The sequence below is a fragment of the Chelonia mydas genome, chromosome 19 (assembly GCF_015237465.2).
Source record: "Chelonia mydas isolate rCheMyd1 chromosome 19, rCheMyd1.pri.v2, whole genome shotgun sequence".
Taxonomy (NCBI): domain Eukaryota; kingdom Metazoa; phylum Chordata; order Testudines; family Cheloniidae; genus Chelonia; species Chelonia mydas.
Window position 1 is genome coordinate 2542551 of NC_051259.2, and position 281297 is coordinate 2823847.

At 51.4% G+C, this 281297-nt stretch overlaps 9 protein-coding genes across 29 annotated transcripts in view; 6 read left to right on the plus strand and 3 right to left on the minus strand.

The window, feature by feature from the left end:
• The first annotated feature begins 2647 nt into the window (after nt 1–2647).
• Nucleotides 2648–22727, plus strand: CSF3R (colony stimulating factor 3 receptor). Of its 2 annotated transcripts, none has more exons than XM_027823174.3 (15): nt 2648–2785; nt 3969–4268; nt 4876–4999; nt 5911–6098; nt 7511–7665; nt 9412–9565; nt 10588–10670; nt 11017–11230; nt 12093–12284; nt 13194–13295; nt 13860–14006; nt 16934–17074; nt 18079–18169; nt 18759–18840; nt 19503–22727. In XM_027823174.3, the coding sequence occupies exons 1-15, from the start codon at nt 2719–2721 to the stop codon at nt 20034–20036; spliced, it is 2574 nt and encodes an 857-aa protein (XP_027678975.2). In that variant the 5' UTR covers nt 2648–2718; the 3' UTR covers nt 20037–22727. The 2 variants fall into 2 exon arrangements, with proteins under 2 accessions (XP_027678975.2, XP_037737831.1); XM_037881903.2 differs by having other exon boundaries at nt 19506–22727.
• A 2912-nt stretch (nt 22728–25639) lies between these two features.
• Nucleotides 25640–38062, plus strand: MRPS15 (mitochondrial ribosomal protein S15). The gene is made up of 8 exons (XM_037881914.2): nt 25640–25825; nt 28042–28104; nt 28622–28697; nt 31964–32012; nt 33537–33621; nt 35030–35088; nt 36802–36993; nt 37857–38062. Exons 1-8 carry the CDS (start codon nt 25702–25704, stop codon nt 37974–37976), a joined length of 768 nt encoding a protein of 255 aa, XP_037737842.1. The 5' UTR covers nt 25640–25701; the 3' UTR covers nt 37977–38062.
• An 837-nt stretch (nt 38063–38899) lies between these two features.
• On the plus strand, nt 38900–47116 carry LOC102938693 (cornifelin homolog B). The gene is made up of 5 exons (XM_037881909.2): nt 38900–39043; nt 40529–40662; nt 40997–41133; nt 44740–44837; nt 47048–47116. Exons 2-4 carry the CDS (start codon nt 40551–40553, stop codon nt 44833–44835), a joined length of 345 nt encoding a protein of 114 aa, XP_037737837.1. The 5' UTR covers nt 38900–39043; nt 40529–40550; the 3' UTR covers nt 44836–44837; nt 47048–47116.
• A 55-nt stretch (nt 47117–47171) lies between these two features.
• Nucleotides 47172–67312, plus strand: OSCP1 (organic solute carrier partner 1). The gene is made up of 10 exons (XM_037881908.2): nt 47172–47432; nt 59886–60040; nt 60744–60911; nt 61369–61449; nt 62155–62258; nt 62712–62840; nt 63525–63594; nt 64391–64530; nt 65317–65380; nt 66123–67312. The coding sequence occupies exons 1-10, from the start codon at nt 47321–47323 to the stop codon at nt 66237–66239; spliced, it is 1140 nt and encodes a 379-aa protein (XP_037737836.1). The 5' UTR covers nt 47172–47320; the 3' UTR covers nt 66240–67312.
• A 1555-nt stretch (nt 67313–68867) lies between these two features.
• Nucleotides 68868–71056, plus strand: LSM10 (LSM10, U7 small nuclear RNA associated). Of its 2 annotated transcripts, XM_043532380.1 has the most exons (3): nt 68887–69026; nt 69967–70049; nt 70222–71056. In XM_043532380.1, the coding sequence occupies exon 3, from the start codon at nt 70239–70241 to the stop codon at nt 70608–70610; it is 372 nt and encodes a 123-aa protein (XP_043388315.1). In that variant the 5' UTR covers nt 68887–69026; nt 69967–70049; nt 70222–70238; the 3' UTR covers nt 70611–71056. The 2 variants fall into 2 exon arrangements, with proteins under 2 accessions (XP_037737902.1, XP_043388315.1); XM_037881974.2 differs by lacking the exon at nt 69967–70049 and having other exon boundaries at nt 68868–69026.
• A 7216-nt stretch (nt 71057–78272) lies between these two features.
• On the plus strand, nt 78273–143042 carry STK40 (serine/threonine kinase 40). Its single transcript, XM_043532386.1, is given in 12 exon segments — nt 78273–78425; nt 95457–95572; nt 97905–98024; nt 99237–99322; nt 99861–100004; nt 102064–102291; nt 103508–103560; nt 111886–112001; nt 126901–126986; nt 137369–137399; nt 137402–137479; nt 137763–143042. Coding segments are annotated over 11 exon segments (1389 nt in total). The 5' UTR covers nt 78273–78425; nt 95457–95550; the 3' UTR covers nt 138188–143042.
• SH3D21 (SH3 domain containing 21) lies at nt 143002–162683 on the minus strand. Of its 6 annotated transcripts, XM_037881717.2 has the most exons (17): nt 162661–162683; nt 161244–161404; nt 159787–159847; nt 157365–157480; nt 156403–156493; nt 155960–156054; nt 155424–155499; nt 154812–154912; nt 153827–153925; nt 152382–152418; nt 149521–149589; nt 148586–148703; nt 148071–148135; nt 147233–147348; nt 145942–146108; nt 145138–145201; nt 143002–144600 (listed from the first exon to the last, which is right to left on the minus strand). In XM_037881717.2, the coding sequence occupies exons 1-17, from the start codon at nt 162662–162664 to the stop codon at nt 144490–144492; spliced, it is 1551 nt and encodes a 516-aa protein (XP_037737645.1). In that variant the 5' UTR covers nt 162665–162683; the 3' UTR covers nt 143002–144489. The 6 variants fall into 6 exon arrangements, with proteins under 6 accessions (XP_037737645.1, XP_043388316.1, XP_043388317.1 ...); XM_043532381.1 differs by lacking the exon at nt 149521–149589 and having other exon boundaries at nt 162661–162679; XM_043532382.1 differs by lacking the exons at nt 161244–161404; nt 162661–162683 and adding an exon at nt 160614–160659.
• A 5401-nt stretch (nt 162684–168084) lies between these two features.
• Nucleotides 168085–241903, minus strand: THRAP3 (thyroid hormone receptor associated protein 3). Of its 12 annotated transcripts, XM_037882057.1 has the most exons (16): nt 238299–238451; nt 228125–228208; nt 207597–207688; nt 204770–204800; nt 204408–204648; nt 201865–201904; nt 190381–190542; nt 185737–186642; nt 183236–183976; nt 179825–179997; nt 179138–179249; nt 177549–177633; nt 175039–175223; nt 171917–172109; nt 171105–171251; nt 168085–169612 (listed from the first exon to the last, which is right to left on the minus strand). In XM_037882057.1, exons 7-16 carry the CDS (start codon nt 190515–190517, stop codon nt 169391–169393), a joined length of 2901 nt encoding a protein of 966 aa, XP_037737985.1. In that variant the 5' UTR covers nt 190518–190542; nt 201865–201904; nt 204408–204648; nt 204770–204800; nt 207597–207688; nt 228125–228208; nt 238299–238451; the 3' UTR covers nt 168085–169390. The 12 variants fall into 12 exon arrangements, with proteins under 12 accessions (XP_037737985.1, XP_043388237.1, XP_037737983.1 ...); XM_043532302.1 differs by lacking the exon at nt 204770–204800 and having other exon boundaries at nt 201865–202413; XM_037882055.1 differs by lacking the exon at nt 201865–201904.
• A 4625-nt stretch (nt 241904–246528) lies between these two features.
• MAP7D1 (MAP7 domain containing 1) overlaps nt 246529–281297 on the minus strand; it is a 37883-nt gene continuing 3114 nt past the window's right edge. Inside the window, exons 2-18 of one of the 3 annotated variants that reach the window (XM_037881926.2) lie at nt 263011–263958; nt 262399–262467; nt 260999–261162; nt 260405–260519; nt 257005–257115; nt 254081–254203; nt 253101–253246; nt 252435–252568; nt 251921–252192; nt 251309–251492; nt 250829–251009; nt 250070–250174; nt 249367–249420; nt 248841–248904; nt 248196–248313; nt 247749–247945; nt 246529–247284 (exon numbers count right to left, since the gene is read on the minus strand). In XM_037881926.2, coding sequence (XP_037737854.1) covers nt 247274–247284; nt 247749–247945; nt 248196–248313; nt 248841–248904; nt 249367–249420; nt 250070–250174; nt 250829–251009; nt 251309–251492; nt 251921–252192; nt 252435–252568; nt 253101–253246; nt 254081–254203; nt 257005–257115; nt 260405–260519; nt 260999–261162; nt 262399–262467; nt 263011–263958 — 2996 coding nt within the window. In that variant the 3' untranslated portion in view covers nt 246529–247273. Of the gene's footprint in view, nt 247285–247748; nt 247946–248195; nt 248314–248840; nt 248905–249366; nt 249421–250069; nt 250175–250828; nt 251010–251308; nt 251493–251920; nt 252193–252434; nt 252572–253100; nt 253247–254080; nt 254204–257004; nt 257116–260404; nt 260520–260998; nt 261163–262398; nt 262468–263010; nt 263959–281297 lie in introns of all 3 variants that reach the window. The other 2 variants (XM_037881925.2, XM_037881927.2) reach the window with 2 other exon arrangements.

A 281297-nucleotide genomic window follows, 5' to 3' on the forward strand; every position in this document is an offset into this window, starting at 1 on the left:
CTGCTGGGAAGGACCCAGGAGCAGACCCCAGGGAGGATGAGGAGGGCGGGCAAGGGCAGCACTCACGGTAGAGACCCTGGAGGGTTATTCTCCGGTGTGGGGTGAGGGGACAGCTGTCACTAGGAGCTGTGGAAGGGCCTGGCCATGGGACCAAAGGTGGAGACTGGGGGATGGCAGGGCTCTCCCCAATGTGCCACTGACTGGGCAAAGCCCTGGAGAACATGCCGCAGGTGAGCAGGGTGGTTCTGAGCTCTCAGCATGCTGCCTTGAACGGTGCACTGGGCTGTACAAACAAGGGCACTTAAAGCGCACATCCAGCCCCTCCCAAAGGCTGCACTCTGCTCCAGGGCCCCTTGGATGCTGTATTCCTCCTGCCAGCCTCTCAGAGGCCAGGCTGGCCTGGCTGGCTCTGGCAGGTCACAGCAAACTAGTGCATTATTGCCCCATCCCAGACGCTCATGGACTCCCTTTGAAGCTCAGTGGGCGGGGGGGAGGATGAGCAGGGAGCCCTTTCCCCAGCCACTTGCTGCGTGTGATGTGCTCCTTCCTTCCTGCCATAAAGCCAGGCAGATACAGCCTGCGGGGAAGCATTTTGCAATCACCTTTTCTGAAAGTCAGAGCAATTAACGGCACTGGTTGGTGGGTTTGTTTTTTTTGGTTTTTTTTTCTTTCTTTTTTGAGGAACTAACGGTGAAAGCAACATGTTAGAGAAGAGCTGGAACACTCTGCTCTCCTGGGAGCCAGGGGCCGGTCCTGCGAGGGAGTAGCGAGCCGGCGCGTGCAGGACGAGGCGCTGAGATGAGGTAAGGGATGGAGCTCATGCTGGCTGGGTGCCAACTCAAACTTGGGTTGTACAGAACGTCCGATGGGATCCCACTGCTCTGGCTCGGCTCCGTCCTTGGCCGAAGCTACTCGGGGTGGATCGTCCCCCTTTTAACAGGTGGCGAACGATGCATTCTTGTGAATCTGGGAGTCCCGGCGTTCCGCGCCGTCCTGCGGCTGCGGCTCAGAATCATTCAGCGGCTGTTCAAAGTTTGCACGGTGCTTTGGAGTTGAGAAGTGCTATCCCGGCTCGTTTCCCCGTAGCAGGGGTGGAGAGATGGAATAACCTGTTCTCACACATCACCAAGCACCATGAGCCACAGGTCCAGGCTATCATACCATTGACCCCACCCACTGAGGGGATCCTTTTGTGGGACTCAGTGGAGCAGCCGGATATCCAGCCCCAGTCGTGGTGGGAATTGGCAGCAAGGAGCAGGTGAGGGAGTCAGAACCTAGGACCCAGCAGTCCGGGGTTCAGGAGCAGAGGGAGGGGTGAGGATGGGGGAGCAGCGGCGGGCTGGGAAGAAGAACCTGAAAATAGTTTAGAGGATGTACAGACTGCAGAGGAGTGGGAGGCAAGATCCCAGTGGCCTGCAGATGTGGCCTGTCAAGTAGGGAAGCATTTCCTCATTCATTCCTTTTGTAAGACTATAAATAACCCCAGCCTCGAGCCACCTTTCATGTTTCTTAAACCCACCCATTGGATGGCATGGGAGGGGAAACCACCCTGGCACTGCGGCGTGCCACATCTGGACACGAGTACAGCCGTCCCTTCTCTGCAGGAGCCGAGGGACCTGCCTGCCTTGTGTGTGGCTGAGTGGAGCTCTGAGCTGGCTGCTGGGGTTGCGGTGGTGGCCGAAGGTCATGCTAGCCTCTCCCCACGCATGGGGCTGGTTTACTGCCAGGGTGCTTTCCCATTCTCTGTGCTCTTTGCCAGCCCAGGCAGCTCCGGGGCTCTAGGGGGGGAGGTTTGGTTGTACAGGCTACAAGCTCCTTGGAGCAGCAGGGGCAGTCTCTTACTAAGGGGGTGCCTACCCAGCAGCTGGGAGCAAGTTCCCAGCCTGGATGGAGACTCGCGGTTGTGGGGCCAAGCTCGCATGTTATGAACAGCAGGGTGGGCGTTGTGGCTCTGGCCACCCGAGCTCAGACCTGAGGGGGGCAAGTCTCTGCCTGAGCCAAGAGGCAATCGCTCACCCTGGGCATCGCCGCACCCCCAGCCACTCGAGTTACTTTATTTCCCAGGCTGGAGGGGGCTGGAGGGGCTGTGTGAATGTGTTTCTGACACAGAGAGGTGGCCTGAAAATGGGCAGTGACAGGCTGCAGGCACACGAGCCTTGAGTCCTATGAGCCTCTTCGTCCCAAATGTAGTCGATGGGAACAGCTGGAGGGGCGTGGAACACGCTCACGTCTGTATGTACCACGGGCGAGCACTGAAAGGACCCGTCACATGCCACCTCCATCTGTAACACGGGTCAGCACCAAGAGCATTTGTGCTTGGCTCTGCTCTCCCAGGATGTGAACGGTGTGGAAACGCTTTGATGCAATCAACCAAATGTCTCAGACCAAGGAGGAAATTCACAGCCTCAGGGTGCTGAAGCAAAATGAAATTTGCTTTGTGAAATACAAATGTAGTGTATATGTCAGATGCCCAGTTAGCGTGTGTGTCTGTGTGAGATAGATAGATAGATAGATAGGGGGTGCATGGGGATAGATAGACGGATGGATGGATGAACCCAGTACATTTTGCCTGCTATGTAACTCAGAAAGTCTCTGATGTAGGATTGTACCAGGCCAGGTTAATCTGAACACACTCCCATCTCCACAGCCATCATCCCGGGCCTGTAAAGGGGGCTCATTCTGTGAATTCCAGGTGATGCCTAAACCCAGGATCAGATCATGGCCACACACTGGAACTCTGGGATGCTGCTGGGATGCTCCACACTCTTCCTTCTGCTCCTGGGAGGTGAGTTTCAAAGGGACGTGGTTCCCAGCAAGGAACTGGGAAATCCCTGACTCCGTACAGATGCACTTGACATCAATTCTGTGGCCAGTATGGAATGAGTTTGCTAGTGTCCATATCCCAGACTCGGCGCTGACTGACAGTGGCGGCAGGGGGCTGTGTTGGGGACTAGCCTAATGGAGAGGTGGCTAATCCAGGTCAGGCTGGAGAAGAGTGGTGGGACGGTCCCCCTGCCCTGGCGGTACTGGACCCTGGATCTGTAGATAAGTGGAGAATTTCCCAGCCCAGTGCCATTCACCAGCCACAAGTGAAAATGATAGATCAATGTCTCAGGGCTTTGAAAGGGAAGAGCCCCACTGAAGTGACCGTGGACCGAGCACAAGAGCCCAAAAGCAAACGAAGGCCCCACTCCTAACATGTGACCCTCTAGGACAGACCCCTGAGCCTGGGCCGCATCCCAGTCCCACAGCCCACGTGGCGGCGTCCCAGTCCTCCGAGCCAACGCTGGAGCTGCTGGAGTCCGTGCACTGGTACCCTTCACACTCCAACAAAAGGCACTGTCCGCATGTCTGGCCCTTTGATTGTTCCTTTGCCATTTCAGACTCTAACATGGCCCCTTTGGTGCTAAGCTCTTGCTGTGCAATGTGATTGCTCTTTAAAATCTCCATTTGGGAAAGAAAAATTCAACCTTAATGGCAGCAAATTTAAAGCTGACAAAAGCAAACACTGTTTTGCACCATTAGCCTATGGAACTCCCTGCCACAAGGTCTCCTTGAGACTGGGGGTTTAGCAGGATCCAAAGAAGGCTTGGACATTTATCTAGCTAAAACCACCATCCAGATTTGCTATAGAAAGGGTTAAAATTCATAGAACTTTGGAAGGGGTATAAAGTCTCCTCCTTCAGGGCATCAGCCAACCAACAGGGGCTGGGGGAAACCTCTCCCTGGGGCAGGTTATCCCAGAACTGCAGGGTTTTGGCCCCACTTGCCCCGTGCTGGAGATGAGATACTGGGCGAGATGGAGCCAAGGTTTCTAAACATGGGGCTGGCTTTCAGGAAAAAAGAGTAACACACTCAGGCTGTAAGAAGGAGTTCCTGGCGTGCCGGTGAAGGAGCAGACCAGAGGTGCAGCCTCTTCTGCTCCAACGCCCTGTCACCCTGATGTGCTGTTCTCTCTCACTCTCCAGGAGCCCGAGCCTGTGGCTGGGTAACAGTGGACTCACCCACCACTCTCTTGGGATCTACAGTCACGGCCTCTTGCACCATCCAGAGCAACCGCTGCAGTGGTTTGGAAGGGGAGGAAATCCAGATCACATGGAGACTCGACAGCAAGTCCATGTCAGGGAGCCAGCACAAGAGCGCAGAAGGAACAGAAGTTTCCAATCTCACCATCAGCCATTTCAACCGAACCAGGGCCAAGCTGTGGTGTTACGTGGTGTGGAACGGCACCCCACAGCGGATAGGCATGGCGGAGATCCACGCAGGCTGTAAGTCACGCCCTCCTCTGGCCTCGACTCAAAGGGCCATGTTTTCCTGCATGTGCAAATAACACATCCCCGTCCTCCTGATATTTGCACCAGCATCCCTTTCCTTGCACCAAAACCCCTGTGTTTGCACATGCAAATTGGGTTAAACTGAACTCCCAGTGCGGGCAGGTAATTAGGGGCCACTACCTCATTTGCAGGCACTGTCACTCAGACTGCCCTCGGCCATGTCTCCAAGAGGCTGGCTGGATCTGGTGCTGAATACCTTCTCACTTCTTTCTTGCTTTGGCCAGGGAGAGAGGGGGTGGGGGTTATTATTTCCTGGTGTGTGGGGGAGGGGAGGTCCGTTTGAGGTCATGTGCAGGTTGGCAAGGTATGGCAGTGAGGGGAGGGAGAAGCTTGTGCTTGCTGCCTGGCTCGGGGTTCCAGGGCTTCAGGCATGGGTTTCCTCTATACATGTTACAGGAGAGTTCTACAATTGTAGGTAGGTGAATAGTTAACAGACACAGGACCAGTCGATGGTGCTCAAGGACCCGCAGCTTAACTGCCCAGACCTGGGAGGTCCACTCAGTGCATCTCAGATCCTTTCTCCCCATTGCTTTCTGCCTAGATCCACCAGCAAAGCCTGACAATCTAACCTGTATGATGAACCTCACTGAGAACAGCCTGACGTGCCGATGGGACCCCGGGCTGGACGGACACCTCCCAGCCAAAGTGGCTCTGAGAAGCTCCAAGTAAGCGTTGAGCCGCAGCCGCATGCATGGCCTCCTATCCATCAGCAGGGCCATGGTCAGGCCTGTTTGCCCATTGCACACCACGCATGGAGAGCCCTAGAAATTAGAGGGGAAAGGGGCCTGTTTGGGTCCCCTCCTTCCCTTTGCACCCAGCAGCAGCCAGGAAAGCATGTTCCCCACAAGTATCTAGAGTTGCGTCCAGTCTGCTTTTAAAAGCCCCAAGCAAAGAGGCCTCCAGCCCTCTGCAGACTGTCTGGAGGCATCTGTGCGCCGGGGGATACCAAGTCTTGCAGGCTGCTCGGTACAAGCCCCTTGTTGCTTTCCCTGGCTCTGTGGCCTCGGATGTGTCCTTTGGCCATACAGTCCCAGGGCTTAGCGTCACCCGTTGGTACCTTGTGTAGCAATAATTGTTCAGAGTTGTGTGCCGGAACCAGCCCCCAAAGCCCCGAGTGGGACCAGATTACAGCACCCGCCATGGGCCACTTTGAGAACCACATGGCCAAGTGGCACCCACCATAGAGCAAACTTAGAGCCACTGAGACTTGATCCCAGCCTCCCTTTGACACCAGCCTCTGGGATTGGACCTCAGAGAGTCCTCAGAGAGGAGCCCATCCTCTCCCTGAGGCCAGCCTTGACTCCATGCCAGCGGTCCGGCTGACTGAGCCTGCTCAGCTGAGATCTCCCTTCAAGAACTGTATTTTCCCTGCCTCTGGCCTACCCTTGGGTGTTGCTCAGAGGGTCCCTCTGCACCTGCACAGAACCTGCCCTGGATTTCCATGTCCCTGGGTGTGACCACTGGGTGCAAGCTGAGAGGAAGGTGAGGCTGGTAGCTCGGGCGGATGGGTCTCCAGTGAGAACACACAGAATGTTAGTGGGGACCTACAGACTGACCCTGGCTCGTTGCACTGCAGGAGCAGAGGCCAGTGTGAAGTTTCCCAGGAGGCGATCTCAGACTGTATCCCACAAGCCGGCCGGAACTACTGCACCATTCCCCGCAGCTTTCTCCAGCTGTACCAGAAAATGGACATCTGGGTGTCCGTCCAGAATGCCCTGGGCACAGCTGAGTCTGAGCATCTGTGCATCGACCCCACGGATGTAGGTGTGTAACAGAGCTGGGGGCTTCCTTTGTAGCCACCTAAATCAGAGTTTGGACAAAAGAACTGAGAGAGAGAGAGAGGGAAAGTTAGTTCTGTTAGACCAAGTCCCATTAAAACACTTCAGATTCTTAGCTCACACTTTATTTTAAGGTTCCATTTATAAATGGCTTACGAAGGGTTAATAAAGGATTACTAGCTGTTCTAAGCCGGTTACGGATGTGAGTAGGATGTGTTATCGGTGGTTACAAGCATCTCAGCACAACATGTTATAGATGGTTATAAGCAACCTGTTGACTGACTGGTCCCGCTAACAGGTGGTTAGCCACTGCTTGAGCTGTGCGCAGCTCGAACGCTTGGCCCTTCCACCAGCAGCGGCTGATCCAGTCAAAGATATGACCTCACCCGCCTTGTCTTGCTCATGTATTGAAACATCAGCGAGTCATTTATTAACCCTTTGGAAACTACTGATCAATGGAACCTTCGTGTCAAATACGATGTATCCTTATTACTATCATTTTGCTGTTTACGGGCCTGATTCGAAGCCCATCAAAGTCAGGGCGAGTCTTTCCATTGACTGGGCAGGCCCTAAGCGCTCAATTCTGCTGGTGAAATCCTGACCCTGTGGAAGCCACTGGCAAAACTCTGGTATATTGTATCAGTACCTGGGATTTCTGTTACCAGAGCCCCTAGGTGTTGCGGGGAGGTTACTAAGTAGGAGTTAACTCCCAACATCCTGGCCAAATTACAGTGCAGTCGTTATAACTTGCTCACTGCACCCCCCCCTCCAGGCGGTTTTGGCTGATGCAGGATGATGCTTCTCTCCGCAGCACAGAGCCCTTCTGCTAAACAGCTGCTAAACAGCCCAGCATTACAGCACGAGGTGGGGTAATTCCTCTCCAGGGTGGGGAGGGGGATAAAGTGCATTGGGAGGTTTCAGGAGGAAAGACACAACAGGAATGCCAAAGCAACAATTAATTAATGAGTTATTGTCAATTATTAATAATAATACATTTCCCTCAGTCTCTGATTGGCCCCTTTTCCCCTACTGCAATTATGGATCAATCTCCCCGTAATGCCCTGAGACTCATGCGTGGGAGATTATTTCATTTCATTTGCATGTTGAATCCAACTCCTTGTCAGATTATTTCTGTTTCCCTTGGTCTTTTCATGCTGCATTCTTTTAACCATTTATTTTTCTTACTTACCTCGCCGGGGCTTAAAGCCAGAGCCAGGATTAAGTCAAACCCTAAATCAGATCAGATAGATGACTGGGATCCCCCGTGTGAACCCCAGGGTCTGGGGCTCCCACTGACTGCAGGAGAAGGTGTGCGGGCAAACGATGAGTGGGGTCGAGCCCGGGCTGCGGTTTGTGCTTTTCCCCATCTCGCTAGCTACCTATCTCGATTCCCTGTAGCCAAACTGGATCCCCCTGTCCTGAAGAGCATCCAGTCAGTCCCTTTCCAGACTGACTGCATCTCCGTGGCCTGGGAAGGGGCTCCCACCAGCTCCCACATAGAGCAGCAGTGTGAGCTCCGCTACAGGACCCATGAGGACCCTGGATGGACTCTGGTGAGTGACTGGCTCCGGGAGAGGGGGGCTGGCTGGGGCATTGCTCCATGGGGCTGTGTTCCTTTGGAGGAAGTCTGGTCCAGTGGCCAGGACTCCTGGGATCTGTTCCTGCCTCTGTTTCCATGGGGTGACTGAGAGCCCCTCACTTTCGCCATCTGTAAACTGGGAGATTCCAGCTGCTCTTCCGGCGGGGTCCTGAGGGGAGAGAAGTGAGCCATTGGTTTCTTTCTCCTGTTTGGAAGGAGGGAAGGAAACCTCTCCTGTCCCCCTCAAGCCCCCACTCCTAAAATGCAATGTCTGCTCTTCAGTTGTAACCATTCAGCTTCCTGCCACTCAGGAGCTGCATGGATAGTCCAGAGACTTATTCTGCACTTCCAGTACCTTCGTTTGACCCTCCACCCCCTCCCCTCATCACTGGGTTCGCCCACACCCTGTGCCCACTGCTGATGGGGCACAGAAGAGAGGCAGCCTGCACTGACGGCTAGATTTCCCAAGAACTCAGGGCTGGATCTCCAAGTGCGCAGCGCCCCGCAACCCCCCGCCTCCCACCACCACCGCCATCGGAGACAAATTTCCCACCCTCAGGAGCTCCCATTGTGACACTGGTCAGATTTTCCAGAGCTCACGCCCAGCCCCCTGGGCTCCTTGGACAATCGGGCCACTTGCTTAGATGCCCGAAAGGGAGTAGAGCACTTGGAAATCTGGGGTGACGAGGCCTTCTGAACACTTCAGCCTACGGCATGCGGGGGGCAGACACCAGCCACGGGGGCCAAGATTCTCCGAAAGTGGCTAGTGATTTGGGGGCCTGGATTTTCAGAAAGTGCTGAGCAGCCACCCTCTGAGACTCAGGCCCCTTTAAGGCGTCTCCGATTGGTGGCTCCAAATCAATAGCCACTTTTGCGCCCATTGGGGATCTGGCTCATTGACCCCAGTGGAGCGAGGCTGAGTGCCTGCCCCACCAAGCAAAGACCAGAGCAGAGCGATCCAGGCCAGACAGCCTGGAATTCCACCCTCTCGGAGCCACTAACAATTGCGTCTTCGTCTGTGCTTCCCCAGCCCCATCAATGCATCTCCTGCCGCCAGCCCGTTTCCGCGCCGCTCCCTGGCAACCTGCAACACAGATTTCCTTTGGAGATGTCCCTCTAGTTTGAAGCAGCCCCATTCCCTTGTTTAGATCACAAGTTTCCTGTGCTGATTCTCCCCTCCCTTAGGTGTAACACCCCCCCACCCCGCCCGAAAGGCTTGGGGTTCCCCTGGGGAGTGCGCGGAGACAGGCCCCTGGAGCCTGGCCCTGGCCTTTAAGAGCGGGGCTCTCTGGGAGCAGTTTCAGGCACTGATTCCCCCCGGGTCTGAAGGCTGCGTTACTGGGCCAAACCCATCTGCTGGCCGCAGTGGACTTTGCCCATCAGATCCCACACTCTGTGTGTGATTCTTCTTTTCGGACCCGTCTCCAGTGGGCTGTGCAGCTTTGTCCACAGAGGGGTGAAAAAGCTTTGCTGGGAAGGAGCAAGAGAGAAGCGGGGCTGGCTTCCCCCGGGCCCAGCCCCTCACACGCTCAGTTACATCCACAAAAGGCTGCCACAGCAGAACGGGTTGTCAGGGGCTACCCCAGGGAGCTCTTCACGCCCACTTCGGTCTGCTTTGCCCTGGTGTGAATGACGCGCAGGGCACAAGCCGGGGGAGGTTCGGGGCCACATGGGGTTGCCTCTGAGAGCTGCCAAAAACGTTGCTTTACTTTGCAACCAGGTCCCCGACATTGTCAGCCCCAACCTGAAGACCCATCACTGCGGCTTCCTCTTTGGGACGGATTATCGCTTCCAGATGCGCTGCAGGAGGGTCACAGCGAGGGGCTACTGGAGCGAGTGGAGCCCGGAGTGGAATTTCATCACCCACGAGAAAGGTGGGTCCTGACAGGGGGACCAGCCGCACCACAGGGTCAGACTGACTCAGGCCCAGGGACCCAGGGCCTGGCTGAGAGTCCTTCCCATGCCAGGGCTGTTGGGAGGCCCCGGTGTGAAACAAACACGACAGAGAGCCATCCTCACTGCTGCCCCATACCCACCCCAGCAGCCTCGGACCGAGCCCTAGGGCTGGGACCCCACAGCGTCCCTAGTGCTGGTGCGTTGTGATCCCACAGCGCACCTGGGGCTGTGGCTTTGCCGAGTGACCGGGGCAGGGTGGAAGGGCAAAGTGACACACACAGAGCTTGGTGATGGGGCACTGAGGAGGGCAAAGGAAAAGGCCCAGGGCCGCCTGGGGTCCGACCCCTGCTTATTGGCATTTGCAGTGGGTCTCTAAGGCACCCCATGCTGGGAGCAGTGCCCATTTACTGCCCTTGGCGTGTGGGTCAGGCCAGTTTCACTCTCGCACGCGGCCTGGCTTCTGCTCTGGGGCAGGTGTTGTTCCGGGTGATTATTTGCTGGGCGATGGGCCGGCTCGGTGCACAACGAGGAGACAAGGGCTCTGCCCGAAGGTGCCCACGGTCTAAGGGCTGCTCTGCACACAGGTTTGGTCCTAGTAAAGCCATGTCCCTTAGGGGTGTGATCTTTTACCCATCTGTTTATACCCGTGGGTGCAGTTATAGTGGGCTAAGGGGGCCTTGTCCTGGTACAGCTATTCCTCTTCTCCTGTACGGAGAAACTAACCTGGCATCGGGCACCTTTATACCAAGAGACCCACCCACACGGGGCCGGTACCAGTGTAACTGCCCTGGCAGAGTTCCGGTACAGCTTGTGACCGTAGACCAGGCCTAGGAATGGGGCTTGCGGCTGACGAAGGTGCAAGACTGAGTTTTAGTGACGTTCTGATCCACTGAGACCGGCACATCTGTGTTGGGTCTGTCACATGTGTACCGGTAAAGGGCAGCTGGGAAGAACGGGTGAAAGAAACCCCCACTCCTCCCTCTCTTCTCGTGTGCCCTAGCTCCTGCAGGGAAGCTGGACGTTTGGTGGAAGATGACTCCCGTGGACTCTGGGAAGAGAGCAGAGGTTCACCTGCTGTGGAAGGTAATGCTGGACATGACCCTAGCAGCAGAATGCACACGTGGCTCATTGTACGATGGCCCCTATTATTACCCATGGCTTGTCTGTGGGAGAGGAGACAGGTGAGCCCTTTATCATGGGACACGCTGAGACTGCCACAGCCCCTGTCGGTGTCCTGGGCTCCCCATTGCTAGGACAGTCTGCCCCATCCCTTTCTCCCCTGCCCAATTGTTGCTATAGGACCCGTCCCCCTAGGAGCTAAGCACCAAACACGGTAAATCAGCCCTGCGTGGTGCTCTCCACAACGGGTTCTGGTCCCAGGCCGGGGGCCCCGCACTAACCCAACCGCGGTTCTACCCGCTCTGTGCAGGCTCTGAAGCGGAATGAGATGAATGGCCGGATCCTGGGGTACTGGGTCTCCCTGAATCCCAGACGGAGGAATGTGGAGCTAACAGCTGTCTGCAACACGACAGAGACTCAGTGCAATTTCTCTGTGCTGGCTGGGGTCAGGAGAGTTTATCTCGCAGCCTATAACTCAGCAGGCGAGTCTGCAGCAACAGAAGTTATCTTCCTTGAGAAGAAAGGTAGGGGCTCGCTAGACATCCTTGCAGTCTGTTCAAAGCAGCATGTCTCTGAAACCCTGAAAGCACCTTCAGGTGGGCTCCGCTCTGCAGAAACCCTTTGATTTCTCAGCTCCGCTGCACGTGGGCCAGGAGCCCTCCCTGTCACTCCTTTGTCTGGCTCCAAGAAGTTGGACTGTCTGTATTTGGTCACGGCCCCAGTAATAAGTAGAAGCACTTGCCTGTCGGAGTGTGATCTCTGGGCTCCTCCGTGATCCCGCAGATACGCAGTGACCCCGAGATGGGCTCCCTGATGCACTTCCTGGGCTGCAGAGCATTGCAGGGGAGCCGGGGATGAAACCCAGCCACCACGCTGGCCTCAGGTGCATGTTGTAAAGGCTGTTGAGAGTGATTAGCCGGAGGGCCAGCTCCTCAGCTGGTGTGAATCAGCTGGAGCCAACGGAGTGACACCAGTTTACACCAGCAGAGGAGCCGGCCTGTAATCTCTGAACCATCCACTAATGGCCAGGCCTGTGCCCTGAGCAAGGGGAGAGTGCGAGACCCCAGACCAGGCAGTGAGTCCTGACATTCCCATGGCTGCTTGGCAAGAGAAGATGCTTCCCCGGCTCGCAGACTCACAGGCCCCACGCCCTCTCCGCTAGCCCAGGCGGCTGCAGAGGGTCCATGGCATCCTCTGGGTTTTCTGACTCCGCGGTGAGCTCAAAGAACAGCAGCACAGGTTCTGATGCCCTCCCCCCCGCCCCCCCGTTCCTGCCCACCCCCCTACCCCCCATATCCCACACACAACTTCTCTCACCCCTCCTGCCTCCTGGGGCTGCGGCTGTGACTGTCTGTGCCTGATTGCGCCCTCCCACGCTGTTCGCAGGTCAGCCCCTGGCCGGGATCCACACGTCCCCCTGCGACGAGCACAGCCTCTGGGTGCACTGGGAGGCCCCCAGAGCCACAGCCACTGGGTACATACTGGAGTGGCGCCAGGCACCCTTGCCGGGGCCAGCCGGCCGCAGCGTCAGCTGGCAGGTGGAGCGGAACAGGAGTGCTACCAAGGCACTAATCCGAGGTAGGGCGCTAAGGGGCAGGGTTTGGGCAGAAGCCTCGGGCGTGGGAGGGCAGCAAAGGTGGGTTCCTGGCCTTTCGCCCCTTCGATTCACTGGTCTAAGGTCTGTCCACAGCACATGGAACCTTGGAGGCTGGACACCTGCCAGGAGGGGATCTGCTGGCCCGGGCTTACAGGGGGCAGCCTGGGTTGTGTCTTCTGACTCCCATGTTTCTGAGCTGCCCCTCGATTTTACAGGTCTCTGCCCTGTATCCATCCACCGAACCCCCCGTCTCTGCTCTGTATCCATCCTGCAACACGCCCCCGTCTCTGCTCTGTATCTATCCACCGAACCCCCCGTCTCTGCTCTGTATCTATCCACCGAACCCCCCGTCTCTGCTCTGTATCCATCCACCGAACCCCCCGTCTCTGCTCTGTATTCATCCACCGAAGCCCCTGTCTCCGCTCTGTATCCATCCTGCAACACACCCCCACCCCGTCTCTGCTCCGTATCCATCCACCGACCCCCCTGTCTCTGCTCTGTATCTATCCACCGACCCCCCCATTTCTGCGCTGTATCCATCCACCGACCCCCACGTCTCTGCCCTGTATCCATCCACCGACCCCCCTTTTTTGCTCTGTATCCATCCTGCGACCCCCCTTCCAGTTACCATGTACATTCCGAGGTTTGTTTTCATGCCCATAATGTCAATGCTATGCCATTTAACCCCTTGGATGCTGCCTCATGTACCAGGTACATGATGGGAAGTAGACATTTGATGCATCAGCCAACCCATGGTGTCTGATTGACTGGAGATGCAAGGTATACTGGCAGTGCAGAGGGCACCCTCCCTGCTTCTGAAGATTGAGTAAAGGGCTCTCAGTGCTTGTAGCCGCGCTAGTTTAATCACCTCCTCTTGTTTTCTCTTCCAGAAAATATTGAACCTTTCCAGCTATACAATATCTCCGTGTACCCCCTGTATGCGGACGCTGTGGGGCTGCCCCTGCACACAACAGCCTATTCAAAAGAGAAGGGTATGTGTTTCTATAGCATCTCCCATCCTGAATGACCCCAAACTGCTTCACAAACTAAGTCCAGGCAGCATGACTGAAATGCAGCCATCTCTGGGGTGGAGGATTGCAGCCCAACAGCACACATGAATGGGGGTGCTGAAAGTCCAGCCCAGGGCAGCGGGCCAAACCCCTGCTCTTATGAAAAGTGTCTCCTGGCTCCGTGGAATTTGGCAGATCAGAGGATTAACTGCAGAATAATCTTCTGCAAGAGATCACCGTGCAAGAACCACAAGACAACCAGAGTTCTTGGGTGAGGTGCTCAGCTGGGGCAAATCAGTGTAACCCCACTGACATACTGCACCGGCATACACCAGCTGGGGATCTGGCCCCCTGCTTACAGGGCATTCAGGTGCAGAGGTGTGTGGGTCCTGGGCTCCCCGACCTCCAAGCAGTCAGATTTCTCACAAATACCTGCTCTTATCTAGGCCTCTTTGCCCTCCGGCCCATATTGGGGGCCCTATAGGAATCTGCACCACAGTGCCCTGGGCTGCTTTTTGTACCTTTCGCGTTCTTCTCCCACTTCAGCTCCATCGTGTGCCCCTAAATTCCACCTAAAGAGCATCAGCAAGTCCCACGCCGAGCTCAGCTGGGACCCAGTCCCCATTGAGATGCAGAACGGCTTCATCACGAACTACACCATCTTCTGGAGCAGCACCACCAGAGATGAGCTCCGTAAGTCCTGCCTGCTCACTGCCACCCTTGCACTCGTCGACCTGCCCAGTGCTTTATAGCACTGTATTTCCTATGGGCTGGAGGGATAGTAATCCAAACGTGATCCCCCGCACAAGGGCCTGTCAGCAACAAGGAAGCTCCCACCATGCAACATACTTAAGGGCAGGAGCAGGGATGGGTGTGGGCCTCATTACAAATGTGGCCTTGTCTGACACCTCTTGCGAGGAACTCATGATGAGATAGATGGGGGTGTGTCTGGGACACATTGTGTCTGATGGCTGGGCTAGCTGGGCCTGGGGCATATTAGAATTGGTCTCCTTGTGATAGTCCTTTAAAACAAAACCCTCTGAAATATGGAATTAATGGGAACAGCAGCAGGGGGAGGGGCAGAGACGGGGCTATTTCTGCAGTGCGCTAAAACGCAAGGTACATTTTAGTCCTAGAGATTGCTAAGAGTTTGCTTGTTACAGGCATGCAGGTTGTTTCTTTTTCAACTCCAAGTGACTGGGCGCAATGCGGGAATCCCTGCGGGAGGGGCTCTGGTCCAGGCTATGCAGGAGTCAGATTAGAGTGTTATAATGTCCTGTCTCTTGTGGCTTTAAAAATCTATGGGGCCAGATCCTCAGCTGGTGTAAATCAGTGTCACCCCACTGACTTCTCAGGATGTGGCCCCGGGAAGCTATATCTGTCTGTCTAAGGTATTATACAGCTTCCATCATCACAGTGTCTGAGCACCTCCCTGTCTCTAATGGATCTATCCTCCCAACCCTCCTGTGAAACAGAGACCTGCTCTTATGCCCATTTGGGCAGGTGGGGATCTGAGACTCAGAGACAGGTTTGTACAGGTATTAAGGCACCTAAAATGCAGATGAGGTACAGTGGGATTTTCAGAGGCACCTAGGTGCTGAACTCCTGTTGATTTCAATGAGGGCTGGCAGACTAAGTGCTTTTGCATCCAAGAGTTTTAAAAGAGCTGGCTGAGGAGCTTGCTGAACCATTATTGTTGTTTTTCAATAAGTCTTGGAACACTAGGAAAGTTCCAGAAGACTGAATGAAAGCTAATGTTGTGCCAATTTTTAAAGAGGACGACCTGCGTAATTATAGGCCTGTCAGCTGAAATCGATCCCAGGCAAGATAATGTAGGGCCTGATACAGGACTTGTTTAATAAAGAATTAAAGATGGGAGATATAATTAATACAAATCAACATGGGCTTATGGAAAACAGATCCTGTCAAAGTAACTTCCTATCTTTTTTTGCTGAGATTACAAGTTTGGTTGATAAGGTTAATAAGTAGTGTTGATGTACTAGACCTAGACTGCTGTAAGGCTCTTGCCTTCATATCACATGCTATTTTGATTAAAAACCTTGAAAGATATAAAATTATCATGGCAGACATTCAGGGGTTAAAAACTGGCTAACTGATAGGTCTCAACATGTAACTGTAAATGGGGAATCATCCCTGAGCAGCTGTGTCTCCATTGGGTCTTACAGGAATTGGTTCTTGGGCCTATGCTATTTAACATTTTTATCAATGATCTGGAAGAAAACATAAAATCGTCACTGATAGTTTGCAGATGACACAAAAATTGTAAATAATAAAGAGAACAGGTCACTGCTTCTGAGCGACCTGGGTGACTTGGGAAACCGGCTGCAAGCAAACACTATGGTTTTAATGTGGCTCAATGTAAATGTATGTGTCTAGGAACACCGAATGCAGGCCCTACTTTCAGAATGGGGCTCTATCCTGGGAAGCCATGATTCTGAAAAAGATTTGGGGGTCAGGGTGGATAATTTGCTGAACATGTGACCATGCGGCCAAAAGGGCTAATGCAACCCTGGGATGCATAAATGAGAATCTCAAGTAGAAACAGAGAGGTTATTTTACCTCTGTATTTGGCCCTGGTGCAACTGTTGCGTTACTCGTGTGCCCAGTTCTGGTGCCCACAATTCAAGCAAGATGTTGATATACTGGAGAGGGTTCAGAAAAGAGCCACGAGAATGATTAGAAAACCTGCCTCCTAGTGACAGACTCAAGGAGCTCCATCTATTTAGCTTAACAACGAGAAGGCTAAGGGGAACTTGATTGCAGTTTATAAATATCTGCGTGGAAACAAATATTTAATAATGGGCTCTTCAGTCTAGCAGAGAAAGATCTGACATAATCCAATGGCTGGAAGTAGAGCCTAGACAAATTCAGACATGGAAATAAGGTATACATTTTTAACAGTGAGTGTAATTAGCCATTAGAACAATTTAGCGAGGGGCCTGGTGGATTCTCCATCACTGGCAATTTTTAAATCAAGATGGGCTGTTTTTCTAACAGATCTGTCCTAGGAATTATTGTGGGGCAGGTCTCTGGCCTGTCTTGTACAGGGGGTCAGACTAGATGATCACAGTGGTCCCTTCTGGCCTTGGAATCTGTGAATCTATAAACATCCCACTAGGCGCCTACCTGCATCCTATGGTGCCCAAATCCCTTTGCAAATCTGGCAGGAGAGGCTGAATGACCTACGCGTGGTCACACAAGCCATCGGTGGCAGAGCAGTGAATTGATCCCAACTCTCCTGAGTCCCAGGCTAGTGCCCATCCTTCCTCTAGGTGTGTGAATGTCGGGGCCTGTACTATAGGTCTGGGAAGTGGGGGGAGGTTTCAGGGGGTCACACTGTTCTGGGGTCAGGGTTTTATTTTCTCTTCTCCCTCATCACCGTCCCCTCTCCCCTTCCCCATTGTTGTCCTGTCTTTTGTTGAGGAGGTGGGGGCTCGATTCCAGTCAGACCCACTGGTGCAGGTGACCACGGCCCCAGCGCCGGGCTCTGGATTTAGCTCCTGGAGGTGATGCCGGGACTAGGAGCGGGTCCGTAAGCGGTGTGAGTGCGCGGCGGGATTGGGAGCTCAGGGTCGCTAATAGCTGTACCTGCTTCCTAGGTGCCGTTGTGAACTCCTCCTTCACCACCTTCACCCTCAGGGGCCTGCTGCCTTCGACGATGTACAAAGTGCACATGATGGCGTCCACAGCCGCCGGCAGCACCAACAGCACGGCTCTGACGCTGGTGACCCCGGCGCTGGGTAAGGCCGTGGGCTTGGTCTGCTTGGGAACCCCACGGCACTTGGGATGGGCCCAAAGCGGTGATCAGAGGCGCTATGTGGCCCGTGTGGCAGAGGTGGGGGAGGAGATAGCCCTGGGACCACACCCCTCACACACACACACACACACAGACCGGCACACACATGTGCACGCAGACAGGCACACACACACACCCCCATGAACTCTAGGGACAGATGGATCCCAAGTTGCATGTGAACTTGGCCCAGCCCTAGGTGGCAGGGGAGCACATGGGGGTTGCTGAGGCAACTGGGACTAATTCCTGGGTCCGCTCCAGCTGCTTAGCACAAAGCACCCCAGGCTCATAAGAACATGAGAGCGGCCATACTGGGTCAGATCAAAGGCCCGTCTAGCCCAGTATCCTGTCTTCCGACAGTGGCCAATGCTAGGTGCCCCAGAGGGAATGAACAGAACAGGGAATCATCAAGTGATCCATCCCCTGTCATCCATTCCCAGCTTCTGGCAAACAGAAGCTACGGACACCATCCCTGCCCATCCTGGCTAATAGCCACTGATGGACCTATGAACTTAGCTAGTTCTTTTTTGAACCCTGTTATAGTCTTGGCCTTCACAACATCCTCTGGCAAGGAGTTCCACAGGTTGACTGTTGTGTGAAAAAATACTTCCTTTTGTTTGTTTTAAATCTGCTGCCTATTAATTTCATTTAGTGACCCCTAGTTCTTGTGTTATGAGGAGTAAATAACACTTCCTTTATTTACTTTCTCCACACCAGTTATGATTGTATAGACCTCTATCATATCCCCTTAGTCGTCTCTTTTCCAAGCTGAAAAGTCCCTGTCTTATTCATCGCTCTTCATATGGCAGCCGTTCCAGATCCCGAATCATTTTTGTTGCCCAACCCCCACCTGCCTCGGGGGAATACTCCGGTCGCGCCATGCCACCCACCTGACCCCCTCATGCAAAGGGATGAGCTTTTGGAACAACCCAGATCCTATCTCTTTTCCAGATGAGAAAGAAATCCAGTATCTCCTCCTGTTCTTTGGCCTCTTGTGTGTCTTGCTCATAGTATTAATCGTCTGCTTCCATAAGAATCGGAGGTGAGTGCCCATGGATCAGCAGCCCTCCACAGGCTTGGCAGCGCGTTATTAGCCACTTAGCCTCCCGTGATGCAGCTGTGACCTGTGCGGCCCTTCTGTGCGACACGCGGGCACCGACCTCTGTCCAGACAATGGAGGGGGCTGGAGTCAAAGGGCCGGGCAGACATTTCCTCCCTCTTCGGCTCAGGGACACTCACAAGTATGGGAGCTTTGTGCTTTTCACACCAGGCCAGATCCCACGTGGGGGCGAATCAGTGGAGCTCCATGGGCTTCTGTGGACTCAGCCCCAGAGGAGCGATGTCCCTCTTCACTGACGGCCGATATCTGAACAGAGGCAGAGGCAGGCTCAGACGGGTGCAGTGAAGGACTGTGCACTGCCTCCAGTTATTATTTATATTGTGATCTGACAGCCCGCAGAGCCTCTACTGCGTGCTGCTCAAACACAGCCCCAAGCCCTGGATTTCACCCTGCCAGCTGAGTCTCTGCCAATCCCCCCAAGAACCCAAGCCCTGACAGACCGATCGGCCAGCCGCGCTGTCATTAAGCATCCCCCCGGCCTCTCATTGAGCTTCTTTGTTGTGACCAACAGGGTGAAGAATCAGTTCTGGCCCAGCGTCCCGGACCCAGCTAACAGCAGCCTAGGCAAGTGGGTGCCGGCCGACCTCCAGCAGGTAAGAAAGGGTCCGGCAGGTGTCAGGCCTCCCCCATCACTGCTGACTCCAGAGCACAATATTGAGTCACCCCTCACCAGCTGAGCACCTGGCTGGGAGACTGTACAGTGCCCTGGTGAGAAGGCCAGACACCACTGCGATGGGCAGGGATTAAGCACCAGAGTAGAAAAGAACAGAAACTAGCAGCTGGATCAGCAGCAGCCAGCCTAGCAAAGCTCCTTCAGATCGGCCGGTAGGGCCTGGTAGCAGGCTCAGCCCTGCTGGGCAGCCAGGTCTAGCAAACAGCTCAACTGGCAAAGCGTGGGGCCTGATCCTGCAAAATGCCGAGCACTGACTTACTCAGCGCCCTGCAGGATTAGGCCCCGTGGTGAGATTCCAGCCAGGCCCCAAAGCAAAGCCGCTTCTGGGCCCTGCAGTGGGGCTGAGAACACAGAGCCTGGCGGGAGAGGGGCAGGACGGGGGGTCAGAGGGGCTTGCGCAGCAGATGGGCTGGGGTGAGCAGGGGGTGCAGAGAGTGTCCCCCCTCAGGGGTACTGAGAAGGGGCGATAGAGGAGGCGGTAGCAGTCAGGAGAGGGCTGTGCCCTGCAGTGGGGCTGGTGGGGCCGAAGCTACGCACCTCACTATCGGTCCGGCCTTCCCTGAGCAAACGCCTCTTTCCCAGGAGACTCTCCAGACAGCCAGCGCGAGGGAGCCTGGCCTGGTGACCATTTCTGACATCACAGTGCTCGAAAAAGGAGCCGAGAAGAAGGCACCGCTCTGGGGGAAGAAGGACCCCGTCCCAGCAGCTGCTGGCAGCTTCCCGGACCTCCCCAAATCCTATATCCACCCCAGCAGCTCCAGCCTGCCAAGTGGCAGCCGCGCTCCGGGAGAGGCGAGGCCGGGCTCCTACGTCAACGGTGCTGGGGCCGTCCAGTACGCCAAGATAGTTGCAGACGGCTACAGGGGCCAGCAGCAGCACGTCCCGTCTCCCCTCTACATCCGCTCCGACTCCACTCAGCCCCTGTTGAGCGAGTCAACGCCCAGCCCCAAGCTTTATGAGAACCTGTGGTTCCACGGGGCCCCGCAGGCCGGGCTGCACTGCCAGAGTTCCCAGGGGGACGCGGCCTTCCTGGAGGAGCCGCTGATCGACTTCCCCCTGCTGCAGGGCCTGAAAATCAATGGGGCCGAGGACCTGCATGACTTCCAGAGATTCTAGCGCCTTGCGGAGGCCGGGAGAATGGGCAGCTCAAACAGACATGCGTCTCTCCTGGCCAGCCCCTGCCCTTCCCAAAACCTCCATGGAGTAGGCACCGAGCTGCTGTTTGCATTTGCACCACATACTCTCAAAGCACTGGCGTGCCTGGAGCCTTGGGGAGGCGAAGGGCTGGCCAGCTGCCCAGGGATGGTGCATCCCACCGCCCTACAGGAAATCGGGGTCTGGCTCCCTGGCTGGCAACGTCCAGAAGCTCACGTCCTGATCCTGCTCAGGGAAGCAAGGAGCTGGGTGCTGTCTGCTCTGCTCTTCTGGACTTCAGCGAGGACAGCGTACTCTGCAGCCCACAGAATCAGGCCCTAAGTACCTTCCCCGAAAGCTCCTCTAGTCTCTTTCTCCCCAGGCCGGCGGGGCTGGGAATACTGAAGAGAGCCCTACGGAGGGAGAGAGCATCCCAGGCAGCCCCGCTGGCCGACACTCAGGGCAGTGCTGACTTACTAAAGGAGCTGCACCCATCTGCAGCTGGGGGAAGGTGGCTATGATGCAGAGAGGAAGGACAGTGGATCCCTGAAAACAAAACATCAGCTGCGTGCAGGGTCCATGCAGAGGTTACAGGCTCTGGAGTCCAGACTTGCTCTGCAGCTGTCTCCTTTCTGCAGCTACTGTCCCCCGTGATGCCCTGGTGGGGAGGGAGCCCCGCAGACTTGGCTAAAGACTTTATAAAGCTCCCTGTCTTCTAAGGAAATGTCAATGAACAGTCTTCTAAGCTCATTATCCGGCTACCTGGGGTTCTCTGGCAAGGACCAAGCCACGGCTCTACGTGGCCCTCACGGAGATGGGTAGCTGAGAAACTTCACTGCACTTTCTAAACCCCAAGTTAATGTTATGCTATTTATTTGCTTCTCTACATGCTCACTTGTTACCCTGGGGACATTTGCAAAGAGTCAGCGCAGCAAGAGCTATTTGAGGCCAGGGGACGGGTACTAAGCTGCTGAGCTGTTTACTGCTAGGTCACCAGTTCAAACCTAACCTAGGTCCATAGTGACCAAAAGTCGGGACCTTTCATGGGTCTTTAGGGGTTGGCATATGAAATGAACTGGGTGTCCAAGTGGGACCGTGTTACCAAAAGGGATAATGAACTCACCGGTCAGCCTGTGAGGTGGGACGTCCAGCCAAGGGCTTGGGGTGCTGTGAGGAACGTGTGCCCTGCCACTGCTCAGGCTGTGCACTGGGGGGCAGGATGATCCCATGTTTAGAGTGCTAGCCTAGGATGGGGTCGACCTGGGCTAGGTTCCCTTCCTCACTCCTATGTGACCTTGGGCATGTCACAAAGGGTATGTTTACTCTGCAGTGTAAACCCGGGGCTGTGGGACCTGGGCTTGTGGACTCGATGTTTCCAAGCCCTCACTTGAGCATCTACACTGCATTGCACACCTGGGTTTACAATTGCCCCAGGTCTCACAGCCGTTCTAATGGGTCCATACCGCACTACGCAGCCCTTCTGACTCCGATCTGTGGCTTGGCCTGCAGCCACGCTGCAAAACAACAGGGCTCGGACCTGACACTCAGCGGGACTCGGGCTCTGACTCACCCCCCAGCAGGACCCAGGTCCTGAGCGCTTGCTGACCCCCAAGTCAGACTGATTTGTGTGTGGACCGAAGCGGGGCTTGGGCTCAAACCTGAGTCAGAGCCCATGCTGTGTGTGCAATGTAGACATACCCTTCGTCTCTCTAGGCCTTGGCTCCCTATCTGAAAGTACCATCCGGCCTCCTGGTGTGTCATTGGGATAAATGCCTAAGGGACTGTGAGGTGCTCAAATACCACAGCTTTACAGGGAGGCAGTACCATAGATGGCTAGTAAATTAAGGCATTGAGTCTCCCAGCCTGCCAGCCCAGCACCGGAACCACCACTAGCCTGTTTACCTTTTGAAACAGTATTTTTTAATCGATTGGGCTGGCTTCGGAGCTGGAGCGTAGCGATTTGGAAGGAGTAGGCTGGGCATGGGATGCTGCAGCAGAAGCTGCACTGCAGCAAACCCACCCCCAGCTGACTCTGAGAAGCCCAGAGATGAAATGCAGCTTCTTAAGGCTTGTTCAAAACCCCCAGTGTTGGGGTTTGGGCAGTGATTCGAGTAGACCCTTCTTTACACTCAACCAGTTTGCTCATCCTGACTGTCAGCTCAGGAAGTTATTGGTCTGCTCGCATCACGGCAGCATTAGCTGCTGTCAAGCGTTAATATAGCCAGTCGCGATCCCTGCTCACCCTGCGAGGCAATGGTTTCTCAAGCTGCACCTGACCTCCGCTCATTAGCAGTAGGGTTATTTCCTTTCAGGATTTTCAGTCGAGCCATTTGGCGGGCGGGCTGTGCTTCAGCGTGTGGCCAGTTCTCTCGGTTGCTCTCAGTATTGCACTGGATGGGACTGTTGGGTGGTGGTCCAGGCTGCCAATAAAACGGTTATTATGTGGCAGTGGGGACTGGCGATGCTTCGCAGGTAAAGTGTTGTACAGCCATGTAACCATTCCAAACCTGTATGTGTTGCCCCAGCAGCCGCTCCGACTCCGGCTCTGTGTGTCGTATACAATTCATAGGGAAGGTTTCCTTTTCGGGGTTTTTTTTTTTTTTATGTTACCTTGGTTTGTTTCCTTTGAACATGTCATTGTAACGTTCTGAAATCCAGTGTTTGCCAGCTGTGTGTATTTGTTTCTGTGATGCTGCAATGGTTCTGTCACCTCTTGCTCTCCTCTCACAGGCAGATTGGCAGGGGGTGGGGGGAGTTCTGTAACCTCTAGCTCTACTGCAGGAGTGACATATCCACCCATCCTATCCTTGCTGTTATTAGTCTCCAACCTGGGCCTGAACTAGCTGCTGGAAAGGGTAGGGGGGCAACATAGTATGGACCTGATCTCCTGAGGTGCTGAGAGCCCCCAAACCCAGCTGAAGTCAATGAGAGCTGAGGGTGCTCAGCACTTCTGGAAATCAGGCCCTAGGTGACGTTCAAAGTCCAGCGCTCCTGCAAAAGGCTGGTTTTCTTGAGGGGACACTAGAGGCAAGCAAGCCAGGCCCCGGCATGTTCACACTGTGCAGGCCAGCAGCAGTTCTGTGCTGGAGCAGGCAGATCACAGCTCAAAGTTCAAAGCACTTTATGTCATCGCTAAGAGTCTGAGAAGTGACACTACACCAAGTGTGAACCGGGACTGTCAGCCACAGACGCCTGACTTTGAAAATCATTCTTATTTAGACACTTGCAAAGCAAGAGGAGAAAAGAGATTGGCTGGCTGGGCTCTCTGTTTCTCTGCTCCATGTGCCATCAGTTACCCCGTGCAATGTGAGTGTGAAACACCATCAAATCAGAATAGTAACAATTCATTCCCACTGTGCACTGGGGTAAATGGCTGCACAAGACACAGGGCAGCAGGAAATCAACCTTGTATTTGCTTCTGTGAAACTCACATTAGGAAACCTACAACCAGCCAAAACCCACCTGGCTCAGCTTCCGTTATCGACTCCACTCTCCCAGCTTTGCGTAACCTGGGGCGTTTAAAACGTTTGGTGTTGAAACCAAGTGACACTCATATTTCAATGTGAACTTTGGCTGCTCTTCTCTAAGTTTTACTTTGAGAGTCTGGCGTTGTTCAGACCATGAGCCTCGAAGCAAAACTGGCAAGGCTGACACAGGGAGGGTGCGTGGAGCACCCAGGAGGACATGCAAGTAGTTGCCAGCCATGCTGAGGCGGTCTTCGTCCTGCGAGAACAGGTGTAGTAATCGTCTGGTAACGCCGCTGAAGCTCGGAACCCTGAATTCTTACCTGCTGCAAAGGCCATCACTTAGCCATGATGCAATCCTTATTTGATTGCCAGGGTTTACATGCCATCCTATTCGAAGGCTTCCCCAGCTCACAGGCCCTGGGATGGGCCAGTTCCAATTCAAGCCAACTCCACAGTGACTGAGCGCCAGTACAATTTGGCGGCTCTTCAGCAGCCCCCTGGGGAAATGAATGGGGGGAGGGTCTCACTTCCGTTCACAGAGGCATTTCCCTCTTGTTGGCAGTCACAGTAGCAAGGCTGAGGACTGAATGGGGCAAGGAACCTGAACCTCCTGCTCACCCTCAGAGGTGAACCCATCAGTGCACTGACGTAGGCTGGAGATAAAATATGGGGGAATCTGCTGCTGCCCATCCCATCCCATCCCTGTTTGGGCACCTCTCCTGTGTGGGGCTCTGCACAGAGTCTCCCATGGGCACTCCTCCCCTGCACATCTAACCCTGTTCATGTTCCTCATTCCTTTGGGGCCCCTCCCGCCTCACTGTCAGGATAGCCTTTGAACGCAGCAGCCATGCCTGGCTGGCACCTTCACTGAACTCCCCTACAGTAATGTGATGGAGGAAAACAAACCCTTGTAACTAGAAGGCAAGCACTTCTCCCTCGAGAGAATGAGGGAGTGACGTGCACTATTTTTTATAAATCCCACGTGTAGCTCAGTTTTCCTGCGTGACGTTATCCTGCCTGACCACACAGAGTTAAATCGAAGGGGAAACTGACAGGAAACAGAACAATGGCAGAGAACAGGTAGTCTCACAGAGAATGCCAAGGGTCCTGGGGGAAACAATGGGGAGGCTGTTCACTGGGGAAGACCCCTGGCCTGGCTCTAACAAGACTGGCAAAGTCTACTCATTCCCAGGCTTCGCCATGCACCAAAGCGGGTACTAAAACCATAAAGATGTTGGCCAAGGAGAGAAGAGAGGTTGTCAGGGGCTGCCCAGAAAGCGTCAGGGAGTGCTACGGGGATGCTAGGAGATGCCGCAGGCTGCACCAGGACAGTCTGCTTCTCCCAGCCCAGAAGGTAAGTGGGCTGAATGGAACTTACCCCAGCTTGCAAGGAAAGATAAATGTTTAGAGAAGGGAAAATATGTGCATAGACCTTTATGGTTTTTATCTTTTACTCTAGGTGCTTTGTACCTTTGGGTGAATAAATACTGCTTGGTGTTGAAGAAGCTGGTTTTGGGTCACTTTAATCAGCTCTCTGGGCACAGTTCCCCAGAGGCAAAGGGCTTACAGGTGCCAAACCCCGCTGGGCTGCTTGCGTTAGCACTATTGGGAAGTGGACGGCCACCGCCACATCCCCAGGATACAGCACCTCCCTTCGGTGGTGCCTGCCCCTACCCAGGTGAACGGGCACGCACCCCGTGCGTGAGGCCACCCCGCACACAGGACACCCCTCTGCCAGGCGCCCGCGGGCACGACCTCGCCTACCCCCGCTGCCGGGGCTGGGGCGGCGTGGCCGCAGACAGACCCACCTCCGGTTTATATCCGCCCCGGAGAGGGGCAAACCACCCTAAAGCGGGACACCCGGCCTGCCTGCCCCAGGCAGGGTCCCACCCCGCGGGAAAGGGGCAGGGAGCCGGGCCCGTCCCTGCGGGGTGCACCCCAGAGGGGCTGGCGGGCCCTGCTCCCCCAGCACACCCCAGCAGCGCTGGGAGCCACGGGAGGAACTGGGCCAGACCCCCCCCTCCTCACCTGGGCAAAGGTACCCTCCCCCCCCCCGGCCGCCCAGGGCCCAGCCCCGCCCCGCCCCGCCCCGGCCTTCCATCGATTAGCTCGGCGATCGACGGGCCGGGTCTGTCCCAAGATGGCGGCGCCCATGCCAGGCGGCCGGTAGGGCAGGGGAGATGCTGCCGCTGGGGCTCCGCGCGGCGCTGGGCTGGGCCCGGAGCTGCCGCCTGCCGGGCCCCGGCTGGAGCAGGGCGGTGAGCGGGGCCCTCCGCCTGCAGGAGACGCGAGACCGGCGCTCGGGTGAGCCGGCCTGCGCGGTTCGGGAGGGGGGGGCCCGCATGTGGGCCGAGGGGCCGGGGAGCAGCGAGAGGAGGGGGCTGGAGCTGGGTGGGGAGGAGGAGGAGGAGTGGGGAGCTGAGGGGAGAGTTAAGGGAGAATGGGGAAGAGGGAGTAGCTGGGGGGAAGGAAGAGGGGGGTCATGGAAGGAGGGGCGGGGAGCTGCGGAAGGGGGGTGAGGGGTGGGGAGCTGGGGAAGGAGGGGGGAAGGAAGAAGGGGGGTGGGGAGCTGGGGGTTGGGGAGGAGGGGTGTGGAGGAAGAAGGGGGTGAGGGGAGGAGGGGCAGGGAGCTGGGGGGAAGGAGGGAAGAGTTAGGGGAGGAAGGGGGATAGGGGAAGAGGGAGTAGCTGGGGGGAAGGAGGAGGGGGGTCATGGGAGGAGGGGCGGGGAGCTGCGGAAGGGGGGTGAGGGGTGGGGAGTTGGGGAAGGAGAGGCGGGAAGGAAGAAGCGGGGTGGGGAGCTGGGGGACGGAAGAGGGGGGTTGGGGAGGAGGGGTGTGGAGGAAGAAGGGGGTGAGGGGAGGAGGGGCAGGGAGCTGGGGGGAAGGAGGGAAGAGTTAGGGGAGGAAGGGGGATAGGGGAAGAGGGAGTAGCTGGGGGGAAGGAGGAGGGGGGTCATGGGAGGAGGGGCGGGGAGCTGCGGAAGGGGGGTGAGGGGTGGGGAGTTGGGGAAGGAGAGGCGGGAAGGAAGAAGCGGGGTGGGGAGCTGGGGGACGCAAGAGGGGGGTTGGGGAGGAGGGGTGCGGAGGAAGAAGGGGGTGAGGGGAGGAGGGGCAGGGAGCTGAGGGGAAGGAGGGAAGAGTTAGGGGAGGAAGGGGGATAGGGGAAGAGGGAGTAGCTGGGGGGAAGGAAGAGGGGGGTCATGGGAGGAGGGGTGGGGAGCTGGGGAAGGAAGAAGGGGGGTGGGGAGCTGGGGGACGGAAGAGGGGGGTTGGGGAGGAGGGGTGTGGAGGAAGAAGGGGGTGAGGGGAGGAGGGGCAGGGAGCTGTGGGGAAGGAGGGAAGAGTTAGGGGAGGAAGGGGGATAGGGGAAGAGGGAGTAGCTGGGGGGAAGGAAGGGGGAGTCAGGGGAGGAGGGGCGGGGAGCTGCGGGAGTTAAGGGCCATGGGAGTAAGGGGAGGTTCGGCAGCAGTTGTCTGAGACTGCCCACGGGGGGGGGGGGGAGCAGGAGTTGCTGGTAGAGTTCTGAAATGTGAGGTGCTGCAGGGGCGGGGTGTGCTGCAGGGGCTCCCTGCGGCTTGCTGCCAGGACAAAGGTGATGGGGGAAGCACAGAGTCCTGCAACTGGGAGATTGGCCCCAAGGGTGGGTGCTGGTCCTCGGGGGAAGGGGGAGTCGGGTACTTGAGGCCCCAGGACAGGGTGAATGCCGGATCCCAAGGTGCAGAGTATACTAGAGTGTTAACACGTTGGGATAGGTGAGGACCTGTAAAGCCAGGAGCCTTCTGTGCAGGTGAAATGCTGGGTCAGTGGCTTCTTAGTTGGCTGCTGGGGATGCTTGATCCCCGGACACTGTGAAGGTGCATGCATCCAAACACGCGCACAAGAACCAGTATTGGTGCCACAGGCTTGGTTACCAGCTACTTTAGCCGATTCCTGCCTCAGCCTCTGAGAGAAGCTTCTGTGCCAATATGCCATTGCTGCCTGTCTCCTGTTCGCCTCCTCTCTGTCCCGCCATGGAGCTTGAGCTGCTCCAAACCTCCTGTTGTCATCAGACCGCATTTTACAGTGTGTTGGTGACACAAATGAACAGGAAATGACGGGCTGGTTAGTACAGACAGAGTGTTCCTGTGGTCATCTGGGACAATTGCTTTTACAGACTGGAGAGCTGCTGCATTAAGATGTAGCGAGTAGATGGTGAATTGCACGTCCTGTAATGCTCAGTAATGGGCAATGTCAGCAGGAGCCTGCTATTGAGAGTGCTCTCCTTCAGACTCCCTGCTTCTCTGGACATGCAGCTTCCTTGGATTCTGGTGCAATCGAACATCTGCTTGAAATATCTTCTCTAGTGCCTCTGACGCAGAACTAGATAGCTCACATAGAAGCCCAGGCAAAGGGTGCTCTAAAGACAATCTCCCAATACAAACTTATTTACGTTATATTGAGTATATGCTTACTAAATCTCAAAAGCATATAGATGAAAGATATTTATGTGTCTAATAAATCTTTGCTTTCTTCCATGAAGTTTACAGCCCGCTTGTTCAGACAGCCAGAGGTTATGCGAGGCCTGTTAAAAAGAGGAAGCAAGGTATGGTAGAGACTGGATTTTGAGCACATTTCACAATGTTTTATTCTTAATAACATTAAAATTATCACTAATTGGGGGTGGGTGGGAAGGATTGAACCCTTAAAGTATTATTAGACACTTGAATCATGCTGCAGAAATCCTAAAAACAATTTTCAGACAGTAAGCATGCTGGGTTGTTCAAAAACCTTAATTGGACTGTCATTTCTCGAATACACAGGGAATGCTCACTGAAGTCAATAGGAGCATTTGCATTGATCTCAATGGGTTTGGATCAGAACCTAAATCCAGAATACTGAAGCCAGGAAGTGGGATCATATCAACTCCCATCACCTGTCTTATCCACACTCAAGTTCAATTCAAAACTGCTTTCTTGGTTTGCCCTTCACAGTTGAAAGAGCGATCCCCTCTTTTCTCTTGAATTATCTCCCTCTGATTCATTTCCCCTCCAAATTCTCTAGGGTATGAGACAGCCCTGATTTGATGTGCTGTTCCCCATGTATTGATCTTTTCTTTGCAGCACTCCCCAGCCATCTGGATGACCTTCCTCCTACCATGCTGAAGAAAGATTATGCCAATGTCCCAATAATAGATAAGTATGTTGCAGAGCCAAAGGAAGGGTAAATGCTTAATCGCTTCAGAGATTTAATTATTAAAGACATCCAACCACAGAAAGTGGTAGCTGTAATACTGCTAGCACTTACGTAACACTGTACAGTCATTCATCTAGAGAGAACTACAGAAGTTTTGAAATAATGGGTCAAGAGTGTGAAATTTGCAGAAGTGGCCACTGATTTTAAGAACATAGGAACTTAAGAATAGCTATACTAGATCAGAGGAACTGTAGCCAGTCCAGAGGGAATGAACAGAACAGGGTGGTCCATCCCCTGTCGTCCAGTCCCAGCTTCTGGCAGTCAGATGTTTAGGGATACCCAGAGCATAGAGTTGTCCCCCTGACCATCTTGGCTAATAGCCATTGGTAGACCTTTCTCCATGAACTTATCTAGTTCTTTTTTTAACCCTGTTATACTTTTGGCCTTCACAACATCCCATGGCAACAAGTTACACAGGTTGACTGTGTGTAGTGCAAAGTACTCCCTTGTGTTTGTTTTAAACTTGCTGCCTATTAATTTCATTGGACGACCCCTAGTTCTTGTTTTATGGGAAGAGGTAACTAGCTCTTCCCTAGTCACTTTCTCCGCACCAGTCATGATTTTATAGATCTGTATCGTATCCCCCCTTAGTCGTCTCTTTTCTAAGCTAAACAGTCCCAGTCTTATTAATTGCTCCTCACATGGCAGCTGCTTCATCCCCCCCATGTTTTTTGTTGCCTCTCTTGGCACCTTTTCTAATTCTAATAGATCTTTTCTGAGATGGGGTGACCAGAACTGCACACAGTTTTCAAGGTGCGGGTGTACCATGGATTTATAGAGTGGCATTATTATATTTTCTGTCTTCTTATCTCTTTCCTAGTGGTTCCTAGCATTCTGTTCGCTTTTTTGACTGTAACTGCACATTGCATGGATGTTTTCAGAGAACTATCCAGGATGACTCCAAGATCTTTCTTGAGTGATAACAGCTAATTTAGACCCCATCATTTTGTATATATAGTTGGGATTGTTTTCCACTGTGCATTACTTTGCAGTTATCAACATTGAATTTCATCTGTCATTTTGTTGCCCAGTCACCAAGTTCTGAGAGATCCCTTCATAATTCTTAGCTGTCTACTTTGGACTTAACTTTCTTCAGTAATTTTGTATCGTCTGCAATTTTTGCCACCTCACTGTTTACCTCTTTTTCCAGATCATTTATGAATATGTTGACTAGGACTGGTCCCAGTACAGGCCCCTGGGGGACACCACTATTTACCTCTCTCCACTCTGAAAACTGACCATTTATTCCTACCCTTTGTTTCCTGTCTTTAACCAGTTACTGTTCCATGAGAGGATCTTCCCTCTTATCCCATGACTGGTTAGTTTGCTTAAGACTCTTTGGAGAGGGACCTCATCAGAGACTTTCTGCATGTCCAAGTACAATATATTCACTGTATCCTTCTTGTCCACATGTTTAATGACACCCTTAAAGAATTCTTATAGATTGGTGAGGCATTTTCCCTTTACAAAAGCTGTGTTTGACTCTTCCCCAACATACTGTGTTCATGTACATGTCTGATCTTTCAGTTCTTTACTCTAGTTTGAACCAGTTTGCCTGGTACTGAAGTTAGGCTTACTAGCATTACATTAGCTATCCTCCAGTCATCTGGTACAGAGGCTGATTTAAGTGATAGGTTACATACCACAGTTAGTAGTTCTGCAATTTCATATTTGAGAACATTTGGGTGAATATCATCTGGTCCTGATGACTTACTACTGTTTAATTTATCAATTTGTTCCAAAACCTCCTCTATTGACACTTCAGTCTTGGACAGTTCCTCAGATTTGTTGCCTAAAAAGCATGACTCAGGTATGGGAATCTCACTCACATCCTCTGCAGTGAAGAGCAATACAAAGAATTCATTTAGCTTCTCTGCAATGGCTTTGTCTGTCTTGAGTGCACCTCAAGGTCCAGTGGCCGGCTTCCTGCTTCTGGTGTACTTAAAAATGTTTTGCTATTTTTGTCTTTTGCTAGTTGCTCTTCAAGTTCTTTTTGGCCTGCCTAATTATACTTTTACGCTTGACTTGCCAGAGTTCATTCCTTTCTATTTTCCGCAGTAGGATTTGACTTCCAATTTTTAAAGGATGTCTTTTTGTCTCTAACTGCCTCATTTACTCTGTTTAACTATGGGGGCATTTTTTGGTCTTCTTACTGTTTGTTTTTTATCTGGGGTATACGTTTAGTTTGATCCTCTAGCATGGTGTTTTTAAATAGTTTCCATGGAGTTTGCACGCCTTTCACGCTTGTAGTCACAAGAAAAGTTCCTTTTAATTTCCACTTACCTAGCTTCTTCATTTTGTGTAGTTCTCGTTTTTGAAGTTAAATGCTACTGTGGTGGGTTTCTTTGGTATTTTCCCCCCTACGTGGATGTTAAATTCATTTACATTATGGTCACTGTTACTGATTGGTTCAGCTACATTCACCTCTTGGACCAGATCCTGTGCTCCACTTAGGTCTCAATCAAGAATTGCCTCTCTTCTTGTGGGTTCCAGGACTAGCTGCTCCAAGCAGTCATTAATGATATCTAGAAATTTTATCTCTGCATCCTGTCCTTATGGATACCTTACTTTCTGGGTGCCCAACTTGAGATGCCTTGGTGGTCTGATTTTTCAGAAATGCTGGGCACCCAGAGGAGGAATCTGTGGGTACTTGGATGGCCCCTTCTAGAAATCAGGCCTTGAGATGTCTCAAGTTGGGCACCCAAAATTAGTGGTCACTTCTGAAATTCGGGCCCAACTGCATCTGTGTGGCTGGACTCTCTTGCCCACGTGGAATCCCACTGACTTTGGGGGGATGCTGCACAGAGATAGTTTGAAGGATCATGGCCTTAATCGGAATCCTTTTGTCTTTGAATGTTCACGGAAAGCTAATCTTCAGCACCCGGATTGCACGTCACGTAGGTTTTGGAAGTATCAGCACTTCATAGTGAATTGAAACATTTCAGCCCTAGTATCCAATTAAAACAAAAAGCTACAAACTACCTCCACTCTTAGCAATGATTTCTTTCAATGAATGCAAGAAATGGTTTGATTTCCTTATTACTTTATATTGGTAGAAAGCCTAATCTACTCTATTTTAAAGCTCTTTGAAATACTTACAGAAATGCTAATCTGTTCTGAAAATCTAAATCAACCTTCTGAGCTAAAAACAAATAAATACATTGCATGTTCTGCTTTGTTTTGTAAATCAATCTCTGATCTCCCTGCAGGGTTGATGACGTAGTGAAAAGGCTGTTGTCTCTGGAAATGGCCAGCCAGGTTAGTGTCTTTCTGCTTGTGTAAACGCTGGGACTTTGGATGGCAGTGTCTCTGTAAGATCTATCTATATGCGCAAAAATATTTCGTAATTTACGTCTTCTGGTTTGTTAGTTTTGCCAAGTGACTTCAAACCTGGTGGTTAATAACTCACCCTGATCTGTTGGTAATTAGCTCAAAACACATCTGAAATTCACCAAAAAATTCTCATTTATACTAGTAAAATACATGTATGTGCTATTATTTTTTACATATATTAAAATAAGTGAGAAAATGCTAGAAGAATCACAGAAAGAACCATAGGGCTGTTGAGTGCCAGCAAATGATATCTGCTAATTCTAGAAGATGATACACGGTGAAAATTCATTTAAAAAGTGGTTTTATTACTATTTTTCAAGTGCCCCAAAAATGCAGGAACATCAAAGACAAGAGAAGGCCCTCATCCCATGGAGCGGCTTAGTATCTAAATTCAAAAATGTACAGCAAGAATAGGACATATGCAGATAACCTGGAGTTCTCCAACTGCACTGAGAGAGACCGGGCCCAGTTCCTGGTCCTTCATCATGCTGGCAGGAGCTGGGAGCACTTTGGTGTGATCATGGTCAATTCTACAAACTGTTAAATGTCTAAGTGCTGCTCAAATATTAATATCTGGGAAGCATTTAGTATTACTACCCTTGTGAGGTGCAGAATACATAACTTGTGGTTAGGCTTGGCAGAATTTAATTATTTTTATATAATTTTATGCATAATATCCATGTTTATTTTTAAGCATTTTTGTATTTTTTCATAGTTGCAGGAAATTACGGGGGGGTCAGACAATAATTATTTAACAACTAGACGATGAGATTCAAAAAGTTAAAGCTTTATAACCTTTAAAACACAAATTGTCAAAATATACAAAGTAAATATCCTTAAATCAAACTCTAAGTTCTCACGCAGCATTTTTCTTACCTTCCCTAGCTGTAAATTTTGACTGTTATTGGGGGAAGTGTTTTTTCATCGGTTTGTGTGTGCACATACAGTGATACCAACCTTTACCGACTTTTACCAATCAAAATCTAAACCTTTCAAGCTTAGGCTGGTGTTGCTTAATAGCAGATCTCTCTGGCTAGTTAAAGAGAGAAACTGCCAAGGTTCTGGAGGGGAGTCACGCATTCCGGCAGGGCTGGATGAATGAGCATGTCAGCTAAAGGGAACGAAGGGGGTTGCGTGTGAGCAGGCACCTTGCTTTCCATATCTCTGTGTGTGTCTTTCTAGTGCTTACAGCTGAGACCTGAGTTCTTCTCTGCTATACTCTGACACTGTCACCATCTCACACTCAGTGGCTGCCTTTCCCTCCGCTCTTTGCTGGCTGAAGAAGCTCCTGCATTGAGCAAAGCCATTCATAAAATAGTTGGCTTTTCCTCACACTTCCTCTGGGCATGCTGGGTTGGTGTCAGTGCTTTGAGGCAGTGGGGTATCTTGCATCCAAAATAATCCCAAATAGCAAAGCTGAGGGTCTTGGTTTCTGTCTGTTGCCCACAGAGAGAGAAGGTGAAGATAAAGACACAGCAGCTGATAGAGAAGGTTCGGAGGACTCCCTGTGACAACGGTTCCTTCGAGGTACAAAGTAAGTCCAAGAGCCAGAGGGAAATCCTCAATGGAGAGCATCTCTTTGCTTTAGTCCCGCTGTTTCCCCTATCATTTAACCAAGGTTCCTGTGGGAACTACAAGAGCCACCTTTGTGGGAACGCTGGGAAGGTGTCTCACCTGCAGTACGGCACTGGGGGACCCTCAGCATCTGGGAGTGCGACAGATGTAACATGCTTATCCACTGGCAAAGGGAGCAGTTTGAATTTTTCTAATGAGTGCCTCTGGCTGCTGCATAGAGAGACATTCTTGTAGCTCCCTGCTTCAGAGACCTGGGGCGGAGGATTCCTCTGCAACTGTTGATGTTGCTGCAATACTTTTCCAGTAATATGTTTCTTCTGGTTTTTCCTCCACTGTTTCTGCAACTGTGATGTCCCATGCCTATCAGAATGAAGAAATACTCTGGGGAGGGAGTGCATGACAGAAATTGTGGCTTTTGAAAGATCACTGTTGGGTTTGGAAATAAAACTCCTTTCTGTACACATACCAGTTGTTTAATGAAACCCCAAAGGATGGGTGCAGAGGTAGGGGTCAGGCTGCTGCATGACAATTCATTTGATAGGGTGTAATCTTGTCCAAAGTTTTGTATGGGGCAGGGAGAGGTGAATCCCTCCAAACATGTGACCCTGTGTTAAAGCTCCACACTGCATCTGGCACCCATTGCCACCCCTTTCCCCATCTGGAAAAAAGAGATTTGCCTCTTCAAGCTTAGTCAAAGTGCTCTAAGATGCTAGAAAGTTCACAGTACCATCATCCTTCCTTCCAATGCTTTCCATTACAAATGTCTGCTAGGAGCCTTTCCAGTTACAACGCGGAAGCGCCACACAACCCAAAGGCAAGGTGTGGGTTAACCAATTCCAAGCATCCACGTCGCACAAACCACGGCAGCGGGCAGTTTCAGCACAAAGGCTAAATTGGCCAAGGAAACGGAACTTCTCACCTCTAGAGGCAATCCCTACAGGTCAAGTCTGACGTATATTGGTAGGGGGCAGTGGGTACTGCCAGTACTGAAATTCACTACCAATTTAAATATAGCCATGTATTGTTAAACAGACTGGGCTTCTTCCTGTTCCTCTGAGATATCCACCAAGTGGAATAGAGTGAATATAAAGCTGTCAGCAGTTAAGCAGGGCATCAGGCATTTCAGCTGTAAAGGCAGGCTCTCAATTGTTGTTAAAATCATCTTAATACATACTACATAATTTCACAATTTTAAACTGATTTTTAGTTTTTTGGTGTTTAATTTTGAAGGTTTGTTTTTTGCATTTTTTTACAAATTCTGTACAAATGCCCAAAGTTCTCTGCAAATTTGATACCCAAAATGTATCCGCTGTAGCATCAAAGAATGCATTGCTGCTTTTATGCAACCTCTTGTTTATCTTTTATAGCTGCTATTTTGACTGCCAAGATTCAAACTCACCGGGAGCACCTGCAGATGCACCCCAAGGTAATTCTCATTAGATATGTAATCTACAAATTTGAGACCAGCCAGTGGGTCTTGTACTTTGGTTCAGAATTAGAGGATTTGAATTGTGTGGAAGATCCTAATTCAGTTTTTAAAATGTCTGTATCTCCTCCCTTCTAAAGCAGTGAGGTCACTGGTAGCGTTTGAAGCTGGAGGGTACTGTAGGCAATAGCTCATGTTTCAAGGATTGCTTTGAATTTTGCTGCACCAGATGGAAAATCTATGGATCACAGTTACATTTTCAAAGATTGAAATTTGTGCAGATATGTTCCTGGAGCAATGGAAGCCACTGACTAGATGCATTTGAATTAACAGCTAAACTAAATCATGCTGCTAGTGCAGACAGGCTTTTCATGTGTTTTGTTATTTAACATTGTATATTTATGTATTTCAGGTACAAACCCATTTCCTTCTGGCTATAAAACGTTTTTACCAGATGGGATTTATCTCAATGCCACAGTGGCTTAAAATCTAGTCTGTTGTTTCAAGACCTCCTAGGTTCGAAGTCCAAACTTGGATCATCAGTAAAAACAAGTTTGTGGACAAGACACCCTTAGGTTCTTGCTGCAGTTGTACCAGCTTGGAAATGTATTAACAAACATGCCCCCAAATGTGCTTCAGTTTCTCACATTAAAATTGTTCCCCGTTTATCTTTAAGTTTATGTAATTAAAGTCTTTAAGGTCTGGTCTGCACTCCAGAGTTAGGTCGATGCAAGGCAGCTTACTTCAACATACTTATGGAAGTGTCTACGCTTTCATTTTGCTCCCACCAAGGTAACTGCCCCACTACACTGACTTAATAACTTCATCTCCATGAGCGGTGTAGAGTCACGGTCGACGTTGTGGGGTCAGTGCAGTGTCCGTGTAGACTCTGCATTGCTTATGTCAACCGTTGCAGGTTTTCAGGAGCCACCCCAGACTGACAGTACAATCAATACAAGCATTCCTGACACGAGGAGCAAAGTGTAGAGACACACAAGCGATGTAACTACTGCAGTGGCTGTGTGCCAGCATAAGTTTGATCGACTTAATTTTGTAGCGTAGACATGGCCTGAGAAGGTAAGGGTTGTTATCCTGGAGTGGGATCCAGCAGCAGTTGTACCTTATGTTTCAGTAGAAAACAGAAACTCTTGCACACTGTCAGCCAAGTACATTTCAAGTGTTGTGTGTATAATGTCGGGAGGGGATTGCTTCTGACCCCTGCAGGAAGTTCTTCTGCCCAGAAGCTGGAGATTCCCTCTAATAGCATGGTTGAATTATCCAAACTCCTTTGCAAAGGATGAACCAATGGACCCTGCCAGGTCAAACTGGTCCCAAATGCTTCTGTAGGATTTTTGGAACAATAAATGTAAATGGAAGCAGAGGTTTTAGCCAGTAAGACTTCCCCTGCAGTCTTTGGCACCTGGCCATTGCAGCTTATGCTAGTGCAGAGGAATGTGAAATTGAGCAGTAAAAGGGAATACACAAATTGAAACTAACCTAGCAGAAAAATTGTAAATCAAATGCAAAATGCAGTTTGACTTTTCAAATTTTCTTATAGAAATCTGAGGTGCCGGTTATATCATTTAAAGAAAACGGTTCTTAAAATATTATTCTTAACCTGAGTCCCCGTCCGCAGTAACCCGGGCTGTTGTGAACTGCTTATTGGGATGGAATTAGTCTGACTGCAACTAACGAATATTAAATCCTCTGCAGGACAAAAGTAACCGGCGTCGCATGCTGATGGCCATAGATCGCCGGAAGAAACTGCTCAAGTATCTGCGTCGCACCCGCTATGAGACTTTTGAGCGCACGTGCAAGCAGCTGGGCATCCAGTACACGTTACCGCCACTCTATTGCAGGAGAATGACCCGGCGATGGGCCGCTAAGAAGGCTTTCTGCCTCAAGGTACGAAGTGGAACTAGCAAGCACAGCTCAGCATAGTTTCAAGGGGAGCAGGCTGGGGATTTGTTTGCACATCTAGAGCAGATTTTCCTGCTACGGGGCACAGTGGTTTGGATCACTGTGCTGAGGTGTGGGAGGAGGGGAGGTTGTGACTATCCTCGGTTTAGTGTTGCAAGTTTGATGATCACTCTGGGATATGATGGGAGTTTGAAAAATTAATGAAAATTAGAGGAAGGTATGAGCTCTTCCAACAGCTCCATAGAAGGTGAGTTAGGAGCTGGATGTGCTGGAGTCACTGAGTGAGCTACAAGTGCAGCATGCTTTTTAGCTATCTGGAAGCTTCAGGTTTTGTTGCTGAATTGCTATGAATGGGAGATTCTGCTTTCCATTGCAAACGTGGGACAAATCCACTTCTTCAGAGTTCCACTAGGAGAACGAATATGTAGAAGTGAAAGTGTGCAAGCTTCTGTTGTTTCCTGGGAAGGGATGTGGGCCTCAGCTGTGGGTCAGAGTCCAACTTGTCATCTGCACTCATGTGACTGAGAGCAGAAGCAAAAAACTGTATTTAAAAAAAAAAACAAAAAAAAAAAAACCTGAAAACAAATACAGTACTTTGGCCCAGCAAAAGAACAGCTGTGTGGAAATGAATATATCAACTGGAATTCTTGTATTTGGAGTCCCAGAAGGTGAGAGCATGTCAGGTGCAGTTGCTTTTATTGAGACATGTAGTGTTCCTTCTAAACCTTGATCTAGGATTGAATGGATCTTCCCTAAGTTCTTGCATGACCCTGACCTGATGATAGAACTGTTTTCAGCAGGGGTACACAATCTTCTTTCTTCCCTTCCCCCCTACCGCTCTCCTGCAGGTTTTCAATGAGGTACAGAAACTGAAAGCACCCGAGAGGCTAAAGCAGAGACGAGAATGGCAAGCAAAAGCAAGGGCCAGAAAGGAGCAGACGCTGCAAAGTGAAGGGACCCCAGTATAGCAGCACCCTGAGCAGATCTTGCATTCTGTGCCTGCATGTGAAAAGTAATTTGTCCCTCCAAAACGCAATAAATGATTTTAAAGCTACCATTTCCAATGTCTTCATGTGGGAGGAGGGTGTGTGTAGTGTGTCCTCTGTATCGGGTGTAACCTGACTGTGCAACAGAAATATCCAGTGGGTGTAATGAGTAGTTTGAGGCACTACAGTCAAGTGCGCTTTCTTAAGCCTTGTCCTCACTGATTGTGCTAGGCTGGCGAGTGATTGTGTCTTCAGCATGAAGCTCCCTCCCTTTAGATGGGCGTCTAGCTCAGGGGAGGGCAAACTACAGCCCATAGGCCGGATCTAGCCCATCAGGGCTTTCAATGCGGCCCATGGGATTGCCAGCCCCATGGCGCAGCGGGGCTAAGGCAGGATCCCTGCCCGCACTGCTCCCAGAAGCAGCCAGCACCATGTTCCTGCAGCCCCTAAGGGTGGGAGGGAGGCAGAAGGCTCTGTGCGCTGCCCTGGCCAGCAGGCACTGCCATCCGCAGCTCCGATTGGCCGGGAACGGGGAACTGGGGCCAATGGGAGCTTTGGCGGTGGTACCCACAGGCGAGGGCAGCGCACGGCAGAGCCGCCTGCCCCACCCCCAGGAGCCACTGCCGGACACGTTGGCTACTTTCGGGAGCGACATGGGGCCAGGGCAGGCAGGGAGCCTGCCTTAGCCCCACTGCATGCCACTGCCACCCCAGAGCCACTCAAGGTAAGTGGCACCAGACTGGAGCCCGGACCCCAATCCCCTCCTGCACCCCGTACCTAGCCCCCTCCCTTGCGCCCCCTGCCACACCCCTCCTGCACCCCAACCCCGTGCCCTGAGCCCTTTCCTGCACCCCCTCCCGCACCCCAACCCTCTCCCCCAGCCCTACATTCATGGCCCTGCATACAATCCATAGAAATGCCAGATAAAGGAAACGAGGGGCAGTTTCAGGAAGTTAGCTAACTTGTGATTTAAGACAAAGCCCCTGTACTGTACACTTTGAATACATTTGCCCTTTCGGTTCTCTAGCAAGTGAGAAGACAGCTTTGAGGTAAGTAGATTTTTTTTCATTTCAAAATGTACATAAATTGCATGTTAAATTACTCTTAGTTATTAATCGGGGGGTAGCCGTGTTAGTCTGTATCCACAAAAACAACAAGGAGTCTGGTGGAACCTTAAAAACTAAGACTTAAAAAGTCTTTAAGGTGCCACCAAACTCCTTGTTGTTTCTTAGTTATTAAACCATTTCTAGTGCATATTAGCCAAGTACAATGTGTGCACGCTAATTTGTCATGCATCCAGAACTTTTAAAGCTGCTCTTTGAGAAGCATTCTAGACCTTCAGAATGCTATGTTTACTTAGGGAAAATAGATATATTCACAATATCAGCAGTCTGATTGAAAAGTGTTCTGATTGATATGCCAGAGAGCTAGCTGAAAATTTTTCATTTCTATATCAGTGGTTCTCAAACTTTTGCACTGGTGACCCCTTTCACATAGCAAGCCTCTGAGTGCGACCTCCCCCCCTTATAAATTAAAAACACTTTTTAATATATTTAACACCATTATAAATACTGGAGGCAAAGTGGGGCTTGGGGTAGAGGCTGACAGTTTGCAGCCTCCCTCAGCCCCGTAATAACCTCGTGACCCCCTGAGGGGTTCCAACCCCCTGTTTGAGAACCCCTGTTCTATATTTTAATATAGAGGGATTTTAAAAAAAAATATCCCAGTTTAGTAATTGGGAAACAGTCTCTCTCTCTTTATATATATTTTTAGAGAGAGACTTTTGGACTTTTTTTGTATTTTCAAATATTGAATTGCATTTCTAACAAACAATTCTGTTTAGTAACTGATGTGTGGTAAATGAACACCTGTAGATAACTGACTGCAACTGTAAACTCATGATTAAGGATAAGATTATGTCACAGAAGTCATGGATTCCATGACTTTCTGAGACTTCCATGACATTGTCCACTTCAGCCCTGAGGCGTTAGGGCTGCAGCTGGCGGCGGCGGTCCACAGCTCCCAGACACCAGCCCCAGAGCCCTGAGCCACCGTGGGGGGGCCTCGGCGCACTCAACCACTGCAGCAGCAGTGGGTCCTGGACTCCCCCCACCCCACAGCAGGACTTGTGCTCTCATTCCTGCTCCTGCCCCTGGGGCTTCAGTCATCTTCCCCTCACCCCCACCCTGGTCAAACCCCCTCCATTATTTTTAGTAAAAGTCATGGACAGGTTACGGGCTTCTGTGAACTTTTGTTTAGTGCCTGCAACCTGTCTGTGACTTTTACTAAAAATAATCATGACGATATCTTAACCCTACTTGTGATTAATCTTGTGTGCTAACTTCAGACAACACAGATTGGATAAGGTCACGCACCCTTTGTCTCCATTTCCCCATATGTCAAATGGAGATTACACTGACTTACTTCACATGAGAAGCGGAGGGCTAATATTGCTCTTTTTATAAGTGCTTAGGCTTACTGGTTCTTTAAGGGGCAAATATGATCTCTAGCTGCACCTTGGGCTTTGTTTGCAGAGGCTGCATTGAGCACTAGACAATGTCCCAGACCGTGATCATCCAGCAACCTGGCTCCGTGGGATCTGCTGTCATGTCCCCAACGGGTGACTGGAGCACCGGGAGGTACGAATGTTGTGCAGACTGTGCAACATGTAAGTACAGGACTTGCTGCAGTTGAGATGCATTTTTGAGGCAAGCCAGATGATCTCTGAGTCAGGTAACAGGTCTGCCGACTACTGAGGCTCTTTTTGAAGTGCATCAAGCACTGGGTGAGCATTTCTGTGAAGATATTAAACATAGGAAAATGGAGAGGGCTGAGACCTGACTACATGTTAAGGAAGTTGAACAAAAGGGGAAGGGGTAGGTGTGCAGGGAGGGAGGAGGAATATAGTTCCTTTCCTAATGGTTCACTACCCCACGTTGGCAAAACTGACTGATGAATGACTGATGTCCTGTACGCTGTTTGTGTATACTCTTGTTTTGAAGGCTGTTTAGGTACGTTTTGCCCAGCACTTCTGGCATGTTTTGTGGCAAACAAGTATGGAGAGAACTGCTGCCTTGGCATCACTTTTGGAGGCATGACGGCGCTGCGAACTCACATGCGTCTCTCTTACGGCATCCAGGTAGCCTTGCTTTTGGGAAAATTCCCCTTCTTGTTTCTGTCTTTTGAGCAATGTTTAAATTAGGTCAGGCTATCCGAGCAGCAGGATTCTATTTAGATTGTGAAATGGACGTAAATGGATCAAGAAAGCACCAGCAGCACTGAATGGGAATGGATGGAGGGTAATCTTTGCTGTGGAGATGTCTAACATTGTCTGAAAATAAGAACATATCTGCTGTATTGGGTGAAAGTTAAAGTTCTGCACCCTAGTCTGCTGGCGGGCAATGCCTGATGTTTCAGAGGAGGCCAACACCGCTAACCCCACCCCATTACACAATTCAACAATTGTACAGTGTGGTACATGGGAAGGAGAGATTCCCTCCTGATCGCTGTGATGATTACCTTGCACCCTGACTTTTGAGATTTTTATTACCCTTTTTTCACCATGGATAACTTCAAACGTTATTGCTTGCAACACAATCCAGCTACGGTATTTGACTCTGCCTTCCTGTGGGCAGTGATTTCCATGGCCCACCACATACTTTGTGATATATAATTCCTTTCATTTGTTCTAAAATTATCCACCCCTTGATTAACTGACTCCCCACCCCTTAGCTTGTTTTCCAAGATAAACAGCCAAATTCTCAATCCATAGCACGGAAATGCTTCCTATGTTAAGGACCTATCTGATCACACTGGCTGACTCAACCCTCACCGGAAACTCCTTTGTGTCTAATGGTTCGACCAGATGAGAGAGTCAGAAGTGTTAGACATGGATAAATCCTGTTAGTCCATCTGCCTGGTGGAGATTAAGGTTTCAGTTTGTAGAACAGAATTGATTATGAAACAACACACTTCATCTAGCTTTGGACCAGCGGCTTAATCATTTTAACTCCTTTGCTAGGACCTTTTGATAGAGAGTGATGTTAAAATCCCTGACTTTTGAACAGAGCTTAAGATCTTCTGTTAATTCCTTACCTACCACACTTGCAAAACCTGCACAAATGAGTTTGTTCTGTTCTGCAACAGCACAAATAACTGATCCCCTGTGGAGAGGGATATGCAGGTCTCTTTTTTTCAATGCTACAGTTTCTCTTTTTGTCCAGCAAATCGTTACATTACAAAACACTTGATTACTTTGCTGAGGAAGTGGGAAGATGTGCTGTGGCTGCAAACAGCCTCTCCCTGAATAGGAGGCTGCAGTTAGAACTATTGGGCCTCAGCTCTGGTATTCAGCCCACGCATACTGCTTCCCCTTTGCTTTGTATCAGACAACAAATACCAGGGCTGTCAAGCGATTAAAAAAATGGATCGCAATTAATCATGCTGTTAAACAACAATAGAATACCACTTATTTCAATATTTTTGGACATTTTCTACATTTTCAAATATATTGATTTCAATTACAACACAGAATACAAAGTGTACAGGGCTCACTTTATTTTTGAGTACAAGTCTTTGCACTGTAAAAAACAAAAGAAATAGTATTTTTCAGTTCTCCCAGTATAAGTACTGTAGTGCAATCTCTTTATCATGAAAGTTTGAACTTACAAATATAGAATTATATACAAAAACCCCTGCATTCAAAAGTAAAACAATGTAAAACTTTAGAGCCGAAAAGTCCACGCAGTCCTACTTCTTGTTCAGCCAATCGCTCAGACAAATAAGTTTGTTTACATTTGCAGCAGATAATGCTGCCCGCTTCTTGTTTACAATGTCACCTGAAAGTGAGAACAGACATTTGCATGGCACTGTTGTAGCTAGTGTTGCAAGATATTTATGTGCCAGATGCACTAAAGATTCACATGTCCCTTCATGCTTCAGCCACCATTCCAGGGGACATGCGTCCATGCTGATGATGGGTTCTGCTTGATAACCATCCAAAGCAGTGTAGACCGACACATGTTCATTTTCATCATCGTGAGTCAGATGCCACCAGCGCAAGGTTGATTTTCTTTTTTGGTGGTTTGGGTTCTGTAGTTTCCGCATCAGAGTGTCACTCTTTTAAGACTTCTGAAAGCATGCTCCACACCTCGTCCCTCTCAGATTTTGGAAAGCACTTCTGATTCTTAAATCTTGGATTGAGTGCTGTAGCTATCTTTAGAAATTTCACATTGGTATCTTCTTTGCATTTGTCAAATTTGTAGTGAAAGTTTTCTTAAAACGAACAACATGTGCTGGGTCATCATCCGAGACTGCTGTAACATGAAATATATGGCAGAACGTGGGTAAAACAGAGCAGGAGACATACAATTCTCCCCCAAGGAGTTCAGTCACAAATTTAATTAACACATTATTTTTTTAACACGTGTCATCAGCATGGAAGCATGTCCTCTGGAATGGTGGTTGAAGCATGAAGGGACATATGAATTTTAGCGCATCTGGCACATAAATATCTTGTGATACCTGCTACAACAGTGCCATGTGAATGCCTGTTCTCACTTTCAAGAGACATTGTAATTAAGAAGTGGGCAGCATTATCTCCTGTAAATGTAAACAAACTTATTTCTCCTAGCGATTGGCTGAACAAGAAGTAGGACTGAGTGGACTTGTAGGCTCTAAAGTTTTACATTGTTTTTGTTTCTGAGTGCAGTTATGTAACAAAAACCCCTACATTTGTAAATTGCACTTTCATGATAAAAAGATTGCACTACAGTACTTGTATGAGGTGAACTGAAAAATACTATTTCTTTTGTTTATCACTTTTACAGTGCAAATATTTGTAATCATAATATAAACTGAGCACTGTACAATTTGTATTCTGTGTTGTAACTGAAATAGATATGTTTGAAAATGCAGAAAAACATCCAAAATATTTAATAAATTTCAGTTGGTATTCTATTGTTTAACAGTGTGATTAATCAAGATTTAATTTTTTTGAGTTAATTGCGTTAGTTAACTGCGATTAATCAACAGCTCTAACAAATACACATGGGGCACCTCAGAAAATAATACACTACCATCCATGCCCTTAAAATAACAGTACCTAGAATCCATCTCTGTAGCAAAATATACAGTAGTGAGGACTGCCCCTGTTCTTTCATCAGTTGTGGCCTCACTGAGGAAGCCACTGATAGGGAGTGATGGTTAGTGGTATCTTTAATTAAACAAATTTAAATAAGTCTGTTAAGGAACTGGGTGAGAACAGGCCTTTGGAGCCTCTCACCTCTAAATCACTGAATGAAAATTGTCAAGGTGGGTAATGATCAAAAGTCAATAATGTCTGACAGCGCTTTGCCCTAGATATGAAGTGAGTTTTAGTGGTCTCAATCCAGTTCCTATTGGCCATCAGCCTCCTGACAAACTGCTCAAGTGGAGAAAAGCGTGTCCAGTCCAGTTGGGGCAAGTCTATACCTGGTACAATAATTAGGTTATGTTGGTAGGTATTTTTAAACAAAATCCGAAGCAAACCTAGTATGTTCAGGAATGGAGATGTACTGTTCAGACAAGGCATTGCCAAGAGGAAATAGCTGCTTATATTAAAACAAAATTCCTACCTACAGCACACAACAGGTGTCCCCAAGCCATATAAAAGCACAAATCTGTGACCATTTCAAATAAACAGCACAGAATATTGGATTTAGGATATGGTTGATAATAGCCCTCCCATTTTATCTGGTGTACGCAGGGAACCATCTGCAGGGACGTACTGGCGATGTGCTTTTGTGGCCCTTGTGAGGTATGCAGAATGGCTCGTGAAATGAACATCCGCTCTCCACACTAAAGGTAAAGAGCACTGCGAAGTGGGCACTCGGTGGATGAAATCCCAGACACGCCATTGTCCTTCTTCACGAGGGAAAAGGCATCAACATTTGCATGACTGCCCAAAAGATCTCACTCTGTGGGCTAAGGCCCAGACCCCTCCATGCAGTTCCGGTGGTTGGGATGCAGTATTTCCGTTAGAGGATGTGGCTGCAGGGTGAGAGGATAAAACTAGCATGTGTGTGTTGCTGGCTGATAAACATTGTTGAGTGGCTGACTGGGGCTGTAATGTTCGGGGGAGGGGGGGGCTCTGTGGGAGGATCTGCAGTAGCTGAGATGGATTGGGGGGGGGTTAGGAGGGGCGGAGGAGTGGGCAGTATTTGAGGGGACGAGGGAAGGGGAGGGTATATGGGTGGGGGGATTGGGGTGCATGGGGCAGAAGGGTGTGTGATGGGGGTTCGAGGGGGGAGGGTAACTGGGAGAGGGGTTACAGTGTGGGGAAGGGGCAGAGGTGTGGGGAGGGGGCACAGGGGTATGTGAGGGATCTTGGTGTCATTGGGGATAGTTCTCTGAAAACGATCTGCAGCGGCAGTCAAAAAAGCAAACAGACTGTTGGGAATCATTAAGAAAGGTATAGATAATAAGAGAAAATATCATATTGCCTCTATATAAATCCATGGTATGGCCACATCTTGAATACTGTGTGCAGATATAGTTGCCCCATCTCAAAAAAAATCTATTGGAACTGGAAAAGATTCAGAAAAGGGCAACAAAAATTATTAGGGGTATGGAACGGCTTCCATAGGAGGAGAGATTAATAAGACTGGGACTTTTCCGCTTGGAAAAGAGATGACTAAGGGGAGATATAATCGAGGTCTATAAAATCATGACTGGTGTGGAAAAAGTAAATAAGGAAGTGTTATTTACTCCTTTTCATAACACAAGAACTAGGGGTCACCGAATGAAATGAATAGGCAGCAGGTTTAAAACAAACAAAAGGAAGTATTTTTTCACCCAACGCACAGTCAATCTGGGGAACTCCTTGCCAGAGGATGTTGTGAAGGCCAAGACTATAACAGGGTTCCAAAAAGAACTAGATAAATTCATGGAGGATAGGCCCATCAATGGCTGTTCGCCAGGATGGGCAGGGATGGTGTCCCAAGCCTCTCTTTGCCAGAAGCTGGGAATGGGCGATAGGGGATGGATCACTTATGAGGGGGAAGGGAAAGGGATGGGGTAGTGAAGGGTAAGTGGGAGGGGGGCAGAGGGGTATGGGAGGGGGAAGTGGGATGGGGTTTGGGGAGGGGGGCAGAGGGGTATGGGAGGTAGGGGGAGGGGTGGGGTGGCAGAGGGGCGGGGCATGGGAAGGGGCAGAGGGGTAGGTGAGGTAGGGGGAGGGGCGGGATTTGGGGAGGGGGCAGAGCGTATGGGAGGTAGGGGGAGGGGGCGGGGTGTGGGGAGGGGGGCAGAGGGGGATGGGAGGTAGGGGGAGAGGGCGGGGTGTGGGGAGGGGGGCAGAGGGGCATGGTAGGGGGAGGGGCAGAGGGGTATGGGAGGTAGGGGGAGGGGGCGGGCTGTGGGATGGGGTTTGGGGAGGGGGCAGAGGGGCGGGGTGTGGGGAGGGGGCAGAGGGTATGGAAGGTAGGGGGAGGGGGCGGGGTGTGGAGAGGGGGGCAGAGGGGGATGGGAGGTAGGGGGAGAAGGGCATGGTAGGGGGAGGGGCAGAGGGGTATGGGAGGTAGGGGGAGGGGGCGGGGTGTGGAGAGGGGGGGCAGAGGGGTATGGGAGGTAGGGGGAGGGGGCGGGGTGTGGGGCAGAGGGGGACGGGGCTGTGGGATGGGGTTTGGAGAGGGGGCAGAGGGGTAGGGGGAGGGGCAGAGGGGCGGGGTGTGGGGAGGGGGCAGAGGGTATGGGAGGGAGGGGGAGGGGGCGGGGTGTGGAGAGGGGGGCAGAGGGGGATGGGAGGTAGGGGGAGAAGGGCATGGTAGGGGGAGGGGCAGAGGGGTATGGGAGGGAGGGGGAGGGGGCGGGGTGTGGAGAGGGGGGGCAGAGGGGGATGGGAGGTAGGGGGAGGGGCAGAGGGGAGGGGTGTGGGGAGGGGGCAGAGGGTATGGGAGGTAGGGGGAGGGGGCGGGGTGTGGAGAGGGGGGGCAGAGGGGGATGGGACGGGGCTGTGGGATGGGGCTTGGGGAGGGGGCCAGAGGCGCTAACTCGGGCCTTTGTTTTTGTTGCAGGCCCGGCCCGAGCGGCGGACCCGGCGGGGGCGGGGCGGGGCGGGGGGGCCAATAAAGCTGTTACCGACCGAGCCGTCTGCCTGCGCCGCGTGTCGGGGGGAGCCCCGGGGATTCCTGTCGGCCAAATCGCCCCCCTTCCCCTTTAAGAGGCCGACCCCGTCAATAAGCCGCCCCCGGATTGGTTCCCGCCCCCTCCTCGGTGCCCTGGCAACGGCGTCGCGTTTCCGGGGGCCCGGAGCGGGCGGCCCCTCAGGCGCTGCCCGGCCCCGCGCCATGTCGGCCCGCTCGCTGCCGCTGCTCTTCCTCAACCTGGGCGGGGAGATGCTCTACATCCTGGACCAGCGGCTGCGGGCCCAGAGCATCCCCGGGGAGAAGGCCCGCAAAGGTGAGAGCCCGGCCCGGGGGGGCCGCCCCGCCACCCCGCCCCCCAGACAGAGCATCCCCGGGGGGCCGCCCCCCAGACAGAGCATCCCCGGGGGCCTCCCCCCTCTGCCCCCCCCCCAGAGCACCCTCCCCGACACAGCACCCCGCGGGGCCGACCCCCGGCCCCTCCCCAGAGCATCCCCCTGAGGGGCCGCCCCCCGACACAGCATCCCCGGGGGGGCGCCCTTCGCTACAGCCCCCCCGTCCCTACCCAGAGCATCCCCCCAAGGGGCCGCCCCCCGACACAGCATCCCCGGGGGGGCGCCCTTCGCTACAGCCCCCCCACCCCTCCCCAGAGCATCCCCCCGAGGGGCCGCCCCCGACACAGCATCCCCGGGGGGGCGCCCTTCGCTACAGCCCCCCCACCCCTCCCCAGAGCATCCCCCCGAGGGGCCGCCCCCCGACACAGCATCCCCGGGGAGAAGGCCCGCAAAGGTGAGAGCCCGGCCCGGGGGGGCCGCCCCGCCACCCCGCCCCCCAGACAGAGCATCCCCGCGGGCATCCCCCCTCTGCCCCCCCCCAGAGCACCCTCCCCGACACAGCATCCCCGGGGGGGCGCCCTTCGCTACAGCCCCCCCACCCCTCCCCAGAGCATCCCCCCGAGGGGCCGCCCCCTGACACAGCATCCCCGGGGGGCCGCCCCCCAGACACAGCATCCCCGGGGCCTCCCCCCTCTGCCCCCCCCCAGAGCACCCTCCCCGACACAGCACCCCGCGGGGCCGCCCCCCAGACAGAGCATCCCCGGGGGCATCCCCCCTCTGCCCCCCCCCCAGAGCACCCTCCCCGACACAGCATCCCCGGGGAGCCGCCCCCCAGACAGAGCATCCCCGGGGGCCTCCCCCCCCAGAGCACCCTCCCCGACACAGCACCCCGCGGGGCCGACCCCCGGCCCCTCCCCAGAGCATCCCCCCGAGGGGCCGCCCCCGACACAGCATCCCCGGGGGGGCGCCCTTCGCTACAGCCCCCCCACCCCTCCCCAGAGCATCCCCCCGAGGGGCCGCCCCCCGACACAGCATCCCCGGGGGGGCGCCCTTCGCTACAGCCCCCCCACCCCTCCCCAGAGCATCCCCCCCGAGGGGCCGCCCCCCCGACACAGCATCCCCGGGGGGGCGCCCTTCACTACAGTCCCCCTTGCCCCTCCCCAGAGCATCCCCCTGAGGGGCCGCCCCCCGACACAGCATCCCCGGGGGGGCGCCCTTCGCTACAGCCCCCCCGTCCCTCCCCAGAGCATCCCCCCAAGGGGCCGCCCCCCGACACAGCATCCCCGGGGGGGCGCCCTTCACTACAGTCCCCCTTGCCCCTCCCCAGAGCATCCCCCCGAGGGGCCGCCCCCCCGACACAGCATCCCCGGGGGGGCGCCCTTCGCTACAGCCCCCCTTGCCACTCCCCAGAGCATCCCCCCAAGGGGCCGCCCCCCGACACAGCATCCCCGGGGGGGCGCCCTTCACTACAGTCCCCCTTGCCCCTCCCCAGAGCATCCCCCTGAGGGGCCGCCCCCCGACACAGCATCCCCGGGGGGGCGCCCTTCGCTACAGCCCCCCCACCCCTCCCCAGAGTATCCCCCCGAGGGGCCGCCCCCCGACACAGCATCCCCGGGGGGGCGCCCTTCGCTACAGCCCCCCCTGCCCCTCCCCAGAGCATCCCCAGGGGGCAGGCCCGCAAAGGTGACAGCCTTGTGCTAGGGGACAGCCCCCCTCCGCCCCCCCAGCATCCCTAAGAAGGGCCACAAAAGTGAGGCCTGGGGCAAGACTGCCCTGGTGCTACTCTGCCCACTCACCTGCCATGTATTGGCTTTAGAGCCCCTCCAATATTGCGGGCTGGCGGAGAAGTTCCTGTGTATCATAGCCTAGGCTGAAACTGGGAGCGGGGTGTAGGGAATGGAGCACGTGGGAAGGTCAGGGCTTTTTAGAGGAGGCAACTTCACCACCACCACTACCACCACCCCTTTCCCTGCACCTCTGAAATGGACCCAACTTGAGTTCCATCCCTGTGACAGGCTTCAACATGCTCTCTCCATGGGGCCAGTAGGAAGCTTTCCTGGAGCAGCTCAGACCCTTATGCAGAAATTAGATACTTGTTTGGGTTTTTTTAAGGCCCCACTTCTTGCCCCTGTGGTTTGAAAGGGGAGTCTTGTGTCTGTGACCCAAATTTTATAGTTGCTGTTTAAAGTCCTGTGGACAGCAAACAATCATGTCAGTTTCACACTGGTGCTCAGGAATCTTTGAGCCCCAGAGGCAGGGCTGGCACTGTTCACCAATGAAGGGGATATGAACATCAGAGGCTGCGGGTAGGGTGGAGCAGCAAGCCCACAAATCAAGTGCCCCTGCAGGGCAGTGAAACAACACTTTCCCTTCCAGAAGCCAGGCGGGCTGGTGCTTCAAATGTATCAAATATCTGCTATGCACAGAATAGAAAAATAGGACAGAGTTCGAAGACCGCACCTGGGTGCTCAGATGCCATGTTGATATGTTCAATATAAACACTTAGAGAGAATCTGAGCACCTGGGAATAGGGGAGGTGCATTTCTCACCTGTATTATCCCTCCTGCTCCTGGGTGACTGTAGCTCCCCCTCTCCTTGCCTTTTGGTTGGCCTCTGGCTAGTAGGTCAGATCCTAGGACTAAGTTCCAGAGCCCTAATGGGGAGGCATCACATCTCCAGATGCTGGTGGTGGATATCTGCCTAAAGACTCAGTTTCTTTTACGTGTCTGACATTTCTAGAGTTACGTTCATATTTACACCACTACTCAATTTAGCTTCATCCCTAAAGAGAGTCAACAAATAATTCACACACTCTTTTGGATCCTGTCTCTTTGGCTTTCTGTTCAAGAGGCTTTGTACACTGCCCTCTAAATAGCTGAGACTCCATGAGCAAATTTTGTGCTAAACTGATTTTAAAATGGCTTGTTGGAAGTACATACTGAGCCAAGCTGTTTTTTTCTGGAACCATGTTTAAAATTTGTCTTTAATGGAGTTTTAGACACAGCACTGCTGGATACTTAGACTCATAGATGTAAATGGTGATGTTACATTTTGAACAGAAAAATTCTGGCTAATGGAAGTGTGGGGGGGGGGGGGAGGATATTGTTGAATGTGGATCAAAGCTACACTCCAGCTGTCTATACTCCGTTTCCATTCTGTACAGCACAGTCATGCTCTATCCCCCTACCTAATATATAGGTTTCTTCCGACTGTTACATCTTTTATGGAAACCTTGAAATCAACAGTTCCAGTTTGAAACCAAGGTTTGTGATTAGATCCCCTTAATTTAGGGGCAGATGTGAACACCTCATTGTAGCTGCCTGGGTGGAAGCCTGTGTATGGGAAATGTATGTTCCACTAGAATATGAGTTCCACTAGAATATTATAATGTAAAACGATACGACGTCGGGCGGAGGAGAAAATGTGCCCAGGTGGAAGACTTTACTGGGTGTGCAGAGGACACATTCTTTGCTGCTTTGGGGAAAGGAATGACTCCTTCCCACTGATCCAGGAACAGACTGGAGGGCAGCATCTACATCTCTGCTCTTGGTCACTGTGAAGTAGAGGAGAGGAGGGTGGGAATTAAAAAAGAAAAATGAGGAAATCCCAGAAGACCAAGAAGCAAATAGAGAGAACACCAGTCATGGATATACAGAATAAGGTGAAATATTATCCTTCTCCTACTAATTCCATCTACCAAGACGCGACTTTGCTGCAGCACAAAAATGACCTCAAAGATGCTCATTCATGGCAGTGTCCTGTTTTTAGCAATTTCACTCTGAAATATGATCAGTCACTCTCCTGCTCCAAAGTGATCTACCGTTTAGTAGTAAGTTAGTCTCATGCAGTCATGTTTGTTGGGTGATATTTCCCTGTATTTCATTTATATAGGAGAGTTATTAATATACTTACTGTGGTATCAGAAGGATACTGCAAAGAACATAGTCATAACAAACATTTCCTAATCAGGCCATTATGGTCTTAGATTAATAGATTCCAAGGCCAGAAGGGACCATTGTGATCATCTAGTCTGACCTGTATAACACAGGCCATAGAACTTCCTGAGAATAATCCCTAGAGCAGATCTTTTAGAAAAGTATCCAATCTTTATTTTAAAATTGTCTGTCGGTGATGGAAAATCTACCATGACCCTTGGTAAATTGTTCCAATGGTTAATTACTCTCACCATTATAAATTTATGCTATCTTACACTAGGTACCTCTCTGGTAATGACTGCATGAAGCTGTTATCATTAGGGCTCCATGTTTGGCACGAAGGTCGCGGAAGTCATGGATTCTGTGACTTTCCGTGACTTCTGTGGCAGCCAGTGGGGCTGACCCCAGAACTGCCCAAGCAGCTGGATCCAGGGCCAGCTGTTCAGGTGGCCCTAGGGACAGCCCCACTGGCCGCTACTGGAACGGCTCGGCAGCCAGCCACTTGGACAGCCCCGCAACCAGCTGCACCAGCCACTGCTAGAGTGGCCCCGGAGCCAGCTGCACTGGATGCTGCTCTGGCAGCCCTAGGCAGCTGGCGCCAGGTACCGCCTGAGCAGCGGTCTCCCAGGCGGCCAGAGTAGCCGCTGCTTGGCAGCTCCTGGCAGCTGGTGCCACTGGCCCCTCCCCCCCCACCTCCCCAGCAGCGGGGCCCCCAGACACCTCCCTTAGCAGCAGCAGCCCCAGCTCCCCCTCAGCAGCGCCCTCCACCCCCACCCCCCAAGATTTAGTCAGGGGTATTTATAGTATAAGTTATGGACAGGTCATGGACCGTGATTCTTTGTTTCTAGCCCGTGACTTGTCCATGACTTTTACTAAAAATACCCGTGACTAAATCATAGCCTTAGTTATCATACTTATCTACATCTCCAGAAAAATCATCACTTCTTTACATACTAGAGATTGCTACACTTATTTCAGTAAAGAGCTGGAATGGGTGGAGGCTTACAATAGAAGAAAGTAAAAACTAAGATTGTGCATTTGGTTATCATGGAAAGCCAAATAAACCTGAATATCTCTGTATTTGTATTTCGGAGCTGAATGCCTCAGGGATCCATTTATGGAACCAAAATAACTCAAGATTTGGTCTTCTCAACAATATTTTCATCATCCTGGTTCTGAAATATCGCAATAACAGCAGCTGAAGTGTTATTTTTGGACCCAGAGGTGGCTTCCTGAGCCCCTGAGAAACAAAAACACAAAATTTTAAAAATAAGAGAAACATAAATATATGACTACTGGATTTTGTGCCTATCCTAGTAACATGTTTTTGGACCCTATATTTATAAAGTTGTAACGTCATTATTAAATGTACCTCCCCCTTCGATTTCATACTTACTGCACAAAAGCTCCAACCTTAAATCAGTAGCATTATGCAACTCTCATTGTAACATTTTCTGAATTAAACAAATTAAGGTTAAAAATAAACCACTTTCTTCTCCCAACCATGATTTTATATGGGGCAGGGAAGGAGAGCCCAAGAACTTTAAAATTTCATAACAATAAGAAATAAGGGAAAAGGTTCATTATGCTTTTCCATCTGTCCTCCCAGCCTGAAAAAACTGCTTAACAGTAGCAGAGGATAGATTACAGGAAGCTATTTTTAACCATTCATATTATAATGGCTAAAGTAATGACAGGGCTATCTTATTGCACCATCGCTGTGTACTGTTCAGGTGGCTGGAGGTACAAAACTTAGGCTTGGCCTACACTACTAACTTATGTCAGTATACCTACATCACTGTGGGATGTGGGAAATCCATCCTTCTGAGAGACGTAGTTATACCAGTCTAACCCCCAGTATAGACAGTGCTATGTCGACAGGAGGGCTTTTCCCACTGACATAGCTACCACCTCTTGGGGAGGCGGAGTACCTGTGCTGTCAGGAGAAGCTCTCCTGTTGGCGTAAGTAATGTTTTCACTAGAGCTACAGTAGCTGCACTGGTGCAGCTGCAGTGGGGTAAGTGTAAACAAGCCAGTAAACATAATGACCCATGAGGTGTGAATTAGTGAACAAGTTCTGACACATCTCGATGAGAACATAGGACCTGCACTGCTGTAGCTGCATTTTGCACTCTGGAAGATTCAGGCTTTATTTCGGTTGAGATGTGGTTACAGCTATGTTGTGATATCATTGGTTAGAACTGCTGACTCTCTATTGTTCACTTGTGAGTAATAAATCTAGTTGTATTGAAAACAACCAGACACATTAGCTCTTCCCTTTCCCAGCTTGATGTCAAAAGTGCTGAGCATCTGCTTGGGATAAAATTCTGGCCTCAGTGAAGTCAGTGGGATTTTTGCCAATGACCTCAAAAGGGCCAGGATTTCACCATTGGTGTTTGGTTTTTAATGTGAGTGAAAGGTAAAAATGGCAGGCAGCCTTTTCTTGTTAAGCATTGAATGCTGACATGAAAAATAAAGTCCATTAACTAGATTTTTCCAATTTCTTTCTTTTAATCTCCTTGCAAGTATTGTTCTTACTACTTGAACCACTGTTTTTGTTTTGTATGCTTCGTGTAGATGAATGGACAGATGTGGATAGGAAACGAGGTACTGTAACCTTTTAGCTGCATGCAGTAGATCAACACAACCATTTGCACATACGCACACCGAACCCATATGCACATATACACTCCGAACCCTGTTGCCACAGTGTTGTAGTTGTAGCAGTTGTCAAGAACACAAAACAGGTGATTCTTCAACCAAGACTTTCTGTTTAAAAAATACATTAATAATTTTAGATCTAAACACAAGTAAATCAAAGACCCTTTAACAATAAATATCTTTCAATCATGCAGCCCTTAAAAATAGCTTCTCTGAAAATTAATTATAATCAGAGCAATGCATATTAATAGATGGTATCTTCACCAGAGAACTTTCTAGCCAAATCTGAATGTCTTTGTTGATTAACCTTATAGAAATACAAGCATATGACTGCATGAGTTCTGTGAGCATTGTTCATGTGTAAAATGCAGGCAGTAATCATGTATGCTGCATAGCAGTATTTCTGTAAGGATATTCCCAATTCCCTAATCCCCTACCTTCCCTGATCTCCAGTTTCCAGGGCCCCACACCTCTTTAAACAGCTTCCTTTTAATAGTTATGATTCAGTTTTCAGAATAAAGCCTTCAGCATTCTCTGTACATTTAGCTAAGGTGCTTTTCACTATGATATGTAAGTAGGGCTGTCAAGCGATTAAAAAAATTAATTGTGATTAATCGCACAATTAAAAACATTAATCATGATTAATCATGCTGTTAAACAACAATAGAATACCATTTATTTTAAATATTTTTTCATGTTTACTACATTTTCAAATATATTAATTTCAGTTACAACACAGAACACAAAGTGTACAATGCTCACTTTATATTTATTTTTTATTACAAGTATTTCCTCCGTAAAAAACAAAAAAAATTGTGTTTTTTAATTCACCTCGTACAGGTACTGTAATGCAGTCTCTTTATCATGAAAGTTGAACTTACAAATATAGAATTATGTACAAAAAAAAAGAAAACTGCATTCAAAAATAAAACAATGTAAAACTTTAGCGCCTACAAGTCCACTCAGTCCTACTTCTTGGTCAGCCAATCACTCAGACAAACAAGGTTGGTTACAATTTGCAGGAGATAATGCTGCCTACTTCTTGTTTACAATGTCACCTGAAAGTGAGAACAGGCGTTCACATGGTACTGTTGTAGCTGGCGTTGCAAGATATTTACATGCAGATGCGCTAAAGATTCATATGTCCCTTCATGCTTCAACCACCGATCCAGAGGAAATGCTTCCATGCTGATGATGGGTTCTGCCTGATAACGATTCAAAGCAGTGCGGACTGACGCACGTTCATTTTCATCATCTGAGTCAGATGCTGCCAGCAGAAGGTTGATTTTCCTTTTTGGTGGTTTGGGTTCTGAAGTTTCTGCATCAGAGTGTTGTTCTTTTAAGACTTCTGAAAGCATACTCCACACCTCATCCCTTTCAGATTTTGGACGGCACTTCAGATTCTTAAACCTTGGGTCAAGTGCTATAGCTATTTTTAGAAATCTCACATCAGTACCTTCTTTGCGTTTTGTCAAATCTGCTGTGAAAATGTTCTTAAAACGAACAGGTGCTGGATCATCATCTGAGACTGCTATAACATGAAATATATGCAGAATGCGAGTAAAACAGAGCAGAAGACATACAATTCTCCCCCCAAGAAGTACAGTCACCAATTTAATTGATGCATTATTTTTTTAACAAGCATCATCAGCATCACCTCTGAAATGGTGGCTGAAGCATGAAGGGGCATACGAATGTTTAGCCTATCTGGCATGTAAATACCTTGCAACGCTGGCTACAAAAGTGCCATGTGAACAAACGTCTGTTCTCACTTTCAGGTAACATTGTAAATAAGAAGCAGGCAGCAGTATCTCCCGTCAATGTAAACAAACGTGTTTGTCTTAGCAACTGGCAGAATAAGAAGTAGGACTGAGTGGACTTGTAGGCTCTAAAGTTTTAACACTGTTTTGTTTTTGAGTGCAGTTATGTAACCAAAAAAATCTGCATTTGTAAATTACACTTTCACGATAAAGAGATTGCATTTTAGTACTTGCATGAGGTGAATTGAAAAATACTATTTCTTTTATTATTTTTACAGTGCATATATTTGTAATAAAAAATAATAACATCAGGTGAGCACTGTGCACTTTGTATTCTGTGTTGTAATTGAAATCAATATTGAAAATATAGAAAAACATCCAAAAATATTTAATAAATTTCAATTGGTATTCTACTGTTATAAGTGCGATTAATTGTGATTAATTTTTTTAATCGCAGTTATTTTTTTGAGTTAATCGCGTGAGTTAACTGCGATTTATTGACAGCCCTATATCAAGTGGTATTGACATGTGAATATGCTGGAGTTTGCTTCCGTTCTTCTCTGTGGCTCCACAATGTGTTTTGTGCAGTTACATGTTCTTGCAGCATTTAAAATGTACTAGCATATCAAAAGGCTCTGTCGGGCTCTAATGTAACACATTCAAAAGTGGGATGCGGAGGATAAAACCACCTGATTTTCATATTGATTTGGTCCAAGGCACAAATGTGGATTCCACATAGATCAATCAGTAAAGCTTTAATACTTTCATTGTGCAAGGATTATACAGTAAAAACATGCCATATCCATTGCTGGATGCTACTATTAAAAGGAACGATCCCCGAGGAGTCAACAGTCCAAAATCACAAGGTTCTGTTGTTGATGATATCATGATGATTCAGGCTTCACCCATCCTCATCTACTTCATTGACTTCAGTTATTTATCATTAATATAAAATTGTTCACGTTTACACAATGAGTAGCTAAAGGAGCTGCTGCAACTGTGTAAAATGTAACCTGTGACTGGTGTCTGAAGCAGTAATTAGTAGTTGGCAGACTGTAATGTGAACATGTATGTGTCTGTTGTTCACGGCTGGAGTCAGTTATCACGTTGGTTGTCAGCAGTTGTGTACCTGGATTTTGTTTTAAATGGAAACTTGTAGCAGGTAAAAATGTGTAACTGTTTTGGTCTTGGATTATTCCTTTGGTTGATTTGAATGTAATCTGGGAAGCAGGAGCTTTATCAAGAAAGAAAGTTATCTGCTTCCTGTCATGCAGGTGAGCCATCTGTTGTTAAACTGCATTAGAAACTGAGATGTGTGGAAAGAAAAGGAGGACTTGTGGCACCTTAGAGACTAACAAATTTATTTGAGTATAAGCTTTCGTGAGCTACAGCTCACTTCATGTGACATGATTATGGAAGAACTTCTGTGAATCCTCCATCTTCTCTCTCATCCATTGCATTCTCTCCTTGTGGGAATGTCTCCTGTCTGCACTTAGATCCCTTTCCCTGGTCCTGCTTGCTGAGCTCCCTCTGTGCTTAGTTGCCTTTTTGCTGCATTGCTTAGAGTGACGCGCCTCTGTTTTTTTTTATTTTCCCAAACTCAAATGGCTAACATGTTCTCCTTGGGAGAACCTACACTCTGGGATCCCTTTGCTTGATCCAAAGCTATTGTCTTTAGTTCCTATAAAGAAATTAATACCACATTTCACTATCAGAAGTGTGTTGTCAAGGTGTGTTTTTTGAATGATACTGGGGTTGACTGTGCCCTTTTTATTTGTTTATTTATTTGAATATTTGTTGCTTTCACAGCTCTATTTTAAGAAATGTGAATGGTTTTAATTGCAGGAATTAATTTATGTAAGGATTGATGTGTGTGGTTAATACAAGTCGTCCCATTTCATTCCATTCCATACCATTGTGAAACACTTATAGAGAGACTTTGAGTATTATTGCAACTCTAAATAGGATTGTTCTGCTACTTGTTTGGATGGCACTGGTAACAGGTGAAGGAGAAAACCTTAATGGATCTTGGTGGGCACAAAAAGTGTGCAGTGTGTGCAAACAGCTATAAAATATTCATGTTCGTATTGCCATGGGGCAGAAGGTCTGATTTTTTTCATGTCTGCCCAGCTGCAAAATAAAGTATGTAATGATTGATACTTATTGACATTGCATTAGATTTTCTTCATTACTAAAGGGATGTTGGATTAAGATTCATTGTACTGCTGTGAAGCAAACTTTTCTGGCTAGGACTGACAAATAAAATGTTTTATGGACAGTACATTCCAAAGGTGGGCAGTGGGGGGAAGAAAAACCTTTTAATCGTAGTTGCTTTTATTTGGGTCACTGCTTCTTAGAAGCTGAGAATAGATTGGGATCCCCTATGAAATGTCTTAAGATGCCCACAAGGGGAAATGCTATTTTGCATCTTTGTAAATATTACCTCCAAGCAAGCATAGAGGGAATTGCATCAGTAGTGACTTGCGCTCCAGCACCCTGAATTATCTGTTTCCAGCTTCTCAGCACCTGAATGGTATCTAGCAGCTGCCCTGGATATCTGTCTAAGTTTCCAGTATTATTTAGTGCCAGAGAAGGTGAAAATTGCTGCGACATAGCTCCCACTGCTGTGCAGTAGACCCACTCACCACCCCGCTCCTACAATAGTGAGCGTGCACGGCTAACTCTACCAGTAAGAAATAATGTCAGTATTTATATAACTAATCACGACCACCAAGTATCTCTTTGTTCTCTGACTTCTGCCCAGAGGTTTCTGTAATCCGCTTTGAATTTGCTAGCATCACTATCTTTGTTAGTGGTCATCTGCTTAGAAGAGGCTTGATCCTTGCTCTGTAGTCTTGGAATGGACTGCAATATTCGCTTTCATTCAGCATTTCCATAGTGGGACGTGAGTGTGTGTGATACAGAGTTTAGGGCCAAATTCAGTGCTGAAGACAGTGGAGTTACACCTCCTCGCATCACTGCTAAATTTGTCCCTGGTGGCCTTTGTCCCTTTCAGAAAAGCAGTGTACAGTGTTCTCTAGATGTGTACGCTAGCAGTGTACTCTGATGGCTAGATCAGAGCACTGCGAGGCAGGACGCCATGGTTCTGTTCTTTGCTCTGTCACTGCATCTCTTGAGTAAGTCACTTAACAGCTCTGTGCCTCAATATACATACATAAAAAGGTATTATTCACCTCATCAGGTTGCTGTAAAGCTTATTAAATGTTTTGAAGTGCTTTGAGATTCTCATATGAAAATCACAGTGGAAGAGCTCAGTATTATCTTCCAGTGGTGCCAGTGTTTGAAATGCTTTCCTTACCACCAGAAATCCAAATCTGTGCAACACAAAAACTTCAGACAAGGAACCTTGAATAATTTGATAGACTTCTGTTAAAAAGAGGAAAAGAAATTGATTTCTTACATTTCTAAAGGGAGAAAAAGATTCAGTTGACCATAATTTATTTTAAGATGGTAATGTGTAAGTCCAATCTAATTTAGAACCACAAAGCTTTCCCTGTGGAGCAGAATTACAGCTAAATAAGCATTAGATGCAGTATCAGCCTATTCACTGAACCAGACATTTCTAATTTAAATAAAAAAATAATAAAAGTGATAGACATGACTTTAAAAACAACGCACTAAAAAGAGTCTTATTCCCATCAGAAAAAAAGTGTTTGTTGCCTATGGCTATGTCTACATTACAGACTTCTGCCAGCCCAGCTCTGTCATTCGCAGGGGTGAAGAAGTGTGATCCCTGACCTACAGAGCTGTGCCAACAGAAGCTCCTAGTGTAGATGCATTTATACTGGCAGAACTGCACTTTTACCAGTATAATTTGTTTCTCTCACCGGAGATGGTTTTTGTTTAGCTGCGTCCACACTTGAAGTGTTTGCTGGTATAGAATACCAGTATTTTTTTCTGTTGTGGCTCTGTGTGTGGTTTGCATAGGTAACAATTCATATGAATCCTCGCACACCCGACTGTCTGTGTCCTCCATGTGGAACAAAAGAGAGCATTAGCTATTTCTGAAGTCTGTCAGTATAGAAAATCAACAAGATGGGTTCTTTTGTCTTTACAGTTATGAATGATATCATCACAACTATGTTCAATAAAAAGTTTATGGAGGAGCTATTTAAACCACAGGAACTCTATTCCAAGAAGGCCCTGAGAACAGTGTATGACCGGTTGGCTCATGCTTCAATCATGAGGCTGAATCAGGCGAGCATGGATAAGGTAAAAAGATTGTCTTCCCCTCATAAGTTATTCTAGATATTAGAAGCCATTTGTTGCTTTCTTCAATGCTGCTTCTCACTGGGTGTTGATTGCAGTAGAATTTTTTTATATCATTCTCAGTTTATCAAGCATTTTGTGACAGAAATACTCCATGCAAAAGTTCCTCCTCTTTGCTTTCTTTCTAAACCCAGGAAAGGTGTTAGAAAATACACATTAGTATCAGACAAAGTAAGATAACTCAAAACAACAACAAATTCAAAACTCTATGTTTCTGCTTTGATAGTGTGAAAGTGTTTGATTTGGGGTATTCATTAGGTGTGTCTTAATTTTAACTGTGTGTATGCTTATTACTGTTTGGGCATCCCCAAATTCATACTCTCAATTTTGTATGTGCAAATACCTGAATGTGTGCCTGCAAAGAGTATTTCTACATGCAAATAATTGTGGCTGTAACTAAGGAGGTTGAGGGAAGCCCCTGTGAACACTTTATGGGTTTAGATACTAAAAATTAAATTCTGCATGTAATAAGTATGTATAAAACCTACCAAAGGAATAAAAGATCATAGCTCTTACCATACAGGTATTGGGATGAGTTTTCAAAATCACTTTCCAGATTAAACTTGACTTGACAGTAGGATTTGCACCAGATGACGGCTGACCTAGGCTTTTTGATCTAACCGGATTTCCCTGTATTATTTTACAGCTCTATGATCTTATGACTATGGCTTTCAAATACCAAGTTCTGCTCTGTCCTCGACCCAAAGACATACTGTTAGTCACTTTCAATCATCTGGATGCTATCAAGGATTTTATACGAGACTCCCCTAACATTCTTAACCAAGTGGACGAAACATTTCGGCAGCTAATCGATGTAAGAGCCCAATTATTGGATAAACTATAGACCGCCCAGCTGTTTGTTTTTTCACTCTTTTTCCAATGTGGATCTTTTCTTTCAACCTTAGGGAACAACTCAAATCACTCTGCTCCCCTCTGAACCTGAAGGAAGGCTCTGAAGTGTTTTAAAAACACTGCTTGAAACTGAACAGTTTAGAATTCCAGTGTTGTTTTCATATTGGCTCACTTTAAGCTCTTTATTTATTTAAGGCCCAATCCAATTCCCATGAAAGTGTAAGTCTTTCCATTGACTTCAGTAGGAATTGAATTTGGAATTGGTTTGTTAACAATGACAGCTTACCACACTGCCCTTTATTGATTTTTATTTGCAACACAATTTTGACATTTTTGTGGCCACATTTGACTAGATGGGACAGGTCATTCACAGAACAGCTTAGAAACATTACAGTTATAATTTCTTTTCTGTTCTCTAGATGTACAGTTGTCTCTCTGCTGGTGAATTTCAGCTGATCAGGCAAACACTCCTAATTTTCTTTCAGGACATGCACATCAGGGTAAGTGTCCCATTTCATTAGCCCATAAGAAAAACAGTGAGTTTGATTTTGTGGCAATAAAATGTACGTATTTTGTTATAATTACATTATTTTGAAACAGGTGTGTTTTTGCTGCTCAGGCTTGTAACTTGCATTGATGTGCTTGATCTCTCTGTAACTGAAAAAACTGAGCACAATATAAATAACAAGTGTGCCCAAGAGCTTTTACTAAATGAACGTCCCCTTCACTAGAATGGTATGAAAAGCAACGACTGTCCATACTCAGCTGCAGTTCTTTAAATACTAATATACAGACTGTTTTCTGGACTTGGGTTTTTCATTATTGGGAGATTTCACAAACCCAGAGATACCTGTTTATGTACAAACTCGACTGACAAACATTTTTCTTTTTAATTAAAGGCTTGACTAAGAAACCATGAAAAACTGGGGATTGACAGCAAGGATTCGACATTCCTAAAAAAAATAAAGGGTTCTGTTTTATTCATTTGAGTATGATCAGTTAAAGTTAGAGTAATACTTCCAGTCTGTGGGCGATGACTAGAATTTGACTACTGTGGGCCCAATCCCACAGTTCTTTCAAATATCAGTCTTCCTTTGATTTTTGGCAAGAATTACCATGCAGGAAGGCTGCAGGATCAGGCTCCAAATGGTTTACATTAGGAGTCATTTGACTGGTATTTTTGTGGGTGGGGTGTTTCTTTGCAGGTCTCCATCTTTCTAAAGGATAAAGTACAAAACTCGAATGGTCGCTTTGTGCTGCCAATATCAGGTCCTGTTCCATGGGGAACAGAAGTTCCAGGACTCATCAGGTGATTTCTAGACCATTATTTATTATGTATGCAGCTCCCCAGTGTGCATGGCTGCCCACAAAGGAGCAGTTGGTACCAACTGTAAAGAGAATACTTGTCCAGTGGGAAGTGCACCAAAACGATCATTCATTTCACATAGATCACTGAACATCTGTTGGGTATTACTTATATAGCTCAGGATTTGGAACAATCTGGCAATGATCTGGCAATGAAAGGCTTAGTATTTCGTCTGTAATCCCCTGTTCCAGCCCCTTATGTTCCAGCCCCTTATTTATTCTTTCAAAATTACACCACTGCCTGTTATCAATTTAGTAATTTTTTATAATAGTATCAAACATTTGACAGAAGAGAGCTTGATTCCCCATCCTCCAGTATGAAGAGCAAAGCAAGTCAGCACTAAAGAGCATCACTAAATATCTTGAGATAACAATGATTTATTTTTATTCCTTTAAGGATGTTTAATTGCAACGGAGATGAAGTTAAAAGGGTTGAATTCACCAATGGTGGAAATTATATCAGTCCACAAAGGGAAGGTTCATTTGATCTTTATGGAGACAGAGTGCTTAAACTGGGGACAAATATGTAAGTAAACTGTCCTACATAGAAACTACATATAAAATTCTTAATAAAACCTGCTGAAGGTCAGCCTTGAAGATAAATGGCTCTTGATTTGTTGAGGAAAATATGTCTTCAGTCTTTGTATCTCATTGGCTTGTTGATGCCACTTCTGCTGCTCTTTATAACTTGACACCTTTAGTTTAGTGATGTCTTCCTGGGAGGAGAAGGACACAACTAGCAGTAGCTATGTATGGATGTATATAAATAGCCCCAGAAAAGAAACAGCAAAATCTCAACTCCTGTCCACAGCAGAGCTGAGGAATGGCTGGATCTGTAGTTTAGTAGTACACCTTCTGTGAGCTGCATGTAATGATCACTTAGGTTGCATTCAGGGAATACGTTTGATGACATAGATTTCTTCTGAGTAATTTTGCCATTCAGGAAAGAAGAGTTAGGAGTACTTTTTGCCCATTTGTACTTTTCTTCACTCAAGCACTTTAGCACAGTCCGTATGTCAAAAAACTGAATTAGAACTGCTCATCCCAATTATTCACTGTCCCCAGAAAAGAATGTATGGATATAATGTTATCATCCAGAAACCGTATTTTGAGCCTATGCAGGCAGAGAAGTTTCTTTGGCTCCTACCCTGTGTACAGGAACTGACTGTTTTTTCCCTGCATGCAGTAACTTTTTTATTTTTCCCTCTAGGTACAGTGTTAGTCGGCCAGTAGAGACGCATATGTCAGGAGCATCCAAGAGTTTGGCATCCCATACAAAGGTTGGATGTCCTTCTATCCCCGTCATGCTTCACTAAGTTCTTGACCTCAGTGACATTCTGTGGCAAAAAGTATTTTGGTCTAATTACGCATTATGTAAAAAAGTATGTTCTTTTATCAGTTTTGGATTTGCCACTGTTTTTAGTTTCATTCAGTCTTCCCTTGCTCTTTTATGAGACATGAAGAACAGAAGCTCCCAATCTTCCTTTTCTAGACCATTCAGTATTTTATATACTTTTATCATGATCCCTCCTATTCATCTTCCTTTCTCAGATAAACAATCCCAGCCTCTTAAGGCTCTGTGTATAGGAGAGTTTTTCCAGGCCTCTATGTTGTTCGCCTTCTCTGAACTCCTTCCAATTTTGTACTGTCCTTGTTGCCATGGAGTGACCAGAGCGTATTAGAGGAGGCTACCAGTGGTTTATATCATGGTTTAATAATTTTTTTCTGTATTGTTCTCTGTCCTGATCTTTATGCATGCTAAAATCGTTGTTTTTGTTGTTGTTTTCCCTAACCAGTTGTTTGACCTATTGAAACAATTGGAAGTTGGTTTTACAGACTTTTCAGCTGTTCGGTTTAGCCAGACAATTATTTTGTCCTGTATGTGTCACCTCAGTTTGAGTCCATATGCGCTAAACATCAGTCAGCCACCATATTGCTTCTATAATATAAAATATTTAATAATAATAATATCACACTGAAAAATGTTGTCCTTTACAATACCAGGAACCAGCAAAACGAGTATTGTCCTTCTTTTTCTGTTTGTCCATCCAATGAATCCATTATTGTTTTCTGCAGGAGAATGCAGCCCCTAACCCTCTTGCTAAAGAAGAACTGAACTTTTTGGCTAGACTAATGGGAGGCCTGGAGATCAAGAAACCCAATGGCAGTGAGCCGGGATTCCGATTAAACCTATTCACAACAGATGAGGAGGAAAGGTATGCTTAATTCCAACGCAGTTTTGTGTGTGTGGTTTTGGTATTGGGGAGAGGCATAGCATTGACAGTCCTGGAGACTGAAGCCCTTTCTCCAAAGCGAAGGTACAGCACAGGGCAAGCTTTCTATTATGGCTCAATCCTGACCTGGATGGATCCTCTCCAGGGACAAGAGAGGAGTTCAGTCTCTCTGGTGTGTTCACACCTTGGCCACTGTTGAAATTACCAACCAGAAATCCAGTTAGCACAGGTGGGGGTTTTTGTAACGTGGAGTCTTCTCCACTATAAAGTGACTGAGGCCTCTAATTCCCCATTGGATGGTAATGACTTTTGATCGCTAGTGACCTGATAGATTTGAACTTGTGGCTGAAGCGAAATACTCTCTATCCGATTTCCAATCTCCCTCCAGCTCCTTTTAAGCAAATAAACATTTCACAAGATAAGAGCTTTATTATAGCCTTAATGACAGTTCAGCGAATCCGGTCTCTCAGCTCAAATCATCCTAGTCTCTTTGATAAAGGATCTATTTTCTGGCTGGGGGAGGGGAGGGAGGGAAGAGAAAGGCTGCCATTCCACTGTCTGATTAGTTAAAGTTAAAGCTAGCTGGATGTGTTTTGTACTAGAGAAATACTAGCATCTCTCCATAGTTAGCAAAAGAATCATGGATGTTCAGGGGTTGCTATATGAAGAAGGATGCTCAGTAAATTAATAACCAACCCGATATTTCCCCTTCACTCCCTTATCTGTCATACATGAGATTAAGTAAACTTTTTTTATGCTTTCAATCAGATATGCAGCATTGACCAGGCCTGAAGAGTTATCTTACAAAGTTATCAACATACAAGCAACCCAGGCATGTATAGTGTATTTCAGATCGTTGATCTTTATCATCTCTTTGTTTCTGAGAAAATAATTGATAAATTTTAAAAATATTAATGTATTTTGACAAAACCCTGTTAAGATCACAAATCAGTAATGGAAATTATGTGCAGACTTAGCAATTACAAAGTAACAGAATTTGAAATATAGCAAATATCTGCAACTGTATCTCCTTTACTCACCTGCCAAAGCACAAAGTTTTAAAAATATATAGGCTAGAGAAGGCAGACCCTATGGACCATTTGCCTGCTCCTGTTGCCCTATACCTGCAGATCCTCACATGCTTAACTTTAAGCAGGTGGTTAAGTATGTCACCTGAGTTTTGTATTCTGATTCCAGTCCTGTGGTCTGCACAGGCCAGAACTGCAAGGGCAGGCTCCATCATTAGCTATTTTAAGGGAAAAGCAATGGCCAGTGTTATCATTAACCAATGGGGGGAAGAGGGGGTTACACACCTGTTTTTATTTGTAGTGTTTACAAAACTGGTGGTTCATCAGGGGTTTAGTTAATTTCTCCGTAACTGAAAAGAATATTTTCTTAAACATACTTTTTATGTTAAAATACATAAAATTCAGAATGCTGAGGGATTTTCTAAGGTTATGATGACAGTTCTAAATTAGGTCAAATTTTGGACCTTAAGTCTTGAGGTGAACTCTCTGACAATAATTGTGAAATTAAGAATTTAGATGTTGGGTTTTTTTTTTCCTTTTCAAAAGGACCAACAGCAGAACGAGGAGCTGGCTCGAATCATGGGAGAGTTTGAGGTGACGGATCAGCCCAGTCAAAGCACAAGCAAGGGAGATGATTTACTGGCTATGATGGATGAATTATGATACTCTGCTTCCCAGAGGCACAGGCAGAACAAGAAGCTGTTTATTTAGTCACTTACAATTTGACATAGACAGAAACCTGCTGCTAGTCTCCTACCACAGGGAGCTATTACAAATCCTGTCTGTTTGTGTCATGACTGAATGCACAGGCCAGCCTCAGAGCCCAGAATCAGTCTGGGTGGCATTAATACACATGCTACCAAAACCACTCTAATTTTAAATGTGACCTTTCAATATTTGCTTCCTTCATTTTCTGTGAAAGCTCTAGATTGTTCCATGCCTCAGACTTAGAATCTTGAGTATTTCAAGGAAAGGGGAAGTGGGCATTCATGTTCTGCCCTGAACCTTAGCTGGGGGAAGTCTGGATACGTTAGACACCATTTATAATGGGAAATGTGAAGCTTGGTGTAATATATACTAGCTTGTGCGTGGTTCTTAAGCACTCATGGAAGGAATAGTCCCTTCTCTTTGCCAGTTGAGCCAGAGATTTTGTGTGCTTCAATTCATGGAGCTAGCCGTCTGTCCACCACTAAACAGTAGCAATCTCTTTTTTGCTGCACTCATAAACATGAGAGGCCTCGAAATGACCAACTATCAAAGAAAGTGTCATCTTTGCGTTTCTATGTACCTGATGTATATTTGTTGTACCGGTAACATTCGTCACTATTTGTTTCTACCCCATCACAAAACAGCGGACTCCAGTTCTTCAGAAATATTTTCCCGAGTGCATAGGTTTTTCTGCCTTAGCGTAAACCTGTTGGCACTGAGCAATGTAAACTTCAGCCCCTAAAGGCTGTCTACCCCTTTTCTTATTGCCCCGTAGTGATATTCCTCTTTATAAATGTAGCAATTGGAAAGTAACTTTCAGCTGGATTACTTTTGTGGTCTGTTGTTTGCAAGAAATAAGGAACCTTCTCTTAGCTACAAATTAACTTGTCGATATGAATAAGTGGATTTAGTTCCAGTAAAATGTCAATAGTAGATTTACGGTAATAAATCAGGAGCTGATCCTAAGTCATACATGCTAGTGAGGGCAGGGGCATTTTCTTTTTATCATTAAAGTAAAACAAGCCTAATATGTGGATGAGTATAAGAGGGAGTTCAGGGTAGGGGAGAGGGGGGGTGGTTCCATTGCCCAGGGGTGGAGATGGGGGGGGTTCTATGGCCCGGGGGGGTAGGGGAGATGGGGGGTGGTTCCATGGCCCGGGGGTGGAGATGGGGGGGGGTTCTATGCTCCGGGGGGGTAGGGGAGATGAGGCGGTTCTCTGGCCCGGGGGCGGAGATGGGGGTTCTATGGCCCAGGGGGGGTAGGGGAGATGGGGGGTGGTTCCTCTGGCCCAGCGGGGGTAGGGGAGATGGAGGGGTTCTCTGGGCCGGGTGGGTGGAGAGGTGGGGGCGGATGGGGGGGTTCTATGGCCTGGGGGCGGAGATGGAGGGATTCTATGGCCCGGGGGGTGGGGAGATGGGGGGGTGGTTCCATGGCCTGGGGGGGGGTGGGGAGATGGGGGGTGGTTCCATGGCCCGGGGGCGGAGATGGGGGGTTCTCTGGGCCGGGGGGGTGGAGAGATGGGGGCGGATGGGGGAGGTTCTATGGCCCGGGGGGTGGGGAGATGGGGGGGTGGTTCCATGGCCTGGGGGGGGGGGTGGGGAGATGGGGGGTGGTTCCATGGCCCGGGGGCGGAGATGGGGGGGTTCTCTGGGCCGGGGGGGTGGAGAGATGGGGGAGGTTCTATGGCCTGGGGGGTGGGGAGATGGGGGGGTGGTTCTATGGCCCGGGGGGTGGGGAGATGGGGGGGTGGTTCCATGGCCCGGGGGCGGAGATGGGGGGTTCTCTGGACCGGGGGGTGGGGAGATGGGGGGTGGTTCCATGGCCCGGGGGCGGAGATGGGGGGTTCTCTGGACCGGGGGGTGGGGAGATGGGGGGGGGTTCCATGGCCCGGGGGCGGAGATGGGGGGTTCTATGGCCCGGGGGGTGGGGAGATGGGGGGGTGGTTCTATGGCCCGGGGGGTGGGGAGATGGGGGGGTGGTTCCATGGCCCGGGGGCGGAGATGGGGGGGGGTTCTCTGGCCCGGGGGCGGAGATGGGGGGTTCTCTGGCCGGGGGGGGGTGGGGAGATGGGGGGGTTCTCTGGCCCGGGGGCGGAGATGGGGTGGTTCCATGGCCCGGGGGCGGAGATGGGGGGGGGTTCTCTGGACCGGGGGGGTGGGAGATGGGGGGGGGTTCCATGGCCTGGGGCGGGTGGGGAGATGGGGGGTGGTTCCGTGGCCCGGGGGGTGGGGAGATGGGGGGGGTTCTCTGGCCCGGGGGCGGAGATGGGGGGGTTCTCTGGACCGGGGGGTGGGGAGATGGGGGGGTGGTTCCATGGCCCGGGGGCGGAGATGGGGTGGTTCCATGGCCTGGGGGGGGTGGGGAGATGGGGGGGGGTTCTCTGGCCCGGGGGCGGAGATGGGGGGGGGTTCCATGGCCCGGGGGGGTGGGGAGATGGGCGGTGGCTCCACGGCGCAAAGGGGCGGACGCAGGGAGGGGGCGGGCCTGCGACCTACGGAGGGCGACCCGCCCCGGACATGAGCCAATGGGCAGCGGCCGCCCTGCCCCCAGACGCGCGTTGAAAGGGGGCGGGCCTCAGCGCCTGGGCCCCGCCCTCTGCTCACTGCGCAGGCGCCGCTGGGCGCGCGGTGATCTGGGGAGCGGGTCCGGAAGAGGCCGAGTTCGGCCCGGAGCGCGCGGAGCCTGGGGGCGGGGCCAGCCCGGGGCGCCCCCCCCCCGTCCCCTGCAGGAGCAGCAGCCCGGTGAGCGAAGCCGCCAGCCCGCGTGTGCGCGCCCGCGCGTGGCTCCGCTCCCCTCCCCGCGGGCACGCGCCGGGCGCTCGCACCCGCCGGCCCCGGCCCGCGTCGGGAAGCAGCGGGGGCGGGAGCGGGGTCAGCCGGGCCGGGCCCCTCTGTCCCCCGTGGGGGGGGGGGGGGGTCGCTGTCTGAGCCGGGGGACCCGGCGCTGCCGGGGCGACCAGGCTCCACGGTGAGGGGCTGGCCGAGCCCGTGGGCTGTTCTGGCCCCTCGCGGGTCGGGGCGGCCCTGTGACCCCCCCCGTGAGCGCTGGCAGCCCCCGCGCGGGGCCGCGCCCGGCCTGGGTGCGGGGCAGGGGGCGGCGGGGTCTCCACCCGTGGCCGGTGTGCGGGCGAGGGACAGGCGGGCTTGGTGGCCCCTTAGGGACGGACCCATTTGTTTGAGCATCAGCTTTCGTGGCGGCCGCCCACGGCATCGGATGCGTTCGTCTCCCCACGCTGTTCTCCACTGCAGGCATCTGATGAAGTGGGCTGCCGCTCCCGAAAGCTGAGGCTCAAATAAACGGGACCGTCTCTAAGGGGCCACAAGTCCTCCTGTTCTCTTTGCGGATACAGAGGAACGCGGCTGCTCCCCTGAAACCTGCCCTTTATTTGAGCATCAGCTTTCCTGGGCTACCGCCCGCCTCGTCACTTTGGGATCTCTGACTCTGCCGCTCCTGGGCCCCCGCTCAGGCCGCTAGGCCGTGCTGCCTCGTGAAGCGTGCGTGTCCCCAAAACGGACCCCACGGCAGACACGGCATTCCCCGGGACTGACTGGTTTCGGCAGAGTGGTTTAAGGAGGGAATGGGACGGAGACCACCCCCCTTCGGCCTGTAGAGGGTGGAAGTGAGGCACGTTAACCGTTGTGTCTGACGCGCCTGCTGATGTCCGTGATGTGCCGGTTACAGAGAGAACTTCGGAGACTGATGCTTCTGGTTGTCTGGCCAGCCCCGAGTACCAGTGCTCAGTTCATCCTGAAAGCTTCAGCCATGTACGTATGTGTTATATAATATGGTCCCGACAAACTGTCCCCAACGTTGCAGAACTCGGGACTAGCGGAGGCCGGGGGCAGTCGGAGGTAGCAGCAGGACCTGTTGGAGAGAGTTAACCTGGGGTGAATTCAGCAAGCGTTACACAGGCTTCTCTTGCTCTTTTCCTTGTAGTTGGGTAGCGCTGTACAATGGAAATCAGCCACTCTGTCAAAGAGCGCACCATTGCTGAGAACAGCCTGGTCATCCTCCTCCAAGGTATCCACGGCTACGTCACCACAGTCGATCTCCGCGACGAGAGCACCGTGCTGGGCCGCATCACCAATGTGGACGCCTTCATGAACATTCGCCTGGCTGAGGTGACCTTCACAGACAGGCAGGGCAGAGTCTCCCAGCTGGATGACCTGTTTGTGACCGGCAGGAATGTCCGCTATGTCCATATCCCTGACGAAGTGGATATCAAGGCCACAGTGGAGAAGCAGCTGCAGCTGATCCACAAGGTGCGCTATTTTGGAGGCCGAGACAAAGGGAGAAAGGAATTCCCTACAGCAAGACACAAATAAACTCTCCTGGGCATTGCCCAGAATTCCCAGAGAGCTCTAACCTGGGACGACAGCTGTCAAATCCCTTATAACATCACCCCCACTTCTGTACTGGAAATCTTCCTGTCTCTGTTACCGTTTTAGAGACTACAACAAACATGTCTCATCCTGAAAGATCCCCTGGGCTGCTCTTTCAAATCCCTACTCTGTTTGTTACGGGGATTTGGTTTTGGTTTCTTAGGGCAGCTTCCTGACATTGGTGTTGGGGAGATGAAGGGGGGGGGAGAATGCAGACAAGGGATCATCCATAGGGTTTTATTTTTAATTTTTTAAGGCCTCTGTGAGACCTTCTGGTGTGTTTCTTGATGCTCTGGCAGGTGAGGGGAAGGAGGACACTTTTATATCCCGTCTCGTTCTTAAGTTGATCAGTAAACATTTTTCAAATAAAATCTTTGTCCAGAAACCAACAAGCTTCTTCTGTGTTATCATTAGGTCTCTCCAGTGCCCTTTGCCAACTCCATTGACCTGTGGCTTGGGCCATTGCTCTATTCTTTGATCAATGGCTGGTGGATTATTTCTATTATCACATAAATCTTTGCTCACCAGCTAAGACCTGAGAATTCGCTACCTTCTCTCCATTAGGAAGTTAGAACCAGAAAGATCCTTCTGAATGGAAGGCAAGATGGAAATCTCAGCTCATGAGACAGGCCAGAGGGCTAGCTAACAGGGACAATTGGATTATTAACTGACCCCTGGTTGCTCACCTTGTGTTATCCAAATGCTAGAAGTGGTTTTGCCTTTGCAGTGGAAAAGAGATCAGAAAGGCCTAGGTCATTGCCGCAAAAAAATGTAGCCATGCCATCTTTCCCTGGCTGATTAAACCCTGTCATCTCTGGTGTCCTGATTTAAAATGAAATGAAGTGAGCTGTAGCGCACGAAAGCTGATGCTCAAATAAATTTGTTGGCCTCTAAGGTGCCACAAGTCGTCCTGTTCTTTTTGTGGATACAAACTAACACGGCTGCTACTCTGAAACCAGGGTTAAGCCAAGCATTGAATGCATCCTTGCTCCGCTGTGCATATTCAATCCTGTGTCCGGGTGAGGTGGGCCGCACAGGCTGTGCCAGAGGCAGGAAAGCACACAGACTGCTGATGGCTCAACGGGACGAATCCCCTTCTCTGACACGCACAGAAGGAGTCGCTCCTGAAATAGTTATGCCCTGGTTAACAGCTGACAGCCCCGGAGCTCTCCTAGCCTGTCACTGGTGCAGGTGAGATGGACAGTGACCCCTTGGCCAGTCGGGCTGGGAGCCCCTGTGCCTGGTTTGGCTCTCTAGTGAGACACAGACCAGTGTCAACAGTGTCTAGCTGAGCTTGTCCATTTCCTGCTAGCAGGTGGGTGGGAAGCTGTGAGGCTGGATCTTAAGTGGGGAAATAATAGAAGGATCCTTCCATGCACATACTCTGTCGTTTTTGCCAGCCTGGCACCTGCTATGGGAGAGGACTTTGACCCCTACTGCTTTCATCCTGGCGCAGTGTACCAGCGCTGCATGGCGTAGTCACAGAAGTCACACAGCCTGGCCTAGCCCTCCTCTGCAGAGCACAGTGAGTGATCAGTGCTATGTGGTGCTGACATTTGGTTGCACGAGAGACAGGCCATCTAACCCAACAAAGACATGTCAGCCGCAGACCACTCTGTTCATCCCAGCCATCCAGGGGGCAGGGAGGGTTTACCTAATCTTAGTAGAGAGGTGACTTTCACCAGGGAAAGTAATTGGACTGGAATTGCTTTTTGATGATTCACAGGTCTAAATGTCCCTCTGGACGCAGCAAAAGATGTCCCTGCCAGCACTCCAGCTCTCTGCTGCTCCCTCGAGCCAGGAAGGAGTCAGCCTGGGCCACAGCCAAGGGCAATAGATGATTTCATCCTATTTTGGCAGGGCTCTTTTTGCCAATCAGCACTATCTGGCTCCTCTGAGATGGAGCTCTGGTCTCTTCACTCACACACAGCCCCAGTCCTTGCCTGTATCACAGGGTGACCGCACACCCCTTGTCTCCTGTTTATCATTCGAGCGGGCAGGTGTGGGGTTGGCTGAGTCACCCGCAGCAGGTCAGCTGGTAGCTAACACATGGAGACTGTCAGAGCTGGACTGTGAGCTGGCAGGAGCAGTGTGGGAGCTGGAATGGTGTGGAGGGGAGAGCAGACTGGTGAGCAGAGCATAGACTTGACTTCCAGCTGCCGTTCCCAGCTCTGAGAGGGGTTGTGGTCTGGGGACCGGAGCCACGGGACTGGGAGTCGGGACTCCTGGATTCTGGCCCTAGCTCGGGGAGGGGATTGGGCTGTAATGGTCAGAGCAGGGGAGTGGGAGTCCAAACTTCTGCGTTCTAGTCCTGGCTTTGCCAGTGATGCTCCGTGGCTCGATTTCCTCATCAGTGGCCTGGGTCGCGTGAGGCTGAATCCCTGTACCGTGGAGGGGGAGGAACTTGGAAACCCTGAGGCAAGGCACTAGCAAGGAAGCTGTCTGATTTACTCTTTCCAGGATCTCTAGGGCAGCGGCTGCTGCAGGGTCAGATGCAGCCGGAATGGTTCAGGGCCAGCCCCGGGCACAAGCAATGAAAGTGACAGCTTGGTCACCACCCTGGGTGGCTTGAGGGTCTGCATGACATTAGCAGACACGGGCTTGATGGCTCCCCAAGCTTTGGGGCTGGGAGGAGTTGTTTCTCCTTGGGGGCTGGCAGTCTGCTGCGATTGTAGTTCTGGGGCAGAGCAGGCACCTTGTACTAACATGGCCCACGTGGGGTATGTTTGGGACATGACGCTGGGCTGCCATTCAAGCCCCTCTGGTGGGTGCCGCATGATGGCGCAAAGCAGCCTGCTCCCAATGCTGGGGCGGGCTGGGCTGGACACTGTCGATGTCCACACTGCTGCTCGGAAGCCTCATGGCAGCACAGAGCAGGGAGCCAGGGCTTGTGCAGCAGGAGGCTTTTCCCTGGGCCTTCGGGAGAGGTGAGATTACATCTCCTGGAATATGATCAGGGCCGAATTCCCCATCACCGTGCACCGCCTGCAGCCATGTTCGGATGTGCAGAGGGTGAGGCATTGCCCAGTCACCACGCAAGTGTTTGCACCCGCTCGGCCCAGGGGTGAACAGCCCCCCACAGTGCTGGTCAGCAGAGTACTTGGCTCCTACAAGGCAGTTCCTGGACTGGGCTCTGACATACCTAGCGAAGGCTCACCTAGCTCGTCCAGCAGGGGGCAGAGCCACGCCACAGACACACACAGCTAACACATCCAGCTGCATCCCTCCCAGATCTGACCCCTCCACACACCCCAGACCTCCACTCACACATGCATTCTGCCCCGGGGTTATGTTTTTCTCCAGCTAGTGAAAGTTAGGTGGGAAATGCCCTGACGCAGCAAGAATTGCAGACCATTTGGAAAACTGAGACACCCGCTTTCACAAGCTGGCTGGTGCTGCCGCTGGGACCTTCTCTGAGTTAAAGGGCCCCCCGGGAGCTGGGGTAGGAGGAGGGGGGCTTGTGCCATCCTTCTTCGGGATCTAGGTTTCTCTTTCGTGGCACACATGCTTTGACTGTTGCTCTGTCTGCCTGAGCAGCCCAGGGAGGCAGGGCTCGACTTAGCTCACTGTGTCTGTGGAAGAAGCTAAGCAGCCCTGTGGGAAGGGGGGACCAGCTGGCAGCCAGACAGAGCAGGGATGAGCGGCTTTGGGCACTGATTGATAATGATGTGGCTGTGCAACAGAATTAGCTCCATGGTAATCGGCCCCTGATTCACTCACTTGTCCCACCAGTGCCCAGCCAAGAGCCTCCCTGTTTCATGCACTTTATAAAGAATTTGGACATGAAATTGGTGCTTGTGAAGAAACAAACTGGTGTCACTGGTGTTCAGTGCAGTGCTGGCAGGAGCCGGGCAAATTCTCCTGCTCCAGCTCTGCAGATAGCCCTCAGTCCCAACCCGCAGCCCCCCGCTATTCCAGTTCCGGACTGGTTGTCTCCTGACCAGAGCCTGCCAATCGTGCCAATTTGGGGAGCGGGGAGGTGTGCATGTGTGCGAGGCAGCGAGAGCTGGTGTGTGATGAGAGACTGCAGGTGTGCGTGGGTGTCAGAGGTGAGCAGGGTGTGAACAGGAGAGCGAGTGTGTGTCTCTCGGAACCCCTGTGAGTGAGCGTGGGAGGGCGGGGCACTGCACCCTGGGCTTGGGGAAGGTGCCAGCTCGCTGGCCCTGCAGACCTACCTCCCCCTCCCCCCAGCACGTCCATCCGTGTGCGTCATCCAATCACCAAGGCAACCTGGCTCCATGACCTCAGGGGTGTAACATCCCAGCAGCTTTGGAGGAAGAAAACAAATCTCCCTGTATCCTAACTACAGCCCGAGCTGTGATAGGTGGGGGCTGGCGGGGGGTGCGTAGGGGTGTAGGCTGATTTTCGGGACAGGTTGCAGCTTTGTATCTGTCCCGGTGGAGAGAGCCAGCGGGCCCTGCTGCTGGATTCTGTGCTCCCTCCCAGTGATGTATTTGGTCCCTCAGCACCGTCTCCTGTTCCTGCAATGCTGCAGTTGCATGAATAAGGAGAGGCTCCGGAAGTGACATTGTCCCTTCTCGCTCTGGGGCCAGCAGGGTCTGGAAACAGCTCTCAGCAGTGACAATAACATGATCAAGATCAGTTGGGCATAAAACCCCGCTCTGTGCCTCAGCCAAGATAGAGCCTGGGAGAAACCAGCTAGCCCTTCCCACGAGCAGAAGACTCTGCCCTTCCTGGGGTCAGGGCTGCCCAAAGAAGCATGGGAAACCTCAGGCTGCAGCGTGGGGTGTCAGTGTGGGACAGGGATGCTGCAGCCTACCCACATGCACCTCTCAAGTCCCTTTGGGAGACAGGGGCAGCAGAGGGTGTGTCCCATCTACATCTTACTCCTAAAGGCAAAGTGACCCCCCCGCCCACCCCCCCGCACACACCTGGGCAGTTTGCAATGTGTCCAGGTAGCTCCCAGGAAGAGGGATGGACCCACAGACCTCAGGACAAACAGCAGCCTCTTCTCTCAGCAGCATTGGCTGACTAGGTACAGTTCAAGCCTGGGAAGTGACTGGAACTGCTGTTTGTGCGGATCCTGGGCCAGTCTGGAGCAGCCGGAGAGACAGCTGCACATGGGTGGGGGGACCTTCTAACAAATCCCAGTCCCATCTACTTCCCGCTTTTAGGAGTGGGAGTGTCTAGGAACTAGGCCATGGGGGTTTCCCAAGCCTTCGCAGTTGGGAGGCAGGCACAGTAACCACAGCCCAGGGGCCTTCACTACTCAGCATTTGTACAGTGCTGTGAGATCCTCAGCTGCATCTCCGTGTCAGGAGCCCTGGGGCCAGCCCAGGTGTCAATCCTGCAGAGCTCCAGGGAGTGTACGGGGAGGGAGCTGCTGGTCTCCTTAGCCATGCTGGGTCTGGACTGCGGCAGAACTTGACATGTTGGGCCACAGACAGGAGCTTCCCTCCCCGTCCCCTGGCACCCTCTCCTGATGCTCATTAATGCAAGCGCTGGCCTCTCACATGGCACAGTCTAGGAGGGACCATGTGGGCTGTTGGTTCACTCTGCTCCCCTGCAGGCATGATGCTGTGGAGTAACTGGGCATTGGAATATCCCACGGTAATGCAGATACAGTAGAGTCTTCCCTGCCTCCCTCCCCAGTCTGTTCCACCCACAGCTCTCCTGTGGCTGGATGGTACAATCAGGAGGAGGGGAGGAATTGACTAATGCTCCTGGGGGTTTTGAGGTTGCCTCTCCTCCTCCTGTTGCTGAGAGGCAGAGAGAATCCAGAGAGGGAGGAGGGTGCCCTGCCTGTTACATGATTCACTCTGCGTGATGCAATTGCTTTAGAGTACCTGTGTGCAGCTGATTCACCAGAGGAGTGGCAGGGGGCAAAGGCTGGGAAGAGATTGCACCAGCTGCGCGGGGCTGCTTATTGGGCTGCTTCACAGGAAAGGCTGCTCCAGCACCACACCTGACATGAATCACCCCTGGCTAAACCTCTGGGAGTCTCATGAGATCACAGAGGGCTGCCTGCCATCTCTGATGCATCCCCATCACATCCCATTCTGGGTGTGGGGACTCAGAAACCCCCAGGGCGGGTTCGTGCATGGGCCACACTTGCACTCGCTTTCCCGAAATTGCTGGCCCTGGCCCTGGCCCAAGGATCTGGGAGAGCAGCTTAGGAACATAGGGACTGTCAGACTGGATCAGATCACTAGCCTGCCTAGCCCAGAATCCCCTCTGTGACAGCAGCCGGGAGCAGGTGTTTCACAGGAAGGAGCGCTGCAGGGGACCTGCCCCCAAGGATAGTTAACCCTGTCAGGGAGAGGTTGGCCTAGGCCCTGAAGCAGGAGTATCTAGATTCCTTCAAGGCTGCTAGAAGGGCTTTGTGTGTAATCCTGGCTTTTGGGCTGTGGATGCTCTCCATATCCATAGAAACATCCCATCCTTTTGACCCCTGCTATGCTCTTGGCCTCTCTGGGATCCTGTGCAGGGAGTTCCCCAGGTTAATCATGTGTCATTTGTGCGTACAATGTTATTGTAGCCACATTGGTCTCAGGCTATTAGAAAGACAAGGTGGTGAGGGAATATCTTTTATTGGACCGACTTCTGTTGGTGAGAGAGACCGGCTTTTCAGCTACACAGCTCTTCTTCAGGTCTGGGAAAGGGACTGTGAGCATCACAGCTAAATATAAGATAGTTTAGCAAAAGTAGTGAGCACATATTCTAAGGGACCATTTAAGGTGAAGTGGCCCATTAATATCCCTGTAACCACGGGACAAAAAGGGCAGTTAGTGGGTTACAGATTGTTGTAATAAGCCACAAATCCAGGGTCTCTGCTCCGTCCAGGACTCTTAGCATCGAGCAAAGTTACGCATTTAAGCTCCCAGGCCCGTCTTTGGCAAGTGTTGGGCAGGTTCCTCTGAGGATGAGGCCCGAGGGGGTCAGCTGCGGGACGGTCGCTGCGTGAGACACGTCCCCCCCTGGGGCAACGGGGCGTTTCCTTCATTCGCGAGCGCGGCGCTGGGCTGCTTTCGCCCACCGAGCTGCTGCTGGGGTCTTGGGGGCCCTGCATGAGGGACCCCAGTGCTAGGCACGTGTGGGCCCCACGGCCCGTGACGGGGGGGGGTCACTGTCGCAGTACAGCTGTGATGTGCAAGGCAGACAGGCACCCTGGGCATTCGCGGGGAAGGGAGCTCTAGGGGCCCCGGGGCATTTGCCTCTCAGGGGCTGGGAGGACCCCCACATTGCTCAGGCTGCACAGAGCCCACAGGTGACCCGGCAAATAGCCACCCAGCTCTCCTCCAATCACAGCCAGGCCGCTTTTTAATCCCCCCAGTTACCCACCAATCCCCATGCTCCAGGCCAGCCCACCTGGGGCACAGCCAATCACCACGGGAGGTTGACCAGCCCTGCCCAGTCGCCTATCCCGCCCCTGCGGTGATCAGCCAATCAGCAACTAGCACCCTCCAAACTCCTCAGTCGCCTTCCTGCCCAACTAAGGTTTCAGCCAATCAACATTGGTGGCGCTGGCCCAGCCTTCCAATCAGGAGCGGCTCTGGGAGGATCAGTGACTTCCCCGGACAGCGGCAGCCGCCATCTTTGCTCTGGCCAGAGGCGCCAGAAAAAAAGATGGCGGCTAGCAGTGGGGGCGGAGCCGGGCGGAGGCGTGGCTTGGCGTGGTGCGTCACTTCCGTTGTCAGGTGGCCGCCGCTGGGAGCGGAGCGGAGCGAGCCGGGGAGGGGGCCGAAGCGGGCCTGGGCTGCGGCAGGGGATCCCTCCGGCCGGGCCCGGGGGTCATGGGTGAGGAGCGCTGAGCGGCCGCCGGGACCGGTGAGGGGGGGCGCGGGTCACCCGGCAGGGATGTGGGGCCATCGGGGTGTGGGGGCTATCCCCCCTCCCGGGGCAGGGGCCCCCCTTTCCCTTGGGGGTGCGGGGCAGGTAACCCCCCCACTCCCGGGGCAGGGCCCCCCCTTTCCCTTGGGGGGCCGGGGGGCGGGTCAGTTAACCCCCCCACTCCTGGGGCCGGGGCGCCCCCCCTTCCCTTGGGGGGGCGGGGCGGTTAACCCCCCCCAACTCCTGGGGCCGGGGCGCCCCCCCTTCCCTTGGGGGGCCGGAGGGGCGGGGCGGTTAACCAACCCCCCCAACTCCCGGGGCCGGGGCGCCCCCCCTTCCCTTGGCGGGGCGGTTAACCCCCCCCCCCCCCCCCACTCCCGGGGCCGGGGCGCCTCCCCTTCCCTTGGGGGGGCGGGGCGGTTAACCCCCCCCCCACTCCCGGGGCCGGGGACATGCCTGCTGGACTGGGGCTCCCTTTCTTGGCACAGTTGCCCTGGCTGGAACCCTTCCCCTCCCCCTGCTGTTCTCCTGTTACCTAGCAATGGAGCAGGGCTACACCACCAGGAACCATGGAAACGCCCCTCGTCCAGCAGGGATGGGGGCTGAGAACCCCTCCCCAGGAGCTCCTGGTGTTTAGATAGATAGTGTCCCCCTCTGAAAGCTTTCACTTGTATTGTGGGGCAGGTTATGGGGGGCATAGGCTTGTCAGAGCTCTCCCAAGAGCCCTGTAAGTTTCCCTGAAGGCCCTTGGCATGGGCTCTGCTGCCTGTGGCCGATAGGGACAGCAACAAGAGTGACCGAATCCGCAAAGTGCTCCTGCTGCTGTAGTGCTGGGGATGCGCCCGGCAAATCGAGTAATGAAGCCCAGCACGGGTAGTGATGGGAAAGGCTCGGTCTACTGTCGTATGCAGTGGTGGTGTAGCCACCTTGGTCTTAGGATACTGGAAAGACAAGTCGGGGAGGTAGTATCTTTTATTGGACCAACTTCTGTTGGTGAGAGAGAAAAGTTTCCAGGCTTACACCTGAAAAGAGTTCTAGGTCTCTCTCACCCACACAAGTTGGTCCAGTAAAATATATTACCTCCCCCACTTCATAGCTGTGTCAGGCAGGCTCCTTCACCAGGAGTCTCCCAGGACACTTTGTAGAGAGAGATCCGGGCATTCCTCTTCCGAACCCCCAGACGGGCTGCTTTGTTTCCGAGGTGACTGATGCATGGTGGTTTATCATTATTTATAGGCTGTTGGGCTAAATGCAGCATTTCCCAGTTTCTGATGATTCGCCCTGTCGGTTTCAGGTTTAACATGTAATATGGTTTGGGGTGTTCTCACCACATCAGAACCCACTTCAGATAGCGCCCGCCCTGTGACTGGCAGCATTGGTTTATTTATCTTGCTGTGTCCTGAAATCTTTAACTACATAGATGACAGAAACAAGAGTCAGCAAAGACCTGTTATTAGTCATATAGTATTGCAGATGTGCCAACTGTTTTCTGATGAGTATAAACATGCTGAGAATGGAGTCCTGGCCTGGAAGAGGCTACGTCTGAATGGGTGAGTGGGTACCATGCAGTGCAAACAGTGTTGCCAGGGAGAGTATTATCTAGGAGTTTCAGCAGGTCACTGAGACTTTTTGGGCTGTACCTACTGTAGGAAAATTGGCCCCTAGAATCCCCACTGGCTGCTGTAGTGTAGACAGGGGTCAGATATTTGTACCATCAAGTCATTTATCTTATGCCACATCTTATACCTTTCCTACAGCTGGTGGAACTGCACTGCTGGGAAAGTATAGATAAGCCCTAGGCTCTGTTCTTAGTTCTGCTGCTGACTCACTGTCATTAGGAAAATCACCTTTCCATGCATCTCTACCTTAATCTGTAAAATGTTGGGTATAGTGCCTTCCTGTCTGGCAGGAGGCTTGCAAGTCTTAATGAATATTTCCAATCTACTTGGAGCTCTGGATGACAGGTGCTATCGAAGTGTGGTCATGTTGGGGGTGGTCACTGTAGCTGGAATGCTTGGTGGAAGACTCGGATTCTCAGATTTGAAAGAAAAGAAGCATGATGTCTGTGTCTCTGGTTTAGCCCTTGTAAGTGCCATATTCTACAGCAGGGTCAAGGAAACTGCCCCACTATCTTGTTTTTTTTAACTGTAGAAACTGAGTAAATAACTGGTTGTCTCTAAAACCTGCAATAACTGATTAAAGTGGCTGAGAAAGCCTGAATATTTTGTAGGATTCACAGTGGCTTTCACAGAAACTTAGAAAGAAGCTGCACTGAAATCTTGATGGAAAGCTGGAGGAGAAAATAGTTAATTTATGACAGGTTTAAGAGTAACAGCTGTGTTAGTCTGTATTCGCAAAAAGAAAAGGAGTACTTGTGGCACCTTAGAGACTAACCAATTTATTTGAGCATAAGCTTTCGTGAGCTACTGCTCACTTCATCAGGTAGTTAATTTATGCACATATTGAAGCTGTCTGGTATGCAAATATTGTACTTGGGATGTTTAAGTATTGAATAGCCTAGAGAGGTTGAAGTGGTCTTGATCATGAAATTATTCAGGGACTGAAACTCCAGTTCAAAGTGTTCAACTTGTTTGTCTGTCTGTCCTGCTATGTGAGAATTGGAAACATAAGCTTGCATGTGAACTCTTACAAGGATAAGTGGGGGAAGGAGGGGCTTGAAAGTTACTCTAGCCATTCGCATCTAGGCTTTGGATTTAAACCCTGATAAGGCTCCTACTGGTACTTGATTTTCTGCTGCTCTGGTCCTTAGTAGTGATTTATTCTGATCTGTGAAGATGCAGGCTGTTCAGGAAGGCACTTGGGACTAGGTTAAGTTGTGGTTACCCAGCTGATCAGAGACGCTTGCACACTGGCTTCCCTGCTAGCCAGTGTTAATCTTACTTCCATAAACATCAAATTAATCCATTGACTCTTTAAAAATATGTATGCACAAAAAAATATTTTAGAGCTAAATGTCTTTGTCTAAAAGTTCTTTGTTTGATATTAATGTTTGTTTAGTACTTCTTGCATGTAAAGTACTAGCCCCGTGCTAAGTGTTCCTTTCTGGTGTCAGTGCACAGAAAAACTCATGGACTCCTGTAAAGAAGATTGCTTTACATTTGTACTGTTAGGAAAGAATCAGATGATAGTTTTACCCACCTGTGTAACAGCTTTGATACTTTCCTGTAGAAAACACTTTGACTTTAGAATCATGGAAACTTAGTCTGACTTTTTCTTTGCAGGTAAAGTAGGTGGGAATTTACAGTGAAGAATTTTAGGGAAAATATGAGTGACTCTTTAACTAGGTGCTAAAACCTTAAAAGGAAGTTTTGCTTTTAACAGAAATGACTTTCTGAGAACATCGACAACCTTCTGAGTAAAGGTTTCCATCAAACTCGACAATGGAGTTGTAACATCCTGACTCTCTTAAGATCCCCTACTGACTGACTTGCTAGTAAGGAAAAGTGGTTGCATGATCCCATTCAAAATCTAAATGTTTTCTCTTTCTGACCAGGCCGCTGAAGCCGAGAGAGATTTCCCTGGTCTTGCACAGTTTTTTTTGTGGTGTGGAAGCCAGTGTCCTATTGACTCATCTCTTAAGGGTGTGTTCAAAGGTAGCAGCAGTTAGATAGATTTTGGACTAGTTCATGAAACTACAGAAGTGCAACTACATTCACATTGGCCTTCAAACAATTGCCACATTCCCTTGCCTACATTTGGTCAGAGGTAAGCTTCCTGACTTTCACTGAGATAAATTTGCCAAGCCTGCATAGCTTGCATACCTTCCACAACTAACCGCTCTAAAATAGGCTTGTTCCGTAACAGGCCTGTGTGCTTGTGAGGCACTTTGAAAAGCAGCTTTTTCTGTCTTGAGTAACATCTGAAATACATTTGTGAGCCTGAAGAAGAGTTTACTTCATTAATTCTGGGTGTGCATAGTGTACATTTATATGTACACACACTTACTTCAGTAATTGTGTGTGTACCCATACACAATATCTGCTCTTTTCCAGGACCCAGATTGTTGTGAGACATTAGTTGGAACAACCTACACCTTGTTTGTGCAGAAATGGTGTCCCTAGCCTCTGTTTGCCATAAGCTGGGATTGGGTCACAGGGCATGGATCACTTGATGATAACCTGTCTGTTCATTTCCTTTGGGGCACCTGCCATTGGCCACTGTCAGAGGACAGGATACTGGGCTTGTTGGACCTTTGGTTTGACCAGTATGGCCGTTCTTATGTAAGTCTGAGCTGTCCTCTGCTAACTGATCTTGGTGGTTCCCGAGTCTTCCCAGAACAAGACAGTCCAGCACCTTTCAATCATAACTAACAAGTTCTTGTCTAAGATACAGCTGTACTATACTGATGTACAGTACAGGTGCCAGGCAAGTGTAGTGTGCACTTACCTATATGCACCATTCAATTGTTTACTCTGATGGGGGTCTCCGTGGGGTATGACTGCATGAAATGAAACTAATGAAATTCCCAAGTGTGACTTCCCCTCTGGTGTTAGCCAGACCGGTGATCTGCTCGGTCACTCCAATCCTTCACTCTGGGAGCCAGCCTGACCCTGCTCTGCTGTAAGAACCCCCACTCCTGGGCTGTTTACGCACAGCCTCTGGCATGTAAGCTGCTCCTTGGATTGTGCAACTGAATGACACTAGCCAATATCTCTGGTCCCAGACACAACCCTAGGAACCTCTGTCTTGCAGTGTCCAGTTATGCCCACTGGATGCTGAAAGCTTATATAAGTTGGTCAATTTAACAAAGAATTGATATGTACCAGGCTTGTTGTCCCAAGGGGAGCCTCTGACACACTTCAAACCAAACACACTGCTTCAGGTAGAATAAACAAATTTATTAACTGTAAAGATAGATTTTAAGTGATTATAAGTGAAAACATAAGTCAGATTTGGTCAAATGAAATAAAAGCAAAACGCATTCCAAGCTGATCTTAACACTTTCAGTGCCCTTACAAACTTAGATGCTTCTCACCACAGGCTGGCTGGTTGCTCTTCAGTCAGGCTCTCCCCTTTGATCAGTGCTTCAGTCACTTGGTGTGGTGTCTGTAGATGTAGGTGGAAGAGAGAGAGAGCATGGCAATTGTCTCCCTTTTATCATGTCCTTTCTTCCCTCCTGGCTTTCCACACCCCGCCCCCCCCCCAAGTCAGGTGAGCATTACCTCATTGCAGTTCCACACTGACCAAAGGAAGGGGGATGACTCATTCGAGAGTCTAACTGATTCTTTTGTTGCTGCCTAGGCCAGCGTGTATTGTTCCTGTGAGGCTGGGCTGGGTTTGTCCAATCCATGCCCTGATGAGGTGTGAACTGCCCCTCTGCTTCTGGAGAGTTTTTGTCTGGGCTTGCTTTAAGCCATAGGGATACATTTTCAGCCTTACAACTTTATACGTGAAATTATAACCTTACTATAACATCACTATTATAATCATGCTCAGTGCATCATGAGCCTTCCGAAGACACCTGACATGACAAACTTTGCATTGGATATCACACAATCATTTTACAAGGATGAACACGGGGGTGCTGGGTGTTCCCCCCAGGTAGTGGATGTCACACTAATTTTGCTTTAGATTGATAGGTACAACCTACACATTCATGCAGCAAAGTAGCACATTGTGAGCATGCTGAGGGAACAAACAGTTCATGTGTAGCACTATTTCTGTTTTCAATCAGTGTTTAGCAATTTCTTGTCTTTCCTTTTCAGGCCCCAGCAGTGAAGGAGAAAATCTTACATACTCTGAGCACTTGTCTTAGTTGAGGTGGACAGTGCCGGATAAGAACTGCTTAGACAATAAGAAAGCTTTAAAGATGGGGATAGAGGCTAGCAGAAGATGAGTTTCTGTGGCTATGCTATTGTTCCCTTCATTAGAATCATAGAATATCAGAGTTGGAAGGGACCTCAGGAGGTCATCTTAGTCCAACCCCCTGCTCAAAGCAGGACCAACCCCCATTTTTGGCCCCAGATCCCTAAATGGCCCCCTCAAGGATTGAACTCACAACCCTGGGTTTAGCAGGCCAATGCTCAAACCCCTGAGCTATCCCTCCCCCTTGTTCACCTGAACAAGATAACAGAGAACTCATTTTACTTTGATCTACCTGGGACCTTGTCATTTTGTTCTGTAATTTACTTGTGGCTCTTAACAGTGAAATTTAGATTAAGGTGCTTCATTGTTGCAATATATAAAATATCAGTCTTGTCTTAAATTTGTCATTGGGAGAACCCACAGGTGCCCCTCCCTGCTCACTTCTTCAGACATGGCAAGAGAGTGTCTGTTCTTGCTTTTATTTTGGCTGCCTAACCACCCCTTCCCTCTAACACCATCTTGTTTATTGTTTGCTCAGTGATTCTGATCTTGAATTTGAATGAGACTCTTCTGTGTAGTAGATGATTCTTTAAGTGCTGAAAGCAGACCACGAAGCTGCATGTCTTGGTGCTGTGATTGATCCTCCTTTGCAGGAGAAGTACAGAATCCTGAACTCGGGACTTGGCAGCATAAAAAAGCAAAACAATTTTTCTGTTTACTTTTTAAAAGCATTTATTTGGCATGTTACATTGTTTTCAGAATCTCTTGGACATTGTGCTAGCATGGCTGAGGTTTACGAATTAGACTCAATGTACATTACTATTTATATTACATTGCCTAAAAGTATTCTAGGCACCTCACAGGACAAATAAAACACAGCTCCTACCCTGGAGAGACTCCATTCTAATATCCAATATGGTGGGCCTCAGATCAGTGGGGAGGAGGACAAAAGAACTCAGCAACAGGTAATGCATAGCAGAGCCAAAACCCTTTTTACTATATGAACAAATTCAGTGGCTTTTTTTGACTTCTTTCCTGGTGGTGTCACAGTGAGAGTAGGTCTTGCAGAGGGATTTAAATAAGTAGAAGGTAGTGGCTGGGCATACCATCTGAGTAAGAATGCCCTTGTGAGGAGGGGGCAGAGGGTAAGCCTGGAGAGGCTTCGGGAGAAGTGGAGTTAAATGTTAGATGACTAGCCAGAACTGTGTGCTGTCTAGCCCTTGTCTACACTAGCAGAAATCAGATGGATAATTCTCTACTGGTGCAGTGGGAGCTGTAGTAAAGAAAGGGCCCAGGTCTCTCTACCCACCAAGTTAACTCACTCTGCATCTGGGTCCTGGCTGTACTACAGCTTCCACCATTGCAGCGACTGGTGGAGAATTACAGGTCTGAATTTTGCCACTGTAGGTAGGTAAAGCCCTCTATCAGCAGCCTCATCCGGGTATGCAACATGCCCAATTCTGTTTCTGTGTGACACTCCTACTGAGTGGCTTCTCACTATAGCATAATCTCCAGCTACCAGCATCTGGCGGGCTATTTTTCAGAAAACAGTCCATGTTCTGGTGGGTATCTGAAGTGTCAGATGCTGCATAGTTCCTCCTCCTCCCCTGCAGCCCCCTCCGCCCCCCCCCCCCCCCCGGTAGTGTGGTGAAAATGGGCTGGATCAAACCAATCTAAAGGCACTTTAATTGTGGGGGCATTTGTCAGCCTAATCACTTTACAAATAAAGATTGAACATCTTTCTCTCTAATTCTTCCCAGACCATGTTACATGGAGTATTGGTCTTCTGGCTCTCCATGGTTGAGCCCTTTCTCTTCCAACTAGTAACTGACAGTTCAATCCCTGGCTCAGTCTAGGCTGTGCTCAGTATAGGAGCCATACCTCTGCTTAGGTTCTGCTGTGGGATTTGCTCTCTCAGATGCTGTGCAAAGCCTGTAATTTTTACTGAGTTTAACTGAATAAATCCTTGAGCACGTGTTCATTTTCCCATTAAACATTTTCTAACTGGAGAATTCTTTCCTGGAAATCTAATGGAGAGGCAGCTAGTTAGTAAAGTTTGAGCCTGCCCTGCTACAGTGCGTCTGATACTGTTTTGCCAATGAACGTAACAAATGATCCTAACCAATGGGAAGGTTTCATCAACCACTGGAAAGCATCAGTGAGCAAAATCAAGTGTAACGAGCAAGGCGTAGAGGGGTTCCTCTGCAGAAGGGGTTCTTTTTCCTATGGCTAATTACAAAACTGGTCCAATAGCTATTTGGTCTGAGAAGTCAGTGGTCTCTCGGTGGGGTCAAGAAGACAACAGGAGCTCAGACTTGTGTCTCTGTGTAAATAGAACTAGGGGCAGCTTCTGGCACATTCTCCTTTTGAAGAAGAGCCTGTATTAATGGCCATTTAGTGAACAGTCCCTGAGCAATGGCAGTCATTAGGATGCAGGAAGTATTTCCCTCATTTTGTAGTGTTAACGCTACATCCTTTCATTGTTTCTCTGTGGCATCCACACAAATGATTTGGTCACATAAACATATTGCTTAAAAGTACCCTCATCTTCAGCTGCTTTTTATTCTTAGGATGTTATGGCATCATCTCCTTTTAAAGACCACACAAAGGGAAGCCTTGTACGTTGTTAGCTGCTGTTTGATTAAGGATGACCCTATCGATTTCAGCTGCGCCACACTTTGCTTTTAGTCTAAATAAGCCTTGTGTTATCTCTGTTTGCAGAGGAGACTTGGAAATGCTCTGGGTTTTCTAAATACGGTACCACGCTCCCATTTGGTGTATTCTCTATTTGGAAGCTGGCGCTAGGATTGCTGAAGTTCCATCCATGTTTTAGTTCGTCATCAGGAATGTCCTTCTCCTGTGAGTTGTAATCGGGATACAGGTTTTGTGGGTTTATGGTGCTGGTATCAAGCAATGTTTCCTCTAATTTTTTCCATCCATGTGCGGAATGAATTTTGTTATTGCACCAATATGGAGGTGATGTGTGTCGGGTGGGGCCGAGGGGTTTGGAGTGTGGAAGGGGGCTCAGGGCTGGGGCAGAGGGTTGGGATGTGGCGGGGTGAGGGCTCCGGCTGGGGGTGCCGGCTCTGGGGTGGGGCTGGGGATGAGGGGTTCAGGATGTGGGAGGGGGCTCAGGGCTGGGGCAGAGGGTTGGGGTGAGGGCTCCGGCTGGGGATGCTCACTGTGGGGTGGGGCCAGGGATGAGGAGTTTTGGGTGCAGGCTGCTGTGGTGGGGAGAGAGGACCCCCCAGCCCTCTCCCTGCTGCAGCAGCCCCACAGCTAGGAGAGAGGCTTCTCTCCCTGCCACAGCTCTGCACACCCCAAGCTCCCCACCACTCCCTGTTCCCCACCTCACACTACACCTCTCTCCTCTCCAGGCCCCTGTGCCTGCATGGCTCTCCTCATCGGATGCGCAGCCCTTAATGGGCTCCTGTGTGGCCGTGCAGGTGCGCACCTTAGAGGGAACACCGGTGTCAAGCATGCTGTCATGTAAAACGCTGCATTAGTCAGGTTGTACCACATAAAGACCATGTAGGCAATCTGAAATGCAGCTTTTAAAGTGTTTTTTTTCTGCCCAGTTAGGGTTATAGGGTATATTACATCTCCTGTTAAAACCAGCAACAGCACTTCACTGCAAAGAATACAAAATTCAGCATGTGCATGAGTCCTATAATAATATTCTGTGCATGCAAAGGAAGCCTTACTGCAGCTAATTTGTGGAATGCTAAATACACACCCTAATTTAAGTAAAATAAAATCCAGTGTAATCAACATCTTACGTGATGGGTAGATTTTTTTTTAAAACAAATACCTGAATGGCTTTATGCAAGTTCTGTGTGAATTGCAGCCCTCTGAGTTCGGGATACGCTGGGCATGGAGTCCCTTTCCAGGCATCTATCTGCAGGATGCAGCAGCGCTTCATTTGTAAGTGCTCCCTCCGCACTGTGCCATGTCCTAATAGGTTTTGCATCAAGCTTATAGACCATGGCTGCAAGCATGTATTTTTTGAATGGATTGGAAACATGGATACTAAATGAAATGTGTTTGATCTGTCTCCAGCACTAAACTGTCTAAGCTTACTAGTTAGGAAGGGATTGTGTAAAGACAGCCCTGTCCTCTAACGTTATAGCCAATAAGAAAATGTTTCTCTGTCACTCCTGCTGACAGTCCTTAACTGTTCTCTTCTATGGCACTCTTCTATAGGCTTTTAATCAGAAAAACTGTTTTGCTTTTCAATTCTAAAGTTTTCTTTTAATCATTCAGTTAGGGGAGGAGCCGGAATCAGTCTGCAGATTTCCAAGGGCACAAGCCAAAGCTTCCTGAGTCTAGACTCCCTCCCCCCACCCCCTCCAACCATGTTTCTGTAGAAGGCTTTGTTCCTCCAAAAGGGCTTTCAAATCAATACACAAGTTCTTTGTGTGTCTCGGTGCTTTTGAATAACTAGACTCAGTCTTAGACTTTGGGCTCTTTGAATCTGTACTGACAGGTTTTCATTTCATGTAATTTAGTTTTCTGAATAGAATTGTTACATTTCTGAAGGTTTATTAGTATTTCAGTTGATTAAATGACCATATAAACTGAATCAGCACCAAATTACTGCCATCTCCGTAAGGCAGAGGAACTAACTTGGTTTGTACTTCCTTTTTTTAGAAAGGTCTCTACTTCACTGGCTACCCTCTGCACATATCCTTCTTGTAGTGAAGGGGATTGTCTCCACTGATGAGCCCTTGCTTTGCACCCAAAGGACAGTGGAGCTGATATTTGCATTCGTTCTTTGAAGGTAGCGTAGTTGGGGGGAGAAAGGAACGGTCCTGGCTTGTAGAGTAAGCTGCTGCACTGACCTCTGACATCACCAGGCCAAGTCGCAACCTCCTTGCTTTATCATGCTTCCTTCATATTTTGAATCTGTCCTACAAAGCTTCCCTTAACCCAGGAGCCAGGGCCTCTTACTCATCTCAGGTCCAGTCAATTTTGAACAACCAGGCTTCTAGAGAGGTTGTTTAAATAGGTGTCTGAGTCCTGTATTAAGATGATCTGGGCAGCTTTGTCTCAGAAGTTCTACAGTTCTTTCCAAGTGGGAAGTGGCTCATGAAGACACATGAAAATGCTTTTCTTGGAACATTGTTTTTCACCATAATCTTAACCAATTATACATCTCCCAACTGATAAGTCAAGTCATACTTGAGGTTTTATGTGTTAAACTTCAGTAAATGCTTAAATCATTCATTTGGATTGAAGGTCATGTCCATTGTAACTTCTCATCTGCACACCAAGTTTAAAAGACATCTGATAATCTTGATTAAATGGGAATGGATTTTAGCTGGTAAACGTTTAGAGGCAAACAGATATATTTTGACCTGTTCTGTTGACTCAAATGTGATCTTTTGCTGTTTAAATTTCAGTAAAAGCTAAAACTGGCATTGAAGCCTGTCTGATCAGGTGCCTGGATTGGAGGAAGCAAGCAGAACAGTAACCTTTGTGCTAACTCTTGTAACTTGTGTTGGAAGTATCCAATCATTTTTGGTCTTATTCTCAAGAGAGCCTAAGTATACATTTCAGAGTAACAGCAGTGTTAGTCTGTATTCGCAAAAAGAAAAGGAGTACTTGTGGCACCTTAGAGACTAACCAATTTATTTGAGCATAAGCTTTCATGAGCTACAGCACGCAAGCTTATGCTCAAATAAATTGGTTAGTCTCTAAGGTGCCACAAGTCCTCCTTTTTTTTTAAGTATACATTGCTGCACATTAACAAGCACTCAAAATGCTGGCTTTTCCAGCCAGCAAGTTAAGATGTAAGATGCATTGCAAATGGCTGGGTCTTGTGCAGTTCATCTCTAGAGCTGCTGAGCTCTGCAAGGGGATGCTAATGTGGCTTCCCCTTCCTATGAATAAACAGGTCTGAGGGCCTTTGTTCTCTCCCTCGGTGCAAAACCGGTAATGCCATTCTAACTTCTGTTTTGGAAAATGGACTGAATCCTGCAGGGAGAAGCACAGTTATATGGACACTGAAATGTCAGTCATGAGGGCCGACTAACTCCACTGAGAACCAGAATGTGGGTTCTTTGTCTTCCTGATCCAGTAGGTGTTGGGAGAGCCTCGCACTCAAGCAGTACTTTGGCCCCTTCTGGCAGCAGTGGGAGAAGGATCTGTGTCCAGTGTTCTGTGCCTAGATGGAGGGTCCCTTGCAGTGTGAGGAAGAGATATATGGGGGAAGCTTTGAACCTCTCTCCTAGCTGCATAGCAGCCAGAGTGGTGATGAGCTGATTTTTTTTTATTTTTATTTTTTTGGGTTGTTTCCACTGGCGTCTCTTCCTTTCTGTGTCTTTAGCTGACATTTCAGGTTCGATGACGAATTGTAGCTGCCAGGAGTCTCCGGGGGAAAATGATTCATTTGTCCTGTGTGCATGTTTAAATTAGCAGTCTGGGAACTGCACTTGTAACTGCGTTTGCCTATCTTGTTTTGCCTGCAGTGTTTCCATCTTAGAAACGATACCAAAGTTTCAGGCACTTCAGTGATCACTTCAGCAAAGCAAAAACATAAGTGTGTGAGAATATTCATCGGTTCAGCTTAGAATTGTTTCTAGAGGTATCCTGGTTTCTGAAGGCTGCTACTTGCTGCACATAAAGCTCAGGGACTCTTTCAAAACCTGCTTGTTCAGCTCTTGGGAGGTGTTAGGTAGCATACGAGATGTTTTGGGATACTAAATGCAAGACCAATGAAGCAACTTTATTTGGAATCCTCCATTCTAAACCCAGCATGAGCTGCTGTTGTGAGAAGCAACCCTGTGGTAGCTGGTGCATCCAAACTCTGGGTACAAAATAAGACTTGCAGTTTTTCTTGCTTGACTTGTAACCCTTAAATTCCAGCAAATGCAGGTCTCCTTTGCCTTTGATCTTTGTTCCGGATCAGTCAATCTTTTCTGCTTTTTTCAGCTGACTTCAGGCATTTATAAGTTAGGACAATGCAGAGTTTCCTAGTGACTTGCTAGGTCTCCGTTCTTTTATGGAGAGAGAGCACTGCTGGGCCATCACAATGCCTCCCACAACTGTGCTGTCCCTAGAGCAAAATATTTCCAGGCAGCTTTTGCAGAATTCTGAGGTGTTCACAGGGCCGTCCCTCGCTCTTCTGGGGGCCTGTGTGGGGGAGGGGGCTGGCTTGTGGGACGGGGGGGGAACCACCCCCCAGCACTCACCAGCGGCGTGGCTGGGCCACTACACTTCCCACTGCTGGTGAGTGCTGGCCCTGCCCTGCTTCAGTCCTCAGGGGCGGGAAAGGGCTGGGGCGGAGCAGGGGCGGGAAGAGGCGGGGCTGGGGCGGAGCAGGGGCGGGAAGAGGTGGGGCTGGGGCAGAGCAGGGGTGGGGGGCTATTGGGAAGAGGTTGGGCAGGGGCTGGAGCAGCATGCAGCTGCGCAGGGCACCAGGAAATATGGTGCCCCAAATTTCCTGGTGCCCTATGCAGCTGCGTACTTTGCGTATGGGTAAGGACGGCCCTGGGTGTTCGTGTCTCATTTTGGCACTCGGTTTAGGAAACTAGGTTGAATCCTGTACTATTAAAATGGATCTTCTTAGGCTCCTGAGGGTGAGAATGAGACCCAGCACTGTTTGAGGCTGTCTGCAGACATCATTGTAGAAGTTCATCTGTGTTTCGTTCTTAACCATCATAATGCTCAAGAGTTCGATTTTCTATTTAAGCAAGTGTAGATTTTAGAGCATGACTGTGTAGCAATCTTAAAATTAACAATTATGCTGCAATTTGCATGGATGCGTAATTGCGTTGTACACAGGTCCATTGTTGTTACTATTCATTAACTCTTTGGTTCCCTGTTCATTGTGCCTTTGCAGAGAATGATGTAGTAATCCTCAGATTTATCTGCTTTCTTCTTGTGAGCAAACAGGACAGGGGAAAGCCTCTTGCTGCTTTTGCAAATCAGTGGTGGTAAAACATTCTACCAAAAGGAAATTGGCGTTTGGGACATGAATTTGGCCTTTGCAGGAACCGTGACACTTCCTGTTTCTCTCTGGCACCTCCTCCAGCTGATGTAGGGGTAGCGTTGATGGGGTCCATTGGCGTGTACCACCAGCCTACCTTGTCTGGAAGGAAGCTGTGATTGTTTTAAGGGAGGCTGGGGATCCTGTGAGGCCCTTTGGGGATGGAGGGGACTGCAGATTATTTAGCTTTCTGCGATGCTTGTAGAACCAGATTCCCATCTCTTTCATTGCCCTCTGTGCTCTCAGGAACTGAGCACGCAGGCAAAGTGCAGGATAGGATTAGCATCAGTGCTTCCAAACACAGCTGCTGGATCTAATTTTAGGTCTACTGGTTTAGATGGTGTCCCTTTAAATATGATTTAACACTTAGATCTTTTCAGAATATAATTAGTTGGCATCTGAGCTGGCAGCCAGACCAGATTTCAGTGCAATTCATAGATTCCAAGGCCAGAAGGGACCATTGTGATCTAGACTGACCCAGAGCAGCTCTGTTGGGAAAACACCCAATCTTTATTTAAAAATGGCCAGTGATGAAAAATCTACCACGACCCTTGGTAAATTATTCCAATGGTTAATTACCCTCACTCGCTTAAAAATGTACCTTTATTTCCAGTCCAAATTTGTCTAGCTTCAACTTCCAGCCATGAGACTGCTATCCCTTTCTCTGCTAGATGGAAGAGCCCATTATCAAATATTTGATACAAGTCCTCCCCATGGAGAGCCCCATTGAAATGAGTGTTATAATGGCAGTGCTCAGGGCTAAGACAAAACAGAAGCGCTCGCAGATCTGCATGTTCTGTATACCTGTGGACTGGGTAGGGGGAGGGGAATCTCCTGCATTGCAGTTTCTTAAGGCTATGAGGATGATGCATTCTGTACAGGACACTTTCAAGAAAAGGCAGCACAGTGGCATTCCTGTTGAAAGGCCTCAATAGATTCATCACCTAGATCCTGTTTTTCAAAGCAATGTATTGTTGTAGGTGAAACAAACCTCTCTCTTTGTGGGCATTCCCCAGTTACTAAGAAAGAAGCTGCACATTGAAACCTGTGGCCTTTTGACCACTTTGCTTGGTTTAATCAGGGTTATGCAATGTCAGTATATGCAGAAAAGGGAACAATCTTCCTGGTATTTGAGAGCAGCTGCCTTTGACTTTCTTCCCTCTGCTTCTGGCACTTTCTCTTTCTATCTTAGGTTTAATTCATGTTCCATTGCTTAAAGGAGCTTCAACATGAAATCCTCTCAATTTCAAAACATGAGTTAAAAGTAATTTCGGGTGCTATCCTTGCACCCGAATCCCCCTGTTAATTTTTGTGGCTTTACAATTGCATTTTCTATTTATTAAGTTATTCTCCTCCCTTTTGCTGTGTGGGATCCCCAGACTAAACAGGCGAAATGCCCTTTAGAGGGGGAAACAGGCTAGACAAAGTGCTGTCAGATGCGCAGACTGAAAGCAGGATTTTCTTTAATTGTTCAGTCCCAGCTGTTTTAGACATTGCTTGTAACAACAGTAGGTAAGTTTTCTGACAGGAGTGTGATAGTTAAGTCAGTGTCCCTTTAACAGGGCAGGAATGAGATCTCCTCCCACTCTGTTTGTGATAAACTCATAGTGAAAATGCTGCATAGACCATGCTTGTAGGTTTGTGAGTTTGCCTCCTTTGCACTGCTACAGCCCATCCAGCACAAGTCTATAGTAAATCCGCCCCCTCAAGAGGCAGCTGCTGAATTGATGGAAGAATTCTTTCCTTAACCTAAAAAAAAGAAAAGGAGGACTTGTGGCACCTTAGAGACTAATACATTTATTTGAGCATAAGCTTTCGTGAGCTACAGCTCACTTCATTGGATGCATGTGAGCTGTAGCTCACAAAAGCTTATGCTCAAATAAAATTGTTAGTCTCTAAGGTGCCACAAGTCCTCCTTTTCTTTTTGTGGATACAGACTAACACGGCTGCTACTCTGAAACCTTTCGCTGACCTAGTGGTGTCTACACTAGCTTAGATTAGTTTAACTACGGCTCTTGGGGGGGGGTAAATTTTTCACACTGCTGAGTGACATAGCTAGGTGTAGACCAACCCTTAGAAAAATGACAGGTTTCAGAGTAGCAGCCGTGTTAGTCTGTATTTGCAAAAAGAAAAGGAGGGCTTGTGGCACCTTAGAGACTAACCAATTTATTTGAGCATAAGCTTTTGTGAGCTACAGCTCACTTCATCGGATGCATAAAGTGGAAAATGCATAAAAAATCCTCACTGCATTTTCCACTTTATGCATCCGATGAAGTGAGCTCTAGCTCACGAAAGCTTATGCTCAAATAAATTGGTTAGTCTCTAAGGTGCCACAAGTCTTCCTTTCGTTAGAAAAATGTTCATTGCAGTCTTAGCTCCTAGTGCGAAGTCCTTTGACATTGTAAGACAAAATATTAAAAATTGACACTCAAAGTACAGTGCTGTATGGTCTTTTAAACAAGTCCCAGTAACCAGATGTATTGCGACTTTACGGCTTATCTGACCTCAAAGGAGGTTGACTTTTATTGTGTCCCAAATATGGTCACGTACGGGTTTATTTAGGTTCAGCTTCAGTTTATTTAAACAAATACAAGTGGATTAAAACATTTTTGGGTTTAGTAAAGATGAACAAATCGTGTTATACAATATTTAAACCTCAAATGTTTGTAATAATCTGTTGGTTTTTAATACACTAACTATCTGATTAAATCCTAATTGCAATCCTTATTTGAGCATGACTTTGAGTTGTGACCAGATTAACTGTAAAGATACTGAATTTTAGTGGAATTATCTTTGTCACAGGTTTGCTTGGCCCTTTTAAAGAAAGGTCCTTGTGCAACCAGGATTCAATAAGAAGGTAGTTTCTGGTTAGGACAAAGTTTGATACACTGAAGTGCAAACTTTGTGCATATATTAACCCTTTCATAGCAATACAAAAATAGTTGGTAGCCTTGAAGCTAGTACTTGTGTTCTGTTTGTACAATACATTTAACTTTCCAGTAACAGCTTCAGTAGCCCTTCTCGCTTGTCCACAAGCAGAAGCTTAGAGCGGGATCTGGAGGTTATTCTAAGACAGACAAAACATAGATGTTGAAAATTACAGAACTTTTAGTGCCTACCACATTATCATCGTCACAATCACAGAACCACAGCATCAAGTGCATCGCCTTTTACATTTACAGAGTCCCCGACCTTTCGATCCTCCAGCCGTCTCCAGAGTGATGCCTGCTGTTTCCTGAGGCATTGGAAAACCTAGTTTGGAAGAAGAATAAAGATATGGTTGATGCTGAACTACAACGTGAGTCCTCGGATTTTTTTTTTTGTTTATGACCACGCCATGTGCACCAGTGAGTCCTAATAAACACAGATTGCGCAGCACCAGTTGTTGCAGCATATGTATTAGCTGGGGGTTTCCTCAGTGAAATTTTGTTTGTGCAGATTTCCATCTGGAATGATTAAATTGCAGGGAATTGAGTGATGTCAGCAAGGTCAGGTAGGAAGTCAGTGATGCAGCATGAGCAGAACGAAGACCATTGTGGCACCCAGACCTTGGTTCTAACCACTAAACCTTATGGGTGCCGTAACTGAATTCAGTTAATTTCAGTTAATACTTAAGTTAAAGGCAAAACCAAATATATGGGTTAGTAATGGGGGAATCTAAACCTGCTGATTGATTTCATGGAAACATCCCACTTGCTATTATAAAAAGTCTTGCTCTGCTGGGCACAGTGCGAAGTGCTTTTGTATAAGTGGTGTCATGTTGAGTCAGCAGTCAGTGAAAAGTTCATGCCACCGGAGGTGTGAACTTCCCACTCTACCTAGTCACGGCTGGAGAGGGGGAAGGATTTATCAGTCTGTCTCATCTTTTAAATATCAGCTGTTTAAAAAGTACTCAAAGCACCCTTCGCCTGCCCAAAAATCATTGAAACTTTGCAAGGAATTTGTTTGGGATAAGTGAGATAGGAAAGCCTGGCCCGGGGCAGTCCCCATTGAAAGCCTTTTTTTAGTCATTCCTTTTTGAACTGCTTTTAAAATGTGTTAGAATGAAGACAGTTAATCAACGTGGAGCTGGGGCATCCTCTTTAAAAGGACTCCTAAGCCAGGGAAGGGGGTGCGGTGTAAGGCGGGGACTCTCAGCAGGCCGGTGCTCACTCCAGGGATTGCTCCTGCTGGAGTAAGACCTTCACACTAGCAGCGAACCCACTGAGTGCAGAATGTAGCCACTGCAGTGGTTTCATAGCCAGCCTGAGGACAAAGTCTCTTGCCACTGAACTGAGGCAAGGCCTGTCCCCTGTAGAGAGAAACGTGTTGTGGCCAATCGGAGACTTGAATGAACCTGGGCCTTTAGATGTTGGGGCTGCAGGGCTACGTCAATACACTTTCTGTAGGGCTCTGAGGAACAGAAGGCTGGTTCATTTTAGAAGAATCCAGAACATCTCTGCAATCCCTGAATAAGGAGAAGGTAACACACTTCAGAGCCTAGTCCCGAGTGATGATCCATTCTTTCAGTCTGTCTATATATAATGCTGTTATCTGCACATTTGGATGCATGCCAGACACTCCTGTGATGGACAGGAGTATTTTCCTGCATGGTGGTAGAGCAGGGGAGCTCACATCCAGGTTTTTTCATTAAGAATTTGTGCACTGCAGAATATCTATTGAGAACTGGTGGCAATGTGCAGTGTGCTTTTTCCTTAGACAAATGTAAAGCACAGAAATACAAGAGGCAGTGATTTTTATACAGCAGACTGAAAGTGCCTGAATTCAACTCAGTCCAGCTGGATGAACATAGTGAAGGGATAAGAGTATAGATTAGGCCATAGGGTAAACAGGGACAAAGAGAGGGGGACTTTAGTTTACACTAACTATAAAGTACATATCTATAATTTTTCTCTCTCATTTACAAATAAGTTGTTAATTAAGGATGAATGAGCTAATCATCCCGAAGTAGCTAATAGAGATGTGTGCTCTCCCTCCGCAATGCTCTGTCCCAGGGAAAGCTGAAATGTTGTGATTCAGCCACATGGTCAGTTTTATTTCTAAGTGCTGAGAACTAAAGACTCTTGTGCTTCTCAATAGCTGGTGAGTTGGCCACAGTCATTAAAGCATAAGTGTTTCTGTGAATAAACCCCTAGAGTCTCATGGGTTGACTTCAGAGTTTTTTGGAACTCAAATAAATAAATTTTTTTAGAGCTCAGATAAATTGGTTAGTCTCTAAGGTGCCACTAGTACTCCTTTTCTTTTTGGAGGAACAGAGGCAGTTTCTTCTGGTGCTTTTTAGAATGTATTCATTCATGTGCTTTATTCTGCCGTAAAAGAAGTCTTAATTATTTAGTTCCTCCCCCCTGCGTGCCCCCCCCCCAATTACATGTGTCAGATAACTGATCTAGGAACATTACACTCTAATGAAGCTGCCTTGTACCTTCCTGAAATGCATGAAGTCTGTAGCTCCCAATTAATCAACTAGTAAATGAGCCATAGCTTTTTGTTAGTAGGAGCTGCCTTCTACTACACAAATAGGCGGAAGTGCTGTGCATCATCAAGTAAAAGGTTTCCAGCGCAAGATAAGATTTAGTGTAAGGAGAAGAGCTTTGTTACTCACTGAAGTGTGATCTTCCCTGTCTTTCAAGAGCTGAGGATGAAGCGGCGAGCATCAGACAGAGGAGCTGGGGAAACATCCGCTAAGGCAAAGGCTCTTTGTACAGGGATTTCTGGAAGTAATGCCAAGAGAGCAGGCCCTTTCATCCTAGGTAAGCAGAAGAGGTTTTCTTCATCCCCTGTGCTGTATGAGGTGGAATGTTAATGGTTGCAAAGCTTAAGGAAAACAGATTCAATAAAAGAAAAGGAGTACTTGTGGCACCTTAGAGACTAACCAATTTATTTGAGCATAAGCTTTCGTGAGCTACAGCACGAAAGCTTATGCTCAGATAAATTGGTTAGTCTCTAAGGTGCCACAAGTACTCCTTTTCTTTTTGCGAATACAGACTAACACGGCTGTTACTCTGAAAAAAGATTCAATAAAATGAGTCAAAGCAGACTTGTAATCTAGGTCTTTGTGCCTAGCTTCATCTGATGTTGATAAAGCAGCAATCCTTGGAGCTCCTGTAACTGGAAAACTAAGGGTGTTTGTAATGTGTGTTTAGCAGGACAAGCATAGCCATTAGGGGCACAACTGTGAACCCCTGCTTTTATTGATTTGGGGTCTGAATATTTAAATTGTATCCAAAGGCAAACTCTCTTCTTGAGGGTAATGTGTAGTAGGACAGGTTTCCCTAAGGAGCCCTCGGGTGTATGTTCAACCCCACTTCACTCTGAATATGCTGTTAAATTAGCACGCACACAGTTTATTGAAGTAATACAGTGGCTGCTCTCTCCTTGGTGTGTGTCCTGTAGGCTGACTCACTCCCCCAGTAGCTCTCGGCTGTCACTTGAATAACGTGTAGTTTTTAGTTATTTTGCATAACCCCAAGATCCCAGTGAAGTCTATTTTTAAAACCTATCAGATCTGTTAAAAATGGGCTAGTTAAGATGGGGAATCAACACAGTGGGTTATTCTGGTGCATTCAATAAACTGTTAAACTGAGCAGCCCCTTTAGGAGTGGCAGCTAGGTTCAGAGGTTCAAGAATTTCTTGCCACAACTGCTGATAGCGAATGTAAAACCTATATGGTTTAGGCATGCAGAAATCTGTATAAGGTTCAGCTGGACACAGCAGTGTTTTGCCAAAGGTCTCTTCTGTGAACAAATGGACCATTGTCAAGGAGATTCAGAATCCAGCATCCTTTGTTTTCTTAAGAGCAATACAATCTATGGGAAGAAACTGACTGTGGATATTCATGCCCTGCTGAAAAAGGAACTTAATTTAGACTTATGCAAACTGTATGACAGCTGAATATTGACATAACATTGAATTAGTCATAGCTTCTTACAGGAAAACAAATCTGTTCTGCTTTGTGCTGGTAGGTCCACGTTTAGGTAACTCCCCGGTGCCAAGTATTGTTCAGTGTTTGGCAAGAAAGGATGGGACAGATGACTTCTATCAACTAAAGGTAAGCAACACACTTGGGGTGCAGATCCTCTGAGACCTTTTAACTCTTGCTCCATTAGAGAAACTGCCTGAATCCAGGCAAAATGCAAGAGTCTAAAGCCTTGTATACACTGGGGAATGGCTGCTAAAACTTCGTGCCAGCAGTTCAGCAACACTGGTGCAAGTGTTAGCTCTCAAGCAAAGCCTCAGCTGCTGCTGCTCTGAGCAGGGTTAAACAACCTTGCTTAACACACCAGTGGTTTTCTGGAGCTCTCTGTGCACTTCTGCCACAAGGGGAGCTGAGCTGTTGTACTGGCAGCAAAGGGGGAAAGGATCAGGGGTGCTTGCAAATGGCAATGTGTTTCCTGTGAGCTCATCAAATTCATTCTGCACATGTTAGTTCAGACACTTTGTGGCAAGCACATAAGTCAAGCACTGGTGTAATTCCATTCAGCTGTGAAATGCACATGTGAATGTTGAAAATGTACAGCTGTAGCTAAATATTTGGGGTGACTTCAGTTTTCCCTAAAGGAATAAGGCATTTTTCTCCTTTCCCAAAGATCCTTACCTTAGAGGAAAGGGGTGACAAAGGAACAGAAACCCAGGAGGAGCGACAGGGCAAGATGCTGCTGCACACAGAGTACTCTCTCCTTTCCCTTCTGCACAATCAGGATGGAGTGGTTCACCATCATGGGCTCTTTCAGGTACAGCCAGCCACCTCGCAGGCTCTCTGAGGACAGTGGCAACTGCAGTGAGCCTGAACTACTACTCTGAGCAATGCACTACTCACACTGACATTCTCATGCATAGAGAATTATCAGCATGCAAGCCATGATTAAGGCTAAGTTTTTTGTCTTAGATATTTTTAGTAAAAGTCACGAAGAGGTCATGGGCAATAATGAAGAATCCACGGAAGCCTCCGACCTGTCCTTGACTTTTACTACAAATACCCATGACAAAATGGGTAGCCTGGGCAGCTTGGGGGGGCGGAATTGGGAGCTCCAGGGTCCCCCTCCATGGGAGTTCCAGGCTGCGGGCGTCCCCCCTGCCTCCCATGGCAGCTAGGAGCTCTGAGGGTCCCCCTGCTGCGGCCAGGAGCAGCAGGGATTCCCCCTGCTGGGGCGGGGAGCTGTGGGGGTCCCCCTTGCTGGCCGGGAGAAGCGGATCCCCCTGCCTCCCGTGGTGGCGGGGAGCTGTGGGACTCCTCCCCAGAGGCAGGGAACCCTGAAGCTCTCAGCAGCGCTGGCTGAAGTTACAGAAGTCTTCGGAAATCACAGATTCTGGGACCTCTGTGACTAAATCGCAGCCTTAGCCATGATTAATCAGTGCCTCTTCAAGCAAGTGTATTGTAGAGGCAATTCATGTTAAATACTGATGAAATAAGACTTGTGATGTGTGATATATTAGATTATAAAACAGGACATGGGTCTTGATATGTGTACTTGTGAGCCTTCCTGTGCTGCTTAACATTCAGACGTAGCCTAAAGTAAGTACAAGAAACATGAGTGTCAGTCTGAAGAGGCTCTTCTAATATGATACAATTATAGCAGTAGTACCTAGAGTTTGGATCCCACTCCAGGAAAATGGAATTGCTCCATGCCCCTTGCTTCACATTTGAAGATCAGTTTATGTTAATTAACAAAGTGCCTTTTTAGAATATCGTCTCTGCTTTCCAGTTTCTGTAATTGGTCTGTTGTTGAATTGGGAGAAGCAGACAAGTTTCCAAGATGCTGTTTCAATATGTTAAAATAAATTTGTAAATGTGCTAATTAGCAATTAAATATCCCTAAGTGAACCAATTGCAGGGCTGTTAACACCTCTGAAACAAGTCATTTATTGAGTCTGTGACATGTTGGCTGATAAGAGATGTTAGCTGTGATGCAGGTGATTGTTCACTTGCTGGCTAAATGTTTGTCAACAACCTGTTTCAACTGAGGCTCTGTCTATGCTGTAAGAAAACCAGAGGGTCCAGCTATATTAACTGGAATTAATTTGCAAACTGGACACCATCAAATTAGGCCTGAATAAAGACTGGGAGTGGCTGGGTCACTACAAAAAGTAATTTTCCCTCTGCCGATACTCACATCTTCTTGTCAACTGTTGGAAATGGGCCACCTTGATTGCACGGGCCTCGTTAGCACTACAAAAGTAATTTTCCCTCCCTTGGTATTTGCCCCTTCTTGTCAACTGCTGAGAATAGGCCACTTCCACCTTAATTGAATTGGCTCATTAGCAATGACCCTCTTCCCCCCCCCACTTGGTAAGGCAACTCTCATCTTTTCATGTGCTATAATATATATTCTGCTTAATTTTATTTTTTCACTCCATGCATCTGATGAAGTGGGTTCTAGCCCACGAAAGCTTACGCCCACATTTGTTCGTCTCTGAAGTGCCACAAGGACTTCTCGTTGTTTCAGCTACATTACAGTTACAGTCCTGTGTCTGGTTTCTGAGCATGCTGGCATTTAATATAGGTTTTGCTTGGGTTGAGTACCCATGCTAGTTGAGCGTATTCTCACTCTATCAGTTCTTCACTACTCAGGCCAGGAAATGCAGACTAAGCCCTATAGTTGCTAATCTTAAACCAAACGAGTGTGTCCCAGGTAATCTCTTATCTGTGCTTTTCTTATTTCTTTATTGTAACTATCTAAAAGGCCATCTTATTCTCTAATGCTCTGTTCCAAAGTAATACATATGTCCCCTACCTGTGCAAACTAGACCATTTATTTAAACTCCATTCCTTGCCTCCCTCTGCCACTGCAGGACCGAACTTGTGAAATCATAGAAGATCTGGAAACCAACAGAATGGTCAGGAAGATGAGGAAGCGCATTTGCCTTGTTTTAGACTGTCTCTGTGCTCACGATTTCAGTGACAAGACAGCAGATTTAATCAACTTGCAGCATTATGTCATTAAAGAGAAGAGACTCAGCGAACGGGAGACTGTTGTTATATTCTACGATGTGGTACGAGTGGTGGAAGCATTACACAAGGTACAGTCTCCATGTAGCCTGTGCACATGTCTTGGGGGAGTTTCATCCCAAATTAGCATCCTGGACTTCATAAAAACAACAGAAGGATTACAAAGGATGGATGTCTCAGCTCTTTTCCAATAACAATCCTTTTAAAACATTAAGCTCTACACAAGGCTCGGTATTCTGAGCCATACCAGAGCATCACCTCTCTCCCAGGTTGTTTGTTGATGGCACAACATTTACTGCCTGAGGAGAGAGGGCAGTTGGATTAGATGTAAATCAGGTGAACAGCAAAACTATTAACCTCAACAAAAAGAAACTTTCTGGGTTTGAAGCTAATCAAATCCAGGAACCACTCCAAAGCATTTCCCATGGAAGCAATATAAATCATAAGTAAGATAAAAATTGATTCTGAGATAAAAACCCTGTGCTGCTAGTTTGAGATCAATGAGCTGGAAATTACTGTGCTATAAAAATAGATTCCACTGAGGTTTCTGACTTGTTACGCTGTAAAAAGTGACATCCGGCCTCCCTTAGCAGAGCCTTGCCAGTGAGCTAATAAACATGCACATTCAGAAGAATCTCTCAGTCGAAAGGGGCATTGCCAGGATTGGGCAGCCTTCGGCTCAGACCCAGCAGCTGCAGTCGGATGTGCCGTGCAGCAGACCTGAGTTAGCAGGATTCTTATATTGCAGTTTTGAACCCTGGCAACAAGAATGGAGCAGACAGAGTAGTGCTAGAGCACTGGATACACCCTCAGTGGCAAATTAACACTTTGAATTTCATTGGGGTGTCACCAAGCTCGTTAGATGTAGGGCCCTAGACATCTGACTGTTAGGGTTATATTATTTGGGTGTAGGCAGCCTTCTTTACAGCTGTTGGCCCCCAGAACCAAGTGAAAAATACCAAACGGGGCCTCAGCAATGTTTGCAGACATGTACGTTGCTATTTTGAACGTAGACGGATCCAGCTGTATCTCTACATTGTCAGCTTTACCTTCCATGGGCTGCTTGTGTGCTGGAATAGCTCTTGGATTGTATATCACAATAACAAATTCAACAGGCTAAGAGTGTGAGCATTTGCCTCTAATATTCTTCTAGTCAGAGGATGATGCAGTCTCTAAAATAGGATTAGTGCTTGTATCCTCTGAGTGCTGGGGCCAGAACTGAACTCATTCTAAGGGTGCTTGTGTTCATATGATATCATCTGATCTAATATGGAATCTGTCTTACAGAAAAATATTGTGCACAGAGACTTGAAACTAGGAAACATGGTGCTAAACAAAAGGTAAGTCATCATCTTTTTTGTGGTGCTTCCTTAAGGGATTTCCTTTCTAGCAGACGTCTCCTTCGTGGGTTAGAGGCGTGCAGATCATTAAGTTCACACATGGCTGCTATTCCAGAGATGGTGAGAGGAAAGGAACAGTTTAATCTTTTGTCTGTTGTCCCCTGCCCTGCCAAAATTCTGTTCTTAGAGGTCCCCCAAAAGTGAGCAGAGCCAACCAATCTCAGTTCCCCCCAATGTACTTCCACTGCCCACACCAAGCTGTTACCCTGTGGTCTAGAGGTCAGGCACGCAGACTCTTGGGTTCTAGTCTCAGCTCTGCTACCGAGCAGTGCCTCGGTTTGCCCACCTGTATAATGTGGATGACGCCAATTGGCAGTGTTGAGTTTTAATGTTTGTCACATGCTTTGAGATTTGCGGATGAAAGTCTCTGTGTGAGAACTGAGCATTACTCCTGTGACCGGATCTTGCGCTCAGAGCCTGGGAATTGTGACAATGATAGGCAAACTGCAGCTTTTACCCCTCCTGGTCTCTTGAAGTGCATCTCCTCTCAGGCCTTGGGCTGTTCTATCTCCAGATGGAATCATGCTGTTCTCCCACTCTTGAGACCAGGCCCCTTGGGCCACTGTCCTCTGATCACCTGTGATTACCTCAGCAGATGCAGTGCCTGCAGTTCTGTTCCCTCTGGGAGTAATGATCAGACAGCCTTCTTAAAGCAAAGTAGTTTGTTTAGAACAGGGGTCGGCAACCTATGGCACACGTATCAAAGATGGCACACGAGCTGATTTTTAATGGCACGCTTCTGCCTGCCGGGTCCCAGCCACCGGCCCGGCTCAGCCCGCTGCCGAACCCAGGCTGGGACCCCGGCAGGCAACACCATGCCATTAAAAATCCTGCCTGGGTTCCTGCCCCTCCTCGTCTTCCTCCCTGCTGCTGATCAGCTGATGGCCCTTGGGAAGGAGGGGGAGAAGCAAAGCGGAGTGCCAGCATGCTCGCTGCTCTGGGGAGGAGGCGGAGACGAGGTGGGGACAGGGCCTTGGGGTAGGGGGGTGGAATCGAGGCATATCCCCTCCAGCCCCCTGCCGTGAGCCGCTCTGGGCAGGGGGCTGGGAGCACTCCCACGACCCTAGCCCTCTGCCCTGATCCCTGCACCCCCTCACACACACCCAGCCCTGACTCCAGCCCCCCAACCCTTTGCCCTGACTCCTGCACCGCACTCACATGCCCCCAGCCCTCTGCCCTTACTCTCCTGCACCCCCCTCACGTACCCTGCACCCCCCTCACACACCCCATGTCTTGACTCTTGCACCCCCCACATTCCCACCCCCACCCTGAGCACCAAGCGGGAGCTCCTCCACCCCACCCCCCCCACATTCCCACCTGCACCTCTCGCACCAAATGGGAGTTGCCCAGGTAAGCACTATACCCCCAAACCTCCGGCCCCAACCCTGAGCCCCGTTCCTCATTCTAGCTCCTGGCCAGACCCTACACCCCAACCCCCAGCCTGCTCCTTCACCCCCAGCACTGTGCTCAGTGCACTCCCATGCTCAGCTCAGTGCAGAGAGAGAGAGGAAGAGAATGGGTTAGAACCAGGGAGAAGGTAGGTACCCACTCTATGTGGGCAGGGCCGGGATCCCAGACCAGTAGCGGTCTGAGTGGGGCCAGCAGCCGGGACCCTGGCTGGCAGGAGCTGGCGGATGAAACCCCAGACCGGCAGCGGGCTGAGCTGCTCAGCCCGCTGGCGGACGAAACCCCAGACCGGCAGCCCCACTCAGTCCACTGCCGGTCTGGGGTTCTGGCTGCTGGCCCCTTGCCAGCCAGGGTCCTGGCCGCAGGCTCCGCTCAGCCCCTTGCCAGTCTGGGGTTCTGGCCGCCGGCCTAGGTGAACGGAATCCCAGGCTGGCAGCGGGCTGAGCGGGCCGGTGGCATAAGATCAGCATTTTAATTTAATTTTAAATGAAGCTTCTTAAACATTTTGAAAACCTTGTTTACTTTACATTCGACAATAGTTTAGTTATATAATATATAGACTTATAGAGAGAGCTTCTAAAAACGTTAAAATGTATTACTGGCACGTGAAACCTTAAATTAAAGTGAATAAATGAAGATTTGGCACACCACTTCTAAAAGGTTGCCTGAACCCTGGTTTCGAACAAAAGCGTATAAAAGAAAATATCTGAAAACAGTAACTAGTCCATAGGCATGCCCACCTCTTCTTCCTCAGAGTTCCCCATTCCCCAACTTCTCTGACACTCCCACAACTCTCACAGGACCTGTCTTTGTTCTTACCAGGAACAGCGCTTGGCAATTGACCCCACTTCCTCTCCTGACAGAGGCTTTTCGGTGTCCTTTGATTTCTTTGTTCCCAGCATTGGCAGAAAGAGCTGTCACTCAGGCCCAGAAGTAGGCCATTGTCCTGTAATTTTGCCCCTTAACCCTTACTGGGAGGCTGATTATTTGTACCTAGTTGTTTTCCTGCTTGCTTTTCCCACAGCCCCCTGTTAAACTAGATCCATGCATTCAGACAGGAGAGTAACCAATCTATAATAACTTAATCTCTCTGACCAGGTCGCATAGAGTGTTTCTAAATTATTACATTGCAGGTCCCTGTCCATCAGTTGCATCTTGATGGCAGTGCTTTTGGAGTATGGTTTGTGAGAGGCGGGAGGGAACAAAAGTTGTCTAACTTGACTTTGTAAACAAATAATCCAGATTGAATTTCATACCCTAATTCTAGATGGACTTGAGCCTGAAATTTCCATTCTTAGCTTTTACATAGGAGGCTGCTAATACACATGGCAGAGTTATTGCAGATCAATTTTCAGTTTCTAATTCAAATGGGTAATCAGCCTCTACTAATTCTGAGGCTTCCTGAGCAAAGTCAATGAAAATCTCATCCTTACTGCCAAACAATTAAGGGTTTTTTTCATTCTTTATAGAAGGCAGGATAAAACCTTTGAATAACCTATGGCCAGTGTTAAGACGAAGTCAGACTAGATGATCCTAATGTCTTTTCTGGCCTTAAACTCTACAAATCTATGAAAGAAAAAGTATATAGCAAGGAGAACATAAGTGTGCGGGTGGTGTTTGGTGGCCTGTGCTGGATAGGAGGCCAGACTATCACATCAGTCTTTTGGTCTTAAGCTCTAAACAGCTTCCTTTCTGCAGGCTGGAGAGTAGGTAGGGACTGGATTGGGAAATGGAGTTTATCTTGGTAGGCCATTGAAGAGAGAAGGGAACAGATGCTGGCTTTACCTGTAAGCTAGTAGTTATTGTCTGTCTTCCTGGGATTTTACTAGTAAAGACAAAATGCAAGTTAGCATAGAAAAGAGATGATGGTGTGACAAGTCTAAAGTGCCTGGGTTTTTGTGGGGGTTGGGATGTTTGGGTTGCTAAACTGTAACTCTCCTGGGATTATTCATGTTAGATATAGCTCAGATCAAACTAGCTTTATAAGATCCACTCCTCATTATAGATTAGTGCAGGCCTAGGCTACAGCAGGGTATAAAAAGCATTGCATTAATGCAAGATTCCCCCTTAAAGAGCAGTTATAATCTGCAGTCAATTTTACATTTACTTTGCAGGTTTTCATTGTTTGATTTACAGGGCAAAAACTTGCTCGGTTTACAAATCAGATGATTTTTTGGTAACTGACACCAAATTCTGCCTCGGTCTGAAAATGCAACTTTAATGCCTCTTACCTCATCACTAGTAACAAAGATTCTGTAGTTGGGTTGCACAAGGCAGAACAGAATCCTGTTGGTTCTGCAGGGCTAATGGGAGTAAAAGCGTGGTCAGTAAAGTGCAGTCAGATCCCAAGATGTGTAGGGAGCTAGACATGTTAGCTGGAAATTGGTTCCATATTTACATGGTCACACTTCTTACTAGCACCACACTCTATATTCAGCCCAGGAGCCTTCTGAGTGGTCCTTTTAAAAATCTGTGTTCAGCCAGTTCTGCACTGGCTAAGATGACTCTTCTATCTCTCCCCCAAGTTGTATTTGACATCAGACACCTATTTGCTCTTCCTCATTTTTCCTTGCAGGATGGGTGCTCCTAGCCTGTTGCCTTGTGACAGGACCTGCCTTCATTCTGTTGTCGTGCTGACTCCCTTTTCAGCTTCAGTTGTATTTTGCTGCTGCTTCTTTCACAACTGGTTTGAAGTTGCTTAAACTCTGGGACCTGATTCTGCCCTCATTTGCATCTGAGTTACTCCATTGAAGACAGTGGGATTGGGTGGGTGTAAAGAAGGCAGAATGGGGCCCTTGTTTTTGTGGAAATCAGCCAGGAGTTAATTACTTCTGATAACTTATTTCAGTTAGGCTTTCAATTTCTCTTCCACTGGCCAAACAGCAAAATTTTCTGTCTTGGAGCCATTGTGCGCTAAGTGTGCATACCTCAGAGGGCAGGATCTGGTCCTTAAGTTATATTTGGAAAATAAAAACAGGGGCTGCCCAGCCTGAAATATCTGAGTACCGAGGTACGTTCCCCTTCTCTGGAGAAAGTGAACTCTCCTGTTCCAGGGAGGTTGGCACAGCTTCCCTTCATTTTTATGGTGGGAGGTGCAACCCAAGTTCCTAGAAAAGAAGAAAACAGAGCATCAGCCAAAATGCTCATAACTGAAGCATGACTCATTCAAACCAAACGAGGCTGATGCAAATCTTCGTTTATTTCTCTCTCCCAGTCCTGTTGGAATGGGATTGACTGCCTTGAGGGAATAAAGCCATCATTTCTCTGCAGTTAAACTGTAAGAGCTGTCACCAGTGACTCAGTAACCAAGTAAAGCTTAAAGTCTGCCAAAAAAACGTGGAGGATCTTTTGAGTTAATCTTGTTTTCTGACACTCATTCAAAACTGGACTTTAATTGAGCAAGCAGTGGCTCAGTTCTGAATGCTGCAATCCTATAGTAGTATCTAACACAGTGTGCTGCTTTATCCCGACGTACAGTCGGCCTTGTTGGTCTTTTTTTAGTTGTCCCAAAAATCTAGTCTTGTCTTAACAAGACAAACTTAGCTGGTGACTTCTCAAGCCTTTTAAGAATTTCCCTTTGTGCATCAGTGTTAGGGTATTCCTATCAAAACATAAATTGACTTGAAGAAACATTCATGTTCTTTCCGCTCTTAGCCTCTCATCGTTTTTAGCCACGCATGTCCTCCCAGAACATGAGCTCCATTACTTAAAATACCTCGTTGAACTTATTAGTTCAACATTCAGTGTTTAAAATGCACATGTTTAAAGTAAAATGGCCATCTAAGTTGTTGAGTTACCACTTTACTAAGCTGACGTGATTTTCACAGTAACTTTTAGAGTTCAAGATTTTAGTGACAATGTTTTAAAATAGCTTAATCAGTCACAACTTTCACCAGAATTGGCAAGATGCCAGGGGAATGTGTGTCCACTTGATTCAGATTACACTGCTTTTCTGTTCCACTTCTCTTCTCTTGTTACCTCATGGCAGCACCTTCGTACAATAGTTCATCTGCATAGTCTATATTGTGGTCAGCATACAAGCTGCGGAGCATTTCAGACACTCACTTATATCCAAACTTTGTCAGGGAAATGGGCACTCATTGAGCATCACTTCTGCATGTGCTTCCATTAGCTTTGTGAAGGCTGTTTAAAAGTATTTTGGTAGACTAATCTTATGTTGCCTTGCTATTGTGTTGTCCCTATCTTGCCTCCAATGTCCACATGTGGAATGTTCTTCTTAGAGCTTCATGTGTCTTTGGCCATCCATGTCTCCTGCATCATGCCTTGGAGGTACTTTCTGAAGTGCACAGAATTAATGTCTTTTATCCAGTTTCAGATTTCTAAAGCTTTGATTTGGGGTGCAAATAGTGGTCATATTCTCAGTAGTTCATGATGGGGCTATGGGGGCCTGGGCAGTCAGTGTGTTACTGAACTGCTGATTATTAGATGGAAGCTCTATATCAAGCAGTTTCAGGAATGACACATGCTGCACTTACACATTTCTTCTACTGTTGTACCCTGAGCTAGAGGCCAGGAGGGCACATTTTTAACCATCTTTCCCTGCAGCTGGTCTGATTCACTGGACGGTGATTTGGTGCTGTCTAGTTTTCTTGTTGGGTGGTATGATCAGAGAGAAGTTGTGGGAATCTAAATTCTTATGCTCAACTCTCCCAATACCAGCCTTCTGCTCCCATGCAGAATCTCTAGACACATGCTGGCTGTGTGTACGAGCCTACTCAGCCCCCAATTCCTATTTGAACACAAACAGAAAAGTCTTTACCTACCCTGACTGAATTCTGTTGTTCCCCTGCAACAGTTGGTGGCTTTCAGTGCAAGGAGCTGCATTCCCTGTATTGTGTTTAATGATCACAGCTGCAGGATAAGCTTTCTGTTTAACTCATTTGGCTGCTAGAAAGAGGCAAAATGAGACTTCTGTGGGGGTCCTTCCAGAACTCGCTCCTTGCTCCAAATGTCACATGCTGCCGCGGGGGGCGCGGGCGGCACCAAACCATAGTCAGGTTTGCGCACGTGCATCCCTTACTAGCAAGAAGGGAAAGGCATTTGAAGTGACACCAAGATGCTTGGGTATAAAGAACTGTTTTAGCAAATATATGCTAGGTTTACTCTTGTCAAAAACAATGAGTTTTATGGCAAGAATGCCATTAACTGAAGAGAGAGAAACTCACTGAATCTTCTACAGCAATGAGCCGTTGAAACTGGGCAGGAAGGTAAGCTTTTGAGTAGCTTGCTGTGGAGAGGGCCAGTAATTTGGGCTGATCAGAAATGTTCTCTGGCACCGAAAGATGCCTATTGTAGAAACCCATGTTTTCTCTGTTGGCTGCAGCAGTGGAGTTGGCTGACTATTGCTTGATAAAATCCAGACCACAGGCATCACGTTCCTAGGCTAATGAAAATACTGCAGCCGTTGTCACCTGGGAAACAGATCCCTGCATGAAAACCTCTGGCTAGTTCAAGCCACCCCCAAAGTAGCCAGTGTAGCAGCTTGATTCGACATTCGCAAATCAGATCAGATTTCAGTGCCTAAAGAAAGCCAAGCAACCCTGAACGTCTTTGTGTCAGTCTAAACACTGAGCCTTTTACAGCGCTAGCAAAGCTTGGATCTGCCATCTTTCCACAGCGTGTCTCTTGATATTCCACTTTCCATCTCTCTTGACAATAGCCTAATGGGAGTCTCTTGAACATCAGTCTTGTTTCTTAAATAAAAGTAATGAGGAAACTCCCCATTGCCAACCCACACTTGATTTTGTTTGATTCTTCTAATATTTCATGGATAATTTTGACTGACTTAATCCAGAAATATTAGAAAAAATATTAGAAAATATTGTAAAAAGCTCGGTGTTTAGACTCTAAGGTGCCACGAGTACTCCTTTTCTTTTTCCCAGGGTATAATAGTGTCATTTCTAGACAGTGGCTTTGGCCTCTATCCTTTGAGTTTTATGTTAAGATTCTTAGATTGTTCAAGTGACTGTTGAAAGTAACATGGAGGTAATTAATTTCATAATGAGCTTAACTCTGAAAGAATTTCTTAAATCAGATCAGGAAATCCTGTAGAAACAAGGGTATTTTAGTGTGAAAAATGTGTATATCTAAAGTTCTTATCCTCTTTACCTAGAAACAGTTATCCCTAAAGAAACCCCTAGTTATTGATTAACCATTGCCTGCACGCTGGGTACTTTCATGGAAAGAGTATCCATGAATGCCTGGTTGTGTGCTGTGAAACACTGGTGCAGTGTAGTGCTTGTTTGGAGATGGGTCTGTGGAATGATGGGGGGGTGGGGGGATAGAGGGTCAGCTTCTCAAATGAGAGAGCTGCCATTTCTTACTGCTCACAAGAGGTGGCAGAGATTTTAAAAAGAAGAAAAGGAGGACTTGTGGCACCTTAGACTAACAAATTTATTTGAGCATAAGCTTTCGTGAGCTACAGCTCACTTCATCGGATGCATGTGAGCTGTAGCTCACAAAAGCTTATGCTCAAATAAATTTGTTAGTCTCTAAGGTGCCACAAGTCCTCCTTTTCTTTTTGCGAATACAGACTAACACGGCTGCTACTCTGAAACCAGAGATTTTAAAGCCCAACACAGAGGTCCAGCTGGGCACTTTGCCTCTTGCAAATATGTTGCCAAGTCCTATTTTGGCATATTTAGAACGGCTCTCCTTCAGAATGGACTGGGTTTATAACCACGGCTGCCAGTGTAAAGCTAGCCTTTGCTTGGTGTTTTACTGACTTCCTGCAAAGAAGTATAGTTGTTTCTGCCTTAGTGTTGATTCCCTTGGTTCACACTGTCTGGCTCCTGACCTGGCTCTCCTTGCTCACTAATGCCTTGTAATCCTCCCCAGGACTCACCGAATAACCATAACAAACTTCTGTCTTGGAAAGCACCTAGTGAGCGAAGACGACCTGCTGAAGGATCAGCGAGGGAGCCCCGCCTACATCAGCCCAGACGTTCTCAGTGGTAGGCGATCCCTTTCCTTCCTCAGTGGGAGTTCACAGCCCCTGCCTGTGTAGTCAGCTTTGTTTTATTTGTATGCTGCTCTTGTTCCTGGAAGAGAACTCTGCCTAGTCTTGTTCCCAGATGTAACATGCCTCTAAGATCCTCTTACCCACTAATATGAGAGCTAGTCTGTTTTCCACCGGGAGGGGAAGGGAAAAGTGTTTGTAATTCTTGGGTTAAGCTACACTGGAACAATGCTCTCTGACTCTGAAATCAGCATGTCCACGCGTGGAATTGGTCAGGAATCCTGACAAATTCCATGTATAGACAAGCTCTTGTGCTCTGTCTTAATTCTGTCCCACGAGGGATCTGTGCAGCTTAGCTGGGTGATGGGCGCACACCCCACACAAGAACCAGGGCTAAGTCAGTTCTGACACCATAGGAGTAGCACTCGCCCCAGGCTGTGCTGTTTGATGCTACACAGCTCCCTTTTGCTTAGTCTCCAGGGGCTGCCCTGGTGGAAACTAAAGATCTCGTGGGCACTTTGTGCTGAGTAAGGGACTCTGCCAATGTCCTGGCCTCTGAATCTGCAATAGCTTAGGTGGTGGTGGTTGTGTTTGACTAGGCAGTGACTGCACTACCAGCACCTAGTGACCTGCGACTTTAAAGCGTTTAGGGTACCTGGTGCATAGCAGGGTGTCCAGCTGGAATCCCAAGTCTGTGCTGCTACGGCTGAGCTGTTTGTGCCTGGAGAGAACGGGGCTTAGTGAGCCAGGATGTTTGGTGTTGCTTCTGAAAGGCTTCGGAGTCAGCCCTGGCTCTTTCAAGGCCTGGTTCAAGCTGGTGTTTGACAACTACCCTGAGAGAGCTTGACTTCTGTGTGTTTTGGCATCTGCCTGTTTCTGCTAGGAGACCTCCCTTGGTCTGTGGACTCTGTTGGACCCTCTTAAAGTATCAATACAAATGGCTTTTTATGTTCCAGGAGGCAGCAAAACCTGCAGACACAGGCTCCCCTCTCTCTCTCTCGCCATGGTCTGTGTTCTTCCTATCGGCAGGCACCTCTTAGTCCTGCCTGTAAGGCTTAAGTCTCTTCTTCCTGGCTTCATCCTGCGTGGGTGAATGAAGACAAATCCACGCAGCCGTGAGGTGGAAATTGGAGAGCTCTCTGGGTGTCTGCTTCCCAAGGGTGCCTCACTGCCTGTGTCCAGGCCCTGATCCTGAGATACAGCCAGCTTCTGGAAATCCCTGGGCCATTTGATCTGCTTCCTTCCAGGATCTGTTTAAAGGCCCTGTCATTATCTTATGTGACATCTGAGATCTCTAGCATTGTAGCAGGCCAGCATGTGAGAAGTGAGCCCTGCGTTGTTTGGTCAGCTGTAATCCAGGGGCATCATTTGCCATGGAGCTTGGCACTAGAGTGTAGTGACTAGCTGCAGCAATGCCTGGCTGCTGCTTGACTCAATTACGGGCAAGTACAGAGATTGATGGGAGGACAGGGGAAAGGTGGGCAAATTTTTAATTTTGTTCATCTTATCCTCTCCCCTCAATGCCTGGTACAGAGGAGCCCAGTGAGCCTCCGGAAGGCAAAGCCCCATGGCTCCATGTTACACAGTATCTGTCCTAAGCCAGCAAATGCCCAGGGCCTCTGTGCAGAGAGAATCGCAGGCTGGAACCTGCTGAGAGCTGTGCGGGCCTGTAAGGTGTCTCCTGCTTCTCGAGGTATTGTGAGCTCCTGTGGCCAAGTGGGTGGGGTGAGTTAAGTACATTTCAGGGCACTGGGGCAGTCTGAGCAAAACTGGCTGCTCTTTGTGATGGAGGCTGCTTGGAACTCCCTGCTGCTGTCTCCAGCCCTCCTGCTTTACCAAGCTGGGGCTTCTCCTCACTCATCAGTGGGGTTCTGCAGTAATCCGGTCTGGGCCCAGGCCATGCCTGACCTTGCTACTCATGGCTGCATAGTGCTATTGGGAGCATTTCTTTGCTCTTCTAAAATCTCCCTTGTTGCCAAATTTGAGGATGACACATCTGTAGGTCCAGCCCTGCAAGGTTCTGGGCACCCTCCAGTCACACTGACTTCCCTGGAATAGAGGATGCTAAGGGCCTTGCAGGATAAAGCCTTGTATATTGGGACAGCCATAGCTGTAGCACCGACGGCAGACCTACCCAGGCAAAAGCGCTCTGTGGTTCTGGGATGCATCCCTCTGGCATGAGCACCTTCCGAGCCCGTCCTGTGAAAGGGAAGAGTGTGTGTAACCCTTCCGTGCCTGGGCTCTACACACCCAGGAGACTCAGGCTGGAGCCTGCAGTAAGAATGCAGCTCGGGAACCACTCAGTCCTTAGCCACAGTATCCTCTGAGCCTGGCAGCAGACAAGACCCAAGGCCATCAGATTTTCCTTCCAAACTAGATGTTCGTTTAGTTTCTAAGAGACTGTTTTTGGTGTGGTGGAGCCTCCCTCTGTCTGCATGTCTAATATTCCTGGGTGAGGGGGAGCTAAAGACACAGGGATGATTACTCCTTGTTTTAGGGCTCTCGAAGGAGCTGTCTCCTGCTAAGAGATGGGCTGAATTTCATGGCTGACAAAATGTCACTGCAGGAGAAGTCGGCAAGCAAGGAGGGGGGTGAGGTGCCTCTTGAGCTGCACAAAGCAAAGAATAATTAGTACCGATAGGGAATGCTGCAGCGGTGACTCACTGGTGACTCAGCGGAAGTCGTTCCCTTAATCCTGTGCTGTGGTACAGCAACAGGAGCTTAATGTTCAACCTCCTGCAAGCTCTTATGTGCTTGATTGATGAGGTGGCTGCAGGGATTCTAAAGCAGCAGTTCCCTCTAGCGGATTCCAGAGTGCCATGGGGGCTGCAGTGGAGGGTTCCCGGGATGCTGAGGCATGGGGGAGAGGTTCTCTGAGCTGTGCCTCTTAATGTCAGACTTCAGCAACCAACTATTTCAGATCTCACCTAAGGGCTGAGGCATGTCAGCTCAGTTGGGTGCATCAGAGCCATATGTGACAAGCTGGGGAGTCTGCACCTCCACATGAATGGTGATGTGTCCTATACAGCCAGGCGATAGGGCCTGTAGCTTTCAGATTGGTGCTGACCTGACGTGGATGTTTTTCCAGACTCTTTTCCCAGCCCCCCCCAACCCCCGCTTCTCATTGCAGGGATCTTTAGTCTTCTGCCTTTTCACTATTGCCAACAATCAAATTCCTCTGAACCTTATGAACCCGAGTTGGAGCAATACAAGCCCAAGAGTACTTTGCCCAACACTTGCAGCACCTGCTGTGGTGGACACTGATCATCAGTGCATGGCAGTGGAGTGGGGAACAAAAGAAATGCCCCCAGGCCATCCCCGGTGTGGATGTAGAGGAGACAGGACTTTAGAGGAACCCCAGATGGGTTCAAGATACTCATTCTATCTGCTTCCGGACAAAGGAAGGGCTGCATGAGCAGTACCAGAATATGAACCTGCAGCTTTAGAGAGCAGGATAGGCCACATCCCAAGCTCCTGTGAAGTGCTGCACAGTGTCAGGCCATGAGAACTTGAAAATGTAATGTAATCTCAAGATCCTGTGGTAAATAACTTTTCCCCACAGATGGGGGAAGGCTTCAGCTAGAGAACAGCTTGACTTCTTACCCATCAGTGTGTGTCCTGCAGAGAGGAGTTCACATGCACACTGCATGCATTGTCTTAATGGACACTCCTTTGAAAGGTGGCTGGCTAGCTCAGGATCCAAAGGGTTATCATCATGCTGATCTAATTCTGAAAGAAGAACTTGCTTGGGAGACAGTTCCTGTGCTGTGCCACACTGAATGAGACACCGAGGTCGCAGCATCGCGTGACCTGCTTTTGTCCCTTCCTCTCTCCAGGTCGGCCATATCGTGGGAAACCTAGCGATATGTGGGCACTGGGCGTGGTGCTCTTCACCATGCTGTACGGCCAGTTTCCCTTCTATGACAGCATACCTCAGGAGCTCTTCCGCAAAATCAAGGCTGCCGAGTACACCATCCCTGAGTGAGTGACCCAGCCCCGGCACGCCCAGCCCTTAGTGCACGTGTAACAGTGCCTGTGGGAGCTCCAGCTAGCAAAAGGCGCTGGGGGTCAGTGGTGCAGGGTGCAAGTGTCCCAGCATACAGTGGCCTACAAGGATGCAGGAGCTGTACTCTGACACCTTGTTCGAAATGTGAGCAAGGCCCTAGCACTGCTGGCCCCAGCTTGAACAAGGAAACACATGGAAATAAAACGGAAGGAAATCAAACCCAGTAGTTAATTTTGAGCTCTAGTGAATCAGAGCACAGCCCCTGCTCTCCTGTCCACTGCCCTGCTCTCCCATCCACTGCCCCACACCAGCCCCCGGCTATTCCTCCCACATTCAGCAATCTCTGGGCTGTGTAACCATCATGGCCTTTGTCTTGCTCTGACGGCATGTTTCTCTGGCAGAGATGGGCGGGTTTCTGAGAACACTGTGTGCTTGATCCGAAAACTGCTGGTGTTGGATCCGCAGCAGCGTCTCACAGCCTCCGAAGTACTGGAATCCCTCTGCTCCATCATAGCGTCGTGGTGAGTGCTCCAAGCTTCAGAAGAATGGGGAGTTTGTGCTTCCTGGGGGTCAGGTGTACCTCGCTTGTGCAACAGGAATATGTTGCCATTGAGACTTTGGCGGCCCACAGGTTGTAACCAGCGATCTGAAGTCCAACTAAGTAAAACCAGGCATGAGCCCTGGAAAAGGGTACGGATTAGATGTTTGTTCTAAATTAGAGTATGTAATCATGGGGAGGACAGGGAAGCCATTTAAGGATAAATCTGACTCCAGAACTGTGCACATACTGAGCAGGAGGAAGCTCCTCTGTCTCAGCCCCTAGCCAAGGGCCCATTCCAGCAACAGTCCCTGCCTCCTCTCTCTTCTTTCCCCCCCCCCCCCCCCCCCCCAGCAATTCATTCGAATTACCCCCGTGTGACTCCCCAGCTGCACAATGCACAGTCTCTGCTGCGAAGTGCCCCCAAGCCTGGAGCTAGAGTGGCACCTGGTGGGTCAGCAGTCAGGCGCAGCAGGTTTTGGAGCACGGGCTATTTTCATTTCTGCCTAAACAAGGTGGTAAGAGTGCCACAACCTGCTTAGAGCACTGGCAAAAACCAAGAGTGTGAAGTAGCGTCTTCCTTGGCTGTAGTCTGCGAGGCACCTAGATAAACTAGGGCACTAGAGATGCCTGGTTAGCTGGAGCTGCAGTGACCGCACTGAGGCGCTCCATGGCAGGTGGGATGTACCCTGTCTGTGCCATAAATTGCTAATACACTGTGTTCTCCACGCCCCAGGCAGTCCATGTCCTCACTAAGTGGCCCTTTGCAAGTGGTGCCTGATATTGATGACCAGGTGACTAACCCAGAAACCCCACAAGAGGTAAGAATGTAGCGTGGTGGTGAGCTTATTTCACATGGTGTTGAGATATAGGGAGGATTTGATTGTAGTGGGCAGATAACCAGCTGTCCTGCCGAGTGGGCACATAGGAGAATTTGTTCCTGCTCTGACAGCCAGCTCCTTTCCCCCAGGCCTCAGCTCTCTTCCCCTTCAGTTGCCTTTCTCCTCAGCTCCCACTTTTTCTTGTCCCTTCACTTTCCTTGTGTCTTCTTGTCAGGAGGACCCTTGCCCTCCACAGCACACCCCCTAAACAGGGAGGGGAGCATTGCTGGAATCACAACGCAGAAGGTTGCGTTAGCTCTCCGATCTCCATCTGTAACAGTGGCACTGATCGGGGTAGTCAGTAGGTGGACTGGGCCAAATCCAGGCCACCAGATACTTTTGAACGGACCCTGACATTTTTTATTTACTTATTATCATCATTATTTTCTCTGGGATCTGGTCCCGGACTATACCAAGAAATTTGGACCCTGGCAACAAATAATTGACTACCCCTGCTGTAGGTGTGGTCAGTTACCCTAGATATAATTGCCCTGTTTGATGCCTTCCAACAGGGTAATGACAGCAGGGCTATGCAGAGGAAGCAGCTGGCAGTACCAGCTAGCACATACTCTGTTGGTCTCTTAGCTTTTCTGCTTAACAATTGGGCTTGAATTTTCCACGTGTAAACGAGCTCCCCAGAGTTGCTGCTTCGCTGCGGGGAGAACCAGGAAGTGGTAGCAGCACTACCTCTGCAGCTCTCGTGTATTCTGCAGAATGAATAAACATCCTGTTCTCTTCGCCCGTGCATTTGTGTGGGAAGCGATGGCTGGTGACCTCGCTGCACCAGCGCACCTCGTAGAGCCTTCGTGCTGCTCCACGCTAACCAGCCCAGGCTGCGTTCCTAGCCTTGGGGAAACTGGCTGCCGCTGGGCTCACAGTAAGAGTGGCAGAGTCGTGGTCAAACTACTACATTGCAGAGTCCCAGATCAAGTGTAGTTGGCAGCTCTGGGATGAGATGCCCACCCTTTGCCCACTCTGAGTGGGCAGGACAGCTCATGAGTGCCCCATTCCTACTTTTCCCTGGTGGTGACTGCATAGGAACCCTGCATGTGTCCGTGTTAGTAGACAGGATGCCCAGAGGCCTGCATGCTTTAGTTAGATGAACTCTTTTGCTGCTTTATTGGTAGCTCAGGACTATCTAAGATGGGTATTGGTGAAGGCGCATAAATGCACTGTGAGTGCCAAGGCTAGTGAGTGCTTGTCTGCTAGGCCTCAGGGGCTCACACCGCCTGGCTGTGCACAAGCGTGCTTTGCCACGGGACTGGCACTCCCACAGCTCTGACTCACTCTGTGTTGTCTGCAGGCGAAGGTGACCGAAGAATGCTCACAGTACGAGTTTGAGAATTACATGAGGCAGCAGCTGCTCCTGGCTGAGGAGAAGAACACGCTGCATGAGGCGAAGAGCTTCCTGCAGAAGCGGCAGTTTGGGAACATCCCACCCGTGAGGCGCCTGGGGCATGATGCCCAGCCCATGAACCCTTTGGATGCTGCCATCCTGGCCCAGCGATACCTTCGGAAATAGCTTCCCACGCATCCAACAGCACAAGCACCATCCTGCAGTCTGCCTTTCACGTCGCGACTACAGCTCGACAGCAATACCTGTGCCCTGTGATAGAGAATAATGTAGCAGCTCCTTCAAGCTCTGTTGAGGGACACACACTCATGCTCACTCTGTTGGAGGGAGAAGACTTTTTCAAAAGCTAGTTTTGGAAGCAGCAAACTCTTGGCATCTTCTGGAATCTCCCATTTTTAAATCCAAGCCTGGATGACTAATCTGCTTTTAATCATGACTTTTTAATCTACCTCTGTCTTTTTAACTGTGCTGTTCTCTGGATCGAGCAAAGCCTCTGGGAAGAGAAGATTACTAAGGGTGAAATCGGTTTGCTGGCGCAAGTGCCATGGCTGAGTGTGCAGTATGGAGAGTTGGCTGGTAGCATTTGCTCCATATGGTTTGAATAAGCTTAATTTTATCTGAGTTTCATGAAAGTAACAATTTCTTGAAACCTCCCACCCCCACCCCTTATCTGCATGAAACCTTCGTTCTATTTTTAACACAACACCTAGGTTGGATATATTTTGTCTAATCCTGGCTGGTGTCTGGCGTCTCAGTAACAGCACTTTGGGCCTTTAATAAGCTTCATACGAATATTAACATCCAGGTTACCTTAGACAGCTAAGAAATGAAGCCTGCTTCCTGAGCAGTAGAACCAGGGTGAGATGCCAATGACCATTTCAGGCCAGCGTTACAAATGTCTATAAAGTCTTTCCAGGCTTATTCAGAGGTTTTGCAGAACCCTATTTAGCCCATCTTAGCCCTGACTCCCCTCTCACCTTTCACGGATTCTTTTAGCTTCTCGAGAATATATGATTTAATCTGTTTTTCAGTAGCTTATCTAAGGTGCAGTAAATTTGCATTAATTCTGTTAGCATTTTCACCGTTCATTGTGGTACAGATATAATATATGAGTTATAATGTGAAAAAGTTCCCCAGAATAATCTGTGTAGAATTAGAGGGAGAGTTGGCTAAAGCCTCTACTGTATGTGCTCTCTAGTTTATCTTGCCATCCCAGTCCTGACATGCGAATCTGGTGCTGTTCCTCTGGTCTAGCCATTGGGAGTCAGCGTGGACAGGGACATCCCAGCTTCCACCACCAAATGCCATTAAATAAGCATTGGGCTGTGTTGAGAACAGGATAGATCATTTGAGCCTCATTATGTGAACTGGATGCCTGTCTTGCCAGAGAACTGTTCTCACCAGAGATCCCGTGGCCTACGCTGCCCGATCCAGGCTTCTGATTAACCCAGAAGCCAGTTTTGCTTTTCAAATGCGGTCTTTCCCCTAGACCTGACCACACACTGTTCCCAGCCGTAGCTTGGAGCCCCGCAGCACTCACAGGAATAAGCTGTGATGTAATGGTCTCTCTCCTAGTTGTGGTAACCAAAGAAACCACCTGATTTCAGTGGAGCTACATAGTGAAGCAGTGGTGTGGATAGCTGGGAGCCGGCTGGGCAGGTGCAAGGAAATGCTGGAATAACAGATGTGAGAAGCTGGCAATCCCTGGACCCTGGCACGGAGGTGGGAGTTGTGCTGGCCGCAGGTTGGGCTCAGGGTTGCCAAATCAGAAATACTTCTCAGCTCAAACTCCTGTATCTAGTGAGAAGTAGCAACATCTGCCAAGTACCTGGAACAGGTGCTCGCTGGCCGAGCCCCCTGTCACTGGATATCCAGTAGAGCAGCTGAGGGCCCGTCGCCAGCACCAGTTGTTCCGCGCCCCCGTTACGTTCGTGAGCGCAAGCGTGGAGTGAGTCGTGGGATTTATTTGTAGCTTGTTGCCGTCTCTTGCCTAAAGGCTGGAGATGTCTTTAGATAATGTTCCCAGTTGTATTTAAATCTGCAGCCCTCTGTCAGTGGATTCTGCCTGTTAATGCACTCGGGGGCTGAACTGAGATTCCTTGGCAGGAAGGTTAATTGTAAGCTTTGGGCATTATGTTCTGCCTCCGAACTCCCTGAAGCAGATTCACAGTGTGCAGGAAGTTAGACTTATGAACACTAACAGGGACTAGAACAGCCTCGCCAAGCTCGCCAGGATGAGCCAGTAGCTTGAAGTCGTCTTAGTCTCTTATTTATTTTGTTCAAAGATGCTACAGACGGGGGTGGCACCACTACCCCTCAGTGCCATCAGCGAGAGAGCTGGCATGTGGCGCCCCCTGCCATAGGCTGTTCAAAAATACCAGCCAACCACCACATAACAGCTCTGCCGGGCAGGCTTCCCTGCAGGCTTGCCCTGCACCGTGCAGGAAGGACTTTCCGAGACCTGGGCACTGCACACCGCCTCATGGGGCGATAGCCTGACGGCCCATTCTTGCCAGTTCCTCTTCCCCTCCACAGTTCTCACAGCAGGCTGGAGCCCAGGAGCGCTGTGTGGATTGTCACACCTCCGTCCCCCCCATCCGTCCTCCCGGTCTAGCTCGCAACTTGTTCATGTTACATTTTTTCCCAAAGTTAAAGCAATATTCTGGGGACTCTGCAAAGTTGTATAATACTGAGTATTCCTGCAAATGGCTAATCACCAGTGAATGATCACATGTTTAAATTAAAGAAACTGGAAAAAGATGGCAGTGCATGGGGAGGGTTTGAGAGCTGCTGGGTTTGGTTTCAGTAGATTAGACATATGACATGCTGTAGACAAGGATCCTATTGTAAAAAATGAAGAAAATTTGTATAAAGACATATTTTTGTACTACATCAAAACTCTTCCTGCATGTCAGCAATAAAATTTCATAATGTAGAACTGGCGTCATGTGGCCCAGCGTCGTGCGTTTGTGTGTGTGTGGAGGGGGAGTGACAGCTTGGCCCTAGGCCGAGTAGCCTGAGTGGGGAAGAATAGCGACTCTGCTTAGCCTCCCAAGGAGCAGGGGGTGAGCAGGACTAGCCCACCTGAGAATCCGTAACCCCTCCCACATCTTCCTGCTGGGACTAGTGGGGTGTCTTGTTCCTGCTTTGGGCTTCTGCCCGAGGGGCAGCCCCCAATGTAGGGCTTGCCGGTTGGGCTCCTGGCTGCAGTTTGTGGGGTGATGCACTAGAGGGCACTCAAAGCCAGAGCCTGGCCCTGTAAGAAGTGTCCTCAGGAGGTGCCCTGGTCTTACTCTGACAGACTTCACCTGGCTGGGGGGAGGGCAAACCCCCTGGGGGGTGAGCCTGGGCCAGGGGCAGGGCAGCCAGGCCTGGAGTGTCCTTGGGCAGACGCAGCTGCCTGCTAACACCGGCCATTCAGCCGTCGTGTCTGAAGTCTTGCTCCTGCCGCGCTGCTGGGGAGCCCACGCCCTTGCTTGGCCTGGCCTAGCCCCCAGCGAGTGGAGAGAGCCGCAAGAGCAGAGTTAACCCCCAAAGCGGACAGAGGAGATGGGGTGGAGGGACACGTGGGGACGGAGAGGAGGGGGAAGCCCTGCAGGCCTAATGCAGGGGAGTTGGGGGCGGATGCTTTCCATTCCCCGTCACTCCCCTGCACTGCCTGGAGGTTCAGCAGGAGGATCTGCCAGCCCTCCAGGGCAGCAGCGCGTGGGGCCTGCTAACACCCTGACGCTGGGGAGATCTCTGGGACAGCTGAGGCTTCTGTCCGAGGCCCCACTCCCAAGGGGCCGATTCAGCCCGGTGTGGCTGCTGGGTGAGGAGCCCATGGCGCCAGCTGGCAAGCGCCATCTGAGCGTGACCCAGCCTGGAGGGCTGTCCTGCCTCTTTTGTCTGTTGCTGCGGAGGGTGATTCCGGGGTCCCGGGTGCTGCAGGGGCTGGTCACTTCCTAGTGCACAGGTTTTGCTAGCCTAACTGGCTCGGCAGGGGTAATGGTGCTGCAGCATTGCTTGTTGCAGGGTCACTCCTGTGCTGTGCCCTCCCCTGCCCTTCCTCTGTAACTCCCCCATGCCACCTTCCCTGCCCATCTGCTGGCCTGTGACTCGTGCTCCCCTGGGGCTGGGGGGTTACTGACCTCAGCATGGCTGGTGCTTGGCTGCTTTAACTCTGAGCGCTTGGTTTGGCTGCGTGCTGGGCATCTGGCTGAGCACATCCAGCCCTTGGCACCCAGAGCCCTGCATGGACAAGGACATGACTCGGATCCTGCTGTGAAAATGCTCCACGCCCATGTCGTGCCCTGAGTGCTCATCAGCTCACTCAGGCCTGTGCAGGCTCTTGCAAATGCAGGCTTTCCCTGTTTGGAGCTGCATCCCTGAACTGGGGGTAGCACTACCTGGGGGTGGAGGCCATGGGGCTCACCCTGTACATTGGCCTCCTGGGAAACACTGGAGGTTACATGCTGGCTGTAGGAACAACCCTCTGCAGCAAGGGAGGTGCTGTCATCACTGACTGCTGGGTCAAACCTTGCACCCCCACCCCCTCTGCCCTGGGCCCCTAGGGCTTCCCCTCCCCTTGTTAGAGAAAACCAGCAGGACACCAGGCCCACAAGGCCATGTGCTTCACCCTGTAGTAGCAGAGTGGGGCTGGGAAAGGAGCCCCCTCAACCTGAGAACAAGCGGGGTCTGGGAACGCTTAGGCCCCAAGGCTGGCGGCCAGCTGCATCCCAGGGATTTTGAGGCTGCTCCTCCAGCCAGTTCAGGGGCTTTTCAGGCTGCCCTGTGTCACAGAGTCCCCGGGCGATGCTCTGGAACTGCTCCCCACGAAGCCAGTCAGGACTCTGGGGAAGTCTCCTTTCTGTGAGCAGCCTGTCTGCAGGACACACAGCTCACCCGGCTTCCACCTTCCTGGGTCTGACCTCGGAGCCTTCAGCATCCTCTGCCCCTCCGTGTGCTTCCCACAGTGGGTCCGCTCAGGCAGGCTCCTGGGGAAGCCAGAGGGTCCTGCCCCCCGACTTCGCAGTCAGACGTGACTCTCAGCTAGCCAGTAAAACAGAGGTTTATTAGACGACAGGAACATGGTCTAAAACAGAGCTTGTAGGTGCAGAGAACAGGACCCCTCAGCTGGGTCCATTTTGGGGGAAAGTGAGACAGACAACCACGTCTGCACTTCACTCCATGTCCCCAGCCAGCCCCAAACTGAAACTCTCTCCACCCCTCCTCCTCTGGGCTTTGTCCCTTTCCTGGGCCAGGAGGGCACCTGATTCCTTTGTTCTCCAACCCTTTAGCTCTCACCTTGCGGGGGGAAGGGCCCAGGCCATCAGTGGCCAGGAAACAGGGTGTCGGCCATTCTCTGTGTCCAGACCCCTGCACACACCTGCCCTCTAGGGCTCTGCAATGATCACACACCCTTACCCCACCACCGAGATACTTAAGAACTGCATAGTGGAAACTGAGGCACCCCCACACTATTCAGAGGAAACATTACGAACAGTCCCGCTTCGTTACACCCTGCAGTGGCAATGTGTGGCTGGCTGGTTCAGAACAAGTGCAAGATCAGGGCCGAGCGCTAGAAGGTGGCCGTGGGCTGAGTTCAGGGCCGGGCCAGGTTGTTCATGTGCATTTAATAAACACCAAAAATCCCCAGCATGGAGAACTCCAAGCTGAACTTTGTGGGAAGCCCCGACTCTGGAACAAACAGGGTAACATGACACCTAATCTGTCCCCAGTGCTCCCCGCAGAGCCCACCCCAGCCCACTTCACCCTTAATCCTAGCCCCTTCATCCACCTCAAAACGTGCCCCTGCCTCCCTGGGCCCCGGAGGGGAGCTTGGTGCTGGTTTCAGGGTGTCCGCCCCACCCAGCTGCCCTGAGGGGAGCTTTCCCAGCTGGCAGCTCCCAGTGCCTGGGGTATGACAGGATGGAAGAAAGGGCCCAGGAATGCCACAGGGGCTAAGGGCCCCATGTTCCTCTGGCTCTGCCCACACACTCCTGCTGTTATGGGGGTGTTGGCATGAGGGGGCGCACACAGCCTTGCCCCTCACTATGGTGGTGGCGTGCAGAGACCCCATTGATGGATGGCTAGCAGAGCCTTCTTGGTGTCTAGATTTCAAGCCGCTCCCAGGCATCCACTCTTACTTACTCTGTGCATTACGGTCCTGCGTAGAGGCCTCAATCGAGAGCGGGGCCTTGGCGTGCTGGGCGCTGCACAAAGCCCCAGTGAAAGCCAGGCCCTGCCCTCCATCTGTACAGACCGGGGGATGGGGGCAGAACCAGCCTCAGCCTGCCAAGGCCTTGGCTCCAGCAGGGAGATGGGGTGGGGGTGCTGTGCCAGACCCCTGCCCCCACTGCTCTGACGCCAATCCCCTCTCTGAGGGCTGCGGCGATACGCTGGACTCCCTGGGTCGCCAGATGCAGGCTGGCTGCTCTGGTGCCCTGCTCCCCCCAGCTCTGGCCCTGCTGTTCCTTGCCGGGCTCCTCTGCATGTTAGCGAGTGTGGGGGCTGGTGCCTCTGAGACGCTGGCAGAGCCACCAGTGCTGAGTGACTCCCCCCCGAACACGAGGGCTTCCCGTGACTCGGGCCGACTCTCTGCACAGAACCAAGTGGGGCTGGAGCCCAGAGGTTCCCCAGTGGATCCATGTGGGCAGCAGGAGGGACAGAGACTGTTTTAAAAGGTCACTGCTTCTCTGAGCAAGGGGCCAGCCCGTGGCCACATGGCAGGAGAGCGGGCTGGAGGAGGGAGCAGCAGGAAGGGCTGCCTTGTGTATGGACGCTGACCAGCCCTGGGACTCGCAGGAGGGGTGAGCTCGGCTTCAGGGGGGGCGTTCAGCCCTCATTTCCCCAAGCTCTGCCCCTCGCTGTGCCATTGAAGAGTAAAGTGCCTGGCTAGGAAATCCCTTTGCTGCACCCGCATTCCTTGCTCCCCTGCCACGACAGCCCTGAAAGAGTTAATCAAACACACCGTGCGACCCCAGGCAGGTGGCCTCGGGGGGGGACGTGTCTAAGTGGCTGGGACCCTGGCTCCAGGGTCCGGATGGACAGACTTCCCACGTTCCTCATGCACATCCCGGAAGGCGCCGGACGCAGCCTCCTTCCTTGTCCAGTTTTAGAAGCTGGAGCTGAGCCAAGACCCCTTCCCTGGGCACCGTGGCCAGCCTGCAGAGAAGGGCGAAGGCTGGTGCCCCCAGCATCTTGGCTCAGGCCCAGTGACGGTGGACTAGTGTAGCCACTGTCCCAGCGAGCAGAGCCAGGCCAGCTCCTGCCTTGCTCGCCCTCTCCCAGCCCCGAGGGAGTCGCCCAGCTGGGCTCCTGGGGAGAGGTGGGGTGCTGGCTGCGCTCCCCCGCAGGAGTGGTACCAGGCTAGTGCTCCCTCCGCCAGGCTGGTGGCTGCTGGCCCTGGCACTGTTGCTGATGGAAGCCAGGGCAGGTGGGCCGAGCTGTGGAGCAGCCGGCTCTGCTCTCACCTCCCGGGGGGGCAGTACTAGACCCTAGAGGGGCCTGGGGGCTGCGAGCTCCTGAGCAGGGGAGGATGGGGCCACTAGCAGCCATTCGCTGGGGGAGAGGGGGCCGGCAGGGCTGCTCCCCTCAGGCTGGGGCCTGTTAAAGGGCCTGGGGGGCTGGAACAGGGATCTGGGTTTGAGTCTCAGCAGCCCGTGTGACTCAGACCCAGTTGCGTATGGCCAGGGGTCCCAGCTCCCAGCACGGCCCCGAGGCGCTGGGCCCTGGGGCATCCCGCCTGGGCTACGGAGAACCTGGGGCGTCCCCTGGAGCAGCCAGCAGGAAAGGCAGGGGAGGTGGAGGGCTGGGGGGTTCAGATGTGGGGAAGTATCAGAGCTGGTGGGGATGGCAGGGCTTTGGAGTTGGGGGTTGGGGCAGGCCCATCTCCTGTACAGGATGATGCACAAAGCGCTGCCTTTGCAAAGTGTTTTCCTCCGGGCCCTGCCCCCAGCTCCCGCCGTCCCCAGGGAGCCAGGTTTAACCCGCTGCCCCCCCCGCCCCCCCCCGGCTTGCGGGAGGGGGGCTGCCATGAGCTGCTCTGGGGAGCGCTGACCGCCAGGCTCCTCCAAACTATTTCCTGTTGCTGCAGCATTAATGCTAAACAGACCTTTCTCTCCCACGTCCCAGCCAAAGTGCAGCCGGCTCCTGCCGCCACAGCGCAGCCCCAGATCCTGCATCAGCCAGGCGGCCCCGTGGCCCCCCAGCGCCCCTCGGTGAGTACCAGCCCCACCAGCAGCCGCCTGCGCGGTCTCCCTTTTGGTCGCTCCTACTCCGGCCTCGGACGGTCCTTTGCAAAGGAAGCTGCAGGGGCTAGAAAAGGCATTTGGGAGGGAGCCTTCCTGTCCCAGCAGGGGGGGCAGCACGGCCCCCAATGGGTCAGAGCTGGGGCCAGGTCACGGCCCCTTCTATCCTAGCCACCGCCGACAGGATGGGAGCAGATGCCCCCAGCCTCTCATCCACCGTACCACGGGCCCCCGTCTTCTGTCTGCGTCCTGGACAGAGGCAGGGCAGCGGGAAGGCCTGGGCATGCCCCCATCCCATGCTTCATGCTCTGGGCCATGATACGGGGCCCTTTCCACTGTGTGAACGTGTCCCATTTGGGGGTACTCCCGTGCACTGCCTACACCCTGGCTGGCTGGCTGGATTCCCCAGCCTGGCACTCCCTCCTATCGCCCCCAGCCCCCAGCGCAACGGGGTGCAAGAAACAGGCCCCTCCTTGGGACGTGCCAAGGAGAAGAGCCAGGAACCAGAATTCCCTGAAGACGATGGTGCCCGGGCAGCCTGGGTGCCCCCGAATGCTGTCTGCTTCGCTTTTTGCCACTTGGTATCAAAGGGCACGGGAGGAGGTTGGTGCGCAGCTCGCCTCTGCCCTGGCACTGCACCCAGTGTGCTCCCCCCTTACCCCAGACAGTCTAGCCCCCTGTGCCCCATATCCGCCTGGCTGAGCAGGTGCCCTGGCCCAGCTTCCCCTGACCTGCTGTCCTTCCTGCATTGCACACCCTGACTCAGTGTCAATCATTAACCAGGTGCTGGCCAAGGCTGGTGAGTGCCACGGCCCCTCCTCCCCAGTGGGGCCCCTGGCAGGTCCATGCTGGACCAGCTGCCGGCTGGGCGAGAGCAGGCAGGGTATGTGGGCTTTGGGGAGTCCTGCAGCAGGACTGGCTCCCAACCTAGGGAACCCCTCGCTGCTGCTGGTATCGAGCTAGTCTTCATGTCCCACCCCAGGGGCATCGAATGCGTCAGGGACCCAGGCTGGGGTTTCCAAAAGCACCGCAGTCATCTTGGAGCGCCCTTTGCAAGGGCATGCAATGTGCACGCCACAATCACCTCGGCTGCTGGAACCCCTCCAGAGACTCCAAGGGGCTCCCTACCCCACTGAGCTCCTGGGGGGCCAGAGGCAGGTTCCCCATTGCAGGTTGGGGTTCCCTGGGGGCTCTCAGAGCCCTGTGCCAGGGCTGTTGTGCATTGGGAGGGGCCCTGCTGCCTGCGGGGAGCGCTAGCAATGGCCTGTCCAGGGACAGTTCTGCTGATGTGTCACATATTTGCTGCATTTCTTTCCTCATTCCTCCCTGGGTAGAGACATTTCTGGGAAATCAGCTCACCCCTGCCAGGGCCCGAGTGCAGGGAGAGTCGCTGGAGCTCTGGGGGCGTCTCCTACCCACGCTCCTTCCAATTCATCCCCTTGACTCCTTCCCCCACGCGTCAGACTGCACCAGTTCTCGGAGAAAACCCTCATCCTGGCTGCAGACTGGCCCGAGGCCAGTTACATGCGACTCTGGGCCATGCCTGGGGGAGGGGGGCATTTGGGGAAGACTGGGCCATGCCTGGGGCCCCGTGTTGGGGCGACTCTGCTCCGTGGCTGGGGCCCTGTGTTGGGTGCGTTTGGGCCGTGCCTGGGGCCCCGTGTGGGGTGACTTTGGGCCATGCCTGGGGCCCCGTGTTGGGTGCCTTTGGACCGTGTCTGGGGCCCCGTGTTGGGTTCGTTTGGGACGTGCCTGGGGCCCCGTGTTATGTGTTTTTGGGCCATGCCTGGGGCCCCGTGTTGGGGGGACTTTGGGCCGTGCCTGGGGCCCCGTGTTGGGTGCGTTTGAGCCATGCCTGGGGCCCCGTGTGGGGTGACTTTGGGCCGTGCCTGGGGCCCCATGTTGGGGGAACTTTGGGCCATGCCTGGGGCCCTGTGTTGGGTGCATTTGGGCCGTGTCTGGGGCCCCGTGTTGGGGGGACTTTGAGCTGTGCCTGAGCCACGTTCCAAGGGAGCCTGAGGCTGGAAATTGAGCAAATATCTCAGCCTGGGGTGAGCGTTTCTTTGAGGTTTTTGGCTCGTTGGCCTCCAAAGTAGAAATTAATTGGGTGGTGCTGGGCCCCAGAGGCCCCCGTGCTCCCCCACGCAGTGCCAGGGGATTAGCTCGTCCCTGCTGTGACCCCCCCCCCGCCCTCCGAAAGGCCCTGTGGATCCACGGGGCAGTCTGAGCAGCAGAGGGACAGAGGGTTCCTCGGGGCCCAGCGCCCCCTTTTCCCGTTGCCTTTAAATCTCCCCCCTGCTGAGCTTCCTGCCGAGGGGGAGGGGAGGGGCCGGCCAGGGGAGGGGCAGGCTTGCCCTCCCCCCCCCTCCGACAGCGACTTTTCCCGCGGGCGCTGCAGCCCGGAGTCGAACACTTATTGCCTGTTCTCACATCTGGAAGGAAGTGAGCAGCTCTTTCCACTGGCCGCCGGCACTGGGGCGGGGGGCTGGCAGCCAGCTCCCGTCCCGCCCCAGCTGCAGAGGGCCCGGGGAGCACCAGACCGGGGCTGCTCCAGAGCCCGCGCTCGCGGACGGACCTGGGGGGAGCCGGGAGCCCCAGAGCCGCAAGGCCCCTGCTGTGAGGGTGGCAGCACGCGGGGTAAGCTGGTGCCTGCGACGGGCGCCCCTCCTTTCCTTGGCATAGCGCAGCAGGGGGTGCGGGGCCGGTGTGGGGGGCGGTTGGGGGCGAGACCTGCTCCTTAATGTCACGGTCCCAGGTACTTCAGCATTAACCCTTGCCCGATCCCTGGGTGAAGCGACACAGGTCGGCTTTTGCCAGGCCCGGGCAGCCGGGCTGTCAGCAGGAGGCCGGCGCCCTCGGCCGCCCTCTGTGCCCGGCTCCCTGGCTGCTGGCGGGTCGCGCCGTGGGGTGGCTGTGTGCGACGCCCCTCGGGCCGCGGGCTGCTCTTGCTGCCCCCCATACCCCCCAGGGATCTGGCCTCTGGCTGAGTGACCCCCGTGGCTGGGGTCTCTCATAATGTGGGGCTCTGTTGTGGGCCCCTGGACCACTCTTCCCCCTCCGGGGGCCCCAGAGCTGGGCAGCGCATGGGGCTGTGTTCCTGGAGCCTTGCACGAACCGGGCATCTCCCTCAAATCCGCCGGCCATATCCCCCCGGGGTTCCCATGTGCAGCCAGGGGCCAGGCCCAGCTCCACTCCCCGCAGGTGGCTCTGTGGATTCCAGCCTGGGACTTGGCCCCCAGGTCCTGCCAGCGCCCCCAGCCAGGAGCCACTAAGTGCTGCCATGAGCTGCCGCCGTGCCCCACTGCAGCCCCCTGGCAGGTGGGACTCTCCTGCCACACAGCTGGCCCCGCTGGATCGCGCTGTCATGCCTCCCCTGCTCTGGGAGCAATGGGCTGGGGTGGGAAGGGGGGTCCCGGCTGATCCAGCCCCACAGCAGCCAAGAGGCACCCCCAGCCCAGCTGCCCCAGCAGCAGGGAGAGCCCGAGGTGTCTGAATTCCCCCCACGGTGGAGGGGAAGGGAGCGAGGGGGCAGGGAGCAGAGCAGACAGGGCTGAAGCCACGCCAATACCAGCTGGTTATCAGGGCCTCAAAGCAGGGGAGGGGGGCCGATTCTGCAGGCACACGGCTGGTGGAGCAGTTGCGGTGGCCCTGGCAGCCTCATGTACCGTCCATGCACCCCGTCCTGCCCTGCCATGCTGCCCGTCAGCCCCATCCCCGCCTGCACTGGCAGAGTCACTGCCCAGCGTGGGGCACAGAGCCCCGGGCGTAATTCCCTGCTCCCAGGTGCAGGAAGGGGCTGTACGGCGGGGCGGGGCCCATGCAAACCAGTGACATTACTCCACCCCCCAAAGCCACCGCTGGCCTGTCCGAGGAGGAAGCCAAAGTTGCCAAGTCTCCCAAGATAAATATGCCACTCGGCCTTTCAAAAACAAGCCCAGGCCGCCCCAGAACAAGCAGCTCGGGAAGAGGTGACTTGAGTCCGTCCCCCCGCCCTCCCCAGGCTGGCCAGCCACCCCCGGGCTCCTGGTTCCACTTCCTCCCTCCCTCTGTCTCTTCTCCTACACACCCTCCCCGCCAGGTTCCCAACTCTGGGCTCCCTCCTCTCTCTGCTCCCCCCCACCCCCTACGCTACGTAAACACATGGCCTGCAGATAAAGTGCTATGGTTTTAATTTAAAAGGCGAGGGGGGGGGGAGGGAGAAGTAAACTGGCCCCTTCTAGTTGTATTTAGAAACCTGCCAAAGGCACTCATCAGAGTTTCCCAGAGATTAGGTTCCTTTGAAACAAATGGTTATTAAAGGACTAAACTTCCCGTCGTCCAGCCAAACGGGAACTCTGAGCCTTCCTCTTCCCCACGGGGAGCCCGCCCCTCACAGCTGCTAAGGCCCAGAGAAGTTGTCAGTACAGCATCGAGGTGCCAGGCTCTTTAGAAGGGCAGCAAGACCCAGTCCCTGCCCCCAAAGAGTTGACAGTAGGTAGGCACCATACCATTGTGGGCAGATGGAAAGAAGGCAATAGAAAGCCAGACATCTGAGCAGCAAAGTAAGGCGCAGTGTCTGGTTAGTTCCCTAATTTGTTTGAAGTATGTGTTGGGAGGGAAGTCAGAGGACTGGCGGGAAGAACAGGGTTTGAAGGAAGACATGCAGACTGAAGGTGGGCCTGGAGGAGAGAGTGGGTACATGGCAGCTTGGTGCTGAGAGGGGGATCATCCAAAGTGCATGGAGTAAGAGTCGGTTCTCCCACTCCCGTGCTCCTGGTTCCCTCACGCCCAGGGCTGGGGCGGCAGGGGGCTGTGGGTAGAGATTGAGAGGTAGGAGCAGAGTGGTGGGGGAGAATCCAGGGCTGCAAAAGCTCGGGGGGCTGGAGATCAGAACTGAGGGGCCATCCGCAGAGCTGGGGGGCCTCGGAGCGGGGTCGCGCTGACGGAGGGGCATGGGCTGGCTCCCTCCCTGCTGGCTCTGTGCCTGGCTCCAGCCCATGTTCCTAGCCCTATAATTGCTCAAGTGCTGAATTCATCCAAAACGTTCAGGGGAAAGAATAGAGGCGTTTCTGTGCTCGGCTGCGGCTGGTTTCTGCATCTGCAGCTCCAGAGCCCCCAGCCAAGAGCGTGTGGTCAGGAGCCCGGCGTCTGCAGATTTATTGCCATTCCACGCATTGTTGGGATCATCCTATTTACTCAGCGCAAGCCAGAAACCGTCTGGGGCAGATCTGGGCAGGGGAACAGTGGTGGCGGGGCTGAGCTGGGTGAGCTGCAGCCTGCTGGAGTATCCCAGGGAGAGCCGCTGGGGGCCTGGCAGAGCCACACTTGGGACAGTGGCTTCTTAACATCTGTGTCCGGCTGCCAGCCAGCCCAGGCCAGGGATGCAGGCTGGCCATGTGGTGTTATTTCATGGCTGGGGGATGGGCAGCTGGCACCCAGAGCTCAGTGCATTGGGAAACACTAGTTAGTGGGGTGCCCTCCTGCGACACTGTCATAGCACAGGGAGACAGTTGTGCTCTCTCCCCCGAGGTGGCTGCATTTTGCTGGTGGTCTCTGCCGAGCTGTGTAACGTGCTCGGGGAGCCCTCAGGATGCTGGGTGCTGGAGGAGTGCCAGCATGGAGCATCGCCAGCCCTGCCTTCCTGCCACAGGAGTGACCCTCTCCTTCGTTGTCCTGGGGGATGCTGGGAAGGGAAGGCTATTGACTGGGTTATTTGGCTCTGCTCCATATCCACCGAGTAGATGCATGGCGCAGTCAGCAACTGAGCAAGCTTCCCCCTCTTCTCAGCTCTCAGCGTCCCCCTACGGACGGCCCATCGCTCCCCGGCATCTCCGCTGAGAGGCCAGCAAGGGCTGCAGTCAGGGCCAGCTGTGGGGGGCGGGGAGTTGCCTGATTTCCATGGCTGTTCTCCCCCAGTCTGCTAGTGCCCAGCCTTGCCAGGCTGAGGGCTGGTGGGTGCGGTGGGATGGCCCATCAGATGAGGAGGGCAGAGGAATGAAGGCTCCAGCCAGAGCGGGACCTCCTGAGCCAGACTCCTCTGAGCTGTGACGCATCGTCAAGGGAGGACAGCAGTGCTCCCCCATAGCGGGCAGCCGGCCCAGCCCTGTGCCCCCAGCCAGTGCCCTGGCCAGCGCCTGGTGTCGAGGGCCGGGAGGCGAACAAGGGAGGAGCCTGGGTTTGCTCCCATACCTGATAGCAGCAGCAGGGTGGGATCCCACAGGGGCATGGGACCCATTGCTCTCAGCCCACTTCTGCCCTGGGCACTAATGGCACCCTGAGCTGCAGGAAGGGATGTTGGCAGGGCTCTGGGCTTTGGACTGAGAGAGGCCATGGCTCAGCACGAGAGGGGTCCCTGGGCGCCAGCCTCAGGGAACGCACCTGCTGCCTGCTCACAGAAAGCGAAATCCCCAGTTGCCGTAGGCTCCACGCCCAGGCGCTTCTGGACAGGTTCTCCTAGGAGCCCAGCACACACCATGCACCCCGCTCGCCGCGCTCTGCTGAAAGCCTGAAAATCCAGCCCTGTCAGCAGAGCGGTGGCTGCAGCGGACTCTGCAAAGCACGACCAGGCCCCTGCCCCAAAGAGCCGACAGCAGGACCTGGGCCAACGGGGAAAGGCGAGAAGTCCTTGCTGAGCTGGAGCTCATGGAGAACGTCAGTGCCCTAAGGCACCCAAGGGCCTGGATTCTCCACCATGTCCACACAGGGGCAGCTGGGAGCAAGTTAGGGTGACCTTGCACCACTCCAGGCTGGGGAGTAGCAGAGCTTGGCTCCACTGTGCCCCTCCGGCCCCCTGCTCCGGGGCTGATGGGGGCAGTGGGACCCGTGGTTCCGTCTTGACAGAGTCCCTGCCCTACAGTGCAAGGTCCCCGCTGGCTGTCTCCAGCCGTAGCCTGCAGGAGGAGCTGGCTCACCCAGGGAGAGCCGGGGCCAGGGCTGCCTAGGACCCCGGGCCTAGTCGAGGGTTAGCTGGGTGCAGCTGGGGAGCGGCGGGTCACTCCTGCCCCCGGAGCGGCTCTGCCCGGCACACGGCCCTGGCACTGAGCGGGCTATGTCTGGCGTGGTCTACGATGCTCCCTGTGGAGGAGCCGAGGCTGCCCTGGGCTAGGCCCTCCCTGCTTTCGGCCAGAGACGCCCCCCGGCTCCTCCGCGCGCAGCTCCGTCTCCTGGTAGCAGGCTCGGCGCTCCATGTGCAAACAATTCACGCCATGAGCGGGCCCTGGGTTGTCATGACGACAGCATGTCCTCGCCGTTCCGGTGGGGGGATCGTCCCCAGACACTGGCCCGGCTGAGTGGGGCGAGCGCTCGCTCCCTGCTGCACACGCAAGAGCCGGGTGCAGTGGGCCGGGGAGGGGTTGGCACAGCCGCGCTGGGTCATGCACCAGACAGGCCACGACGGGCTGGGCCCCAGCTGGGGTTGTGGGGCGGAGGGGTGGGGTGCAGCACAGCTCCCTGAACAGGAGTCTGGGAAAGAGGAGCGGAACTGGATGGTCTAGCGTGGGGGGTGGGAGGAACTCCTGCGTCCTACCCCCAGCTCTGGGAGGGGAGTGGGGTCTAGTGGTTAGAGTGGGGAGGGGGCAGCTGGGAGCTAGGATGCCTGGGTTCCATTTCTGCCATTGACTTTGGTCTTATCACCTCTGAGCTCTGTGCCTCGTTGTCCCCTGTGTGACCTGGGAGCGTGCACTCCCCTGTCCCTGGGGCTAGACTAGGGTGATGGGGAGGTTTGCAGGCTCCTTACACTGGCATGGAGCCAATCGCTGTAGTTTCGAAGCCCTTCTTAGGTGAGCCTGTAACGGAGTGTTTTCCTCGCATCGCCATCCCCCAGAGGGGCATCCCAGGCTGGGTGCTGTCCTGTCACATCCTGCGGCCTGGGCTCTCTGCTGAGCTCAGATCCTGCCTGGAGCACTCCCAGGTCTGGGGGCGCTGGGCTGGAGCCATGGCTGCGTGGGGCACACGCCCAGAGGGACATTCCTTTCACCAGCCCGTTTCCCGAACTGGGTGTGTGCCCGTTAGCCACCTCCTCCATCAGGGCTGCATTCCTGGAGACGATGGGCCCTGGGGGGGCCTGGAATATGGTCTCACTGTGCTGGGGGCGGGGGGAGGGCTGGAGTGTTTCCCCTGGGGAAGGGGTGCACCGAGAGGTTCCTCGAATGGAAAACTGGGCCCTAGCCAGTAGTTGTCTCTGGCCTCTGGGCTGCAGCACTCCAGGGTGATGGGCGGCACGGGGAAGCCTTGGCTGGCTGGCAAGGGCAGCTGCTAGGGCTCCCGCTGGGCTTTCCCCTCCCTCTGGAGTCAGAGGCCCTGCAGCCTTGGGGCCGTGTCTGCTCTGGATTTCCAGCCTCCCTCCACCCACCTCGCTTGCCCTCCCCCTCCAGCTGCAATGGGTTTGGCTTTGGCTCCTGCCTCTTCCTTGGCACCAGCCGCCCGTTGGGGCCTGTGTTCCGGGAGCCAAGGGGCAGGGGCGGGAGTGGGGCGAGGGGGCTGTCAGGGTCACACAGGGAGCCAGGTGCTTCCTCTCCAAACCTGCCCCCGGGGGTGTGGGTCTGCTGCTCACAGCCAAGCCCAGCGGCTCAGAACAGATGGGCAGGGCCCCGGGCGAGCCGGGGCGCTCCTGCACTAACTGGGGCCCTGGCTTCCCACAGCCCCCATATGCTCCTGGCTTGGTGGTGTTTCCTGCCGCCTCCCAGCGAGGGATCCCCTGCTCAGCGCCCCGCGGGGGGTGGGGTGGGGGGTCGGCCTTGGTAACATCTGCAGGGGGCCTGCTCCCTAGGCCCAGGGGAAGTGCTGCCCTGAGCACCCTGGCCCTTGCCTGGTCGCGGGGGCCCCCGTTCGCGGCGCAGCGTCCTGGCTAATCCCCCAGCCCAGCACGCTGCTCCAGATGCCTGGTGTGCAGCTGCATGGACATAATGGGCAGCTCAGCCCCTCCCCGCAGGCAATAAAACGTGGAAAGGCTCCGAAATCGGCTGCAGCTCCTCCAGCAGGGCCTGGCGCCCCGAGCCGGTAAGGACTCCCCCTCCCCCCCCATGCCCGCGCCTCACTGCCTCCCCCCGTGTCTGTGTGCGCCGAGGAGCCACGTGGGCGCCCAATGCCTCCAGCTAATGGGGCCTTTGGGTGCCTGCAGCGTTGGGCTGGCTTAGGCGCCCGGGTCACCTTTGGGGTGCTGCTCGAGCCCCCACGCGGTGCAGAATCCCTCCCGCTCCCCAGCTGCCGCTGCGCAAAGGACACCGACCAGCCACCGCCTGCAGGCTCTGCTCCTGCCCGCCCCAGGAGACTAGCCCAGGCGGTGGTCTGAGCGCAAAGCAGGGAGCTGCTGGGTTCCATTCCTGGCTCTACGATCGAGGGCTAGGCACTGCCCCCTTCCGTGCCTCAGTTTCCCCATCGTTGGCCCAGGCTCGGGGAGGGCCCTGGGCAGTTGTAAAGCGCTGTGTGAGGGTTAGTTAATGGCCCTCTTGGAGTGTGTCCCGGGATAGTGCGGGTTACACTCCTCTCTGGTGCAGTGTTCCCCTGGCACGACCTATAGGGAGGGGCCTGGACCCAGAGCCCTGGGCAGTGTAGTGGGGAAAGGATTCCCTGTGGGTGTCTGGGAACGGGCGGGGCGGGGCTCGCGCCTGGCGGGAAGAGCTGGGCTGACAGTCACGGGATGGGGCTGGTGGTGATTAGTCCCAGGGTCTGTGCGCTGCCTTAGCTTGTTCCCTGGGGCTGGGGGGTTGTGGGGCTGCAGGCGCCACTTGAAACCCCAGAGAGAACCGCAATCGCTGCCCCCCTTCCCGAGCAACCCGCTACAGAGGGCAGTGGGCTGGGTTCGGGGAGCCAGCATCCCAGCTGACGGGTGGGCAGCAGCCCTGCCAACTACAGCCCTGCGTGGCAGCTCTCAGCCCCAGGCTGGGCCATGACCTGCGGTGGCGGTGGAGTGTGTGGACTCATGTGAAAACCCCAGAGATTTCCCACAACCACCCCCCCCAACCCTCCGGGGGTGGGCGGCTGCTCTCAGGGCTCTAAAATGCAGCCGTGAGCTGGTGCCTGGAGTGGCCTGGCACGTACCCGCGAGTCGCTCTGGCTTGGCACGGGCGCGGCTGTAACGAGGCTCCGCTGAGCCGGGCCGGCCACCTGCCTCCCGTGAGGAGCAATCACAGGAACCCGGAGGGCAGCGGCCTGATTTCGTCCTACAACGAAAATCACGGTGCCTGGCCCCCGCGGGGGGCCGATTAAATCACTGCCATCAGGCAGCCCCCACCAGGCCCCGACCTTGGGCGGATCTGCCCCTCAGAGCCAGCCATGGCCCTCCCCAGCCAGCGGCTGAGGGGCTGGAGCAGGGACAGCGGGGTGGGGGTGCCTGGGCAGCCCCATTTCAAGCCCCCCCCCCCCCGGTCTCCTAGGTGCACGTTGCCCTTCGGCCTGGCGCGAGCCCCCGTGTGCCACGATGGAGACACGCAAGCGGGAGATGGAGCTGCTGAGCAACAGCATGGCCGCCTACGCCCACATCCGAGGTGGGTGTCTGGGGGGGATGACAGGGGTGGGAGCTGTGCTGCCCACTTGGGCACTGGATGCTCCTGGGGCAGATGGGAGGGGGAGCAGGGCAGGTGTTTCGCGCCCCCCCGCCCCATTTGGGCAGCTGCACAGGGCCCTGGGAACTCAGGGCTTGGCAGGCACCAACCTCCCAGGGAGAGCCCACTGGCTGGCTGCCCCCGGGCTGGGCATGGGTGCCAGGCGTGTCGTACCCAGCATGACAGGTCCCTGCGCTCAAGCCCCTCCCCTTTGTTTCCGTGCCAGACAATCCTGAGAGTTTTGGCCTCTATTTTGTCCTGGGCGTCTGCTTCGGCCTGGTGTTAACCCTCTGCTTGCTGGTGATCCGCATCTCCTGCCAGCCGCACACCCGCCGCCTCCCTGCCAAGCCCCGGCGGAGCCTCCGGGACGTCAGCGAGGACGACGAAGAGGAGGAGGAGGAGGAGGAGGAGGAGGAGGAGGAGACGGTTGACCACGTGGCGGCGGAGTCCCCGCTGCCCATCACCGAGATCCCCCTGGAGAACCACAGCCCGGCAGATGGCACCTTGCCTGTCAACGTCTTTGCCTCGGCGGAGGAGCTAGAGCGGGCGCAACGGCTGGAGGAACGGGAGCGCATCATCCGGGAGATCTGGCGCAACGGCCAGCCGGACATCCTGGGCGCGGGCACCGTGGGCAGAGTGCACTACTACTGACTGCGGGCACGGGGCCAGGCCGCCCAGCTCCCGGAGCGAGCCTGCGAGGGCCCCCCCCGTGCACGCGCTGCTCTTGGGCACCCTTTCCGGGAGTGCCTGTGAGCCTGGAGATGTTCCACAGCCCTTTGCGTAGCCCCTGGGCACTGTGTCTGTGTGCGAGCTGGGCGGGGCTCGGCCCCCCTGAAACGCCCCGTTAGCTGGGGCCAACCATGCATGGCATTTCTTACTGGCTGAGTGGGGGCGCCAAGCTCTGCCGAGCAGCAAGCTCCTTGAGGAGCTGCTCCCGTTAACTGGCTGCTCAGGACCCCGCGAACGGCGCAGGAAGGGTCGCTCTCATCGCTGGCGACGGGGATCCCCCCGCTTCCTGCAGGAGCTCCCTGCCCCCACCTGATCAGGGGCACCGCGCATGCCCTGCCAGGCTGGCTTCCCACCCTCAGCGAACCGAGTGCATGGGACGGCAGCAAGGCGAGCGCTGACTGCCCGGCAAGTCCAGGCCCTGGAAAGGCGCCTCCTGCCGGGGCATGGATGGACTGGGGCTTAGCCAAACCTGGCCACCCTCATGGACGGACACTCCCAGAACTGGCCACCGGGGGTGGGGGCTTTGCCCCTTCCTCTGAAACACCTGGTACTGGCTGGTGTTGGAGGGACAATGCAGTCCCCCCCAGTCCAGCCCCCCATGTAGTGCAGAGTGCTAGGTAAGGGAGAGCTTAAAGGCGAGGGGCAGCGCGATCGTTCTTGGTCTGTTAGCAGTAGTTCCTGGGGTGCGCGTGTCACTGAGTGTGGGGAGTCAGGGCCCTGCACCCCCAACTTCCTGCAATTCACTGGGACTCTCAGCCAGCCAGTAAAACAGAAGGTTTATTAGATGACAGGAACACAGTCTAAAAGAGAGCTTGTAGGTACAGAAAACAGGAAACCCCCCTCCCCAGCTAGCTCCAAACCGAAACCCCCTCCAGCTGTCTCACCCAACCACACACCCCGGCTCCTCCGCCAGCCTTTGTCCAGTTGCCTGGGCAGAAGGTGTCACCTGGCCCCGACCCCCTCCTGGGCTCAGATTATGAGGGGCAGCTGCCATCCTTTATGTGCTGGCTGTCCAGTATCATCCCTCAGTGAAGTCACACCCTTATTTCCCATCCCCATCTAGCATCACTGCAGACATTAAACTAGTAAAACTCCCATGCAACATCACCAGGTTAATACTCCCTGCTCCGTCACAGCTCGGTTCAGCTGCCCAGCCCTGCCCACGGCTCAGGAGGCAGGCACGGGGACGGGCTGCCCATCTGCTGTGCCGTGACGGGGTTTGCCTTCCCGTGCCACAGGGTGGCGCTGCAGGGGGCCCAGGGCAGCATGGGCCTGCATAGCCACGCACGATGGGGTCTGCGCCCATGGGGCGCTCCCAGCCCTTGCAGGGGAAGGGAACCCTGCTGAGCCCAGGGGCATGCGGCTGTGATGTGACTGGACCCTTTCCTGGCGCTGACAGTGCCTGGCCCAGCAGTCGAGCCCATTGCCAGCCCCTCGGGCAGACAAGCCCCAGAGCCCATGGTGCTGAGCCACCCAGGGCACGAGCAGCTCCTCTTGGCCGCTGGCTCAGCATGGCCTCCTGAGGGCGGCTGGGGATGTGAAAGGAGCCGGGGGCCCAGCAGCTGCAGGGAGGGGGGTGACGAGCTGGTGCCGGTGACTGTGTGTCTAGCTCTGGTGCATAGGAAGGGAGAGACAGGGGCAGGGGCTTGGGCCCGTGACTCTTACACTCTGGGCACCCTGTCTGTGCCAGGCCCTGGGGCTGCAGCTGGCGGCTGGGCTTTCCTGGGGGCTGCTGGAGGCAGAGGAAGCTGCCGTGTGTCTCTGTCACAGGACGAGTTTCCCATGCCCCAGCGGCTCTTAGACCAACTCCAGCTGGGCCATCGCAGCCCCGCCAAGCCCCCGCCTCCCCACATCTGCCTGCAGAGAGACACGCAGCCCTCCTCCCGCCCCCAGCTTCACCCCCAGGGCAGCAGGGAGCCTCTCCATGGGCTGTGCCTTCCCCCCAACCCCCAGCGGCTGGGAGGGGCAAGGGCCAGGGTACGGTGTTTCTCTTGGACACTAGGGTGGCACCATGCGGCGTAGGGACATTGCTGCACCTTGAGCAGTTGGTACGATTCCTTCCGCCCACCCCGTAGCCACTCCCTGGGGAGCTCCTGGAAGGGAAGTTGTACTCATGCTGCCCCCACCCACTCCAGCTTGCAGCCTGGCCCCCAATCAGCCCCTTGGCAGCTCACTAGTGTGGGTGAGGTCAGTCACCGGTGCTTCCCTGGGCAGCAGGGGCGCAGCTCCCTGGTGGGACTGCCAGCTTGGTGGGTGCCTGGCCAGCCTGCCCCCTGTTCCCAGAGTGTGGGGCACACAGGGGGTTAGACCAAGCCGGCCCTGTCCCTTGGGGGTTTGCAAAGGACGTTAATTCCGGCAACATGGTGAGGGCGTTTGGCCATCTCTGCCCGGGCCAGGGGCACTGGGGTGTGTGCCCAGGAGCAAGGGGCAGCCCCAAAGCAGGATTTTCTGCATGCAGCGCCTGGCTCTGGCCAAACGAGGGTCTCGCGGGCATGGGGCCCGTCTCTAGAGAGCCCCTGGGGCAGTGCAACGTAGGCAGAGCTCGCTGTTACCAGGTCAGAGCCCTCTGGCCCTGGAACGTGCTTTTATAAACAGCATGGAACCCTTCCTGAAGCAGCAGCATGGTCTCTCGCAGCCCCCCAGGGCTTGCCCCCCCGCTGCTCTCCCCAGGGCAGCGGCCCAGGCCGGAGCTCAGCTCTGCCTGCTGGGAGCAGCCTGTTCCTGTGAGCAGGCCAGGAGAGTGCAGGGAGCCCTGCGCTCCAGACAGGTTCCAGCCCCCGCGGCCTCCCCACGGCTGTGCTGCCCCCACCCAGGCTTCGGATCACTGCAGGGCAGCCCCCAGGGCTGGCAGAGGGAGGCCTGGTGGAGGGCATGCAGCACGCTGGAGACCTGGGTGACGGTGAGGTGGACCCCAGCATAGCTCTGCCTGCAACAGCAGCAAGGCCTCCAGCCCCGTCCCTGCTGTGCAGCTTGGGTCAACATCCCCCCTCTCTGCACCTCAGTTTCCCTGGCTGCAGCCTGGGGGTGAGAACCCCTTTCAGCGGCCACCAGGGCAGTAGGTGCAAGGAGTAGTGATGGTCCAGGCATTAGAGCCTGTGCCCTTGGGGGGGAGATGCCCCAGGGCACCTCTGAGCCCCTGCCCAGCAGAACCAGGCGGTGGAGCTGCTCCTGCCCCCCATCACCTTGCTCCTGAGCCTGAGCCTCCCCCACCCGTGGGGGAACGGCTGTCTGGAGAAACCTTCCCAGGCTCCTTCCCCTCCCCTGGCCCCAGCATTCCTGCTAAAATTAGCTGCTGTCCCTTTCCGGCAACATCTGACCTGCCCCATCAGTCACTCGCTGCTTCCTGCCTGGGGGGGTGCGTGCACACTACTGGCGGTTCTGGGCTGGCTGCCAGCCGGGTAGGCTAGCCCGCTGTGGTTAGTCCAGCCAGCCACAAGCCAGGGCCATGGGGTGGCTCCCAGCCCGCTGGGGTGGCTCCCAACCTGCTGGGGTTTGGGCTGCTTTCAAAGTCCATGGCAAGTTACACACCCCTCCCCAGCCTCGTGACCCAGGGGCTGCCCTTCGCTCTGCACCCCAGCCAGCGCTGCTGTTTGTTCGGTGCCTTGTGTAAACACCCCAGGGCATGTGGGGATGCGCTTGCTGGAGCTGGCAAGGTGCCCCCCTGGGCCGCCACCCCCCCTCAGCCAGCATGAAGGAGCCCCCCCATGGCTCTCACTTCCAGCAGCTGGCACTGATCCTGCGGCAGCCTAGAGCCACCTGCCTACGATGGTGCAGTGCCACATGGCACCAAGGGGCCGACCACTCAGCCTGCTGCATGGGAACAGCTGGCTGCCGGGCAGCAAAGGACTAGGTCCCAGCCCAGCCCTAGGCGGGCCGAACAGCAGGAGCTGTGCTGAGCCTGGACAAGCCCAGAGCTGCCCCTACCAGGCCACAGCCTCGCTGCACGCTCCTGGGGCAGCCCTCAAGCAACATTTCAGCTGCAGCCCCCCGCCTTTGAGTGTGTGGGAGAAGAGCGAAACCTTCCCCTGCCTGAGGACACAGCCCTGCTCTGCCCCAGCCCAATGTACAAAAATAGCTCATTCCCACCAGGGCCCCCCGCCGCCAGCTGTAACAGGACCCAGATGTTTTCCAGATGTGCCCTGCCGGCCCCAGGGCGAGCAGGCTGCCAAGAATGCAGAGAGGCTTGTGTCGACCTGCACCGAGCTGATAAACAAGGGCAGGGGGCTGGGTGCCAGGTGGGGCCCCCCAGGGGTGAGGCCTCAGGGGGGCAGGGGTACCAGGCTGACAGCAAGGAGGAGATGGGCTCTGCCAAGCCAGGACCCAGGAAGCAGCTTCCTGGGGAGGCTGCCGTGGAAAGGAGGGAGGTGGAAGGGATGCCTGGAGCCTTTGTGGCAGATCCAGAGGAGCAGATGTGACTGCCCAGCCAGGAGGGGCTGGCGGGAGCCGGGAAAGCGCTAGGACACAGACTGCTCTTTAACCAGGCAAAGAAAACCCAAACTGGCCTCACCTGCGTATTTCTCACCACCCCGCCCCGGACTGAGAAATACATGGCCTGGAGCTAACCTGATGAGCTGGCCGGCAGCGAGCTCCTGGCTTTCAGGCTGACCTCTCCCCAGCACTTTGCCTGTGGCTGGACTGTTCCAACTCAGCGGGTCAGGGACCGGCTCTCCCCTCAAGTTTGTACAGCGCCTTGCACGTCACAGATGCTGTCAACACTACAGCAGCCAGGCAGCAGCTAAGATTTGTATAAAAATAGTTTATTAAAATTTTACACATATTTATAAAAGTTTTTAAAACCTCAGGCTGTCGGCCAGCGGCTCCTGGGGGCAAGGGACATTCACAGTTGTTCCAGACCCACCCCCATGTCAGACAAACATAGCGGGAACCAAACCACTGCAGAGAGCAGCTCCCAGAGCGAGGGAGAAACTCCCAGTTCTCAGGAGTAAGAGGGCCTGGGAAGAGCCAGAGGCATCGGACAGGGCTCCTGATGGGAAGGAGGCTGGCATACACCAAGGGCCACTCCACAGACACCTATGCTCGGCCACATTTGAACACGTGCTCACTAACACGACTAGATTCTAGTGCAGACAGGACACAAGCGTTGGGGAACCCTAGGGGTCCAGCCTGCATGAGTTATCACAGGTTAACCAGGATGAGGATCCCCGCCCCCACATCTGGCCCAGGGACGGCTTAGCCAACACATCTGAGCGCCCTAGTGTGGACAGGGCAGGATGCAACATGTTAGCTGGGAGCCCACTCCACAGGGCCAGCTGACCAGGACAATGCAGATGGCTGTCTGCACTAGGGCGAAGTGGTTCCAAACCCTCTTATCCTGGTCTAGTCAGACCCCAGGGTCAGGTGACCCCAGGGCTGACGCGCAGCAGACAGGGCTGGGGGCAGTCAGCACAGGGCTTTTTCTCTGGGAGGGGTCAGCATCAGCAGCCCCCAGGGGTTGTAGGGCTAGGGTCACAGGTGGGCTTTGAGAGTTGTGCTGGGCTAAGAGATGGCTATTCTCCCCCCCCCCCCCCCCCACACACACACACAGAGGGGCTGGGAACAACATGTGGACGAGCACGGCCCAAGGCTGGGACAGGTCGGGGGGGGAAGAGGGGAGCCAGGGGCTCAAGACCCATCTCCAGAGAGGGACGGATGCTGCTAGGACATGGGGCAGCCTCTCCTGGGGCAGGGGGATGGAGGGGCCTCCTTTGGCCTATATGCAGGAAATTCAGAGCTGAGCAGGTGATGGGGCCTGGGGAGCGATGACTGCCCAGCGCTGGCTAAATCCAGGCAATGGCCAGGCCCCCACATGAGGCCAGGCCTGTGCACTGCTGGCATTAACACCCTGGTCCTGCTAGGGCATCGCTAACTCCCTTGGCGGCCCCGACTGTTTCCCAGCAGGGAGGTGCCCCGTGCTGCCCATCACAAAGCCAGCATCCCCCAGAGGGTCAGTCCAGCGGGACCCGGAGCGGGCAAAAGGCTGCACCCCACCACAGTGCTCATGGGGCTGCATGGCCCAGAGCTCCTCACAGTGCTTCCCCTGAGGGCCCAGTGAGCAGACGCAGCAGGAGGTGAGCTGGAGGGGCTCTGGGCCTTCTCCCCACTACCCAGGGCAGGGATCCGGCCTCGGGGTGAACGTACACCAAGGGGAATTAATAGCCAGCGATTCTCTTGCAAGTTTAACAGCCCCAGCAGAGTTTGCAGAGCGGGCCTCTTCACAGTGGACGTCACAGTGTGGCCGGCAGCTCCTCCAATTCACTGCCCAGCACAGCTGCTCCTGCTCCTGCCACGTCTGCTCCATCGAGGGCAGGCATCTGCTTCATGCTCTCGATTTCCACCTGCAAAGGAGAGACGAGTGGGAGCGAAGGGAACCAGGGCAAACCCCAGCCCCGCTCTCTGTGCTGCCCAGACAGAGCGCCTCAGGTCGCCACTCAGAACGGGCATCCCCGAGCACTTGGTGGAGAGCAGCAAGGCACCCAGGCCCCAGGTTACCGATGGGAAAAGCAGGGTCACCGCAACCATCACTCTTCAGCCAGTGCCCATCTGCGGGGCATCTGGGCACCACACACAATGAAGACGCAGTTGCCCTGCTGCCCCCATCCACAGGCTCAGCTGTTAATCCTCCTACATCCAACTCCAAGCGCCAGCTCCCGCTCTGACCCACACCCCTCCCCACGGATGGAGGCGAGTGGGATTTCACTGATGGACACGCTGCTATCGCAGAACTCCCTGCAGCAGCATGATGCAGGTTGGTTCTGGGGGGGTCAGCACCCCAGTGACAAGCCTTGGGTTTGTGGGATCCCAGTGAGGGAGGGGCTGGGGCAACTCCCACCCCTGAATTTCCCATGCAGCACCGCGTCCCCAGCAGCTCTCACCTGCAGCACCATGCGCTTGGCCCGCTCCTCCTGCATTTCCATCTTGAGCTCCTCCATGTCCTTCCTGCAAATGGTAGTTCACACAGCTGGCAGGGGCTGGCTCTCTGGGGGCCCAGGGCCGGGGACTCAGGGCCAGAACCTCAGCCAGCTCCAAGAAGTCACCCCAGGCACATGGGACCCAGGAGCACCCAGCTCTGCAGCCCGCTGCTTCTCATGGGCCTGAGTTGCAGAGCCTGCCGGAGGCCAGAGTCCAGGGCCTGGGCTGGGCCCAGGAGAAGCAGGGCCACCCATGAAGGTCAGTTCCAAACCTATCTCCCCAAGGCCAGGGGATGGTTCCCAGGGGTCACCTGATTCTGTACAAACAGGGCAGGACACTGGGACCTCATTCCCCTTCCAGCCACGGCACCCCGAGCCGATTCACTGCTCTACCAGGTCACATGGACACGACCGGCCCGTGCTGTTCTGATACGCCGGCCACAGGGCTCTCAGCCACGTCTGGCACCAGGCCTGCCCTGGCCGGGGTTCACCGGCCCCGAGTGTGACACTGCCAACCAGGGTAGACGTGCATACAGGCTGGCAGGCCAGGCCAGGGCCGAGGCTGCTGTAGGCGGTTGCCACCAGCCCAGGAGAGAGGCAGCTCCAAGCACAGCTAGGAAGCAAAGTCTCATGCCGTCCCCTGGGGATGGGGAACGCTGTATGCAGCTGGCAAACTTGGGGCGCTCCGGCTGGCCATCTCAGCCACTGGGGTCAGCACCTGCCAGGGCTCCAACAGCTCCCACCTCCCTCCCACTCAGCCCCACTCACTGGTGCTGCACCCTCATCAGGTCCATCAGGATCTGCAGGGACCGGATCTCGGCCATCAGCACCTCCAGGGACAGCTTCTCCTGCGCCTTGGGGGGGTCCCCCGGGCTCTCTGGGGACTGCAGCTCCCTGGCCTGGACACTGCTCTTGGCTGGGACCAGGGGTGCCTTCTGCAGGAGCAGAACCGATGGGAAAGAATCCCAGCAGGGGCAGGGAAAGCCAGTCACCCTTTGCAACTGGGCACCCCCACCTATCAGTCCCAGAGCCACGGGCACCGGGCAGGCGTTGCCCTTGGAAGAGCTCCTCAGGGAACGCAGCAGGTCTCCAGCACCCACTTCCCCACTGGTGCTACCTGGCCCCATCAGCTGACAGGCCAAGGACAGAATGGGTCCTGCCAGCCAAGCTGCCCCTTGGGTGCTCCTTGCAGGGCAAAGCCATGGCCCTGGGGCCACCCATGCTGCACCTTCTCCCCAGCTCTGAGCACCCGGCCCACATGCCGGGATCCCCAGACGGGAGGGGAGGGGAGGGGCCAGCATGGGGTCAGAAAGGTGGTTCGGGTGCAGCTCCCCCTACCCTGAGCGCAGCCCCAGCCCCAGGGAAGTGGCCCTGGCCCTGCCTGCCCCACACACGCGCTCCCGTCCCTGCCATGACCCTGGCAGCGAGGCGGCACCCTGCTCTTCGGCGTCTCCTCCTCCACCACCCTCACCAGCACCCACGTGACTTGTTAACCCAGCTCCTCCCGCGGAAGCTCCAGAGAGCTCCGGTGCTGCCGACCCATCCTACGGGGCTCGTGGGGCAGGGCCTGGGACCCGCCAGGAGACTGACTCCTGCTGCCCACTGCGCCTCTCGGCCTGCGTGTGGGGCGGGGGTTATGCTGCTCCGTCTGTGCACGGCGTTGGGTCTACACCCTGCGGCAGAGGGCGGGACTCGCTCGCTTCACCAGACCCTGCTCCCATGGGCCAAGCCTGGCACTGACCCATGATTTCAGGTCCAAACTATCCAGCCAGCACCTTTAAAACCAGTCGGTGCCAAGGCCAGGGCCTCCGCCCCGGTGCTGAGCACACGCCAGGCCCTGCCGGCTCAGAAGGAGCACTGGGTGGAGGTGGGACATTCCTCCCCAGCGCTGGGACTCTGTGTTTCGGGGCGGGGGGTGGGAACAGAGCGGTGAGAGCCGCTCACTCTCCGGACAAGGCAATTGCGGCACACAGAGCTGTGCCCACCCAGCCCAGCGAGTCCCACCCTTTCCACTCCTTCCCCACCGACCCCCAGCGAGGGGCACTGCCCAGGCACTCACCGGAGAGCTAGCAGGCGGCTGGCTGGGCGGCTTCCTGCCTGGCATTTTGGGACGGGTCGTGGTCGGGTGGCTCAGTTTGGCATTGGAGACCAGGATGGCATCAAAGCAATTCGCATCTGCAGAATCAAGAGGCACCAGCAGCCCCCTGCCCATCAGCAAATGCAGCAGGAGCCAGACTCCAGAGAGGCCCCAGGCGCAAGGACCCCACCGGTTCCAAGCGGTGCTGTCAGGCTGGAGAGCTCTGCACCCAGACCGATGCCCAGCCCGCGGGGCATCCACAGAGCTCAGCACCCCCCTGAGGCACCGAGCTCTTTGGAACACCTGGGCCTTGGGCCGGGCACAGCACGGGGCTGTACGGGGACTGAGCTGCTCCCTGCCCTCCCAAGGCAGGTCCCCCTTTCTGCTCCTGAAGGGAGGGAGAGATTTGGACAGCTGCAGCAGGGGACCGGTCGGCAGGACTCCTGGGTTCTGCACGAGTGGATTAGCTGGGCGAGCCGGCACCGGGAGGCCTGTGACCTTGTGTGGGCTCCTCACACACAAAACCCAGCGATTTCCTCACTTTCCTAGCTCAGGAGCAGCCCAGGCTAGAGCGCGCCTGCCGGGGGTGCTCAGAACCCAGGGCAGGGTGGAGTCCGGAGGTGCCAGCCCTGCCCCAATGCCCTCAGTCCTGCATGAGGCAGAAGACTCCTCCATCTTGCAGGCCTGGCTCCAGTCACAGTGACTGGTGGGCAGCTCCCCCTTGGCCCAGGGCTCCGCAGCTGGACACTGGAGGGAGTGATGCTACTCGCCCGCCCAGTGAAAGGAGGGATCGGAACGTGCCAGGTGGCAACAGGCTTACCTGGGTCCTTGGGCTTGCTCTTCTCCCCACTGGCTGGGGCACAGTTCATCGGGGTGCAGGGGGGCCTAGCAAAGGCAGAGACATTCCTGCACATTAGGGGGCTAGCAGCCCGCAGAGCCCCCGCCCCCTTGTGCCTCTTTCCCGCCTGCCCTTCGGCCAGGTGCTGTGTCCATCCCACTCCAGTCAGTTCCTGCCCACCTGGGGGGCCAGGCAGGAGGGAGGAGCTTAACTCAGTTGCTCCGCCCCTTGCAGAAGTTTAACAGCCACCTGCAAAGCTGGTGATGGCATTATCAGACCTAGAGGCAGGGGGCTGAGCCCAGATGGGCAGGGAGGGAAGTGTCTGCCCCGAATACCAAGATTAACCCCTTGGAGGTTTGCGAGAAGAGGCCCCCACCCGACACAGCGCTACATCCCCACCCCCTGCCAGCCTGCAACAATGGGCAGCTCGTGCCTAGACCTCCCCCACCAGCTAGAGCCTACCCTCTGCACAAGGGAAGGGGGCAGGGGCCCCTCACCTGCCCGCGAGGTTGGAAGCCAGTTTGGTCTTGGCAGGCACGGGAGGGGCAGGAGCCGCTTTCTTGCTGGCAGGGAGGTTCATCTTGGGCAGATCCATCTTCTTCTGCACCTTGGGCACTGGGGGCAGAGGGACGGGTGAGCAGCAGGAGCCGGGCTGTTCCCCAGAAGTTACCGCTCCCAGCCCACGACTGGCCAGTGGCTGCAGCCTGGGTCCCAGGACAGTTCCCAGCCAGCAGACAAGGGCCCACAGCCCGGGCCCCATCATGGCCGGGTCCCCCTCAGAGGCACATTCTTGGCCGAGGGCCAGGGGCGTTGGACCCCGGGGCCATGGACGTGCTGGTGTTATACTGGTCTTTGGACGCTAGCCCTGGCCTGTGCCAGCCGCTACGGAGCATGGCAGCCTCGGGCCCCGGCTGGGAGATCGGCAGCCTGCTGCGGCGACTCCCCTGCACGCACCAGGGAGCTGCACGTGGCAGGAAATGCCTGCTGCACTCTCGCCTCTTCCCCAGCTGCCTTGGAGCCTGGCTGACCTCAGGGGCCGGAGTCGCCCAGGGCCAGGCCAGGGCATGGACCGAAGCAGGAGGGGGCAGGCGGGCTACAGCCTAATGTGGGAAGCAGATGGCTGCGAGCTGCTGCCCTGGCAGTGCCCTTCCCCTCAGCTCCCTGCCTGACCAGGGGATCCTGAGCTGCCTCCCTGGGGCGAGGGGAGGGAAAGCTGCGGCCTGTCGCCCACGGGGAAGGGGGACTAGCCCCGCACACCCCACCTCTACCAGCCGGCTCCGTTTCATCCAGCTGGGTCCCACGGCACGTGCCCTCACGGGGGAGCAGCCCAGCAGTGCAGGGGAGTAACTCACAGGCACTTGCCACACCCCCCGCTACCAGGGTGGAGACTTGGCACTTCCCCCAGTGCCCATGGCCAGCCTGGCCCATTTACCTTTGGGCTCTCGGGGGGGCCGCAGCTCCGCTTTGCTGGCGCTGGACACTTTCTTCTCCGGCCTGAAGACTGGCACAGAGGAGCGAGAGGAAAAGTGACGTGCTGGCCAACTTGCTGGTGGGGGGGTGGTGTGCTCCCCCCTGGCACGGTCCCTGCTCCCTCAGCCCCAACAGTCCCCAGCCCCATCTGCCCCAGGACCTTCTTTTTGTTTTTTTGGGGCGGGGGGGGGAGGAGGCTGGGCTTGGACCCCACCCTGGCCTGAGTGGCCGCCAGGGCCCTGTGAGGGCAGCCAGCCCGGCTCCCTCCCGCGCTGGGACCGGGTCCATCCACCCGGGAGTCTCGCCTCCCCTCAGAGGCCAGGCCTGGGGCGACACCAGGCCACCTCCATCCGTTCACCTGGGTCGGGTGCACTCTGCAGTCACCCCGGGGTGACTGCGGACTCTCGCGGACACTGGAGAGACTCCCCGGGGCTGCCCAGGGGAGAGGAGAACCCGGCCCTGCCCAGGGGGGACACTCGGGCCCCACTCCTGGCCCCTGCTCCCCTGCCTGCGGGGTTCTCTGCCCCGGCACACACAGCTCTGCCCTGTCCGCTCCAGGACAGGGGCAGAGATGGCATCTCGAGCTCGCCCCAGGCCTGTGGGCCCGGCGAGGGGAGCAGAGGTGCTCGCTCAGGGGTGTCAGAAGCTCCCGGAAGGCGAGCGAGTCAGAGGCCTGGGGCTGACACCCACACAGCCCAGCTTGGTGCATCCGGGGAGCGACAGCGGCACCCAGCACCTGTGTGCGTGCGCACGTGCGACGGGGGGGGAGGGGGGACAGGATGTGAACAGTCACAGCGACCTGAGCTCCCCCCGGGCACAGAGCTTAGAGCAGGGCTTTGGGCTAGCCTGGGCTTTGCCTGCACTGCCAGCATCACTGCCCCTGTGCCAAGGGGCACCAGGAGGGGGAGCTGGGCACTGTCCCTGGTGGTGCTCACAGCAGCTGGGATCTCAGAGCCCAGGGTGCCCCCAAAATACACCCAGAGTCTGACCCCCACGGTGGGATGAGCTCAGTGCTCGCCCATCCCCCAGACAGCTCCAAGCAGCTCCCCACAGCAGCTACAAAGGCCGCTCTGCTTGTTGTCACATGTGGCCACGGTCCCAGGCAGCGGCGGTGTCCGCAGTCTGCACTTCCTCTGCCGGCTGCTGCATCAGCAGCCTCCCCATGCCCCCACCCCCAGCACTGCCCCCGTCCCGCGCAGAGATGGGCCCCCCACTGCAGGGCAGGCTGCCCTCCGGCCGACAGCCCCAGCCACCTCCCTCCCCTACCCGTCACCGCATCCGTGCGGAGGGCCCAGGTGGGAAACCAGCCCCAGCCCCTCCCCAGAGCTCTGGGGCGGCTGGGCCCTGGGGACAGGCTACACCACATAACACCAGGGCAGCTCCACCCCACCGCAGCCCGGCTAGCTCTCACCGCAGCAGCGCTGACCCCAGCTCTGAGCAGGCTGTTGGGCTCCCAGCCAGCCCTGCCTCTGCTAAACCAAGCCCTGACCCCTGAGGGTTCACACAAACCAAAGCCACCCACTCACTGATTTCGTCCCTTTGCCAAGCCCCGAGGCTGGGGGGCCCAGGCCACAGTGTCCACGCCTCCTGCCTGGGCCCCGTGCAGGAGCTTGTGCCAAAAGGGCGAGGGGGGAGGGGTGCGAGCCCCTCCAGGCAGAGCCAAGGGGAGAGCCCTGGTGATGGAAGATCTGCCCATCCTGGGGCCAGAACGATGCCAGGTGGCAGTGGGTTCAGTCTGCCACTTCCCAACAGATGCCAGCTGGCTGGACCCCTGCACCCCCCAGGAATAACCAGCCACCGGGGACACTGAGTGGGGCTGAGAGATGGACGGGGCGGGGCGGGGGTGGGGGGGGGGATGCCACCCTCCCTCAGCCCCTTGCCAAGCTGAAAAACGACAACACTTCAGGAGCCTGCAAAGCCCCTGGCCCAGCAAGAACCTCCATGCTGCAGACTGCCAGGGCCGCTGAATCCAGCCCCGACCCTCCCCAACCCTGGGGTGCAGCTGCTGTGTTCCCCACCCCAGAAAGGCTCCTGTACGCCCAGCCCGTTGGGATCCTCCAGGGTGCTAGAGCGGGAGGGCACAGGGTTGGCACAGCGAGCGGTCGCTCATCGGAGGGACCGCTCCCCTCCAAACCACTCTGCACCATGCACATGCCACAGACAGCAGAGAGAGCAAAGGGGAGGCAGGTACCTGCCACCACAGCCACGCTCGGGGCCTTCACAAGCTGTTTGCAGGGGGACGGTCCTGGGCCCAGGCTCTGGACTCCAGCCGTTGGCTGCACTCACCAGCCGTCAGTAGGGACCTGCCCGCAGCTCCCCAGAGCTCTGCTCCGAGCCAGCCTTCACCAGACTGCTGCTCAGCCCCTGTCCCCAGGGCATGTGACGCAGAGGAAACCAGCACCTTGCTGGAAAGGAAGTCACAGATGCAGAGCACCCAGGGCTTTGCCCAGCTCTGCAGGTCAGGAGCCTGCGCCATCACCTCGTCCCCCGCTCGCTGCCTGGCAGCGCTACCCAGAAGCCAGCCAGCCTAGCAGGGGGAGTCTTGGTGACCCCGCAGCACGGACCATGCACAGGCTGCTCTGAGCTGCACTTGGACCCACAGCTGCTCTGGGGGATGAGCCCACGTCCAGCCCAGCCTCCGGGGCTGGCAGGACCCCCAACAGCCATGCTGGCTGCCTGCCTCCCCCTTGGCAACAGCCCAGGACTGGGAGCCAGGCAGCACCAGCCCACAGCCTCCATTGGGTCGGTTTCACTAGGGAGGGGCTCACAACCAGGCCCCGCCCCCGTCAGCTCTGACCCCCCCGCCGTGGGTTCCTTCCTTACTTGACTCCTGGCTCCGCGAGGGCACCGCCGCCGTAACCTGCAACAGAGCAGAGCACGATGAGCAGGAGGGGGCACATCCTGCCGCGGCTCCTGGCCATTCTTCGCCCCGTGTTCAGAGCGCCTGAGCCGGGCCAGGCCAGCACCGCCCGGGGCAGGAAGAGGGGCCATCGGCTTCCCTGCAGCTGGGAAGGATTCTCTCCCCGCCCCACCCCAGCTCACACCCCGCCAGACGCATCCTGGGCTCTCCCCTTTCAGCAGCTCCGGGGGTGGGTGCTGGCGGAGGTGAGCCCAGGGGCTGAGCAGGAGCAGGGTACCAGGCTGGACGGGCAGAGCTGAGCTAGGGATTTATTATTCCGATTGCAAGCTTGCCATGTGGATTTCCTCGTCCAGCCACAGCGCCCGCGTGCCCAGCCAGCCCCGGCCCAGGGAAGGAGAGGGACTTCTGGCCCCTGCCCACGGCCCCGGGGGTGCCTCTCACCAGCTGAGCAAAGGGACGGGCACGGGCCACCCCTGGGTGTTCCCTCGGGGTCACTGCGCCACCTGCTGGGGGAACACAGAACCTGGAGTGCTGCCGTTCCCTCCCCCACTGCAATGGGGCCAGGAGCCATTTGCCCAAGTGACAGGCTGCTCCCGGTGTCAGAGCCCCTGCCCCGAGACCGGCACCCCCCTGCCCCAGACAGGGCTGCTCACTGGGACCCCGAGCCCCTGCCCAGATGGCGCCCCCCCGCCCCAGACAGGGCTGCTCACTGGGCCCCCGAGCCCCTGCCCAGACGGCGCCCCCCTGCCCCAGACAGGGCTGCTCACTGAGCCCCCGAGCCCCTGCCCCGAGACCGGCGCCCCCCTGCCCCAGACAGGGCTGCTCACTGAGCCCCCGAGCCCCTGCCCCGAGACCGGCGCCCCCCCGCCCCAGACAGGGCTGCTCACTGGGCCCCCGAGCCCCTGCCCAGACGGCGCCCCTCCGCCCCAGACAGGGCTGCTCACTGGGCCCCCGAGCCCCTGCCCCGAGGCAGGCGCCCCCCCACCCCAGACAGGGCTGCTCACTGAGCCCCCGAGCCCCTGCCCTGAGGCTGGCGCCCCCCTGCCCCAGACAGGGCTGCTCACTGAGCCCCCGAGCCCCTACCCCGAGACCGGCACCCCCCTGCCCCAGACAGGGCTGCTCACTGGGCCCCCAAGCCCCTGCCCAGACAGCGCCCCCCGCCCCAGACAGGGCTGCTCACTGGGCCCCCGAGCCCCTGCCCAGACGGCGCCCCCCCGCCCCAGACAGGGCTGCTCACTGGGCCCCCAAGCCCCTGCCCAGACAGCGCCCCCCGCCCCAGACAGGGCTGCTCACTGAGCCCCCGAGCCCCTGCCCCGAGACCGGCGCCCCCCCGCCCCAGACAGGGCTGCTCACTGGGCCCCCCCATGCCAGCCCGCCCGAGGCGGGGGCACCCAACCCCAACACTCACCTTTGGCACCACGGGCTGCAGCAGCATCACGAAGTTATCGGGGAAGAGGCCTCTCTTGCCATCACATTCCCCTTCCCACCAGCCCTCATCCTCCGTCTCCTGCAAGGCAAGCAGGGAGTGCCCAGCTCAGGCCAGGGTGCTACCCCCGAGTCCCCCGCATGGCGCAGCACCCTGGCCACAGGCTTGGACACCGCGGAGCACAGGGGGGTGAACACCAGGACAAAGCCCAAGGAGGTGGCACCCGGTCCAGCCTGCCCTGCTCCCTCATGGCACCCAGCACTGCCAGCAGATCCCACCCGGGGCCAGACCCCTTTAGCAGGAGGGGCTCAGAGTGCCCCGGAGGTCCCTGGTATTTGGGATGCGGCCAGGAGGGGCAGTGCAAGAAAGACACTGGGGGTGCGTGGTGGTGCCCACAGCTCCCTCCATGCCGGGAGGGGATCAGAGCCCTGTGCCCCACGCCTCCCTGGCGCACGGGGATGGTGCATTGCCAGGGGCCCCTGCAGGACACGAGGGCTGACACAGGAACTTGCCCCCAGAAGCTGCAGCCCGTGGTGCTGATGGGACTGGCAGCAAGAGCATCTCAGCCGGGCTCCCAGAGCCGGGAAGCCAGCCGGAGGATTTGGAGCCCCTCTGAGACAAGACGGGGTGTCTTGGGATCAGAGGGCAGTGGAGCTGGGGGGTTGAGACCCAGAGGCTCACGTCCTCCAGTGCCAGGCTCCACCATTTGGGGTTTCCCCATCTGGTTGGTGGAGCAAAGGGGCCAGAGCTGTCGGCGTCCCCTGTATCATGCCCAGAGGCCACAGTGATGGGCCCATGACACACTAATGAGCTGCTCCCTGGCTGGGGGGCAGGCAGCTGTGAGGGGGCTGGCTTCCCCACCAGTGAGATGGGCAGATCAGCACCCCCTACCCAGCGGGTTCACAGCTTGCCTTGGCAGCCCCCCCACCGTCCCCAGCTCCCCTTGGCTCACTCCCCATGCTCCCACCTTGCAGAGAACCAAAATGACGTCTCCTCTCTTCAGCTGCAGCTCATCCTGGAGCTCCGGCTCATAGTCGAACATGGCCTTGCAGTACTCGGCTTTGCAGGCTGGGCGGGAGGGGAGGGACTCAGAGGAAAGCCCAACACGGTCACTAGTGGGGGACGCTGTGCTGCTCACAGGGAAAGGACCCCCTCTCCCAGGTGCGCTCGAGGAACCAGCCCAGTGAACCCAGCCCGTGCATTGCACTTGCAGAAGCAGGGCAGGACTCAGATCCTGCTCGAGTGGGGGTGGGGAAGGGTCCATGCTCCTGCCCTGCAGATGCTGCATGAGCCAGCAGGAGCACAGGCCTGGGGGCCTGGACTCCAATCCCAGATCCTAGCCCCACCGCTGCCTAGGCCAGAGGCCCTGGGGCAAGCAGCTTCCCTGGGCTGCAGGGACCCATCCTGCCCCAAGGCAATGGCTGGGAATCGCTCCTTGAGGACTGTTGGGTTCTCCCTTCCCATCCACTACAGCCCCAGGGATGGCCCCTCCCCAGCTAGGGCCCCCACAGGGGACACGGCTACTCAGCAGAAGCAGCAGACTCCATGGGGCAGGGGAGCGCAGGCAGACCTCACTCACATGGCTGTGGGGGCTGGCTTGACGGGGAGCTCTGGGCTGTGGGGACGGGCTTCTCCAACTTCTTGGGGGGCTCTGGCTGCAGAGGAGACATGAGGCTCGTTAGCACTCAGGGAGTGGGTGTCTCAGGAGGGAGGGGATGCTCAGAGCATGAGCTTCCACCACCCCCCCCCCGCGCACCCCAAGAGCACCCCAGAATGGGGGCAGACACCTCCACTGACCCCCTTCCTGGAGCCGGACCAAGCTGGGCCCATGTGAGCCTGGGGTAGCCAGGAGTGCCAGGAAGGGCCTGGGCAAGCTCCCCTCGGCTCCAGCTCAACTGGCCACCCCTGGGTGGGGCTTTACGGCCTGGGCCCAGGAGCAGCCAGGCGGGTTCACCTGCTGGGTCAGGCCACCAGCTAGCCTGTCTCTGGGGCTGCTCTGGCAGGGGGTGGGGACGGGACATAGCGTGGAAGGTGAATCCCAGGACGGTCCTTCCCGCCTGCCCTCTGCCCACAGTGCCAGGGGCCGCTCCCCCCGCCCCCCCCAAACACACTCACCTGCTCTGCCTCCTTTACGATGAAGGTCTCATCAGTCAGCTTCGGCCTCTGCTTCCCAGCCCCATTCTTCGGGAGGGGCTCCGGGGCCACTAGCCCTGCACACACCATGGGGAGAGCGGGTTATCTCAAGGCACCTGGGATGGGACAGCCCCTCTGCGGGGGGCACAGACGCTGCTGTGACCCAGAGCGCCAGCAACCTGCCAGCTCTCAGGGCGCGCAGACCCTGCCCGCCCCCCCTCACACCCCTCCCACCCCCGGCTTGTGGGGACGCAGCACTGGGGGCGCTCACGCTTCATGCCTTGGGGTCTTCCCAGATCAGCCCCGCCAGATGCCATGGGTTGCTGCAGCCTAGGGTCTCTCCTGAGGGGAGGATCAGGGCAGAGGAAGAGAAGGGAGCCAGGCCCTGCTACCTCGCCCCATTGCTGCTCCCCGCTCCTTCCTACCTGGGGGCAGCCTGTCCAGCTCCTGGACGAAGTTGGAGGGGAAAGCACCAACCTGGCCGTTCTTCCTGCCCAGCCACCAGCCATCTTCAATCTGCAGGGGAAGAGAAAGGCTCAGAGCTGAGCCCTGCCAGCCGCTGACCCAGTGCGCCCAGAGCATCTCCAGCAGCCAGGCTTGGAGGGTGCCACTGTACCTATCCCTGCCATCGGGCCAGCCCCCCACTATGGCATTTCTCTTGGCCGTTGGGAGACAGCCCGGGTATCCCAGCCAAACACCAACCTCCTGAAAGCGCTCCCTGCAACAGCCATTGGATACAGAGAGCCTCCCCAGGTCCCGACCCACAGCATTGCTGTGTGCGGTTATGCCGCGGCCAGACCCCACCTCAGACATGGCTGCTCATGTCAATGCCGGGCAACGTGACCCTTGTAGCTTGAACAGGAGATCCAGAGGGGCTCGAACGGGGCCAGGCTGCCCCCCTGAGGTCTCCCATCACCTGCCCAGCTCCCCACCTGCCTCTGGTCTTTCCCCACCCTGCTTGCCCATCCCATGGCCCTCCCAACTTTGGGGCACTTGCCTGCTGCTCCCTGCTGTGCACACCTCTCCGGTGGAGCTGGGAAGTGGATCTTGCCCTGCCTGCTTGGCCTCGCTGCTACCCTCATGGCACGGAGGGGAGGGGGAGGCTGGAATGGGGCAGGCTTTGGCAGCACACAGGCTGGCCTTGGCCCTCTGCTGCTGGGCCGTATCTAGGGTGCCTGCAGACAGCACCGTGACCCAGACACAGGCATACCGCAGGTGCCAGGGGCTGGAAACAACCCTCCAGCCACCTCCCACTGCTCCAGCCTTCCTGCCCCCCAGGAAAGAACAATGCACCTGCATCCCAGCCCCCCACCCCCAGCCATTCCCAGGCACATGGGCCTGGGTCTCCACTCCCTGGCTCCGGCAGGTGCCCCCCAGCCCTGCTCACCTCCTGCAGGATCTGCACCAGCTCCCCAGCCTTTAGCTGCAGCTCATCCGCCTTCTCCGGGGTGTAGCTGAAGTTCGCCTTGCACCAGCGCTGCCCTGGCACCGGTGGCTTCTTCGCTGGCGTGGAAACAGCATGAGACACACGTCACTCAGAGAGGGGAGGCTGGGGGACAGGCTGCACTGTGCCTGCCGGGGGAAGAGCTCAGAGACTGTACCCCACCCCTTGGTCTGATGCACGAGGGGCAAGCTGGGGTCCCAGCTTCACGGCTCAGCTTATAAGGGGCCAACAGACTTCGCCTGCACTGGGATTCCCCCTCCTCTGACTGTCCTCCTGCAAACCCTGGTAACCCCAGGAATGGGGCTGACTCCCAGCAGCTTGTGAAACCAGCCCTTCTCCCCCAGAGGCTGCCGCCCTGCACGCCACCATCTCAGCTCTCGCTAAACAGTCAGGGCTTCAGCCCTTAAGGGGGCGAAGCAATGCTTGAAAACGTGAAACCTGTGGGAAGCGAGGCAGCCAGCCTGCCTGAGTCTGCAGACAGCCGGAAACGAGAACTCAGAGGTGGAGAACTGCCCTGTGCATCTAGAAACTCTGAAACCTAATGAGGGCATTTCTGGTCTCAGCCCTGATAACCATTGCACTGCTGATTAAAGCAGAGGACAAAGAAGGGTGATGGTGTGGTGCACGGGAACCTCGTTTTGCTGCTTTGTGGGGATGGAGCTTAGGAAACCATCACCACTTCCACCTCCCACCTTAGTTCGAGCTCCCCACCCACTCTTTGGGAGCTCAAGTCCTGCTCCCTTACAGGAGAGGACTCGTCCGTAGCACGCTGCTTTGCTAGTGTAGGGCAGGAGCCTCCCAGGCCAGTCTTCCTGGAGGGAGGCCAGGCTGCGGGGGTGGGAGAAGGAGAGAGGGGCTGAGAGCCAGAGAGGTGCCAGCGTCTGGCATGGCTAGGCCCAACTCGCTCTCCCTACACACTGACCCCACACCCCAGGCAGACCCCTCTCAGCTCAGCACCGGCTGCGGCCTGGCTGGCAAACCCAGAGCCTTTGGGGGTAAGAGGCAGGAAGCCCATTTCCCCATCTCCCCCCAGCAGGAAACCTGGCTGCTTCCCTACTGCTGGAACGGCCCCCACCCCCAGCCAACCCCCCACTCCCTTCCCTCTCACAGCCTGCCCTGAACCCCCGTGGGCTCTGTGCCGGCTCCAGGCTGCCCCCCACGCTGGTTCCTGGCCCAAGCAGGGGACTGAGGCCTTGGCAAGGGGTCCTATCAGGCCCTAGCACACTGCGGCGGTGGGGCAGGAAGAACGGAGCTGCACCACCCCCCAAGTCAGGAGGCAGCCACCTCCCCCCCAGCATGGTACCCCCTAGCGGCTCCCGCTCCTGCCCCCAGCCTCAGGCAGTGGTTCAGCAAGCGGATCCTGAGCGGACGGCAGCGGGCGCAGGTTCAGACCCTTACAGGGAAGGCAGCCGCGGCGGCCCACAGCTGAGGTACTAGGAGCTGTTGCTGCCAATCTGTGGTGGGCAGCACCGCAGGGAGCCCAGGCAGGGCAGGGGGCAGTGGCATGGCTCCTTCCCTCCCCAGCCCTAGTGCAGCAGAGATGCTGCCGCTCCACCAGACCCATTGTGATCTGCTGGGTTCCCATTGGCTTGGAGAACAGGCCCATTGTGTACATCAGCCAATCAGAGGCCAGCGTGTCAACAACAGGTCTGCCTGGCAGGCAGTGAAAATGCCACAGCTGGGCCCTGCGAAGAGCCACGGGTTGATGAGCGAAGGGTCCTGAGCTGACAGCTGCCACCATGGCACAGAGCCCTACGGGGACTCACCCCCAGCTCTGGGGAAGGGAGCGGTCCTTGGCAGGCAGGACAGAGGGAGCAGGGGGTCTTGTCCCCCCGGGGTCAGCACACCCAGTTGTGGGGGGAGGGGAGGAGAAGGAGACACGGTCAGGGCACCTGGGTGTGCCAGCTGGGGGACCCAGATGGCCAAGGCACAGAGACTGGGGATGCCGCTTGCCTCCGGCCGGACGAGGAGCCAGTGAGTCTGGGACAGGCAGGTGATGCCGCACCAGTGAAAAGGGCAGTGCGACACCCTGGCTGCGTGCATGGGAGCTCCCCCCAACAGAAGCACCTAGGGACCCTGGAGACTCCTTGCAGAGATGGCAACAGAACCCAGGAGTCCTGGCACCCACTGCTGTGCCCAGCCCCCAGCTCTCCAGCTACCAGCCCATTTTCAGGTGCGTCTCCAGGCCAATCTCAAACCCCGGGTCCCCAGATGCTTCCTTCTCCCCGGTTACTATGGCACCCACCACTTGCACGCCCACCCGACGGTTCGTGCCACAGCATCCCGCAGAGTGAGGGAGCCTGGAAACCGTGCTCTGCACGCCCTGCCCGAGGGGCCCCACCGGCGCACCGAGCCAGCCACTCACCAAAGCGGGTCGAGCGGGGGCACCTCCGACCTCCGTCAGCCATGAGCGATGCTGGGATTTCCTGGGGCAGACAGAGAACAGGCAGGGTAAGGAGCGACGCACTGGGTGGGGGGCGGGGATGTGAAACCCGCTGCAGCTCGTTGCACCTCAGCTCCTTGGAAGTGAAACTCCCGCGGCCACAGGTACGTAGCAACCTTGGAGATCTGCTCCCAGGTAATGGGGGAAGCTCAGGGTTCACGAGGCGCCTGGCCTAGATGGAGGAGGAGGAGGAGGGTAGCACCAGTCCCAGCCCCAAGGGCCAGCTTGGGGGCACTCAGGTGGGTCTATTGCACCCCACACTGGCTCGTGTCTAGCGCAGCCTGGACATCTGAGAGGAAGGGCTCCCCAAGAGTTAACCCCTCACTCTCGCTAGTCCTCCCTGGCCTGCCACACAACAACCCAGGACACAGAGCACAGTCCCCGCGGGACAGACAGACATGGGTGGGGCTGGGGGGCACTGAGCTCCCACAGCAGCCTGGGTAGAGCAGGATTAGAAGCCCGGTGTCCTGACTCCCAGCCCTGTGCCCGAGTCACAAAAGAAAACCCCAGGATCCCCAGCCACAAGCACCCCATAACGGGCAGAAAGCAACCAGTGCAGGGGGGACCCAGCCCCACCCCAGGCAGGGCCAATACCAGCATCAGCCCTCACTCATTTCCAGGTGCACCCCCCTGGGATTATCCAGAGAGGAAACACCACAGAAGGCCCCGCCCAAGGGAAGGGGGTGGGCTCAGTGCTGGGGCAACCTCCAGCCAGGGGCTGCAGAAGGAGCCTTCTCGCCCCAGCTCACCCGTCTCCCACAGCAGCCCCCCACCCACAGCAGCCCCCTGAGCAGTGGTGGCAAGGGAAAGCAGCTGCCTGTCCTGCTTATATAAGTGACTGGGGAGGGTGTGGCCCAGGGACACCACCCCTTTGCCCTGCCCCCCAGAGAGAAGGCAGGCCCAGGGGAATGCTGGGACACCGGAGGAGCTGGGGCCTGTTTTGCATTGCGTGATTTGCAGCTGCACGCTGACGGCCAGTGCTGCCGAGCATCCCCCGACCCATGAGCTCAGCACCCCTGAACGTCAGGCCGTAGGTCACGCCGGAGGCCTGCGGGTGTGTGTTGGTGGAGACGCCTTCCAGATGGCTGCAGGGCATGGGCGTGCGCACCTGTGGGGGTTGCTGCGCACGGTCCCTCCCCCGCCCGGGTCAGGTTTGCTTTGGGAAGCTGCCAAGCCACCTGCAGAACCCGGCCTGCCAGGCTGCAGGGGTAACTCATGCAAGAAGTGGCTCCAGCAGGCCGCAGTGAGATGGGCCCCGGGCTGAGGGCAGGAGCATGTGGAAGATGGTCCGGTCCCCTGGGCAGAGCAGGGGAAGTGCTCCGGCTTCTGCACGGCAGCGTGTCCCCCCGTAACCCGGCAGGATCCCCCGCCCCGCTCACCTGCACGAACTGCCGGGGGAAGAGCCCCGTCTTGCCAGCCAGCTCCCCCTGCAGCCACCCCTCCTCCGGGCCCGACTCCACCTTCCGCACGATGTCCCCAGCTTTCAGCCGCAGCTCGTCATCCCGCTGCCCGGCAAAGTCCACCAGAACCAGGACCTCCCCTGGCACCGGGAGAGAGTGAGGCTGAGAGGGGAGTTCTGCTCGGCAGAGCCGCCACCCCCCACCCGTGGGGGCAGGAGCGGAGCTTCCTGGACGAGGCTGGGCCCAGGGGCCGCCCTCTGTTTGCCCCGCCTGGTGCAAGGGCGGCACCCCAGCCACAGCCCTGGCTCTCTCGCCCGGGGCCTGGAGCCATCGCTCTGGGCTGCCCACGGGGGCGCGAGCGTCAGGGCTGGGGCTCACCTGGAGGGTGCCTCCCTCCCTGGGTTAGACTGTGAGCCCGTTGGGGCCGGGACTGGCTGTGTCTGGGCAGCACCTGCCCGTGGGGCCCTGGGCGCTTCTGCAGCCAACAGGTAACGGTAGCAGGGGCTGGCGCGCAGGAGCTCAGTGGGGCAGGGCCTTGAGCCGGAGAGCAACGCCCAGGGCCGGGCGCTGCAGGTGGGGACAACTCGGGCAGGCCCCAGAGGGAAGGGGGGCGGCGTGGTCCCCGGGCCCCAGAGGGGAGGTGGGCGTCACGGTCCCTGGGCCCCAGGGTGGGAGGGGGGCGGCGCGGTCCCCGGGCCCCAGAGGGGAAGGGGGGCGGCACGGTCCCCGGGCCCCAGAGGGGAGGTGGGTGGCGCGGTCCCCGGGCCCCAGGGTGGGAGGGGGGCGGCGCAGTCCCCGGGCCCCAGAGGGGAAGGGGGGGGCGCGGTCCCCGGACCCCAGAGGGGAGGGGGGCGGTGCAGTCCCCGGGCCCCAGAGGGGAGGTGGGTGGCGCGGTCCCCGGGCCCCAGAGGGGAGGTGGGCGGCGCGGTCCCTGGGCCCCAGGGTGGGAGGGGGGCGGCGCAGTTCCCAGGCCCCAAAGGGGAGGCGGGCGTGCAGTGCCCAGGCTGGGAGGCTACTGAGCATTTTGGGGCAGGTGCCTGGCTTCTCCCCCCTCAGCGTGTGGACAGGGAGCAAGGTCTAGGAGCCAGCCCGGCAGGGGTCCCCACAGAAGCCAAAGCCTTAAGCTCAGGTCGTTGGCTAGCCCCAGTGACACACGGAGAGCAGCTGGGCTGTGGCCCCTCTGCGGAAGGGGCCGCTCAGCCGAGGCCCAGCGGCGGTCGCGGGCAGCATGGCTCGCTCCCGCCTGCCCTGAAGGGTTGAGATCACCGCGTGTTTGTGGGGTGAGGTGGGCAGCACCCAATGTCTCCAGGCACGTCTCCTGGCCCCCGCCCCTGACCAGATGGCCCCCGTGAACCCCGCCCTGGGCAGCCCAGCCCCAGCGCTCTGGGCTACATACCCATGGTGGTTCCCGCAGCCTCCTGCTTGAGAGCGTGTGGGCAGGCTCCAGCACGGAGCAGGGAGAAGCGACTCGCGGAGCTGGGAGGGGAAGGCCGGTTATGACAAGCCTGGCATGGGGGCCGGGCTCTGGGAGGCAAACAGGCGAGGCCGGTTCTGATAAGTGCAGGCGATGGGGCTTTTTACAGCCTGGAGGAGCCGGGAGCGGAGCTGGAGCCGCAGGACCTTGGAGAAAGGCAGCAGCATGAGAGGACCGGCTCTGCCAGAGCTGCAGGCCAGGCAGCAGGACCGGGGCCTTGCCCCACTCTCCAGGGTCCCAGCCCAGGCTGCAGCAGTGACCGGTGGGAGCCTCCGGCACACAGGCCGGGTGAAGGGGGCTGTGCCCCTGGCAGGAAGCCCAAACACCACGGCAAGGAGAAGGCGAGGGCCAGGGGCTCCCAGCAGGGCCAGGGGTGTGTGTGTGTCGGGGGGAGCAGCAGGGAAGTGTCTAGTGTCCCCCTGAGCCTCCCAGGCCTAGACAGAGCAGAGCCACCGTGCACCACTGAGCTCAGACCCGGCGAGGCGTTCCGAGTCTCGGCCCCGGGTTAGAGGGAAAGGGGCTTGCCCAGGGTGGCACAGAGCAGGGAACAGAACCCAGGAGCCCCTGGCTCTAACCCCGCGGCCCCGGCAAGACGTCTCCGCTGTGCTGGCTGCTTCCCCAGCGCCTCTGTATCTGCTAGGTGCAAATGGACGCCCCAGCAGGGCCTGACAGGCTGCAGCCCAGAGACGTGGCTGGGAGGAGCCCGTCAGACCTGGTGACGGCTGTGGCAGACGGGTGGCCCAGCCGCTGTGCGGAGATCCCAGCATGCTGGGCTCCAGGCAGGCAGCCGCCTGCTGAGTCAGGGCGGTGTTCTGCTCTGTGCGGGTTAACAGCACCCAACCCCGGGCCACCAGAGCTGTGGTGGGCTGCCTGCCCCCCAGGGCTGTTAGAGAAGGGCAGGCACAGCGACTGGCTCTAGAGCATAGCCTTGAGCCCCGGAGCCCCTTCTTGCTTCTCCCCCTGGGGTCCAGCCATGGTGCGGAGCCTAACTGAGAGCTCGTGTGTCAGCCTGGCCTGGTAATTCCCCCAGTGGCTCTGGTGGCAACATCCCGGGGTGGCTGGTCCAACAGCACGGGGTGTATTTTGTGAAAAGTCCCTGAGGGGACCCCCAGACCCACCGGCTAGCATGTGAGGAAATGTACTCCATTGCAGTAGCCGACTGGAGCCGGGGAAGGGTGGAGGAGGTGCGCTGACAGGGCAGGATTTAGGGGCTCTGTCTTGGGAACAACTTGAGGACTTCAGCTGACACTGCTTGCTGTCACCATGCATGCATGCTAGCCTTCGCTGCATTGCCTCTTTCCTTCCTGCTGGGCTGGCAGGGCGCCCCGTTCCCACGCTGGGCTGGGGCAGGGAGCCCTGCTGAACCCCGGGGCACCGAGAGCTCACTCGGGTTAGGCCTGAGGCTGCTGTAGAGTTTGATCCAATACATAGGGACTATCCGCTGCACCTGCTTCTTCACCTGGGGAGGGAACCGCCCCTCCAGACGGGTTGGTTGTGCACTGGCGGAAGGCGCTCAGCTCCTGGTGAGGAGCGCGCCGTAAGAACCTCTCCATCTGCAGGGCTGGGCTCAGCTGCCTAACAGGGTGAGCAGGAGTGTGACCTCAGCTACGGTGAGACCGTTTCAGGCCAGGTGCCTGCAGCCTTATAGAGCAGGGCTGGGGTTTGTTCCTGAGTACCCAAGATTGAGAGCTGCCCCCCCCGCCCCAACTGGCGGAGTCCTGCCAAGAGCCCAGAGGGGATCGATCCTGCTTAAAAGACGGCCGAGTTGCCTACGGCGGGGGACCCTGATGGAGGTCACTGGCGAGAGCCGCCAGGGATGTCTGCATCCACAGCCCAAGACTCCCGTTTCCTGTCCCTCTGCCATCTCCATTGGAAATGGAGTCCGGGGGCAGATGAGAGAGACCCCTCCACATGCCTCTAGATCTCTGCTGCCCATTTAGGCACCGAAAGAAGTGCCCAGATCTTCAGATGAGCCCAGCCCCTTGGCTGCTGAGCCCTTGGATTCTGTCCCTCGAGGGGGCACGTGGCTGACAGTCAGGGGCTCGCAGAGCCCTGAGCTGGGACTCTGGGATGTGTAGCCCTCGGCTCTGCGGTTTAGTTTGAAAAGCCCCTAGGGGGCATGAGCCCCCTCACAATTGCGGAGTGCGGGGCCCAGGCCCACTCACACACCATGTTACCTCTGAGCCACGTTGTTCTCAGGGTTATTTACATTGATTCATTTATTTGTGTTGGTTTGCTTATTAAAGAATCTTTAACTATATGAGCCCATCCCCCCTCTGTGTTTATTTCCCCGCAGCGTGGTCCCGCGAGTTTGGGGTGGGTACAACTGGAGAGGGTGGAGCAGGAAGCACCCGCCCATCGGCAAGGGAGACATTTACTTTGGATAAGAGTAGCAGAGCAAACAGGAAGGAAATACAGGAAAATAAATAGCACCTGATGACATATGTCCCTGGGTTGATTAAACCTCAGTCTGGCAAAGGGACAAGGAACAGGAGAGCCCCTTCTCCACCATCTCTGCACCCTGCCTTACCCCGTTTGCATGACTTATTAGATAAGTGGTAGAGGAGGGGTTGGTCCCCTCCCACCAAGATCACCTAATTGCCTTCCAGACTGTCTTTGGTAAGTTCCAAGATGTCAGCTCGGACACCGAACCCTCTCCCCACAGGCTGGTGCCTCGGACTGAGGATTCAGGATTGACCCGGCCTTTGCAACTGACCCGTGCTGTTGTCTCAGGGGACATGGCTCATTGGCTGCAGGTTGAAACTACAGAGCTTGTACCTTCACGCTGCTCTCCAGCAACCCTGGATTGCTCAGGGTGGGCCCTCTCCCCCCGTGGCTGCATACACATGGGTAAGTAATTTCGGTCGGTGCAGTCATGGTCCCTATGCTCCTCTCCAGAGCTTTGGCCACTGGCCTGTCCTAAAAGCAGAACTGTCCTTAATGTGAATCATTCCGGTTCTCCCCTGACTTCACTGCCCTGGCACCCCTCGGAGCTGCAATCACTACTGCCATGCCGGAATCTACCTGGCAGAGCAGCTGTTGAAGGGGTGTGCACAACACGTATTGATTGATTGCAGAGTCATGTCAGATGAGAAGGGGCAGCAACTGTCCTCAGCTGTGACAGAAGATCCAGGAGGCAGTTTCACTTGGCGATTCCCCATTTACAGCTGCATTTTGAGGGCAATCAGTTAACCAGCTTTTAACCCATTTTTCTGATTCAATTTTTCCCAGCTGATTGGGCTCAATTGTTTTCAGGTTTGTGAAACTGGCCCTTTAAAGCACCAAGTGTGTGTGTGCGCGCACGTGCGTGTATTATTCTGTTTGCACAGAAAGGTAATTAGATAATTGTAACATTAGGTTTCTGGCACCTTCCTCTGGAGCAGCTGGTACTGGCCAGCCGCAGTAAGAGGACACTGGGCCAATAGGTTTCAGAGTAACTGCCGTGTTAGTCTGTATTCGCAAAAAGAAAAGGAGGACTTGTGGCACCTTAGAGACCAACCAATTTATTTGAGCATAAGCTCTCGTGAGCTACAGCTCACTTCATCGGATGCATCTGTAGCTCACGAAAGCTTATGCTCAAATAAATTGGTTAGTCTCTAAGGTGCCAGAAGTACTCCTTTTCTTAGGGGCCAATAGCTGATCTGGGATGAAAATTGTTACTTTCCTATTTAGGTGTTACAATACCCAGGTTCTGCGAGGTGACAGGTTTCCGATCTGGGTTTTGTGGGCACGTTTAACAGCTTTTCACATGACTGCACCCCATAGTTTTGAGGGTAACCACATTTTTATGTTTAAATTTGTAACTTTCAGAGACATTACAGTTCTAAGTTAGCCATGAATGCTGCTGTTGAGCACACCTATCACCACATCGCTCTGGTTCAAGTACCCAGGGGTTAAATTAGTGACATCAGTGAGAATATTTCAACTTTGATACCAGTGAAATGGAATTACCAATTCATTCTCTGCCAGTTTATGGAGCTATAAATTTGCACTGTTCGTTTTATTGATGGGAAACTGAATTGGTGACTGTGGGGCCCAATTATAGCTTCAGTCTCTCTCTACCAAGGAAGCTCACTTTTGGAGCATGCTGGTGGGTGGTTTCTCCTCCACCTGCCCCAGTCATAAGTCTCTCTCATCAGACAGTACCACAATACTCTGAGTGCTTTTTAAAGCTGCTTTTTACTACTCCTAGCAAGCCAAAGAGAGAAGCTCTGCAGCCTGAAAAAAGCCTTTGAACTTTTACACCCCTCAACCTGTAGCTCTAATAACCTCATCACTCCAATAAAACCCAGGAGACAAGAACTGGACTGGTGAGATGCTGCTGCAGACAGAAACTAGCTGACAGGTGATGGATGCAGGAGACCCTCCCTCTGGATGCATACATTAATATTCTAACGTCATTGCTCTGAGTTTAAGTGTTAGAGTGGAGCTGCCCTCCCAGTGCTATGTGATCCAGAATGGGCAAGAACCGTATTTCAAGAAAAAGCAGGGTGTGTGCTGTGAATGTGGTTCGCTACAACAGTACCTGCCAGTGCTGCTCCCGCCCTAAAGCAAGAACAACCTGCCCCAGTTCTTGAGAATTTCATTTGCTTAAGAAACAAAGTCTTTGCGAAAGACAAGGCTTGCTGTGTGTGAAAGTCAGTAGCGTCCTGGCCAGGACTGTGCAGTGAACAATTCCCAGTGGGCAAATCCATAACCATTTAGGCAGAGGCATGTTTTAACTGATCACCATTAAGTATAGTATAGCACTCAAGGTACAAATAACCACTTAGTGTCCGATTACTGTATCTAATCTGTACTGTACAATCTATGGGGTAAATAATCCCTTACTAGATGTGTTAGTATAGTACTGCGGCAAAGTAACATCTGAAATAATACAGGCAACAGTGAGTGCATGGAGAAGGCTTGTATTCCTCAGAGCCGCTCTCTTGTTTCTACACTACAGAATGAAATAAGGAACGCTGTTAATCTTCTTGTCTCTCTTTAAGTACAGCCCTCCACACCTAGCTAACCATGTGACCTAGAAATTTCTTGTTCTGTACTTTATTTAAACCTGCAGTCAGTGCAAACAGTTGAACAATGGAGACAACCACAAATGCATCAGTTCAGAATTCCCTCCCCCCTTTGTGTCACTGTGGCTGATTCCAGTTTGTCTCTTCCAGATCAGTCAGCAGTTTTTAAAGCCTCCATTTCCAACAGCACATAAATTGCTCTAGGAGTCTACCCTGTTGCTGGACACAGCATTTACTACTTTTGGCTTCCCCTCTCCACTTGGAAGGCAAAGGTCTGGTGCAAGGGGAGGCCCCGTACTCAGCATGAGAAACAAACTGGAGTTACACCTACAGCTTATTTTATTGTATTTTTATTTGTATGAGGAGTTGAAACAAACTTTAGGGGTTTACTAAACAGGAACTGTTCAAGTCAAACAAACTATAGTTAGCAGGTGATAGGGGGAGGCACAGCAATCCTGGGGAAGGCAGAGATGGAGGGGGGAAGAGGCTGACGTCTTTTTACAACATGTGCACACACTATACCTGTGCATGAATATGCCTCTCCTCCCTACAGACTCACCAACCACTGAGCTATTTGCTAAACCTCTTCAGAACATTGTAAATGTAAAGCTGAAGGTAAATGAAACCACAACTTTCCTTAGCCAGCACAGGAGGAACTTGCTTTTTTGTTTTAGAAAAAGATTAATAAAAATATTGAAAAAATTCTTCTCCTTTTATATATTTTAACCTAGTAGAATTCAGAAGTTTTTAGAAAACTATGTTACCCTGGAAAGAACATTCAAGTTCACAACCAGCTGCAAAGAGGATACACACAATGCCTACAAGCAGCTTGGGATTCCAGCACACAAGAACCAGGTCTACCGGCACACACACTAAAATGGGTGAAGAGCAGGGTGCATTTTTGCCATGCTAACTTTAACTTTCAGCATAAAAGAAAAAAATAAGGTGGTTTTAAAAAGGCTCTAAACTCAACTGATACATACAAAAATTAGTTTTTAAAAATAATCATAGCAGTTTGGTCCCAACTCCAAGTTAACATTTAGATGTTTATTCACGTGCTTCATTGTTTTCTTATGAGAACCAAAAATAGTTTCCAAAATTAGCCATCTTTAATTGGTGTTACTACATACGCAAAGGCCTAAAATAAGTAGAATATGAATTTAAAAAACAAAATACACAAGAGGGGAGAAGAAAAATAAGCAGGTGAATTAATCCCCACCTTTATCATCTCAAATTATAAGAGAAACAAAAAATGTCAAGATACTGGGTTAAGCTGGGCACAAACTGAAATCCACATCGTCTTCAAAGACTGTTGCCAAAAAATATCTGACCATCTAATAAGGTCACAAACAAGAGACAAAATTTAGGATCACACTTGATATTGGACCGTATTCAGTCCAGCAGGTAAAGTCTTTGGGAAGAAAGATATACTCCAAGAGTGGATCCGAATGTAAGTGATCAGTCCCAGTCCACATGTATGGAGGCTGAATTTAAAAATGCAGTTAACTTAAGATAATTTCAAAGCTCTTTGGCAGAGCTCTGTTCAGCACATCAGCATTACCCTGGCAGAGACTCCAACACTGCCTTGCCGGATCCTCTTCCTCCTTGCCAGGGTGTTCAGGGACATGCAGACTCCCTGGCTAGTCAGCAGCTGACTGTAGGTTGTCCTTTTCCTCTCGATTCTCCGTTCCACTTTCATCATCCTCGATTTCTCCCTCCTCTCCACTAAATTTGTCGTGGGCCCACTTGGGGCTAGTGCTCGATTTTCTGAACATGAAACGACCTCTCCCTCGGGGGAAGGCACCCCGGCCTCTGCCTCTGTTCACCCACTTCTCACCACCTTCACCCTCCCGGTCATCGTGCTGCACAGGAAAGAAATCAGCCAGGTCAGACAACACTCACAAATCACTTTCATCAATAAAAACGTAAATAGGCACAATATCATCCCCTAAAATAACCCCGACTTAAGCTGTGCAATACTGCAGCACAAATCAGATCCCCTTATTGTTTAGGCAATGTGTGTCAAATCAGATGACTAGTGAATTCCATACATAAAGGGAGTACAAGTACATGTTTGTGTTTGAGAACAGCAGCCCACTGGCTGAGGCTGGAAGGGCATTGCTCACTAAGCAATCTTTACTTTCCCCTCTGTTTTTGTGCATGTGTGTTTCTTTTTCTGGCACAAAGCTTTTAGCAGTTTTCTGGACCAGGAAGGACACTGGTGGCACCAACACACTCCAGACTCAGTGGGCCTGCAGCTGATTCTGTGCTTACAGCTAGGAAGTTATTTTATGGAGGATTTTACATGCAGTTATATTCGTCCCACCTAACTAACTCTTCTGAAAAAGCTTTGCACACGTTTTCAGATGCTCTTTTGACCATGAATGTTATATTTACAATGCATTTTTAAAAACTTTTGGGAACATTTTGCATAAGAGAAAGATGTTATTGGGACAGCTAATTTTGATTAGGTTTATGGACTGATTACATGACCCAGAATATTGTATCTAGGAGAGTGAAGTAGAGACCAACACAATATATAATAAGGATTATGTCTTCAACAGCAATCAGAAGACAGGGCAGAAGAAGGGACAGCAAGAGTGATTTAGGGCTAAGCCACATACGACCTTTATAATAACTCTGAAGAAAGATTAGAGGGATCTCAAATATCCAACAGAATGGGGGGGGGGGGGGTTGGTGAAAATAAGCCATTTAAAGCTGACACTAACTCAAAAGTGAAGCCCTAAGAGAAATCCATGCAGGATTTTGCCAGACTAGCCGATAGAAAATGAAAGAATGCTACAGCCAGCAATAAAAGTGAATCGCATTAGCCAATCCCAGAAGAAGCAGGCACTGTAGAGAGTGTTGAGATGCACAGCTCAGTGGTTTGAGCATTGGTCTGCTGAACCCAGGGTTGTGAGTTCAATCCTTGAGGGGGCCATTTAGGGATCTGGGGCAAAAATAAGGGACGGTACTTGGTCCTGCTGTGAAGGCAGGGGACTGGACTTGATGACCTTTCAAGGTCCCTTCCAGTTCTATGAGATAGGTATATATCCACATTAAAGTTTCCGTACTGCCCATGGAGGACACGTTCTTTTACTGGGCCCTCCAGATTTTGGTTAGCGGCAAACAGTTCTACAACGGTCAGAGCCGACTGCTCCCTAGATGCGAGTAAAGATTTCTAGAGGCCTCTTGTGGGGGACAGTGATTTGAGAACCCCAGAACTGGTATTTTAGATGGCTTGATGGTTGCTGGTTCTCTCTCACCGGAAGACTACATGTAACCTGTAAAAGCAGACAGAATGCACAGCAAGGCATGTTCATACATACATATCCTGGTTCTTCAGAAACATACCAGATAATACTTCTTGCTCTTGGGTGTGTATTCTGGGTCCCACTCCTCATCCCTGTTTCGCTTCTGGAAGTCATTGCCGCTGCTGTTGTTGTTGTTATTGTTTCCCGAAAAGGTACCTCTGCTCCACCCTCTGCCTCTTGCTCTGAACTGGAGTAGCAGCGAACAGAAGAGGAAAAGAAGAGGGGTAGAGAGAACAGGGCTTAGAGAAATGGCATTAGGTCTTGTCTTTTCTGTAGCTCTAACTGTTCCCAAGAATACCTTTAGCCTAGCCACAAGAAGACTGTCAAACACCTATACTCTCATTACCTATTAATATTTTTGACCGTATCTGATCATATAGCTACCCCTGGAAATACACAGCTATCTATCGGTTTATATGCACGTGCAGGGAGTGCAAGGGAAGGCATTTCACACATACAATGTGCAAACACAGCAGGGCTATTTAATTAAAACATGAGCTATTTCTAAAGGAACCAGTGCAATTGCAGCCAGAAGAGTCATTAAAATGGCTTCATCGTAAGTTCTCTGACACAAGCTCGTCTTTACTCCTGTCAGTGCCGCTGAGCAAATACTGACACACTAGAGCCTACTGGATTGGATACAGTCTCAGGCATCATCAGCAAGACTGCCGATTTCAAGCTCCAGAATTTATGCTGGGCTGGTGATTGGGAGCCACCACAGAGTGTAGAATCACCACCAGACTAGTGTACTTCCAGTCACCTTTAAGATCACATTACCTGGTAAAAGCAGCAATTTGCACAAAGTCTTATGCAAAGGTTTTATACTGTTGTTTTTTTTAGGGGGTAACTTACGAAGGTCCCTCTAGCTCTTCCTCTCTCATTTGGGCCAGCAAACTCTTTTGTCCCAAGCCGGGACTTGTCAAACCCTGTGGTACTCTCCTCCCTCTCCTCGCTCTCCTCTGGGTAGTCCTCCCCTTTGTACGAACGAGAAGACTGTGAAGATGAAGAAGTGGACCTGGATCGCTCACGCACTCTCCTGTGTTTCCTGTACCAGGGATTGAGAGGGGGAAAGGGGAAGAGAAAATCACCAATGTAGTCACTAACTTGGTACGGTCCTGTTTCTGCTGTGAAGTCACGCTATCACTCCTCCGCCCTCCCTTATTATGTCCGTGCACAGCCAAAGTCACAGTTAGTTAATGGCTCAGAATCAGCTACAGTGTGCAGCTCTGAGAGGTCACAGGACAGCTCCTTTCCCAGGATTCGTTCTTAAAACCATACACAAATTGTAAGGAGGCATCTGACCCTTTTCAGCTTACACTGTTTGTAATAAGGTAGCAAACTGAAGCCCAGCTGAGAACAGAGCCACATTGTGCTAGACGCTGTACAAACACAGACAGTACCTGCCCTAGAGCTTACAGACAAAACAGATGAGACAGAGGAAGAGGAGATGGGAAGTGACTTCCTTAAGGTCACAAAGCAGGTCAGTAACAGAGCTGGGAACAGGACAACCCAGGTCTTCTGACCCCCAGAGTCCAGGGCCCTGTCCACCAGGCTGTGCTCTCTGATCACAGAGGTCTTTAAACCTATTGTACAGCTATGCAGCCGGGACTAATTTATTCCTCCTACTGGCCTCCTTTCTCCAGTAGGTATCTCGACCTGCATCATTACAGGAGAAAAAAATCCACTCAGTTGAAGAGGCTCTTTTTGTTAAGAGTTTCCAGTTATGACACACGTTTGTAAAAGAAATCCAGCTGCATTCTGTTATAGGAGAAATTTCAATTTAAGGTAACATCACTCCATGACATGACCAGATTTGCAAACTGTACCTTCATAGGAGGAAATAAAATGGTCAGCAATTGCATGGCTAGAAGAACGTTACAGAACAATTCCATGAGGCCGAGCTGTTGCTCTAAGCCCGATCCAGCAAAGCACTTAAGCGTGTGTTTAACTTGAAGCACGTGAATAGTCACAAACTTTAATGGGAAAACTCATAATTCATGGTAAACACAAGTTTTGATGGATCAGGGCCCAGCCTGCCAGTTCTGTCTGAATTTATGAATATGCACTAAAAGGCTATTTCTTTGCCAACTTTGACAGACATGGTGTCATTCAAAAGCCAGCAGCTTATAGATAAGCAGTAAAGATATTTTATTTAAAAATTAAGTCACCCATTGGTCCAGTGAACTCAAAAACACATCACAAGGTTTCTCCTGGGTTACAAATTAGTCACAGTGCCAAGTGTGCATCAGTTAAAAGGAAAATGGAACCAATGGGAAAGTATTAAAATGAACCTAAGAGCAAATCAGTGGAGTCACTGACAGCATTTCTCCATTCTGTGTGAAGCGAAGGCAGTAACAAAACAAAAAGGTAATTTGCTCATCCTGGCACAAGCAGCCACTTAGTTTGTTTCCCCTGATTATTCAACATGTACGATAGCTGCACTTCCCCTTTGTAGTTCTGCATCTAATCCCAGAAGGCAAGCACAGCTCAGCTCTATTAGTTACAGCAGCAGGCATACTACTAGGGTTGTCAAGCAATTAATCATGATTAATCGCGCTGTTAAACAATAGAATACCAATTATTTTGAATATTTTTGGATGTTTACTACATTTTAAAATATATTAATTTCAAACAACACAGAATACAAAGTTTTAATTTATTTTTGAATTAAAATATTTGTACTGTAAAAAAAGATAAGTACTGTAGTGCAATCTGTTTAACATGAAAGTCGAATTTACAAATGTAGAATTATGTACCAAAAAAACCTGCATTCAAAAATAAAACAATGTACAACTTAAGAGTCTACAAGTCTAATCAGTCCTACTTCTTGTTCAGCCAATCACTAAGACAAACAAGTTTGTTTACATTTGCAGGAGATAAGGCTGCCTGCTTCTCCTTTACAATGTCACCTGAAAGTGAGAACATTCACGTCACTGTTGTAACTGGCGTCACAAGATATTTACAGATGTTTCTGAGTGCAGTTATGGAACAAAAAACTACATTTGTAAATCGCACTTTCATGATAGATAGATTGCACTACAGTACTTGTATGAGATGAACTGAAAAATACTATTTATTTTGTTTATCATTTTTACAATGCAAATATTTTGTAATATAAAGTGAGCACTGTACACTTTGTATTCTGTGTTGTAACTGAAATAGGTATATTTGAAAATGTAGAAAACATCCACAAATATTTAAAAAGAACAGAAGTACTTGCAGCACTTTACAGACTAACAAATTTATTAGAGCATAAGCTTTTGCAAGCTACAGCTCACTTCATCGGATGCATGCAGTAGAAAATATAGTCTGCAGTCAATCAGGAAGTAAGGGGGGGAAATGGGAACAGGGAATGGGGGTGGGGAAATTGGAATCATATTTTGCTAAGAAGGGGGAAAATGGGAACAGGGACACAGGTAAGGCTCTATGGTGTCAGAGCTGGGAAGGGGGACACTAAGGAAGGAAACTGGAATCATGCTTGCTGGAAGTTCACCCCAATAAACATCGAATTGTTTGCACCTTTGGACTTCGGGTATTGTTGCTCTCTGTTCATGTGAGAAGGACCAGGGAAGTGAGGGGGTGAAGGAATAAGCCTCCTAACATCTTCCACTGTATTTTCCACTGAATGCATCCTATGAAGTGAGCTGTAGCTCACGAAAGCTTATGCTCAAATAAATTTGTTAGTCTCTAAGGTGCCACAGGTACTCCTTTTCTTTTTACGGATACAGACTAACACGGCTGCTACTCTGAAACAAATATTTAATAAATTTCAATTGGTATTCTATTGTTTAACAGGGCTATTAATCGCAATTGATTTTTTTTAACTGCGATTAATTTTTTTTGTTAATCGTGTGACTTAACTGCAATTAATCAACAGCCCTACATACTACCAATTCCATAATGCAAGGTCTTGTTTCCAATTACGAGTGGCAGGGATCATGCAATAAAGAAGTGAAGATTAGCCTTCTACATACTTCTTTTTTGACCCTTTGTGACTTCTCTCTGGTTTCTCAGTTGATCTTTCCCTTGAATGGCTTGAATCTCTTGAGTCCACGGATTCTCTCGACTTCTCTCGTTTAAGATCTCTTTCTTTATGTTTTTTACGACGTTCGATATCAAGGCGCAGGTCAACTGGGTCGTCTTTATATTTCCCTTCAGTCTGCAAAAGCAGGGAATGGGTGAAAGTTTAACAGAAAGGTTTAGCAGCTTATCAAAGACTTCAGCACCATTACTTTGCTACTGTCTGCAGAGACTTCTGGAGGGCATGAGTTTATAAACCAACCATTCAAAAATGCAGAATGATTCACTACAAGAATATAAAATCTTCATTTGAAGTCTTCAGTTTTCCTACATATTGTATTATATATACACTTTTCCCCTTTAAAATATTATAAACATAGCTTGATAATACGGGGGTGGGGAGGAAAGGGGGGAGGAGAGAAGGGGAGAGAGCATATCAGGAGACCAAAGACTAACTTGGGTTATGTATCACAGCCAGTGAAAATTGAGAACGTTAGTGGTTAACGGTCCTCTAATGGGAAGTCAAGTCCAACTGATTTTGTATAACTCAACTGGGGCACATATGCAACCCTAGCTCTTTATGTTTCTTGTGTCCCCCAGGGGATTGCCACTGAATAACAGAATTCCTCTCACTCCTCAGAGGGACCAGACCCATCTCCCTAAATGTCAGAAGAAATTTTAAAGTGCTAGATCTGAAGGCAGCACTGAAAGAGAGAGGGGCAATAGCTATTTGCCACTTGGAAGATGTGATGCTAACATCACGGTTACTGAGTCAAGTGGTGGAGTTACACAGAGGCCAGAGAAAAGCAGCTGTTGAATTTATTCTGGGAACTATGAATATTCTCGGAATCTTGTTTTAATCGCTGTCAAATCGAAACCAAACATCCTTACTAGTAATGATCTTCACAATGAATGACACACCAGTTGCACTTTATTTCACAGAACCAGGGGACATTCTACACAAGATTTGCCCCTCCATGTGTCTGTCTAGCAGGTCTATTAATGTAAGGTACATTATGAAGAGAAGAGAAAATAGCCAATAACCAGAAAAGGTACAGTCGAGAATAGTACAGTCAATTGTATGCAGAAAAATCTTCAGCACTAGGCACAATCTTTTAAATTTAGTTAACCAGAGGAAATTTTCTGGGTGTGTAACACTTGTCTTAATATCATTTTCCAATTAAGAAATTCTCCTTTGAAAAAGGAAAATAGTTATTGGGTTAACTGAGCAGGTTCTAGAGTATTTGCACACAGTGCTATGCTTGGGAACTGCACGACTGGATTTGCAACATGCACCAAATGATTAGATTTATCTTGAATTAAATAAAGAGAGAGATTAGTAATTCTCTAGCTATTAAATTTTTACTTACATGAATTTCTAAACACTTTTTTGTTTAAATAAAGATTAATTTCAATTAGCAGCAGGAGTGGGAGCTGGTGCTTTGTTTGTATTGTTTGCTCTTCTGCTTTCCCCAGGCAAAGGGCTTTAACTGTTACTCAGAGCAAAAATGCTCCCAACACGATGGCTGATAGGTAAATGACAAAATCATCATCAGCAACCTTATGTAGCGCAGCAGACACCTATTTGCATTTGTGAGGGCACATCTGTTTCATGAAGGGCTGGAGAGCTGTTTGAAAACCATGTTTTTTATACACACTGCCAAGCTGGCGCTCAGAGATCAGGCCCATCAAATTCATCTCACCATCGTCCATGTCAAGCCACAAGTGTGTTTGGAAAAAATCAAAAACAAATATATGAAACAAGTAAGGTTTCAGCAGGACTGTTTAAATCTCTTCACTGTAAATATGTATGAAGTTGAACAAACAAAGGTTAAAAACCCCAAAATATAACATTTTAGGTTAAACCATTTTTATGATTGCTTATAGACTGTACAATGGCTTAACATTGTTCTACTCATAATAGCTAATATACTGGATTCCCAGGGGCCTGTTCTATCAAAACAGGTGCTGAGTGTTAAAGCAACAGCAATCAACAGAAATGATACAGTAAAGTGTTAGGACAAGATTTATTATCTGCTTAGTAATAGTGTATTTGGTTTAGATATGGATTTATTTTTACTTTCCTTTTTGACATGCATGTCTTTTGAAAACATGGTTGGAAATATCGCATGTATACAATTGATTTAATAATACTTACAAGCAGAAAAATATCACAAAAAGTCTCTTCTCTCATCATGGGCACTTGTTCCAAATATCCTCTCTTTTTTTCTCAAGCTCACCTCAATTGACTTTGGGGTCATTTACCATATTCTAACCACTTCACAAAGGTTGATGATACATTTTTAATAAAAATTAACCCTTTGTAGTTCATTTTTAGAATTATGCCCATCCTTAAAAGAAAAACACAAACTTAAGTAGAGAGTAATTTAAACAAAAACATCACTGTTAAGTTCATGCCCAATGCACTCATTTTGTTCAATTATTGATCAGATCAACAGTTCACCTTGTTGCCAGGCTCTCTGGAGCTCTTCATTTCCTCTTGAGTGAATCCATGTTTTCTGAAAGTACTGGGAGAAATATCTATCCTCCTAAAAATAAAGCAGAGAATGAAGCTATTACAGCCTTCCCATAAACAGTACTCCAAGATCTCCTAATCCTAATTCTATTTTAAAACAGGTAGTTTCTCCATTATAAATATACATACTATACTGCTTTTTAAAGTAAAGTTGAGCAGGCCATTATACCCTGAAAGTGAGATGCTGTGCATACAGAGTAACACACAATCCTGATACTCAGACCATAACAGGTGCATTATGTTAATGAACTGACCATTAGTGTGTTAAAAGTCCTCGTAATATGGTTTTCTTACCCATGACTGACTGGGCAGCTGATGAGCATGCGTTACTGTGCTGGCCCCCACAAATCACAGGTCTCTTGTACAATATTTCATTGCCTACTTCAATGGCAAAGCCCAATAGCTCCAAAGAAACAGTTATCTAGCAGATTGCAAATACGGTAAAGAGGTTATATTTATTTACAAAAAAGAGATCGGCAAATTTAAACTGGGTTTGGGCTGAAAATCTAGAGTGATACTTCTCTGTGTCTAGATAATAGCATGGATGATCACACAGTGCAGACAACAATCCTTAGGCAGAAACACAAGTAGGGGCTATTTTAAAAAGATAAATTCATATAATTTGGGAATAGCCATGTCATAGAGGCACTGTTGTCACTTACTTTTGTGGGTTTAAAATTGTGTGCGTGACAAGACCAAACAAGAACAAGGAGCCATTCAATAAAATGGAAAGAGACAAAATGTAAAGGTGAAAGGAGTAAAAATTTGTGTGTGATGATTTTTTTTTTTTAAAGGACTAATCAATCTGTGGAATTCACTTCCTCAAACTAGGAGCCAGGAGCTAGCATGATTCAAAGGCAATTAGGCATTTCTGTGACATGAACATGCAATTACATTAGACATCATCAAAACAATCTGATAAGGGATATAAGCCTTCATGCTTCAGTGCTTTCAGCCATCCAACAAGGACTAAGGACAACCTTTTCTGAGTCAGATTATTCCATAGTTGTCCTTGTAGGGTTTTTTAAACCTTCCTCTCAATCAGGTGGGACTATCAGAGAATGGAAATCAAACTAGACCAGGGTTTCTCAAACTTCATTGCACCGCAGCCCCCTTTTGACAACAAAAATTACGACAAGACCGGACCGATGCCTGAGCCCCCACCCTGGGGGGGTAACGAAACTTGAGGGCTTCAGCCCTGGGCGGTGGGACTTGGACTTTGGCTACAGCTCCAGGACCCAGCAAGTTTAATGACAGCCCTGGCGACGCCATTAAAACGGGATCATGACCCACTTTGGGGTCCTGACCCATAGTTTGAGAACCACTGAACTAGACAATTCACTGACCTGGCCCAAGACCCAGTATGGCAATTACTATGTTCTTAACTACATGACTGATACGTTTTGTTTACTGTTGGCTCCTCTCTTGTATTTTTGATTTATGCCCCATAGTTAACTATTAATATTTTAAAAATACTCCTGGAGCTTTAGAAAAAACATTAAAACAATACCCCCCACCTGTGGATTTCAGGGCTCTTCTTGTTTTTAGCTTGATCTTGCTCCATTCCTCTCTTTAGGTATTTTGTAAAGCGTTCATTCAGTGTCATTCCTGAAGACCCAAAGTGATGCTCTGTCGGGGTTTTCAGTGAAGAAACATCACATAATTAATACAAGTCAGATTTTAGGAAAAGGCATGTGAGCTCTACCACCATGTCTGCAATGGCTTCAGAAAGTAAAAATGTGTAGCCAGGTGACAAACGGATGAGAGTCAATGGGTCTAGCAAAAGTGGAGGCCACCCACTTGAAATCAGAGAAATGGCACATGCCTGTGTCAGTGGTGAATTCTGCCTCAGTTGTGTTTAACAATGAACATATTTTTAAAACAAAAACTAAATTTATGCAAATCCATTAGACTACCCCAAATATCTGCAGATCCCACGCCAGTCTGCTGCAAGAGTGTTACTTTTTGCAGTTTTGAGGGTAGGCAAGACGGCCTCTCCCCTCTCCTCCTACAGCTAAATGCAAGAACTTGGGGAAAAACATCCCACATGGTTGCTATTTTACTCTATCACTTGTCCTGTTGGTCAGCAATTCTCTTGGGTAATTAACTAGCATGAATGGAACACCGTTCCAAGGAACGGATATAATGGGGTGGAGAAGCAAGGGGTGAACGTTCAACCAAGAATGTGTGGACACTTGACTCACCTTTTACATGATGGACTATAGTCACTATGTGCTGAGCAAACAATTCGGAAGGACTTCGCTGAGACTGAGCTGACTGTATATGGTGGAAAATGGAGCGGAACTCCTGCTCTTTTTTGTTGCTGTGTACTAAGTCACGACATAGCTTCCGCTCCTGCGCCAATAAACCACTTGGACTAGAAAAGAACACATTTTAAAAATATAACCATCATAAAACCACGCTAAACAGAAGCAGCTTTCAAACTGCAAGTTGACAACCTTCAAAGCAATAAACTGGACTTATTCCAGCCACTGCATTTCATATACTACTAGAAAGTCCTCTGTAATACAATTTTCAATGGTTCTGTGTTTGCCCCCTTATATGGCTTCTGAATTACAGGTTCCTCTTTTCTGCAAGGTTCATCACAAACTTCCCTATTTATAGCCAGATCTTGTTACAATATGCAAATGATGGGCTGTCTGATTCAGCCTTATATAGGAAGAGGTATATTTTACCTTCCTCCTCCCACCCCCAACATCTGGGGCTAGATTTTAATCTCAGAAGCAGTAGAGAGAACTGGATAGGACCAGGCCCAGAAGCTCATCTCAGCCATCATTTATCTGATGCCCAGGGGTGTTAAATATCCCAAAACCAGCGGAGGCAACCACAGAAGATGGAAGAAGGATCTTCAAAGCCCTGAAAAGGTTGGGTAAGACCTTAATATTGCCCTAGAATAAATCTAAGGAAAGCTGAATTTGTTAATAATAAATGTGCCTCACCACAATGGGCCATCAGACCCACACAGAGGATGAGAGAGTAGCATTAACAAAAGGTTGCTCAGAAACAGGAGAGCTAACTGTCCAGTATTGCTCAACCAACATCCCAGTTCTTGTATGTAAGTCAAACCCTTCCCAGCACATCATGGATCCCCCCCAGCCCTACATCCCTGGGGAAGAATAGCAGTCACCATCACCCTGCTGCAGCACAGAGAAGACTGATTTAAACGGAAGTGATTTAAAGCACCGAGCAGGAACTTTAAACTTTGATTTTAATCTTGTTTTACATTTGTACTTTAGTATAACCTTTCTTTAGGAAAATAACTCACCAATGAGAATGGACATTTAAAACATGTTGATCTACCATTAAATGTAGCCTTGACACTAAATTTGGTACCATTTGCTAACCAGGAGGATACACTGTATCTATACACATTTATTTAAGCAATTATATAGCATTACTTACTTTTGTTCAGATTCTTACATTATTACATTATAAAATGGTGACTGATGCATTTCTTACACACTAGGTGCTAATTTTTTTACGTGTGATTTGTGTCAAGCTGCATTCAGATGAAAACTGAAATTCAATTAAAAATGCAGAAAAACAGCATTTTAGAATTTTTTGATTAAATAAAGCTCCCTTAAATGTGCCAGATACATAAGAAAAAACTGACTGACTAAGCAAAGGAAGTCTGAACTGTAGTGAGTGAATGGACTGCTTATGGTCACAATGGGCCAGATTTTCAAAAGGTATCTAAAGATGCAGATAAGTGTCTAGTGGGATTACAAAAGCACCGGAGTTAAGCACCTGACTCCCACTGAAGTTAATGGGAGTTCGGTACCGTGGGTGCTTAAATGCTTTTGTAAACCCAGTAGGCACCTACATATCTTTGAAACTCTGGCCCCATGTTCTTCACGTTCTTAGAACTAGTAGATCTTATTCTCTCCCACTCAGTTATTATTCATAGACAAGAAGAGGAAAACAAGCTTTCCTACTTTTTTGGCTCTTAATGGATTTTTCATCTTTGAATGAACTAGTCCAACAGAAGACAAATCACCTCGCTACACCTGCTAGCTACACTGAAACCAAAAGTAATTAAAGTAAATGCTTTCTAGCCCAACAGAAACTGAAAGCATTCTCTCCAGACTAAAAATAATGAAAATATAGATCCTTAATGCAGTACACAACATTGTTTCCCCCCAATTCTGTATAAAAAAGCAACACCCTGATTGAGTTGGGGATTTGTCCTGTGTTGAGCAAGGGGTTGGATTAGATGACCTCCTGAGGTCCCTTCCAACCTTGATATTCTATGAACTCATTAAAACTGAAGAGGCTCACTGATGCAGTATTTATTTACATTATTTTAACAGATTATGATAAATCTAGGCCTTAACATAGGTTATCATAATTTCAAATTTAATTTTAAACTGATTTTTAAAAAGAAAAGTGTATTTAATATAAAGTCTGATTTTTTTAAAGTGAGGGTTTTTCATCCGCTTTGCTGCAGCAGAATATAATCCACCATCTCCACAGCACACATCCCATGTATAGAATTGCTTCAGTAGAAGCAAATCCTGTGGCTCAGAAAAGACTGTTTTTTAAAGCACATCCAAACTGCATTATAACGCTGTAATGGTAATTCTGATCACTTATTGTTTGCATGTTCAAAGTGCTGTTCAGATATTAATCCCTAAAACCCATGTTGCATGTCCTCACATGTGACTCACATGCCATTAGCAGCCATCTTAGTTCCTTTCTCTTCATTCCTGCCGAGTTTTAGCACTCCCTCCAGTGTTCCACAGAGCAAACTGACATTTATTGACTAGTTTCAGAGTAGCAGCCGTGTTAGTCTGTATCCGCAAAAAGAAAAGGAGTACTTGTGGCACCTTAGAGACTAACAAATTTATTTGAGCATAACCATTGCATTTGAGCATAAGCATTGCATCCGATGAAGTGAGCTGTAGCTCACGAAAGTTTATGCTCAAATAAATTTGTTAGTCTCTAAGGTGCCACAAATACTCCTTTTTTATTTATTGACTAGTAGCTCTTCCCTTTAGCAGAACTAACTTTATTGAGCATCCCCTAGTGGTCTCCTGAAGCACCAGAGCCTTACAGAAAATTTTAAGTGGCTTTTGGGGCTTCTAGGAGGATTTCACTAGCAATGTTACCATACATTGAGAAGAGAACAAAGTGCCTTGCAAACATACATTTTTCAAGCTGTAACGCTGACATTGCAACATTCTGAGTAGCTCTGGACAGTGGAGAGCAGAATTTGATTACTTTTGAACACGGAATGGTGTGGCTTGAATGAAGGACTGGGATCCAGAATCTCCCAAGTTCTAAACTAGTGTCTTTGCACTGACTTCCTGGGTAGCTCAGGGAAAGTCACTCAAACTTTAAGCTTCACTTTCTCCATCTGCAAAATGGGGATAACATGATTCACCTTCCACACAGGAGAGTCATATTGGTGTGTTAACATTTAGAGATTCATGTGCTCTCTGTGACAAATGACGTGTTGGTAGCTGATTGTACAATATTCTTTATTTAACCTGCCTATGTTTCAGAGAGATCCACAAGGGGTTGGGGGGTGGGGGAGAAGGGGAAATAGGCTAGTGAAGCCACTACCTAGATTTAACTTAAAGGCAAATCCTTACCGTGCAAGATCTTCATCAAAGGAATCCATTCGGACATTGACCTGGGCCTCCCGGGTAATGGAAAAGGAGGATTTGCCAGTGGCTAAACCATCTCCTCTGGTTCCTGGCTTCTCCCGACTCTCGGAGGCCTTTCTCAGAGGTGGTGATGTACTTTTTTCCTGACTTGCTTTGTAAGCAGTTACTCTAAAATTCTTTTCAGGAACAAACCCCCTGTGACCAGCTTCTGCTCTCTTGGATGCTAGCTTGTCTTCCTTTTTAGATCTTTCAGAATAGGGATCCTCCTCCATTTCCTCAGCTTTCCTTTGCTTCTCCTTTGCAGATGGTAAGAACACTATGCCTTCCCATTTACCTGGCCTATCCTCATCCTGAATTTTGCTGGAGGTTGCTACCACTTTAGACATGAATTTGGGCTCATCATCAAACTCCGAATCCTTTCGGCCCTTTGCCTTGTCTTTCTTATCCTGTTCATCCATCTCGTCTTTGCCATAATGACCTTCCTTGTGGAACTCTGCCATCTTCAGCTTCTCAAAGTCATCTCGAAACTTATAGCGTTTAGGAGACTGGCTACTGCGATAAGGCTTTTCAGGGTCAGTTTTGGAGGTGTACAGGTCTGATTTCATCTTTCCATCTCCTAAACCCAATTCAGAGAAGCCTCCCTTCTCTTTCATTTTTTCCTTTTCAACATTTGTTAGTTTCTGTTCCTTGTCTTTCCCATTCTCAGTCTTCTGTTCTTCCAAATACCTATTTAAAAAACAAACAAACACACACACACATACACACACACACACACACACATTTAAGCAATTCTCTTATTAAAGTATAGACAAGAGTCTTTAATTCCTAAAATTCAAAGCAAGCAAACAAGTCTTAAAAATTCCAAGACATAAAAACATACAGAAGTCTCTCTCTGGTCCCTGATAAATAAGGTAAAATGTAAAGCTACCCAAATGTTTACTTTAGAAGACATGAATATGGTCTTAATATATTCAGCGAACGGGCTGGAAGATGGGTATGCAAAATGGATGGTGTGAAGTTCAAGAGCAAAGTGGAACAGCAAAAAGCTCTTCTTGAGCAAATAAAAAGAGAACCAACTTACCCACATTTTCTAAGGAAAATATTAAGGTCTTACCCAGTTTGTTTAGTCACTTACAAACCTGGTTCAGAAGAATTAACACATCAAAACTTTCAACTTGGACTGTTCTGCTTTAAACAACACACTGGAAATAAATGCCTCAAAAGCTACGTCACATTTTGGATGCAAGTTTCCTAGGAAAGCTAAACATTTCATATACTGTAAACACAAATAAAAGCAAAAATAAAAAGGTTAATGGGAAAAAGATTTCTTCTCTTGGGAGGACAGACAGGCACTTTATTCTAGAACTGGGAATGACAATCCCCCAAACCAATTTAAAGTTTAACACATGCTGGTGAAAGATTATCAGCACATATTTCAATGGGATAGTGGTGGGTTAAGTCTAAAGCACCTCACACTATTTTAAAAGTCAAGAGTGGAGCAAGACCTAGTTCTGCTATCATCATCAGAGCTCTTTGATAATTAATAGAACTTGCTCCAAATAATCTTAAATTAACAGAGAGAAATGAAAATGATTAACGAGCATTTGAGAACACAACAGTACCTTTCGAGTGAGGAGGTCCTTTAAAATGAAATTAATTAGAGGGACACTTGTCAGGGGTTTTGGGCTGCTGACTGGACCATATCAGAAAGATACTCCTATACTGGAGATTTTTTTTTCCTGATTCCAATCATACATAAAATGTACCCCAATGCATGTGCACCATCACTCTCACTGTGTTTGTATTGGTTTGTTTCTATTAGGATACACAATTAGTTGTGTGTTTAAGTTTTTTAAACAAAATTTTTCCCTTTGCAAACCTATAACATTTGCTGGAGTCCAACAGCCACAAGCCTACTCGCTTTGGGATAGATTTCAAGAGGGAATCAATATTTTGTCTGTTAAATTTGACAGTGCCCAAAAGCAAGCAAACAAGCCTTCTGCAAGTGAAGGTTTTAGTTGCATCAGCACCTCTTCCCCCAAAATCAGCAAGTCTGGCATCAGCAGCACCAACCGAATTTTTGATGCTCCAACATCCATTTAAAATTGAGAAATGCCCCAAAATAAGTAATTAACCATATGTGAGCTAGGGAATATACAACCACAAATATATATGTTATATGTAGTGATTCAGGAATGTGACAATTTTTAGACTAATAAAAAAAAATCAAATTTCTGGAAAGCTCCTTGAGCACTTTAAAAATTTATAAAAATAACCTTCAAGTTTAAAAGGGAATTCTGAGGTATCTATGTCATCTTTACAACACTAACAAAGTTATGATGTTAAGAAAACAAAACTAGAGAACTACTTCCTATAATGCAGAATCAGGCCTACGACTCAATGAGAGTTACGCACACCTCCTCAATTCCCCCACCCCAGAGTACCTGGCACGTGAATTGAACACAAAGGAAAAATGCACAACTTGCCTCTTTGAGAAGGCTGCCCCACCAGGAGTTGCTGCTTCCTCCTTCTGCGAGGCACCATAAATTGAACCGATTGTCGTGGGACTTTTACACACAGGACTCTTCCTTGTTGGGCTCAATCCTGATGAACCATGGTCAAACGGACCCTGATGTGAGCCTGTCTGAAATGAGGCACTGCTTTGTAAAACAGACCCCAGCTGTGAGGGGTTTGACAGTGGAGGACTGGGCTTCTGCAATGGACTTGGCCGAGGAGAACGGCGCCTCACCACAACAGACTGGAGAGGGCTTTTTAGCGCAGGACTGCGCTCTCTTGGGCTAAGCTCAGGCACGGCAGATGCTCTTGACACTGAACTTGTGCTGTAAGTGCTCATGTCTTGCCATGGCTTTGACCCCTCAGACACCTTGACATCTTGAGCAGCTCCTCCCGAAAACAGCGGATCCTTCGAATCATCACCTTGATTATCTCCTGCTGCCTGTGATGCCCGGGTGTCCTTGGAAGAGGATTTTTTTTCCTTTATGGACCTACGCTTGGAAGACTCAACTCGGCTGTGGTTCGAGGAAGACCGGGAAGATGAAGACCTCCTTGACCTATCAGAAGATGACTTATCAGAGTTTCTAGAATGGCTTCTTGATCTTGGTGATGGAGACCTTCTCTTCGGCGATCGGGAGCGGGAACGCCCCCTACGAGGGCTGTAGGCTTGGCGATAATTTTGCCAATTTGACCTGTAATTTCCATAGCCTCCTCGGTTATATTGGCCCCATGGATAAAATCCTCGGTTCCGTCCACGGAAATAATATGGTCTCCTATACCCTCTGTTATGACCTCTGAAATCCCGACTCTGATACACTCTTGGGTGGTTCCTTTCTCTGTTGTGAGATGGAGAATATGATCTTGAACGGGACCTAGAACTAAAAAAGAAAACAGTATTTGGAAACCTCTCTCTCTCTCTCTCAATGCAGCCTTCTGTTTGAAAAAGAGTTTTAAATGTTATTTTACTGGTTTTATGTAGGGGTCACAGTCCCTTAAGTGATTTTTCCTTTGCTCATGCGAACACTACACCTTTTCTCCCAGTGAACACTGTTGCCCCATCCACACACAATCCCTGGCAGTAATTTCACGACATCTGAACTACAGCTGGACAGGAAATCAACCTCCTTAGAATCACGGCTGAGACCATGATAGGGATACATTTGTTCTGACTATCCTCAGACTAACGTGGCTGGTACCCACCTTCAGAAATCCAAGTGGCATGTCTCTCAAATGTCCAGTCTTCACAGTTCAAAGAGTGCCAAGGCTATCTCTAATCCTTGGTATCCAGCAGGGCGGGAATGCATTTCTACCCCATAAGGCCAGCGCTGTCTCTTGTAACAGACTGAACTCTCCCTTCTTTGCAGCCCCTAAATATCTCATATGCTTTTAATTTAAACAGGATTTCAAAAGGAAAACCCTTTCCTTGCCAGAGAAATTAAATGAACTTCAACACTTGTAAGTGAAAATGGTAGCACTGAAGAGAAAAACCAAGGACTGACTTCTCTATATTTCTAATCTCAAACCATACATGAATTGCTGTTGTTCTTAATCTTGATCTCCATCAAGTAAAATAAAGACAGAGCATCAAGAAAAGATTGCCGAAGGCATTTAACGTATCCCTAGCCTGATGCCACATGATGGCACTGTTTATCAACACACGTCAGCTTGCTTTTCAAGGGGTAGATATAAGCATGCAGGTTATGAATGGAAGAAGGAAGAGAACGGAATTTAGGACTAAATGGGAGTGTTCATATCTGGGGTTACAGATTTAAAGAACACAACATTTCAGGGGATATGTAAGTGCTGATCAGAGGTGGAGAAATAAAAGGTGTTTTTCCAATATAATTGGATTCCCCTTAGTTTTATCAAGTATTTAAAAACCTGCAGTAGTTGCAGTTTTAAAAGTAGTATCATGGCTCAGGATTAATCAGGTTAATGTACTTTATGAATATTGGACAACTGCAAAGTTGTACTGACAGGGAAGGGTATTAGCAACTATGTTCTCGTAAAATATGAAGAAAACTCCAACACTACACAGGGTTAAAAATCCCTGCAGCAAATCTCACTCACTGCTTTTGATGATGGATATTTACTGCAAACATTAAAACACTTTTCTTACTGTATTAATAAAGTTCCAGTTATCTAAAGAGTTGACTAACTCTGGCAGTAACAGTATTTAGGTATCTTATCCTGACGGGCATCAGCTTCTACATCTCTCTCCCCAAAATATTAGTAACTGCATAACACTTTGTCACTGAAGTTTCTAAAGCTTAAAGTCAATTCTCACTTTTTAATTGGGTTAAAATGAGGTTCTCTTTTGTCCAATTATCAAATACACTAATGTTTAACAGGCAATGGCTTATGTTACAGCTGTAGTAACATCTGGTGTAAATCTGTGTCAATATAAATTGTTCATCATCTCCTGATAGAATTTGTCCTCCTTTATTCAAAACAAGAAAACAGTGCAACTTACCTTAGATACTTTCTCATTTGAAAACAGTATCAACACAAGAAAGAAGGAAAGAGACATGCAGAGGCAGGCAGTGAAAATGAACGGATTAAGAGCAGTTCTCCGAAAGCACTAAGCAGAATTCACATGCTCCCGTCCCCAGGCGCCTACTGCATTTGTTACCAATTACTAGTGAGGGACCTGTTGCATGCTGCTTCCAAAATCCATTGTGTCATTTTATTGAGGCATGGAACATGAAAATCTCACTCCAAAATCTGCAGAGACTGTTCACAAGAAATTATTTAAAAAGGATGCAGTATGCAAAATACAATATACATGTGCCAGAAGTGATAATTATTTTGGACTGCATGGCTAGCCAGTTAATTTAATATACATTGTTCTCAAGTTCTGGCCATTCCACTCTTTTTACAACGGTCAAAAATGAAAAGAAACAGCAACATACTTGACCCTACAAACAAAAGTTAAGTACACAAGACTAACCGGAAGCAAACATGCAGAAAGAGCACAGAATACAAGTCAAAAAACCAAGGGACATGGAAAGCAAAATGATGTCCCCAATTTTTTTTTCCGAAACACAGATTAATTTTCTAGTCTCTTCTCCCTAAGATATTGCACTACACCTACCTCAGTGAGTATGTGAAAGCCTTGCAAGAAGATGACTTGTCTATATTAACCCTCTCCATTCCAATTCTCTTAACAATTTATTACCACCACCCAAGTTGTTTCAGCAGCAACACAAGACAAGAGAGATTTGCCCTGTTCGATTTAATGCATCTGGATTTCCATTTATCATAGTTTCTTCAATGTTGGCCAGATCCTCCAAAGCTATACTGCACCCTTTCTAATACTTCAGCTTCCCTGCAAAAGAACTCAGTTCCACTTGAGTCTCCATCTCTGCTTTGGTTTTGTCCTGGCCCTCTCTTCTTTCTGACTGTATTTTTATTATGTTTCTGTATCTTAAAAAATCCCTTTTAATAATTAACAGTTGCATATGTTTACAAGCCTAGCAATGTTCAGAATCTTAATGATGCATTTAAGATTCAAGAAAAAGCAGATGAACATCATAACATATATCCCAACTGGAATAGAGGGTTTTTTGTTTTGTTTTTTTAAGTGAAGATCATTACCAAATGGTGGTGGCCTTGCAAGATATAAAAGCCTTAACTACTCACGTAGGATACTGGGTGATAAAAATCCATGCTTTCTTTTTATTTAGTCTTAAATTGGTCCAGTCAGAAGTAATTCAGAGATACAGCAACTATCATGCACACTGAGGATTTCTCACCATAGATCTCAGCAGTTAGATTAACTAATTTACATGATCTGCCCATAGTTACCATTGCAGAATTCAGTTATTGACTCCCCTCGTGCTAGAGCACCTCCTCCCCGCCCCCTTTCCCATCAGAGGCTTAGACTGACATTCTGGAAGAGACCCTCCTGAACTCAACTCTAAGAAATGCATGACTTTTCCTAAAGACCTTTTTTAAAGCGGTTATCAATAAAGTGGGGGGCGGGGGGATAGAGAGAGAAGAAGAGAACAGAGAAGCTAACAAATGAAAAGAAGGAGCACGTTTCGCTGTGGAATCTCTCAGCTGTCTTTCCCATTTGTCAGTTCCGACAAGAACTGATGCCAAAAATGTCAACACTCTCTGATTTCAGGCCCTTAAATCATTAAAGTGAATAATTTACAAAAAAATTGATCAAGAACAACTTAGGTCTGTTAAGAGATTTAAAATGAAGCCGTAAGTACAGATGTTATCTACTGCATAACAAAATAAAATTTATTCTTTCCTCCATTTAATCTGGGTCAACATTCCTTCACTAACAGCACAGCGTTCTGAGGATCATCATCTACATATATCAGAAACAGACGGGAATGTTACATTAAAATGATCAGCGATTACTAAAGAGTGCAGAAGAATGCAAGACATGCCTGTTGTAGGACACACTATCAATAGCATATTGCGAGACAGAACAGAGAGCAAACAAAATCAGTAACCCAAGACACAGAACACTTAAGCTACTCTAGAATCTAACAAAAGGGTTTTCACAGGAGGGCTTGTTAGTGCAGCCACCATCTGAGCAGAACAGAGGGAGAAGAAAAACTCTTTGAAATCAAAGGGTGCAATCAAGCCGCATGCATTACCTGAGCCTGCGTTTTCTTGATCGCGAGACAGAACGGGAGCGTGAACGGGATTTGGAGAAGGATCGGGAGCGTGATCTCGATCCAGATCTTGAACGAGACGAGCGGGATCCAGATTTTGATTTGTTAGTTTTCGACATCTTTGAAAGCTCCTTTCAGTCACACCTGGTTGATATATAGGGGAAGGAAAATAAAAAACAAGTCAGTGAACAGTTCTAACTGCTTGGTTAGCTTCTCTCTCTGGCAGTTTTGATAGTTCCAGAGACTCATACAGTTGCTGCTGAATCATGAAACCTTTTAATTCCTCTTTGCAAAAAGAAAAACTCTGGAGTGCAAAATTTTTTTTAAAAAGAAGCAATGTAGCACAGAAACAGGAAGCAGAAGGAGGCCTCTGTGCTTTTTCAAGCATCCTTTTGCTCCAGATAAGTGAGTTAATTTCACCCCGTCATTACCAATAATTATGGTGTCTGTTTAAAAAAAAAAAAGTGAATTAGCTCAGGTTTTCCATAAAGCTTTCTTCTGCTTTACATTTTCGAAAGGAAAAGCAGAGTAAGATGCCATCAGTAAAATAATCATCCTCCAAGATATCCTAATTTCACTCCGTTAGACGTAGATCTATTCAACCATGAAATGAAGTTCTGGACATCTTACAAGCCTCACTGCTCCAAGTGTGGTCCATGCAGTTCTACAATCAGTTACAAGAGTACAACACTCACTGCTGAGTCCAGCTGCAGTCCTTCTCAGTATTCATCCAGTGTTTCAAGTATTGACAATAAAGAAGACTATCCCAAAGCATTAAAGGACTTGAGAGAACCACTAGATTATATAGACACTTTATTAAAAAACGTGAATTTACCTGTGCTAGTTTCAGGAATATACCCAAGAAAAGCCAGACCAACCTCTTTGAAAGAGACCTTACTGCCCACACAATTGTTTCATTTATACCACTACCCAATCCCTACCAGACATACAACTCTTGAGGAAGGAACCAATAACGAAGAGCCATTGGAAAATGACATGTTGAAGGAAAACTTGTTGGGTAGTCTTGCTGTGGTTTTTCAATGGCTCTTCATTATTGGGTCCTTCCTCAAGATTTGGCTAAATTATAGGTAACAGATATAAAACATCTTAGATTAGGAGAGTAATTTCAGGAAATGTATTAAAAATTTGGAACAAATAAACCAAGTAAAATTCAGATGTGATATTTTGTATTTAGAACTGATGAACTATTCTTCTTTATCAGTATCTAATTAAGTCACAAAGTCTTGGTACGCATTTTTCAGGGCCCAGATATAGATCTTAAGAAGTCTAATCATGCAAGTTATAAATGCCCTCCCTTGCATACTCATTTCCAAAGAGTACTAGGCATAATTCTAGCGTACCACAGTCAGGGTCTACTGCCATTTCTACTTCATAGCTCCAAAGCAGCAGCAGCAAGTCTCATTCCTCACTTTGTTCAGCGACAAAGCAAATCTTTAGAACTCAAATTCTACAGTGCTGCAAAGAATCCACCAACTTTCAACTGCTACTGGCTTCAACAAAACTTTCCCACTCAAAGTGAAAATGCTCCAGCCTCTCAGTTACTGAAGGAAAGGAAGAAAGTGCTGTTCCTCAGCGTAAACTCTCTTTATTCATTCCAAGATAGCACTTACTGGGGTGAAAGAAGGGTTAAATCCTAATGCATTTGGATTTCTAAGGGGTCTTCACTGGCAGCGCTTTAATGTGGCTTGTGTAGCCGCAGCATAGCACTGGGACAGAGGTTTCCCAGCACTCTTTAAAAAAAACCACCACCACACCAAAAAAAACAACCCACCATCTCCACGAGAGGAATAGCTCCCAGCGCTGGTGCACTGTCTACACTGGCACTTTACAGCGCTGAAACTTGCAGCATTCGGGGGGTGGGGGGGTTCCACACCCCTGAGCGAACAAGTTCCAGCACTGTAAAGTGCCAGTGTAGACAAGCCCTAAGTAGTCTACATTAGTGCTTGGCATAAAGCAATTAAATTTTACCTCCAAATGACAGAGCAAAACTGAAAAGAACAAATGCTCCCAGTTTTAGCAAGAAAGCTAGATGGTATTCAATTCATCAAGCCCTAAACTTCACTGGATAATAGAACCAGCACCAAATTATTTAGCATGTAACAGGACATTGATTCTCAACTGGTGAAATGCAGACCCCATTAAGAAGCAGAACTTTAATGGGAGCACAACTGGAAAAAGGTACCAAAATGGGATGTGTAATGCAACTTCTGCCTGAAACATGAGCAGAAATTTTGGATCGGTTTCAACACATACTCCTGCCTCTTCGGTTTTCCTCAATTCTTTTCCCACTTGCCTTCCACACCCTACTTTAGAATTCTGATGTATTAAGAGGTTTTAGAGCAGGGGCCTAAGAGAACAAACAAGCAAGAAAGAACCAGTCAGGTTTCTGGGGAAACACTGGAAAATATGTGCATTCATAAAACAAGTCTGACAACATTCTCTCCATGATATTTTGTTTGCCATTCAAATAAATCCATATCAGGAAATTCCCCACATCAGGAATCAGCTGTCCCCCCCCCCCCCCCAACAACTTAAAACAATAAGATTTGGATACAGATGGCAGCAAAGAAAACACAAGCGCTGTTTGATCACTCATGCAGTTTCCTTATTATAAATGTGAAATTGGTGCACGTAGAACCTAATGAGAGTACAGTGGCAAAATATATGTATTCATTATACATTCCTTATGATAGTGCTGATTCTTCATTTGAAATGGGTGTGTGTGTTTGGTGTTTTTGGATGTTTTGGAACATGTCACATAGAATTCATAAAATAAGAATAAGGCTGCAGAAGAATTAAACATTAAAACAATAAAAAAAACCTCTACACACCTACATGCATATCTGGACAACATGCACCTTCCAGATTAAGGTGTTTTACTTACATCTTTTCCACAGGCTTACAGGAAGAATCACCAGTTTTACCAACTGGAAAAAATGAGGTATCTTTTATAATCCTGCATTTTGTGTCAATCACAATACAAATAAATTTGTTAGTCTCTAAGGTGCCACATGTCCTCCTTTTCTTTTTGACAATACAGTGAGACACACCCACACATGCTTTAGGCATCTGGCAATCTGAGACAGCAAGGCAGAACTCCTCCATGTTAACTAATTCTTATATGAAATTTAGCATGCAAAGCCCTTTACAGCAAAAAGAGAGGCAGCTTCTGAGGCTGTCACTGGTATTTTAAGGAAACATGATCTTAATTTAAATCTGAGTATTAGAAAGATGATTTGCTACTAACTTTCCCTTTATTTTAGGCCCTGATCTATTATATTCACTTCTTCAAAATGCCATAGGCAGGTCAGTTTCAGACACTAGGTAATGTGAATTGTGCTTTTTTTTTTACTACCTGGTTGTATTCTGTAGTCCCCAATCAGTTATAAATCTTCTACCATTAAGCCTGCACTGCTTCCATAAAAGGTGAACTGCCGACACACAGACACACAAAATTGTTCTCTTTGTTTCTTTAGGATACATAACCTAAAGCTTACTGTAAAATAGATATTCCACTTTTTTTTTTATTATTAAACATTAGTAATTCAGGTCTTGCCTATTCAAGGGAATGAACTGCTATGTGAGCAGCAGGCAGGCTCGGTGCCGACGTTCTTGTCAGCACCGGGGGAGAGCGCGCTGTCCGTACCGGGTCTATTTTTGGTGCCGAAGGGACCAGTGCCAAGGAGATCCTCCCTGCACTGGAAGTCAGGTCCCTGCCTCTGTGCTCCGCGACTGGAATGGTCGGAGGTGCCTGCCTTCGGTGCTGACAGCACTGAGGGTAAGGATCTTGCAGGAGACCCTTTACCCTTGTGAAAGTCTCTGCTCAGAGACAGTTGGGCTTCTTGCCTCTCTGCCTGAGAGGGTGAAGCCATGCTCCCAATTGGTTCGGACCTGGCCAGGGAGAGGGTTTGACAGTGCCCGTCTCCAGAGGTGGCTGCAGAGATTTCTGCTTGAGAAGCATTTTCAGCCACAGGTCCCTGTCACGACAAGCCCTGGTTTTGAGGCTCGTGCAATGGACACATTTAGCAGGGATATGTGTCTCGCTGAGGCACTTCACACAACGTGAGTGTCCATCGGACCTTGGCATAGAGTCCTGACAGGAAGCATATTTCTTAAATCCTGAAGTCCCTGACATTATTGAACTTGGAGTGCAGGGGGAGTGTCTCTCTGCAGGAGACAAGCTGAGGAAAAAAAAGGGGGGGGTGGCTTTGGTTTGTTGTTCTAAACTAAGTAACTATTCTAATGGAAGGGAAACAACTGGGATGTTACTAACTAACCCTTTCTATATTCTTTGTAACTGTTTCCTTCAGAGACCAGGGAAGAGGATCAGCACTGCCCAGAGTCCCGTCTTCAGCCGCGGACAGCTGAGAAGGAACTAAGGGGGGCGCAGGACGTGCGCAGTCAGGCAGACTCTAACGAGACCGCCAGACAGCAGCTGAGCGCATGCATCCCAACCACGCACTGCTACCGAAGATCTCCGATCAACGGCGCCGGGATGCACCGTCACCTGGAATGGAGCGCCCACAGGGACAGCACTCGAAGAATCTAGATTTCTTGACTTCTAATGTTATCTTAGATTCTTTTTGTGACTACCTGATCTGTTCTCCTAATTTCCTCTGCCTAGGGGAGATTACATAATTCAATGGACTGCTGTAAATATTAGTGCCAAATTCTATCTTCTGATATCTGCAATTCAGACCCCCTGGTTCCAATGGGAAATGCATGTGCATATTCCAGGGCAAAAAATGGCTCAATGTTTGCAAAATGTGTTGTAACCGCTTACTGCTGACTTGTAAAAAATTCTTTACACTGCATCTTCATTTGTCTAGAGTAACAGCAGGGCTACAACATACTACAGTTATAACTAGGAAGATTTTGCATTTTGAAAAAGGAGTTTTGCCCTTCCTGACATGTCCATCTGAAACAGAGTCAACTTTAAACAATAAGCTTTTCTGTCCATTTTGGAAAGTGACAGATGGAGACTTAAATCCAGATTCCTCATCTGGCACATCTAGAAATATACATACCAGAAAAGTATTTACAGTTAGAATGCTTGGGATACAGGGATGGAAAATATTGGGAAAGTAAATAGAGATACAAGGAACAGATTATAGGATCAGTTTCCCCAAGCAAAACCTCTCATGGACAGTGGCAGCTGTCTCCGTAATTTCAATATAAAAAGTAATGTAATCACTTGGAATTTCTTTATAAGTGTTACCAGTAACATTTTAAGATTATCTCTTTCTAAACTCTGTGTTGGCCCATAGATATTCAAGCTGGATCTCAGGACAGGCTGGCATCACCTGCTTACTTCATTTATGGTAAAAACATGTGGAAATAATGGTAGCGTAACCTGATCTTGTCAGAGGAAAAGCTCCCTACCATGCTCCATTAATTGCTTTAGCTATAAAATATGAGAGCACAACATGCCAATCCTTAATTACAATAATGGATAATTGTATTACTTAAAATTTATGCATGCAGTCTCTTCTACAAATGTATTTAGTCAGCTGCCACCATTAAACTATATATATGTTTACATTTGTGAAGAAATGTTTGTCCCTCGAAGCATATGTTAAAACATTAACCAACTAGAAAAAATAAAACCACCATGTTATTTACTATTCAGTTTTAAATTACGCAATGCCCTATATCAGTAACATACAAAACCTAGCTCTAAACCCTCATGAATTTGGGACACGAAAATGTGTGTTTTGGAAGACAGTGAAAATTACATCACTACACCACTAGATTATGTTGACTCAGTAAGATTATAACTGCCATCCAGAACATTTCCTAAAAAAATTCTATCAAATACCTGCCTCCCAAGGTCACCAAATAGACATCTTAATTGCAACTACATCCATTAATGCGTAAGGAGTCAATCTCTGTTACACTGCTCTACTGTGATATGTTGCCAATGCTCACAGTATTTATTCAGTAATAGGTTTTCATTGCTGAAAGCCATCTGAAAAGTTTTATAAATCCTTATTCCTTCGCCTGTGTTTAACTTTTTTTAAATAAGTTTCATATCCAAGTTTATTTATTTTCAGTAATTTTCTCCATAATCGTCTCAACTAGCAATGTTTAATGTAACTGAGTATGAGCAATTTATCAATATATCCTTAGAACAAGACAAGCCACACCCTAGAAGTAGACTATTACTGCATGGTACTTAAATAGGGTCGTTAATACCAAAATACTTACTAATCAGTACTTGGTTGCAGTTTAAAATACAACAGCACACTGATGTACAATCCAAAGGCTCTTTCAGACATGGTGTTAATGCAGAAAATATTAAAATGAATAGGAGTGGTGAGGAAAAGAGAAATCAGAGGTTCTTAACCCCGAAACTAAAATTCTGAAAGAAAAACCTCTTATGTTATGTGCCTTATAGCAGATGTTAATGCAATTTAAAGATGTTCCGTTACAAATTATGTTACGAAAACAGATTTTACTCAGTGTTGTAAATGAACATAAAACTAGACTGAAAAGTATTTTGCCAGGGCTAAAAAAAAATACCCAAAAGCTATTAACGAAAGGACAACCATTACATGCCATTAAGCATGCAAGAACTGAACCTTCTATAAAAATATCCAGATAATTAAGTCTCCTTCCCATCTATCGTTAGCAGCCAGTTAAATATTCATTAGAGCTGCTGCAAGAAAAATTCACAATTCGCAGAATCAGCTTTTGTGTCTTTGAACCTACTTTGGCTTTGAAAACTCACAATACAAAAACAAAGCCCTGGTGAAAGAATCTGTTTATAGTCTTGAGACTCCCTGAAAAATCTGCTCTTCTTAGGCAAATGGAACAAAGATTAATAGCAGCTTTGGGATGTCACTGGGTTCTTTCTTTTCATCCTAGGGGGGCAAAGAACAATAATACCGTGACTGTACAGCATATACAGACTGATGTTATTAGGCAATCGCCTCTTCCTGGAAGGACTAACAAGTTATGATCTGGGTTGCAGAGTGGTAGCCGTGTTAGTCTGTATCAACAAAAAGCATGAGGAGTACTTGTGGCACCTTAGAGACTAATAAATTTATTTGGGCATGAGCTTTCGTGGGCTAAAACCCACTTCATTGGATGCATGCAGTGGAAAATACAGTAGGAAGATAGATAGATAGATATATATAAACACAGCGAACATGAAAAAAATGGGTGTTTCTTTATTTTTATAGTTCAATGGCTCTAAATTTTTCAAATCAGAAAACAAGCATGGAGTGGGTCTTTTTTTCAAACTGATTATTCAACTGGGTGTTTGCAAAACAAATATTTAGTCATAATTCTTTCAGTCAATTATTTTTCATTATACCATGGGGAGAAGAACGTATATTGCAGTGGAGATTATTGCAGCAAAGTAACATGTGAGATACGATTATATATATATTTTTAACGTGCGATATCACAAGTTGTCCTTGTAGTACAAGAAATTAAGATGCTTAAAAACTACCATCTAAATACCTAAAAATTGTGAGAAAAGATGTTATGACATAAAACAGTGCATTTAAAACTTTTGTGCATAAGAAACTGATTTATAAACTGGGCTCCTCAGTAATATACCTGAAATGTGTGCACTATATTACTACTTCTGGGCAGTGAGAAACAGGCAAATAGTTTAAAGTTAAGAGTAATGTTAACTGAATATGGAAAACTGGTCAAGTTAACACAAGGTTCAGTAACCTTTTTGTGGATCTGGTTAAAATAGTAAAACTTGCTATATGAGACCAGAAAGAAAAAAAAAGGAACTACATAGCTAAAACCCTATTCTTTCTTCAACTGCTATTTATATAAGCTAAACACTTCTATTTTTAATCAGCAGAGAAGAAATAATTCTATCTGCTGCTTGTGTCCATTTAAAGTGAATTCCAATGGATTGACTTGAAATGTTTTCATTTCCAGTTGGTTTGTTTTTTTTGAGTCCAAAGTATGTGGGATACTCCATCAAGCATGGTCACCAACATCTTTTTCAGGAACAGCATGATGGCAGTCACAGAATCAGCACTATACAAAGTGGGTCATGCCCAAGAACAGATGAAGTTACCAAGCGAGAAGTTACTTTAGTTTCTTCATTTTAAAAATGACATGCTCTGCCTCCCCCTTCCAAGAAAAACTGGTAATGGCAAATCTATTGACAATAGTTATCATATTCCGTACTGTAAGGCATATGGAAATATATGTTTTCCTCTCTGGATGCTGAAAAATACAGCAGTAACAGATCACAGATGAGAAGCATTATCAGCAAAGTAGGAAAGCCCCAAATGACAGCCACTTTTCAATGAGAGAATACTTGTGAAAGGACAGTTTTTACATAAAAATTAAAAGAAAAAAATCTTTATAAAATAATTACGTTGAGACACTGGCAGCTTTTCAAATGGCCATTAGCCAAATGTGGACCAAAGATTAACGGACCAAACTCAAAATACAGTGGAAACGAAGCATGTAAGTAAAATATAATAATGGAAGGAATTAAACAGTCACAGGGCTTAAAAAGATATTAAAGGCCACAAAAGATGGTCCATGTTGCACCTTGAACAATTAAATCTTTAGTGGTGTTCATATAACAAAACTAACAAGAAGCTATGGCCTGGTCTGCACTAAAAAGTTAGGTTGACCCACATATCGCTCAGGGACGTGAACAATCAATACCCAAGTGGTTTAGTTAAACCAACCTAACTCCTGGTGTAGAGAGTGCGATAGGTTGAAGGAAGAATTTTTCCTCCGACCTAGCCACTGCCTCTTGGGAAAGTGGAGTACCTATTTTGACGGAAAAAGCCCTCCCATTGGCGTAGGTAGCACCTACACTGAAGCAGCTGCAGCTACACTACGGTAGCATTTCAAGAGCAGACAAGCCATGAGTTCTCCAAAGAGGTTACCCTACTTATGGGTCATTTTTAGCAACCTCAGGACTGTTTTCCATTAACTTACAGTACAGTATTTCAAGAACTATAATTAAGTGTATAAATATCTGTAAAATATATTTATAAAACATTTTACAGTAGTAGGATTATTTCAATGAAATTAATTGTTGAAGAGGATTAGCACCAGTAGAATGCAAGGCCTTTTCAAAAGTTCTAATCCCAATAGTCAATACTGCAATAATTTCAGAAAGTCTCAAGTAATATATGCCACTTCTACAGAGTAAATGAAACAGTTAAAAACTGACAAGAACACAAGTGAAAATGGCTGGTACCCTAACTGTCCCAAGTGCAAGCATACTGCACTATGCAATAAAGGAACTGACAACTAGCCAAAGAAAGAGCTTACCATTTAGATTCAGAAAACTGACATTCTGTAAGAGATTTTCCCCCAATCTCTCTTGGAGGCAACACCTGATGTGTCCAATTTCTGCATTTTAGATATCTATCATATCAGCCCGGTAACACTGTAATTACATTTTTACAATCCCATAACAATGGAAAATTTAAACAAAAACACACTCCCAGTGTACCCACTATTAAAATTATAATCAACTCAATATATCTGTTACACTATTTTAAAAACTGTGACATGAATAAATTTTATGTCCTAGCCATGATGAATTTATTGCCTTCCACAAAAGTGGAAGTTATGCAACAGTTCAAATTGTAATCTGAGGGGTAAAGCTGGGTCTCTGAAGACAACTGCATCCTCCTGATGTATTTTATAGGATACCTTCTTAATGTCAGAATAGTTGGAAAGACAAGGTGTTTTATCATCTGGTATCATCATTTCACTAATTTAATACAAAATGTGCAAGTTGGACGTGCCCTCCACAGACATTAGCTAAGATGCAGTGAGGCAGAGATTCCTGAACATTTACAATGCAAGTGACAAAATATTAACATGGAAGCTCAACTGCATGCATGAAGGTAGAAAGCAGGAAGAGATTCATTTCAAAAGAACAGAAGGGCTGATACTCTCTCTACTTGTGAAATTCTCTTTAAGGTTTTACATGCTGGAGTGGGATGGAAGAACAGTAATTTCTGGCATCCCTTTTTCTGGATTATATTAGCTACAATAAGCACCCTTAAAGTCCAGGGTTCACTTCAAAGCAATTGCTAAAATGCACTCCAACATCCACTCTGGCATATATGCAGATTGTTTCCAATTGGGTTAAATTACTGTGTAGTCTATTTTGACTCAATAAACAAAGCTTACAGAAGTAAAAAGAAAAGTTTGACAAATTACTCCAAGCCTCTACCTAGAATGGTCCTCGAAGAATAAGGATAATACTCTGCACTTCCTAACACTATATATTTTCAAAGCTCTTTCCGTTAATAAGGACTTGAATCTATTTCTTTCTCCCCCCATTTTTAAAATTCACTTTAAATTTTAATATCTACAACAAGGGTAATAAATAGGCAACTGTGGGTCAAATGTGGACCACCAGATTTTCAAAGGACCCCAAAATCTTTTTATTTAGTATTATGTTTTAAAATTATTTTCTCTGGAGTCTGAACCTTGACTATACCATGACCAAGAAATTTGGATCTTGAAAAAAAAATAACTGACTGCCCCAATCTACAAAATGCTAGATTCGCACACCAGGGAGCCAGCCTTAATGAAGTCCTGATAACAAAGACTACTTTTTATCCAGCATAAAACCACGTTTTAGAGGGTCTGAAAACACTATCAGCTCCTCAGACTACTACTGACCACTTGGAGAAAACACTACCCTCCCTCATCCCAGGATTAGGTACAGGAACACGACCATGCTTAGATTAGGAAGATGTTACACTTTCAACTGTTCGGAGATTTTAAATTTATGCTTCTCTTTCATGCAGAAGATCATAAAGTGTCCTGAAGATCACAAAACAGGATCTTAAAAAAGCTAAATATTGTTTGTTTCATCAAACTAAATATTTTTAGGGGATTTTTTTTTTTGTCATCACCATGAGTCTACTTTGGTCTACAACATTTACTAGTTAGTCATTCTTTTGTTTGGTTAAAGTGCCAAAAACTCTCCTCCCTGTAAAGCTGTTTTGGTTGCTTCTTTGACTGTCAATGTAACTGCACACAATAAAAATAGAAAACAGAACTCATTCTTAGCAAGTGAGCTGGCTCCTAGATATAGCTCTTTTCAAACAGCTTCTGGACTCAAAGGGTTAAAACAGGAGAGCAAGGCAGACTCCTCTCACCTCACCATGGTAACATTGCATTTGTAAGCTTGGAACAGCTCAGCCTAGAGTTCTGTCCTAAAGGAGTTAAATGATTTATTTACTGAGATTGCCTCTGAACTTTATAGTATGAAAATCCTAAGAATATAAATAATTCTCTCTCTCCCATTCCTTGTAGAAACTTGAAATAAATTCTCAGATGCTTGACGGAGGCAACATTTCAAAGGAATTTAATTTACTGTGAGACAAGACTCCTGAAGATTACTCTGGTTCTACTGGAAAGAGTTACCTTTAAACGGAAGAGAGGGATTAACTCAGAAAGTGGCCCTGGTTGCACACTTACCTTATTGTTCGGACTTCTTGATTGGATGGGGGGAATCCACCTAAAGGAAACATATGCACAATGCCTCACATGGCTGATTGAGGAGAGCAGCTCAGGAAGTGGGCAGAAAATGAAAACGTGCCTGGCCCTGCGAGTGGAGAGTGCAGCAGAAGCCTGTTGCACATTGCAAAGAGAGCTATGGAGGCTCCTCTTTAGTAATAAGCCTGCGAGAGGTCACATTTCCTTCCTGCTTTCAGTCCTGACTGACACTTCAACCTCCGCCCCCTTCCACATTTAAAGGGCCAGGACCATTTTCCTCCATTGCAAAGTAGGTCTCATCCGGCAGCAGAAAAAAAGTTTTGGTGATCCTGCCTGAGCTGTTGCAGAGAGCAAGGCCGGAGCATGACTTGTGTGTGCACTTGGAACTGTTTTCATACAGAGGGAGCCGGTTTGACAGCCAATTTTCAACCAAAGCTGTTGGTTCTGTCTGGAAACCAGTCTGCAACCTTGTGTTAAAGCTGTTAAGTGTTGAAATAATCTTTCCAAATGATGGTTTAGTGAGTCCGATATCTAGGAACAGAATGCAGTCCAAAGCTATCTTTCAGAGTCAAACTTTAAGGCAGTTCTACTGATGGATTGTAACTATTTCAATAGAAGAACACAAATAGGAGCAGAAGCTTTACATCCACATGCTGGGCAGCCTCAATAATCCACAGCCCAGTTAAAATATTAATGAGTTAAAATACTACTGCCATACTGCGGAAATCTTAAAACAAACCTTTATTAAAATAAAATTATATACCATGAACTTTTTGACATTTCATTTCTGATTACATAATCATTTCTGATAATCAGTGCTGATTATTGTAGGAAGATGTTTGATACACGGACCTTGGCTTACTGGTTTCTAAAGTACCACACACCCTTAAGGTGCTGTACGAACAGCAACCACCACTAAATCAACTTGCAATATAAACTGCTTTGTCTTTTTAGTTAGTTTAGTAAATTAATTCATATTTCAGTGGTTTAAAACATAACAGTTTCTTCCACAGTGAAGATACCAAATAATGACTCTGACAATACTAAAAGAATCAGAATAGTGAGCTAACAGGAACTAGCCAGCTTATTGGTCTAGTTGGTTCATGAGTACTTCACATTCTCCAAGTATTAGTAGCAGCACGTTCTGTTATACTATGTGATCTGTAGATCACAGAACGCTGCTGTTCCACCTTAGAGAGGTAACAGGAGTTAGCGGAAATGTGCTCAGATGAACATAAATATGTGGACATCAGCTTGCTCTACCTCAAATGCAGTCAGCACCATCTACAATGCACTGCGATAGCTGCACAAGACCAGCAACGAGGTGAAGAGCAGCTGGCTGAAGCTAAACTTGGGCAAAATGGAGCAGATACTGGTGGAGAAAGGAAGCACTCCAAAGAACTAGCTGCTACCACCAACATATCGCTCTCCTTGATGGCATCTAGCCTGATTAAGATGGTCCACAGCCGCTGGATCCTCAATGCTTGAAATGAGAACATTTCTTAGACTACATCATGTACTTGTTGACAAATTTGACCGTCTTGTAGTTTGCATATTTCTATAGCGTCTACAGTTGTTAGACCTCAATAAAATGTGCTCACTCCAAGTTAACTATAGTTCTCAAGTGTAAAAACATGTGTCTGAAGAGAGTTAGGAGTTTTCAGTAATTTTGGCTAAATATTCTGTAGCAAGGTTAAGGGTGTTAAACATTTGAAACCAGAGTTCTTTTATCCACAAGCAAAGCACCCTTATAAATCAAGCAGATGCAACGCAGATTCCCTGTCACATCTATCCATTTGGTCTCCACCTTAACTACAGAAACTAAGATTATACAGGCTACTAGAAGCCTTTGATTGCTCTGTCACTTGAATAAGGAAAGAAGTCAGTTTTTTCTTGTGATGGTTACAGAGTCATGGTTTTAAAGGTGAAACACTGATGCTGTATTTTATTAAATACAAACATTCTGATAAAGATGGCTGAGAAATTCCACACTAGAAGGCCAAGGCTCAAACAAAAATGCAGCATGGTCAAGTTCTGGCAGTGCTTCCCTGCACTTTGCAGTGTTGATGAAAGGTGTTCTCTCTTTTAGCTAGTGGCACAGGGAAAATGAGAAGTTCCTAAATGAGAGGTGATGCATTTCCAGTAGCACAATTTTAAAATCAAGTAATCTTGCTAAAAACTAGATAGAACTGCTAAATTAACAAAACTGCTGTGATTTCCTGATTTTAAGGTACACGTCACAGAAAAGGTGCTCCCCTCTAAATTACCACAGATTACAAATAAAGAAAACCCACAGAAACAAGCCATTTAACTATCTTTTTTAAAACTTCAAGTAAAATTTTTATTCTATGTAGGAATTGCACTGCTTTGTCTTTTTTTGCAGAAGTTCCTTGGGTCTGGTCAAAATATTATTTGCTTGACGTGTTGAAAAGAATTCTTGTTCTCCCTCCTGTCAGGCAAAAAATCTGAACTAGATACTTCCTGCATAAATGGAAAATAAAATAACGACACATTTATGGACTTACCCAGGGGCCAAGTGAGAGTGGAGTAGCAGTATCTCCAAAAGTCATTCCTTTTGGGTTCCGTGTAAATGCTTGCAAGCAGCAGCACTTAGAAGGAAATATTTCAGATATGTCTTTGCATCACTGAGTTCAGGATAATCAATCCAGCCTTACTTAGTCACTGGCTTTCCAGGGACTAACATGCAGCTTAGTTGTTGAGTTCAATTACTGCATCTGATTCATCTATTTCCATATTAAGACACTTCTGCAAATAATTGAAAGCAAAATGTGTACAGCTACCATATCAAAGCATTAGTGTATGTATACACACAAAATGTGGGTAAAATGCATTTAAATTAGCTTGTATTTAGGCAAGGTTATTTTACCTTTTTGTTCTGTGTAGTAGTCCTTGCTATTCTGCAGAAGATATGAAAAAGCCATCAGCTAAAGCCTGCTTTTCACTGGGCGCTGTGAGTACTGCTAAACTAAAGGCAACGCAAGGTCATCTTTTTTGAAATCGTGAGCTGCATCCAGAAATTCTCGGTACTGTGAAATTCAGATGGCAACAATCTGCTGTTGGAACAAACTTTCTTTTCAAAGCTCTCTCCTGCTAAGGCTTTATATGGAAAATTACGTTAGAGTTTTCTGGAACTATGGAAATTTCACTTGGTGCTCAGAACTGGAGCGGACTCTCAGAATTTGGCTTCTCAGATAAGTAGTAAAACACTATCGCACTTGCTTGTGTCTCCATCCTAACAGCAAAGTTCCACGTATCAAGCTAAACTTCATTTCACACATTAACCATAAGCACACACTGGGGGCTCTTGCTTGCACAAGAAATGTATTTGGAGAGCAGGCAAACATAAGCTGGTCACAGTGCTGTGTGCAGGTCTAATACTATTTTCATTGACAATGCAAAGGATCCTGAACTACACACATTTAGTACAGCGCCACTAAAATGCTGCCACCTCAGAGATGGCAGGGAGACAAGCAGAGCTCTGCAGGGTACACAAGAGTGAAACAGGGACAAATTTTGGCCAAGAGCTATGAAACAAAACCTTGTTCTCACAAAAATGCCGTAGGGTCTTGAACACCCATGAAGAAGAAGAAGCAGCAAAACTTGTTTTCTAAGGCCTTGTCCCAGAGTTGCCCTCCACCGCATAGTTAAGTGAATGAAACTCAGTTAACCTATCACGGAAGGATGAAGGCCAGAGTCAATCCTACTGCGACTGAACATGAGGTCTCAAGGTTACTGCGTAGGAAAAGCTGTGGGCAAGCTTTCTGCAGACCACAGATAGCTATTTCTGTACTTTATTAAAAACTAGAACAAAAATTAGGGTAGCCATCTGCTAAAAAATAGCTAATTTGGAAAATGTTAAACACACTATTTTAATAATGATGATGATGAAAATAATACTAAGTACGCCTATATATTTCAAAGTGCTTTACAATGGAGGACAAGGGTCAATATTCCCATTTTACAGATTAAAGAGGGAGGCAGAGAGAAGTCATGGAAATTGCCTAAGGCTATAACAGACGGTGAATGTCAGATCCAAAAACAGAACACGGGGTCCTGACTCCCAGTTTGTAACTTGCCTGTGTCCCTCCACATGTGTAAGAAACAGAGAGAACAATACCCTCCCTTATCAAAATTTTATCATGACAAGTCAAAAAATTATCCTTTGATACACAAGCTGCACTGTATTGAAAACCACCTGCTTTTACTGTGTGCAGCTGACAGAATTAACCTTTCTGAGCAATGAAGATGTTGGGACAAGTCAAACTGGATGTGAGGCTCTGTTTCACATTTCGTAATTTAATCAGGGATTTTATTTCCTTTGGTGACTCAGCTCACAAATAAGGACCTTTGTTTGCAGGCAACCATGGCATTCAAACTAAAAAAAAACAGAAGGGGGAGCTTCAGTTGAGCTACTAATCAGGACTTGTTGGCACAGATGGCAGAGATCTGGTGGTGCAATATGTACACGCTGTAAGGGAGGTTAATATTTTACAAGTGTTGAACTTTGGGACTGAACTCAAACAGCTGAAGATTTTTTCAGTGCAAAAAGTAAATCCTTCTTTACACTGAAATCCTTTAAAAGCTTTGTGGTTCAGACATCCCCACTCATTGTAGCTATTCTCTCTCCCCCTACCTTTTTTAAGTTTGTGGTTGAACTATCTTGATGCCCTTCCTTGCTAAGAGGTATCCATTTTAAAGGCATGAACATTGCTCTTTCACAAAATTCATAGCTCATGGCAGAGCAGGTTAATACAATTGAACAGCCAGCAACTAGTTTTTCTCCATGATTCTCAGTCTAAGAGAAAGGCAAGTTGTTGGTGGGAGTAAACACTTCAAAACTAATTAAGCCCTGCTGTGGTTTAATACCATTTTAAAGATGTTTGGCATTAACAAAAAATACTTTCCCCAGCTCTTATTCTCCATGTGGTTCAATTTGACCTCATTTTTGGACAGTTTCCAGTAACCCAGTGAATTTTCCACTGTCAAGAAGTTATCACTGCTATGCACTCCCATTAGTTGCCAATGTTTTTAGACTAATTATTCCAAATATCCTTTGCACCTAATTTACTGGTTTTTGTATTTGGCTTTTCAAAGAGCAGCCACTTCAAGTAAATTTGAAGATATGAAGCATTAACACAATAACTGACATGTTCTATAAGGGGAAAAAAATACTAGATGCTACTCTGACTCAAGTTTATGACACAATGCCCAAATAAGGCCCACGGAAGGGAAAACATGGACTTTAACCTAGCAAATATTGACGGGTTGTAAGTACTCAAACAAGCATTAAAAACATTTATGAAAAAAGACTTTAGGTATCTGTTCTTTCTGGGACATTTAAGGTCATTCTGCAGAATGGGTTCATACCTTGTAAAGCAGTAGCAAATAAGACCAGGAAGTACAAAATCAGCAGAGTACACTCCCAATCCAGTAACTAGAGGAGTTGCAGAATTTCCTTTTTATACTGATTAAGAGAATACAGGTTCAAAGGTATTACATATTGCCTTGCTTGCACAGCAACCATGCTGGTGAGCAAAACAAACTCAATTTACAGAGTCAGCGCTTAAACTGAGGCAGCAATGCTAAAACTATAAAGCCCTGCTGCTATACGGTATAGTCCAAGTCTCAAAGAGAGGCACTCCCTTTCCCTCCCCCACAAGAGACATTAGGTCTTAATTTTGTAATAAACCTACCTTGTTGCTGGAACACGCACTCACACCTTCCACCCCTCAACAGTAACCTGTCACTGTTTCAGCTTCTTCAATTATGAAATCAGGAAACAATTCTGCACAAAAAAGGAACTGTGTTGAAGCAGCTGTATATTTAAGCTACACACCATTGGTTTTATTTTAAGGGAAGCGGTTTTATACACAAAACGGTGGGTTTTATCATTATCAGCTTAAATCTGGGAATTGGTCACCTTCTGAGAAAGGAATTTGGAAAGTCAATCCATTTACCTTCACCCAGCCACTATTTTTTCTCCCTTCTAATTAGGGTAACCAGACAGCAAGTTTGAAAAATCAGGACGGGGGTAGAGGGTAAGAGGCGCCTATAGAGGAAAATATCAGGACTGTCCCTGTAAAATAGGGACATCTGGTCACCCTACTTCTAATCCCAAACTCCAAGCTAACAACTGTGTCAGTGATCGAGTAGTCACTTCTACCATCCCCAACGAGAGCGCAAGCCAAGGACAGCTTGAATTCTGGCACCTACTGTAGATACACCCTCCCTTTCTAGGTTTCAGAGTAGCAGCCATGTTAGTCTGTATCTGCAAAAAGAACAGGAGTACTTGACAGACTTAGAGACTAACAAATTTATTTGAGCATGAGCTTTCATGGGCTACAGCCCACTTCACTGGATGCATACAATGGAACATATAGTAAGAAGATATATATACGCATACATAGACAGAACATGAAAAGATGGAGTAAGAGGCTAATTAATTAAGATGAGCTATTATCAGCAGGAGAAAAAACACTTTTGTAGTTTATCTATTTCCCCATGTTAAGTATCCTCACACCTTCTTGTCAACTGTCTAAATGGGCCATCTTGATGATCACTACAAAAGTTTTTTTTTCTCTTGCTGATAATAGCTCATCTTAATGAATTAGCCTCTTGCTCCACCTTTTCATGGTGTGTGTGTGTGTTCTTACTACATGTTCCTCCCTTTCTAGACCAATGTTCATATTTTGTCTTCAAACAGAATTGTGACTTGGTCTGCATTAACAGAGTGCTCATAAACTGTGCTAGAATCTTGTTTGAGCTGAGGAAGAAGTCTGCTGCATGGTTCTGGCCAGCACAGTGAAGTATGGGATTTTTAAAATCCTTGTTCACACTGAAGCACCAAACTGAGCTGGCTACAACAATGTGTGAAAATGCTTGTAACTAGCATGGTTTGTGTCTCAGCAGGAACAGTCTCTACGGCACTCCCAGCTGCTACCCTATGGCCCAAGGAGTGGCCGTCCAACATCACTCACTGCTTCAGGCATAAGAAACTGTGGCAATTATAGCCAGGCGTGCCACTTTCAGACTGTTGCTATTTTCACCGCAAAATAAAATTAACATTGGGTTTAAACCAAAGCAGGCGGACAGAGTATTATGTACAAATTTAATAGATATTTCAAATAGAATGTTTATAAAGAGCCTTTAAGATAAAACACACTGTATGCACTAAGCATTAACAAATGGGGCAAAGAGCCAGCCTGACTCTGCACTTCTCAAATCTCTCCAGGTGTGCTGTAAAGGGGACGTGTATCTCCTGGGAAAGCAAAAAAACAGGATGCACCACACTTGATCACTACCACAGCCATATTCATCCGTGGAGTGGCACAAACGATTACTGTACCTGTAACTTTAGAATGCCTTGGGGATTTAGTCTCTTTACATTTAAGTCTTATTTCCAATATAAAGACAAATTACGAGATACAAAGGAACAACTTTAAGGCTGTAAAGGGAGAAAAAAATGCAGGGACACAAGTATTATTCTGGGACAAAATTTTAGATCAGCTATTTCACAATGAAATAAGGTCACTTGACTAGAAGACGAAACATCTGTGCCAGTGACATCTCTGACATAGATACATCCATCCCTTCCCCACCCAATTAAGGCCCCATTCTGCCCTCAGTTGAATGGGTGTAACTACAGTTAGAACTGAGTCCTAAGTCTAAATTGAAAACCTGCTAAAAACTTTCTTTACCTAAGGCTTTTGCTGGCATCAATGAAACAAGACAGATTAAGCTGCGACAGCCCATGTTGAACATGTCGCCTGGGGACCAAGTCTGTTAAGGCGTTACATAGCAATGGAGATTTTTCAATAATGAGCTCTGCATTTTAATGAATTTATTTAGAGTAAAAACTAATAGGTTCAAAGCAGCAAGAAAAACTTGAGAGTCATCTGTCCAGGAAATATTAATAACTAATACTGCATTTTATAGCACCTTCCACACAAGACACTTACAATGTTTTACAACCTAATAAATTAAACCTCAACTTCACTGTAAGGATGTTATTCCAATTCTAACTATGGATAAACTGAAGCACAGAGGTGAAATGGCTTGCCCAAGGGCCCATAGCAAATCAGTGGTTGAGCTGAGTATGAAACCTAAACTCCTGACATCCAGTTCTGTGCATTACCTGCCAGATAAGGCTTTCTTTCTGCTCCGGTCTACGTTTAGCTATGCACATTAAAGCAACTCCTGCTGTGTATAACTTCCACTACAAGAGGAAATGCAGATCTGAACTATTCATTTGCAGACTGATCTGAAATGGATGTCCACTGGCACCACCTGTTCAGAAAAAACAACTCAGCTGATAGCTAGCCGTGAAGTCACATTTTTGATTACTTCTTAAAACCAGACCAGCAGAGAATCACAGATCTGAGAGAAAAATAAAAAAGCAACTAGAGACTGAGAATGTCACCAAGTACCTGGCAGGCTGCAGGAAGGCTCCTCGATACCATTTGCCAGCTGCACAAACCAAACATGTGCTGTGTGACTGTATTACTAAAAATAACACTGTTTAGCAGCCCATCTTATTTAAGTTCACAAGTAGCTGGTGGTTTCAGGTTTAGCACCACTGCTGTCATGTAGTCATCCAATGCGGATGAACTTTCCAGTATTGTTAATCAGCACAGCAAGCATCCCAGTTTAGGCTCAAAAGTGGTTAAGGCTACTAAAGTTACAGAAAGCTATTTCCTGATTCTTTTGTTTATTCATCCTTAAGTTCTGTTCTTAGATGTGGCTAGGAGGTACCTGGAGACAGCTGAATACAGACAATGTTCACATCTTTATTCTTACAATTTCTGTGAGGGCTGGGAAGGGATTCCGTACAGTTGCTATGAAAGTCTGACCTTTCATTGGCAACAACAGTTGTCATTGTCATAGCTCTAGATTACTGATTTACTGATTTAAGTAGATTTAAGTAGATCTATTTACTGAAATGCTGGCACTTAGCTGCTACAGTGCAAAGTTAGGATAGACTTTTCTTTTTGTGAATACAGACTAACACGGCTGCTACTCTGAAACTTTTCTATCAGACTTTCCCAAATTCTGAGGTGCGCCCCTGGAAGAGTACAGACAGTATATAAATTAGGATGGGTAGGTTTTTAACACCATATTACAGTGTGGGAGGGCAACCAGTTTCATTTTCCAAGCCTGCATGACATAACTTCTTAATTTGACCCTGTATTTTGTACTTGCTACTTAACCGTGCTCATATAGCGAGGTTTGCTATTCTGTATTGTTCTCTAAATTATTAATTGTGTGTTTTACAGCAACCTGTACCTCCAATCAGGCATACCATGGGAGCCTGATATCTCCCCTTCTGGATCATTACCAGTGTTATCACCAAGGAAACCATGGGACTGACTGCCAAAGGCACTACCTGAAGCTGTATTAGATTTCTACATTTCCATGACTACAGATTGACAAGTTAACTCTCCAGACAAAAAAAACACTACTTTCCCCAGGAGCATTTATTTCACAGTATATGCCAATTCAAAACACATTTCATTATTAACCTATGCTGTTAGCCATCAGTGGACCAGGAGCACGTAATTCTCTTAACGTTAAAGGAAGCTACAAGCGAAGAGATGCAGTTCTTTACTTTACACGTTCGCGTCAGCATAACATTCCTGTAGAAGACCTATCTATTTAAATATGAATATATCAAGGCTTAATGGGTGAATCATATATTAAGGTTTCATTACATAATTCTGTATAAAGGGTTGCAATTTTCAGAAAAATGGGACATAACAGTAAATGTAAATGGCTCTTCAAAGATGACCATTTGCACAAGTAAATCAGATCAAACATTCCTACAAACAGACTCATTTCAACAAGGTCCAATAGTGGAAGTGTCTCGTTTTCTCTGGGTATGCAACTAATATATCAAATTCACAAACCACCCCCACCCCGACTTAAAAAAAAAAAAGTCAACAATTCACCACCAGTTCCACTTACTTTACTGAACGCACAATCTCAAAGATTTCCTTTGGGTCTACGCTATTATCCATGTTTTGTCAATCCTCCGAGAAACCCATAATCATGAGATTTTTAAACACACAATTTCATTATTTTTATTAAAAGAAAAGGAGTACTTGTGGCACCTTAGAGACTAACCAATTTATTTGAGCATAAGCTTTCGTGAGCTACAGCTCACTTCATCAGATGCACACTGTGGAAAGTATAGAAGATCTTTTTATACACACAAAGCATGAAATAATGGGTGTTTACCACTACAAAAGGTTTTCTCTCCCCCCACCCCACTCTCCTGCTGGTAATAGCTTATCTAAAGTGATCACTCTCCTTACAATGTGTATGGTAATAAAGTTGGGCCATTTCCAGCACAAATCCAGGTTTTCTCCCCCCCCCCCCTTATTGACAGGTTTCAGAGTAGCAGACGTGTTAGTCTGTATTCGCAAAAAGAAAAGGAGGACTTGTGGCACCTTAGAGACTAACAAATTTATTTGAGCGTAAGCTTTCGTGAGCTACAGCTCATTTCACCGGATGCATTTTTATTGTGATCTGTTTTGACTGGATGGAAGACAGGGAAATTTGTCTTATGTGCTATGAAAAATAAGCTCTGTGAGAGTGTGTTGCCTTTCATAATCTTATGAGAGGAAAAATTCACTCATGTTAGATCAGTTTTCCCCTTTTACTAGAAAAACCCTTTTCTATTTTTATAGCTTATTCCCCAGCATTCTTATCTCATAGGTATCTTTTTGTACGGCTATTTTATGTATTCCATACAAATTTCTCTTTCAACCAAAAAGCTCCAATTAATTTAATGCTTATTATTTAATACTGCTTTTTATCTTCAGAGTAGTTTATCATAAGCATTAATCCAACACACCCATGAAGTAAGCAAGCTTTATTATTCCCCATTTTACAGACAGGGAAAGTGAAGCAGAGAGGTAATGCACTCAAGACTGCAGTACTGAAGCTGAGATTATAGATCAGAAGTTTTACATTCCAGCCCATTTTTAAGAACATTTTCCTATGCCAAGACACGGGTCAAAACAAGAACATTTCTGAAGTTTACATGCAGTGTGTTTTTCTAGAACTGTGTTTCCTCTTTTTTTCCTTGTGGCCTCTATTACATTATCTCTTGGGATTCCCTACCCTCCCAATTCCTTTTTGGAATATCTTTCAAGGAATCTATAATTATTACTTTAACACATGTGAAAGGATTGAAGCAGAAAAGAATCCCAACATATCCAGGCAAATTCTGTAGACACTATCATAGCTGAAAACTCGTAGCCTGCTAGATGACACTCAAGAATCCTAGAGAGAACTTCCATACCATAGATCACAATATGTTGCCAAGCCCAGCAAGCAAAAGCATACTGGTCTCTACCAAAAGAAACACTTCATTTGTCTTCATAGCTGTCTGTAAAGCATCTACCATAAAGCTAGGAACATTTAGTAATTAATGGAATAAAAAAAAATTAGCTTACATGTACACCTTAATGTTCAAATGCCACAGAACCAATTAGGCTCAGCATTCTCAGAGACCAGGAAAAAGAATAATGCTTTGTAGAGTTTCTGTCGGAAGATGCGTTTAGTTAGGGAAAGAAAAATTAATTTTTACCTACTCCCAATCTGGCCAGTTCTGTTTTACCACCAATTTAGCAAATAAAAACTTGCAGTTTGCTTATACTACAGTAAGCACCCAAAATGAAGTACATGCTGCCTACAGAAAGGCAATTCCTCGCCCAAACAGCTCACAACCTAATTATAATTTAATAAGTTCAATGCCAGAAAATCGTTCAGTTTTAGCAACAACTGTTAAACTTGACTTTATTTGCTTAAACTAACTGAAAATGAAATGATGGCTAAGATAAAATGCTTTCTTCATCATACTTGTACTCTGCAAATCTGAACTCCAATAGCATGCGAAATAGAAAACCACAGAAACAGTTGTTTTTAAGTACAAAATGTAATTTGAATAATTAAGCAGTGGAAGCCACTTGTCTAGACAGGGAATTAACAAAACTTCAGAGTAAAGGAAGATAATTTGAAACTTAATTTTCTTTAAACACAGCAACTTTCCAATGTCCAGATTACTGACTTGAATGGCTTATATTGCTTCAACTCATCTAGCCCTTGCCCACAGCCACATCGTTATCATTTGAAGATCACTTACTGTTGGTTGCCACAACTCCCCGACCTATATTTTCCAAAAAGGAGTCAGGGTTCTATACTGCTGACGTGAGTGGAAATGCAGCTGTTCAGTTCCTCCTGAAAACATTCAGTTTGCCAACTTGGTAACTACCTGCAACAACAGGCTTTGGATTCAACAATTAACTACTAGCAGAGGGAGAAACTGTAATGTTGATTAAAAACTCCTGGTCCCTATTTCTGGTGCTGTTACTGACTCTTCACCTGATCTTAGACAAGTCTCTTACCAGCAGGAGAGTGGGGTGGGGGGAGAGAAAACCTTTTGTAGTGATAATCACCCATTTTTTCATGGTTTGTGTGTATAAAAACATCTTCTGTATTTTCCACAGTATGCATCCGATGAAGTGAGCTGTAGCTCACGAAACCTTATGCTCAAATAAATTGGTTAGTCTCTAAGGTACCACAAGTACTCCTTTCCTCTTACACTCTGTAATTCAAGTTAGCCATCTGTAAAAAGTGGTGACACTTGCGTGCCTTCCAGGGAGATGGCAGGAGGGGCAGGGATCAGAGATGTACTTTGCATCTGTATAGTGCTTTGGGATCCTGGAATGGAAGGTGACGTAGGAGTTCAAAGTATTAGCTCGAATTAGGGGCATGGAATAAGAATCAAGTTATTATAAAACAGAATAGCCAGCTACCAGCATATTAACTTGAAAATGAACATGCTATAAAACATACTTAATAATCCATCCATGTCTTATGAACTGCAGTGTGACTGGAGTACACCAAATTGCACGAGAAACAAATACTGAAAAACAAGGCAGACACATCTCTATCTACACCAGACATGAGCTAATGGAATAATCTAACACACACAAAACCAAAATAAACCATGTCCCTAGCACGTTCTCTTGCATTCTGGTACTACAAACTTACTGAAAACTGCTCCAAAGCAACAATGTAGCATCATGACTTTCCTGCTGTCTTTACATTTTTAATATGCACATTTGGCAAAGGAACGAGAAGGGGCACTCTTTCTCCTTTCACTCTAGTGCCCAAGTGGAATATTTTTCATTCTATGCATTAACTCCCTGAATAAAAGAAACCATAGTCCAATCCTCATTTACCACTTGCACCTGTCATATCTGCTGTATTGACATTTGAGAGTCCAACGCCGCGTGACAATCAAATGTCTAGGGGCTAAGTCAACCTAAGTTACGCAACTCCAGCTATGTGCTTAACGTAGCTGGAGTTGACATACCTTAGGTCGACTTATTGCGGAGTCTACATCGTGCTGGGTTGACAGGAGAAACTCTCCTGTCGACTTACCTTATGCGTCTTATTCTGGTGGAGTATTGGAGTCAACAGGAGAGCAATTGGCGGTCGATTTAGCAGGTCATCACTAGACCCTCTAAATCGACTCCTGGTGGATGGATCACTGCGCGTCAATCCCCTGTTAAGTGGAGACAAGCCCTAGAGAACAACCCAAAATCTGGACTCTCCTGCACACTCAAACCAATAGGCACTGTTCATACTAAGAAATATGACACCTGCCTGCTCTCCTCCCTTCCCCCATCAAGACCTGGGAAACTTTCCATATCAATCTTGAGAAAGGAATCCCTAAGATAACATTTGGATTCAAACCAGGTTTCTTAGAGAAGGATTTATTATCCTATTGGCCCACTCGCAAAGAAAATAAGCATGCCAGCAAGGAGTGACCATTTGCAATTTTCAAAAGGTGGTGCACTGCCATTTATCCTGCTCAGAAAGAAACGTCCTTACCCTGATAGAACTTACTACAGTACCTGAGCCTGCCATGATTACTTTATGTTTTATTGTTAAACCAAAACTACATTTGTGTTAGTGATTGTGGATGAAAGCTGAACTAAAATCACTGTCTCCATCTCAGTGCAAGGAGAAAGATCTGCCAGTCTGATTAAAGAAAAACATTATTGGAACAGTTTTGGATGAGCTTGAATATCCATAAATAATAAATAATAATGATACTAATAATAATAAATGAAAGATGAAAATGATATGGTCTTACTTCAGTATCCTAGACAGTTGTCAAATTTAATGACATGAAGCCAATTAAAGTTGCTGTTCTAAATGAACAGTCCAGCCTCATAAAAAAAAAAAAAAAAAAAAAAAAGGATTATATCTGCTATGTGTGACAGCTGCATAAAAGCTGTTTACCAGCAGCATCGCTCTGCAACTCTGATAAGGTAACGGTAAAACCTGTCTGAAATACAAGAGGCACAGCTAACTACGTCAACGTTACTTTTCTCTGTCAAGGGTACAAAAAACATTTAAATCTTACAGAACACTGAAAGCACCTTTTGGTTTTGTTACTTCAGAAAATGAAGTCTCAGTATTATTTTACTTTTCTAGTGGGTTTTTACTTCTTAAGTCAAGGCTTGATCTAGCAATGGAAACCACGCAGGCAGAATCCCTTGAAGTTAGCAGAATTCTGTAACAGCAGGAAGGACCACTTACGCACATCCTGCTGTAGTATTGGGGGCTTGCATAATTAAATGAGCTTTCATTCACAGAGTCCACAATCTTCTTTAAGGGCTGGTCTACACTTAAAAATTAGATCGACTAGCTACTACGTTGCGCAGGGCTGTGAAAAATGTCACACTCTGAGTGCTATAGTTAGGTCAATATAACCCCCATTGTAGATGCAGCTAGGTCAACGAGAAGGATTAACTACATCAATGGAAAAACGCCTTCCGTGGACACAGGATGTGTTTATACTATAGTGCCGTAGCTGCAGTCCTGCCACTGTAGCACTTGCAGTGCAGACATAGCCAAAGACTGCATGGATCAACATAAGCCTGAACGCTTTTAACACACCTTACTAAAAATGTGACCTTATTCAGAAGTGTGTGTATGTGGGGATGTGGAATATTAGGCACCTTAGCAACGACAGAATTCAAAAGCCAAACTAGAAAGGCAGAATTTTAAAATGGTTGGAGTTTTTCAGTGAATCCAAAGTAAAAAGAAAAACGGTACTGCGGGTAATGCCTTACTGGTGTATGAAAGCTTAAGACAGAAAATTCTATCTATGTACTCAATGTGATTTATTACAATAATTTTCTAAGAAGATAACCATACAAGTCTGTTGAAGTTTCAAACATATCCCACATTAGTCAATTTTTAAATTTTATTATTCTGTAGAGAATTTTATGTTTTTAATCACAACACAACCTGTCTATTTAGCAATGTTAAAGCAGACTTTGCTTTTTATTTTCACTGGGAGCTTCCAAAGAAAGCAGAACACTGCAATTCCCTTTCATAGATTAGAATATAAGCAAAATGCTGGGTACTTAATGGAGGTTAATGAGAGAAATCAGAGTACAGTACACAGAATATCAGTGGTTTAAAATAACTGCACCTGCCCTACCCTCTTGAAAGGGAATCTTCCTGGACAACACTGCCACTTTAACTCATGCCAAATTTGCTTTGAAAACAAGGTTCTAATTACTTGACTACTTCAAGGAGACACTAGCTTTGTCAAATATAGCTCCGCTTACCCTAGTTTCTATTCACTTTCAAAGACTGATTCTTCCCATATGAAACCCCAAACTGCTGTAACTAACCTAACTTTTAAGAGAGGTGTAATGGCATCAAGCAGTTAAAAATTTGGTTCACAGTGTGGTAGAAAAGTTATTTACAGATATTTTGTAAGATTATTCTGAAAACTTGTCAGCTGTGCCACACAAGGCCTGATTCTGCAAAATGCTGATTCCTGAGTACCTGCCGTGGAAACCGACAGTCTATAAGCTGAATGGAGATAGTACCTTGCTGAATCAGCTGCTTCTCCTCCCCCCCCCCCCAAAAGGGAGGGGGGAAATATAATTATAAACTTGCCCACCCTTACTAAGCCAATGCTAATAAATATCTATTGTTACTGCACTGACTCAAAAAATGTTTTACCCTACTGCAAGCAAGGGGGCAACTTCAAATATATTTTTCAAGTCTGTTACACAGTATTACATAGTTTTTTTTAAGCAGCAGCACCAAGGATCCTCAAAAAAATTGCATTATGAATTTACATGGTGCTCTGAGGAATTGCTTGGTCAATATTCTAGGGTCTCTAGAACAGCTGCTCTTCCAGATTATAAAGCAAAACTGGTTTTTGTCTGAATTAATAGTGTGGGATACTCCCTATGATACAGACACAGCAACACTGGGGCCCCATCCAAATGTATTCTAAAACAATGAAATATGAAATGACAGAATAAATCTATTTTATTGACATTAAATATGTTTATTCTCTTTATGTAACGTTGAAACAGAACAATCTATGTATTAGTTAACCAGCCTGAGGCACCATTCCCCCCCCGGTAAGTGAAATTACAAGGATAGAATCATTTAGTCAATTGAGTTTGTTGGATTTGCTGGACAGTCGAATACTTGTTACTTTACATTACACAATTACAATTGTTTCATGCAGAATGAAAAACACACTTGAACAAAAACAGTACAATTCAGGTATCACCATCACTTTTTTAAAAATGTCTGCTCCCCTTTTTAATGTAATTCCTGATTCTACTAAAAATTCACCTGTTTTGTGATATTTAGTGATAAATAGTTTTCTATAGACAAAGCACTAGTGATTTTTCCAGCAAATTACACTGCATTTGAAAAATAGAACTATAAAATTAGCAGAAGCCTCCTAAGGGGTAAATGTTATACAGTGCAATTTCTTATTTTAGGACATCAATTGTTTGTTTTGCAACAGATGTGTCACTGCTGAGCAATGCCTTTATGCATAACCAGTGGAAAGAACTGATTTGGAAAAGTTATCAAAGAAAGCAGCAGCAATCCTTAAAAATTACAGTCTTATTTCATTTTACATGTACAGGCAGAGTGAGAAAATACATGCTTGCAAGCTTACATGAAATGCAGAACATACGGCCTCCAGCAACAGCTTGCTGCATAGCAGTAAAAAAAACGCAGTGTATAATTTATGGTTTGATAACTTCCCAGTACAAGATTATTTGATGTACTATATGTTGCTAAACTTTCTAAAATTGAACTTCAGTTTCTAAGGTTAAGTATTTGCTGTCTCTGATACCATGAATCAATCTCATGGCATAGCAAGAATTTAGGTATCATACATTTTTATCATGAGGCAGAGGGTAGCCCCATTTTGATATTTGAAAAACACCCAAAAGTATAAATACACACTTTATATTTATAATTAATAATTATGTATAGTGTCTCTTTCTCAAGAAGTCAATTAACTGAAGATCACTCATATTCCAGCAACAAATACTTACTATGCACTGCAACTCTGTTTATCCAACACCCTGTTTTTACACAGAGCGGTGTTTGGGAGCATTGTGCTTCTGGTGGTGCCAGATGTCCTCACCACTCAATTGTCAAAGATCCCCTGTTGCCTTCCCCCAAGCATAGAGACCTTCACTCTAAATTTCAGTTTAGGTATTCCGTCTAACTATTGCTTCCACTTGGCTACAACAGCCATCACATGCTGTCTTATTGGATGTGTAATGCTGATGGCTAATAGCTAATGCATTCTATCCAAAAGGTAGCTTGCAAAATGCTGTTAAAAGCACTTACCCCTTCAACAACTGTACTTCTTCTTAATCTGGGTTCAAAAAATGGATATTAGCATCTCCCCGTGATGTTTGGCATGGTGCGATAGGCTAAAAATCAATTTAAGGCTAATTTAAAGTCCTGTCCACCTGAACACTGCTAGCCAATGTTGTACAGACAGATTTCAGCTCATCTTTCAGGAAGGAAGAAAATGGTGGTTAATTCTATTTTACCACCTGTGTAGAATTTAAAAAAAACAGCTCTTGAAAGCTAAATCAGCATCTGAGTATCCACTTTCACCAACTGTTTACAGGTTCTGCAACACACAAAATTTCTGGAAAAGAGACCAAAACATCATGCAAAGTCTCTAACTGAGAAGTAAGAAATTATTAGAATATGATGACCCTGGCAGAAGAACTGGGTGAAACCCCAAGAACTTATCTGAACTGGCATCTCTTAAAACAGCCTTGAATGGGAGAAAGGAGGGGGAACATGTTCTGGTTAAACTCTTACAAGGGTAGACAAAAAGTAAGAAGTACAGATACCTCTTGGGAAGGGCAAATTATAATCCCATTTACTCAATCACTTGGTTGTAATTAAGGATACGATTTGGTCACAGAGGTCATGGATTCTGTGACTTTAACATATCTCCATGACTTCTCTGGCTGTCAGCCTAGGACAGCGGGACTCTGGCTTTGGCTTCAGCCCCGCTGTGACCATACCCTGATTTGTCCTCCCCCCCCATGACTGTTCTGTGACTTTTGCTTAATTTTACCATGAAAAAATTGTATCCATGATTGTAATATACCCAGAATGTTGGTTGTAAACATCAAATGAGGGAGGACTGATACTCCAAAATCAAATTTACATAAGAAAACAGAATAAAAAAACAAACCAAAACCCTAAACACTAGTTCAAAAAAAGAAAAAGAAAAGGCTGTCTGTTTTTAAAAGGAACATTATAAAAATGTGTCCTAGTTATCATAAACCAGTGGGAAATGTCTAGATCTTAAATGCTTTTTTTCACTTGTTACCATACAAGAAATATGAACAGCCAACAGAACAGAAACATAATGGTGTTTCTCCTGCTGCTGCAGCAACCAAAAAAACTGTTCCTAGCGCCAAGCTGACCCAAACAAAGGAAAAACACAGACCACTAAAAACATGGAGATAGGAAGGAAAAGATGTTTGCCAAGCAGCAAACTCTCAAAAGGGTGTGACAAACAATGGAGAGTGAAAAAATAATTAAAACCTATACATTTCACTGATTGCTGGAAAACAAATTTGCATCCAAGGTATGACAAATACAAAAGATGAGTTTCACAAAGGAATGCTTTATAACAAAAGAAAATCCAACATATTTTAAAGAATATAAATTAAAATCTTTAGATTACTCAGAAGTATGATCCGTAAGTTACACCACCAGTTTTCACCGATGCCATTTTATGTATCAGAAAAATGTCAGTCCCCTAAGAAAAGCGCTCTAAACATACATCAGAAATCAATTGCAGAGCCAGAGAAAATACTCACTGGCTTTTACTCTCAAGTTAATAGTTCTCCCTCCATGCTACCTAGTTACATTTTCTATTTCCCACACAAATTAGCCCCTTTTTCTGCCCTCACATAGTTTACCTCCACATTGGAAAACAAGCATTTCTAACATAAGCCCCTTATAAAGCTTACAGGTTTTTTAATATTTTGCAGTACTGTAACATTCAACACCGTCAGGTGGTGATGTGTTATCCCCATATATAAAATGGGGATATTGAAGTTTGAAGAGGTCAATCAACTTGCCTAAGGTAACAGAGCAAGTCAATGACTGATCTGGCAACTGAACTCAGGTATCCCAGCATCCAGTCCTGGGTTTTAACAAGACTACCCTTCCTAAACATACATCACACCCCATTAATAGTTTATAATCTAATTTCAGGAGTTGTAGCTGTGTGTTTCCATTTGATAGCCACAGTTCACGTTTACAAAGGAACTCCACCCATAACTCCAAATAGCCATTTCACAGACAGGTTCTGGAATCAAACATGTGGAATATCATACAAATCTCATTGAGAGCGAGTCCCTAATGCATAATAAAGTGGATGATGAAACAACACATCAAGGGATGCAGTTCTTCCATTCTAAAATAAACGTATGAAAATGATCATGAATGCTTATGGATCAATATCCTAATAGATAAAGCACAAGATGGGGTATTAGCTGGTGTTTGCCACAGACCACCAAATCACACCTGAGAACAGGATGACTGGATCCTTACACAACTAACATGTGAGGGGAAAACTACATGCAATCAGGATTTGCTGATAAGCAGGGCTCAGGCAAACAATATGTTGTTTAATATGGCTAAATGTAAACCTATATATCTAGGAACAAAGAACATAAGGCCATACTTACACAATGGGAGATTCTATCCTGGGAAGCAATGACACCGAAAAAGATCTGGGGGTCATGGTGGATAATCTGCTGAACATGAGCTCCCAGTGTGATGCTGTGGCCCAAAGCGCTCATGTGACCCCTGAATGCATAAACAGAGGGCTCTTGAGTAGCAGCAGAGAGGTTATTTTACCTCTGTATTTGGCACTGGTGTGACTGTCGCTGGAATACTATGCCCAGTTCCAGTATCCACAATTCAAGAATGGGGTTGATAAACTGGAGAGGGTTCAGAGAAGAACCATGAGAATCGATTAAAGGATTAAAAAACATGCCTTATAGTGACAGACTCACAAAGCCCAATCTATTTAGCTTAACAAAGAAGGTTAAGTAGTGACTTGATTCCAGGCTATAAATACCTATGTGAGGAACAAATATTTGATAATGGGGTCTTCAATCTAGCAGTGAAAGGTAAAACAGGATTCAGTGGCTAGAAGTTGAAGCTAGAGAAATTCAGACTGCAAATAAAGTGTACATTTTTGAGAGAGGGTAATTACCCATTAGAAAAATTTACCAAGAGTCATGGTAGATTCTCCATCACTGGCAATTTTTAAATCAAGACTGGATACTTTTCTAAAATATCTGCTCAAGGAATTATGTTAGGGAACTTCAATAGCCTGAGTTATACAGGAGCTCAGACTATAGTTACTATGGCCCCTTCTGGCCATGCAATCTAGAAACTGGGAACTTTTTGCAGTTTTCCCCATCTCTGATAAGAAGGAAAGATTGGCTGTTTGATGCAAGTGTCTCTCCTGAAGCAAAAGGCTTGATTGTACTCCTTGATCCATCTTTCATTTTCTTGGAAAACCTGGTTTCCAGTTGCATTCTGAATTTTAGTCTCCTGGCATGGATATTCAGCAGCGCAACCATAGAAAAGTAGGGTTTAAGTATAACCTCTCCACAGTATGAAGTGACAATCTGCAAGACATTTTACTTTCTGGAGGGAAAAAAAACCCCAAAACATCTTCTTGGGTGATATTTATCTGATGACAGTGTTTGCTTTTCTAGTATTCCCAGATATACTTTTCTATAATCCGGATTGCTGAAATTCTCCAATACTATTGACATAAATCAAGCTATGTATGTGACTGAACCAATGACCAAAGTACTCTATAGCAAGACATTATGGCTCCAGGTCAAAGCACTTTTCCAAACAGAACAAATGAACTAATCAGGAATATTAGATTTCCAAATAATTCCACTAGCTATAAATTAATCAATGCCTCCAACTCCGGTGCTAGTTACTTCACCACTAAACTGAATTTATAAATCACACAGAGTAAGAAGCCTAGACTTTCATTAAAGTCATTAAATAATTTGGATCCCAAACATACCAATACATCCAACAGAAAACCTTGACCGGGTGTCCAGAACTTTTGGATATTTGTAATGGAAAACTGGAGACCTTGGTTTTCTGTTACAACAGTAAAAATGAACAAAGGAAAAGTTTCCATGATACAGAGAAAAAATGGATTTTGCAGTCATGACTTTTTATTCCCTCCAAATGCACGCAAAGGAACAGAGGTAAATGAGCAATAAGAACATCCACCAAAATTTCTCATTTCGAAACTAATAATAGTTTCCTCATAGTGATGTCCTACTAATACTGAGAGCACGGCTACACTTCCAGATGTAGAGCGCTTTGAGTTAAACCAGACTTTGTAAAGCGCAGTAGGGAAAGCGCTACAGTCTGTCCACACTGACAGCTTCAAGCGCACTGGCATGGCCACATTTGCAGCACTTGCAGCGGCATTGGGCGCAGTGCATTATGGGCAGCGATCCCAGCATGCAAGTGACTGCAACGTGCTTTTCAAATGGCGGGTGTGTGTGTGTGTTTGAGACAGGGAGTGTGTTGTGTGTATGTGGGGGGGGGAGAGAGTAGGTTTTGGGGGGACTGAGAGGATGTCAGCATGCTGTCTTGTAAGTTCAGACAGCAGCAGACCCCCCCCCCCCACCACCACCACACAGCATTCCACACTATTGGTTGCTTTGTCTTGGAGCAGATAAGCATGGCAGCTCTCAGAAACAGAGCTTTCAAAGGGCATATCCCCATTCCTACAGTGATTCAAAAACAATGACAGAAGTGGCCACTTGACTTAAGGGGATTATGGGACGGTTCCGGAGGCTAACCAGAGCGCAGTAATGCAACACTTTGTCTACACTGGTGCTGCGGTGCTCCAGCGGGGGCACAGCAAATGTTATTCCACTTGCCGAGTACCAGCAGCGCTGTAGCCACAGAGTCAGAGCGCTCTACATGCCTTGCCAGGGTGCCTGGGTAGTGAGCTAGTGTGCCCAGGCCTCCTTTATTTTGCTGTAACTCGCAAGTGTAGCCAACTCCTGAGTAGCTGGTACAGTGACTTGCGCCCTTGTGGAAGCAGTTGGAGATCCATTACTGTTTAGATTTTCACACCCCACAAGAAGAGCAGGAAATGCTCAAAAAAGATCCCCTTTGTTTTGCATAACAAAACTATTCACCAATCAGTTCATAGAAAGGAAGACTAGACTCATATGCATAATTCAAGTTATTGTGCTACTTTTTATGCAGCCAAAGGAAAATAAATGGCGTGCCTGCCAATGAAGTTCCAACCCCCACAGGTCACTAGTTCCAGTGTACTCTGGAAACCAGCAGACTCCACATACTACTCTCATTAAAACTGCACAACTTTACATGCAAAACTCTGGAAGTCACGTTTCCAAAGAAATAGTGAGTAATGCTAAAAACAACTGAATCCCAGTCCCTTTGGGGTCTTTTCTGATGCATAACATGAACAATTACAGCCAATATTGAAGAATTAAGATCCTTTAGAAATTTAGACTAGACTACTAAAAGATTAACCTGAACAGCTTTTATTTATTTGAGCATAAGCTTTCGTGAGCTACAGCTCACTTCATCGGATACCCATGCATCCGATGAAGTGAGCTGTAGCTCACGAAAGCTTATGCTCAAATAAATTTGTTAGTCTCTAAGGTGCCACAAGTCCTCCTTTTCTTTTTACGGATACAGACTAACACGGCTGCTACTCTGAAACCAGCTTTTATTTACAAGCTGCAAAACCAAATCAGATGTTTATTCCCAAAACAAGTGGTTTGATTGCTTATTTGAACCTTGACTAACTCCCACCCTCCCCAGCAGAAAAAGGTGAAAGACAAAATGGTTTCAGATTGTGATAGATATGGCAATTCCCTGCGATATCCTTGGGAGACCTTACTGAAATAAGTTTATGTATCTTTGGGGTCACTTGTATTAAATGAATGGTTTATTTATTATTGTGGTCTGGGATTGTATATAACCTCTCAAGATGGGGACATGTGACAGAAGTGAGACCTGGGGGTTCAAAGGAATATATGGAAAATGTACCAAACAAGTTTCAGAGTAGCAGCCGTGTTAGTCTGTATTCGCAAAAAGAAAAGGAGGACTTGTGGCACCTTAGAGACTAACCAATTTATTTGAGCATAAGCTTTCATGAGCTACAGCATCCGATGAAGTAAGCTGTAGCTCACGAAAGCTTATGCTCAAATAAATTGGTTAGTCTCTAAGGTGCCACTAGTACTCCTTTTCTTTGTACCAAACAAGGAAAACCTGACTTCTGGGACAATGTGTGAACTGGATTTCCTTGGGAACGCCTGGGGAGAGGTTAATGCAAATTGCCCGTCTTCGGTTATGCAAAAAGCAAGCCTTTTGAAGCTATGGCCTAAGGGGTTATTGTTTGCTGATCACCTGAGGCCAAGATCCAAGGCCCAAGATGTATAAAGGAAAGACTGAAGTATTCATAGTTGTTCTGGTTCTGAATCAGACGGTTATGAATTTGTAGCCATGGGGAAAATCCAGTTACAGGTTTTGAAGGACTGACACCTACCAGAGCCCAAGGTTGGATCTGGGGTGACCTCTGGTAAGCTTTTTAGCATGTGTGTAGGTTCTTTTATTGGTTTTAATACGTTTTCTCTGAAATGTTGCCACCTTAACAATAAACATGCTTCCTTAAAGGGCTGTGTGGTAACTTGTAACTGCTAGCAATTGTGCTGTTTAGAGCCTTTGGAGAGAAAGCAAAGTACAGAAGTTGGTCAATTTAGGCAGTCTGGCTAAGATGGGGATCTCATAGCATAGGCTGGGAACTGTGCAGCTTGGAAAAACCCTGGTCAGGAGGGAGAGTCACGCAGGTCTCCACTCAAAAGAGGTGATGTCTGAGGAGCCCAGAGGGTAGAGTGGGTGCCCTTGATGAACCACAGAGGGAAAAAAACCAGAGGTGCAGTTGCCCTGAACTGTGTATTGATTATCTTTTCATGATGTAGTCCTATACTACCCATCGCCACAGAATATACCATACTCATGTTTTGCTAGATTGCAGCAGTGTTGTTCTAGAAGTTATATGTCATTTATCGCATTTTTAAGTACCTCATTTCCCACCCCCCTTAGCTAGAGAAAAACTGACCCCACTCCAGACACTGTCCCGCTGCTATTTTACAGCACTCTTTATAAAACCCACTCTAAGAGAAAAAAGGGACATATTTGCTGATAACTTTCTTGCTGCAACTCTTTCGACCCACTGCTTCAATCCATCGAAGTGCTCTTATATTCTCAAAAGTGACTGCCTAAAAATGAGAATGCATAGTTCCATGTGCTGTTCCAGGGTTATAGTGTTTCAGAGTCAAGATGAGTTCTTTCTGGCTCGCGCACAGACACCAGTGATAAAAATTATCTGCAACTGGAACTTAGTATAATTCAGAGCCACGACAGACTCCAGATCACTCTCCAAAAGGTGTACTAGCTCTGTAAGACTAGCAGGAGGAGGAAAAGAAATCAGATCTGTTTTTTACAAGAAATGTGCACGTATACATATATCGCTATCTTTTATTTTCGATATTTACAGGGCACCTATCACTTTGACTCAGAAAACAACTCTTAATTAAGACGTCAATTTTTGAGAGTTTTGTTTGTTAGTTTGCTTGCTTAGTTCAGAATCAATAAGGCAAGAGGGATAACAGGCTCATTGAATGACAATGCAGCAGATGCTGTCAAGCAAGGATGGCATGGTATTTACCAGAAGTGGTTTTTAATCAAGAAAAACATGGTCTCTTCTACCCCAGGAAAATCTAGTTAGCACCAGTGTAAGGCATTTTCTATTTAAAAAACTGTTTCATTACATTACACATCACATTACGCTTAGCTTTAGTTATATATTCAAATTGTGATTAAATAAGGCAGTAGATACACAGATTAATTTAGGGTTGTACAAATAAAAAGTAAAACTGCAGTGGGTGTAACACTAAATATTATGTAATATATGTAAGTATAATACTGAACATTGGAATGTCTGCATATATTTTGGTTCGGTATTTTCTCAAGGAAATTATATGTTATGATTCATATTTCAGTATTATATAAACAAAAGACAAAAACATTCAATTATATGAAAACAACAATAATTCAGAGTTGTAGGCTTGAAGCATTAAGCAATCAGAAGCACGCAGAGCTGCAGATACCAGTCCAGATCCATTTGGCCATGCAGCATTCTGTAGCAGAAGACCAACTCTGACGCAGTGGATAGGCCAAGCCTATTCCTCAGTTTTGAATGAATGTAACCATAGTTTGAAAAGATTTGCTGTATGCCTGCTGAACTTGCTGGACACAGACGCAATTATTTTTCCCAGTTTAAAGCAGGTTTAATCTGGTATTTACCAGCATCTTGTCCTAAACTAGCTTTTCCTTGGAAATTGCCAACCCAGCTGTCAAGAGAGATTATTTCCTTTTCAGTGTGATAGCCTCAATGAGTAGAGAAGATAGGAATAGCATTTGCAGTTAATTTTTATTCCCTCTAACAGAAGAACAATTGTAACTTCCATGTAGTGATGATTTAAAATACCCAAGCTGTCCCATTTCAGGCAGTGAGATACTCACACCATCCAAATTAGCCATGCAGGACCCTCCAAAGTTCTACCTCTTCAAAATGATTACTTACATTAATGGCTTGCTTGGTTTTGCCTTCAGTGAGGTTCTGGTATCAGCCCCACACCCCTTACTCACACCTTTTAAGAGCACATATTCTTTGCAAACAAGTTGCATTTGAAAATTGACCAGACAAGAACATATTACATACCTTGTGTAAGTCTCCAATTAACCGTGGTTCTTAGCTCTTAAACACCTGGTCTTTGTCGCAAATGGTTAAACTCTCCCCCAATTTCTAAAGAAAAGAAATCATGTATCAGCACACATGTAGGTTTACTGGGATAAGAAAGGTAGACCACTGAGTTTAGTCATTCTCCCCTGCACTCCTCCCCACAAAGTACCAAAAAGTTTCAAATATTCAATTGTGTCAAAGTAGTTTAGTTATAAAGCCCTAAGTCAGCAAGTGATCACAACTATGACACCATACAAACAATAAATTAAGTTAGTTGCCGATTTATTTTATATTTGACAGGTTTCAGAGTAACAGCCGTGTTAGTCTGTATTCGTAAAAAGAAAAGGAGTACTTGTGGCACCTTAGAGACTAACCAGTTTATTTGAGCATCAGCTTTCGTGAGCTACAGCTCACTTCATCGGATGATATGCATCCGATGAAGTGAGCTGTAGCTCACGAAAGCTCATGCTCAAATAAACTGGTTAGTCTCTAAGGTGCCACAAGTACTCCTTTTCTTTTATATTTGTTGCCCACACATCGAAATTGGTCCTCTTAATAACAGATCTAGCGCTCCTGGGGACAGAATTTAAACATCAGAAGCAAGGAGCAAAAAAGCAATTCTTCCATGTTTACAGTATGAAATCCAGGGGCCTATTCGCTAAGCTCAGTAGTTTAGTTTCTGCTGTGAGAAGTGAAATACAAATGAGAACAAGCTTGACACACACTCTGGCTGTCTCTGGAAACTACAGCTCCCCTCTCCTTATCGCTCGCCTCTCCTTATCGCTAGTATCTTCTTACAGCCACATTACCATCATAAATCACAAACGAATGATCAACGTGGCTGGGAGCCAGAGCTGCCAGTTTACATGTGGGGGCAGGGAGAGACCAGGTGGGTCCCCTGTACATCCCCCCTCCCCAGAAGTAGTGAGGCTCCTTTGAAATGGCCAGGAGAAATTTTTGCTTTTCTTAATTTTATTTTATTAGTTACAACCAGAGAAAGGCCAAGTGTCATACATGGAGTGGGCAGGGATGAAAGAGGTTGAATAAGGGCTGAGAAGGAGATTGATTAGTAGCTGAACTGAGGGAGGATGGGTGAGAAAGGCTTTTATGGAGTGACAAGTGGAGAAAAACTGCACTGTAACTCCTGACAAGTTGTTTGTTGTCTGTTTCTGTTTGTTTGTCTTATCGTTTAGGCCTTATCTTCATAGCTCTGTTTTCTCTGTTTGTACAGCCTTGCACAGGGGGGACCCCCAACCTTGGTCAGGGCCCACAGGGACTGCCAGAACACAAATATTTCCCTCTTCCTTGTACAGAAATACTACACTGCGTATGGAGGGATGTGGTGTGAGGGTACACTAGGGCTGTTGTAATGAAAACTTCAGGGTGATCATTATTATAGTGAAAATAATCTACAAATTTCCTACAGACCAGGTACCAGTTCATATCACTTTATACTGCTGAGAGACTATACAACATTGAAACTTTATAATGAAATATTCAAATTATCCACAGTGGATAACTGAAAATAAGAGCCCAGCATACGTGCGGAGAGCTATAAAAGAGCTGAAATCAAAACGTATGCTACTAGCTGACACACAAGACTAAGGGGAAGAACCACACACACACTTGACTCATTACATTGGGAAGAAGCCAGAAGGGAACTTCGTTCTCAGAGGAAGGTATTCCTGAGAACAATCCCAGCAACTGCCAGTCATCCCTTCACAATGCTGAATCATTCTAGGATAAAGCTACATGGCTCTACTGACACTGCCCAGAACGGTCAGTGCACCATAAATTATTTGCTAGGCAGCCTGCATATTCTCCTATTTGAAGAAGCTTGAATTTTTCTGACCCTGTGCATCTTTACAGAAAAGAAAAGGTCAGTGAAAGACTACTGAATAAAAATCCAGTGCTGCCTACTGAGATTAAAATACTCTGCCCATCACTACCCAGTACTTTAGTGTTCTCTGAATTGCCACTGTGTTCTATAAAACAGCAGCTTCCGGTTATCATGGAGTGAAACGATGCAAACATGCGTCTCATGCCAGTGAAAAAGCAATGCCATGCTGTTATCACTGTTCACAGCTCCAATATTACAAAGTAGAGAAGCAGAAACTCAAAGCTTTCTCCCGGCTAGTAGCAGTGATCACTTTCATTACCCTGCTCCTCTTTTTCAGATGCAATAATGCTCTTCACCAAGAGACAGAATGCAGAAAGATGTTTCCCAGCATAAGAGACCCAGGGAGTTAAACTTAAGTAGTCACCCAGAGAACCTTCAAAATGGCAGATATTTCTCTCCAGACACCACTTCAGGGCACTAAGAGAACAGAGTAGGCCAAGATGAGCTCCTGTAGGCACTTAAATGTGCTTTCATCCTCATTCAGGGATCTGCCATCAGAATGTACAGGCCAGCTTCTCAATCACCCCACACATGGCTGCTGAGTGGTGAAACCAGTCAGTCTATCTTTGCTGAAGGAAGGACTCTAGCAATATATGTCTGTAAGCATGCAGTATGTTCGAAGGAGAGCCACCATGGCTATAATCGCTACAATTAACTCATGAGACACTGTAAACAGTTATCTTCCAAATATTTTCCAGAGTCACGGTACCTTTTGAAACCTAATGCTATTAAATCTATCTCAGATACATTTGTCAATGCCAGCAGACCTACACTAGTCTATATAAATGAAAAGCAAAAATATTCTCTCGCACACAAACAACCACCCTCCCTGTCACCATCATAACTAATGTTGAAACAAAAGAGTCAGATGACCTCAAACATTCTCTGTGCCAGGCAACTACTATCTGAACACACCCAGGTATTAAATACAGCTCAAAGTAACCTAGCTTTTCCAGCTATGGAAAAGCGTTAAGGATATGCGGCTGCTTAAATAATTATCCAGTTCTGACAAGCCAAACCGTCATTCTGCAAAGACAAAACCAAAGAGCTGAAAATAGAGCAACTGGCCACTATTATTTTACACAGTTGGTGGACTGAGCGGACAAGGAATGCCCACACGGCCAAAAACACCCTCAGTCTTCATCTGTCCACCTAGATGCTTACATGGCCTCCAACAGCATACTTTTTTTTTTTATGCTACATAAAATGAAATCTCTTGATGTGAACGGGTGCATCTCCACTGACTTTAGCGGAGCTGCACCTGCTTTATGACAGTGGCAAATTTCACTCAATATATTTTGTTTTCGACTAACACCCTTGATAGTCTGACCACATTAAAGGACATCCACTTCTTTATCTGGCTACCAAATTTCAAAACGCCTAACTGGTAATAAACATTCGGAACACAGTTCTAATTTAACCTGAAAGGCTGACTGTTTGATTTGAAAATGGAATTTGAAAAACTATTTGAATTAACCAAGCTGGATTATGCTGATAACCCTCAATGGCCTTGGCGCCAAAGTGAGTGGTACTAAAGCACTATAATACAGGCTATGCATATTTCATTTAGAAACACCCATACCACAGAACAGCTCCACTAAAGCAATTCAAATTAGAAAAATTAGCAAGGGGCCTGCTTCACCATATAGGCAAGGCTGCCATCTGGCATGTTTAAATTTGAGTCTTAAGCTCCCAAAACTGACAGTGCATACAGCTCAAGGACGACAGCGCCTCACACACTACTCAAGCAATCCTCCTTCTACACAGTGCTTGTTATCCAAGAAAGGGTTGCCGCAATGTGACGCTAGTCAAGGACAGGGCAGAGATGCAGGGCAGGTAAAGTAATTTAGAGATGACGGTGATTTCAAAAGCTAAAATGAGCAGAAATTGCAAAGCATATCTCAGCATGATCACAGGCAGGACTTCTACAAGCAGATAACCACTTGAGTAAAGTATAGAGCACCATGTTTGGCCACACGTAAGCAGGGTGGATTTGATTTAAATCACTAGATAGGAAGACTCGATTTAATCATGTATTTCTACATAAAAGTGCTTTCTTGTTGGCTGTTATAACCTTAATACATATTCTTCACAATTCAGAGATAGATGAAGGTTTCATTTTTAGAAGGTACACACTACACATTTTTAAAGTGATTTATTTTGAAAACTTTTCTGATTAGTTTTACAGCTATATCAGAAAATGAATGATTGTTTGGTTGTTTCATTTACCAAAGGAAATTGAAGCAGATATTTATGAATATCATGGGAGGTGAACTATCTCCAATTCAAAAGGTTAATCATTAATATTTGTAGGATTTTCTTGCCATACTGTATTAGGAGGAGAACGTCACCACACAGACATTTAAATGGTTTTATTTAACTAAAACAACAACGTTATGTATTCTGGATTTTTTCTTCAACAGCAAACACATAATATTTTAACAAAACAAGCACATGACTTTTTGAATTTAGTTAAACATTCAAGTTTTTTTAAAATCAGGTTTGTTTTTGTTAACATTGTTGTTAACTAAAATAGTTAAATGAAATATTTAAAAAAACCACAAAAATTAAATCGATTGTGTCAGCCAGCTCAAAGTGAGAAACTTAAATATTGGCTTCTGCAGCTAACTCAGTCGTCTTCACCTTCATTTTCCTGTTTGTCCATAATCTGGAAAAGAAAAATAAGCTTTCCTGCTTTGCCAGGTCCCAAACGATTTCTCAATTTGGAATGAATTAGTCCAAAGGAAGAAAATAGTCTTTCTACACCAGCAGAAGAACCTACTGCTGTGAAAAGTGAGATCATCACTTCAACAGTCTCTGAATCCAAGTGCTTAAGTGACTTCCACCAGTTCACTGGTGTGACTTTCTTTAAAAGATCATCAGCAAACATGTATTTCCTGAATGGCTCTTATTCCCTAACTTGGTCTCCTTTATGGCCTGCTGCCATTATAGGTTTTCCCTTCTAGTGAGAGAATGGTACGGTAGATCTCAAATCTATGAAAATTACACTCAGAAAGACCTCAAGACTTCTGGAATATGCTGCTCAAACTGTTTCACTTTTGCTTCTACTGCTTGTCCCTCCCTTCTCACATTTATCTCCAGACTTCTTCTCCTTGCCCAGACCTATTCCGTGCCCAACAATCTTCTATTCATTGAACTTTCTGAAACTTTGCACTTTTAGAGAGAGGTAAGGGATTGACTCTGTGTACACAAATTTGCAGAGGGACAATAGGGTTGAGGTCTGTTATTTCTCACCTCTATATTTTATTTATTTACTTAAAAGCCTTTTTTCCTGTTAACAAGCATGTTATCTCCAGAGACACAAATCCACAGTTTGAGAACTTCAAAACTAAGCCTCTCTGATGGCATCTTCTAGACTGAGCACTGAGTCCCACTGGGTAGATAGAAAAATTAACCTAAATAATCTATACAGAAGCCCCTGGAATCCCATAAGATTAGGTCCCTAATCCATGAACTATTGGAATTCATTTACAAACCTTTTCTTAAGCATTACATGAATATATTGTCTCATTCTATAGAATTACAATTTATAATCCCTATTCCATGATGAGATATTTTTGAGCTATAATGTATCTTAATTAAAACCATCTTTAGATAGGGTTTTTTCCCCTCAAAAAGCATTTTATCAAAAAAACCCAATTTAAAAAAAAACCCAATTTAAAAAAAAAAATCATTGATTTTTATCCACCCCACACATAAATTAGAACTTGTACCTGATGGTTGCCAATGCACAGCCAGCCACTGATTACCAGATAGCTCAGGAGCACATTAGGCATCAAATATTTTAAAAAGGCACTAGATGGGGAGTTATACGGGCCCATATTTACAAGATCAGATTTGGTCTCCTTACACAGAGTTGGACGGTGAATAAGAACACAGGGCTATGAACAGGAGGAGAGAGAGCTTGGCAAAATGTTTCTGCGCTGTCATTCTGCCTTCAGAACAGCAATTACCCATTCTTCAAGCCTGCTATTCCTTCCCAGAAGGAAGGTGCACACCCAAGGCTACCGGGAAATCACTTTGGCTGCCCAGGCACACCAGTTTGGGTTTTCCCATTAGCATGTGATAAGACCTTCTGCATCTTCACTGTTTATTACATGCTGTTCAGCACTGCAGTGGAACAATCACTTTGCCTCCTCCAGCAGAGAGAAACCCAGGATGAAGACAGAGCTGTATAACACCACAACTGTTAGTCCAGAGCTGTTGAACATTCTCCCTTCAGTGCAGGAAGAATTACTCCTCATAAGTTAATGACACATTCTTAATCTTAAAGGATCGGAAAAGATTTGTTCAGGGATAACTAAGTACAGTGACTCAAGATGTTAAAACTATCAATATATTTCAAAAACTGATCAAGGTCACTGGTCCCTCGGCTTTGAGATAAGTCTCATAACCAGCAGTGTCTATAATGGCACTCTCCAAAACTTTTTGAGACAGCTCTTCTCCCTTGGCTCTCAGCATAGTGTCTTCTGTAGCTGGCAAAAGAGAGACCAGCACTACTTTTTGTACTACTGTAGATATGCTGCTGGAACAGGAGGAAAAACAGATTCCAAGAAAAGCTGAACTATGGCAAGGCATCAGAACTCCTTGAAGTATTCTGTGCTTCAAGAACATACATTTTGCATGACTCTCCAGAATAACTACCTTGCTTCACATGCCTTTCCAACTGACCTTATATCAGAGCAGGTGACAATGCCACTCCTTACTCAGCCCTTTCCTCACACTGCTTTGCTTTCTCCCAGTGGATTAGTTCTTGCCTGTTCTATCTCAGGTATCGCTAAGTGGCCTTTCATTGTGATATCTAAGCACTTAGATAGTCACAAAAAGGAGGAATCAGATTCCTTCAGCAAATTCTGAAGGCCTAAGGTTTACAAGCCAACTGTTGAGAAATACTGTACATCCCTTTTCCTGGACTGCAAAGAGGGTCAGAATTCATAGCAACAGACAGGACAAACAGAAGCAGCTCTCCTGATACCAGCATCTGACTGACAAGATGGCTATACACATACACAGCATGCCTTAACACTATAATGTACCTACTATCTTACTAGATACATACATTATGCTTATCACCATAAGGATGCACACTAGCTCCCTGATTTTGGTGCCAGAGGGAAGAGGGAAAAAAAGTAACTGCCTTTGCCAAACAATAATGTGAGGAAAAGCACACAAGAAGAACACAGGCATTGCATCTGCTGTTGTGACTCAATATTCACACCAACAAGCACTCTGTTTTGGCACTTCCACAAAGACTGAAGCAGCTGCAAAGCCAGGCAGAGGACTCGCTCCCTGCATTTAATTATCTGAGTTAGCATACAGCACCCATCACTGTCGTGTCTTAGCACTGGCACAAGTTGGTCAGTTTTATGAAGCGGGCAAACGGTTGTAGTCTCAATCTATTATGTCACAAAGTACTTTGCTCCTTGTTCTATTCAGTGAGTTTGCCCATAATGTTTCTCTCTGAGTAGAAACACAGTTTTCCTGGGGGTTATCAGAAGATTCATGTTGGAATATCTGTCTCCTATCCCAGCAGAAGTCTAGTGAGAAATGATGCTATACAAAGCAGTTGCAAACCTCATTCTCCTGAGCTTATAAACAGTTATCTGGGTCCAGGTTTACAAGTCTAAAGCAAACAGATACCCCATAAGAAAGATGTATTGAGGTGGCATGAATCTTCAGTACCTGCCATATTCAGAGCAGCGTTCCTTCTGAGCTTGCCCCACAGAGTGGTTGTCACATCACCTTCAACTTAAGGGAACACTAAGAGGCTTGGCAGAAGGCAAGAGTGATGACAAAGCCCATATTAGGCACTTGTCAGTTAGGAATGGGTTTAAATATAAATTTATTATATTTAGATAAAGGGTGAAGGTACTGGCCTCAGCTTTGGGGAGCATCAAGTTCCAGGTCTAAATTACATGAGTGAGCCCAGTTAAGCTGGAGTCCAGCTTGTCTTATATTTTTACAGGTTACATTAAATACGTCTGCCAAAATAATCCTTATAGTCATTACAAAGTAAAACTTTGCCATTTCTAAAAGCAGAAACAAATGATTTAGAAGCTGGATAGCCAGACAGCCTGGTGACAACATACTGCACTGCTGGAAACTCCAGCTTAGCGTTCTAGCTCATTGAATAACAATGTCTAGAAGGGGAGCAGATCTAGTCTTTGGGCAAAGCAAGCAACGTATCACTGTGATGTCCCTTCCAGTTTATCAAAAATGGTGGTCTTAGATGGTCTTAGATAAAAGTCTTGTCCATTTTAGCCCTCTTATACAGAAGGTACGAGTATGATTATGAGACTTACAACAAAATAGCGTTATTAGAGTAAAATTCCACTACAACCACCACATTCTCTGCAGTTTTATAGATCCTTAACTTCTAAACATGGCAGGGAAAAGTCAAAGGATAAATATTTGGCATAATTACATTCTGCTTCAGCAACTAAATTTAGTATTTATTATTGAATATCAGATCAGGAAACAGGGTATATGCATTGTTGTTGTTGTAGCTGTGTCAGTCCCAGGATATTAGAGACACAAAGTGGGTGAGGTATTATCTTTTATTGGACCAACTGCTGTTGGTGAGAAAAAGCTTCCAAGCTACACAGAAGACCACAGCAAGAGCTCTGTGTAGCCTGAGTTTGTCTCTCTCACCAACAGCAGTTGGTCCAATAAAAGATATTACCTCGCACACCTTGTCTCTCTAAACAATAGGTTACTAAATTATTCTGAGGAATCCCATTTTCCCAAGGGACTGGAAGTGGAATACACAGCATTTCACATCCATGTCACCAGGAGTCCTTTATCAGATGTTCATACAGTGACTAGCACAAGGGGGCCCAACCTGGTTATGGCCTTCAGACTATACTACAGTATACATGTTAAATAATTTAACATTTTAATAACATTACATTGGCACTGACTAAATATTATCTTCAGCGATTTTGCCTATATCCCTCCAAGGGAGACAGATCTTCTAGAAAAGTGGTTTCTCGACCTTTTTTGGCTCAGGACCAATTTATAAATGTTGATAGTCTATCGCAAGCCAGTAAACAGGCGGGGGGGGGGGGGGGTAATGAGAGGTGTCAGGTTGCAGATCCCATCCCACCCCACCCCTGTAGTGGCAGTTCTGGTTCTGAAGGGCTGACTGGACTTGGCTTGCAACTCCAGGCACTGCAACATCTGGGGCTGCAGCACCACTCAAACTGGGCTCATTGTCACGATGGCAGCCCACTCCAGGCAGCCCCGTGGGACCAGAGACACAGCAGCCATCACGGGACACCACGAAAGCTTCTGGCGACCCAATTTCAGGTCACAACCCGGCGGGGCTGAGAAACCCGGTTGTAGAACAGTTCATGCCCCATCACCGCTGGCCGGGCAAAGCCTGTTACAACCCACGACCCACGTTGCAGCCCAGTTACTAACACGGAGCCGGTCACCGGGCTCGCCCTCTTTTTCAACAGCAAGGGGGACTCAGACTTTGTTCCTCCCCTGCCCCTCGTGCTCTAGGCTCCCCTTCCACTGCCTGTTTCCGACCAGGCAGCTGCATCTCCGGGGGTCACGGCTGTGAACCAGTCCCACAGGGGACACTGCCGAGGCGAGAGGTTTTCTGACGCCCGACTCCAGGCTCCCAGCCGGCCGACTCACGCCCCAGCGCCCAGGCAGCTGCACCAACAGCAAAGGGGCTTCGGGGCCGGTATAACCCGCAGGGCCACGGGGTGAGCGTGGGGCGGGGGCTGCACGGCGGGCGCGGGGAGAAGACCGGGAAAGCAGCCGCCCCATCAGCGCCTCTGCGCCATAACCCGGGGCCGGCTGCGGCCCGCCCCCCTCGCGCAGGGCCCGCGGGCGGAGGCCGCAGCTGGGGTCAGCGGGGCCTTACTCGCGCTCCCCCCCCCCGCGCCTCCGCGGCCGCGTGCGAAGCGCGTTATCCCCCCCCCCCCCGGGGAGGGGGGAGGCCGGAGGCCGCCCACGGTGACTCAGGGAGCCCGTCCCCAGCGCGAGCTCCAGCCTGGGGCCCAGCGCAGCGGCCCGTAGCGCAGGCCCGGGCCCAGCACCGAGCCGCCACGCGGCGCCGCCCGGGGCGGGGGCTGGTTTCGGGGGGTGGGGGGCCGCGGAGGGGGCCCCGCCCCATAGCGGCCCAGGCCGGGCCCGGCGGGACGCTCCCCTCAGGGCCGGGCCCGCGCGGCCTTGACCCCGCGGGGTGGGGGCGGGGGCGGCGCTCGGCCCTTCACTCACCGGCTCCGGCTGAACCCGCGGCCTCCACCGCTGCCGCGACCGCGCCGCCTCGCCTCCTGCGACACCGCCCCACAGGCCCCCGGCTCCCGCCTGCCGCGCGGGCTGCTGGGAGACGCAGTCCCGCGAGCGGCCTCCGCCCATTGGCCGCCGCGGTGGAGGGGACTACAACTCCCGGCAGGCCCCGCGCGGGAGCCGGCCTCCGGCGCAGCGCGCGCTGCACGCAAGGACGGAGGGGGTGGTGCTTCGGGCGGGGTCAAAGGTCTCCTCACTGGGAATGGGGCCTCATGGGGGAGGGGGTAGACTCCCCATGGGGGGAGGGCCCAGAATGGGGGGGGGTGTTAAACCCCCTCCCTGGGGTCGGGGGCAGGGAACAGGGTGAGGGTGGCTAAGCCCTGTGACTAACCTGGGTCCTGAATTGGGCCGCAAGGAAGATTTTAAAAAGAACTCCTTGGTGCTGGCTGGAACGGCAGCCACTCAAATCCTGTCCGAGAGGAGAGTCACGCTTTGCCTCGCAGCCAGGACTGTCCCGTCTCCACCTCCCACAAAGCCTCGAGCCCCCTGTGACGGGCTGGGTCACAGAAACCCCCTGGGAGCCGCCCCCTGATGTGCCAAGGCTACTTCTGCCCCTGCTTTCCGGCCCTGCCGGCTGAGGGCTCCAGCGCCCTGCCTGCTTTGAGCCAGAGCCGCTAGCCTGCTGCAAACCCAGATCCAGGTCTGAACCACGTCCCTGAACAGCTGTAGGCTTAACTGAAAGCAGCTTACAGAAGCATGCCTGTCCTTGACACTCAGATGCCCAACTCCCAATAGGGCCCAAACCCTGAATAAATCCATTTTACCCGGTATAAAGCTTATACAGGGTAAACTCAGGTTTGTTCGCCCTCTATAACACTGATAGAGAGAGATACACGGCTGTTTGCCCCCCCCCCCCAGTATGAATACATACTCTGGGTTAATTAATAAGTAAAGTGATTTTATTAAATACAGAAAGTAGGATTTAAGTGTTTCCAAGTACTAACAGACAGAACAAAGTGAATTACCAAGCAAAATAAAATAAAACCCGCAAGTCTATGTCTAATAAAACTGAATACAGACAAAACCTCACCAGTTCCAGTAAGCTTCCCTTTGCAGACTAATCTCCTTCTAGTCCGGGTCCAGCAATCACTCACACCCCCTGTGGTTATTGTCCTTTGTTCCAGTTTCTTTCTTGGGGGTGGAGAGGCTCTCTCTCTAGCCAGCTGAAGACAAAATGGAGGGGTCTTAAATAGACTCTCTTGTGGGTGGAGACCCCCTCCTCTCTCCTATGCAAAGTCCAGCTCCAAGGTGGAGTTCTGGAGTCGCCTGGGCAAATCACAGGTCCATGCAAGACTCACAGTTTTTACAGACAGAAGCCATTGCCCACCTGGCATCTTGAACATCTCCAGGAAGACTTCTTATGTGGACTGGAGCCTTCCAAGATGCACTGTTCCTTAAGTGCTTCTTGATTGAGCACTTAACTTTGTGAAGTCCTTTCTCCAGGAACTGACCACATGCTCTACTAAGGTTATTTAGAAATCAAGCCAGTACACGGCCAATATTCATAACTTCGAATACAAAAAATGATACATGCATACAAATAGGATTGATAGATTCAGTAGATCATAACCTTTACAGAGATATGTTACATGGCATATGTAGCATAGAACATATTCCAGTTATGTCATATATATTCATAAGCATATTTCCATAAAGCCTTATGGGGGGCACCGTCACACCCGTTCTACGTCAGGGTTTCTGAAACCTCTACATGTGACCGGGAAGGGCCGACCCCCGGGACTTGAGAAGATTCATTACTGGAGAATAGGTCATTCACCCACTATGAATGGATCTGGAGGCTCAGCGAGAGGCGTAGACCCTTCTGCAGGGCATGGGGAGCTATGGAATCATGGGCGTTAGAGAGAAATCATGAAGTTTGTATTCTGCTTCTGGCCAGTACTGGGTTAAATTCATTCTCCATGTGATAGGAAAGGTCAGGACATGAGACACAATCCGGCCTCTCCAGCAGGCACCCTCCCTGAAGCTGGGAGGAAGCTGTGCCAATCTGGAAAGGACGCCGCAGAGGAGGTTAAAAGGGAAACAGCTAGTTCACATGAAATCAGCTGCAGAAAACACAGGCAGCCTTTTGCCAAAGCCTGATGAGCCGGCAGTTTCAGAACAGGCCTGCACGGAGTTGCTACGGCTGCCTTTGCCCAGATGCTGCTTCCTTGTTTAGAGTTCTCCTCCCCACTTTCTGCAGCCATCGCTGCACTAGAATAGGACAGAACAGGAAATCCACGAGTTATGGCCTAAAAATTCACGTGTTGAGGCCGGCACATGCAGTGCAGCTTTCCCAGCTGGGGATGTGCAAACTGGCCTAGCGAGTGGCAAATTCAAGGGGTTGGAATCTGGCTAGGAACCAAGAGGTTTAGAGGCTGGGTTAGAGCAGAGGATCCAGAGTGTGGATTCTCAAGTTCTGTTCCTGGTTCCTCACTGCTTGAGTCTGGGCAGGTCACTTCACTTCTTTGCCTCAGTTTCCTCACCAGAGAGAGAGCAGAATGGAGCTCATCTCCTTAGCAGAGCTGCAAGGGTGAGTTTGTAAAGTGCTGCCCAGGCTTCTTAAATCTAGCTCTGCAAAGTCAGGCGGGGAATCTCCTGAGGACTGACTCGTGGTTTTGCAGCATCCGGGTTCCTGCCTCTGCCTGAAACTGGAAATGAGGCCATTTCTCCTGACCTTTTGGAAACTGAACAAGTATGTATTTACAGTTCGCTTTTAGCCTTGGGCAGCGACTGGAGGGTCTGGGCTTGTTCCAAGTCACTTCTGTCCACCCAAAGCTGGGAAGGTCCCCATGCGGGTGCCCACTCCTAGTGATTCCTTTGTTGCACACTGCAGTTTTAAGAATCGTCCCGATGGCTTTCAGGAAGTCTGGCTCTGGGGGCAGCAAGGCAGGGGCGGGAAGGTGGTGGAGCAGCACAATGGGCGTAGAAGCCCTGCCTTCCCTTCAGAAAAGCGCCTGGTTTCGGAAGCAGTAAAGCAAACAGCTATCGTTGCTTATAGGCCCCAAGCCAGAGGAGTCTGGAATGTTTTTCATGGACCTTTGAAATTACCCATAGCTGCTCTTATGATTTGCAGGACCCCAAAATATCAGCCAGGGAAAAACAGCAGAGAGTTGCCTCCTCGCCTATGCCGGCTGCTAATGAGAGATGGTCTGTGTCAGAAAGCTGCCCTGGGATGAGGGCTCCATGGCAACAGAAGCCCAAGTGATTGTTTCTCTCTCTATAAGCCTTGTAGCTGGAAAGATTTGTGTGTTCACAGCAGGGCCCCGCTGCTGTCGCTACCGAGCCACTCCTAGCCGACACCTGATTCCCAATGACTCTTTCCTTGTTGGCCTGTCCAGAGTCTTTATGGGCTAGAGATCAGAGCATAGGGCTCTGTTTGAGATTCTGCCATTGACTCACCATCTGGGCCTGGGCAAGACTCTTAATTTCTTTGTGCCTCAGGTTTCTTACCTGTCCAATGGGGCTAAGAATAACTTGCCTTCTTCAAGAGGGAAGGGCATGAGGCCAGATTCCTCTGTGTGTGTACTGGGCTTCCAGCAGGGAAGGAGCTGAATGTTATTTCCTTTATTTGTGGTGAAGGGCAGCTGTGATGGTCCCATGGCAAATAACAAAACAAACAAAGGCCCAGCTCAGCTGATGCTGATTTCCAGCTGGAATCCAGTTGGTGCCTGCAATCTTTGAGGACCACAGAGCCTGCTCAGCTGCCCCAGCGCTCTCTTTACAGACAGGCTCTTGTTCTCAGTGGAGTTTTACTGGGAGCTGACACCTGTTTCATTTATTTGCCCAGTTGAGTCTCAGGCCTTAGAATTCAGCCAATAAAAACCCAGCTATGTACACTTAGGACTCAGTCCTCAGCCAATGGAAAGTCTGGCACTGGCTGCAGTGGATTTGGGTTGGGCCCACTGGCGCTATGCTGCCCAGCCTGCTTTGGAAAGATATTGCAGTACCCAGATAACTGCATCACAGCCAGCTAACCAAGCACCACCTGTCCCCTTCCCTGGGTGGCTAGTGCAGCTGGGCCCTTTCTAGTGGGAAGTGAACATGCAGGGGACTTGCAGGCAGAAGCAGAGGACAAGTTGTGGGAGAAGAGGGAAGATCCCTGGTTTGACTGTGAACCCTGCACTGCATCAGGTGCTGCTCCGCCCCCTGGAGCCAATGCATGGGCTGTTCCCCTCCCATCAGTCCGCAGGGTCCCTCTGGGACTGGCACACGGACTGAGCCCTGCTATTTACAAGTGGAAGGAAAATCTGGGGCTTTCCCCACTCACAGGCTTCTTGGAGCATTGCAGGGCTTGCCAGCATGGCCTATGGGTTTTTCCACCTGCAGATGGTATCGTTTTAATTCCTCCTGCTGGAGGCCCATGATCCATCAGCCTCAGGGCTGGATTGGTGACATGGTGCTAACTTGAGGCCTCTGATGTCTTTATGTGTGAATTTGTGATGGCAAGAACTCACCTCCCAGCCTCCACCCCAAGAGCCAACCTGACACCTGATGTGTCCTCTGTTGGAACAGATCTAACAGGATGTCTCAGGGGCATGGCGGAGGGTCCTGAGGTACACACCATGGTTCAATTCCCTACTCTGCCACTGACTCCCTGTGTGACCCAGGGCAAGTCACCAGCCTCTCTGTGCCTCACTTCCCCAGCTATCTCCCAGCCCTTGTGTGTTGTTGATTTAAATTCTAAGCCCTTGGAGGCGGGACTGCCTCTGTGTCTGTGCAGCACCTGGCACAATGGGGCCTTGAACGCAGTTGGGGCCTCTAAGTGCTATTGTAATACAATTAATAGTGAGTCATTTGTAGTTCCATTAAAAAGCATCGCTCCTGGGTGTAAGGCAACCTGTGGGGCTGTGCTGGATGCAGCGCAAAGGTCTAATAAAATTCATGGTTTTGCTCCATGGCTGCAGCGGTGTTAACAGGCCACTTCACCGTGGATGGTCCCGTCAAACATGTGTTAACCGCTCATGTGAACAATCTGGTGCACATTGGATCGAGCTGTGACACTCCGAGTTCCTTTCCCAGGCCTGAAGCAGAGCTCGGGGTAAGCTCAGAGCTCGTCTCTCTCACCCACAGAAGTTGGTCCAATAAAAGACATTCCCTGCCCCACCTTGCATCTAATAAAATCCGTGTTATGGGCCCGTGGCTCCTTCCCCACAGTTGCTGCTTGGGGGGCTGGGAGGGACAGGGGAAGTTCAGCTCTCTCTGCACTGTCCCAGTCTCTTCCTGGGAGCAGTAGCACTGGGAGAGGGACACCACTGCTCCTTACTCTGCCTCCAGGGTCCGTGCTGGGAGGGTCCCCCACCCCCCATCCGACCGCCCTCCCTCCATGCGACCTGGTAAGGAATGATGGGCCATTTGATCTGGACAGATAGCGCAGCAGCAAAACCGCTGAGATGGGAGGCCCAGCTGAGAGAGCAATGCTGATCCAGGTGCCGGACAGCCACAACAATCTCTGCTGGACACCTTGGGGCCCCTGTCAGGGCTCTGGAGCAGGGCAGCAAAGCAGTGTTCTTGGGGTATGTCAGACAAGAGCTATGGGGAGCGTAGTGTCCCCACCTTGTCACTCAGCTGGTCACCTCCTGGCCTACCTAGACGTGGGAGAAGCATCCTGCACCACAGGGATAGGGATGGGCATGCTCACGAGAGCGGGTTTTGTGTCCCACAGCTCCATCGAGCCCACCAGCAAAGAGCACCCCACTGGGCCCGGGCAGGAACTCCCTCCCCTCAGGGCACCATTGAGGTCTATGACCCGCCACCTTCCACTCTGTTCTGGAGCCCTGGCCCTTTAAGAAACAACAATCTAGTGCTGAGAGGAGCCGACTTAGAATGTCCGATTCCAGCTGCCATCACTGGGAATGGATCCCGGCTTCTGCTGGTTCTGAACCCCTTCCTAGGACCCCAAGGCTTTGCTTCGACCGGTTGGGCACAGCCTGGCATTGCTTTTGAGCAGGAAACTGGGAACCAGGAGAGCTGGGCTCTGTGTTGACTTTGCCATGCCGTGTGACCTTGGACCCTCTCTGTGCCTCAGTTTCCCCATCTGTATAATGGGGGCACAGCCCTCTGAGCACTGTGAAAGGAAGAGTCTCGCTCTTCGGTTATTACTAGCAGCACTGCTGCTGTAGCGTTGGGCTACAGCCGGACCTGCCCTGGCTCTGCTCCTGGCACCGGCAGAGCCGGCACCATCACTGCCACATTCCTGCTGCCTTCCAGCCTGATGCCACTTGGAAAGAATGCCCCCGGAGGCCCCTTTTCCACCCTTGCCAGGCTTTGTGGGTGAGTAGGGGAGGAAGCCAGCGAGAGCCATGTGCCAGGGCCAGGCATGCTGACCTTGGTATGCTGAGGGGGTCTGAAAATAGACCCCCAGGGTGTCATCGACATATTAGAAGGGAACAACAGCTGAGCAGCCAGCTAGAGGGAGGAGGGGAGTCCTGGGGGCGGGGTTAGGAAGTAGATTTAATGCTTTGAGGAATCTGTTCCTCCAAGGGAGCAGCGAGATCCTGGGTCCCCAGGGCTGGAGCCAGGCTGGCTGTCTTCACAGGCCGGGGTGGAAAGTATCCAGCAGCCCATCACAGAAACCTTCCCCAGCAGCGCAACCCTCCGCTCCTGTGATGGGGGATGAGCAGGCTCCCAGCCCAGGAGTCAACATTGGGCACTAACGACTGCTCCTCGGCATCTCAGCGATTAACACAACCCTCAGAAATCCTTTTCCCTGCTTGCATGTTACAGGCCTGGCAGCTAGCGACACAGGGCAGAGGCCAAAGGGGAGACCTTACCACAAATGGCTAAGAAAGGATCTGCCTTGCACTACTGTTATTAACTCATACCTGCGCTGTGGTAGCTTCTGGCCACTGGGCACTGCCTGGCCAGACCCCAAAGAGACCATCCTTGCCCTTACACTGTCAGCATTGCAGCAGGCAGCATAGGCATCTGGCTAGCCCAACGCCAACTGTCTGCCAGTCCCAATCCCCCAAAGCACACCAAGCCAGGAGCGAGAGCAGGATGTCTAATACATCCCCAACCACCGGGCTCACTGTGCTAGGACCAGCTTTCCCGATAATCAGAGACCTTCCATATAACAAACAGACCTTGCAGGTAAGAGGAAGTTCTGGATAGCAGAGGGATCCTAAGCCCGGCTGGGCTTTGCACACAGACACACTACGCTGTGGGTGGGCCCATAGCTACGGGGTATTTGTAATAAACTCTCAGTCATAAAGAACTAACAAACTCCAATCTCTCCCCACGTCGGCTGCAGGGGTAGAGGCAGGCGGTTGCTTATGGCATGGGGAGAAGTGCAAGCAACTTGTTCTTTATGGAAGGTTTGGGTTTTGTGAAAAATTCAATATCAAAAACCCAGTCGCCTCCCTTCTCCTCGATTTAAATCCTATGTTTACATTTTAAAGGGAAATTTGAAATATTAAATCCAGGTTTAGAGGCTTTCAGGTGGATGGAAAATTTCGGGAACATTTTTCAATAAAAATGTTACGATTTAAAAAAAAAAAGTTCACAAAACCAAACAATTCGGTGAGTTGCGAATTCTGCAAATGGAAGCAGCTGCACAGTTCCCACAGGGGCTGGAAAATGGGCTCCGGGTGTGTGTCTCAGCTCCTGCTGGATGGAGCTCCAGGGTCCTGCTCTGCTCCTTTCTGGCACCTCCTGCGCTCAGTGGAGCTGCACCAGGGCTAGGGCTCAGTCTCCGGTAGCTAATCCTGGGGCCCCTGTCAGTGCTCCGGAGCGGAGCTGCACCAGGGAGCGCATTTTGGCAGCTGACTAGGAGAGAAGACAGGGCCTGCTGGGATCGCACGCCCCATCAGCGAGAATAAAGAGCACAAAGGTTGCTGCCATCTCCTGGACGGCAGCGGTGATGTAGCAGGAGAGCTCAGACCCTGCAGCACCACCTCTCACAGCTAGAAGATGAAAGAGCAAGGGGTGACAGGCTGGGAAAGGCCAGGCTGACCCTTGGTTCCCTGCACTGGGCTCAGCGTGGCAGGGGGAGGCCATGTGCATTTGGCTCCAGCTTCGGGTCCGAGGCGCTGGCGTCACCGGCTGGAGATAGTAAGAGAATCCCGAGCCCTCCCTTCTGCCCACGCTGTCGCCTCCCAGCCCAGAGCAGGAGGCAGAGACAGCGAGGGGCCGGGGCCGACCGGCGGGCTCCGAGCGCACACAGAGACGCGGAGGCGGGGCGGCTCTTCCGTTTTATTGTTCAGATGCATAACACTGTCACAATGGCACCGAGCGAGGCGGGCGCAGCCCCGGCGGCCCCCTCCCACACACACAGCACCGACACCCGCGCCCGTGGCGGCCCAGGAGAATAGCACGTCGTACGGGGGTAGTGGTCAGAGTGGCACCAAGCAGCTGGCTGGGCCCGGCTACGGGAGGTTAAATGAGCTCAAACCCTAGACCCCTGAACACAGCCGGCCAGTGCCAGCCTCCTGCGCCCTTCAAGCTTGCGGGATAGGCCCTGCCTTCTGCACAGAGAGAGCTGGGCCTGGCGCTCATCCCTGATGTCACACGGAGCTTTATTTACATTATTCACATACACTGTCCCCAGCAAGTTAAATAACTACATTATTACACCACACGTCGGGGGGGGGAGCGGGGGGGGCGGCACGGTGGGAACCGCTAGGAGCGGCGGGGGTGTCAGTCTGATAAGGTGCATGTTAAAAACGAACAAAAAGAGAAATCAAGAGTCCCTGGGGCTGGTGGGAGGGGGGCACGTCCCGGCCCCCTGCCCTGCCCGGTTCATCCTCTTCATGGGGTGGTAGGTGGGAGTGACGTGGTTTTTCGTCTGATAACAGCTATAGTTCTGTGAGAAAGTCCGGAATTGGCACTTCTCCTTGCCCCCGCTCCGAGGCAGCCACGGCGCAGGCCACCAGGGGGCACTCTGCCCAGGGAGATGCATCTGCCCCTTACAGCACTTCTGCGGGGAGAGGGCGAGAGAACGGGGGAGGCAGATTAGGCGAGCGTGGCTCACGGACACTGCCTGCCAGCCCGGCCAGCGGGCAGAGCCATGCCTGCCCCGGGGCTCCGCGCACAGCATCCGGCGGCCGTGGCCGCACTGGCAGGGGGTGACCCTGCAGGATGGCCCAGGACACAAGGGGCCACGGTGGCAGGAGGAGGGGACGGCCCCTGTGCTGCCCAGGTTTTCTACAGGCTGATGCTGTCGCTCTGCCAGGATCTGCTCCAGGGCCAAACTGAGCCTCTTCCCCCAAACCCTGCTTGGGCCACCCCCAACCCCACCCTGCTGGGGCTCTATCCCTCTCCACTGAGCCCCACACCCCCCTCCCCTGCTGGGCCCATGCAGAGGATCCACGAAGGGTGGGCACAAGCTCCGGCAAGAGCGGGCTGGCTGGGGCCGGGTGGGTGAGCAGGGGAAGCTCCTACCTGTGACCTGGGGGGGCTTGACGACGGCCGCCTTGAGGAAGGGCTCCTTGTCCCCGAAGGGGATGATGGGGTCGACGCTGCCGCTGTGCGGAGAGAGCTCCAGCACGCCCTGGCCCACCTCCTTGCCGGGAAAGCCGTTCTCGTGCTTGCCAGGCTGCACACCGTTCACCAGGGGCGCTGCGTCCTTGCTGGGGGGGCTGTGAGGGGAAATGGGGGGGCTGCAGTGAGCCCAGAAGGGGGGTGCACAGAGCCCAGCCCCCAACCCCCTCACTCCAACCCTCACAGGCTGCAGAGCTGCAGCTCCCCCTGGCCCCAGGGCTGAGGGTTCCCAGCAGCCCCCTGCATGGTCCCAGTTCCCCCCGGCCCCGGAGCAGGGCGCTCCCAGCCGCCCCCGGCGTGGTCCCAGCTCCCCCTGCCCTGCCCGGTGCCTCCCCCCAGGGCAGATACCTTTGCTGCGGCCCCTCAGGGACAGGGTCCATCCGCACACCCTGGCTCTCTGTGCTGGGTGTCTCTGACTCAGGGAGCTCCTCTTCCTTCGCCAGTGGCCCTGTTCGCTTCCCACAGCCTGGGGACCGGAGCAGAGATGGGTCAGTCCCACCCGGACTGGACCCCAGGAGGGGTGGGATGCTCAGGCCCGGCAGGGTAGGGTTGTGGGACAGTGTGGGGTGGGCATCCCACACAGACCTGGCCAGGGAGACCTGGTGTGTGTCATTTGTGGGTCTGGGCTGCGTGTCTCACAGGGCCAGTGGGGCGGGCTGGGCCATGGGAGGGCCCTGCATGATTGGCCTCGTGTGTACGGGTCTGGGGCGTGGAGGGGTGGGATGCCTGGGCTCAGAGGGGTGGTGTAGTGGGGTGTGCTGCCCAGGCCCGGACGAGGGAGGTGGGAGTGTGCCGCTCGGGGCCCAGAGGGGCGGGGTGGGATGGAGGGGGGTGTGCCCCAGAGGGGCAGGGGTATGCGGCCCGGAGGGGCAGGGACGGAGCAAAGGGGAGTGTGGCCTGGAAGGGCAGGGTGGGGGGTGGGCTGGGGCAGGGGCTCTCCCATGCAAGCCTGGCAGGGGAGCAGCTTTGCAGGGCCCCAGGCTCGGCGTTTACCTGGGCTGGTGTCAGCCTCCCGTTTGGCTTCTTTCCCATTCACCATTTTCTTCTCTTCCTTCTTCTGCAGAGGGAGAGGAGCGCACTGAACTATGTCCCAAGGCCCAGCGGAGGGGCCGGGACAGGCCTGGGCTGGCAGGCACTGGGACCCCTGCCGCCGGGACCCCATGCTGAGGGGGAGCGGGCATAGCCAGGGGAGAGACCCCAACTCCTCCAGGCCCATCCCAGAGGCTGCTGGGATGTGGGGCAGCCTGCTAGCCCCCATGGGGGCAGTGACCTCCACAGCCCTGGCATCTGCCCACTCCCCACCTCCTGCACCCACCCGAGGCAGCCCTAGCCCAGCAGGGTTGGGCACAGAAGTCAGGCATGCGGCATCCCAGGTCTCACCAAAGAACCAGGAGGGGCTGGGCCCAGAACCTCCCCCCCGGCCCATCACCGCGTGGCATGGCCACCACCAGGGCGTCCGGATGGGCAGCCCCACGTGCAGCAGGGCGCTCGCTGGCATGCTGCACCCACAGGTACCCACCTTGGCATCGGCCGCGTCTGACTTGCGCGTCCTCTTCATGATCTCTTCCAGCCGCTGCGGAGAGAGAAGGTGGGTCAGTCCCAGAGCCCTCGCCTGGCACCCCCCACTCTGCCCAGCTGGGCTCGGGGCTCCGCAGGACGATGGGTCCAACCTTGCTTGGCTGACCCAATGTGGGCTTCAGGGGCAGCTGCCCCCACTGCACCAGACACCCCTGGGGAAAGCGCTGGCAGCTGCCCCCCTCACACCTGGTCTCCGGGGCACAGGGGCTCTGACCCGGCAGCTCACCGAGCGCTTCCCCAGAGTCCCAGCTGCCATCGGTGCGGCGCCTGGGCACCACCCTCTGCACTGTGCTGCTCCCCGTCCCCAGGGCTCTGCCTTGCCCTACCGCCCCTGCACCACTGCACCCCTTTCCCCCTCCCCAACTCCGCCTGGACCAGGTCAGCCTCCTGGGCTCCACCCCTGCACCCTGACACTGCCCCACCCCGCCCCACTTCCTCACCCCACCCCCACCTTCCCCTGCTCTCCGACCCGACCCTGCCCCACTCTCCCCGCCCCACTTCCCCACCCCACCCCCACCTTCCCCTGCTCTCTGCCCCCACCCTGCCCCACTTCCCCTGCTCTCTGCCCCACCCGGCCCCACTTCCCCTGCAATGCACCCTGCCACCCTCCTGTGCACCCCACCCCACCCCATCCCACCGCTCACCTTCTTCCTTTCCAGCCGCTCCTGCTCCTCCCTCTGGAAATGCTTCTCCCGTTCCAGCCGCTGCCTCTCGGCCTCCTCACGGGCCCGCGCCTCCGCCTCCTCTCTCTGCAGGACAGGGGGGAGCCAGCCCCCAGGGTCAGCACACAGGCAAGGGCCCTGCCCCGCCAGGAGGGGCCGTTTCCCACCGCTGGGCCTCGCCAGCCATCACCCGGGGGAGGTGGAGTGAGTGTCCAGCGGGGGTCCCCTGCACCCCGCCCTGTGTGCATAGCCCGGGCACAGCTCTGGCCCTGCCGGGGACGGCACAGGGTAACACAGCCGGGAGCCAGGCCCAGGCTGGGACAGCGAGGGGTGCGGGTTGGGAGTGAGGGGCACCGGCAGTGCTGTGGGGGGAGTTCAGGCGGGAACGGCGGGGGGGCCAGGGCTGGAGGCTTGTGGGGCAGCTGGGGCGCAGCCTGGCACAGCCCCCCGCCGGGGAAGGGCCAGGCGTCGCCAGCTGCCCCGTGGGAATTCCAGGCCACTGGTGCTTCTCTCCACCACTAGGTGGCAGGGCAGGTACGTGGCTCCCTCCCACATGGGGGGGGTGTCTGTGCCCAGGGCCCGGACCTTGTGTCACCCCCGCCCTGCCCACCCCATGCCACTGCCCACTCCATGGTGCCGCCCTGTGCCCATCCTGCCCCTCCCCGTCCCTCCCCTCCCCTCGCCCCCCATCCTCCTCCGCGCCCCACGTGCCCACCCCCCGCCCCACTCTGCCACCTGCACCTGCTTCTGCAGCCGCTCCATCTCCTCCTGCTCGGCTCGGGCCCGCTCCTCGGCCTGGCGCTCCTCCTGCCGGCGCCGCTCCTCCTGCTGCCGCCTCTGCGCCTCCTCCAGCCGGCGGGCCTCGGCCTCCCGCCGGGCCTGCTCCTCGGCCTCCCGCCGGGCCTGCTCCTCCCTCTGGCGCCTACGGCACACGGCACCTCAGTCCCCCTGCCCCCCGACCGCCGCGACCTGCCCGGCCTGCGAGACGGCGGAGGCTTCCCAAGGCAGCCGGATGGGGCACAGGGCAGGGCTGCTCCAGGGTCTGCCCCTGCGGACAGTCAGCGCCCCCAAGTGCCAAGCTCCAAAGGCCCCTCTTAGGCCCACTGCGGGGTATCGGGGCCCCTGGCAGTGGGGTGAGCGCTGCCTCCCCATCTCTGGGCACGGCGGGGGATCCCAGCAGGCACAGAGGAGCCCCCCACCCTGCGGGGCCGAGCCACTGACCTCTCCCGCTCCTCCTGCTCCCGGCGCTCCTGCTCCTCACGCTCACGCTGCTCGCGGGCTTGCCGGCGTTTCTCTGTCAGGAGCCGGGCTGCCTCTTCCCGGTCTGTGGTGCCCGCCATGGGTTTGCCCGAAGGCGTGGCAGGAGCTGGCGTGGGGCTGGGGGTGCTGGAGGGGGCAGCAGTACCTGCAGAACGCACAGTGTCACAAACAAATTCATCACACCCACTTCCTCCCCAGGGACAGAACCCAGGAGTCCTGCGCCCACGCCCCCTGCTCTACACCACTAGACCCCACGCCCCTCACAGAGCGGGAGTAGAACCCAGGAGTCCTGGCTCTCACTCCCTCCCTCCCCAGGGCCAGCGATAGAACCCAGGAGTCCTGGCTCCCAGCACCCTCCTCCAACCCACTACTCCCGCCATTCCCAAGCAGGGAGGCGTGAAGCTGTTTGATGCAGGAAGAACCGCGCTCACACCCGAGCGCTGGAAGCAGATGCCCGCTGGCTCGGGGCCCCGGGCTCTGGCGGGGGTGGAGCTGCCATTTCCCACCTGACCCTGCGAGGGGCCGGCGGGGGTTCTGGGAGATGTGGCTGGACCAGGGTGCGTGTTCTCAGACCTGGGGGCTGCTCAGCGGGCCCAGGAGTCTTGGGGGTGTCAGGCGGGGCCGGGGAGGCCGCTCCCCTCTCCTCTTCCTCCTCCTTCCTCTCAGGCGCCTTCAGCTGGCTCTCGCCCTCCTTGCGCTCCTCCTTGGCCCTGGGCCGCCCCTTGCGGGAGGAGTGGGCGCTGCGGGGCAGTGGTGGCTTGTGGGGAGAGCCGAGGCCTGGGCTGGGGGAAGCCGGCCGGTGGCTGGGGGTGGCAGGCGATGAGGGCCGGTTCTTTGGCCCCGGGCTGTAAACGAAGAGGAACAAAGCATGAAGGTGAACCGCGGATGCCCCCACCCTGAGCCTGCCCACTGCGCTGTGGCCTGCAGTTGGCACCACCACAGCGCGAAGCAGTGGCCCAGGGCCCTGCAGAGCCCCCCAATCTGGGCCCAGGCAGGCCGCATCCCAGCATCGCTGGCAGGGCCCCATGGCTCTCGGCTAGTCGGCTGTGGAGTGGCTAACAGTGCCCGGGCCGAGGCAGCTCCTGACCTGCTGTCCACGGCGGACCGGGGGAATCTGGGCTGGCTGCTGGGCAGGGGCTGGTGCTTCTTGAGGCCCCGCTCACGAGACAGGGCGCTCCGCTCCTTGGCGTTCTCCCGCTCCTTGTCCTTCTTCTCCTTCTTCTTCTGTGCGGGGGAGGAGAGAAATCAGAGCCCAGGAGCAGGGAGAATGATAACGAGGGGCTGGCGACCTGCCAGCTCCTTGCGAGGTGGGGCCGAGGCTGGGGGCACACGAATCTCTCACACTCCCCTGGCTGTCACCCCCTGGTACAGAGGGGAAACCGAGGCACAGAGATCTGCCCAGGGTCTGGGAGCAGCTCAGGACTGGGCTGTCTCTATGGGGCACAGCCCGAATGCCAGCTCTGAGACCCCCCAGGGGCAAGGCCTGCTCTGCAGGGGACACTAAGGGCTGGCCAGTCCCTCGAGGGCTGGTCGGGTCTGGCTGGTGGGTGGCAGGCAGCAGCAGCAATGTGATCTGTTCCTGCTGGGTTTGCTGTCTGGCCAGCGCCCGTCATGGGCTGACTGCAGCGGGGTCCTGCCCGACAAACCACCCCGTCCCCCAGACACCAGGGGGCAGACCCCGGGGCCCAGGGGAGCCAGGCGCTTGGTTCCCGCGCTTAGGGAGAGCTGTGTTCGGGGACAGGGCAGCACTCACGGGCGAGGACTCGGCTCTCCGGCGCGGCGTCACGTCCGGGCTGCTGGCCACCGCCCTGCGGCACTCCCAGCAGCGGCGCTGCACGCGGTGGTTGTTGCAGGGGCTGAGGGGGCTGGTGGAGGCGGAGCGGGGGCACACCGGCACCGCTGGGGGCAGAGAGCACACACGGTCAGGCTGGCCGCCCTGGCAGGGGCAGGGATCATCAGCCAACAGGCTGCAGGGCTGTTCCTCCAGAGTGGGGGGACCCCGGCACGTGGAGGTCTCCAGAGGAACAGAGGCCTGGGGACAGACCGGGCTGAGACCACTAGCCCCCTGCCACACAGCGTTAGCGCCCAGGGCACCCTGGTGTGGTGACTGGGGGCGGGGAGCCGGACCCCTGGGGGATAATCCCCAGCCATGCAAAGCCGAGAGGCACAAACCCAACAGAGCAGAGACCCTGCCAGGCCCAGCCCCAGGGGCCAGCGAGTGAGCGACCGGCCCCTGCCCATGGTCTCCAGAGCGGATTTCAAGGGCTGGGTCACCAGAAAGGGGCTGTTGGGTGCAGACGTGCCCAGGACAGTGCAAGGCGGGGTGGGAGGGGGGCAGTAGGAGAGAAGAGGCAGGTTACCATAAGGCCACACTGTCCCCCCAGCAGGGAACCAGGGCACAGGCGCCAGAGACCCAGCATCCTCCAGAGACACCCAGCTGCCCTCCGCTGTCAGTGTGCCCTTCCCCGGGGTCCAGGTACTGCTCTGCAGGGCCCAGGATCCCAGCAGAAGCCACTTCCCGCCCCCAAAACGCGCTGTCTGCTCCCCCACCCCACCCCCAAGCTTGGAGAACCGAGGCCGGCCGGCTGCATCTCTGACTGCAGCTTGTCACGGACTGAGTCACCAGGCGCCTCCTTGGACAAGATCTCGTGCTGACCAGCCCCTGCCCAGCCCTATGGCTTTGGCTTTTCCTTGCTCCACGCGCCCCCGGCTGCCCCGCGGGGCGCAGCTTACCCTGCTCCTTGCCAGTGCCGGCCAGCGTCACGGCGCTTCTGCTGCGGGCCAGGAAGGAGAGGGTGGGCGTCATGAGCCGGTCCACGATGCTGCTCTCCCAGGGGCTCAGCTGCAAGCTCCGGTCTGGCAAAGAAATAAGAGTTTCGGGGAGGGGGACCTTAGCGCCTCTCCGGGCCCAGGTGCGCCCCCACCCTCAGGCCCTGGGTCCATGCTGGCACCAGCTGGCTAAACACCCACCCCTCCCCCACCATCTCCATTCCCAGGCCTACTTGCTGCCAGCCCGTTCAACGCCTCAGTGACACCTCAAGCCCTCCGCCTACCCAAGCCCACGGAGAGCGCCCCGAGTGACGGCGGGCCTGGGTTAGGGCCCCGGTGCCCCCGGACACCTGCCAGTGCCCCCCTGGTAGCAGTCCCACCTGCAAGACCTTTGGAGAGGCTCAGCTGGGCAGAGCCCTTCCCAGCAGCCCCCTCCCTAGGGCTGCTCGCCCCCACCCCAGCCCGTGGGCCCTGCTTGAGCCACTCTCCCGGCGGGCATCCCACAGAGCCCACACAGCACGGGAAGGGACGGGAGCCCGGCAGGCCTGCAGTTCCTGATCCACCGGGGTGCAGGGGGAATCGCCCTGCAGGGGCCAGGGCAACGTGCCGCCAGCTTGGGCAAGGAGCCTCCAGGCCCTTCCTGTCCGCTGCAGAGCCGCCCTCTCGCGCAGCCCGGTCTCAGCAGAGGGCCAACGACTGAGCCAAGCATGAAGCCCTCTCTCCTGCTGCTCTGGGGCCCCGCCAGGGCAGGACCGGGATAGCTCACTCTGCTGCTGCCCAGGTTGCCCCCGGCCAGCACCTTCCCCAGGCTGGCACTCGCCACAGGGAAGCCCCAGTGAAATTGGGGCCAGATGGGCAGACCGATGTACACAGTAAGAGGAGACCAGCCTGCAACGGTGCAGCAGGATGACAACAGGATAGGCACTGCCCATGCCAGCTCCCCAGAGCTGGGCAGGGCACTCATCCCCAAGGCCTCTGCACACCGTGGTGGCCGGCTCTGGGCCTAGACCCATGGCTTGCATCACTCCGGCTGTGGGGGAAGGAGGCACTGGCTTTGGCATCCCCATGGACCCTGGGCCCAGCTCAGCCCCCGGACGGCGAACACCTGCTCAGCCACGCGGGCCGATGCTCCGAGTGCGACGACTCCACAGGGCTGGCACCGCAGCTCCAGGACCATGTGCTGCCCTTGGCAGTCTCCCCCCACCCATCCCCATTTTGGGCCCTGCTGGGATCCATCTGTCCCTTCACTGCAACCCCCACCCCGAAAACAGCCTCAGCCACGAGCCAGCACCCCTCCTGGGAATCCCTCTCATGGGGGGGAGCAAAGACCCTCCAGGCCAGGGCGGGTGAACTGGGGACACGAGTGACAAAGGGGGGCACCAGAGAAGGACCGCCAACACCGAGTTCTCTGCCCCTTCCCCTGGCACCACGCCTGGCTAACACAGCCCCATGGCTCCTGGGGGTCAGGCCCTGGGCTCAGACCATCACACTCCTGGAGACAGAAAGTCCTGAACTCAGGGGTCAGCTGTACCTCTGTCCCACTGAGCCCCGAGACCCAGACCCCCGCCCCCATGTGCCCTGGGGTTTAGCAGGCTGCCGCACCTGCTGCTTGGGCCCTGACCCACAGGCCTGGAGGGCAGCTCAGCCCCTGGCACAGAGCTCTGCAGCCTGCCCGCTCACAGCTGACCCCCTGGCAGAACCAGCTCCCCTCAGCCCCCGTGGGGCAGCTGAGCCAGGTTCAGACAGCCCTGCCCCTGCCAGTCACCACCCCATCAGCTGCTCGGGTTATTTATACCTCCGTGGCACGGGAGGGCTGCAAACTCCCATCACTAGGCAACTGGCAAACAGAACAGCAGCTCGGGGGTTATAAATAGTCCTCTGGCTCGGGGAGCCGTGGTGCGGGGCTGGGAACAGGGCTCCGGCTCCTCGGGCAAGCTCCTTGCAGAGCCAGGCAGCCCGTGCAGACAGCGGCCATGGGCCTGGCACTGCCAGCCTTCTTCACGGCGAGCCGCCCTGCCTCGGAGCCCGTCTGGAGGGGCACGGCGCATACAGACTCCTGCTCCACCCGCCAGGCCCCCGTGGCCCATGCTGCCAGGGCGGGGCGGAGCCGGACCAAGAGCTAGGCCCTCTCCCCCCGAGCACTGCGGTGGGGACGGGCCAGCCGTAGGCCAGCAGTCCGGAGGGCGCCATCCCTCAGCAACCCCCCCACCCTGCCCCATAGCCGATGGAGCCCAAGCTGCTGGCAGCCCAACCGTGACCCCATGCTCTGAGCACAGCAGCGCCATCCCCACCCCCTCCCCCCGGATCACACATGCAACCCCAGGTGCCCCACATGCCGGTCACACTAACAGAGCATCACAAGCACCCGGCCTGCTCACCCCCCCGCCCCCCCCACCCGAGGGGCAGCAAGGACCCCAGTGCATCTGGCATCAGCCCCTCAGCTGCTGAATTCACCGGCCCTGTGCAGCTTTCCCTCGGCTCCCTTGAGTGAGAGCTGCCGAGGGTGGGGGGCGATGCCCGAACATGGCCTCAGCTCCCACCGAACATGGGGGGTTCCCCAGAGAACCGGCTGGTTCCCCACTGGAGACCTGGGTCACAGAGCCCTCAGTCACAGGCAGAGCGCCACGCTGACAGGCCGGGGAGGATGCTTCACCCAGCAAGCGAGGAGACGCCTGCGGGCTCCTGGCTCTTCCTGCAAGAAAAAACAGCAAACGGCTTCTCCCCTCTCCACGGGCGGCACATTGCGAGGGCAGGGTTTGGGGGGGATGGGCACTGCCTGGCACTCAAAGGGGCATCTCCCTAGTGCTGGGCTGGAGCTGGGGTCAGCTCCCTCAGCTGCTTCTCCCCACTGGCCCCATGCACTGGTGGGAAAGGCAAAGGTCTCTTACTTCTACTGGGAGAGTTCCAGAGAGTGGCGGAGGATTTGGAGAGCCGCTTGTTGATTATAGAGTCCACGTGTTTGGGGAGGTTAACAGCGGACACTGAGCACCGGCTCGCACCTAAAGGAGGGAAAAGACACAAGGGCATTAAGGTCACGGCGGCTGGAAGCCGGGGGAACCTTGCATGCAGGCATGCAGCATCGTGCGCCCCTCGAGTGGCGGGACGGAGCTCCCCTCGGCGGGGATGTGGGCATTGGGGCGGAGGCCGGGGCTCCGGGAGGAGGTCTGCTCCCAGCACAGGACTGCAGGGGTGGAGGGGCAGCGTCAGAGCAGCCCAGCGCAGGCAGGAGACAGAGCCCTGGGAGCAGCACGCAGGAGGCACAAGGACAGCTGCTGGGATCCACTGAGAGCTGGCACCTGTTGGAACATCCACCGGAGGTGCTGGACTCTCTGCCCAGGGGCAGCACTGGCTGGAGGGAGCGCTGAACAGCATCAGTGCCCCATGGCACTCTGGCTTGGCCCGGCCCGTGAGTGGTTCTGCTCATCAGACAGGGATCTCCTCCGCCAGGACCAGGCTGGGTGCTTTGGGACGACGCACCTGGGCCCCGTACAGCTGGGCCTCTTGAGAAGCCAGGTCTGTGTCTGGCCCCGGAGGCTGCCAGGAGCAGGGGCGGTGCCAGGGTGGGCTCAGAAGTTGCTGGTTGGGGACTCCAGCTTGGGGTCAAAGGGCAGTTCGCCTCTCCCGAATCCCAGCCCCATTGCACAGCGTAGCTGGCGCCAGCAGAGTTTGGTTGGAGAGGAGGCTGGGGGGTGTGCGAGAGGGGGTGGGCCACAGGCACTAGACAGGCTCCCCCCAAACATACACACTGAACCCAGCCCCCCGACTCCACCAGTGGCCACTCGATCCTGTCCTGCTCCAGTCCCGGCCCTCTCTGAGCACGGCTTATTGCATCGCATGGCGCGGTGAGAGTTTGCATCAGAGTGCCAGGGGCTGGGGACTAACCTCCATCTCAGACATGGGCCAGGGCAGGCTCAGCCCACCCGAGGGGCTGCCCCAGGGTGGAACTGCCCCCTCTCATATAATTCATTGCAGCTTTCCCTGGTTGGGGTCAGCCCTCCCGGGGCGGTGCAGGGGAGGGGGAGCAGCTCAGCTACTGCCAGGAGTCCCAGCCAGGGACCGGCCATGGGACGGCTGGGAGGAGAGTCCCCGGGAAGGTTTCGTCCCACAGTGCTCCAGGCAGCCCCACGCCTTGGAGGTGGGAGCTGGGGCTTCCTCTGCACCGAGCCAGCAGCTGCTGAGCGGCACAGGCTGGCAGCCAGAGCGAAGCCCTGAGGCAGGGACGTGGCACTCAGGCCGGGGCTCCAGGGCTGTCTGTGGGGCAGGTCTGGGCGCCCTTGGCCCAGATGCCAGGCGAGCCTGACAGAGCAGACCTCCTGCGCATCCCGACGCCCCACTGAGAGCAGGGAGCCTGGCAGCATGTGAGAGACCCCTGCAGCAGGATGGGGTGTCAGACAGGGCCGGGGGGAGCGGGGGAATCTCCTGGTCAGTTCATTGCTTGGGAAAGAACCATTAAAAAAAATAATAAAAAATTAAGAGCAAAAAGGGGCTTTCCCCCCAGACTGCCTAGGGTCGGAATCTGCAAAAGCAGCTGCTGATGGGCGGAGCTGGCCCGAGACGCCAAGGGGGCTGCCCCATTGCGAGCTGCACAGCCTCTTGGACAATCAGATCCGGGGCATCCCATGCTGGGCTCCCCGGAACCAGAGGGCAGAGAGTCGGAGCGACAGGCGTCCCCAGCTGGCTGGGTGGCTCCAGACTGTTCAAGCACCTGTCAGAATTTGGGGCAGGGCCGGAGCTGGGCCCAGCTCTCCCAGGTCGGGACCCTGCCTGTGAACCCAGCTCCATCGACGGCTCTCAGTAGAAACAAACTAAACTCAGCCATTCCCTCCAAGTTCCCCCACAAACGGGATTTGGACTCAGCCAGCAGGCACCCCCACCTCTCTCATGCCACTGCCTCTCCAGTGCCTCGGCCTGCGCCCCTTACAGCCAGCCTCTAGCTGCTCTGGCTGCAAAGAGAACCCCAGAAACGTGGCCCCGCGTGTAAATGAGGCAGAGACATTTACTTGAGTCTGCAGAGAGCCTGCACCCACAGCTCAGCAAGGAGAACCGCCTCATTCGCTCAGCGGCCTAGCCGGGATCACTTCAATGCCAGCACTGTTCACTATTTCATGCCTCACGTGTGGAAGAGCAGAGAGGGTTGTGGGGGCGCGTCCCTGATCTGCACAACTCACGGGGAGCAACGCTGCATTTTGATGCCACGGGTGGGCAGCTTGGGGAGCTGCCTCCATAGGTTTCTTTCCCCTCAGTCAAAGCGGAGCTGAGCCCAGCAGAGCCCTGGGTGTGGTGAAGCCGCACGCAGAGGCAGCTGAGCCAAGGAGCTGCTCCCACCGACCCGGAGAGGGGACCTCACAGGGCGGAGCTTGTTTGTGGGCAGAGCTTCCCCCATTCGGGCCCTGCTCAGACCTGTTCATTGGTGGGGGCGGCGCGAACCCTGGGCAGTGCCAGTCCCAGCTGAGTGCCCAGGAACGGGGGGAGTGGCAGTAAAGGGGACAAATGACTCCGAGTCCTGTCCCACCTGCCCGCGAGGGGCTCCCCAGAAGGCGGAGCGAACGCGATGCATGGCACTCTGTGCAGCGCCGAGCCGGCTGCAGCCCCAGCTCAGCACACGCAGACCAGCCGTCGACTGGACCACGCCACGGGGACGGGGTAACGGCGGCATGGGCCCCCAGAACGTCGTGCCATTCCCACACGTGCTCACATTCCCAGCCAGACAGAGGGCGACACGGCACCAACACAGATCTGTAGTCACAACAACCGGCTGACGTCACTCCCCTTCCTGCAGGCTGCCCAGGAACGGCCAGGCGGGGGCACGGCTTTGGAGACGGGGAGCGAGCGGGTGCCAACACCCCTGCCCGCGGATAGGACACCAGCCACTGAACTCCGCTGGGCAATGCGAACACGGAGAGCCCACACACAGGGCGAGGGCACCGAGAGCGACAACCCGGCGCAGAGTGAGGGGCCCTGACGGGCGCAGGGTACCATGCTGGTGCCGCTTAGCAGAAGGCAGCTGCTCAGGGGCAAGGAGGTTCTGATGGATCCCCCCAGCCCTGCCCCTACCTGGACACTGCAAACCTGCCCAGCCCCTCCCTCGGCCATTCTCAGCAGCAGCCTGGAGGCAGGCTGCGGTGGGTGAACCCTGGCACAGCCGACTGAAGAGCCTGGCCCGCTGCACAGAGCCCGGTGCCCCACGTGGCCTAGGATTCCACATCCCCCCCCTTTCATCTTCGCACGCCAGCGGGGAGCCCAGGCAGCTTGTGCCCAGCCAGGCGTGCGCCTGAGCCCCTGACTCACCATCCTTGTGCCGGGAGGAGCTCTGGTGCAGCGCGCCAGCCCATGACCACCTCTGCTGCCGGATCTCGGCCCAGGTCTTCTTGGCTGACCTCTGGATGGCGGCTTCGTAGCGCTCCTGCGACAAGGAGAGGAGGGGGTGAGAGGCGGGGGGAGCAGGCGCAGAGCAGCCTGCATCTGCATCCCACCATCGGGGTCCCACCTGAGGGGTCAGGGTTAGGGGCTGGGGTGAGGGGCTGGCTCTGAAACAAGTACCGGGGAAGGAGAAGGAGCCGTGACGTGGGCTCCAGAGCGAGCCACGACAAGCACCTGTTGCCAGCCGCCCCCAGCACTGCCAGGGCCTGTGGAGGGAGGTGCAGGACACGGGTCTGTGGGTACAGGGAGAGCTGGGGGGCAATTGCATGCTGGGGGTGTGCAGGGGCACAGGGGAGGCAGGGTGGGGCATGCAGTGGGGGTTACAGATGCACAGGGGACTCTTCTAAGGGCTGGAGAGTTTGGGGTGGTTTTTCCATCCTGTTTTGTGCCTGGAGATCTCGTACCCAGGGGTGTTTTATGCCAACCAGAGGCTTCCCCTGCCCTGCCCATCCCCGTGCCCACCTTGTTCTTCTCCAGCTTCTGCCTCTGGCGCTCCTCCAGGATGGCCCGACGCTTCTCTGCCTTCAGCCTCTGCTCCTCCAGCCGCTTCCTGCGCTCTTCCAGCTGCCTTTCCCGCAGCACCTTGGCCTTCTCCTCCTTCTCCAGCCACAGCGCTCGCTTGCTGGCTGCCAAGAGAGAGCGCGGCTGTGAGGGGATGGAGCCCGCAACACCCAGCCCCCGGCGCCACAGGGCCAGGCTGGGCCGGGTTCCTGCCCAGGGCCATGGCTTGGGTGGCTGGGCTCAGGCTGCAGCGCCCCACCCCGGCCCTTCCAGTTAAAAGTCATGACAGTGCAGGGCCTCTAGAAACAGCCCTTTCCGTCTTGGGCCTCTCTGCTCCTGGGGCCAGGCAGTGCCAAGCATGATGGGGACCCCATCTAAGCTGGCCCCCTTTCACTGCCCCACGCAGATACAGCGAAGGAGGGCAGGGGAGGGCACCCGGGCCCCGCTCCCATGCCCAGGAGGCAGCCCCCAGCACAGTGTTGCTGGCCACAGGCATGATGGGCTTTTCCCCCTTCCTCCGGACACCGGCCAGGCAGCAGCGGGTGGAGCAGTGGCCACTCTGGCTCGGCAGGGGATGGGGCACTGCCTGAGGAAGGGTGGGAAGCCCTGGGACAGCACCTCTGACCGTCCGCTCGCTTAGATCCCCCCAGGGAGTGCTGGAGCAGAAGCTCTGGAGGGGCCCAGAGCTGGGCAGGGTGGGGCCGTGCAGCTGCTGGGGTCAGGTGGCTGGAGGAGCTGGGCTCTGCCGAGCTCCCTGCAGGCGGAAGCCCACGGCAGGAGTCAGAGCCACAGGTGTCGGGGGAGGATTTGGGGCAGAGGCACCCGCAGCAACGGCTGGGTGTGGAGGGGAGGAGCCTGGGGCCAGGACAAAAGGGAGTGGAGAAGCCGGCCTGAAAAGCACATTCAGGGAAACAATGGGGGAATGAGGGTGGAAATAGTTGGGAGACAAGGAGGCTGCTGTGTGGGGACGCAGAGGGGGCCCTGCAGCGCGACTGCCGGGAGCTGCGAGAGCACGAGGCCCCGGCTCGCTCAGGGCTCCTGGGGCAGCAGGGGCGCCATGTTTCGCCGGGATCCCACCGCCCGGGGCTAATCCTGCGACTCCCGGCTAATCAGACTCCCAATGAACGCGCAAAGCTCCTCTAACTGGGTTTGTCTTTATCCCGCTTTCCCCTTTGAGAACCAAATCCCAGGCCACGTCCCTGGTGCCCACGGCACCCTCTCCACGCTGCCGTGTGCCCATTGCCCACCGGAGACAAACAGGTCCCCAGAGCCCAGGGCACTCGCACACACGGCCCTCTCCCCCAGCTCCCTTCTACAAGGGGCCTGGCCTGGGGCTCACGCCAGCCTCACTGGCTCCTCACCCAGGTACTTGGCCCGCTCTTCCCTCCGCTCCTTCGCCTGCCTCTGCCTTGCTTCAGCTTTCTGGGCACCTGGGGGGAGAAGAGAGAAAATCTGCTCAGCACAGGGCTCTGAAGCCCCACCCTGGCCCCAGCCAGCCGGCCAGGGGAGGCTCAGGACATCTGCTGGGCAGAGGGGAAGGCGCCCGACGTGTGATCCATGAGGGTTGTGCCTGCTGCCTCTTTGCCCTGGACACATGGCCTCAGCCAAGAGCTGCCCAGGGAACCGGACCGTGGCCTGAGAGCACAGGCAGGTGCTCCGTGCCGTGACCGGCGCAGCCCCCACGCTGGCCAGGATGCTCCCGCTAATCCCTGCAGAGGGGCGCTCTGGGGTCGCACACCCGCCCCGGGCCCCAGAGCCGGCTGCAGGGATCAACGCACCAGCTCCTGTGAGTGACCCCCACGATGGGGAGATCCCAGGCGCCATGTGGGCCGGCCACGGGCACTCGGGTCATCCCAGGCCCGCTGCTCTGGGCCTGTCCGCCAAGCGGGAATCATCCCCTCGGGCCAGGGCTATGGGGGCAGAAGAGGAGGTACCCAAGGCCCTGTGCAGCACTGCCCCAGAGACGCACGCACCTTGCTTGGGTCTGGGGCTGGTGGCCGCTGCGGCAGGTGGCAGAGAAGCGGCGGTGGCAGGGGACGGCCCACCGCTCCTGGGGGGTAGCGTTTCTCCCGTGGGGGCAGCTGCAGCTGGGGAAAGCCGGGCATTTCCTGGAGGGCTCTTTGCTCCTGAAGGGGTCTCTTCCACAGGGGCTGGAGCAACTACTGGGGCTGGCTGGTCTCTGGGGCTGGCTGGCTGGCTGGCTGGGGCTGGCTGTGGGGGTAGAGCTTCTCCTGGAGGTCGGGGGGCAGCAGCAGGGGCTGGCTGGTCTCGCTGGAGGGGCAGAGCTTCTCCTGGAGATGAGGGGGCAGCGGCAGGGGCTGGCTGGTCTCGCCGGGGGGGCAGAGCTTCTCCTGGAGATGGGGGGGCAGCGGCAGGGGCTGGCTGGTCTCGCCGGGGGGGCAGAGCTTCTCCTGGAGATGGGGGGGCAGCGGCAGGGGCTGGCTGGTCTCGCTGGAGGGGAAGAGCTTCTCCTGGAGATGGAGGGGCAGAGGCAGGGGCTGGCTGGTCTCGCTGGAGGGGCAAGGCTTCTCCTAGAGGTTCGGGGGCTGGGGCTGGCTGGTCTCCCCAGGGCGGCAAGGCTTCTCCTGGAGGTGGGGGGGCAGCGGCAGGGGCCGGCTGGCCTCGCTGCGGGGGCAGGGCTTCTCCTGGAGGTGGGGGGGCAGCAGCAGGGGCTGGCTGGTCTCCCTGGGGGGGCAGGGCTTCTCCCAGAGGGGTCACTGCAACAGGGGTGGGTGTGGCAGGGAGGGAGGGCTGGTCGCTCTGGGGTGGGATGCACTCTCCCATAGGGGTCGCTGCGGGAGGGGCAGGCCAGTCACTCCTGGGGGGCAGTGTTTCTCCTGTAGACGGGGAGGGGGCTGCAGCCGGAGCTGGCTGGTCACTCTTGGGGGGGACGCTCTGCCCTGGAGGGGTTGCTGCTTTAGCTGAAACACAGAAGCAGAAGAGAACAAGGTCAATCCTTCCCCAGAGCCCAGGCCAGCCCCACGCATGGGCCCCAGGGAAGATCTCCACCATGTTGGGGCAGGAATCGGGGGAGGTCGGCGTGCCAGAGCCCCGCTCTGCCACCCCACCCCAGCGCCCTGGCCCATGGCCTCACTCAGCAGCAACCCCTGCCAGCCGCGTTCCAGGGCCAGGGGCGATCAGTGGCCGGGCAGGGCCGTCCTGGCATCGTCCTGGCTCCCCGGGGCCGCCAGCGGTGCCCATCTGCACTGGGCCATAGCGGCAGAGGGGAGCCAGTTGGCGCCGCCCTCCCCAATGGGCGCAGACTCTTCTAGCCTCGAAACAGGAACCGAGGACGGGATGTGAGAAGTGACACTGAACACTGCTCACTCCAGCCCCAGGGCCTGTGACTCACGGCCTGGCGCCCGCTCCCAACTCCACGAGTACCCCTCTCCCCCCAGTCCCTCAGCAGCCCCCTACAGCTCTGCCAGGCATGGGGCAGCCCCTGGGGGCCCCCATGTGTCTCATACAAGGGCCACCCAGTGCTGCTCTCTCAGGCCTGGGCAGTGGGGTCAGCCCCAGCGGAGGAGGCTGGGCTTGGAACCGCCCTGGCGGGCGGCTTGGCCAGGGCGCATTTCAGGGCACTGCTGGGCCCAGATCCCACAGGCCCTGCCTTGCCCCCTTCCGAACACAGCCGTGCCTCCCATGGAGGGCAGGGCCCCACGGCAGTTAGCAGTTGCCCACGCGCCCCACAACCCCCACAGTCACACAGCCCCATGCTACAGGTGCCAGGCACAGCGCGTCCCTCCGGCCAGCTCACACAATGCACAGAGCGCCCATCGGCCAGGGCCTGGCACTGCCCGGCACCGGCCATCAGCCAGCAGGGCACAAAGCCACCCTGTTTCCTATGGGAGCAGCTGCCTGCCCTACTCCCAGGTGGGGGCCGAGGGTCCTGGATCCTTGGCTCAGAGCTAAGCCTGCCCCAAAACAGCACCACTCACAAGGGAAGGGTTCCCGGGGTGGGGAAGGGGAGGGCCTGGGCCTGGGGCTGGACAGACTGCACGGCAGGAGCCAGGACCCCCCCCCCCCACGGCCGGCTGTGGGTACGGCACCCCATCCCTTCCCAGCGCTGGAGTGGGAGCTGCCTTTCCCAGCCCAGGACAGTGCCCTCCCAGCTCCCACCACGTCATCGCTCCAGCCCAGCTCGGGTCCCAGCAGCCGAGACAGAGCCTGCGGCAAGTGCTCTGCACACAACAATTGACTAATGCTGCAAGAATGTCCATGTGAGGCCGAGGCATCTCCAGCAACCAAAGGCAGCCTCCCCCGTGCGGGGCCACCCAGCGCCTCCCGCACCCCACCCGCTCCCACAGGAAGTGACAGACTGGGCCTGACCGGACGGACGGGTAGGGCTCTCCCAGCCCAGCAGGAGCGAGACAAAGCAGGGGAACACCCCCCGTCCCCCCCCCCCCGTCCCCACACACACACACACAGCCGGGTTGGTGGGAGTCAGCAGAGAGCGGGGCAGGCTCCTGCCCATGGCTACAGGAGGGCGCATTGGGAGGGCACCCCACACCCACCGTCATAAAGCCGTGCGGGCCGTCCGGCAGAGCTGGCAAGCTCAGCACCGGTTCAGATGCAGGCTAGCGGGGGCGGCAGTTCAGGATCGAGGGGCACCGACGTTCCTTTGGGAGCGTGGTACCAAAAGGTCACCCGGAGTGAAGGTGCCACGACTTGTTTGCCACCTGGGGCTCAGGACACTTGCCCCTTCGCTGGCGGCGCCCAGGTCCCTGCCCGCTGACGAGAGGCGTCGGCCCCCTCCGGCTGCAGTGGGGCCTGCGTGCGGGTTGGAGAGCGCGTCCCCTTGGGAGCGGTTTATCCCAGCCCTGGCGTCGGGGCTGCCCGTGTCCATCACAGGAGCCAGGCAGGGATTCGCAATGTCAGCAAGTGGGGACGGAGCAGGGCCTGGATCCGGGGCTGTTGCATTAGTAAAAAGAAAAGGAGGACTTGTGGCACCTTAGAGACTAACCAATTTATTTGAGCATAAGCTTTCGTGAGCTACAGCTCACTTCATCGGATGCATACTGTGGAAAGTACAGAAGATGTTTTTATACACACAAACCATGAAAAAATGGGTGTTTATCACTACAAAAGGTTTTCTCTCTCCCCACCCCACTCTCCTGCTGGTAATAGCTTATGTAAAGTGATCACTCTCCTTACAATGTGCATGATAATCAAGGTGGGCCATTTCCAGCACAAATCCAGGTTTTCTCCCCACCCCCCCCCCAACACACACACAAACCCACTCTCCTGTTGGTAATAGCTTATCTAAAGTGATGACTCTCCTTACAATGTGTTGCTTTAGTGTGTCACTATGGAGCATCCACAGAGGAGTCCGACGGACGGACACACACACAGGAAGGAAACGGGCAGCTAAGCCAATGCCTGTCCCCATAGACAAGCCGTCTCCTCAGCCTGCCCACTGGGCCCAGGCTGCCCCCATTACGCCAAGGGGTCACAGACGCATCATAAGGCGGCACGGCCAATGGGAAAAGTGCCCCCAGCCATAGGGCCCTGGGGGAGCAGGCCCACCAGATGCCAATCACCGGGCTGGACCACGTGGGCGCTCTCCCCACACCGGTGCCATGGCGGCATGGCAGCAACATGGCCGGTGGCTGCACCAAGGCCCCATCAGCGCTAGCCCAGGAGAGGGCAGCCCGTGGGCAGTTTGGGAGGGGCCAGGATCCCACAGCAGATGCAGGGGGGCCTGCAGTGCCGTGGGGTCCCTGGTGGGACACCGCCACGGTCCAGGCAGGGGAGAGTGTGATGGCACTGCCCTCCCAGAGCCCTGGCCACTCCTCGGATGGCGAAGGGCCCAGAACCCTCCAGGGAAGGGGACCGACCATGGCTGGTCCCTTCCCCACACTCCCACCCCTAACGAGGACCAAGAGCTAATCCGTCCATGCTCTGCTCTGTGGCTAGGGTGGCTCGTGCCTGCTCCATGCACCTGGGCACCAGTCGATCCCCGTGACCCCCTCTCCCAAGCACGGTGGCCTCGCTTCCCTGAGCGGGATCTCACCTCCGAGCTCCTCAATTCAGAACTCAGCTGGGGCAAAACTGCCAGCACTGGCCACCCCCGCAGCGGGGAGGAGACAGACGGACGGACGGACGGACGGACGGACATGGAGGGGCACTGGCTGCACCAGCACAGGAAACGATCGAACCCACAAAGGGCCTTCACTGTGGTCAAAAAGTCAGCGTGCAGCTGGGCATGTGTGCCAGGCAGAGGGGCATTGGCAGAGCCATGGGCCGGGGGCAGCCTAGGGCTGGGACAGCAGCAGGGGCTGTGGGTCGCGACTGAGGGGCACCGGCAGAGGTGGGGGGGAAGGGAGGTAGGGAGTTGGCCCTAACCCTGATTTGCTCTGTCTCGCTGGCATTGCCTCCAACACACCCAAAGAGCCCTCCCCAAACAGGTAAGTCCCTGACACACAGAAACCCATTTCCCCAGTGGCAGGAGCTGGCCCTGGTCCCTGCGCCCACAGACACAGCGTCCCCCGCCTCTGCGAGGAATTGCTCACGCATGCATCTCTCCTGCCAGGCTGCTCCCACCCACCAGTCTGCTGCGGCGCGGGCACGTTACATGCCAGATCAAAGGGGCGTTTAGTTTACAAGGCAGCGGGTGTCAGCGCTGGCATCACCGGGGCCGCACAGGCAGCATGAGCCGGGCAGCTCGGCCCCAGGACTCACGGCCCCCGTGCAGCTGCACCAGGACAGCTTTGGCCCAGTTGGGCCAGATTCTCACAGAGCTCAGCACCCGTCCTCGGGGCTGGGTTCCTGGAGAGCTCTGCTCGCAGTCAGGCTTGGAAACAAGGGCTGAATTCTCGTGCCCAGCAGCTCCCAACTGGGACACCAACAGCCAGAACCTCCAGAGAACCCAGCACCGAGTGTGAGCTCAACAGGGCATCCAGCCCCATGGACCCAGCTCCCAAATTGTGATGCCAAGGCCGGGGGTCAGTAACACCCCCCCTCCCGCCGCCTTCTGCTGCACTGTGTTCGCCAGCCGCTGCTCAGAGCCATAATCACCGCTCTCCATCCCTTAGGTTTAAATGTGACACGTTCTAACCCCAATGTCCCGGTCGGGGGCTGCCCGCACCGATCGCTCCTCTACCTCTAACTGCGAGGGCCCTGCCTGGGCAGCCTGGCTCGGCTATGGAGGGGTTTGGGAGCTGGGGTGGCTGCGCCAGCAGTGGGATCCCAGCCCACGCTTTCACAGCTCACGAGATTTACTGCACTGATTCCCTCCATGCCCCTGCTCAGAGAACCGAGCGCTCAGCTGCTCCTGCCCGTTCACGGAGCAGCACGAGAGAAAAGCCAGAGCATGCTGCAAGGGCAACACGCGCCGGGCACGCACCAGAGGGATGAATGCCACTTCCAGCCCATTCGCCAGCTCCAGGAGCGGCGCCGAGGTTGGGTCAGAACCAGGAGAGGGTGGAAACTGTAACACAGCGTGTTTGGAGAAGTCTTGGGAAGGGCGTGTGCCCGACGGGGGAGAAGCGGGCGCACGGGCGTGTGTCAGTCCATCCATAGGAGTTTGCCTTCGTAACACCACAGACAGAAAACTCCCCATTCAGACACAGGCCTGCCAGGTTCGAGGGACTCACGCTCACACAGAGACTGACCAGGAGAACCCGCGTGCCCGTCAGTGCAGCCCTAGCTCAGCAGCAGTGACTCAGCCGGCCTGGGCCTCCGAAAGCAGCCGATTCCCTGGCCAGGCTGTTGCAAAGCCACTGAATAATCGCCTGGACTAAAACAAGCAGGGAGCAGCCTGGGAAGCACTGGGCCAGCTAAGTAACCGCTGCAGCAGCCGCCAGGGTGGGGCAGGAGAGACGCCCAGCTCCCCGGCAGGGAGAGGTCACTCCTGGGCAGTCCAATCTCATCCTTGGCACATTTCCTCTTTTCCTGACCTCGCCGGCCTGCATCCAAAGGCCCAGCCAGCACCAAGCCCTTCTTTGGCCCCCTGCGGAGATCCCCTGGCCACTGGGCGCAGCGGGAGGGGCACATGTGCAATGCGGTGTGGGCACACTGGACGTGCAGTGCAGCTGTGCCATCCTTGCACACTCACAGAGCACCAGCAGGGTGCGTGGAGACACCGCTGCCCCATGGCGTCTCCTGGCCTCAGTCTGGGTTACAGGGCCAGTATGGATGAGTGGCCGCGGACGTTGGAAGCTCGCATGGGAACAGTTCAAAGCCCCTCGGCAGGAAGTGCCAGTTATAAGCAAGCAGTTGACAACTGATTAGCATCTATTAACCCTTTATAAATGTGACCTTAACACACAGCGTGACCCAGACCCCCGCCTCTGGCCAGACCCTGCTACCAGCATCCCTGGTGGGAAGGGCTGCCGGAGCCCTGTCTACACGAGGGCACCTGCCCGGGGAGAGTCTTTCCTAAGCTTGTGGGTCACCCAGTCAGCTGTGGCTCCGTGTTCCCAGCACGGCCATGGAGACCCAGCCCCTGAACACACCGCATCTGAGCTGGGATCCCATGAATCCCGCTGACCGTGCCCCAGATGGGAAGGGGATCAGGCCAGCAGAAACCAGGATCTGGGGGCTCAAAGGCCTGAGAGCAGCTCTGCCTGCAGCCCAACACTGTCCCCACCCCGAGCCCGCCCCAGGAACAGGCTGTCACGGAGTCCCCGGGCGATGCTCTGGAACTGCTCCCTACGAAGCCAGGCAGGACTCTGGAGAAGTCTCCTTTCTGGGAGCAGACTGTCTTCAGGACACACAGCTCACACAGCTTCCACCTTCCTGGGTCTGACCTCGGAGCATTCAGCAACCTCTGCCCCTCCATGTGCTTCCCACAGCCAGTCTGCCCAGGCGGGGTCCTGGGGAAGCCAGAGGGTCCTACCCCCCGACTTTGCAGTCAGACGTGACTCTCAGCCAGCCAGTAAAACAGAAGGTTTATTAGACGACAGGGACATGGTCTAACACAGAGCTTGTAGGTGCAGAGAACAGGACCCCTCAGCCGGGTCCATTTTGGGGGGCAGTGAGCCAGACAACCATGTCTGCCCTTCACTCCGTGTCTCCAGCCAGCCCCCAACTGAAACTCCCCCCAGCCCCTCCTCCTCTGGGCTTTGTCCCTTTCCTGGGCCAGGAGGGCACCTGATCCCTTTGTTCTCCAACCCTTTAGCTCTCACCTTGAGGGGGGAAGGGCCCAGGCCATCAGTTGCCAGGAAACAGGGTGTCGGCCATTCTCTGTGTCCAGACCCCTGCCCACACCTGCCCTCTAGGGCTCTGCAACGATCATACACCCTTATCCCACCACCTAGAGACTTAAGAACTGCCTAGGGGAAACTGAGGCACCCCCACAATATTCAGAGGAAACATTAAGAACAGTCCCACTTCGTCACACAGGCTCCAAGTCCCAAGGAGCATGCCAGGGGCTGGCACAGTCTGGCTGTGAGAGCCAACTGGGGGCATCATTCGGCTGCTGCATGTGGAGCTGGTGCCCTGCTCCATTTGGGGGAGAGGGGCTGCGTTCGGCTCCCTTGGCGCTGGCTGTGTCTCTTCAGGAAGCCATCAGCCCCAATCTCCTCCAAGAGACCGTGGGAGCAGCAGCTCCGGCCAGGAGACCCCAACGGGACCCACAAGCCGCTGGTGGCAGGGAAGGGCGACGCTGCTATGATTGCTGAGCGTTCGCGTGGGGAATGCCTGCCAGAGCTGCAGGGTGCAGCCAGCCCGTTCAGACACACACATGCACAGGGGCACGCGCATGGGGAGTCGTCGCTTTGCCCGGGGAAGTGAGGCCCCCCTCAGCTCCAGGGCCACAGCCCTGCCTATCACAGCAGTGTGGGGCCTCTTGGGGGGTTCAGACCTTGCACTCCAGACTGAACAGACCCTGATGTCATGGTTTGTAAATAACAGTCTGATCCAGCACTATCTAGCGCTTAGAGCAGGGCCCTGGGAGCCAGGACTCCTGGGTTCTGTGTTCCCAGCTCTGGGAGGAGAGTGGTGTTTGGGGAAGGGGGTGGGGGGGTGAGAGAGCCAGGACTCCTGAGTTCTATTCCAGACTTTGCATGCCTCAGTTTCCCTATCTATAGAACACACGGGACTATTAGGAGGCCCAGCCACTGCTCTCAGATCAGTCTATGTATGGAAACCTCCCAGCCGGACGTGCCCCCTGCACCAGCAGTGGGGAGGCTGAAGTGCAGCCAGCCCTAGGGCAGTCAGCGCGTGCCACGCTGCACGGGAGGCGAGATGTGGCTGCAGAGCTGGCCCCTCCCCAGCAGGGTGACGTAATGCACCCCGAGAGCCGAGGATTGGGTAATGTTTGCGAAGCACTCTGCAACCTGGGGCTGGACAGGGCCACCGAGACAGAGACATGAGCTGCATAAAGGGCCCTGGCACCACTCCTGCCACAGCCAGGACAGGGATGAAAAACAAATGCACAAGGACCAGCCCTGGCTGGCTCCTGATGGCACCACGGAGCAGCCACAGGGCCAGGGGCTGGCAGGCCAGGACATCCCCGCTGCCGTCTCGGCACTTTGGCCACAAAGGCAGCAAGCTGCCGGTCGGTATTTCTAAGCACAGACCCAGCATGCAGCTGGCAAGGGGCCATTTGCTCTAGCGCAGGGGCTGCCTAGGGAGAGTGTCCCCGGGGATCCCAGAGACACCCCGTGCCACCGGCAGAGGCATGCTCACCCAGGGCCTTCGAGAGCAGCATTGGCACTGGGAGCCGATGGCATCGCTTTCCAGTAGCAACCCAGCCCACAGCTGGAAGGGCTTATTCCAGGGGAGAACGTGGAAAAACCACCAGTGATGGGCACCCCACCCCCAGTGTCCCCCACCACATCATGCAGGCCCCCCCCAGCACATTCTGCACCCTGCCTTGCAGCTCCTGCAGGGAGGCATCCTGGCAGGCGAGCCCAGCTCCCGGTCACTGCCAGGGCTGGGGAGACAACGGGAGGAGGGAGAGCTGCAGCCCAGAAGCTGGAGGTGGCAGCCTCATGGGTTCTTGGCTGTCTGGGCTGGACCAGCTCCGCCCTGCTGCGTGGTAAGAACCGCCCCGGCACTCTGCCCACAGCACTGGGTGCGTCTGCACAGGACTCTGCCCAGTGCAACCCTGCAATCAACGGAACCAGCTCTGCCCGCAGCCCCTGTGCCCCCATCACTGCACAGCAATGCCCCTGGTACTGGGGGGCAGGCAGGAGGGGGACCAGCGGGGTCCCCCATCCTGGGGCTGGCAATGCCCTGCACAGGAGGGGTCAGCGAGCTGCTATGTTGCAATGCCGGCGGGTCCTGCACATGGCACAGACCAGCTTGGCTGCTCCAACGGGTTAGACATGCGTGCGCATTTCCACCGGCAGCGGCAGCTCCGGTCTGCCCTGTCCTAATGCCCCAAGCCCTCCCGGGGTGCCACCTCCAGGGATCCAGCCTCCGCTCTGCCCGCCTCAGACCTAGCACTGAACCAGCCACCCCAGCACTGGCCTAGTGCTCACAGGCCGGGGAGGGAGCCCAAGGGGGCTTGGCATGAGCCAGAGACAGCCCCTTCGCAAACCTGTCCTGTCCCATTCCCCCCCACACACACTGCACCCCTTCTCTGCCGCCCCAGGGCAGAGCTGCTGGCAGGTTTGGCTGCACATGGAGCCAGATCCGGCGAGGAGACTCTGGCCATCTACGGGCCAGGGATAGTTGAGGGTATCACCCCCACCCCCCAGGGTCACAGCTCCCCGGGCAGCCACACCCAGACGGCCCTCCATGGCCAAGCCAGACAAAGACTCTCTGAGAAGCAGCCGTGTCCCGCCCCACCCGGGGCCTGCAGTCACCAGATGAGCGAAAGCTTCAAGCCCAGGATGACGCCTCAGAACAGATGGCAATACTTTCCCAGATCCCCAAATGTGCCCACGGCCAGGCCGGGGGATGGGCAACCCTGCCCAACGCCAAGAGCAATCAGGGTCCCGCTGCGGGCCCTGACCCCCGTCTGGATCCCCCTGCACACGATTTCCCTTCAGGCCTCTCGGACCTGCAGCCGAACCGCCATGGGCTGCAGAATTAGTAGGCTCAGCAGGGTCAGGCTTGGCCAGTTGGCAGATGGGAACCCTCCTAGAAAAGCCCAGCCGATGCTTCGGGAAGCAGGCTGGGGGACGCAGTCGGGGCGCTCTCCCCTCGCAGCCAGCGCGGATCCCAATGCACCAGGGCTGCATGAGGCCATGTCATGCTGCAGTATCAGCGGTGTGTGAGATGAGATGTAGGATGGGGACCAGGCTGCTGGCGGCCATTAGGGACCCCCGGTTCCCACACTTGCAGCTCAGCCTCTTGGAAGAGCCCACCGAGAACACGATGCCAGAGAAACGGGCCTGGAGGCTGGTTCCTGGCCCCCAACGGCTGCAGGCTGCAGGTTTGGGCCCTTGACGCTGCAGAGAGCTCCCCTCCCTGGGCATGGAGTCAGCAATGTTAACGCACATCCAGTTAGCACCAGGCAGGCAGGGAACACCACCCCCTTACTGGGGCAGTACGACGGAGCTGGGGCCGCCGGCCCGAGCCTCCAGGGCCCACCTAGGCCAGTTCACCGGCCAGGCCAAGATCCTTCCTGCAGCCCGTGGCTAGATGACCAGAGAAGCCAGAATTTCTTCGGCTGGGGCAGCGCCTGTGTCGGCCCCTGCGCTGACCCAGCTGAGGTGCAGCCTCACCCTGCCCTGCCCCGGCCTGTCGCCAGCTGTCGCTGTCTCGTCCCAGCAGCTGCCCCGAAACCCGATGCTGTTTGTCTGTCAGGACAGCGGTCAGGGTGGGTGTCCTGCAAGCGGGGAGGGAATTCCAGAGGGGATGAACTCCCCCCACGCATGCGCAGAGCCAGGCTCCCCCCCTCCGAATCCCCAGACACAGGTGTTTCCCATTCGCCTGGTGCAGACTGGCGATTCCAGGGCACGCCAGGCAACTCCACGCTTGCTGTGGTGAGCCCTTGGGCCCAGAGTGCCCCAGCTCCCACGGCTGGCGTGCAGGGGGGCGATGTCGCTAAATGGCAGGGCCTGCTCACTCCCATCTCGGTGGTGTTGGGGGTGGGGGGGGCAGCAGGAGGGATGCTCAGTACAGGAAAAGTGTCAAAGCCGTTGCAGCCAGGCAGGACACACACACCCCTGCAGCCAGCTCACAGTCCTGCCATCACCACGGCACACAAGCACTGGGGGCATCTCTGCTGGCAAGGCCCTGTCTACACTAGGCGAGAAACCATTGCAACAAGCCAACCGGAGGGACACTTTGCTCTCTCCGGGCACGCGCCACAGGTCTGCGTGCTCGCGTTGCCCCAGGCGTCTGATGGGCGCTGGCCGGGGTGCCCTCCTGCAGGGCCCCCGCCAGAGAGATGGAGCTGGGCACAGGCCCCAGGACTAAGCAATGTTCAGGCCCTCCTTGGCTGCCTGCGCTCTCCATGCCGCCTCGCTCTGGGCCCCATGGCAGGCACGAACATGCGCAGCTGCGCAGGGCACTGGGGCTTAGCCTGGTAACATGGGGCAGCTGCTCCGAGAGGCTGGGAAGCACACTGCTAACAGACTGGATGCTCACTGGGACCCCTCAGGGCCGGGCTGTCCTGGGGCTCAAGGAGGGGCCTTGGATCCCTCCTGAGGACGGAGGGGCGCGGCACCCCTGGCCTGGCTGCTGGGATGAGTGCTCTGCCCCAGCAGGACCTCTGCTGGAGGGGACAGAGGCGCTTGGCTCTGTAGGAAGAGGCACTTTCCCAGGGCCCTGCTGGGAGCTGCCAGACACACAGAGGATCAGAGCATCCCCCGTCATCACAGTCCCGGGGCCCTGCCCCTTCCCAGGCCTTTGGGCTGACGTCACTAGCAGGCTGCAGCATGCCAGGCTGGGGTCCCTGTGCCCTCACCCGGCCCCGCTTTGCGCCAGCGTCCCTTCTAGCGTCAGCAGCTTATGCAGGGGAAGATCCAGGCTTCACACACGCCTGGGCCCGGCAAAGCTCTGAGCTAACGCCCTTACCTAGCCCAGGAAGGGCGGGGCACAGCGGTGACGCCAGGCCTGGCAACGAGCCAGGAGCTGCATCTCACCGGCCTGCTTCCCTTCATCCCTGAGCAAGGCTGATCCCGAAGAGAGGGCAGCCCAGCCGCAGCCCCTGCCTCCCTCTGCGCTTGGGAGGGGGAGCGACACCAGGATACCAGCTTCGGCCTTGGCTCCCTCCAGAGCCACAGCGCAGAGCCCAGCCCACACCCCACTGCCCACGCCACTGAGCCCACTGCCTCTCACGTGGGCCAACGCTGCCTCCCTGGTTCCTGGTGCTCCCAGCTCTGCCGGTGCCCACCTCTGAGACTGGAGGCGCCTTGGGGCTTGGTTGTCTCTGTATCACACCGAGTGCAGCGAGCTCCTGCTCCATGGGTGCTGCTCCTGGGTGCTGCCGGAGTGCAAATGAAGAGCTATATCCGGTCTTGGCACTGCCTGGCCAACCCCAGCAGCCAGTCACGAGCCTGTGGAAAGCCCGGCCTACGGCACGGCTAGAGCAGGGAAGAGGAAGAGCCAGAAGTCTCCGCTGGATGCTGCGGCAGCCCAGAGTCAGGCGGGGCAGAGGCTGAGCAAAACTGAAGTGGAGCTAACTCCCAAGCAGTCGTGGGTCCCCAGTCTCCATCTCAAAGGGCTGCTCTCAGCTCTGTGAGCCCCCTTGGCTGCTTGTGCAGCGCTGACACAGCGGCGCCCTGGGGACACGAGTGCAAAAGCAGGCATCGTGCGGGTACCTGCGGTCTCCCAAGCAACAACATAGGACAGGCGATATCCCCTGGGCTGCGCACACACACACGGGCATTTCCTGGGAGGGTCTTTCTTGTGCAATTTGGTGCTGACTCAGCTCTCCGCGCTGCAACCCCTAACCGTGCTCAGCTCATCAACAGCTCACGGGGAGCCTCTCACAGCCAGCGGGGCGGGGTGTCAAGTCTCTGCATGTGCACGGCTGGGATGGGACGGCGCCAGCAGGTTCCCAGTTACAGGGCAGCAGGCGGGCAGCCCAGCATTGAGCCAAGCAAAGGAAGTTAAAACGCAGCTTTCCAGAGCCCATCCGGGCAGCGTGCAGTCCACAGCCAGCCGGACGTGGGCTTTGGCAGCTCCCCACCCAGGGCCAGACAGTGGCACAGAGGGATCCCCATCCCAGAGCAGGCTGCCATGGGGGGTGGATAGAGAGGTCTCCCACCGGCTGTCAACGCTTATTTCCAGCTGAATCCTGCCATGCTGGATACTGCTGCCAAGGGCCTGGGAGTGTGGCACGAAGAGGAGCCAATAGGGAATTCAGCTGAATGCTCGGGTCAGTGCAGCTGGTCACTGGAAGATGCGCAAGCGGCTGGGGCTGGCTCGTCACTGCAGGGTTCTTGTTGCTCGCGGACAACAGGCTGCAGGGTTTGGCTGTTTGAGGAAGAATTTGTTTGGGGGAATAAAAAAAAGAAGCCCAACGCCAAGACCCCGGGGACCGAAGCAGTCACCGCGCTGGGCGCCGCAGATCCACTGTCCCTTGAACAGAGGGATTCTGCTGCACTGGGCGGAGGCCAAGTAACTGGGCCGCCTCGGGCATGAGGCCATCGGTGTGTCGCTCACTCCCGGGTGAGCACGGTTGCTTCTGCCCAGACCACTCACACAGCTCGCAGAGGGCCAACTCCTACCCCAGCTCAGCACACCAGGGCATGGCAAGTGCCTCTGAATCCAGCCGCTGCCCCTCTGCCCCATAGCCCAGGCCCTGGCAGACAGACCTGGGCTCTTCCATCATTGGGGAGCACGCGGCGCTGGAGAAGGGCACCCCGCTGCCTGCCCTGGGAGGGGGGTCCCCTCCCCATCCGGGGGCCACCTCCTCTACCCCCACTCAGGCCAATGTGCCTCAATGACTCAAAGAAAGCCCTCTAGCAGATAAGGGATGGTGCAATCTCCATGGCTCATTCAGTCCTTGGCCTCCTCACTGCAACGACCAACTAGGGTCCATTGCCCGAGGGCGCCCACAGAAACCTGGATCACGTTACACAGGCCGAACCCTCATCAGGTGAGAACGTCCTCAGGTGGGAACAACTGCTGGTCACTACTAATCCGACACCAGATTGGAACCAGCACCCTAGAGGGGAAAAGCCCCCATCCCATTCCCTGCCTCTGAGTCAGCCAGCCCCTGTCCTGGGGCAGGATCAGAGCCAGCACCCCTAGAGGGGGAAGCCCCCGGTCCCCATTCTGCAGCCTTCCTGCCCTCCCACGGGATGATCAGGAGCAGTGGAGCGTGTCTCAGACATGCTGCAAAGCCACACGCCCAATTGCTCACACACACGCAGCTTCCGGGGGATTAGCATGAACAACTGTATCCGTCACACCTGGATGACAGCATCTGAGAGTGTAACTAAGCAGCCCGCGCCTGGCGCAGCTCCTGGCAGGTACATCTGCTCCTCTGCTCACAGTGCCGCTCGCACGCCCACCCCACAACAGCGCAGAGCTGCAGGCCTGCTTGCCCTACAGCAGGATGCCACGGCCGACCCAGAGAGCACCCACGACAAGTCTGAGGGCAAAGAGCTGAATGGAACCTCTGCCCTTCCGTGCCAGCCCAGCACAGACAGATGCCACACAAAGGGGCACTCGTGACACAGAGACTGCGACCCTCCCCCTTCATTGGCGTGGGCTGGCAGCCAGGTCCCACAGCACCTGGGCTCGGTGCCCAGGGGAAGCCAACGCCCCCCAGGACTGTCTTCCAGAACTCCAAAATGAAACCGGGCTGCTCCCGTTCGGGTCTGGCTCCCAGCTGCCCTGGGGTCTGAAGGGGGGTGTAGCAGGCTCAGGCCTAGAGGCCGGCAGTGGAGCTGCCGCTGGGTTTATGAATATTCACAGACTGCGCCACCAGTACCTTCCCCAGCATTCATTCATCCTCCCAGTGAAACCAGAGCTGGGGCCAGGGGGTTAACCCTTCCCCTGCACTGTTTGCACCAGAGTCATCAGGGCCCACAGCCCGTAGCCCACGGGTCAGAGCGGGAGAACCCAAAAGCAAAACAGACTGGAACCAAAGCCTGAAGCTTCCCAACTCTCCCCAGACTCTGGCAGGGGGTTGTCCAGATGCCCCCTCCAGGTCAGCCTGCATTTTAAGGTGCTCTCTGCTTCCCATGGTGCCCATCACATTTCCGCTTGCTCCTTATTTGGGGGATCTGGGAGGGCTGTTCTACCCAGCTCACAGAGGCCTGCTGAGCTGTCACCAAGCTTAGAGGAGAGACTGACACTGCCCCAAAGTCCTTCCTAACCCTAATCTGATCCGTGATGCGGCCTCCCTTGTCCCCCACATGGATAACCTGCTGCATCCCCATAGCTTGTGGAGCGCCGGAGCAATCCTCGAGGAGCAAGGGAGGCCTGCAGGAGCTGATAATACTTCACTGCAGTAGTGACCCCGGCCCCCAGCATCCTCTGCCCCAAAGCACTGCGCAGGGGCAAGGCAGAGCAGCCATGCGGCAGGGCAGCGTCCAGGATGTGGAGTGAGGAGTGACAGGGGAACTCAGGGAGGCAGGATCTCAGGGCGGTGCTGGGATGGAGCCTCGGGTTGTTTACAGTTCATTTAAAATAAACAAAGGAAAACCGGCCAGAGAACCTGAGCTGCTTTCAAGCCCCTTGCCTCCCAATCATGAATTTCCCGTGCAGCTATATCTGCACTGGACCGGCCCTGAGTCAGCGCTAGACCCCCAGGGCACGCTCTGCGACCAGACACCCATCGGGCCAGCTCGATAGGAAGTGCCCGAGGACGACCTGAGCAGTAGCAGCTTACAGCATGGGCCGAATTGCTAGCAGACCTTGGTGAGTCAGGTGCTCAGCCCTTCAGAAAACCTGCCCATCAGTGCCACTTGGCTGCTGCTGGGCACTTCTGAAAGCCTGGCCCTTGTCGCAGTGCCTAAGTAGGAGCTCAGCTCCTTCCAGAAATCAGGCCTATCAACCTAATTTGCAGAGGTGCTGAGCATCTGCCACTTGCATTGACTCTAACTGGAGCAGGGGTGCACAGCACCTCTGCGAATGAGACCACTGGCATTAACCCTGAAGCATGAGCCCTAGATCGCTAGCAGGACCCAGCCCACAGAGCCTGCTGTTCTCCCAGCGATGAGGCCGGCCATTTCCCTAGCGCTGGGCTCTGGTGCAGGGCAGCTCCACCCCGAGTCGGCGCTGCTCAGAGTGCTCTCTGGAGTGAAAGCTGCACTAACTCTTTTGGACAATGCACTCCAGGGCTGTCACACTGCAGTTCTGCATGTTGCATCGCTCAGAAAAGCAATAAGGGTGGCCTCGGCCACCCCACCTTCCATCCTCTCCCTGAGCTGGCTTCCTCCAGAATCCCTGCTTTGGCTGGTGACCCAAGTTCTCTGTATTTGGGGTCTCCAGCGCCAGTGGGAAGAGGAAAGAGACCATCGGGCACAGGCCTGTGCCCGCTCTGCCCTTATCCTTGTCTGGCCACACCCAGCTGCTTGCATTTAGCTATCATCTCCCTGCTGATGGCTCCACAGAGCCGCCCTTCCTCGCCCAGTCCTAGATCTGTGCCACCAGCACCCTGGTTGGCTTGCTAGGGGACGCATTGCACCCGTTGTTCCTCTGCGAAGCCCTGTCCAGGTCAATTGGAAGATGCCTGGCCCTCCCCTGCACGACAGCCAGCTCAAGACCACCCAAAGGAGTGTAAACACCTCGGGCAGGTGAAATCCCAGTCCCATTGAAGCCAGTGGCAAAATGAGTTGAGCTGGGGACAGATTTCACCCCGTGTTTCCTCGTCCCCATGGGCTCAGGGCCGTTTCACGCAGCCGGAGCAATGGGCAGAGACAGGGCGATTCCACTCTCCAAGCAGTTTGGACTGACCAAAATTAATAGAAAGGGGGAAATGTTTAAACCAACCCCTTTCCACCAGAAATACAAACTCATTGCTATTCGTGCCAGGCTTCAGAGAGACCCCTTCTGCAAAGTCGGGCCAAACGCAACTTGATAATATCCTTTTGAAAAGCTAAAGAGATATCTGTCCCCAGGACTGTGGCATGCTGCATGCTGTAAAGCTGTTATCACATCTTCCAGAGGGTTAGCACCTGGCTCTCCCTCCCACCCCCCATTCCCATTGTCTTCCTGCTAGGAGACTAACAACAAACCAGCTTCGGAACATATTGGTGGGACACACTAAAATCCCTGGGGTGTCTGGCGGCAGGGCATTATTCCCAGCCAACTTGCCACCACTGCCCGGCCAGAGCAGCCTGGATATTTTAGGCACATGCACACGCCGCCAGGCACAGGACATCACCACCACGAGGGACAGAACTGTTCTGCTCAGCTATAAACAACGGAAAGCCAGGCCTATCGGAGGAGCCGAGAGCCAGGCACAGACAATACGTCTGCAGTTTTCTTGTTAAACACAGTATTTATCAAAGGCTGCAGGGCCCCAGGACTGCAGCTCGGCATTTAGGGCCGGTTCGCCTGCCTGCGACCAGCAGCCGCGAGCTCTGAAGGGCCCTGGTTCCTCTGTTTCCGCTGCCAACACTGTCCTCCCCTCCCCCGAACAGCCACCACAGGCCCATGCAGACTCAGGCCTCCATGAATCACAGCAGCTGTCCCTCCCACTCCTGCAACAGGGCATAGGGACGGAGGGGGGAGGGCGCAGCCGGGCCTTCCCTCTTCCTCCATCAGTGGAAAGACAGGCCTGCCACAAAGCCATGCTTAGTCACAGGGCTGCCCTGCCTCCGCCCAGAGATACCAACACAGACAGGGCCAAAGAGCATTTGGCTGGGTCCCTTGGAGAGACTCGGAGCCAAAACAAATCCTGGCTCCAGCAGACTCAGCTCCAGCCAGCTGCTGCCCTCCCTCCGGCTGCCCAGGAGCAAGAGAATTCAGCAGCGTTGGGCAAAGCTGCAGATTCAGGCCTGCTCCTGTGACCCACCAGGGAGACAGCAAACCCCTGGCCGGGGTAGAGCAGCACTGCACCAGGGAATGCCATAAACCTGCCCAGAAATGCAGCAGGAGGCAGCCACACATGGATATTACATCCTCAGCATCTGTCCCCCGATGTCCTCCCACCCCGCAGCCACCATGAAAGGCCTTTTGCCTTCCCACCCATAACACCAGCCTCCTGCCTTCCTCACTTAGGTCTAGGAGGCAGCCATGCTGCGCAGGTAACCATGCTGGGGGGTCCCGGTTATGAGCTAACACACCATTGCGCCCTGTGGTGTAGACAAGACCTGACAGTGTTTTAACCACGTCTCCAGCCAATCCCAGGGTCTGGATAAGCAGGGCTGCTGTCACACAGTTCAGGGACACAGTGAGCTCCCAGATCTCCACAGCAAGACAGAGCAGTGTCAGAGGACAGACGTGTTGTACCCAG

Bases quoted from the DNA above. Each gene is read 5' to 3' on its own strand.
- OSCP1 (XM_037881908.2), top strand. From the start codon at position 47,321: ATGTCGGCCCGCTCGCTGCCGCTGCTCTTCCTCAACCTGGGCGGGGAG. The intron at 61,450-62,154 runs GTAAGTGTCCCA...GTTTCTTTGCAG, and splicing joins TTCAGGACATGCACATCAGG to GTCTCCATCTTTCTAAAGGA. The intron at 65,381-66,122 runs GCATGTATAGTG...CCTTTTCAAAAG, and splicing joins TCAACATACAAGCAACCCAG to GACCAACAGCAGAACGAGGA.
- LSM10 (XM_037881974.2), top strand. From the start codon at position 70,239: ATGGAAATCAGCCACTCTGTCAAAGAGCGCACCATTGCTGAGAACAGC.
- CSF3R (XM_027823174.3), top strand. From the start codon at position 2,719: ATGGCCACACACTGGAACTCTGGGATGCTGCTGGGATGCTCCACACTC. The intron at 11,231-12,092 runs GTAGGGGCTCGC...CGCTGTTCGCAG, and splicing joins TATCTTCCTTGAGAAGAAAG to GTCAGCCCCTGGCCGGGATC. The intron at 17,075-18,078 runs GTAAGGCCGTGG...TCTCTTTTCCAG, and splicing joins GCTGGTGACCCCGGCGCTGG to ATGAGAAAGAAATCCAGTAT.
- LOC102938693 (XM_037881909.2), top strand. From the start codon at position 40,551: ATGTCCCAGACCGTGATCATCCAGCAACCTGGCTCCGTGGGATCTGCT. The intron at 40,663-40,996 runs GTAAGTACAGGA...CTTGTTTTGAAG, and splicing joins TTGTGCAGACTGTGCAACAT to GCTGTTTAGGTACGTTTTGC. The intron at 41,134-44,739 runs GTAGCCTTGCTT...TGGTGTACGCAG, and splicing joins GTCTCTCTTACGGCATCCAG to GGAACCATCTGCAGGGACGT.
- MRPS15 (XM_037881914.2), top strand. From the start codon at position 25,702: ATGCTGCCGCTGGGGCTCCGCGCGGCGCTGGGCTGGGCCCGGAGCTGC. The intron at 28,698-31,963 runs GTATGTTGCAGA...ATCTCCCTGCAG, and splicing joins AATGTCCCAATAATAGATAA to GGTTGATGACGTAGTGAAAA. The intron at 36,994-37,856 runs GTACGAAGTGGA...GCTCTCCTGCAG, and splicing joins AGAAGGCTTTCTGCCTCAAG to GTTTTCAATGAGGTACAGAA.
- THRAP3 (XM_043532303.1), bottom strand. From the start codon at position 190,517: ATGTCGAAAACTAACAAATCAAAATCTGGATCCCGCTCGTCTCGTTCA. The intron at 183,977-185,736 runs GCAAGTTGTGCA...TTTTTTAAATAG, and splicing joins GGGGCAGCCTTCTCAAAGAG to GTATTTGGAAGAACAGAAGA. The intron at 179,250-179,824 runs GTGAGTCAAGTG...AAACCCCGACAG, and splicing joins TATAGTCCATCATGTAAAAG to AGCATCACTTTGGGTCTTCA.
- SH3D21 (XM_037881717.2), bottom strand. The intron at 156,055-156,402 runs GTAGGAAGGAGC...TGGTGTGTGCAG, and splicing joins GCTGGACAGGCTGCCCCCAG to GGCTAGTGGCCCCGGAGCCC. The intron at 145,202-145,941 runs GTGAGTGGGGCT...TACCATTTGCAG, and splicing joins CTGATGAGGGTGCAGCACCA to GAAGGACATGGAGGAGCTCA.